We start from the raw sequence: 288,358 nt of genomic DNA, 5'->3' as shown, positions 1-288,358 counted from the left end.
GAAATGAAGGGCTCTGGAATGGCCAAGTCAAAGCAAGGCTCTGAAACCCAAGACACCCCTCAAAGACTTCTGCATGGAGAAATGAGAAAAACGTTCCCCTAGTCAACACTGGGCAGTGGTGTACAGTTATAGGAAATGCTGACTGGAGAGAGCAATACCAGCTATTAGAGCCACAGCAGGGCTTTCATACCAGGTCAAAATGGAAAGAAGACAAAGGGGAGTGAGATTACGGCTGTCAACCTTATGTACAGCTTCAGCTCCATCAAGCAGAATGCTGTTGGCTGTCAGGAAAAGGGTTGTGCTGGAAAGTCGACAAATTTGACAGGCCCAGTAATAACATAACACCTCATCACTGATCAAGAAAGCCCAGCAGAGACTACACTTCCTGAGGCGGCTGAAGAAAGCACGTCTTCCCCTTCCATCTTCACCATGTTCTACAGAGGCACCATTGAGAGTGTCCTGACCAGCTGCATCACTGTCTGGTATGGCAACTGCAACATATCCGACCGCAAGAGCCTGCAAAGGATAGTGAAGACAGCAGAGAACATTATTGGGGTGCCTCTCCCTTCACTACAGGACATATTTTACAAACGCAGTGTCCGCAAGGCCTGCAGCTTTGTGAAGGACCCCTTACACCCCTCACATGGACTTTTCACACTTCTGCCATCCAAGAAAAGATACTGCAGAATCAGAGCCAAATCTGCCAGGCTGCAGGAGAGTTTTTACCCCCAAGCTGTCAGACTCCTTAACACCAGGCTGCCTCCTGGGACCTTCCACACGGCCTCAACCACCTCTAAAAACAGAACTTTTATACATGAAAACCACAGTCCTGCAAAGACGAGTGTGCAGGTAGAAAAGACCTTTAAGGATTTTGACACTCCTTCTGCTGTGAATCATTCTGACCTGTCATTGTTTACAAGTCTTAAACAACTATTATCATACGCCAATAATTTCTGTATTATCTATATCTATTGTTTATTTATTATAGTACATATTTATTGACTATTTTTATATCTAGATTGCATAATACCATACATTGCATCAATGTTCATATTAATTACTACACATCAATATTGCTGCTACTTCTTTGTCTTGTCTTGTTTGTGTTTTCATTTTAAATCTTAATTTTAAGTTAATTTTTATTTTTTATTTGCAATAAATGTTGTTACACGGGCGGCATGGTGGCACAGTGGGCAGCACTCCTGCCTCGCAGTAAGGAGACCTGGGTTCTCTTCCCAGGTTCCCCCTCATTGGAGTTTGCATGTTCTCCCCGTGTCTGCGTGGGTTTCCTCCCACAGTCCAAAGACATGCAGGTTAGGGGCATTGGTGATTCTACATTGTCCTTTGTGTGTGCTTGGTGTGTGTGTGTGTGTGTGTGTGTGTGTGTGTATGTGTGTGTGCCCTGCAGTTTGCTGGCGCCCTGCCCGGGGTTTGTTTCCTGCCTTGTGCCCTGTGTTGGCTGGGATTGGCTCCAGCAGACCCCCGTGACCCTGTAGTTAGGATAAAGCGGGTCGGATGATGGATGGATGGATGTTGTTACACTGTGGACCCTGAGCTTCGCAATTTCGTCTGTCTGTATACAGTACTTGTATATGGTTGAGATGACAATAAAGTTCGCTTTGACTTTTGAATTTGCAGTCGTGTCAATTGACAGGGTCTGGCTACGGGATCAGGAGCTGCGGTCAGCAAATCTGACATACCCACCGACTAGAACTCATGTAATGTGACTTCAGCTTGAAATCTACCTTGAGGTGATTGAACATGTGCAGCGGATCTGCACCCTCTGTTAGAATTCCAAAAGTGGTGCAGATTCAAGCTTGCATCACATCAAAAACATACAGCAATAGCCCCCTCTTGTGGTCAATCATGTGCAATTAAAAAACTACAAAAAAGGTGTAAAAACATCTCAATGATGATTAATAATATTAATAACAATGAAACATTTATTTATGTAGTACCTTTCCTTAGCCATATTTCAAGCGCCATAACAAAGGGTCTGAACACTTGTGCCAATGAAATATTTCAGACATTTTGTTTCCCTAAAGTCCAGTTTTTCGCTTCATCATCCTGGGATATTGAGTGCTGTTTGATGAGGGGAAAAAACTGAATTCAATTTATTTGTAGCACAAGACTGCAAAATAACAAAATGTGAAAAAACTGAAGGGCTCTGAATATTCTGACCATATAATTTGGTTACTTTTCTACCCACACATGTGTCATACAATATCTGTTTCAATAAAATGTTTTACTGCAGCCTGAGAGCACCAACAGTTGCAGAATGTGCTTCATTTTGGCTTCTCATTAAATGGTGGCCTTTCAGGGAGACTTTGAGAACCCACAGTTAGCTAGTTATCTGTTACATCGTTATTGTCTGGCTGGTTAAGGGAAAACAGAAATGATGAAGGGTTCTGAATGTTAAAAAGTAAGTCAGTTAAAATCCATTAGCAACAGCAATTGACTGCTAATTTTAAAAATGGCTTCAATAAAAACCCGCCGCCGCCGCCGCAGCCCTCCGAGATCTGAGTCTGACACCCCTGATAGATCGATAGATAGATAGTTAGAACTTTATATGTTCCCAGGGAGACATTTGGCTTTTATACCGAAGCTCTTTAAATAAACAAATAAATAAATACAAAAATAAGTAGATAGGTACCGAGTAAGCAGAATAACGGTGAGAACTATGAAGCGCCCGGAAGTGGAACAGATATACAAAATGTAAAATGTAAGATAATTTTAAGTATTTTAAATGATTCTGACCAGGCCAGAAAAGGAACAAACGCTTACACTTTCCCAACTGGAGTTTTCATGTTGGATTAAAGGTCGCGAGCACGAAGTACGGTTACTAGTGGCAAGGAGAGCCACCTAGTGGCCAATGCTCTCCTCGCAGCATAGCTGTGATCCATAAATACGAATTGGCGTAAGCCGCAGTAATTAATTCGAGGTGTTCATAATGCGATGATTGACTTTATGAGGTACAAGTACAGAATAAACAAGAACAGCTGAGTCAGATATCTGAAATATTAAAATGTGTGACTCGATTTAAATGTTTAAACTCCAAATATTCGCAATTGTAGCAGAGATGTATTTCTCACCGTCTCATTGATTGCTAGTAAATGATCACATATCAAAAGTAATACCATATTCATAACCGCTGAACTTGTAATCACCTAAAACGATACCCCACCTTCTTATGTTTGAATTGTGTCGTTTTTTAACCCTATGAGAGTGGCTCTTGGGTCAAGTAAAATAAACGTTTTTAATCCCAAAGGGAAATTTAGAGGCATACAGGAGCAGAAACATAAAAACAAGGATTCCGGGCAAATAATACAGCCAGTCAATAATAAATAAATGTAAATTGTGCAGAAACTGCAGAATGAACTTAATACATTTACGCATTTATTTTAGAATGTCAGGAGGAAGTACTGAATTGCAGGATGGAAGTGGGCAGAAAAGACCGCCCAGGAGCCCCTCTTAGCACACCGTGGGGGAACGAGCCTGTGGCTAAAAGAGAGCGCCACCTGGCGGGGATTTCTCGTGATGGCATCCGATTTTTCCACAACAGCTTCCAGTGTGTCCAGGGGACACGGGTGATGGATCAGGCTTTCCTGCTAAGTTTGTTCAGACTTTGGGAGTCTTTGGAGCTCAGGTTCAATCGCTAGGACGCTGCAGTGTAGACCACCACACAGGCTACTGTGGACTGCTAGAAGTATGAAAGGGTTTTGGGTGGTGGGCTACTTTAATTTTAACAGAGGAAGCCATTCAACAATATTTTAGCAAAAAAAAAAAAAGAAAAATGCATGTGTTTTGCAAGTTTTCAGTACTGGACTGGATGACTTTATGTTGCTTATCTGAGATTTTTTTCCTGGACGTTTTCATATTGTTTTGCTGTTTTCACCTTCCTCTTCCAGTGAAACTTAAACTGTATCAGCTTTGCATTAAAACAAGAATATAAACTTTTCTCTGTCATCACTACAAAGTACATGAGGTAAGTAACTTTAAAAATATATATACTCGCTCCGCTCGCCAGCGCCCTGGCCTGCGCTACGCCTGCCACTCTGCTGCTCAAGTTGTGAAGGCGGGTCGCTCCTCAATGGGAAACAAAGAGTTTGATTTTTACCTCCTCTTTGCTCGATCAGCTGCTGGATTGCTGCTGCTGCTGCCGTGCCGCATGATCAGCTGCTCGCATGGCGCTTTGAACATTTAAAAGCCTGTACAGCAGCTGTCCTACTCGCTGGCTTTTATTTCTGGCCCCGGGTGTGATCAAATCTCTAGGCACAAAGTCTCGTCTCGCAGGACGTGAGTTCTTGATATTTTTTAGTTTATAATTTCAAAAATGAAATAAGAATCTGAAAATCTAACAACCACATTAAAGTCTGATAAATTCTGAAAAGAATGATATATATATATATATATATACATATATATATATATATATATATATATATAGTAGACGCTAGAGGAGCTGTTGCCCCATTAAACCCACCAGACAGACATCCAGGTCACACGTTTAAAAGCACCAAGAAGAATTCTTTAATTATTTTCTTCAAATAAAATGCACAAAGCACCACACACTCCACAGCTCTCCACTACAATAATCAATCAATCCTCCACTCCCAGCAGCTTTGCCTCCCAACCTCACCAGTCCTTTAAATAGTCCATGACCCGGAATTACTCCACCTCTTCTTCCAGGTCAATGCCGCCACATCCTCATTTCTCAAATAGCCCGGAAATACGGCGGGCTTCCGTCCTCGTGACTCTGAAGTACCGCCGGGTTATAGCTATAATATAAATCCCCAGGTTCTTTGTGAGCCCCACCCGGGTGGCACCCATGGCCCCCAACAGGGCTGAAGAAACGGACTCCATCTCCCAGGATGCCCTGAGGGAATCCAGGGAACTGTTGCCATCCAGGGGAGCTGCCACCTAGCATCCCGGGGGAGGCAGTGCCCTGAAAAGGCTACCTTCCTCCATTCTTCTTGCCGCCTATCACAATATGTAGATTTTAATATAAGCTCGATTTAAAGTGTGACAAAAAAAGTGACATCAAAACGTCACATAAAATTGTTGCACTTTTAGGCTTAGGATTTTATATACTGTATATACTGTAGAGTAGATCATTTTTGGGCGGAGTCATAACAAGATAAGATAACACTATTAATCCCCAATGTAGGTAACGGCGGTGCCTGTAATGTTGGAATCAATCCACTTAGCTTTGAAAAACACTCTGCTACAAAATTCAGGAGTGAAGCCCCAGGCCAGGCCAGACCTTGGAAGAAGAGAGACACACTTCATTGATTTCATAATGTGCAAGGAACCCTCCTGTTGTGTATATCAGGTTATGTTCCTTGTTCTTTATTTAGATTTATTTTTCACATTTGTTTTTGCTGATTTAGTTTTTTTTTTATATGTTTTAATTAATACCTTGCTACTACCCCTCTAAGATGGGCTGAAATGTAAATAGACCACAGTGTTAGCGTGAGCCATGCACCATCTATTATAATGTATTTTGTAATGCATGTAGTAATAAAATGCATTGCATCTGTCTTTCCAACAGATGGAGCATTAAAAATGTAATGCATTATTATAAATGTTTGTAATGCCCAATCTGTAATGTCAAATGCAACGAATATGTCTCTTACGTGCCACTTAGTGTGAGATTTATAAAAGCAGTGTAAATGTTTGTGATGCACCATCTATTGGAGTAGGAAATGCAAAGTGTTAACGGACCGACAGGAGGGCCTTCCTCACTCATTCACTCGCCAGCTTCGGGCGTATCCCTTAACTCCGCTTTGCTAGCGAACGACAGAACAATTGAATTCAACTTTGTTTGATATTTAAAATAAAGTGTTACTTAGGTCTTGAGGAGTTTAATTCCGGATATTCTCTTAAGTGTATGGCACATTGAAAAAATAAAATGCCATTCAGATTGTGGATCATGATTTTTGTGTTAAAAGGCTCATGATATGATTTTTTTTGGAAAGATGGCCTACCTCTAATTTGACTAATCAAGGTTTCAAATTTATGTAGGATTCATCACCACGTCCTTTTGCAAACGTATTGTGCGGAGTCACTTCTCTTTGCACTCCATGACTCTACCGGCCCTTGAGTTTCTGTTTCTTGCCCTGCCCAGTTCCGCTGAAGATCACAGGACCAACCAATATATTTTGCACACAAAACCGATATAGTTCATACACAGAGTTGCGATGGGGTGCACACGCATAACCAAAATATTTCATACGTGAAACCGACATAGTACATACATACAACCAATAGAGTTCAAGTGCAAAATTGACAGCTTACCCACATAAAACCAGTATAAGATGTGCATGAAACCAATAACAAGCAAGTGTAAACCAATGCAGTTCACTCACAAACCAAAAATAAAACGTACTGGAACCAGTGATATGCACACGCAAATCAATATAGTTCATATGCAAACAAGTGGTATGCACGTACAAACAGATACAGTTCACACACAAACTGATAATATGGACACGAACCAATACGATTCATACGAATGAAAGTTTGCTCATTGTGTACTCTGAAGATGAAAGCAAAACATTCCAGTCTCCCTGATTAACACGAGGAGGTCACATATATGAAATAACAAAATGAGTATCCTGCAAGCCAGATAAAGAATGTGTAAGAAATGCTGTATATAGATATGGAAGTGTGCAACACTTAATGTGTCAAAGAAAACCATTAATTTAAATTATTCATCATGGCAGCAAATGATTACATCCTATGCAGAAGAGTCAATCTGAAGGAGATTGAAGACTGCAAAGTGGTGGCAGGGGAAAGTGTAGTTAAGAAGCATAGGATGGTGGTCTGTAGGATGACGCTGGAGATCAAGAAGAGGAAGAGAGTGAGGGCAGAGCCGAGGATCAAATGGTGGAAGTTGAAAAAGGAAGACTGCAAGGTTGAGTTTAGGGAGAAGGTGAGACAGGCACTGGGTGGTACTGAAGAGTTATCAGACGGCTGAGAAACTACAGCAGATGTAGTAAAGGTGACAAAAAGAAGGGTGCTTGGCATGACGTCTGGACAGAGGAAGGAGGATAAGGAACCCTGGTGGTGGAGTGGAGAAGTACAGGAGAGTATACAGAGGAAGAGGATGGCAAAGAAGAAGTGGGATAGTCAGAGAGATGAAGAAAGTAGACAACAGTACAAGGAGATAAGGTGTAAGGTGAAGAGGAAGGTGGCGAAGGCTAAAGAAAAGGCGTATGATAATGTATGAGAGGTTGGACACTGAGGATGGAGAAAAGGACCTGTACTGATTGGCTAAACAGAGGACCGAGCTGGGAAAGATGTGCAGCAGGTTAGGGTGATAAAGGATAAAGATGGAAACATACCCACAGGTGAGGAGAGTGTGTTGAGCAGATGGAAAGACTTTGAGAGGCTGATGAATGAAGAGAACAAGAGAGAGAAGGTTGGATGATGTGGAGATAGTGGATCAGGGATTGGCTCTGAGCCCTTTCTTATTTGCAATGGTGATAGACAGGTTGACAGACGAGATTAGACAGGAGTCCCCGTGAACTATGATGTTTGCTGATGACATTGTGATCTGTAGCGAGAGTAGAGAGCAGGTTGAGGAGACCCTGGAGAGGTGGAGATATGTATGCTTTAGAGAGGAGAGGAATGAAGGTCAGTAGGAATAAGACAGAAAACATTGGTGTAAATGAGAAGGAGGTCAGTGGAATGGTGAGGATGCAGGGAGTAGAGCTGGCGAAGGTGGATGAGTTTAAATACTTGGGATCAACAGTACAGAGTAATGGGGTTTGTGGTAGAGAGGTGAAGAAGAGAGTGCAGGCAGGGTGGAATGGGTGGAGAAGAGTGTCAGGAGTGATTTGTGACAGATGAGTATCAGCAAGAGTGAAAGGGATGGTCTACAGGACAGTAGTGAGACCAGCTATGTTATATGGTTTGGAAACGATGGCACTGACCAGAAAACAGGAGACAGAGCTGGAGGTGGCAGAGTTAAAGATGTTAAGATTTGCATTTGTTGTGACGAGGATGGACAGGATTAGAAATGAATACATTAGAGGGTCTACTCAAGTTGGATGGTTGGGAGACAAAGTCAGAGAGGCGAGATTGTGTTGGTTTGGTCATGTGCAGAGGAGAGATGCTGGGTATGTTGGGAGAAGGATGCCAAGGATAGAGCTGCCAGGGAAGAGGAAAAGAGGAAGGTCTGAGAGAAGGTTTATGGATGTGGTGAGAGAGGACATGCAGGTGATGGGTGTGACAGAAAAACATACAGAGGACAGAAAGATATGGAAGAGGATGATGATCCTCTGTGGCAACACCTAATGCAAGCAGCTGAATGAAGAAGAAAAAAAAGGTAGCAAATGTTTATTTGTGCTAGTAAAAAAAAAAAACTCTGCACGTCAGTTGCAGTGTGCTATGAGGTTGGGATGATCTGGTGCTGATCTGATCCTAGTCCGTATTTACGGTACCAAGATGAACTTTTGGGTTTTGTGCTGTACAAGTACATCCCAGAGCTGTGGCCCAGCAGACTAATGCTGTGTTCCATTTGAATTTCCAAGTGTCTTGTTGGAATTTTGAACTGGAATGCTCCCTTAATTTTGACTTTGTGACTCAGAAACTGTGGGCAGGTCTGTCAAGTCCCAGTTTGTCTGACTTCAGATCATGACATCAATTCAAAATGGTGACATGCACAAAGAACTTTAGTGAAAGCTGTAGTCTTGTACAGTTTATTAGCACTTTGGTCTCTTTGTGTCTCATTAAATCAGTTGCACACACAGCGCTGTCCGTCTTCTATCAGTAGACATGTTGCTATGGTGTTTGGAGAAGCAAAATACCACAAATTGTGTTATTATCAAGTGCGATTAATTCTGATGGAGCAAACCCAACAAAGATTTTCCTGGACATGGTCAGCCCTGAGCCTAGAGCTAGTCCTACAGACACACACATCTAAAACGCGGTTTCTCAGCCACTTTTCAGTCACAGTTGGTAGGTGCTGGGTCATGAGCACATGAGATTTATTCACAGTATAATCTGCCCCGGGCGGCACGGTGGCGCAGTGGTAGCGCTGCTGCCTCGCAGTTAGGGGACCTGGGTTCGCTTCCCAGTCCTCCCTGCGTGGAGTTTGCATGTTCTCCCCGTGTCTGCGTGGGTTTCCTCCGGGCGCTCCGGTTTCCTCCCACAATCCAAAGACATGCAGGTTTGGTGGATTGGTGATTCTAAATTGGCCCTAGTGTGTGCTGGGTGTGTTTGCGTGTGTCCTGCGGTGGGTTGGCACCCTGCCCTGGATTGGCACCCTGCCCTGGATTGGTTCCTGCCTTGTGCCCTGTGTTGGCTGGGATTGGCTCCAGCAGACCCCCGTGACCCTGTGTTCGGATTCAGCAGGTTAGAAAATGGATGGATGGATGGATAATCTGCCCCACCCTTGACACCCAAGGGATCAACAGAGCTGGGAGAGATTTTTTTGTCCAGTACTTACAAATTAAGCATAGTATCAAGTCCTTCATCACACACATTATTCTCAATCGAGTCAAAACTGTAATCCAATTTAGACTTGAGTGTTGTGGGTTACAATGCATAAAGAGGACTTGGTGCAGAAGTAATTTATTTCCTGCCCTCTACACGCAACTGTGACACGTAACATGAATGGCCAATCAAAGCCAGCTATTCATCATTGGAATGGGCTCAAACTAAGCTGTCCAATGGTAACAAGCCTTTCACTGTATGGGGGCCTGACATAACTGTCATCTTCTATAAAAGCAGATTCACTCAGCTGTGAGATGCTACACACCTCAGGGTATATGTGTGCAAATTGCATATTGTAATAATGAAATAGAGTAGACAACATGTGAACTTAAGATTTATTTGAAAGAGGATGTGTAAAAATACCATTACTGCTCAATTGATCTGTGGGTTAAACAACTTTGAAATATGGTCGTATCCTGCTGGAGGGACACCTCGTACATAAATGGTCAACAGAACATACAGTTTTACCTGAAAGTCTCGTTAGTCAAAACCTCCACGTCCTCAACCTAAAATGTAAACATGACCTTTATTAATCATGTTTAAGATTCAAAACATCAAGAGATATCATGATGCAATACTAAAACGTTACCAGTGACAACTTGCCCATTCTCATTCATGATGACGTTTTTAGTTGCCCTTGATTTCTTGAGCTTCTCCAGTCTTCTTGTGTTCAGTTGTGTGTTATGATGGTGTACTATGTTCCGAATAAGGAAAATCTGGGAACTTGGAGTCATCATATTAAGGAAGTAATTGTTTTTCTCCATTTGTGCAAAAAACTGATCAACAACCTGGCTATTTACTCCTACAGCCAGTTCTGGTACCAGAATGATTTGCCGCAAAACATCTTTTGGCTCTTTGGTATTTGATTTGTGGAGAGCATCATAGAGAACATAGTGTTCACAGCTTCCAGTGATAGGGTGGCCATTGATATCGGGTGGATTTTTTGGAATATTTAACCATCTCAGGTTCACCTTCAAATTCCCTGCGCTGGCCAGAGATATGTTAGTATCAGTGGGGCTTAGCAATCTGCCCTCATGTGGAGAAAATGGTGTCACAGTTGGGTTCCTCAGATTACCATGTGCTGCAAGCCCACTGGCAAAATCAGAAATTGTTACATTGGGTAAGTGAAGCCATGACAACAAAAGGTCCATATAGTCCCCAAGGCTCCCAGCACTCATATTGAATTTTAAACTGTAGACTATTCCACAAGGACATAATATGGCAGCCCAGCCACCTAAATGAGAAGAAATGTTTGATGAATATAAAGACTGGTGGTAAATAGAATAACAACATTTATATACAGTGTGTATATATTAGTAAGGGGCGGCTGGCAGTTTATCCCCTTCAGGATGCCTCAGTAATGGAAGGATTGGGGAAGGTAGCTTATCAGGGAGACTGCCTTCCCTAGGACGATAGATGACAGCTTAACCTGGACTGCAGCAGTGACCCGGATGCCCGAAGGGCACTATGGAACTTCGGCAACACAGTGCTGCTGGGTACCGTGGGTGCCGCCAGGAGATGCTGCAGGGAGACTAGGAATTCCCTACAGTTTACATAGCCTGGTAGTACTTCAAAATCACAGGGACAGAAGTACTCCTGAGCTAAAGAAGTTACAAGTTCTCCATCTGACCAAGACAGAAGCACTTCTCAGTCAAAGACTATAAAAGGACTACTGGAGACCCAGCAAGCGAGCTAAAGTCAGAAGGAGAATAGGACAGAGCTTGCTGAGAGGTGTGGGGGAAAGAGTAGTTTATGGTGGCTGTAGTGCTTAAGAGACACTTTGAAGAAGGAAAAACTATTAAAAGAGCTTCTTCGTGCTTTTACCCTGTGTCTACGTATCTGTCTGTTAGGTTTAACGGGGCGTCAGAGACCCCTGGCATTCACTATATATAATATATATATTATATATAAATACATAAATACTGTATATATATATATATATATATATATATATATATATATATATATATATATATATATAATATTATGGGTGCAAAACAGGCAATTACAATGATTTTCGGAAAATATAAAGTCATTCCCGAATATATAAAGTCAAAGCCTGATTATATAAAGTCAGCGTCAGAATATATTGTATAAAGTCAAAACTTGAATATATAAAGTCATAGTCGGAATATATAACCTCATTCCTGAATATATAAATTTAAAGTCAGATTATATTGATATTGATTGAAACAACTCAGGCACATTTTTAGTAAACTCAATGAGTTCCTAATACAACGTAATGTAATAAGTTAATAAAAACATCTTCAGAAAAATATTTAAAAAAAACCTACTGTTCAGTTAATTCATTCAAAATGATGTATGTGCCTGGCATTTTGAACACTATATTTATTTATTCTTTTTGTATGGACGCATTTTTGGACGAACCTCACAAGCCCAATCGACTCTGAGTGGCTTCTGTCGAAGTTTACCTTTCACTAGTACGACTGAAATGACAAGCACGGAAATTGTATATAGTCGGGAATGATTTTATATATTCCAACTCTGACTTACTGTATATATTCAAAAATGACTTTATATATTCCGACGCTGACTTTATATAATCAGGCTTTGACAGTATATATAAATTGGGAATGATTTTATATATACTGATGCTGACTTTATATATCCAAGTTTTGACTTTATATATTCAGGAGTGACTTTATATATTCTGCCGCTGACTTTATATAATCAGGTTTTGGTGTTATATATTCAGAACACTGACTTTATATATTCCGAAAATCATTATATTTATGGCACCCCATAATATATATATATATTAGTTAGTGAAGCGGGATCACTGTCACTGAGCACTCCAAAGCACGAGGCTGAGTCTCAGTAATTTAGCAATACCAGTTTTGTTCAGCTTGAAACAGGAACAGCAGGGTTATTTATTGTAGCATGATCTGCCATTCTCCTATACACAATTACAGCAATCAGGCAGGGTCGTGGTCATGTTAGTGGCCAAGTAATACTGTTCCCTGCAATTATAATGCTCTTTGCATCACCCATCGACAACAGGTGCTTATAGTACGACCAAGGTGGGCTGGGATTTGCTTCCGCTGCAATTGTAGGAGCCTGTGGTTGCCCAGGCAATAGATAAGCGGTTTTCCACAGATGTAGCGATCGTGCTTTGGGATACTTTTCGGTGTGTTAACCCATTGGGAGGAGTGCCAAAACAGTTCAGAAACCTTACTATATATATATTGTCAGAGGTGGCAACCCGGCCGGGACATCCAGGAGGACCGGAGGAGGGCTTGCGCCTTCCCCAGACCATCTAGGGGAAACCACCCTGGTTCCTTTGGGGGCCATGGGTACAGAGCTTTGAAGCTCCACCCTGTAGGGTCCCGTGGTCACCGCCAGGGGGCGCCCCCATGCCTTTGGAGCCCTAAACCTCAGTACTTCCGTCACACCAGGAAGTGCTGGGGGATAGATAGTTTGGGAGAGGAGCAGAGACACCTGGAGTTCTTCCGGGGAAGCACCTGGAGCACATTCGGGTGTGGATAAAAGGGGCCGGCCTCCCTTCATTCGGGGTGAGAGTCGGGAGTGGAGGGGACTGAGCTTGCTGGAGGAGGCAAGGAGGCGGCCTGAATAAAGGCATTGTGTGGCCAGGAGTTTTGGGGTTTGTGTGGCACTTTTGTATATAGTGTGGGCTGATGAATAAACATGTGTTGGGTGAAATGGACGTGTCTACCTGTCTGTGTCCGGGCCAACCGCCACTATATATATATATATATATATATATATATATATATATATATATATATATATATATATACATACATACATACATACATACAGTGGTGTGAAAAACTATTTGCCCCCTTCCTGATTTCTTATTCTTTTGCATGTTTGTCACACAAAATGTTTCTGATCATCAAACACATTTAACCATTAGTCAAATATAACACAAGTAAACACAAAATGCAGTTTTTAAATGATGGTTTTTTATAATTAAGGAAAAAAAAAAAATCCAAACCTACATGGCCCTGTGTGAAAAAGTAATTGCCCCCTGTTAAAAATAACCTAACTGTGGTGTATCACACCTGAGTTCAATTTCCGTAGCCACCCCAGGCCTGATTACTGCCACACCTGTTTCAATCAAGAAATCACTTAAATAGGAGCTGCCTGACACAGAGAAGTAGACCAAAAGCACCTCAAAAGCTAGACATCATGCCAAGATCCAAAGAAATTCAGGAACAAATGAGAACAGAAGTAATTGAGATCTATCAGTCTGGTAAAGGTTATAAAGCCATTTCTAAAGCTTTGGGACTCCAGCGAACCACAGTGAGAGCCATTATCCACAAATGGCAAAAACATGGAACAGTGGTGAACCTTCCCAGGAGTGGCCGGCCGACCAAAATTACCCCAAGGCGCAGAGACGACTCATCCGAGAGGTCACAAAGACCCCAGGACAACGTCTAAAGAACTGCAGGCCTCATTTGCCTCAATTAAGGTCAGTGTTCACGACTCCACCATAAGAAAGAGACTGGGCAAAAACGGCCTGCATGGAAGATTTCCAAGACGCAAACCACTGTTAAGCAAAAAGAACATTAGAGCTCGTCTCAATTTTGCTAAGAAACATCTCAATGATTGCCAAGACTTTTGGGAAAATACCTTGTGGACTGATGAGACAAAAGTTGAACTTTTGGAAGGCAAATGTCCCGTTACATCTGGCGTAAAAGGAACACAGCATTTCAGAAAAAGAACATCATACCAACAGTAAAATATGGTGGTGGTAGTGTGATGGTCTGGGGTTGTTTTGCTGCTTCAGGACCTGGAAGGCTTCCTGTGATAGATGGAACCATGAATTCTACTGTCTACCAAAAAATCCTAAGGAGAATGTCCGCCATCTGTTCGTCAACTCAAGCTGAAGCGATCTTGGGTGCTGCAACAGGACAATGACCCAAAACACACCAGCAAATCCACCTCTGAATGGCTGAAGAAAAACAAAATGAAGACTTTGGAGTGGCCTAGTCAAAGTCCTGACCTGAATCCAATTGAGATGCTATGGCATGACCTTAAAAAGGCGGTTCATGCTAGAAAACCCTCAAATAAAGCTGAATTACAACAATTCTGCAAAGATGAGTGGGCAAAATTCCTCCAGAGCTGTAAAAGACTCATTGCAAGTTATTGCAAACGCTTGATTGCAGTTATTGCTGCTAAGGGTGGCCCAACCAGTTATTAGGTTCAGGGGGCAATTACTTTTTCACACAGGGCCATGTAGGTTTGGATTTTTTTCTCCCTAAATAATAAAACCATCATTTAAAACTGCATTTTGTGTTTACTTGTGTTATATTTGACTAATGGTTAAATGTGTTTGATGATCAGAAACATTTTGTGTGACAAACATGCAAAAGAATAAGAAATCAGGAAGGGGGCAAATAGTTTTTCACACCACTGTACATATACACACACAGTCTATTACACACACATAAAATGAGAGAGAGACAGACAGACTTACCAGATGCACATGACACTTTCTCACAAATTTTGTCATAAGAGGCCCGACTTTTGATTTCTTTCTGCAGCCTGAGAATCATGTCCATTTTCAAACCTGTTGCCTCAACCCCACAACTTTTACAAAGCTTTCTGACATCACTGACCTAGGAAAGAGTGAGAGCACAATGTCATATATTGTTTAAATGAATACAGAGAAATGCGTTTGCATGTGCACACAAAAAAAGCATAAGTTGAGTAACCCGTGCAAGTGCCATGAAGGACAGACAGGTACACTGGCTGGACAAGAAAATTAATTCTAGGCCTAGTTGGAGGTACATAAAGGATGTACAAGTGGGAGCCGGAGGCCAGGAGCAGTTCCATCCCCCATACGACAGGTGGCAGTAGTCCTTTTGAGATGTCCCTGTTTGGACATCAGCAGGGGTACAAGGGAGCTATTACAGGGTGCTGTCAGGGGAGGACCATCCTGCTTTTCATATGACCAGGAAGAGCTTCCAAGAGGACAACCAGTGACACCGTAAGCATTTCTAGGTCCAACTTAAAAAGAGTCTGCCACCTCACCTGAATGAGTCTGAGTCAAGAGGCAGTGGACAACACTCATAAGAAGAAGTGGAAAGAGAAAGAAAACATGCTTGATTGTAATTGTGGCAAATTGTTTTTTTCATGTTTGATGATTCATATTTGTGTAATGAATTCCTTTATTTGAACTCAGGATTGTGTTGTGTGATATGTCTAAGGTTTGGGGCTCAGTGGCATCCCATTGTGGTCACCCCGGTTAAGACAGAAAACCGGCTTCTTAAAAACCTCTGTTTACAAGCGTGAGTCCACTTATGAGTTCACCCTTGCCAAAATACTTATTACTTACTATATAACATATTTAGTTACTATTTTGTATCTTATTAGAAAATGTAACATGTTACAAACAGTGTGGTACTTTGTGTCACTATTTATTCTTTTGCATGAAAAACTGTACATTTGACTGGCCAGCATGTAATGAAATCCTAAGCCCATGAAACGAACCTTCATGAAACTGACCAGAAACACAGCCAAACATCATTGTCTTCTTCCTGTATGTAACAAATATGTTTAGCCCTTCGTGTGCAGCTAGGTAAATCACATTCAGCCCTTTTTTACATCCTTGTCCATAGCCTCAAATGATTTGTGGTATGAACTCTGGCCGCTGCACCACCCGATCACACTGTTTAAACATATCTGGAGCAAATCACTGGATTTAAACTAAATGGGTGCTTTATTAATACGTTTCTGTTACCAGGCTGCATGCAGCCTTCCCTTTTCTGCTTGGTGGTGTGATTGACCAATGCAAAGGAGCAGTGTCCAAGTACTTTTGCTTCTTGCCTTGTATCTAGTTCTGCTGGGATAACAACAGATGTATTTTGAATCAATAAAATAAGTATAGCGTTACATTACTCATTACTTTAAAAAGTAATCAGACTAAGTCACACATGTTATGTTTCAGGGTCAAGATATACTTGATGCTCAGAACGCTTACTCGCATGCATCATGGATTGCCATGTGTTTCCAGTGCTCTTTTGACTCGCCCACTGAGCACATCAGCAGAAAGTAACACGATGTTTGTGCAAGCTGCAGTAGCAGCAAAAATCTGGGTGGAGTGAGTGTGTTTTAAGTTTTGGTACATGACATGAGAATCGTTGTTTAGTATCAACATCTCCATAGTGACAAAAATGCCTGTCAGAACAGCTGGCATCAAATCGACAGCTCTTTGAAAGTGGATGTGGAAACATGTAAGGTGAAATGGAAGCAAACTCGAGGTAGATATGTCTGTACAAAGTGGAAAACGTCTGAGTAAAGAAGTGGGGACTTCGGCTGTTGCAAGATAATACAGAGTGATGGCAAGTCGCACTGCAGCTCCACCAGGATCAATAGGAGTGCTTTGATGCAGTGAAACAAATCATCCAAATTAAATGCGGACATACTAAAGTATTCATGGTGCTTTTCTTGATTCATTTCTCGCATAGGCAACACAAGCGTTGCATATTCCCTGTTGTAATACATGTAATACATTTAAAGGTCTCACATACAATTTTCTGTGTCGCTGATGCCATCTTTTTTTGTACCTTCACAAAAGCATCACAATGCCAAAAATTTTATCTTCAATCTTTCTTCTCTCAACCCACAACAGAGTGAAAATGGACGTTGTTTTCTCACTATGATGATTTCTCGCACTGCCACCTGGTGGAATCTTCCAGATTTACATAAAGTATACATGCAAGTATAGTTGGTAAATTGCTTGCGTAGTATCAGCATCCACGTTACGTAGCATCAAGAATATCTCTGGCCCTAACACATTACCCTCAATACTGTTCCCAGTATTGTGCTGCTGAGCTTAGCACTGTATGTTCACTTCATCAAAATAAATTTAGTGATATCTGTCTCTATATTTCAGAATATTTCAACCGGGTGAAGGAATAATGTTATCGTCTGAGCATTAGCCTCAGGAAATTGATCATTGTGGATGTGTCCATCATTTTCTATCCGTGGCTGCTGGTAGGTTATACAAAAAGACTGGCCAGCACTAAAGGAGTGCAATAGACATGCGCAGACAATGGAGTCTTTAACTGTAATCTGGTTTACATGGCCACATGACTCACGCAGACATCCACTGCACGTGTGTTAACCCAGGTTTCTCACAAACCAATTTCCTGGTTTCTATGGCAGCTTTGTGACCAGGTTTCCATCAAGAAATGGGTTATTAAAGCACATGTAAATGCACCTACTAAAACAGACAAGTTACGGTCACCAACAGCCTTTGAAAATGAAAATCAATTACTGTACATCCTAACCTTCATCTTCATAATTTCATCGAGAAGTCTGTCCTCCGAGATGTCAGCAGCCTCTTTTTCTGCCATGGGCATTGAAGAGTGAATCTTGTCCCACTCTGTATTGAGCACTAAATGGGCCTTTCTAGTTTTTGGTCCAATCCAAGGAGCCCAACGACTAAACTTTGGTTGGAAAACAAACAGATTCTCCTCTTTCACTGTATAACACAAGAAGTCAACAACCTGAGATATATTTACACACAATGCAGCAGGAAATTTCACATGAATGATAAAGGAATGTGGTATTACTTACCATTAGAGAACCCATGGGAAATAATATCTAAGGAAATAAATTCCCAGAAATCTTGCATGTCCACAATCCCATTGTACCCATCTGGTTCAGACACTTCATCTACTGTAAGACGTATTCAGAAATTCTGTTTTGTAAACAAAATGACTCTAACATTTTCAAAATGGCTATAATGTATTTACTCTGTTAACTTACCTGGCAAACTGAAAAAACCCTTTTTATGGTGGCCAATAATTACAACTGGTGGGTGGAAACCACAATTTATACAGGAATATTCATATTCATGCTTTGTTAATGCCTCAAACTGTAAATAAGCATGAAGCAGATGGTTATGTGGAGGAAGCTTCACACCTGAGACAAGTTCCATTGCTTCAAATACCCGGCCTGCAGCATTGTGAGTCTGTGGAGAAACAATGTTTTAATTAATGAATTACTTTACATTCCATTTTTTAAGTTTAAAATGAAGTGCTCAATATCAAGGAACAAATAATGAGGAACACGAGACTTACCTGTAAAGAAGCTCTTAAATATAAGCAAAAGTGGAGACCCATCAAAATGTAGTTATCAAAGTTATGAATTCCCTGTTCCCATTCTTGGTAACGGTAATCCATTCCACAACTTAGACATGTCTTGTAGTATGTTGATACATCTTAATTAAAGCAGGGACATGATAAAGATTGACTTTGGAGTACTACCAGAAGCACAACATTCTGTAACCAGCCCTCAAAAGAATGCAGTTCATTACAGCCACAATACTCACCTTCGTAAACAGCAGTTAAGGATACAATCTTTGCTTTTGATGTAATCAAGATGGGATCGCTGAGTGGCACGTGTGAGGTGCATTCAGAGCAAAAGATCTCAGATGGAACCAAATGTTTTGGAGGCAATGGGACAAATGAAGGTCTGATGACACTCTCAGGCAGGTTAGCTGGATATTTCTTTTTATCAAAGACATACTTTATTGTCCTTTTCAATTTCTCCATCTTTATTGTGTCACGGGTTTGGGCCACAAACTCTTCAGGTTTCAAGACCTCTGCAGGTTTGGATGAGTTTGCAGTCATGAAAAGCTGCCTTTCCACCTGAAACAGGAACCATTTGGCAATATCTTTATGTGGACACGAAATCCCTGCAGTGACACAATGGCAATGCCAGCTGTCCTTTTGTGTGTCATACATAACCATAACCCTGCCCAGTCTGCAGTAGTGTGAAACCCTTTTCTCAAAAACGGAAACGTAACGTTTCTTGGGTGGTCCAATTTTAACCGCTACAGCGAGAGGGGCAGTTTCGACCGTTGCCTCCTTCAGTCTTTCAAGACAGGACTGTTTTTCGGATTCTTCAAACCATTTATGTTCTACCATGTCATTCAGTGTTTCTTCATTCAGCATACAGATGCTAGGGGGATCTGAACAGTAGTCCAGTGACCTTAAGTGAAGACATCTAAATGCCTGCTGAGCACTTCTGAATGCGACATTATACAATAAATTGCAGTCATCCTCCTCACATTCACTTTGACCTTGAAGCTTTTGTTTTACATGTATAGGAACAGGTGGCCCATGAAAACGTTTTGCCACTGCATAAATTCCATTTACAGGGTCAATGCATTGGCTAGACAGATGGTTCTCTGCCGTTATATCCATGACAACAGTTTTATGCTTTCGTAAAATATGTCGCTTTAAATTTTTAGAATTTACTACCAGGTGACAATCTGGGCAGGGCACCACTTCCCGTTTTTGCTTTGCAGTGCCAAATATCTGCATGTGTGGTAGCCGCTCCTTTAGATACTCCCTTGGCTTCTCCTGAGGATGCTCTCTCAGCTGCTCTGTCACTTTTTGGGCTGGATTCACCATCTCATGACGACTAAGGTGTTCTATCAAGTCCTTTCTTCTCATAATTGTATGTGGACAGAAACAGCAATGATAGTGTGGTTTGTCACGGCAACTCTGGTGGCATTTATAGATCTTCAAACCTGAAACAAAACAATACAAAAGGAGTTACGAACATAACAGCCACCGTATTGTACAGGATATGTTTGATATTTTTCAAGTCAATTTCTCGAATTTTGCACCAAACTTTGAACACCCTTATAACAACCCTTGGAGTGTTACACTTGACAAGACCGGGAAAGTTCAGGCAGAGACTCGCAGAAGATGCAAGGGGGATCACTGAGAAAGACTTGACTCTGGAAGATGAAGAGTGAACATGATTTCAAAAAAACAAAACAAAACAAAGGCACAAGAGTAACTATGACTAGTTATATTTATATCTGTCACCTTATGTGGCATTTCCTGTGGCCATAATAGTGAGTAATTCTTTTAAAAGGATGGGAGTGGACCACTCATTTTTAAATAAACAACACTGTTTATTCCATGTTTGTGTATCTTTGTCCTTTCGTCTCGGTGCTTGTTACAGTGTTATTGTTGATAGTATTGTGAAGTTATGTGCAGTTATCACAATATCCTACCTTATTATGTTTTCTTTCGTTTTCTCCTACTACTTTGAATATTATTATTATTATTATCTTAGAAGTGAAGCCTTAGCATTAGTATTGGAAACTACACAAGCATCACCATAACATCCAAGGAAACTAAAAAAAAAACTCCTTCATTGAGTGCCATTTTGTGGCTCAGGGTGCCAAAAAAAAATGGTGACGTTATTCTCTCTCAAACACGAACTCCTACTCCTTGCTAAGAATGAGTGCAGGACAATTCATACCTACTTCCCATGTCCTATTCTGGGGTTGGAAAAATTATTAACTAAGTGCGACGTTTAGTGTAATTCCTACGAGTAATTCTGAGATGCCGGATAAATACGGGCAACTGATCAAATTGTCTCCCTTAGCGTTGCCTTTTTCAAAATGTCTAACATGTATCTGGTAAAATGGAAAGAAAAAAAATACTTACTCTTGTGAATGACAACCCAAGATAGATGTGACTGAAGGTGACCAACTGCCTTTGCTGGGGTATCAAATTGCACTTTTTCCTTTGGACAGAGTGGGCAGTGAAATAAATTGGAGACATCACTCTTGTATACATCAAGTGTGTCCAACGCATCTTTTATTGATACATGTACCTGCAAGAAGGACACGCATGAAAACATGCTGTATAGATTTTGCGACACCATTTTTAAGCATAGCAATATTTTTGATTATTCAACATCGTATATGTGATGCTACCTTTAGAGCAGTGTTTCTTAAACCATATTCTGGTCAATGATTCCAAGTCATAATGCCTTGTATCAGCTGGAAAAATTAGCAATAATTTATGGATTGTCTGAATTTGATGCAACACTGACATGAACTTGCCCAAACTAGAAGGCACTGGTCCCACAGTCTGCCATGATCGTTACTAAACGTAGCTGTGTTTGATGCATGCAGTGTTGCATTTGTCACCATGCATCAAGTTGTGTGCATTGACTAAACTGAATGTATTAATATTACTGTGTTTTTATTATATTTTAATGCAACACAAGCAAACAACTCAAGTTAGACATTTTGTTATTATTATCACATGCAGATGTTTGCTGGATGATCGAAATAATTATATTCCTGTCAATCAAGAAGTGTAACCTTGTCACAATTCTTAAAAGATTCAGAATGGAACGCAAAGTTATGTTACCCTGCAGACAAGCTTCAGCTTTGGAAAACGTTTTAACTTCTCACCAGGGCTGTCGAGTCACTACACAAAACCTTCAACTCCAGCTCCTCAATTTGCAATTAAACTCATATATTTACTATGTTGGCACACGACGTACAAGATGTACGGAATTTCACCACTGCCATGTGCAGCTTTTTTCCACTACATTGGGCTCTTGAGTAAGACCCTTAACCTGGAATTGCTCTGTCCTGCGTATAACGTGAACCTGCAAGCAGGTCCTCCAATTTACAGGGAAAACATGGGGGTTGGCACTCCAGGCACTTTTATTAAAAAAAACAAAAAAAAAAAAAACACCCTCACACTGTGCCATTCCAGTCAAACTAGTGTGGTGCTGAGGTGTCACCTGAGGTGGCTGTCCTGGGTGGGTGTAGCAAGGCGCTATACTAGTGCATACTCCCAACCTCTTTCTCTCCAGCACAGCTTTTAACAATTTTGGATGAAAAAGCTGCAAGTGCCTTTTTAAATTTGGATTCTCTTACAGGTGCATTCTTTTCAGAACCAGTACAACTACTGATTTTTGCATTACATACTTTTTCATCATCATCTTCAATAGCGCACAGACACAGAAAATAGTTGCCATCTGTTGTGACTGTGAAGTGTTTAAAAACTGCTGACTTGGTTAAAATTGTTTACCATTGTGAATTTGTGCATTGGGGTTTAAACTACCATAAATATGCACTATTTTGAAATTTGCAAAAAACTAGAAATCAGTCTTCCACGTAAATTAAAAGGTATCCTAAAAAAAAAAAAAAAAGGTTTACTTGTATTATATTTGAAATTGGAAATTAACACATTGCATTATAAATTATAGTTACCTACTTCAGTAACCCAATAATTGCTTCTGACTCCTCAACTCCCAATCTCGTCTGATCTCAGAAGCTAAACCTGCGTGGGCTCGGCCTGTACTTGGATGGGAGACCACCTAGGAACCCTGAGTGCCGTACGTTTTTGTCTGAAATTCCCCATGGGATTAATAAAGTTGATCTAATCTAATCTTCAATTTAGGGAACACATAAAACAATATATGACAGTTATAATAAAACAGAAGACCCAAAGATGAAAATTAAACTTTGTATTAAACTCTGTATGCATCTGAATTTTTCCAATTGGATTAATAAAAGCTTATCTAATCCAGGGGTTGCCAACTCTGGTCCTGGAGGACCACCATGGCTGCAGGTTTTCATTGTAACCATTTTCTTAATGAGTGACTTGTATTTGCTGCTAATTAACTTCTTTTGAACTAATTTGAATTGCTTTATTCTTGAAGACTCAGACCCCTTAATTGTTTCTTTTTCCTTAATTAGCAGCCAAACAATAAGGAGATACAAAATGAGCTAAAACAACTGGTGTCCATCATACAATATCTGAAAGTAAAGAAAGATGAAGGTCTCAGGAATGTTGATCTGCTCAGGTCCCCAAAACATTTTAACAGTGCTGCTCTTAGAAAAGGGAAAATGAACAACTACAGAAATGTCTGCTAATGCACCACGAGAGCAGCAACAAGCCACAAAATTAATGAACTGGTTTAATTAACGACAAGAATTGGCACCTCATTGAAGAGCTTGTTGGAGTGAAATTGAATGGAGTTTGAGGCCCTGACTTAGATAGTCTCCTGTTGACTCCTTCACTTCACATTTCATTTCTGTTTGGGTGCCATTTAAGGAATGAATTGAAGCAATTCAAAGGAACAATTAAGAAATTCGGGGGAACAAATCTTAAAAAAGCAATTCAAATACAATGAATTCACAAGGAGTTAATTAGCAGCACAAGCAGGGCACTCATTAAAAAAGGGTTAAAATGAAAACCTGCAGCCATGGTGGTCCTCCAGGACCGGACTTGGCAACCCCTGAAAAACCTACATCTCTGATAATTTTAAAACTTTACTGAGCACGTGAATGAGGCAGAAAAGTGAAATGAAGGTTACAATTGTTACAAATTAAATCTTAGTGTGATCAATCATTTACAAAATGTCATTAGATAAATTTGAAAACTGTTTTCCTAAAAGTCATGACTCAGGAAGGTTTTTTGATGGTTCCAAATTTACTTAATCTTAATGAACAAGTAAAGAATGACCTGGCTACGAATGACAAAGATATGTTGGCTGATCCTTCCTTTACATGCTATATTAAAAAAATCAAAGACGTTTACTTCTTGATAGATTTTAGGCGAAAAATCACAGTGAAGGTGGACTTAAAACTGATTAGGTATTTAGGTAGATTTTCGACTGTCAATGAAACAAAAGCAAAACCTCAAAATTGGCTATATGTGACACGTACATTAAGGTAATCCTTAACAAACCTTACATCAAATATCGAGTCAAGCAATGGCAGCACATTCTTCTCATTTACCTTTATTAAGCTTGAAACATACAGTTTTTGCATAAATGTATACTGTTTATGCATATATTTAAAAACATTTTCTTAAAATCTTTTTCACATAACTAATTATTTTGCAAAGTCCTTTATTTTTGCATTTTCATATGCATTCCGCGGATCTGGTTTTTTTTTTTTTTCGTACCGTCTCAAAAAGTTAAAGAAATACTGCATTGGAGTAATTGATTACAGTAATAATCGCAATTTGTTCAACGTGAATAAGAACTGCTTGAGATAAAAGCGTTTACTTATTAAATAAAAGGGCATGAAAACATAATGGCTGCGTAAAGTAATCTTCAAAGTGGTAGATGATAAATGTAAACCCTTTAGAAAACCGTAATTAACGTTACCTGTGTGCGTCCTTCCTCTGCCATTGCGCCAATCGGATTGTCTGAAAATAGAAGTTCAAAGATACACCACAGAAAGTTAATAACGGAGCTAACTCAAAGAAATATTCATTTGCTCGCGTCAAGTTAGACAAGTGAAAAATCAATTCGTGAGTAACATTAATCCATTCACATACTGTGGAGGTGGTCGGTATCAACCTTTAAACTAATATTTTCCTTACACAACATGTACTGCTTCTGCATGCATTGCCACAATTGCTCGAACATCCGAAATGCAGTGCACGTTAAGGCTAGCAATCGAGGGTGCAGGCGCGTGAAGACTCGCTCCTCGGAGTCAACTCCACCTACTTGCGGCTCCAAGGTGGAGGCTCCGGGCTACAGGCGCAGGAAAGTAGGAGGCAGCGCGCGCTCACACTCTACTCGTGGGCCACACATGCACGCCGACCCGAGTTGAATATCTTCCTATTCCGGTAGAGCACCATTGTAATTGGGTGACACGTTTTACTGTACCTTAACTGGCTTTCCTTTCGAACAGTGACCTTTTCTCTTTACTTTAAAAAGTTCATTCCGTCGCAACCGAAGATAGCTGTGGTTAGTGATGGGTAGACTAAGCCCCGTGAAGCTTTTGTGGCCTTTTCCCGATTTTGCCGGAAAAAAGATGCGCAGCTTCGAGTTTTTGAAAATAGCGACATCTGATGGTTTACAGAAATGTTAGCATACAATTGGAACAATTCGATGCAACCCGGAGCCTCCATCCTGGAGCTCCAAGCAGGTGGGAATGAATGACAAGGACGATTAAAAATATTAAAATATGATTTTATCACTTTTATTGGCAATATATTTGAAATATATTTAAAAATGACGATTTAGAAATGAACGGTTTTTGCTAAAAGTAATGGTCAATACACAATCCACATTTTACCTTCCAACCCTTTTTTTAGCTAGAATGTTTCAGCCCGCTGGCAACGAAGGCCGTGTCACATTAGACGACTTTTCCGGCAATTTGCAGTTGTAGCCTTCATTTACAAAATCTTAGCCGATCGTCTAACCACTGAGACCTACTCTAACCAAACAGGTTTGGTTATCTCGTAAGTCATAAGGGCGGCTTTTTTGCGTGCTAGGGTTGGGAACCAATTAGCGTTCAGCTGGAAGTATAATGCATAGAATGAAAAGATGAGGAATAAACAACGGAATTCTTTGAACATAAACAAGAGAAAGTTGTCAATCTGATGTCATGTGTTTTACATACCGTAATATACTCGGAAAAAGCTGTTAACCGTTTGTATAGCGCAAGCACCGCCTGGAAGCATGTTAATGGCTGTCTGAACGAGGTGTGTGTCACTGTTTGTGTCACATAGTGTACATCGATAAATCGCTCACGTATGCGTTAAACAAATCGGGCAGCCCCTTTAGTTGTGAGATGACGTAAGTTTTCAATATGCATGCGCGCGCGGATTGGGTCATGATATCGTGACCGGGACTGTACTGAAAGAGCGCCACTCATTTGGTAAATGTGACATGGGCTGCCATTTTCAGTCGTAATTTGACATGGCACAGCGATGAGATCAGCAACTGGGTCTTGACATTTCTCACAAAATTGAAATTACAGTATATAAACAAACTCGGGTAGAAACATCTGATACAAATTGTGGGCAGATTGAGACGTTTTCATGGAAATTTCCTATCAGTAAGATTAGTAATAAATGTAAAGGGGTATATTCTGATATCTATGTGGATATGATTAGGGTGCTACCAGAAAATCCTTATTGAATATTTTGGGTCTTGCTCAGAAAGCGGACACCACTTGAGACGGCCTTCCCCTCGCCCAAACACTAATCTTTAAGGTCAACAACATAGATCCCTGATGTTAAGTCACTATTTTAGGGCCAAAATGATAACATAAATGTGAAAACTACTTATACACCTAATATTAATTATTGTGAAACAACCAAGTGGAGTCCGTGTGATGTTTTTTGTTTATAGATGTGTTACTTATGGGTCTGCTGTGCCTTCAAGATTAAAATGCTTTGAGTTTACACAAGTACAGACTCTAAGAATATCCTGCGGTGCAACAAGATCTTCCCCAGTTTCAGCTATTTTAGTTGAAATGGGACAATTGTTTATGAGTTATTAGATCAGTTTAAGAGTGCATGGAATATTTAAAATCTTCCAGAAATATCATAAAAACAGTGTAGTTAGTTTTGGGTTAGATGGGTTCTTATCAGTCAGCTAACATGGGTTTAACGAATTATGAAATTAGTCCAACTGTAGCTTTAACTACGGCCAGTTTCAGGTTTTGGATGAGCTCCAATTGCTGCTGAAAGGAGTTTTACAAAGTACCAAATTAACGGTCTGGATTCTAATATAAGTGAAAGATGTATGTATGTGATTTGTAGTACATTTGCAAACCTTTCAGAAAACATGGTTTCACTTTGTCATTATGGGTTTTTGAGTTTAGTTATGGAGTTTCCGGGGACTGCACTAGTGCTGCCTTTTACAGAATATCCCTTTTCCTTTTTGTATTCTTTTGGAATGACTTTTTAATGATTATTAGCCAATTTACCAAATTATTATTAAGATTAATTTTTAAATACATTTTTAAATTGAATACATGCGGCTTTCATTGCACACGCAGACCGGAGGGGTTGGCCCATATTAACTGCCTTCTGGATGAACCAGGAGCTTGAAAGTTGTCACAGGGTGAGCAAAGAGGATCGGAAGAATCTGAAGGCTACCTACACCAACAGCATCTGATAATGTAAGAGACTCTGAGAATGTAAAGTGAGATAAATTACATGTTGGTACTCAACAGGAAGTATTGTGATCCCCATGTTTGTTGCACCTTAAAGCAAGAGAAACTCATCTGAAGATGGAAGGGCATTGATCCAGAGCAAGAATACAAGTAAAGTGGAAAGGACTCAGAACTCTCCATAAATGTGGGCTGTTTGATTGCTTTTAAATAAGTTGGATGAACTTTTACATGTCATGGTGAGTCATGATGAGCTCAGGTACTGTGGCATTTGTTTTATTGCGGAACACCTCCTAACTTCTTACTTCAGATGCTATTTTAATGCAGGACAAGTTTCAACTAATACGATCAGACAGAGTGGGACTGGAAACAAGTGAATGAATAAGCAAGCACAGTGCAATTACAACTAAAATATGTTATCCAATCATTGAAACACTGACAGAATTTGTCCATGTTACTGCCTAGGGAGATAAATGACTTCATCCTGATTATTGTTTATTAACTCAGGAGCAGAAGTGATTCACTTTGTGCTAATATTCTAACAAATCACTCCTCCTAACCCTAGAACCCTTATGATTGTTCCTTTTGCAGAAACTAAATATATTCTTTGTGCTGGTCTGGTGAGTGGGTCCCATTCACCAGGGGCCTCATGTATAAACGGTGTGTACGCACAGAAATGTTGCGTAAGAATGTCTCCACATTTGAACGAGATGTATAAAACCTACATTTGGCGTAAAGCCACGCACATTTCCATGGTACCTCATACCCTGCCGTATGCAAGTTCTCCGCTTGGTTTTGCAGACTGGCGACACCCAGCGTCAAAGCGGTGCTACTGTTCCTGAGTGGTTACCCTTATTTCTTAGAACCACATTCCTGAAGCGGCTTTATAAATACACTGAAACTAACCGCATATTGTTTGTTAGTGTAACGCATCTGATTGTAATTAACTTGTAACAATATAATGGTCCAGGGAACAGCCATAGTATTCCAAATACCATAACTGCTTTAGCGTTGTTACTCTCACTGCACCTTCTTCTTCTTCTTCTTCTTCTTCTTCTTCTTCTTCTTTCAGCTCCTCCCGTTAGGAGTTGCCACAGCGGATCATCGTTTTCCATATTACTCTCACTGCACCACTCGGAGTATTTATATCAATGTATCTGAGTGTGAATCACAGCTCAGCAGCTGTTCGGAGCTGTCTCAGCCAAGGCAAAACGTTTCAAAGCCTTTCCTGTACGGACCTCGCGGTTCAGAAACAGTTTCATCCCAAGAACTATAAACGCACTCAATCATTGCTCCTTGTAGAACTGTTTGTACTTATAAGTACAATCACCTCACTGTAAACTTGCACTACAGTTATAATATTGCTCAACCTGCGCATATTTACATATGACGATATCATTTTTAAGATGAAATGCAGCAAAATATGTTGATTATATTATACAGATAAAACTTTAACTTCATTTAAACAATCTGTATTGTTAATAATTAAACATGTGAGGACACAGTGCCGCAGCGCTAGCAAGTTCACGTATTGTTCCTGCTTCGCGCTGTATATTTACTGAGGCTGGATAGAAGGACAGAATAAATAAACACGTACTGTGAAGATATTTCAATGTTCCTTGAAAGTTTTGAAGAATTGTCGTTATAAGCTTACAGATGGCTTAACGTCTATTACAGAGCTGATTGTGTGGCGATTGGGTATTTGGAGAAAGAAAAGTAAGGACAAGAATTGCAGGTTAGTACGTTTGAAAGAGACAGTACTGCTACAATAAATGATTTCATCGAAGGTCGTTCATGGCGCAGCAGCATCTTGTGTGAGACATGAACAATCACTGTGCCATCGTGTTCTTAATAACATGCTTTCATTCCAATCATCATGAAAATGATATCACGTATTCATCTCAGTATTTTAATTATTCAGAGAGCTGTAATGTCATGAATGTAATGAATTCTGTGTCCTGTCGGAGAAAGAGAAAGAACAGAAGCACATAGTGATTCACACACATAGAGCACATAGAAGATCAAATACAAAACAAAGCATTTTAACGTGCTATTTTAGTTACGAAGGGATTTGAGAAACTAGTAAATTAAATGATTTTAAGATGAAGTTTATGATGTTCTACTTTAATGACAAAATAAACTACGTGATTAAAGTGGAAATTTCGAGATTAAAGTTGACATTTCGTGCTTTCTTCCCACTGTGTGCCAATTTTTTTTGTCTGTGCCCTAATAAGCATTCATATGACACTCAGACGGCGGGCTATTACTTGCCTTTTCACGGCGACTTTGATATGTGACTTCTTTTTTATTTCCGGCACTGTGCGATTTTGTGAACGTGAGCTTTTGAGTTTCTCCGACACGCTATGTCACTCGATCAACTTCCTTTTGTTGATTATACAGTACTACTGTTTAAGTCAACAAATAGTATGCTTTTCCTTTGCCTCCAATTGGTTGGTATTCGCTGAAATTCTTATATTTCCCCCGTGCTTTTCCCATTGTCTTTTCACAGCAGAACGCTGAGGTTAAGGGCGATTTATATTGATTTGCATATTCAAAGAGGTGTAATTCTGGGAGGAGTTGGGGTGTTACTTAAAGCGCGTGCACAAGCGTTACTTTTCACGGTGACCGGGATTTATGTAGCGGAAGTTGCCGAATGCACTGATTCCTGTATCTGGATTTTTCTGTGCATAAGCACATTTTGGCTTTTGTGCTTACATCCTGTTTTAGCGCGAATTCAACGCACAGCGTTATGCACGAGGCCCCAGGACTTTCATTATGTAGTAATAATGTTTCTTTTGTTTATTATGCACATGATTCTTAGTGTTTATTTGATTGTGTCCCATGTGTTTTGTGGGTGGTCCCCCATGGGGTGGGGCTCTCTGCCTATCACCTCCAAGAACTGCCCCGCACCTTATGCAGTATATTACAATGCCTTCTGTAGTTGCTGGCAGTTCATTTAAAACGTGCTAAGGAGTGGAGTGTTTTTTTATGTTGCGTTTTGCTGTGCATTTATTGCTTTCCTGGATTTTTGTTGAACATGTGCTCTGTTTTTGACTTTGCCTTAGGATTCTGCATTTTGACTTTTTTTGCTCCGGGTTGCCTTGCCTTCTCAGGCAGTTCCTTTTGTGCTCATTGGAGTTTTTTGGGACTACAGAAATTTTTGTTTAAACAAACCTTTTATTTTATAAAGACGTTTTGGGACCCTTTTGTATTTAGTTGGGGTTTGAACAGTATTCCCCAAGAGGACAATTTCTGGAAATATTTTTGGGTCTACTGTGCTTTTGGGACTCCTCGATCACTACAGCAAGTACCTATTTCTTTTGCTTCTATTTGAATATTTTTGATTTCTACATTAGATGCAGTGACTTGGTTGGCACCTCCACTTTCCTTCAGAACTGTCTCGAACCAGCCGCCTAGATCACAGCAATCCATAGGGCTTTTGGAGGTACTGTAATTTTGTATAAGTGTGAAAAAGGAGAAATTATTAAGAATTTAAGAGATGCACTTGACACCACACTGTTGGCACAAAACGAAGGTGATTTAGAGTCTGTCAGCATGGTATGGTGGCACTAAACCTAAAGAAAAACAGAGTAATAGGAGAAGGAGGCCAAGAAGTGCAACATCATGCTAGATGGAGAGGAGTTGAAGCAAGTTCATAATTAAAAATGTTTAGGGAGTTGGATATGCAGTGATGGCTGATGCAGTCAAGAAAGAAAGGCAAGAATTGGCAGGGCAAAAGACGCTTTTTGGGAACAAAAGTACCTGATACAACAACAACAACAACATTTATTTATATAGCACATTTTCATACAAACAGTAGCTCAAAGTGCTTCACATAATAAAGAATAGAAAAATAAAAGACACAATAAGAAAACAAAATAAGTCAACATTAATTAACATCGAATAAGAGTAAGGTCCAATGGCCAGGGGGGACAGAAATAACTCCAGACGGCTGGAGAAAAAAATAAAAAAAAATAAAATCTGATGACAGGAGACCTAGGAAAGAGGATACTGAAATGTTCCATTTCTTAATTCTTTGTTATTTCAGTGAAACTTGGACTTTGGACGAGGAAGAGTCCATGCTTTTGAGCAATAGTGCTTTTGGCAGATACTGAAAATAAGATGGGCACAGAAAGTAACGGTTTTTGTTAATATACTTTGTTAATCACTGAGGGGAAATTGATGGACAGAGTGCAGGGTCAGCCATTATTTAGCATGCCACTGGAGCAGTTTTCAGGTTAAGGGCCTTGTTCACCAATGGAGTAGGATCCCTTGTAGCTGTAACGGGATTTGATCCTTCCTGATACCAGTGCAGATCCTTAGCCACAGTACCATCACACCGCCCGTGAAGAAGTGTTAAGGAGAATGGATACAGTAAAGCATCCCCTGAGGGATATAGCAATAGGCAAATGAAGTACACAGGACTGGAGGTTCAGGATGAAAACTACCAGTGGAGATTCTAGTGGGAAGAATGGATGGAAGACATCATGAAGTGGTCACAGTTAAGGAGTTACTGACAAATCAAGAGGCTAATGGAGAACTTCTGACCCTGGAGTTTCATGTCTGTCAACCCTTTGATAGAGAATGACGCCAAGCAATAATAAATAAAAACAAAGAGAAATACTGGGGATCCCATGGCCCCTGTGGTGGGGGGATGACAGGGCTCTAGCCAGGGGGCCCAGGATCACAGGGGCCCGGCGCGGGATGAGTAGATATTATGCACAAACAAAACGTATGAACAGAAGGAAAGAATTGATCCCACAGTGTTGAGTGTCAACTTCAGCATAAAATATTTTGAAAACTAAAAACAGTATCAAAAAAAGTTTCAGATAAAAAAAAATTCTACATATATTTTTCTACAACTTTCTCACTTTGACAGATTAGCAGATTGGCAAATGCATTAAAAACATGGCAAAGAAGTACAACTAGTCAAAAACGACTTAATCATCTAGCAATTCTGTGTATCGAAAATGATTTAGGTAAACATGTTGATTTTAGTGAGGTCATTGAAAATTTTGGGTCAAAGAAAGGTAAGTAGAAAACAGATTTTGCAATAATTGTGATACTATTGTACGTTTTTCATTAGGATCTTTACTTTATAAATATATTCAATAAATGTGCATAATACTTCTTATGTTTTCGCATCATTAACCTCGCTTATTTTATTTTAATTCATATTGGCTATCACATTTTCAATAACCCTAGGTGAAGGGCCCGCGTTAGAATGTGGGGGCCATGGGGCATCCCACTCTAGTCCAGTTGTCAGTAATGCCCCATATGTTGTCAAAGACAGGCGAAGAAGAAGGACGTAGACTGAGGAACTTTATTCAAATGGGGTAGTTATCTGTTCTGATTCTTTTGCTGTTTTACAGAGTGTTAAAACGGGTCATTCTGCGTCAAGTCCCGATTTACCATTGGAAGTGACTCAAGCGTTGTATCGATTGCAGAGTATGGGTTTGTATGTTGGACTTTTATGGGTTCCAGCACACCAAGGGGTCGCTACCCGATTCGCGCACGCATGCGCATTGAATGCCTACTTTATCACATACTGTCACGCTCCGATCCGCGCGCGCGCGCGCGCATACGTGATGAAAGCCTACTTCAATGGCGGATCGAAGATACTCGCGGCAGTGCGGTTAGTCGGGTAATACGCTGGGACGGAACATTTCCGGTTCCGTTCTTTCACAGCTACTAGATTCATATGAATTAAAGGTCGAGATGTACGTGCACATCGGTTAGAAGTTCTTGCTTGACTGTATATGATTCAAAACAATACGATTTACACACACGTTGTAGCGGCATGGCAGGCGAAGAAGAGAAAGAACAGGAGAAGGTAAAAGGAAACCTAAGGGCGAGGAAGGCCATTATTATTACACGGTGACCTGTGGTTCGTAGGACCAGATGTTCTCTTATTTTGTTGGGGAGCAGGAAGGGTCTAAAGATGCATTCGGCTGGAATTTCCAAATAGCCTAAAATGTCCGGAGTTTGATGATGCTTTCATGTTGACATTTGTTTCTACAATCGACGTGCGCTCTGTGTGCATATCATTCAGTTTTGCCAACTATTTTCCGTGGAGTCACCAAAAGTCAGTAGATGACGCCTTTACATTATTTGCATATCTTATTTAAAGGGGACTAAATTGAAAGAATTTATTGAAATTTCAATAATCAGACGGCATATAGATAGAATTACACCAACTTGACTAAAAGGATACACTGAATCGTGTTCTAGAAGACCAAGGAAACAAAATCCATATTTAAAGTTGCATAACTTTAATGTATAACTCGAATGATGCATTCTAATTACGATAAGAGGAAAAACAGCACATGTGTAATATAAGCTAAGCGCACCTGTAATCATTCAAGATGAATAGTTAAAATTCACGATGCAGACTATAGACCACTATTTAATAATACTAAAACGTGTCAACACATTCATTTATTGGCGTTTGTTTTAAGTTCGTTATTAAGTAAATGTTATTGAGAAGAATCATTTTTCGGATTTTGAATGTTAGCGTGGATTGCTTTGATTTTCAATATATTTTTGGGTGAACTTGGGCCTTTGTATGACCCACAATTTAGCAGAGGTGTCAGACTTGCAGTAAAGACAGCCTGCCCTAGAGCAGGGGTCCTCAACTCGGGCCCTGGAGTGCCTCTGTGGATTTCATTCTAATCCTCTCCTTATTTAGTGGCCAGTTTTTGGTGCAAATGAACTCATTTACCATTCATTTTGATTGACTTTTTTAAAAAATTAAGTCAGACCCCTCAGTTTCATCATTTTTCCCCTTAAACTGTATCCAAACAGAAATGAGATGTGAAGTGAGCCAAAAGATGTCCAGCTAAGCCAGGACCTCAAATTCCAACTGGTTTCTTAATTAGAAGCCAATTCTTGTTCATTAAACTCCTTATCCAATTGGCTGGCTTGCAGGTGCTCTCATTCTGCTGCAGCAGCCATTTCCAAAACGATTGATTTTAGAGGATCATCAAAATTGTTTTCTGCATTTAAGTAGATCAACATTACATGTGTTGGTCATTTTATATCTCCTTACTGTTTGGCTGCTAATTAAGGAGTCTGAGTCTTAAATAGTAAGTGATTTAAAATCTGGCAAAAGTTAATTAGCACTAAAAAGAGGTCACTGATTAAAAAATGGGTTGGAATAAAAACCTGCAGCCAAAGTAGCACTCCAGGGCTGGAGTTGGAGACCCCTACCCAAGAATCAGCCGCGTGTGATGTCTAAATGATTGCAGATACTGCAACTTGTCATAAGACCCACTGCGTCAAATCCTCTAACCCAGACCAATAAAGTACCACCTAAACACATTTGTTAAGCAGAATGTCCAGTGAGGGCCTGGGTGGTCTTTTGGCCTGGAACTTCTGAAGATTTTTTTTTTTCCACCAGTTTAACAGAGTTTTTTTTCCCCACCCACCCTTGACATCTGACCCTGTCATCAAACCGTCACTTAGAAACTTAACAATTCTATATTTTCAGGACTCTCTCTCTTAATTATACATCTTTTGTATGTCGGTGTGCATTATTAATCTCTTGTATACTATTTGTTCATTATTATTCTTATCTGAATTAATTTGTTTTCCTTTTCTTGTAACTACTATTTTGACATGTTGTAAAGCGCTAAAAATGTGCTATAGATATAAGTAGTGTTGTAGAATTATTACTGATGTGGAGATGTCGCCATCCTTCGAAGTCAAGATTTGACTTGCATTCTTAAGTGAACAAATTCTCAGGTAAAATACAAGTATAGATTATAGAAAATACAGAATTATTACAGATAAAGACACAAAGGAAAGTAGAAACTGACTAACTTAAAAGGAAACCAACAGTATGTGACCATTAATTTATCAAACTGTTGGAAAAACATGGCTGGTGGCTTAAGTTCTGTTTTTCTTGCAGTCCTTCAAACTTCTAGGAATTCTGGATGTACAAAAGACACCATGTGCCAGAGAATCTGTGCTCTATGGCTCATTTGGATCAGTCGTGGCAGGTCTAGGTTACTTTTTAGCAACAAGTAAGTGTTAAACATGAGATCTTATGTTGTACTTTAAAGGGATCTTTATTTCCATCCACTTTCTCCCTTAAATCCCCCTTCACATAGCCCATCTGCTTTCTCTTTGGTCTTTCTCTTTTCCATCATATCCATGATCCTTCTCCCTACATTACTTACCAGTCTCCTCATGACATGCCTGTACCACTTTAACCCTCTATACCTGGGGTGGGCAAAGTCAGTCCTGGAGGGCCGCAGTGGTTGCAGGTTTTTGTTGCAACCCAGTTGCTTAATTAAAAAAACAATCCTTGTCAATAATTGTATTTTCATGGCTTCTTAGTGCTTTAACTCTGCCATGTCAAATCATTCTCATATCCTAGATTTTCTTTCCTTTCTAAGGATATTATCCAAATGATTTGAAGACTAAAACAGATGAGCAGTTCTCAGTACTTCACTTTTTTCTATTTAATTAAACCAAATAGTGCACGATACATACAGTACACACAGGCGTAAATGGAAACAAGCTAAATGCTGGTTTCTTTTGTCATTTGCATCTTATTGCTAATAAGGAGCAATTAAAAAACAAGACTACAGTTGTTTAAGGCTAAAATAAGCAATAATGGATCAAAATCTTAACGAGTGAGACAACTAAAGTGAAGCAGAAGTGTTACTTGAGCAGTAAGGGCTTCTTAAGCGATCGGGTTGGAACAAAAACCTGCAGCCACTGCGGCCCTCCAAGAATGAGTTTGCCCGGCCCTGCTCTATTTTCTTTGAGACTTTCCCAACTTTAACTATACCGCTAATTCTCTCATTCCTAATCTTATCAAGCTTTGTTATCCCACATACTCATCCCAACATCCTCATTTCTGTGCCATGTACCCTTTTAACTGCCCAGGTTTTTGATCTACGCAATAATGCTGGTCGGGCTGCTGTTTTGTACACTTTAGCCTTTACTCTTGCACTGATTCTTAATCCCATAACACTCCTAATAACTTTTCCCCACCCGATTGTGTTCTGTGGTTTATTTCTAAATCCATCTCTCTTTCCTCTGTTATATTTGATCTGAGCTATTTAAACTATTCCACCCTTTTTTCCCTTTTTCTGTGGAGGTCAATGCCTCCATCTTGTTGCTGTCCTTTCATCTTTCGTTACTAATCTTAAGGCTTCTTTCTTGTATAGCTCATCTCCACTGCACCAAATTCCTGTGCACAGTATTCTTAGTGGCACTTCTATAAATGTGTGCACCATGGGAACTAATCTGCCACTGCCCTAGCAATAATGTACAAAACTATGAGGGGGGGGGATATGGGCTTGATGATGTAACCCAACCCGATCTTAACTGCAAATCCATCTGTTTTTTGTACATTTGTGTGTAGACCCCCTCCTATGTATCCTTCACCATCTTTGCATGTTTCTCTGGTGTTCCCTTCTCTCTCATATGTGACTTATTTCTTTCTGTGAGTATGGCTGTGTAGATGTTTGAGCTCTCTGGCAAAATGGTAATCTAAATTTTATACAGATGCATATGTCTGTGATGAAAATGCAATTGTAAGACATTTAATGTTTCTCTTTGCTCTAAAGTGTCTTCCATTTATTAAGATGGTATGAACGTGAATGCAAACTATTTTTTTTTTTTTTTAGGCAGGGTTAAAAGATCTTTTGATGTTGGTGTAGGTGGTTTTTTGTTGACAACACTGGGGATTTGGTAAGTTACTATCATTTTTCAGAATGGTATACAAAGAAATGCAGGCACTTAATATCTCTATAACTATACTAAAGATTTTTTTGTTTTAATTTCTGGTTTATATACACTACCAATCACAAGTCTGGACACACCCAGAAATATTGAAGTTTTTGAAAAGTCAAGCAAAATGACACCTTTTATTGGCTAACTAAAAAGATCACAATATTGTAATTAACTAAAAAGATCACATTGTAATTAACTAAAAAGATCATAATATTGTAATCTTTTTAGTTTGCCAATAAAAGGTGTCATTTTGCTTGACTTTTTTCTACATTCATAATGGCTAACACGGTACAGCACCCTAGTACTACAAAGTTTTTGAAAGAAATTGATACCTTTGTTATCCGGATATCCTTAAAATGATTTTACAAATACAGCCAAGATATTACTAGTGCTATTTAGTTATTTATTATTGTAATGGCACCTTTTTATAACAAGGTATCCGTTTCTGTCAAAAGCACGACAATTTCTGAGTGTGTCCCTGATTATGAATATTTCCTCACTTTCAGTCTTACTTTATGGAGTGGCAGTGGGTAGCACTGCTGTCTCATAGCTCCAGCAAACAGTGTTTGGGTTCCAGTGATGCCACACGCTCAGAGTTTCTTCTCCAGGTGCTTCACTTTAAATTCCAAACCGGTTAATAGTTTGTTAATGTGGGTGGGTGTGATATGTGCATATCTGCTATGATTTTTATGTATTGAAAATTTAATTTTTTTCTTCTTTAGGTGTCATTGTAGGTACCACAATGCAAAACAGAGAATGAAAAAGAAACTCGTACAAGAAGGATTAAAAAATAAAATTATTTATGAAGGGACTAATCTTGACCCAATGTTGAAAAGTGGGGGCAGTGGTGAGGAGCCTGGTTCCTGAACAACAATTGCTGAAGATGTCTGGACCTTTGCTGCTTTTCTCTTTCAGAGACGGTATTTATAAATCCTCTTGTAGAGGACATCTACTGAATTATGTGGACAAAGCCTGGGTCAAGTGTTCCCTGCTCATTTGGCCGAGGGCACTTGCTTATTTTCTTGTCAATACTGAATACTGCTCAGCTGTTGAATTGTATTCAAGAAATGGAAACAAAATAATAATTTAAAATTCTTTTAAGTATTTTGAGTTTGTCTCTTCATCTTTAGGAATCATTGAAGGGAATAGGTAATGATATTGCATTTTACATGGAGCTTACATTTTAATCATAATTTAACTTTCTGTGTATCACTATTCACATCTGACCAGCTTCCAGGAAGAATCTGCTTAGCTTTAGTAGAACAGAAAATGTTTTACATGTACAAAAAAAGAAGGAAATATTTTATATTTATTGAATTCATTTTGTAGTTTCTTTTATTTATGTTAAAGACAACCACTGTACCAGCGTGCTACGAAAACATTTTCATGACTCATAAGGCAGCTCCTGGTTTCTGCACCCAAACATCTTACGATGTGGATTCCAAAATGGGAGCAAAAATTCTGGAATTTGCCTTAGCCATAATTATTCAACATATTTCCAGTTTGCTTTAATATTTTTCATATATTTTGGTACACTTTATTAACCGCCAAGGGGAAATTCTTTTTGTGTGACCTTTGGACTGGAGGTCAGAGTGCAGGGTCAGCCATTGTGCAGCACTCCTGGAGCAGCTGTAAGGTTAAGGGTGTTTACTGATTTTTGTGACAACAATAATGACTGTGCTCTTGGACACTTGCTTATACATGCTGGGGTTTTTTTTATAATTTTTTTTAAATTGAACTAAACATCTGACAGGGAGGCAGACCTCCACATTACTGTATGTGATGCCTGATGTTCTCCATTGATTTATATCCGTGTCTGAACATTTACAGCAGTTGGGCCAAGCTGCTGTTCCTAAGCACTTGTTTGATCAGCTACACCACCATGACACCTAATTTGGGTTTTGCCTTTTTTCACAAGTTATTCGCAGTGAAAGTTCAGGAATCTCTTGATTTATGAAACAAAATCTGCTTTTGAACCTACCAATATTTGAAACATATTTTTAATGGAGTATATTTTGGCAAAACAGATTTCTTTCCTAAATGTCACTTTTTTTCTCTTGTCTTAGGTTAACTTTATTTTTGAAAATGGGTGGTATTTTAAAAATGCCTCTAAAAAGAAATGCTTAATATGCCAATACATTCATAATATGCCTGATGTTTTATCAATTTAGTCATTTCTAACTATTAATGACACTGTGATTTATAGCTATAAACAGTGCTGTGCTTTTTAATTCTTGGAGTTTACACTGCAGTGTCCATTATGGGTGGTGTTTAATAAGACAAGCAGAACACAGGATTCAGAGTGGACATGGCACCAGTCCATCATAAGGTAACTGAAGGGCTTTAAACATTGGGAAAGGGGATTATATAAACGTGGTGGTGTTATTAAGATCCCCACTCATCCACAAAGGCCAGTTTAGACTTCCCAGGTAATCTAACCTGCACAGTTTGGGGGATTTGGGAGGAAAACCCAGCCAGACAGAAGGGGGGATTGCAAGCTCCATGCAGACAATTAGTGGACCTGAAATTTGAACCCATGGGTCTGTGAATCAACAGAGTTAACAAAAAGATTGAAATTATTCTGCTAACAGTTTGCTTCCAAAAGAAAAGCTTACTTCCATAGGATTAGTGCTTGAAACATTCAACATGAGTTAACCAACAAATAATTGAATTTAAAACTTTCATCAAGTGAACTTCCAAGTTGTTTTATTCTGATGTACAGTTGTGTGAAAGAATAAGTGCGATCAGTAGAAACTGTTGACTATTTGAACGGGCAAAAAGTAGGCTGGTTGGTTGTAGTTGCTTTTTCACGTGATTACTTATTTTTAGCGCCATGAGCATGGGAAAGGCGCTATAAAAATAAAAGTACTACTGTATAAACGGTATCGTATACATCATGGGCAGCAAGGTTATTGGAGTGCATTTATGCTTCAGCACCACCTGGTGGCGATGTTGTCCATGCATTAGTTTTCTTTGCCCATTTATTGCATTATAGTAATGGTGACGGTAGTAATACAGTAGTCAGTCTATTGTGCAACACGCCGCACACCACCACTTTCTACCACAGTGCACTTGCTGTCTGTTCTAAAAGAATGTTTGTACAGCACAGGAATGAGCTCTCCAGCACTAACCACTCATATCGGGGCAGTTTTTTAGTTGTGTGATTTATTTTTGAAGGTTGAAAGGAAAGCAAAATGCATGGAGAAAACCTGTGCAGATTAAGGGTAATGTTTAAATTACACCCAGTTAGGAACCCGGCTAGCAACTAAACTGTAAAGCTGGGGGGCCATAGCAGTAGCCCAGACACGACCGTGCCACCCTGTATTGCGCTTATAACAATTACTTAGAACAGCTTTGAAACCATTCCAGTTTATTTATTTAGTTCAAACATCTTCTGAATCCCCAGTAAAAGAAAAAACCCACCAATGATCTGCCGTTAGATGTTATGCAAGACTTTGAGGGTTGAGAGTGTCAAAAATGAAAGCTATTTTAGGCCATTTTAACACCATATTTTGTGCAGGAAGTTACACTGGTTTACTCTTTCATCGTAAGAGTTTGTGTTCAGCACGTACAATCAGAAGCACTTTAACTTATACCTGCCATATTAACAGGCCCCAGGGATTCACTCCCTAATAGGATTCGAGGGGTCAGTTCTGTAAAAAGGTGCAACTTTGAAAAAAATTGGGATATTTAATTAATGAAGGTATGAGGAGCGCCGTTTTCTGCTCTTTCAAGGTCGCTGGTCACAATGATATTTTTGATAACTCATTCTTTTAAGTGTCAAACTTCATACGCAATCATGTGGGGTATCATTTTAGACCACGGGCAGTGACTTTGATTTTTTTAATCCTTTACCAGAACCATCTCTGGACCTCTGTCAGAGGGTACAAATGACAATTCAGAACGTTTAGACTTTAAACATTAAGTTGATATATTTGACGCAACTATTCTTACATGTACTGCTACCTCATTTCTTATGAACACCCAGAATTTAGAGCGGCTCACGCTAATTCAGACTTGCAAGTAAAGTGTTTTGCAGTTTAACATTAAACCTACATATTCAGTATTTTTAAACACTGCTTAATTACTTTAACAAATTGCTTTAGAATGTTTGTACTGTATGTATACATTGAAAATCTTTGTATTTTAATACAGCCAGTGATTTACTAGATGTATGAGAAATATTTCCCTTCGGTAATAAATACATTGTACCCAATACCAAAATAAATAATGCCAACGAAATAATTTTTTCTACATTAAAAACCACATGTGCACATAACATTTTAATGTATAAAACTCTTCATACAAAGCCTCCGAACGGGAAGGAGGGTGAGCGTTCACATGACAGGAAAAATAAAAATGACATTCTGTATTGTATTCTTTATAGGAGAAATCCGTATGAATTACTAAATGTGAAAATAAACAAAGTGTTTGAGTGACAGAAGATGTGCAAGTATTTGAAATACATGAAGTATAAAATAAAATATTAAGCATTCTGTCCACGAGCAGTCGGGAGCCTCCGTTTGAGTTTTTATTTTTGTCGTCTTTCCCCCTGCACAGAGGATCACTGATCCCCCTATCCCAAGGCCACAAAAAGAGTAAATAAGTACAAAATCTACTGCGTCAAAATGTCAAACTCTTTGTTAAAAAAATGGAGCAGTAACTGGAAGGAAGTTAACAACTCCCCGCGTGTCTGCACAATAATCATCTTATCAAACGAAATGAAGTGCTTTAATTGGCATGAGAAAAATACACCCACGAACGAATAAAGAGATGACTGCGCAAATCGCCGGCTCCGTGACTGGTTTGCTTCCGCTTTCTAATTTTGGACAAATTTCAAAAACATGTCTTGTTGCCGTGCCATCTTAAACTTTGGGGCAAACCTGGAGCTCCTCTTTGCTCTGTCCAGGATGACAGCAGGGTCAGTGCAGACTTTAATCTCCTGTAATCCTTAACACTGAAGGCTCAGTATCCACATGTTGGCACCCTGCTCATTTTAAGCCATCCTCGCAGTATCAGCCTCTGTCCAGCCAGCTGAGGAATTAATTGATTAAATCTATTCAGGTTTAATATAGCAACGTTTGGAGTGCATGCAGTCACAGGCTCCTGTGCAAACATAAAAATGGAGAGCTCGAAGTCAGTAAAATTAAATTCGGAGAGGAAGCTATTCCCGACCTATTCTATAACATTTCAGTAATTATTTACCCCTCTGATGCTGATCTTTCTGATTATAAAATGGGTCATTACGATAGCAATTGACGAGAAGAATTCATCATTATTTTCAGAATTACGGTATCTGAGTGCTCCTCTAGAGGGCCTCTTTCTCTTGCACGATTCGGCTCAAAAACTAATCAGCACATCGTCGTCCAGCTGTTCTAGACCGTCTTTAAGAAACTGAGACCCACAGATACACACATCCATCATCGAGATATCGATGTTGTCGGTAACAGGGGACCCTAAAACGTTGCGATCCAACCGGAATCGTCGAATCTAAAGCTTTCGCCTCTCCTCCACAGACAATAGGTTATGGGGCCGGAGGAGCAAAGCAAAAAGACAAACGCTGAACGTGCGGTGAATGCGGTGGGACATCACTGGGCACGACTGTAAGAAAAATCAAAATAAAACATCAAAAACATCTGAGAATAGTTAAGCAACATACTTATACAGTAAATAGGAAATGCATATGAGCGCCGTTCAGCATGTCGTCACAGTGGCTCTATTCCGACCTGTTATCATGTAGCAGTCACTAAATACTCCACGGTGGTTAGGATTGAGCAAAAAACAACTCGGTCACTGTCACCGTCCTCAGTCATTTCTGGGTGGTAGATAGATGTATTATGGGCTGTTGGGTTTCTTTATCTAATGCGTGCCGAATTTCCATGAATGGGCTATTCCTGAAACGTCCACTATAAAGATGCCGTAAAGATATGGTAGGACCATCAGGTTCCTAAGATGACTGCCATAATGTTTGGGAGTCTTTGGGTAATGGTTCACTTAAAGAAATTGGGCAAGACCCTAGCACTGCGTTTGCTTTCATGTAATTCCTCGGCATAGCAGCTGTGAGTGTATGTGAGAGTATATATCAGTGCTGTGTATGTGTATGTATGCATGTATATATATATATGTGTGTGTGTGTGTGTGTGTGTGTGTGTACAGTATATATGTATGTATGTGTACACATACACAATTGGGCAGCTCCCTTGCATTGAGGTTGTTTTCATGCAATTCTTTTTGATAGTACTGTACGTGTGTAGCTATACATACACTCACACACACACACCTTAATGAAAGGATTAAAGTGTCTGCATCTTTGTGTTGGTCCAGTTACTATGTCTCTGACATTCCAACAGATGGCTCATCATAAATGGTTGTTGTAATGCATTTTATTACTTCAAATTTTTGTGATGCACCATTCTGTTGAAAGGATAAATGCAATGCATTTTATTAATCTATGCTTTACAAAATACATTTCCAAACATGGTGCACTGCAAATGTCAAAAATTTCTACATTGATTACTTTGATTTATATATGTGTACGTGTGTGTGTTTATATGAACAGTATACAGAATATATTGGATGTGTAGGCTCAAATAAGCAGCACAGTTTGAATTGTAAAAGTGAATGCGTGTGGCGTCCAGTGCTGTATGAATCGTAGGCACGGTGAAGATTTCTAGTATAAAAGCATTTTATATGCATAAATAATTTAAGTGACCTGCATGGCTCTTTAACATTGTTACGTAAAAGCAAATAGAAATCTGAAATGGAGAAGAGTGGTTTGAATAGATTTAAGTGAGGGCAATTACTGTAATTCTGTTTTTAGCAAAAATACTATTTAAATATAAAATTGGATATAATTTATACATGTAAATATACAGTAAATTTTGTATACACAGTGAATAATCCATTATTATTAGCCTTGTATGATAATTCTGTTTTATTTTTTACATATCTATACATTATGTATAATGATAGTATACCTCACAAAAATCTTTATATAGAATACGTTACCGTGGCTGTCTGTTTGTCTGTCCAGGATTTGAAATCACCTGTCGCTCACAAACCGTCTGAACTATTCACCTGAAATTTAGTACACATACAGTATACTACATGATGTCTACTATCCGCTTCCGGGGTGATGACCTACGAGGTTATTCCTCTTTTTATTTATATTTTATTTTTTTATAGAATCAACTCTCGGCCATGCGATGCATGCATACGGGCGCCGTTGTCATCCCTACCACTTTCGCCGTCACTTCCCCTACCTCTTCATATCTTAAATCATTCTTGAGGCAGATTGAGCACTGAAGTGCCAGCTTAAGTGAAAATTAAGGAAAACGTACAAAGTAATTGCAACACAAACACTGACTTAATAAGTTTTAATGCAAAAAGATGCCAACGACAGAAGAGAAGCAGCGGGCCGCTAGGGTGGAGAAAGAAGAGCAGCTCAGGAAACGGCAAGCGCATCAACCTCTGAGCAAACGAATGGTAAACGTACAGAGAAAGAAAGGGGCTGAAAACTAGGAATACTCAAGTCAAGTGTATTCACTGTACGTTATGGTGCAGTGCGCATTACTGGTATACAATATTATAGTACAGCGTTTCTCAACCTTTAAGTATTTGCGACCCAAGTTTTCATAACAGTTTTAATTGCGTCCCCCCTAACATTTTTTTTGAAATGTAGATGTATATTTTATTATACCTACTTCACTTTTATCGACATTTATCTAACTCTATATTCATTGTTCTAGTATTAGAATGTAGTTTAAGTTAATTTGTTTTGGTTTCAACAGATGTTTTTTTCATATTTTTGATTCTTGTTTTCTTTTTTTCACATCTTCGCTCTCCCCTTTTTGTTACTTTGTGCCCCCCTAGGGGGCCCACCCCACAGGTTGAGAACCACTGGTATAGTAAATGAGTATCTCATGTTAAAATACAGTCTTAGAGATATGTGTGTGTGTGTGTGTGTGTATTATATACACACACACACACACACACACAGTGGCTTCGGAATGCATTCAGACCCCTTTGTTTTTTTTTATATTTTCTAACAGTGCAGCCTTGTGCTAAAATCATTTCAGTTAATTTTTTTCCTTCATCAAGCAACATTCAAAATGCCAGAATGACAAAATAAAGCAGGATTTTAGGAATTTTTGCAAATTTGTTGAAAATAAAAAAATGAAAATAGCACATTGTCTCAAGTATTCACTCGGTACATTTTGTTTTTAGTCCACCTGTGGTTGGCTCAATTGATTGGGCTGATTAGGAAAGGCACACACCCATCTGTAAGAAGGTCCAACAGTGGACAGTGTGTATCAGAGCAAAACCCAACCATAAGGTCGAGGGAATTACCTCCAGAGCTTTGAGACAGGATTATATTGAGGAATGGATGTGGGAAGGCTACACAGATATTTCTGCAAACGTCTCAAGAGCGCAATGGCCTCCATGATTCTTCAATGGAAGAAGTTTGGAACAAGCATGACTCTAATTACAGCTTGATGCCCATCAGATCTGAGCAATCAGGGGGGAAAAGCCCAGCTTGGTAAGAGAAGTGGCCAAAAGCCCGATGGTGACTCTTAGTTCCAGAGAACCTGTCTGGATATGGGAGAAGGACACCCACCACTGCAACCCTCCACCAATCTGAGGTTTATGGCAGAATGGCCAGAAGACACATGAAACCCCATTTGGAGTCTGCAAAAAGGCCCCTAAAGGACTCTCAGCCTGTGAGAAAGAAGCAGAATGTAGCAGAGAACTTGAATATCCATAATGAAAATCTACCCCAGAGCACTCTGGACCTCAGATTGGTGTAAAGATTCACCTTCCAAAAGAACAATAACCCAGAGGACAAAGCAAACCAACACAGCAGTGGCATAGGGACAACTCCGGCAATTTCTTTGAGTGGCACAGCCAGAGCCTGTGCTTCAACTTAATAGAATATGTCTGGAGAAACCTGACGATAAGTCACCCACCAATGGTCTTCATGCAACTGTCAGAGCTTGAAAGGATCTGCAGAGAAAATGGCCAAAAATCAGCAAACTCAGGTATGAGAAGCTTGTCATGTGAGACCCTTGAAGACTTAAAGCTGGAACTGCAGCCAAAGGGGGCTTCACCAAAGTAGTAAACTGAAGGGTCTGAAAACTTGTGTTATTGTGATATTTCAGTAATTTTTTTTATTTTTAATACATTTGCAAAATGTATTGATTGTTCTGCATTTCCTTTTTGCTCCAACTTCAAGGCCTACTTGCACAGACGGGGTATAAGAGAGGACCCACTGTGTGAAGAGGAAGTACAGGTGATGACACGATGGTGCTAACAACACTAACATGATATCTTAGACCAGAAAAGGCAGAATAATCACCATGCCAAGGCAAAGGTACTACATGACACCATAACCCCAGTTAAAGAAGGCCACAGACCAGTTATCCAGAGTCAGGCTAAGTAAAACCTGCTCTAGTCAATGAAAGGGTGGGAGAGGAAGAGCAACATGGGAAGAAAACCTTTGTTTCCAAAAGGAGCAACGTCCACAACAGTGAGACAAGACCAGTGCTTGAAGTGGGCCGCAGCTCATCAGTACATGGTACTGGCACCTCTTCTAAGTTCTACCTTGAGTACTGGCAACCCGCTCTTCAGTTAAATCATTACGCTCAAAATATCATGGCAGACCCCCGCCTGGTCCCTGCTCTTTGATCATATTTCATTGAATTGTGTTCAAAGTTTCAAAGTTCTCAAACTGCCTTGAATGCTTACAGGTATTCTTGATATACCAGAGTAACACAGCACTCACAGATTCATGGGGAGCCCCCCCACTACTGTTCTTCAAGCGAATGCTAGTGTATCACCAAAAACAGAGTACTATTAATCATTTGGTTGTATTTCAGGCACTGCATCAGAAATTGTAATTTGGTCCACATAGGGAAAAAGATCATCCTAATTGAACTAAGATGGTACCATACGAAGAGGAATAGCAGGAAGGACCAGGGAGAAAAAGGATCAAGTACCAACAACTTGTCCAGGATTGTAAGGGTAAGGGATTGTGGATGTGGGATGTTGAGGATTCCCAGCTCAGCTGGGGTGCACTATGTTGACCAAGAATTGGTGTTAGAAACCATGAGAAGAAAACATCAGTTTGAAGTTTGGGTGAACCGGTGGTGGAAAAGCCTGCTGCTGGCTGTGGTTTAGGAGAAAGGACTTTAAATGGAAGCCTGGAGGAGAAGTGGTGGTGACAGGACTGCAGTGGTAGCCAAACAAGTGAGAGTTTAGTGGCTAAGTTCTGAAGAGCTCTGAGATGGTTGGTAACCATCTGATGACCTCTCTTACTGGTTAAGGCTACATCCATTCAAAACAGTTTTAGGATAGCATTTAGGTGTAAAGTTAACTGTTAAAAAGTTGTCTGAACACTTTCTGAATCCACTGTGTAATATATATAACATCGTTTAGGTGATATCCAGCTACATTTATGTCTGTGGTCCCAGAACGGCATAATAGAGTTGAGAACAGGGCATTGCAGACGTAACTGAATGTGGTGAATGGGCCGTATAACATCTGTTCAGGTGACATCCAGCTGTGTGTACATCTGTGGTCCCAGAAGGGCATAATACGGTTGAGAAAGCTGACGTAGCCAAACGTACAGAACACACCAGCTTCCCATGCACTCGTGATAAGTGTATTCTGTGTCTATTCCATACTAAGTGAGTACACTGCCGGTACTTTCCATCGTTATTTTAATGTGAATGTTCCCTACTTACAGATAAAAATGTAATCATATGCTTTGACTCGTAGGCTGCAGAACTCAAAATCATGCATCATGCATCTCTGGAGCATTGTAGTTTTACTTCTCTGTATTTAGTCAAAACAGGTATGCTACAGTGTCCATTATACCTTTGCTAAGTTTATATATGTAATATGGTATTCGCATAACATCCCATGTCATTCAATGTACCAAGTAGCATATACCTGTATATATAAAAAATATACGCAGTGTTATACTAAATGTTGAAAGCTTTATGGGGTAATTATCCTTAGAATTCCTTACTTGCTGGACTTGATCAACATGCCACTCACCACAACTCTGAGTGAAACATCCTTTGTGTCTTCCTTTTGTGAAAGTTTGCACTTTGAAACACCATTTACAAAGCTTAGCTACCTGTCCCTTTTGTTAATAATAAACTTATATTTAGACTAGTATCAGGGCTGAATTAAGACCTTTAGAGGCCCCAAGCACTTCAAAGACTTTGGTTCCTCCATATATATATGAGCTACACTCGTTTTCAGCGGAGGCCTGAACAGGACAGCCGACTTGACCGAGACAAGAAGGATCACGTGGGCCTTCATGGACTGTGGGCCAGTTACTAGATTCTAATTTTGTTGTATTCCTAAAATCAATTTATATAATTACCTTTATTGCTATTTTAGTACTGTTTGTATTATTGTATATATCTATGCGCATAGGTCTGATCACAGTTTGATATCTGGGTGGTTACCTACCAGGTAACACTTGTGGTTGGTCAGCCAGTCAGCAGACATCCACCACATCCTCTTAGTTGTGAGAAGCAGATCATAGATATGTGATACATCATCTGCCAAATAATACAATGAGTCCACGACCTGTGTTTTTCATCCTAATTGGGGCTCATCAGGTGTACACACCTTTGCTTCCCCTTATGGAGATCAAACCTCACACTGTGATCAGACCTAAGCCCATAATACTCCGATCTGCACCCTATCATGCTTGCAAGCAAACCAGCTGCCATGGCGCAACATCTGAAGCTTTACCTCGGGCGCTAACGTCCAAGGATTGCAAACGTGTGTAGCCCTGATGAGCCCCAATTAGGGCGAAGCGCCTGTCGTGTACTCTTTGTATTATTTGGTAGGTACTATATAATGTGTATGTAATTTTTTCATTAAATGTGGGAGCCCATTTTGTGGAACCTGGCTCATCAGCACCATTTGCAGTTTTGCACCATAAGGTCCCTGGTAAGTCTGATACTAGAACATTTCTGTGGTGCCCGACCCCCCACACGCCCTTCCCTTGATGCCATAAGCATGTGCTTATTTTGCTTAATAGTTAATCCAGCCCTGTATGAATGATCATTGATGAGTCCAATTTCAATATTAAGGGCAAACTCCAAATTGACGTCACCAATGCAATTGCAGACAAAATGTTTTAAGAACAGAAAGGCATGGCGTGTCTCAATTAAGCACAACCCTTTTGGATGTGTCCGCAATACATCATCTTTGATAAAGGCCAATGAGCAGAACATCCCAATATCGTTCTGCTGGTGTATAAGCCAGCACTTGCAAAACAAAAAAAAGCAAAAAAAAAAAACCAATTTACTCTTTATTTAGCTTGTTCTTGATTTCTTATCTACCCCGTTCTTCATTGTAACGGCACAGTCTGCTGTTGAGTGCAGACGTTCTTGTCAGGTCCACTCGCTTATTCCGTTGCTGATTTATTTGTCTTGCCTACTCCTACTGATGTAAGCTAACCTATAAAGTCCGTGTTTATATTTTTGAGGACGCCATCTCGATTCTAGTTCCGTTGTGTAAGAGTTCATATTATAGATGGATGAACTTTGAGTTTTCCCCCATATCGATTAATTTTCCCGTCAGATCTGGTGTCATTCAATTAACTTTCAGAGTGACAATGAAACGTAAGCCACCTGTGAAATGTAGCATCATCAAGATGCAAGCCAAAGCCCTTGGTGACTAATTTGCGTCTCTTTCCGCTTCCATTGTTTTTTGCCCGCTATGACTTCGTCTCCACGCCCTCCACGTTCAGCTGAAAGGGCAGCAGCACCTCAGGTGACGTTGGCTCGCTGCCGACTTTAGATATTTTCGTAACGGTCTTTTCATAGGGTGGTGGCAAATATACCATCAGAAAGACCCCTTCAGTATGGGAGCCATCGAAGGGACCCTGCTCGCTCTCAGATGTCAAGACTGCCAGGGGGTCTGCTGCGCTGGTTCCGTCCTCCTGCAGATCCACCGTCACGATGTTGGTCTGGCACGTCTTGCGGTGGCCGCACCTCTGGTAGAGTAGGAAGGCGAGGATCCCGATTAAAAGCAGCGAGGCTGTCGGCAGAACAATATAAAAGATGATCTCCACTTCCGACTCGCCGTGCACAGGAAATTCATTCCATTGTTCGTCCTGTGGAAGAAATGAATAAGAAGAAGGGTCAACAGGGACAGACGAAGGGGCTGGTAACCGTGAGGAAGCTTACAGCATCACGCCAGCATTGTTTACTTGGAGTGCCAGGAATGTTTTACTTTCACTCAGCTCTTACATTTACATGCCCACCAAATTTTTCTGTTCTTTCTACAACACCCTTTATTTCAGTAATGACCGGCAAAAGGACGCCAAGCCACCTACCACGGGTTTGGGAGGAAAACGCAGACAGCACATGCCATGGAGGTTAATTCAATAAAATGTACATAGTGCCATCAAGAAGTATTCTTGGCCCCTTTGCTTTTCTCGTGTTTTGTTATATTGCGGCCTTGTTAAAATCTCATCAATTCTTCTTTTTTCTTTTATTAAACAACAGTCAATACCCCAACATTACAAAGCAAAAACAGGAGTTTAAAAGTTTTTGCAAGGATATTAAAAAAAAAAACCCTGAATATTCCCACGACACAACCCTACTCAGTTGAAACCCCCTTTGGCAGTGATTTCCAGCCTGGGGTCTTTTTGGGTTTAACATATCAAACTTAGCACACCTTGATTTTAGGATTTTTCTGCCATTCTTCTCTATAGATCTTCTAAGCTCTGTCAGGATGGAGGGAGACCATCAGCGGACAGCTCATCAGCAGCCCACCCCAAAGATGTTCGATTGGGGTCGAGGCCGGGCTCTGGGTAGATATCTCGAGGACATTCTGAGAGTTGTCCCTATATGCCACTGCGGCGTTTGTCTTTGTCTTATGCTTAGGGTCATTTTGTCTCGTTTTGGCCTCTTTGAGGTGGTTTACCTCTCCGCATCTTTAAGCCTTACACGTGCCAGTCACTGAGGCTACGGCTGCCAGCACCTGCCTTAAGCCCTGGCATCTAAAGAGCGAGCCAACACGTGGCCTGCAAATCCTCTTTTGTTTCTGCCGTTGAGCACTCGTCCACATTTGATTCCAGCGGTCTGACGGCACAGAGCGGTTCAGAAGCAGATGTTTGGCTCAGCTGCCGTCTAATCCTCCTTACCAGTCGTTCACCCTGGACCTGCTCCTGATGCCCTCAGAGGGGCCAATCTGCTTTCTATTTTAAATACAGAAATGAAGGCTGAAGAAGAAGGGGAGGGGGGCGGAGTCACATCACACAGACATGGAAACAAAATGAAACGCTGTACGAACGTCCTGTGTGAAAGGCGCTATATTAAATCTGGTAGCACAAATCCTTAAACTTTTGTTGTATTATAAACTAAGCACTAACTCCGTGTTCTATTCTATTTAGCACTTTCTATAGTAAACAGATTGACACAGTGAGTTCTCTGAAAGGCGATATATAGAACTGTCATTGAACTGTAAAAAGAGGAGCTCAAGCCACTACTCCATTCTCAATAGCACCTTTACCGTGAAGCCTTGCATTAGCCTTATAAAGCACAGCGACTCCCCTGAAAGGCGCTATATAAAGCTGATATTAGGGTAGTGGTCATTGAGATTCTTTCTGTTGCATGTTGACATACAAACATTGTTACAAAAATAATAATTCATTTAATTTATAAAGCACCTCTTTAACCTACTCAAAGCACTTTACTTATGCGGGGAACCACGACAACCATAAATATAAAAAGGAGGTGTTCAACTCCCCGCTGCCTTTACTCTTCAATATAGCGACTTACATCCTGAACAGTCTTGCAACATTTAGAAACATTAAGGAGAAGGATTAGCATTTGTGTTATGAAGCGTCTGCTGCAGGTTGTAATTTGGATTTTGGACTTCTGGATTTATTTTATTGTCATCCAAACCATACTACAAGGAGTGCTCGGCTGAATGAAAATGCACTTCTCCAGGCTTGATGTGCAAACACCCAACAAGCGCGCGTTACACAACAACAGGAAGACATTCTAGAGCAGGGGTGTCAAACTCCGGTCCTGGAGGGCCGCAGTGGCTGCAGGTTTTCATTCTAACCATCTTCTTAATTAGTGACTAGTTTTTGCTGCTAATTACTTCTTTTTAATTAACTTGACTCAGGCTCTACAGTTGTTTCTTTTTCCTTAATAATCAGCCAAACAATAATGAGGCACAAAACAAGCTACCACATCACACATTATCTGAAAATAAAGAAAGCTGAAGGTCTCAGTAAGGTCAATCTGTCAACTCACCAAAACACTTTGACGATGTTCTTATGAAAAACCGAAAATCAACAGTTTTGGAAATGTCAGCCGTGGCAGAATGAGAGCAGCAACAAGCCGTGGAATTAAATAACGAGTTTAATTAACAACAAGAATTGGTTTCTCATTAAGAAACTGGTTGGAGGTTGAAGCCTCAGTTTAGCTGGTCATCTGTTGGCTCGTTCACGTCTCATTTCTATTTGGCTGCCATTTTAATGAGGAAATGAATCAATTCAGAGGACTGAATCCTTAAAAACAGGGATATTAATTTAAAGTGTTAATTAGCAGCGAAAACAGGTCACTGATTAGGAAGGGGGTTAGAATGAAAACCTGTAGCCACTGTGGCCCTCCAGGCCTGGAGTTCGACACCCGTGTTCTATCGCAGGCATGGCAAACTCACTAGCATTGGTGGGCCGCTTCGACTGCCATACGTGCGTCAGCGGGCCGCACTGTAACAAATACTATTATACAAAGTTACTCTAGCTTTCTTTCCTATACTGAAAACTTTAAAAAATGTAACACTTAAAGTTTAAACTTTAAAGAAAAGCAATTTATTTCCATACAATCTCGGTACAACAGCGTATAATTAGAGTCTTAGCCTCTTAGCTAGGTCCTTATATTATTATATTATATTCATTATATTATATTCATTGCTTATATAGGAGTCTTACAGTGTGAGATCTATTTCTTTTGTCCCGACACTTGGCATCTCTTGTTAGTAACCAGTTTGTCAATATCAGGCTTGAAATCTTATGCAGCTGCAACTTTTATAAGGGATGAAAGGTGCTCGACAGTAAGTCTTGAGCGATGTGGGGTTTTGGTAGCTTTCATTAACGAAAACTATTGCCCATAAAGGTAAGTGCTTCCAACATAAAACATAAACAGTACTCTTGGTGCCAACTTATGGATCTGCACATATGAGGGTGGCAGGTACATACAAGCCTGGCACACCAACTTTGTTGTATTTTGCCATCAGAATTGAATCTGACTGCAGTTCAGTCAATTCCATTTGGATATTCTCAGGCGCATTCTCAACATTGTAAGAGTACCACATAAAAACGTCTTCAAATACAGCAGTTCGCATACTTTTGCAACCCGAGATTTTTCTGCTTTTTTGCATATAACAAGTATGCCGTTTCTATAGAAGGGTGATAATGAGTTATTTCTAATGGATGTTTTTCAAATGTTGACGAGCAATAAGGAAAATGTATCACTTAAAACTACACAAAAGAAAAACAGCCAAAAAAAAAAAACAGCACGAGGAAATTTTGAAGAAAGAACTTTATTTTACAATGTTTCTGTTTGGGGATCGTGGTGCAAATGTCCACAACTGAGCTGTGACCGCTGAACTAACTGCTCTGTGGATGATTCATTCAAGAATTTCAAGGTCACTTCGTTGTAGTGAAAGTATCTGCTGCTGAATGTACTTCGTAGTAACGATATTTCTGTGGACTCGTGTGTCATATGGGGAGACTGTCAGAAACATAAAAATGCTTCGTTGTAATACTCTCTCACCGCGGTCTCTCTCCTCTCTCTGCGCCGCTGCAATGCCCCGCCCGCCTAGCGTTCTGAAAAGTGTCCTCAGTGAAGGGGGCAGCCTTTTTGCTGTAGCCCTTCACTGGGTGAGTCTCCGTTGCTGGCAGTTGACTGCAGCCTAGCACTTCAGTTGCGACTTCGCGGCTGCAGCTATACTAGCAGATGACGTTTCCAGTACCGTAATGCCATGGGTAAACGTGCTTTTGTCAGAAGGTAGAAGTAAGACAAGTGAATAAGTAACGCCGAAGATGCAGAATGATTCAACCACAAACGATAGCAATCATTTTGTACAAGTTTAGTGCTAACTAGGATCTGGCATGCGGGCCGCATAGGGGCCGCGTGTTTGACATGGCTGTTCTAGAGAGCGCAGACACGCAGAATGTAAGTACTGTATAGTCTGAGAAAAGTACGCTGATCGTAGACCAGTCTCGTATTTAACTGTTGGAAAGAGGGACATTTAACGTAAATGGCACGTCGCTGTCGGAACCGGAGGGCCATACCGGGCACCACCATTTCAGTTGGAAAATATGGAGCGAAACACGCTAAAGCGAATGATGGAGTTCAGCTCCTTACTACATTCTCTATACTGCGCCTTTTATACTATGACATGACAGACATATAAATATGAAGGTCAAAACTTTGCATTAGTGTTATAACGCACATTGCCATAACGATTTCCCCGAAAAGGCACTATATAGTATGGTGGTGATATCAAGAGGGTAATCCTTCAGTCTCCTCTTCTTTGCAGCATATACAAGTGGAAACGTCTTAACTCTTTGAGGGCTCAATATTTTTACGAAAAACATAGTTTTCTGAAAAGCAATGATTTCACACAGAAATCAACATAACACGTTTGTTGCTGCATGCTGTGGTTGTCAATTTGCTAAGAACGTGCGTCGGGTTGTCTTTGCGTGGCTGGCTGGGACAGCAGCAGCGGTCATGGTCGCAGTGCATCGCAATCTGGTTTGTTCCACTTAAGTGGCAGTCCTCCCAGGCAAACAGTGCCATAGGCGTGTCAGCTATATGAACCTGCTCAACGGTACAATTAGCTGGGGGCTAGTGAGCTGAAGCTGGAACCTCACATTCGTTTTCTATTGCTTGTATCAAAATCAGAGTTCAACAAGTCATAGTCCAGTGCAGAGAGAATAGGCAAAATGTCGTCCATGGAGTATTTTGCTTTACGCATCCACTTTGATCTCTCGCCAGATATCAGTGCCATTTTTGCCGTTGTTTGCGCTTTGCTACTCACTGGAGAGCAGGACATCTCAGTTAAACCAATGACGCTAACTTTCCTTCTAGCAACGAGAGTCCCCGTGGTGGGCTGGCACCCTGCCCTGCCCTGCCCGGGGTTTGTTCTTGCCTTGTGCCCTGTGTTGGCTGGGATTGGCTCCAGCAGACCCCGTGACCTTGCGTTAGGATATAGCGAGTTGGATAATGGATGGATGGATGTGCAAAGCTTATAACGATAAAAGAGAAAGCTTTGCCTTAGTGTTGTATGGCATATTGCCATGGTGATTATCAGGAAAGGCACTATATAGAGTAGTGGACATATTATTATTATTTGCATATAAATGTAAAAAAAAAATCAACTCCCTGCTCCAAACACTATATAGCACCTTTAACATGAACACATTTTAAATATGATGTGCAATGTGTATAAATATGAAGGAGAAAGTGTTATAATACAGATGACAACTATGGTGATTGTAGCTGCATTTTCCCAAAATTACCAAAAGGACTCAACAAAAGCTTGATGTGCTGAAATGATTCCACAGACAAAATATCTTTGTTTTCAAAAGTTTTAGTTAAAATTCAAAGTAAAACAGTTCACACAAAAAAGAGAAAACTGAAATAACAAAGAAAGAGGAAGCTTTCGTTTCATTTCTTTGATTTTGCTTATTCAGTTAAACCATTTCCAAACATTTCTGAACGCTTCTGTTTTACTTTGAATTTTAAGTAAACTTTTAAAAGTTTGCAGCCAAACAACAATATGAATCAAAATGAGCCAAGAAATGATCACAGTCAACCAAAACTGCATCTGAAAATTGAGAAAGGTGAAGGTCACAGTAATGTTGATCTGCTCAGGTCCACAAAACATGGTGACAGTGTTCTTAGGAAAAAAAATTAAACTCAACAATTTGAAAATGTGGCAGAATGAGAGCAGCAACTAGGCATGGAATTAAATAATGAGTTTAATTAGCAACAAGAATTGTTTTTTGATTAAGAGTGAAATTGGTAGGAGTTTGAGGCCCTGTCTTAGCTGGTCATCTGCTGATTCACATCACATCTCATTCCTGTGTGGGTGCCATTTAAGGAAAAAATGAAGCAGTAAAAAAAAAAAAAAAATACAAGTCAATTAAAATGATAGGAAAATGAGTTAACTAGAAGCAAAAACTGGCCACTAATTAAGAGCAGGGCTCGAATGAAAACCTGCAGTCACAGTTGTACTCCAGGACCAGAGAAGACTGACACACACACAAACACACACACACACATATATATAGGAAGAAGTTCACAAAGGGAGAAAATCAATCCCATATCTTACGGTATATACAGTATGTGACCCTTAATAAAAGGTCAAGTGTCTGTATGCCTGCTTGGTTGTAATGTTAATGTTATAGACAGATAGATAGAACTTTATTTGTCACCAGAGAGGAATTTGGCTTTTTACAAAAGTTCTTTAAATAAATCAATCAGAAATAAAAAGAAAAACTGTGAGAAACTGGAAGCTACTGTAAAAATATGGTATAGAATTTGTTAAAGCAAAGGTATATTTGTGGTGTGCCATCTGTTGGAATGAAAAGTGAAATGCATTTTATTACTGCATGCATTACAATATACATTCCAATAGATGGTGCACTATAAACATTAATGCTGAGAATGATGTTTGTGTGTGTATACGTGTGCATGTGTATTTCTATATGTATATATGTATATATGTATATATATATATATATATATATATATATATATATATATATTGTGGTACCCGGCCGGGCTCGCCCAGGAGGACCGGAGGAGGGCTTGTGCCTCTTCCAGACCGCAAGGGGGCGTCCGCCCTGGTTATGTTGGGGGCCTCGGGTGAAGGGCTTGGAAGCCCAGCCCTGTAGGGACCCGTGGCCACCGCCAGGCGGCGCCCAGTGCCTGAATATCCCGGGAGCCCAGCACTTCTGCCACACCAGGAAGTGCTGGGGGGAAGATGACAGGGGACACCCGTCTGCCACACTGGGGCGTGGCTACGGAGGAATGCCGGGAAGCAGCTGGAGCCCATCCGGGTTCCTATTTAAGGGGTCGCCTCCCTCCAGTCATCGGCGAGAGTCGGGTGGAAGAGGACGGAGTTGACAGAGAGGACGGGAGGTGGCCAGGAAGGCACAAAGACTGTGAGGCCTGGACATTGGGGAAGCGGTGCAAGAGGCACTGGGGTTTGTGGTGCACGTGACTTTATTTGTAAATAGTGTAAATAAACAGTGTGTTGGGTGAAACAACGATGTCCGTCTGTGTGTGTCCGGGCCAGCGTCCACAAATATATATATATATATATATATATATATATATATATATATATATATATATATATATATATATATATATATCTCCATCCATCCATTATCCAACTTGCTATATCCCAACTACAGGGTCACGGGGATCTGTTGGAGACAGTCATATTCAGCACAGGGCGCAAGGCAGGAAACAAACCCCGGGAAGGGCGCCAGCCCACTGCAGGGCAATATATATATACAGGTATATATATATATATATATATATATATATATATATATATATATATATATAAACCTTAATGAACCATTTCCTTGTATTTATACAATATATTCTAGCTGTGCTACTACTGCTTAAAGTGAGTGCCATTCTTTATTATTATTCCGTCTGTGTCTTGTTCTCCACGTCCCTCAGCTTATCCTTAATTATTCTTCTTTAAATGCTGGTTGGTTATTAGAGAAACATTTGTAATTGGATTAGCACCACTGAGACTTGCTATTCTGCTCACTTGGGTCACAAGATACGGCTGGTTGCCAAAGTTCAGTTTTGAGTTTTAAAATGGCCAAAATGAAAGAGCTTTCTCAAGAAAGACATCAGTCTGTTGTTTCTTGCAGAATGAAGGTTACTCCATGAGACAGACTGCCATGAAACTGAAGATCTCATAGCATGGTGTCTGATACTGCCTTGAGAGAAGAGGGCAAACTTGATCTAACATGTACAGAAAAGGAGTGAGAAACCAACACTGTAAGGTCCTCAGGGCTCCTTCCTTAAATACACACTGGTGTCATCTGCATTAAAGAAGATGGTATGAACATAATGACAGGTCAAGGTTTTCTGATCAAACATGCTATTCTATATATTCCATGCAGCTTTTTGCTTTTAAAATCTGATAATTTCTCTATATTGACATTTACTGTCTTTTAGAGAGCCTGCAATGGACTGCGCCCTGTCCAGGGTTTGTTCCTGCCATGCATCCTACACTACACAGCTCCAGAGAACCTCTAAAGGACTAAGTGGGTTAGAAAATGACTGAGTGCTTACAGAGAAATGTTTTGCATCATTAATTCAAAGTATGGCTGCTGATGTTACTTGACACAAGTTTGGTTACAAAACATGCCTTTTTTAACAGAAGTATTGCATTCAGTTTCAGAAAAGATCGATCCATCCATCCAACTATCCATTATCAAATCTAAGGCTGGGGAGACAATCTCAGCAGCAACGGGTTCAAAGCAACATCCCACCTGCAGATGTAGCTGGTACGTGGTAGAGCACACTCACATACACCAGCACAATCACTCATCAACCCGACCTTCATGTCTTTGGGAAGTGGAAGGGAAAGTGAAGTAGAAGGAGAAAAATCTACACAAGCACATGGAGAACATGCAAACAGCACACAGAGACCAGGCTGGGACATGAACCTAGGAATCTGGAGCCAAAAATGATCCAATGAGTCTCAATTCATTAAGGTAAAATCTTTTTTTTTCTTTTTTTTTTCTAATAATCAGTATACAAGTACATTAAAATGAATTGTACAACAGGAATGCTAGAATTGCTCACATAAGCTAGCTTTCCACCATTCCTACATGTTCATGGCTATCCACAAATTCTGATGCTCTGCATTCTCTGACCGCCTGCTTTCACCGTTCGAGAAGTTGGCCGATGGCCGTTCACCCACCTGCAGCTGCTTCTCCACAAGTGGCGGTGGGGCTCCAGTAACCCAGTCATATGCACCTCTACCCGCCGGTCCAAACTTCATCCAGCTGCTCTCCAGAAGCTTCCACATCCTGTCCCGAAAGACCTTCTAGGAAAGCTGGTGTGCTGGCTGCAACAGAAAGCAGCAGGGTGAAAGTGTGTCAAGCTGAAGCACTCTGGGCAGATTTATACAGGGTCGCTGATTATCTGCTCGATGGTGGGGATGCTTGCAAAGAAGGATGAGAAAAGTCTTTTTTGGTGGAAGCCGACTACTCTTAGCTCAGTGCCTACAGGGATTTGCTGCCATTGACCTATATCTAGGAAAAGCTCCACATCAGTGTCAGATGGTGGTGGTGGTGGGGGTGTGTGTGTCCTGCTTTGAGAATGCATTAAAGTGATCAACAGGGTGCATATCAGCAGACAATGTGTACAAAATTTCAGTGGGGTAATGACACATGGACAGAAGGAGGGCAGTCTCCACCAATATTCGGTCTTTGGCATTGTGAGGAGATCATAATTTGGAGTTTTTATCCAAGTTATAGCATCACAGTTTGATGACTGTTGGGGTCTGTATGTGTGTTTGTGTCTTGGTGTGTGAATATGTGGATGCAATCACAGTTGGCAAAAAAAGTGGGGGCCAACAGAAGCCAAGCCTCCACATACATACACATGGGCATAATCGTGGTCAGCACCATGGTGGGACCAGTGGTGGATGGCCCTCTCTGTCTATACATGTTTGCCCCCAACATGAGTTGTTAAAAAACATATTTTTGCATAAAAAACCCCAGGGCGAGTGCTACTTGCCAGCCACTTCGCCTCTCTTCCACTTGTGTTGTGAAGAGGGGGACTGAATGCACCTCAAGGAGACATGGTTGCTCCTCTGAAACCCCCTCTTGAACAGTGATACAATGGGAAACAAATACATTTTTTTACCTCCTCTTTGCTCGGTCAGCTGCTGGCTTGCTGCTGCTGCTGTCGTGCTGTGTGATCTGCACACGTTGCTCTTTCTTCTTTGCTTAGTCGTTGACATGTCTTCTAGAAAGTATTTATAAGAGCTGAGAGCACAGGGCGTGTGTCTGATAAAAGCCTTTACACGACTGAGAGGTTAGATGTCCGTGATCTTATTTGAAAATGGTTTTAAGTAGGGCGTGACTTGAAAGAATCTCATGTTAAAAGTCCCCGGGAGACGGTCCAAGGACAACAACAATCTCATCTTTTAATTCTCGCCAATATGCCTCTTCATTGGGAAGAAACACTACTGTTCCCTGATGGCAACACAAATTAGACGATCTACAAGTCTCCGACTTAAAATTTAAATCCAAACAATATATTTGATCTCTGTTCTGTTAATTATTTCCATTTGTTTGCGCTAATGCGATCTCTCGTCTCGCGGGACTTTAAAGTATCTCTCCGAGAACATCACATCTCGTCTCTCTTCCCATATAATAGAGAGATGTATATTTTTAATTCACGTTTTACATAAAATACAAATAAACTAAATAAAAAAACAGAATTTGGCAAAAGGGTAAAATGTGACAATTTTCCTGGACAACAATGCACTGCAATTTGGAGTGGCAGAATGAAAGCACGCAGGGACAAAAGCACTCGCTTTCAAGGACTTGCATCTGTTTTGAGACATGATTGTGTGAATGTCATTTGTGGGATATGTTATTTGGCTTTAGAAATATACTTTGCCCTGAATAATGTTTGGGACAAGGACACATTTGATATCCTCCTCAGCTCCGCAGTTTAAAATTACAAATCAAACAATTCAGGCACTATGACTAAAGTGCACATTGATGACATTCATTTAAGGGGATTTGCATACATTCAGGCCACACCATGCAGAAGTGACAACACCTTTTAAACAGGGTCCCCCTATATCAGGGCACCATTATGGAGGGCACTGTACAGTATGTGCTTATGTACGAGAATATGGATTGGTCACCACAGAGCCCAGACCTTAACCCCATTGGGAATCTTTGGGATGTGCTGAAGAAGACTTTATCCAGTGGTCTGACTCTGCCATCATAAATACAAGATCTTGCCAAAAAACGAATGCAACTTTGGATGGAAATAAATGTTGTGACACTGCATTAGCTTATCGAAATGATATGATGGTGAATGCGTGCCATAATCAAAGCTAAAGGTGGTCCAATAAATATTAGAGTGTGTGACTTTTAATTTTTGCCCAGCAGTGTATATTTTGAGGGATTTGAATAACTGCAGTCGCTTTATGAGTATTGGAAGGTTTTCATTGTCTTTTATTCTGTATTATATTGCTTTTTAAATACTGTTGTGGGCTGATATTCTTTACTCTACTGTTCCCATTGTTAAGCACTGGGAAGGAAATGCATTGCAATGTTTGTTTTTTTTATTCTGAGGTGTCTTCGTTGTGAATAAAAGACAAGGCCAACATAAGATGTTAAGTGTGAAGCCATCATTAGACCAAGAATCGGTAAGTGGAACCTTGCTCTTTTTAAATTATTTTAGCAGAAGGCGTTGCATCCTTATTCAAAGATTAATTTGCATTTTTAAATGTTACAAGAAAAGTTCTGCTCCATCTATCTGCATTAAGTTTGTGAGGTGGAAGGACAGGTAGAATCAGCTAAATTATTCCAGAGGGACAAGTAGACTTGAGCAGATTTATGGAAGATGAAAAGGTAAAGAATTACATGAATTAAGTAGAGATGTTAGATTTCATACACAAAGGGAGGTCTGAAGCTTGAAAATACTCCTTTATGAGAAAGACCTTAGAATCATAGTGAACTCATCACGGTCAACATCCAGACGGAAGTGATCAAGATGGCTAATAGGATGTTAAGTTATTTATCATGAGGTGTCGAGCACAAGTCATGGGAGGTTATACATAAGTCATATAACACATTAGTGAGGACCCACCAGGGGCTTCACTTATAAAGCTTGCTTCCTCTCAAAAAGTGGCTGGAAATGTGCATATGCAACTTCCCATGCAAAGGTTGGGATTCAATTTGGCCAATACACTCTGTTTGCGACCGAAACTGGTCCTTATTTATTAAGTGAGTCTTCTGTAAAAATACTTTCTTGGCATTTAGACCTGTTAGGTGAGAGAATACTTTTTTCTCTTTAATTTGTGATTGAGACCTTTGACATTCCAGCTGACAAAGTTTACATTTTGGTTATAGAAACTTTGCTTCTGAGCTTTTGTTGACATTTTGTAATCTTAAGTTAATGTAGTACATTGTTACATATAATAGCTTTCGTCAGTCTGTTTCAGATCAGTCTCTGGCAGGCTGTACCATGAAGCTGAGGCTGGTTTAGACTTCAATAGAACTTTAGCTGCCTTTTTCTTTTTCTTTCTGAGCCATTTGTTTACTGCTCATGCTTATTTATACATGTGCATAATGTAATTAAATCCTCTCAGGATGAGTAAACACAGGATACTTCGGGGTGACAGTAAAAAAAATAAAAAGGGTAAAATGACACAGCTGCCAGCAGAGCTCAGCTCTAGAGGTACACCTCTCACGATGGATAAGACCGTTGTGAGTTTGCGAGACGGGTTCTCAGTTCCTTTTTAAGAGAACCAGTGCTGCGTGTTTTCACTAAAGAACTTTTTTGGTTATTTGTCAATTTATATTGCCTACCTGTTGTCAATTCTCAGAGGACTGGCCAGGTAATTAATATCTCAGCCAAACTTCACTCCATGCCCGCTGTACTAAAAATCATTAGCTGAGGAGGCACTTCTTCCAGTTTTTGTATGGTGTGGGTGCACATACACAAAATGTAACATTTTTGCCAACATAAAACGACAATTTGCAGCAGTGTCCGGTACTCCTAACGTAATCGGAGCACTTTATGGCACAGAGCAAGAATGAAGCCACTTTTGTTAGCTGTAAACTGTTATATTAACACACAAGTCATAAGTGATGCGAAGATGGGGCATCACATTTCTATATTCTTGTATTCTGAGGCAGACCTCACTTTTTCATATGTTTAATACTATTCATTGTGTCAGCATTTGTGTCATTACATGTGCCAGGTAATAGTGGATACCCGCTCAGACACTGGCACTATACATCTTTCCCAGATCCCCAGAACACTGAAGAGAGGCGCTATAATGCCATGTGTGTTGTCATGCAGATGATCTTGAATGGTGAGGTCTCAATACATGAAGAGGAAGGCCGCTCTACCAGCCAATGAACATCTACAGCATCATGATTTGCATATGCACGCAGATGAATAGCATTGAAGGACATTCACAAACGCACATTTCCAAGGTGATTGTGATTTATAACGAGTAAGTTGTACAGAAATATGAGTACGCCAGGTTTTATAAAACTTTGTTTTTTTTGGTGTACAATGAGGCCCCAGGAGTACTTTGTGCAGTTATAGTCCCCATATTATGACAAAGGCACAGCAGTGCTGGAGAAAGTCCACAAAGGACAGCGAGTAGGTTGGCTCTGGGCCTGAGAGAGGTATAGGAAGAAATTGAAGGAGTTGAATCTTTTCAATTTAAGGAAACAGAAATTAAGAGGAGACATGAGTGAAGTGTTTAAAATTATAATAGATTGTTGGACCCAGTTGTCTGCAACAAGAACTCAGGGACATGGTTGGAAACTTGTTAAGGGCAGATTTTGCGCAAATGTTAAAAAGTGTTTCTTCAAGCAAAGAACCACAGACACATGGAATAAATTAACAGTCGTACTCTCCACTAGAGGCCTTCAAATCTTGACTTGATGTCATATTGGACACTCTGGGTGAACAGGATGGACGAGCTCATCGAACTGAATGGCCTGTTCTCATCACAGTTTTTCTAATGTTCAAATATAAATGTTGAGAAGAAAATTGGGAATGTAATGGTATATGGCTCACCATAAGATGTCATTTTTTTCACTTATGTAGTAGGCTAAAGAAAAAATAGTAAGGCGCTGTATTATAACTGGACATCAGTGGCTGAAAAGTTCAGAATCGCTGTAAATGTTCCTGAGGTTCAGAATGACACATTCAAAGTGATAAAGAGATGAGGATGTTACCAATGCGTAAAACTAAATTATTGAATATATATGGGAACACCAAACTGGGCAAGAACCACGAAACCTCTCAGCCCTGTACCAAGTCCCAAAAGCATCTGAAATAATGGGACTGACTTTAGCTTAAGGGCTGGAAAAGAAAGAAAGAAGAGTGGGGGATCTTGGAGCCACTACTGTACATTAAATTCAATGGTAAGCCATGGAGGGGGATTAACTTGGGGAGGTTAGCCAGATCCAAATAGGACAATGTGTAAATTCTCAATGATACGGCTCAAATGCAGGAAAGACGCCCTACTTTAGATATGTCATGTATTAAAGACAAGTATTTATCAGAGAGTCTTTATTTAATTCATAATTAATAGGATATTAAAGATTTAACATTGGTGCAGTATGGGTGGGTGGGGTGACACACAACATTTCACAATTATGTTATGCGGATTATCCATCCATCCATTTTCCAACCTGCTGAATCTGAATACAGGGTCACGGGGGTCTGCTGGAGCCAATCCCAGCCAACACAGGGCACAAGGCAGGAACCAATCGCGGGCAGGGTGCCAACCCACCGCAGTTATGCGGATTAATTCATGTTAATGTGTGTGAATAAGGCATTTAAAAATTCTGTGATAATTTTTTTTAACGCAACCCCTAAATGCATCCATTTAATCTGGTCAATTTGACTGTGTTTAAACTCAATGAAGCCAAGTCTAATAGTAGTCATAGTGGGTCTCTGCTGCTTGGCCGCTTCCTCTGTTGTTTTTTGATGATGGTCTTTAGCCATACACTCCAGTAGAGTCAACACTCATCCCTTATATTGTCCTGTATCGGGGCATAAAATACCATGTACTCCATTGTATCAGTAAGGGAGACAATTTGACCCCTCTGTATGATGATTTTGCTAAACAGAGGAGAGCATTTAGTAATAGACTGAGACAACTGGGCTGTTCCAAGGAGTGCCATGTGTGGTAGCTTCTATTCTCAGCCATCAGGCTCTATAATGAGTCACCGCTCGGCCAAGGTGGTCTTGTTCTCTAGTTGTTGAATGGGACTGAGCTGGTCTAGTAGACACCTTAACAAATAATGACACTACGTGCAATAAACTGTGACATCCTGTACTGTGAAATTAAGTATGTTAAGTTCTAATCGTCTTGCATTTAGAAAATACAGACACTTTGTTAATATTCTTACACATAATTCTTGTTATATGTGTACCTTGTTATCATACTTAAAATTATCTATCTGTCTGTCTATCTATCTATGTATCTATAGTGACATTTCTCTGGTTATGCTCTTCTCCTTGGTGGTGCTTGCTTGATGGTGGTTTTGTGGGTTCTTGAGACACTAAATCTCTTCCAGTCACAGAATTTCTTTTTTAGGCTGAATTAATTTTAGTATCTGTATACAATTTCTCAAGATCAAATCTACCAGAAACATAAGGTTCACTCCACAAGAACTTGGATTACTGTTGCAGTATGGAAGCCCCTCAATCACATCAATGCCACAGTTCTGAGATGTTGATACAGGAATAATGCACCAAGCACAAAAGCATAACCACAAGGGTAAAAAAAATGTTTACCAGTATTTTTAGAATTATGACATAGTATCTTAAATAAGGCTAAGAAAACAAAGACGGAGAGTTGGGACACTGAAATGATCCCCATTTAATGTCCAGTTAGAAAAATGAAACTGGATGGTGGTGGTGGTGGTGGTGGTAGGGGATTGGGGTTATTGGGGTTATGGGGGTCAACAGAGATTGGGAATGGCACACTTAATAAGGTCATATCTGACACAAACATGGCAGTTCTGTGCAGACTTCTGTCCTTCTTGAGCTCCCAAGTCACAACTGGTCAGGTGGTTTTAATCACGGTGGAAGTGACATCAGCATCCCTCAGCTAAGTCCTCCTCCACTCTAGGACAAACAGGAATTGGATTAAAGCAGATGTTATACATTCAAATTCATTTTCCGTATTATACAACCACTCCCACACCTGCAAGACCTGTCCCTACAGTAAGCTTGTGTGTCCGATGCTGTACATCAGTGAGGAACAGCGCCTGTAAAAAGTCCTCAAGGCATTCATGTGTCATTGTGGGTGACACATGGCCCCACACTGCTAATGTTACAGGTGAGTTACTGTAATTGTCAACCATCATTTGTTTTTGTTTTAAACATGAAAGCCATTTGCACGTCTATGTCTAACATTTAGTCTTCATTTTAGCAGAAATAAAACCGATGATTGAGTAGAAGCATCTCTTCACCAAAAACGCTGCTGTTGGCTTAACAAAACCCAATAACTGTAGATCTGCCTTGAGGTAATTAAGAACACATTTATTGTATTTTTATGTTTTTTTGTTTGCTGAGCCAGAGTGATGTCCCTGGGCAGATGTGCAAGGAAGGTCATCACGTTCTTGGCATTCATGCTGCTTCACTGTGTTACTTGATCCACAGCTGGGATGACATTATTAACCTCTGTGTGATGTCTCACGAGTTTAGCATTCATTTTGATTAATATAATCATATCACTATTCCAGTGTTCAAGCATGTGCGCTCCCCTTATCACAAATCTGTCTGCAGCCTACATTACCAGCAGCGGGCAAGCTGGGTTTAATCCACCTGCTGTGCTTTGGCGTGTGCCATTCCTGCTTAAGGGTCACTGGCAGATTAAACAAAATAATGCAACCATCTGTCTTTAGCCAAAGTTGGGATCTATTAGAGTGTTTTGAATTTATTATACATTTTTGTTAATATCTGGAGAAGTTTCTCAAAAGTGCTGAGGTACCTCCTGATCACCAAGATACCCAGATGGTCAGTCAAGCAGTCTGCCCCTTCTTGTGTCAGAATTTTCCAAGAAAAGAATACTTAAGAACATGTCCAAATTGGTGTGCAGACTGGAAAGGTACTGCCATCTCCTGTATTGGGGAATAAACCATCCCAGTCCATCCAGTACAGCCCAGCTACCCCAACTGGGATAGGAATCATTGGCCATGCCAGAAGGGTTGCTTCTTCCATTTCACTGCCCATCCATTATGGCCTCTTGGCCGGGTAAAAGGTGCACTTTCCATCCCAGCTGGGACACACTTCCTTATGTGTTGCCACTCACAACATAATCAACCTAAATAAATCAGAATTTCATGGGGAAATTCACAAGTATACAGCAGCAGAAGCAAAAAAAAACCAAGAATACAGGCTCCGAGGACAAATAATACAGCCAATCAATCAATCGATAAATAAATAAATAATGTATATTGCGCAGAAGTTTCAAAATTAACTTAGAGTATTTTAGGAGGAGGCACTGAATTGCCCGATAGTAGTGGGCAGAAAAGACCCCCAGAGGTGCTTCTTAGCACAATGTGATATAATAAGCCTATAGCTCTAAGTGCTCCAAGAGAGCACCTCATGGAGGGGATGGAGGGGATAGTTCATGAGGGCATCCGATTTTGCCACAATCCTCATTTCCACAACAGTCTCTAATGTGTCCATAGTTTGTTCGGGAATTGCATTGCTGTTGAGTTTGGGTTTCTACCCCAGGACACGGAAGCATGGAACACCACGCTGGCTACTATGGACTTTTAGAGCATTTCCAGCAGCTTTCTGCACACATCAAAAGACCTGAGTCTCCGTAGCAAGTCCAGTCTGCTCTGGCCCTTCTTGTACAGCCCACCTGTGTTGTCAGACCAGTCCAGTTTATTATTCATATGAACCCCTAGGTACTTGTAGCTCTGAACCACTACCACGTCCTTCTCCTGGATGGTGACTGGTCTCAGAGGCTTCTTGGCACACTGAAAGTCCACCACCAGCTCTTTTGTCTTGCTGATGTTGAGCTGCAAGTTGTTCTCTCTGCACCACAAGACAAAAACCTCTACAACCGTCCTGTACTCTGACTTGTCACCATTATTAATGCAGCCTATGATGGACGAGTCATCTGAAAATTTCTGTGGATGGCAAGAGTGTGCTGGAAATCTGTTGTGTAGAAGGTAAACAGGGAAGGGAGACAAGACAGTTCTTTGGGGTGCTCCAGTATTACAGTACACACCACCACTTTGCACACACAGTCCCTCTGCCTCACAAACTGCTGTCTGTTGGTCAGGTAGTCCATGATTCAGGAAATTATGGGGACATCAAAAAGCTAGCTTTGAGCGATTTTCTAGTTGATGAGGCAGAATGATGTTAAAAGTACTGGAAAAGTCCAAAGAAACATGCCTCTGACTATGGTTTCAGCTTCTAAGTGGGAGCAGTCTCCACACCTAATGTGCCAGATAGGCAAACTGCAGAGATCAAGATGTTCTGAAAGAATAGAGAATGAACAAAAGACACATACATTTTTTCTTCATTTCTGCTCTACCTTTTAAAATTACAAATCAGACAATTCAGACATCATTAAAGTGCACACTACAGACTTTCATTTAAGGGGATTTTCATTAATTTTGGTCATACAAGACTTTTTCTACATGGTCCCCGTTTTCATGGCACCATAACATTTGACACAATTGGCCTCATGGGTATTTGTGATTCCCCAGTTGAGTTTCACTGCTTCATAAGATACCTCAGCTTGCTTCTACCCTTTACAGACTGTAGCTACAATTATTTAGCATGAGGTCAAGAATGGTGCCAATGAAAGTCAAAAATGCCATTATTAGGCTGAAAAGCAAGAATCAAACCATTGGAGACAATGGCAAAACTTTAGGATGACTGAGATCAACTATCTGGAATATCATGAAGAAGAAAATAAAACCACTGGTGAGCTCAGTAATCACAAAGGGACTGGTAAAGCCAAGGGAGACCTTCACTGCTGATGACAGAAGAATCCTCACTATGGTCAAGAAAAAGCCCCCAACGACTGTCCGACAGATCAGAAACAGTCTTAATGGGGCAGATGTGTGTGTGTGTGTGTGTGTGTGTGTGTCAGAGACGACTATCAGCAGAACAGAAACACAGAGGCCACACTGCAAAATGCAGACTACAAAAACAGGGTGGCCAGACTACATTTTATTAAAAAGGACTGCAAAGAGCCTGCAGAATTCTGGAAAAAGTTCTTGTAGATATATTAGACAAAGATGAACCTGATCATAGTGATGACAACAGCAAAGTATGGAGACCACAGTGCTGGGGGTGTTATGGGTATGTATGGCTGCCACAGGTCCTGGCACACTTCTCTTCCTTGATGATGGAACTGTTCAAGGCAGTCGCACAATGAATTTTGAGGTGTGTAGAAACATCTGATCTGCTCAAGTTCCAGTAAATGCCTCCAAACACGGCAGACAGTGCTTCATACTACAAGAAGATAATGAGCCAAACATACTGCTGAGGCAACACAGAAGTTTATCAAAGTTAAAAGTGGAATTTTTGAATGGCTCAGCCCATTCATTACCCAAGAATTTGCAGGGTGCAGAATCATCTACAATTAGAACAATGTCTCCAAGTTCAAAATTTCAAGCAACTCACCTGATTTAAATCCAATTAAGCAGGCCTTCCATAAGCTGAAGAGAAAACGTAAGGCAAGGCAAGCCCCCTGAAACAAGCAGGAGCTGAAGATGGCTGCATGAGAGGCTTGGCAGAGCATCACCAGAGAAGACCTTCAGAACCTGGTGATGGCTATGAATCGCGACAAAATCCTAAACACGACAATGGTTTTAATAGACCTGCCATTGCCGTGTGCCAAACATAATGGTGACCTGAAATGGGGAGACCATGTAGAAAAAGTGATGAGTGACTGAAATGTCTGCAAATCCCCTTCAAAGAAAACCTGCAATGAGCACTTTAATCACGGTGTGTGAATTGGTTAACTGTTGGAGGAGAGGGGTGACTCTGTAAAACGTGAATCAGAACGACTGAGATATAAAATATCCTGGGCAGACAAACTTGTGAATAATAGCAAAAGAAAAGGTGACATCCATGACAAAACCAATACAGCGCCTACACTTCATGCATGATTTCTACAAAATAAAACTCAAGAAGCTCATTTTTCTCAGCTGTAATCTTTATTCTACAACACAGGAAACAAATTTGTAAAACATTTCCATATACTGTATTTGCTTATATAGATTTGTAGGACCAGATTATAAGTTACAACTGAAACCAAATATGCATTTTTCAGTAAAATATACATACAATAACAATGCAAAATTAAATATCCCCATACAACAAAGAAGGGCAGAAAGCTTTGCTGACAAAGAAAGCTGTAATGCTGGTTTTCTTTCTGGGGTTTAAATAAAATAAAAAAAAAAATCTTTTGTAAACAGTCTGAATATTTGTTGGCCTGCTCCAGTTTTAAGTGAACAAACTTTGGTAATCCACTCTGCTTACTGTGTGCATAATTGAAGAATATATACATACATACATATACAAATATATATGTACACTTCACTTCATATGATCCGGTTTTACATTGTAGATTTGAATCATAAAATAAATTGTCGGGACAGCAAGATTATAATGAAATACAATGAAGCCATAGTCACAACACAGAAATAAAATGCCAACATCCATTCAACACAGAGTACAAAAAATGGCAGGCCAAAATTGACATCTAGAAATTGCATGATTTCATTAGCAGTTAGTAACGTTGATTAAACACAGTAGGTAAAGGTAAATGGATAAAACTCTGAAAGTTACAAATAAATTAACAAATAAAAAGTGCAATAATGCAATAAGCCCACTTCTTAGCACTGTCTTCTCAAAAGATCTCTGGAGGGGAAGTGGGAGACCATTTACTATCTCAGGAATAAACGGTAAGTTGCGGGGCACTGGGGATTTTGAGGTATCTGCTATGTTCCCCCTTCTCTCCCCCTCCTATGCAGCAAATGGTAAATCTCGCGGCAACAGAAAACAATTAGATAAAATGCAAAGTTACAGGAAAGGGATATGTTTCCAAAATAATTCTCAAGGGAAAGACACTAATTATCCACTATTTTGTGATCATTCTGTTTAGGTTTGCTGTACCGCTTTCCCTGTGCACATATAGAAACATGGTGCGTCTCTGGTCACAGTGGTAAACTTTTCGATAGCGCTCAGTCAGTTTCTCTTGTTGTTTCCTAGGATTAAACATGGCTACCCCACTTGCACTAAAAGAAGAGCAATGAGCTGAAAGTATACCAGAGCTGAAATTCTTATCGACTCGTCAGAATCATCATTTGGACTTGTTCAATGTTGTTGTCTGTAGAGGACGTGGACGGGTATCACCGCTCCAACTTTTTGCTTAACACTTACCCGACCATTTTTGAATTTTTCAATTAATTTTTACACTCTGCCGCGGTAAAATCGTACAGAAAGACTCCCACAGACTTCAGCTCCGGTACACTTTTACCCCATAAAAAGAAGATCACTGCTCTTCTTTGGTGCAAACAGAGACAGTAGAGCGGCCATAATTACTCCTAGAAAACAAGAGAAGCTGACTGGTCAAGGTTAAAACTTTCCCACTGTGAACACAAACACACCATGTTTGCACAACAGCGTGGAGAAAGTCAAACCAAACAAAATGATCACAAAAGTACCGAAATTATGGACTTAGCCTCATATCAAGTTTTGTAAATAATGTGAGACAGCTTAATCCACAGCCACACAGAAATCATGAGCTGATGAATTAGAAAGAAAGCCTGAACACAGAAGAAAACTTTGTGGGAATGATATGATTATGTGGACGCCTGAGATTAAATCGGTGACTGCTCAAAGCTTTAGGAGTAAGTTGAGCAGATGAGCGATGCAAGTGACTGAACATGAGAGCTGGTGAGAGCAAAAGATAAAGTCATGGGAACCGGCAGATCATTGGTGAATTTCTAGACATTATAACTTATGACAATCGAAAAAGTGAGAAGATGCCTGAGGAGTGGAGAAGAAGTGTACTGGTGCTGATATTTAAGAATAAGGGGGATGTGCAGGACTGCAGTAACTACAGGGGGATAAAATTGATGAGCCACAGTGTGAAGTTATGGGAAAGAGTAGTGGAGGCTAGGTTAAGAAGTGAGGTGATGATTAGTGAGCAGCAGTATGGTTTCATGCCAAGAAAGAGCACTACAGATGCAATGTTTGCTCTGAGGATGTTGATGGAGAAGTTTAGAGGAGGCCAGAAGGAGTTGCATTGTGTCTTTGTGGACCTGGGGAAAGTGGAGTGGACTATGGACTATGATGTTGGCTAATGACCCTGTGATCTGTAGCAATAGAAGGGAGCAGGCTGAGGAGATATCTTCTAGAGAGGAGAGGAATGAAAGTCAGTAGGAACAAGACAGAATACGTGTGTGTAAATGAGAGGGAGGTCAGTGAAGATGAAGATGAAGCTGCGGGGAGTAGAGTTGGCGAAGGTGGAGGAGTTTAAATACTTGGGATCAACAGTACAGAGTAATGGGGGTTGTGGAAGAGAGGAGAAAAAGAGAGTGCAGGCAGGTTCGAACGGGTGGAGAAGAGTGTCAGGAGTAATTTGTGACAGACGGATATCAGCAAAAGTGAAAGGGAAGGTCTACAGGACGGTAGTGAGACCAGTTATGTTATATGGGTTGGAGACGGTGGCACTGACCAGAAAGCAGGAGACAGAGCTGGAGGTGGCAGAGTTAAAGATACTAAGATCTGCACGGAGTGTGACAAGGATGGATAGGATTAGAAATGAGTACATTAGAGGGTCAGCACAAGTTGGACGGTTTGGAGACAAAGTCAGAGAGGCGAGATTGCGTTGGTTTGGACATGTGTAGAGGAGAGATGCTGGGAATATTGGGAGAAGGATGCTAAGGATAGAGCTGCTAAGGAAGAGGAAAAGAGGAAGGCCTAAGCGAAGGTTTATGGATATGGTAAGAGAGGACATGCAGGTGATGGGGTGTAACAGAACAAGATGCAGAGGACAGAAAGATATGGAAGAAGATGATCTGCTGTGGCAACACCTGACGGAAGCAGCCAAAAGAAGAAGAAGAAGAAAACTTACGGCAATCGAGTAGTAAAGTGATGAAGAAAAGTATTTAGACATTTCACTTCACTTCTCTTACTAGTCTGATCATTTTTAACCAGAGGCAAAATATTAGTAAGCAAATGAGCTGACCTATCCAATATTAATGTGATAGACATGAGTCAGAACATTCCATGCAATGTCATAAAAAAATAAAATTCTGAGGTATTAGCAGTAAAACATTCCTCTCATCACAGTTCGGGCCTGCAGAAACTAATAAAAATACAAGACTCACTAGAAACCTTCTTTGTGTTTTCAGGAATTTGTCTTTCTGCGACTATTTAATCAGTTACTGGAGACATCCATGTCGTCCATCATGTGTGGAGTGTTTCTACATATCATCATTATTACTGTATAGCACAACTTTATCATTAGTTTTATGGGAGCTGTGTTTTTCACTTTTCTGCAAACTATTAGTTATTCTCTTTTCCTACAGAGATGTTGAAACTTGAAAACACTTTTGTACATTTGATAAGATTTCAAAGTATTTAGCAATTTGTTCACACCCTGCACTTATACGTTATTTTATTATATTGTAAACGTGTAACAATTTTCATGTGTGGGCAGTGTCATTGGTGGGTTGTACATTCTCCATCACTGCAGAAGGACAAAAACTGGACAGGTATCAGGAATCCAGGTATTACCTGACAAGGTGCACCTGACTTGGGATGGCCAATAGAATCTAAGTGGGAAGGGGCTGACCATACTAAAAGGGTAAAGGTGCATTGGTAAAGGAGGAGGAAAGAAAAAAGCAGAGGAAGAATGCAAAATTGCAGGGGAAACTATGACCACCACAGGAGCAATCAGGTGAGCCCGGGTTCATGCATGGATGGCAAATAAACCTCAAGGATTTTTCCCCCTTCATATTTTGCATGGTAGAGGGCCTGACAAGCCTGTATAAGAAAGTTATGGCTCAGCTTAACCATTGTAATATCGAACATTAAGATAAAATTAAGAAGTGTAATCCTATGGATGGACATTCAATGAACTTTATTTTCCATTCAGTTACTATGATAATTGTTGTTTGCGCATTTCTATTTTTCAGTGGAGTGTCATGTTTTGTGATCCGTAAGTGTGGAGGATGTGCTGCATTGCGGGTTTTGTATAAGAAATGACTTATTTATAATAATAATTTTATTACAGTTATCACGCAGTATCTCTTGGTGTGCTCTTTTCTTGCTGTGGGATTAATGTTGGTCATTTGCACTCAGGATTATTTAGTTATTTTGTTCTATTTAGTTGCTGCTATAGGGATCAGCAGCACATTTGATAATCATGCCTCTCGGGGCAAGGAAAGTTTGTCGAGGAGCGGTACAAATGATTCCCAAGTGCTTACACAACACTTCTTGATTCAACTGAGTAACAGAAGCATCAGCAGTAGAAGAGAGTTGCTTAGAATCATGCATTGAGTGGAATGTAAGAGTTCATGGTGTCTTTTTATTATTATGGCGTTTTAAAAAAGTGCATGTTTATTGTTTCTTATGAAAAATCAAGGCTGTGTGATTAGTACTAAACTGAAAGGTACCAAAGCTTTTAGTTTTACTTCATCACATTCAATTTAAAAGTCAACGAATCACAAAGTGGTGTTTTCCAGAAGTGTTTAAAGAAATGCAGTAATACCTCGCTTAACAAACTAGATACGTTCCCAGAAGCTACTTTGTTAAGAGAAACTTCATTTTCAGAGTTAAAATTAAACTGCGATAACAATACATGTACACAATGAACAAAAACAAACATTTTTTCGGAATGAAGCAAAGAATATTATTTTTTTTTAAATCTTCATCTACTGTTGATTGTTTGGATTTTTGTTTCATTTCATAACAGTATATATGGGTTAAACAAACATAATGCTCTTTGTTGAATTATCTCTTGAGGCAGAGGCATATATTGTCGTGATAGCATTCTCTCTATTTCTTCTCTCATGGCACTTCTTGTGTGGGTTCATTTTGATGCTGTGACTATGACACTCCGTGTTACAAGGACATTTTAAAACGGTGGACGCAATTGAAGGAGATGGTGCTGCTCAGTGAACGGAGGAAGTGCAGGTTAAGCAGAGGCACCTGCGATCCAGTGATCAGGGCAGTCACTCCTCATTAGCTGCACCAGGAATCACTTGAGGCAACGCCTGCATGTTCAAGGATAAAATGACTGGGCAGGGGAAGGAAAGGAAGTCAGTTTTTGGTGATCGTGGAATGAGGAATGGTGAAAGATCGAGTGGATTGAGTGATCTCTGAGCAGCATGGATTTTTATGGAGTTGCATTTGATAGGTGGCAATGGAGAAGATCCTGTTAAATCTCTGTGGATATGGAATTGAGGTGGCAGAGAGCTCACCATGGGTACCGACATGAGGTGGCAGTGAAGGAGCTGGAAGCGCTGGAAGTTCAGGGGCGAATGGCGTCAGGGTTGCTTCTTTATGAGAGTGCTATGGAGATGAGTGAGGCGCTGTGGTCAGCCAGGACAATGAAGATTTGGCACCTGAATAAAGTAAACAGGGCAAGTAATTCATTGCTTATGTTTTTTGTCATAATAGGTAGCGATATAAATGATGTAGTTGCAGGCTGACTTTAAGAATGCTTCATTAGGGGTCTGGAGGAACAAAAGAACACTAAGAGAGATACTGCTTGGGATTTTGAAGTGTTTTCACTTTTTATGCATTGTTTTGAACATTTACTAATTGAATATTTAATGTAACTTGGGTATTTTTATGTTGTAATAAATTTGCACTTTACAGTTTTGGACACCTTCAACCTTTGCTGTTGTGTGTCTCATTCGCTGCTGGTCCATCCACAGTACATGAAATACTAGGGGGTCAAGTTAACAACTGAGTGTTGGATATGTCCTAGCATGGTGGCCCCTGACAGTGGGCCCATTTTTTATGGACTTTTTAATTTTGTCTGATTGTTTTTTGAGTTGACTGTACCAATCCCATAGATACTGCTACATTTTCTCCAGCCTCTATGTGCTTAATAATCTTTAACTTCATTTCTGGTGAAACTGCTTTTCTCTTTCGTTATTCTGACATGGCAAACAAATAAAACAAAAAGAATCATTACTTAAAATAACATTGAAACTAACCTTCTTCACTTTTCTATGACCTGTGAAATTTGCTATAAAATCGATTAAATATATCAAAGCACATAACAAACTGTTGGGACGCAGCTCACTGTGCGTAATATACACACAGCGTGTTATTCAGACAGTACGTTACACAAGACCTGATCAACGCTGCACAAGTTTAGCAATGGTCAGAAGTTGGTTTTGTTGTACCAAAACATCGCAGTGAGAGGATTCTGTAAACAACGTTTTACTGTAGTGCACTCAAAACCTGTACTTTTTTATATGTTAATTACCCCATATGGTTTTTAGTGATGGACGACAACATGATTTAATTTCAGATGGAGATAAAGTTTCTTACATATTAGGCATCTGTGGTGAGCAATGCTGGACAACAGCAAACTGTATCAAAAACGTCCATAAAGAAAATGTGACTTGTGCCCCATATTACACATGTCAAGTTAGATCATTCAGTTGTATTTTTACAACGTCCTAAACACGTCTGGCTCACTGCTATGTATATAAATATAACATCAGGAGGCGTGTTGGTAGAAGTAAAGTGATGTACCATGTTAGACATTTATGGATGCAATGAGAAGTGAACCGAAATGATATCTTTAATTGCCATTAAATTATGTTTCTTTTCTGACACGTATTGAAACCTATGTAACTCCAGTTTCTGTAATACACCTTACCTGCCTCAAAGGTGTAAGTATTGTAATCTATGCAGTTAGCCAATAAAAGAAAGCAGCTCTTCAATTCAAATGCTCGTCTGTGTCTAAGTTCGTTACATTTTCAGTCACAAGATTGTTTTATGGAAATGTTTTTTTTTTTAAAATGCAAATACATGCATGTGAGACACTATGAGTATATGGCTAGGTGATTTGACAGTAAGAATTTTTTCATAGGTGTTTTTAAAATTGTTTGCTATTGTCCAGAGTTGGTCGTCACCATAGATGCCTGGTATGTAAGAAATTTTGTTATATCTGTTCTGCATGAAAACGTGAATTTAAACATTTTTCTTAGCCATCACTACCGACTACACAGAGTAAGTAACATATAAAAAAATATTTTTGGGTGGAGTATTCTTTCAAGTCATATTGAAAATGACAAAAAAAGTAAAAATATCTATTTTATACTATTATTGTAATTCCCCCAAAAAGGCAGTTACGGAACCTTGTCTACGCAGTCTCTTTCTTATCTAGTCACCAGCCTAGTTGAAAAATTTTGTAAAAAATTGTTCAACAACTGGGGAAACGCCACAGAAATGTCACAGAGTGAAAAGAGTTAACTTTATTGAACCATTTGCATAGCTGCCTGTATCATGTTGTCTGAGGCTATGTCCACAGTACTGCATTTTTAATTTAAAAACTGAATTTTACAATTAAATTGATTTCCATTCACACTAGTGCTTTCACATTGTTTACGAAAGTATAAAAAAAGACTCAAAACGCATAAGATGTAGACATTTGCCTGCACTTGGCATTCATGCATTGGTGGAAAAATCCCAGAATGAATGGTAACATCACTGGCCACTACAAGAAAAAAGTTTCATGTTACCTTGCGCTATACAATACACAGGTCAAGTTAAAGCACTCAGATGTGTCCTTACAACGGCCCAAACATGGCCTGTGATTGTGAAGTGATGCACTGTGCTAGCTAGATATTTACGGATGTAACAAGAAGTGAAGCAACTTTTTATTGGCTAACTGAGTAAATTACAATATTCAAGTGTTCGAGGGCAGCTCAGGCCCCTTCTTCTGGTAAGGTGTAATACGGAGTTGCCAGATTTATCACACAACTGTAGCGACTAGTAAATTATTCCCCTTTGGCACATGTAAGCAGCACTCAAACTTTACAAAACATAACTTAAATGCATACAGGTAAGCGCCATGGAAAGCATCCCATGTTGGAATATGTTTATCTTCTGTGAAGGGCGACCAATCAGGGAATGAGATGCGGCAATGAGCAGGAACCAATCAGGGATAGGGCTGTGTAATAAGCACAAACCAATCAGAACGATTAGAGTCTGTGTTTTCACGCATACACATTGCACAAAGCCTTGATGATGGCTCGGGAGTTCAAAATGTTGGGGTGGTCTGGACGAAAGGGGAAAACACAGACAATAGTCTGTGTTTTTAAACGAAAGTGTTGTAGTGTGGACATAGCCTGAGAAAGTGCTATAAAAGAACACACTGAAATTTGATTTGATTTGATATATTTTGTTAATCACAGAGGGGAAATTGTCTTTTTGCAATAATGAACATTTTAACATAAAACTACTATTAGAAATTGCTATGTTGGTCAATCCAGAACATTATATTCAAATAATTTGTTTCAAGAAGTGACATATTAACATGCAGATGATACTAACACATTTAACTGATAATGTTTGTTATTAATATTCAGTTTTGTTTATAAAGCTTAATTGTGCTAATAGTAAAAACAAAACACACATGCACATATGCTGAGTGTCCCAAGCCAAAGCTTCAAAATCACATTTGTTTTAAGGGCAGGCTAATATTTAGCCAGTACATCTTTCAAATCCCATCTGAGATCCAACTGAGCAACTCTCATCCCAATTCGCAAAAACGTTAAATTAGAAATAGACAATCTTATGTACAACAGAACTATTTCAGAAATGAAATTTTAAACAACATATTATCAAACGTGAATTGCATTTTGAAGTACAATAAGAATGAAATGCGGTTTCCATTGTATATTACACTAATGGCACTTTATGACACATGGTATGAGTTACAATGGAATTTGCACACAGCATATAAAAGTCTGTCTCAGAAGAAAATACAAAAATAAAATTGCAAAATGGAATTTATGAAGAGACTTCTTGCTGATGAAGTTAAATATTTCAGATTTTATACTGCAGCAGCAATCGTTCAAGCCCTAATTTTACATTCAAACAAACTTCTGATCTTTCGATTCCCTAAATGCAACACTTTATGATGGACTTCCTTTGCATTAGTGAATGTAAATGCAGAAGACACAACCATAGAATTAAATAATGTCACATTTTCATTAGTAAAAGCTGCTGAAAGAACCTGCTATTGGGGATCCTTGCAGTTTACACAGATACCTTCTACACAACCATGGAATAGAGAAATAAAATGAATTTGACATGGAGAAATAAATAACGTATGCATGATTTTGATGCACAAGAAAAACCTCCTTTATTTATTTATTACAAAATTTAGGGAAAGAACAATGAAACGGTTATTCATGGATGAATTCAATTCTACAAACTGATGAAATTGGCACATCAGTGGCAACTGGTTCAGTTCAGTGGCCCACGACTGATTATTTTGGAGCCAGAAGGGGGCAGTGTTATATAGTGGAGTCTGTGGCGCATGCATTTTAAATAGATAAATAATACGGTCGTGTTTTCAACATTTCACATTCCCGTCGATGTGCTTTAACAGGCTGCCTCTGTCACTGGCTGACATGGCGTCTTTGTACCTTCATCCATGTAGAGTGCCGTAAGAATAAATCAGCTAAACTGGAAGTTTTATGAGCCACCATCATGGCGACCATGTGCACTTGACATCTTCCCATTTGTCCACCACACTACAGGCTGGGTTCAGATTAAATGTCAAATCAATGGATGTGTTCGTGGCACTTTTGTAATACTTGTTGTTTTGGTGTAAAGCCTTTTTTGTTTGACATGGATAAACTTTTGACCCGTCTTCTGTGGTCTATCATTACTTTAAATGTTTAATACTTCTAATTTTCTCCATTTTCAGATTGTTAATACTAAATGAAGCCATTAAATGTGATGGTTTCAAAATGCCATACAGGCAACTACAATGCATAAATATTATGTCACGCTTCACTAAAAATGAAGGGGTGAGTTCCAAAACCTGCTAAGTACATTTTTTGGCGAACTTTAGGTGAAGCATGGTTCTGACTCATCAAAGGGTCGGCTATGTGCTTGGAGTTGAAGTGGGCTTCAAAACCTGCTAAGTACCAAAATATAGTGCTATAAATTTTGATGTGAGTTCCAAAACCTGTTAAATACATAACCAGCTTAGTTCCAAAAGCTGCTAAGTACACCAGCCAATCATCTCAAAATGCCATACTCAGAGTTTTAGGAACAGACTGGCAGGTGCTTAACTACAAGTCTGCAACTGCAAAAGTCTGCAAAAAAAAAGCTCCCATTTCACTTGACAAAAGTTCGAGTGGTGGAAATAACGAGAACTAACATAAACATAAAGACCACGTATTCGGGCGATTTTGCAGTCACAGTATTGTGAAACGTGGCAGCAAAATAAAAAATTGTCAGCTGACCCACTTCCACTGAATTGTTGTGTTAATCCAGTAAAAGCAAAGGATGTTGAAATGTTGCTTAGCAAAGTGGGAGTCAATATGGACAATCCGCAATCAGAAAAAGTTAAAGAGTTCTACCTCCCAGTCATTGGAACAGCCAACAAAAACACTAAACCAATGACAGACAGTGATACTGAAATATACGATGAAGATGATGTAGAATATTGACATTCTAGAGATTGCTTATAACTTGTTTAATTTACTACTTCAACAATGCTTAACAGGAATTCATGACTTTTAGCATTACTTTTTAGCTAAATAGTTTAGAGACTAAAAGCTCTGAATTTCTTTTGTTATATAATAAAAATATTTCAAGATCCAGAGCACTTTTGATGAAAGTTTCTACTTATAGGTTTATGGAATAGCATTGATTTAGCGTCAAAACCTGCTAAGTATGTTTTTTTCCTATTTTTTACAAAAATTTAAAATATTCAGATTTCTGAGATGTCCAGCAATTGACCTTCAGTAATTTAACAACCAACATTCTGCAAAATGAATTTTAAAAATATCATTTCAAATACTTAAAAATAATTTTTCTCCTTTTCACAAAAAGTTGTCTCCTGTACTTAGCTGATTTTGCAACTCAGCTCTTCAAATGGTCTGAGAACATTTCCCAAGATGCATACAGGATCAACCTCAAAGGGATACTCAACCCAATGACACTTTTTTTATATCTAACTTGCCCTATTTACGTACTTTGTAGTAACGGTCGAGAAATTTGTTAATTTCACATTTTCATGCAGAATGAAGATAAAGTTTATTGGTGTCTATGGAGGCCAACAGTAAACTTTCTCAAAAATCCATGAGAAAATCCCATATTGTTTACATCACGTAATCCAATGTTTCTCACCCTTTTTGGTGTCAGAACCCACTTTTTCCCATTTAAGTGCACTCCCCTTGGTGAATTAAGTGCATTCATTAGAACGATGGGGGATCAGAGCAGCGACCCTCTTCCATTAGAATCAATAGCAACTCCCACCCCTCCGACGGCAGCCCATAGACCCACTAGTGACTGAGTGACTGCAAGCTCACAACATCCCAAACACATGCAAAATATTGTGAAATAACTCATTTCCAGAAAATGCTCTCTCTGAAAAATGAAGCATGCTCAGGTGCAAATGAGAGCTTAAAACTGCCAAGGCATTTACAAAAGTGTGTGTTAGAAGCTAGAGTTAAGTTACATTTTGCATTCAATTTCACAATTGCAAAACTGAAAAAAAAAATGTTTGGGCCCAAAAAGAAATGGTGAAGAATTTACACATTTGTTTTGTTTGTAATGCGTGTGTTGTGTCTTACGATTACGGTCACCAAGCTAAAATGACTCAGATCCGTTTTTGTCCCTTATTGTGGCACAAATCTGGTGTCTTCAGGGCTGTGTTGACACAAAAATCCGATCTTTACAAATCAGAGTCACTTTAACATGTGGTCCTGGATCAGATACGTATCTGATCTGTGGCCATACAACATGAATGAGAACCGTCAGATCAGAACTATGCCTATATGCAGGAACCTAGCGCTGTCATCATCAGCCAGCACAGGCAGCGTGGCAAAACAACAATGGAGGAGAGCTACAGCTGTGACGATTGTCATGGTCCCACCATTGATGGCTCTTTTCTCGTACCCACACATCTCATGGTGCAGCAGTGTTAGGAATACCTGTGCAAAAAGCACAATCTAGCCATCTTGCTCTAATACCGTCCAGCATGATGAGCTGTTTGCCACCATGCGGATGGAAATGCGATGCATAAACTAGCTACTAGCACATCCATTATGTCAGTTTTAATACCACGAATCGTCTCATAAATATGAAGTTTTTTGTTGTTGGTGATGCAGATAACTTGGAAACAAATATATCAATGTGTGCATGTGTGCTGTTTTGGAGGACAGATGTGTTCATTTTACTGTTCGATACAGGTCACTAGTACTTATGAATGTGAACCGTCAAGATAGGACAATCTGATCTGAGTAAAAAGTCCTAACTGAGAGCTTGTGGTGTGAACATAAAGTTATTGAATTTAAGCTAATCCCAAACCTTTTTTCCCCACAAAGTTTCCAAAAATAATATTTGTGTGTTAATGTATCTACTGTTTTGAGGAGGCACCCTGTCGTCGGAGTATTGTATTATGAAGGTTGTTTCTCAGTACGGATTGCATTTTGATTAAGTGTATGCCTAGCAAAGATGGGGGAGATGCCAAAAACAAGCATTTCTTAACATATCTGTAATGCCTGCACAGGGCAACAGCAATTCTAACCAGGGCTTTTTTTTTTTATGATGGTACTCTAGCCATGATAACTGGTCGTGGCATCGACTACATATTAAATGATTCTATAAAGAATTGTGTGCAGTCTTAGTTGTACTCCGGTTTCATCAAGTAGGCCTTGTTACTGATAAGCACTGTCTCCGCACTTCTCTTCATACGATTGTTTGGCCCCGCACTCACACGCTTCGATCTTACAAGATACGTTAATTTATGGCTGTTACGAGGACGATGATCAGCCATTGACACTCAAAGCAAAGAGCGAATCAGAAAGACTGCATTTGATGAAAACGTGAAAAAAAGTTGAGAATTTTCTTTAAAACACTCAATTTAAGCTTTTATTGTTTTGCAAGACTGCATAACAACTTTTATGTAGAATGCAGCATTCGTGATTAACTTGCAGTTGATATTCAATTTTGGAAATTCTGTGTTTGTAATTTTAAACTGTCAAACACAATATTATGCAGTACGGTACACTTGACGATTTGTCAATTTCAAATTTTAAAGGTTATATTTCATCAAATAAACAAAACATGTAGTGCTAGGTCTCTTGGCCTCTATCTATACACCTTTGCAGTACCTGAGACGTGATCCAAATGCAACATACGTGTACCACCACCTTTCTGTTTACAAAATAAGCACTGGTTCTAACTATCAGGAGATGGAATGTAACAGTAATAATAATGAGCTAAAGTGGAAACTTGGGAGGATGAGATTCAAAGAAATGAGTGTCCAGGATGTGAGATATAATCGTAGTGGGAGCTTCAAAAACCCGAATATTTCACGTTGCCAAAGTCAAAATCGAAGAACAGAAAACAAGTTGTAGCCAGGGAGATTTAAAAACAAAGGTACTAGAGTTTTAAGTTTTAAATTAGTCACATACCTTAGACAATAAAGCAGCGTATGATACTGACCTATACACTGCCATGAGTCACATGGTCCTGAATGTCTTGTCCAGCAACAACTTGCCAATCCTGCATTATTAACAGCGGAAAAATGGCGGTACGATACTAAAAACAAAACAGCACCTTGGGAAGATATATTTCAAAATTAAGGATCATATCCTAAATTAAAAAAAACATGACAGAGCATTAAATTACTTGACCTATATAACCCTCAAAATGCTTCAAGGCTGGAAAAAAATTAATAAAAATTTAAAAACTATCATGACAGTGCTGGTCCTGATTTTGCTCTTACAATCTGAGAATCCAAGGCTATTTCATTTTTTCTAGTATTGAGCTTTCAGGGGCTAAATCTCTGGGATTTATGTGACCTTCAAGTTGGAAATCTGAGCAGAGCGGCACAAGGATTGTGAATGGCACAATGGAGAAATATCTGGGCTGGACTATGAAAAGTCCTGCACTTCTTAGAAATCTCATCTCACGTGCCAAGATGACTGAAAACACAAAAGCTTCTTGTCTAGCAGAGAACAGCTAAGACTCAATGACTTATTTAAAACTTTTAAGATCAGATCAACTCCCTGCGATGCGTTGCTCAAAATAACCCAGTTAATAAAAACTAGAAAATTCAGGATGGTCCATGGGCTGCAAGGAACCATAAGAGATGCCAGTGAAGTAATTCGTATTGGGCTTTTCCTCATTCATATAGTTGGCTGCTGGTCTTCTTTTCTGCCAGTAATTATTTTCTGTGTTAAAGTATTGGAACAGTCAAATTAGGGCATTTTTAAAATGCTTAGAAAAAAATGAAGTGGTAAAGAGAACAGCAGGTATCCTCTGAAAATGGGCAAATCACTTGGCTCTTCTGACCAACTTCCATGGAATTTACAACATATTGCTGGGAATCGTAGGGGTGAACGTCAAAAAGACTGCTTCTGAGGTCAAACGAGTGGAGAAAATGAGAACCACTATTTAACACAAGAAACAACATCTACCTTTGTCTTCTCATGCACATTTCCATAGACAATGAGCTTCTTTGTTAGAGTTTATCTCTGAATAAAACCCCATCCTGTCATTGCTGCACTAAAGGCATTTTCATTCATATAATTTTTTTATTGCTCTTCTTGTGTGATCCACCTCAAGGATTCTGGTGATGACATTAGTTTCTCGCCTTATGGCTTAGTTATGGTTTTGTATTTTCATTTGGGTTGTTTTAGCTACAATTTTGATTATTTACCAGTGGGATCATTCTGAGCTCCCATTGTCAGGACAGCAATGTTGTTAAGGGTGTGTCCTCTGCGACTGTGAAGTGCCAATAATGTCACATTGGGATAAAAGTTCACCTTCAAAGTTATTTCCTCATCTGAGTTCATGGATTCAAATCCAAACTTTTGCCGTATAACGATATGTCTGATTTGGATCTTTTGCACTCATTTTTCATAGCAATTCCAGTTTTGACCGATGTGACTTGTTCTTTGGAGTCATCCAGTGCAATATCTGTAGTTGGATGAATTGAATGTTTAGTTTTGTAAATCAATTTGTTGATGCTGTCTACAGGCACCGATTTGAGAAATCAAATGTTCTCTTGTCCTGTAATGTTTGTGAAGGGTGAGGATGGGAAACGCATTTTAGCAAACATTGTGCGCACCCAATTTTTAAATTACGTGCAGTCAATTGTCATTAATGCAGCATACTCATTTTAAAGTTAAAAAAAAACAAGTAAAAGTACATCTTTACGCACACAATTTTCCAGTGATTTTCCTCCACTACCTCACACATTATCGCGCAGATTGAGTTCCTTCCTAACAAAAGGGTCACATGATTCTGTTCATTTCCTTGAAGCTGATGAGCTACCCTGAGCATCACTGACAGGGTGGTCTACTGCAGCTCCATTTTGTTAACAGGTAGAATTTTAATTCACAATTTTTGGTCAATATTTATTTTACAGAGGGCTTCGACAAAATGTTTTTAATATTTTTTGCTTTTAACATTTTTGCACTGGACAGTGATATTGCCAGCGTCACATACAGAACGCCATTCATAGTCCTGCACTGTATATAACCAAGTCTTATACTCCACCCAAAATTGATACTTTTTTTTTAATCTGTTATTTACCCTGTTTCATTTATAATAATGACAAAGAAAAAAAAAAATCAATCTCATGTTTTTATGGAAAACAAAGTTTCTAACACAATGGGCTCCAATAGGACCTAGGAGGGCTCAATGCTAAACAGCAGCAAACAAGGTTAAAACTTCCATCAAAACATCTCAGGCTAGTCCTGTTGCATAATACACACGTCAATTTTTCAGATGTATGCTCCGAATATCCAAAATGCTGTGTGATTTGATAAAATAGTGTCCGATACTTTAGGAAAACAAGAGTAGTGCACAAAAGTGAGTTGTTGTAGCAGCTGTAATTTTTATTTAGGGGACACCAGGAACACATCCAAACTCACCCACCAGTAACAAAGTGTTCATTTAAATAAATTAAAAAGAATGTATTGAATAAATAACAAAAAAAAAAAACACACATGCAGAAAACCGCCATAATAAACTGCGACAGTGACAACGGACCAATTAAACAATGCCAGTTGATGATGAACAGTAAAAACTCACAAACACAGTCCAATTTCACAGATGTTATGGAAGAATGGATAAAATTCAAACAACCTTCTGAAAGAGATGTAATAGAGTCCTACTGTGATTCTAAATGTTCAATGATGAGTTGTAATGGATGGTGTGTGCTCAGTGAATGATGACTTCCAAACCAGATGAAATCACAAGAACAAACCCGGCACAGGATAAGATTCCTGAAAAACTTGAAATTTTTAAGGTGTGAGTAATTGTCATTCAAAATGAATGGTTTGTTGCAGTAGTGGGAGCTATAGCATTACACCAAAGACAATCATGCTAATCCCTTCAGTGTTCCTTTGAACTTCAGCACCTTGTTTTCTTTCTCCCAGCAGCCCCGGAGTGAACAGTTGAAGCTACCTCATTACACGGCGATCCTGATGCTGCTGGGAATTGAAGTTCTGTCATTGCTACGACGCAGTGAAGCAATTTTGAGTTTTGAAATTCAAGACAGGGCTCCTGACCAATGAAAATCTCAAAATTGTGTGAACATGCTTCACTTTTGTTGCTTAATGTTGTTTCTGGATGTTTACCGTTGGTCTTCGCTGGTACCCATTGTATCAAAATGATTATCTCTGATCTATATGAAAACATGTGATTAAACATTTTTCTTGACCATCACTACAAATACTACTGGGAAAGTAACATATTGTTATTTGTGAAAAACATAAAACTAACAAAACAGCTTTTCAGCACTCTCATTGTCACTCTCCTCCGACAGGTCAAAATCCTCATCTGACAGTGCAGAATCCGAGTCATCAACAACACACAACACCTCTCTATCAAGGGACTTCTTTTGACAAGAGCGGCTGCTGGCATTTGACGCCATGCTGTAATGAAAATGAGTGGCGATTCATTGTCTTTGCTGCCATCTAGTGAATGGAACTATATAATACATTTTAGGTGATTTTTCCTGGTGGTTAACCCTCAATTCTTTATGTGTCGACTATTGTCGACACCCACCTTGAAGTATTAAAACAATATTATTTTGGGGTGGAATATTCATTTTTGTCCATACTCACACATGCATACTGATATGAAAATTTAGTAAGATGAAGTAGACACTAAAGTACACGTTCAAAGTACTTTTAACATTTTTTAAGTCACCTATAGAACAGACATCAAGCAACTCTTCCATGATCCCTGACTGGCCAGTATCTTTTTCAGGGTGAAGGATTTGAAATATTAGATTTTAAAAGCACTTTAACATACATGAATATTTAATGCCACAATGGGGAGGAGATTTAATAGATCTGTCTTCTGATTTATTATTTTTTTTTTGAACATAAAATGCAGGTATCTAACAGTCAATATTGCTGAAACTACAAATGATCCCCACACCATAATCACTGTTTTAGTAATTATAGCATATTCATTGCTTAAACTGCATGCATGTTACACAAATAAAATAATCACGTTAAAAGATGGAGGCTGGCAGGTATACTTAAAATTAATGTCCACACAAGACAGTCTGGCACACTGGAATTAAGGACACTGGTGAACAGTGTGCCAGCTCAAGCAGGCCTATGACAAAGAAGACTGGAGTAGGACGCAGATGCAAGAATGTGACATCACCAAAGCCTACACTGCTTCTGGGCATCAATTAGTACAAGTGAGCCATTTGTTTGATTATAAAATGCGCCGCTCTACAATCAGCGTAGAAACACTGGCACTGACAGGTTTAGCATCAAGGGGTGTTTCAGGTGGCACACACATTTCTTTTCCACATCATACCTGAAAAGAATGGACACGGCCAGTAAAACACTGCGGGTCCAGCTGCAAATATGGTGCAAAACGAGCTAGCGAGCATAAATTAAAAAGATAAATAATGTCTCTTAAGTATATGCAGGCCATCTATGGCTTATGAAATTTTACTCATTTTTGAGGTTCAACACAAATTTCAAAAGTTCAGTAGGATGATGATAAAAATACACCATCTATACCTTGTGTAGTTACACAGCTCGACAAGAGTACAGCTCATCACAAAAGGAACAAAAATGCAGCTTGGCTTCTTGGTCATCTTTTCTCCAAGTCACTCTAAATGACCCTCAGACAATAATCTCATAGACTCTGCCCAGCCTTCCCAGCCACTCTCTCACAGCTTGGCGAACCTCGTTGTCCGTCACGTGACACGTCAGCTGACTGATGCATGGAAACACAGCTGGCTGTAGAGCAATGAAGGTGGGGTCCGGAAGCAGCTGGATTTGGTTTAGCATGGTTAAAACCATATTGGTCCAGGCCTGAAATCACAAGAAACTTAAGTTAAAATATATATATAGTTAATATAAGTATGGTATTATTCAAGTCAAAGTTATTTCTTCACTATTTATGCATTTGTCATGTAAAACTGTGTTCTAAAGTTTCTTATATAAATTAAGAAAAAATCCAGATCCCATTTTATAATGAAAACCATTATAAAGGAAGTGATAGATTCCAAATATTTTTTGAATTCATGGTATTTCTGAAATTTCATATTTACACCAGGAACCTCATTTATAAAACTTGCCGTAGATTTGATTGTGAAAATATACGCATGTCAAACAGAAAAAACAGGAAAATGCATACACCAAAAAAAAAGCAAAAAAACAAATCAGATTTATAAAACCTGGTGTACATAAATTTCTCAGCAACCTAACCTTTATAAATCATTATAGAAATGGGCATTCGTGAACACACCTCGATGCTAATCGATTGCATACATATGCAATCACAATGCTGCATGTGTACACTGGCTGGTAGAATAGCCTGATGTGTGGAGACTCCACCATTCAACAGCATCTGCCTGAGTACGAATGACCATGTGCAGTATTATAGCACCTCTCCTCTCTGTTTTGAGGGTCTGGGAAAAACGTATGTTTCCAATATCTGAAAGTTAGTTTGGATTGACCTAGGCCACGGAGACGTGATGTTTATCAGCCTTATCTTGGCATTACATAAGACTCTGTGAGAGATGGCTGGCATCCCCAGGATTACCTCAAGGAAGGAAGGATATGGGTTGACAGCATATATAGGGCATTGTCTCCACTGGACTGCTAGATGGCAGCCCCCCTGGGATTTAGCAATGCCCTGGATTTCCACAGGGCATTATGTGACATGTTCTTCGACTCAGCACAGTTGGGTTCTGTAGGTGATGCCGGGACTGGGGAGCCCTACTTCATGCGGCTCAAGCCTTACTCGGAAGTGCTCCCGGGCCAAGACTTCGTAACACTGAAAGTACTTCTGGGGACAATATAAAAGAAGCTGCCAGCCACTGCTCAAAGAGCCAGAGCCAGAGTCCGAAGGAATGAGGATAATGCTTGCATGGGAGAATGGAGACTGTGACCATGACAGAGACATAAAGGGGAAGATAAAGAGAAAGTTGTTGTGTGCTTTGTACTGTATTGTGGCTGTGATGGGAAATACTTACCAGCGAAGAGTTTCCCACAATAAATTCTATTGTTTATTGTATAATTGTGTCAGAGCCTGTCTGTGTTGGGTGCCACCTAAACTCCACAACTTGTATGTTAATATAATGTAACAGCTTAAGTTTAACAAAAGCAGCTTCATTCTTGTGAGATGCCCTTATGCAATAGGAATGAAGTAAAATGATCTGATTATGTTCAGACAACCAGAGACGCTGCTAATTAAGTTTTTATGGAGGAAAAAATATATTTTATGTACGTGCAGCCATACCATACGAAAACTGAATGTTATGCTTCCTCAGTAAGCTAATAACTTGCAACACAGCAGGCATGATGGAGTGAAGTTTGGCTCAGATATTCCTGACATGTTGGCCAGTTCTCTGAGATAAGACAACAGGCAGGTGTAATATGCTTTGACACATTAACATATTATAATTCATATCACTGAGCTGTTATTATATTACAATTGTAATATTATAATAATGCATACAAGTCGCCATTTAACTGGTTTGGCTACATTTATCTACTTGAGCAAGGGTGTCAACATTTTCAAATTTCTCTGAAATGTTGCTTACTCATGGGTCAGAGTTGCCATAAACATACGCATGTTTACCCGTCAAGTTTTCTTTTATAAATCCTGATGTTGGCGCGAGAGGTTGCATATGTACATTTCAAGCTGTTTTTTTGTGCGGACGCAAGCTTTAGAAATGAAACCCCTGGTTTTTAGAAGCAATTGTCATTACTCTGAAACCATAGCAGTGTTAACACCATCTCCCCACTCTAAAATCATTTAGAAAAAGAAAAGCTACCTTACTGGTTACTGGCTTGTAGCCTTTTCTTATAAACAAGCACTGCATGGTCACTGATGGTATTTAGATTGCATGTTCTCACCATATCTGCATGGGTTCTCTTCTCCTCTATCTACACCAGTTCTACTTCCATATCCCAAATATGTGAATGTTAGGTCAACTTAAGACTCTAACTTGGCAGGGTGTAAGTGAGTGTGGTGATATTGCGAGTGAGTGTGCCCTGACACACTGTGCCCAGTGCTACTCGAGAATGGCCCTGGAACTCTAAAATTTGGGTTACATGAGTTCTGAAGAAAAAAAATGGTTGGAATGTGTGGTTATATCTTACCTGTATCTGGGCTTCAGCATCTCTTAAAGATATATTATGGGAGCTAGCTGTTGAACCAGAGCGGGGGCGTTTCTCCTGCCTCAGAACCTCTGGACCAGCACTGAAGGAATGTCTCATTGTCCCTTGATCCACCAGATGTTGAGGTCTTTGGGGTCTCGGAGAATCTGGACCTCGTAGGTTGATGCCATCCCCTTTCTTGTCCATCTTTGTCTCTTTCACAAAAGTAGTCAGGTTGTGCTGCTGCTTTCTCTTTTTATACTCGATCATGAGCTTAGTGATAGTCTTGTCTGTTGCAATGGTATACAGTTTATTTCCAGCACTCTCCCACCACTCCTTCTTTTTGCCCTGTTCTCTCTTTTCTCCTTTCTGGCTCAGTGGTGTCAGACAGGGGCCTGTGCTTGGTGTTTCCTCCCCAGGTGTCTCACCAACTTGGCTTCGTCCAAGTTCTTCTGATGGGGTTCCTTTGCTCGAGAGACCCCCGGTAGAGGGGGTAGACGTTTCCGAAGGAAAAAGTGGCAAGAAGAACAGAGGATCGCCTTTCAGAACAGGCGGTTCATCCATGTTGCTCTCTAGGTCAAGGTGCATCTGGATGTAGTTTTTACAAAGGTCCATGCAAAGTTTGTGGAGACGTTTGACCAACCAAGCCCAATCAGCATTGCTAATCGGCTGGATGCTTAGGGAGGGGATTGTGGCTCTCCATTGGCGCTTTTCTTTGCCTCTTGGAGGGCTGACCTGAGCAGTTTCTTCAAAAATGTCTTCATCTTCTGAGGAGCACTGCTGTGAAGAGTCTGTACTGCCTTCTTCTTCCTCATAAAGTATTTTTTTAACTTGATCAGCGGTGATGTTCTCTTGGTTGGTTAAGGTTGCACAGACGAGGGCCTGAAAGTAAATATTAAAACTCATGGCAGACTGCCGATAGAGATTTGCTGCTCCACAAACTCCTGACACCTTCATAAGCAGGTACTTCAGGCCTGGTCTTGTGTCAAAATCACTAGCTGTTCTATAGGAATCCAACAACAAGTCAAATATTATGGCCAGGTTTTGCATTGAGATGTATCTCAGGAACCCTGCTGGCTTTGTTTCCAGTAGAGGGGTAGTCTTCTCCTGGCCTTCCACCTGAGAAGGGCCTTTCACAAATTCTTCTAAAAGAATGTCATAAAGGTTCTGAAGCAACACCTGGTGCGAAAGCAAGCTGACTACTATTGTTCTAAATGGTATTCTGTGAACATAAGATGAGAAAACAGGTGATTAATAAAATTAAGATATTCATTTACTGTGTATTAAGACAGAGATGCGTAAAGAATATAACTATACTTTTTTGCATGCTAAAAAACATTGCGTGTCCACTTGATTGGGTGCACCTACCAGAAAACTGGCCTCTCAGTTATCCTCAGTCTCAACTGGTGGCACATGACTCAACTAGGTTGGTCAAAAAAGAATCACTTCTCCATATTGGTAGTCTGAATTGTTTGGAGCAGAGGGATACATCAAGGAAAAATGTGTCTTTGTCCCAAACATTATGGAAGGCACTCTATATGCTAATGTTAGAGCTGATTTTTACTATTAAATGTGATTTTACTATTTGATTATATATTGATTATATTGGTTGTCCTACATTCTTGTTATCTGTAAACTTTTGCCTTTAGCCCTCTTTCAATTAAAGCCACTTGATCTGTGACCCTATCCCACTGCTGCTTCTCTACAAGGTTAAGTATTGAGAACATGTAGCAGAATTCTGACTCCGAGGGTCTGTTTATCAGTAACTTGCAAGGGCATGAGAACTGAAACTAATGTTGTATTTCTGTAATTAAGAGTATATTTAAACAGTGTAATCAAATGCTGTAATTCAGTCATCTATTTCATGGTACTGGTTGACTGGCCATGCGTGTCAGATAAAGAAATTCTTCCCATCCTGAAGTGGCTTTGTGATTCTGCTTTTGAATACTAATACACTATAAAGGTTTTGTCTAACAAAGAATTGTGAGTACAACCACGATTACAATGCAAGGCGCATGGGGATCTCCAAAGGTGTCATCCTTAAATAGAATTCTTAAATGGTTAGCTTTGCCAATTTTGCAAGACCATTCAATCCATTTGTACTCTCTTTTGCCACAAATACGATGCCTTCATAAAATTTAACACTCAAGCAGGTGTACTTAATAAAGTGTCACGTCAATTAAATGTATAAGTAAATAAAAATAAAAAAGCTGCATGCATATTAGGTGGTATTGTAACAATATAGTATGGACAATAAATATGCAAGGTTAAAAAGAAAATAAAAGGTACATTATGCAATCCTGGCCAGAATAAACAGGCCATTGAAACTGGTAAACATAAGAAACACCCAAGAGGAGGATAAACAAATAAACACATTAAGGAATGCAATTTGATTTCCTTTAATACTCAAAAATAAAAGTAGCAAACAGGACATATGTGCATTATTGTCCTATATCTTAAGAAATTTCCTTAAAAATGTGGTGTTTATACCAGTGTACCTTACCCAACTTTCCTGAGTAGAGCCCAGCATGAAAAGGAAAAAGATCAACAACAGAATAAAAAAACAGTGAAGTGCACAATGTAATCTTTCAGTAATATCCCTCCTGTCCTCAAAGATTTAGAAGGATTATTAATTTTGCATGAAAATTAAAAAATATTAAAATTCTCATTCCATTCATTTTGATGGATGACTAATCTTTCATAATCTCAGCCTCTAAAGAAACCACAAATGTGAGCACAGCAGGGATGTCTGTAATCTTAGCTTCAGTCATTCAGACTTATACTCGAGACCTACAGAATACGAGACTCACCCATCCATGTTGTGCAGATCAGTTTTAACTGTTCCTCTGCATGTCACATTAAGAAGGGTGTTGGTTAACGGGGGGGCCCTGATTCTGAAGGGCCATGATGTTGTTTGGTTCACACTAAAATGGTGTGGCCTAGTGGTTAAGGGGTTGAATTTCAAATAATTAAGGTTGTTGGTCCCATTACTTCCAATAACACACTATGTGATCCTAGAATGTCATGTATTCTGCCTGTATAATAATTAAATATAGATTTGTACTTGTAATTCCCCTTGGAAAGGAACAATACGTAATAAAAGGCAGTTTATTCACAGGTGATCCCTCAATCCTTGAATTTAACTCAGCTGTTCCTCTTTCACACCTGCACTTTTCATTTTAGAATCATGTTAGAACCTAACCCAGCCACAATTGGCACAGGTGAGATTAATCCTGGATAGGGAATTGCACATACCCACATCTTTATCCACTTTAATAAGTAACTGTGTGTCCATCCAGTTGGTATGTCTCTGTCATTCCAATACATGACACATCACAAACATTATCTCTGCTTTCACCCCTCCTTGAACCGTCACCTTATCGTGGTGGAGGGGTTTGCGTGTCCCAATGATCCTAGGAGCTATGTTGTCTGGGGCTTTATGCCTGGTAGGGTCACCCAAGGCAAACTTTTCCTAGGTGAGGGATGAGACAAAGAGCGGTTCAACAAACCTCTGATGAAGAATAAAAACCTTGGACGACGTTTTCCCTTGCCCGGACGCGGGTCACCGGGCCCCCCTCTGGAGCCAGGACTGGAGGAGGGGCTCGATGGCGCGCCTGGTGGCCGGGCCTGCACCCATGGGGCTCGCCGGGCACAGCCCGAAGAGGTAACGTGGGTCTTCCCCATGGGCTCACCACCTATGGGAGGGGCCAAGGAGGTTGGGTGCAGTGTGAGTTGGGTGGTGGCGAGGGCGGGACCTTGGCGGTCTGATCCTGGCTACAGAAACTGGCTCTTGGGACGTGGAATGTCACCTCTCTGAAGGGGAAGGAGCCTGAGCCAGTGCGCGAGGTCGAGAGGTTCCGCTAGATATAGTCGGACTCACCTCCACGCACAGCTTGGACTCTGGAACCAATCTCCTTGAGAGGGGCTGGACTCTCTACCACTCTGGAGTTGCCCCCGGTGAGAGGCGCCGAGCAGGTGTGGGCATACTTATTGCCCCCGACTCGGAGCCTGTGCATTGGGGTTTACCCGGTGGGCGAGAGGGTGGCCTCCCTCCGCCTTGGGTGGGGAAGGGTCCTGACTGTTGTTTGTGCGTATGCACCGAACAGCAGTTTGGAGTATCCACCCTTTTGGAGTCTCTGGAGGGTTGCTAGAGGGCATACCTTCTGGGATTCCCTGTTTTGCTGGGAGACTTCAATGCTCATGTGGGCAATGACAGTGAGACCTGGAAGGGCGTGATTGGGAGGAATGGCCCCGATCTGAACCCGGCGGTGTTTTGTTATTGGACTTCTGTGCTCATCACGGATTGTCCATAACGAACACCATGTTCAAGCATAAGGGTGTTCATATGTGCACTTGGCACCAGGACACCCTAGGCCTCAGGTCGATGATCGACTTTGTGGTCGTGTCGCCGGACTTGCGCCATATGTCTTGGACACTCGGGTGAAGAGAGGGGCGAGCTGTCAACTGATCACCACCTGGTGGTGAGTTGGCTTCGATGGTGGGGAAGATGCGGTCAGACCTGGTAGGCCCAAAGCGTGTTGTGAGGGTCTGCTGGGAACGGCTGGCAGAGTCCCCTGTCAGAAGTAGCTTCAACTCCCACCTCCGCAGAACTTCAACCACGCCCCGAGGGAGGTGGGGACATTGAGTCGAATGGGCCATGTTCCGTGCCTCTATTGTTGAGGCGGCTGACCGGAGCTGTGGCCGCAAGGTGGTCGGTGCCTGTCGTGGCGGCAATCCCGAACCCGTTGGTGGACACCGGTGAGGGATGCCGTCAAGCTGAAGAAGGAGTCCTATAGGACTTTTTGTCCTGTGGGTCTCTGGAGGCAGCTGATAGGTACCGGCAGGCCAAGCGAACGCGGCCGGTTGTTGCTGAGGCAAAACTCGGGCATGGGAGGAGTTTGGAGAGGCCATGGAGAACGACTTTCAGACGGCTTCAGGAGATTCTGGTCCACCGTCCGGCGTCTCAGGAGGGGGAAGCAGTGCAGTGTCAACACCGTATATGGTGGGGATGGTGCGCTGCTGACCTCGACTCGACGCTATGGGTCGGTGGGAGGAGTACTTCAAGACCTCCTCAATCCCACTAACATGCCTTCCAATGAGGAAGCAGAGCCTGGGGACTCTGAGGTGGGCTCTCCCATCTCTGGGACTGAAGTCACCGAGGTGGTCAAAAACTCCTTGGTGGCAGGGCCCGGGGTGGATGAGATACGCCGGAGTTCCTTAAGGCTCTGGATGTTGTAGGACTGTCTTGGTTGACACGCCTCTGCAACATCGCATGGACATCGGGACAGTGCCTCTGGATTGGCAGACGGGGTGGTGGTCCCCTCTTTAAAAGGGGACCGGAGGGTGTGTTCCAACTATAGAGGGATCACACTCCTCAGCCTCCCTGGAAAAGTCTATTCGGGGTTCTGGAGAGGAGGGTCCCGGATAGTGAACCTCGGATTCAGGAGGAACAGTGTGGTTTTAGTCCTGGTCGCGGAACAGTGGACCAGCTCTTCACCCTTAGCAGAGTCCTGGAGGGTGCATGGGAGTTTGCCCGACCGGTCTACATGTGTTTTGTGGACTTGGAAAAGGCATTCGACCGTGTCCCTCGGGAATCCTGTGGGGGTGCTCGGGAGTATGGGGTACCGGACCCCTGATAAGAGCTGTTCGGTCTCTGTACAACCGTGTCAGAGCTTGGTCCGCATTGCCGGCAGTAAGTCGAGCCCGTTTCCAGTGAGAGTTGGACTCCGCCAGGGCTGCCCTTTGTCACCGATTCTGTTCATAACTTTTATGGACAGAATTTCTAGGGCAGCCAGGGTGTTGAAGGGGTCGGTTTGGTGGACTCAGGATTGGGTCACTGCTTTTGCAGATGATGTTGTCCTGTTTGCTTCATCAGGCCGTGATCTTCAGCTCTCTGGATCGGTTCGCAGCTGAGTGTGAAGCGGCTGGGATGAGAATCAGCACCTCCAAATCCGAGAGCATGGTCCTCAGCCGGAAAAGGGTGGAGTGCCCTCTCAGGGTTGGGGGAGAGATCCTGCCCCAAGTGGAGGAGTTCAAGTATCTCGGGGTCTTGTTCACGAGTGAGGGAAGAATGGAGCGTGAGATGACAGGCGGATCGGTGCAGCATCCGCAGTGATGCGGACTCTGCATCGGTCTGTCGTGGTGAAAAAGGAGCTGAGCCGTAAGGCAAAGCTCTCAATTTACCAGTCGATCTACTCCTACCCTCACCTATGGTCATGAGCTATGGGTAGTGACCGAAAGAACGAGATCGCGAATACAAGCGGCTGAAATGAGTTTCCTCCGCAGGGTGTCTGGGCTTTCCCTTAAAGATAGGGTGAGAAGCTCAGTCACCCGGGAGGGGCTCAGAGTAGAGCCGCTGCTCCTCCGCATCGAGAGGAGTCAGATGAGGTGGCTCGGGCATCTGATCAGGATGCCTCCTGGACGCCTCCCTGGTGAGGTGTTCCAGGCACGTCCAACCGGGAGGAGGCCCCGGGGAAGACCCAAGACATGCTGGAGGGACTATGTCTCCCGGCTGGCCTGGGAACGCCTTGGGATTCTCCCGGAAGAGCTGGAAGAAGTGGCCGGAGAGAGGGAAGTCCGGGCCTCTCTGCTTAAGCTGCTGCCCCCACGACCCGACCTCGGATAAGCAGAAGAGGATGGAAGGATGGATGGATTCACGAATCCTATACCAAAAGGCATGTAACAAATATATGCATTGTGTGGTGCACTGGCAATGTTTGCATTGATTATTTGTATTTCAACCTGTCTCAGACAAGGAGCACAGCTATTATACTGTGTATACATAAAGCGATAAGAAATCTGTCCGTCCATCTAGTGTCTGTGTCCTTGCTCAGGCATATCATCAACCTGTATCTACAAAAGGACAAGAATGTCCTATAAACTAAGGCAAGTGGCCAGCATTAGATAGTAAACCGAGTGGTTTATGTCTGTTGGTCATGTCATCCAAAAAAGAGAGGTTTATAAATGCATGACACAATCAAAATAGATGGACTAACCATTAAGCTTGTATTATTAAACAGGCATTTCACTACCTTAGTATAGCACAGTATAGCACTCAGAATCAAATGTTCATTTAAGAGTGCTTATTTGTTCTGCCCCCCCCCATTAATTTTATGTGACACATCGGGGGTGGGGGTTGACCCTCATGAATTTAGGGTGAACAACCAGGAAGTGGAGTGGTCCCTCTCAGTGAATCAAGCATGACCGTCAAAGTTCCCGCACGATCCCCAAAGAGTGATCGTCACTGCTTTTCCTTCTTGGTAAATCGTGCACAATTATCAGAGCTGGGGTTATGGAGGTTGTCCGCAATTGGCCGCGATCCACCTGCAATGATGCTGATGTGAATAGAGTGTGATTGTTGGAGCGAAGGGGTTAAGGAGGGGTGGGCTTTGGTCTAGGGTCAGCTGCAAGCCACAGGTTTGGAAACGTTGCTCTAAGCAATGTTCATTTCCAAGCGAACTTTATTGTCATATCATTTATACTGTACATGGGCAGTACCTTGATCTGAAATATTGGTCCCCTGGACCACCATGCAACATAAAAACATGTCTTATATAGATACTGTAGGGTGGGCTACAGTACATGCTAGGGGGATTATAAATACAAGTAAATCTATAAATATGCAAAATTAAGGAATTGAATAATGTGCAGCTTTCACACTGTCAATATGCAATACAAAGGATGGGACATTTGTACCATTCATACATGTTGAACATGAGGAAAGAGAAGACAGGTTGAGTAGCAGCAGTTCCTGAAACCAAACATCCATTTTGAGCATCACAAGATGTTCAGACAGAGACAGACAGCAATAATAGTAGAGGCTGGGCAGTGATTTAAGCTTGATTAGAATTTGGAGGCAGAAGCCTGTTCAGTTGTCTAGCAGCCTGGAGGAACAGAAGCTGTTGCAAAGTCTGGTAGAGCTGGTTTGGGTACTCTGATACCTTCTGCCAGATGGCAGATTAGCAAAGAATTTGTGGGAGTGATGGGAGGTCATCCACAACGTTGTTGGCATTGCAAGTAACTTTTTTTGAAAATGTCCCAGCTGGATGGCAGAGAAAACCCAAGAAAGTTTCTCCACAATATGCTGGAAGATCTTGAGGTCTGACACATTACAATTCCTGTACCATATAGTGATGCAGCTGGTCAGGTTGCTTACTATAGTGGCTCTGTAGAAAATTGTAAGGATGGAATGGGGTGCAGAAGTGTTTAAAGTTTTTAGATTATATCATAAAAACTGTTGAATATAAAGTAAGGAAATGTTATACTCCGACTATGTAATGCACTAGTGAGACCACATCAGGAGTACTGTCTGTAGTTCTGGTCACCGTGCCACAAGAAAGATATAGCAGCAGGACAGCAGCCAAGTGCATCCCAGAACTTAAGAATAAATCTAACTCTGACAAAAGGATTAAATCTGTTTACTTGAGCATAGATAGCTGAGTGGGGATTTACGGTGTCTACTACTGCTAAAGTCCCTTTTCTAATAAAATGTGTGGAGACGAATGCTAAAAGTGTGAGATAAACACAAAGCAGCTACACTGAGCAATATGTAAGATAGCAACCTACCTTTTCTGGGTGTGGCCGTTTGATTTCTGATTACCAGGCAATTCAATAATAAGAACACATGACTGGGCATGCTCGAAGCCTTCCTTGCTGTTTGGTGTTTTAGGTGAACACTGAGTATCGAGCATGAAAACCTAAAAACAAAAACAGGCATCTTTATAGACCAAGAGTCTGCTTGGGTAAAGCACTGGAGACAGTAGAGTGAAACGAAATGGACGACAATCTAATAGACAACAATGTGACTTATTAGAGGAGACTTTTGATTTTTAAATATGGAAAAAATAAATAAATAAATGAAAGGGCATATTCAATTAATCCTGCTGACTGGCATTGTGACTTTAAGTGTTACCTAGACTGCCTGAGCCGTCATCTCGCTGAGCCAGATGTATAAAATATAGGTCTGGTGACAACCATGAGTGAATTTGGCTTAAAAGTGGGTGGGAACAATTAGATAGTTCACTTAAATTTCTATTTTCAGGTCTCTCCAGAGATGTTCGATTGAGTTCAAGTCTGGGCTTTAGCTAGGCCACTCAAGGAAATTTCTAGAGTTGTTCATAAGCCTCTGTTGTTTGCTTTGTGCTTAGGGTTGTTGTCTTGTTAGAAGGTGAATCTCTGGCTCATTCTGAGGTGCAGTGTGCTCTGAGGCTGGTTTTCATTATGAGATCTCTCTGTACTTTGCTCTGTACAGCTTTCCCTCAACCATGTCTAGTCTTCTAGCCCCTGCTGCTAAAACACTACAACATGATGCTAATACAACCATGCAACACCATTGGAAAAGTATTGCACAGGTGCTTAGTGGTTCCTGGTTTCCTTCAGACATGATACTATACTTGGTTTGATTAGACCACAGAATCTTGTTTCTAACAGTCTGATAGTCCTTTAGGTGCCTTTTTGCAAATTCCAAGCAGGCTTTTAATGTTAGTTTTACTGAGGAGAGGCTTCCGCCCAACCACTCTGTCACAAAGCCCAGATCAGTGGAGTGTTACAGTGATGGTTAGCCATCTGGATGTTTCTACCGTCTCCACTCAGGAGCTCAGCTGGAATGGCCATTGGGTTCTTGGTAACCTCTCTTACCAAGGTCCCTCTGACACAATTGCACCGTATGGCCAAGTGAACAGCTCTAGGAAGAGTTGTGGTTGTTTTAAACTTCTTCCGTTTAAGAATTATGGAGGCCACTGTGCTTTTGGGAACCTTCAGTGCTGTAGAAAATTTTTGTAGCCTTGCCCTCAACTGTGTTTTGACACAATCCTGTTGCTAATCTCTGCAAGCAGTTCCTTAAAGCACATGGCTTGGTTTTTATTCAACTGTGGGTCCAGTCCATTGAACTGACCACAGGTGGACTCTAAGCAAGGTGTAGAAAAATCTCAACGATGATCAATGGAATGTGGTGCAACTGTGCCATATTTCAAGTGTTATAGCAAAGGGTCTCAGTACTTGTGTCAATATATTTTATTTTTAATAAATATGCAAAAATGTCCAAAATCCTATTTTCCCTTTGACATTGTAGGGTATTGCTTGATTTGGGAAAAATGAATTTAAACAATTTTAGCACAAGACTGCAAAATAACAAAGCATGAAGAAAGTAAAGGTGTTCAAATGTGCTGAACTGTGCTGCTCATAAACCTTAGGAATCTAAATTTAGAGTCTGACAGCAACATATGATACTGTGAATTGAGAGGATGGCTTCTATCTGATAAGACTAAGTCGGCCTTGTTACTGACCTGATTGTAATAAATGTTAATAATGGAGAGATATAAACAACTTTAGGTGGTGCTCATAATTTTAACTATTCATATTATAATGAGGTAAAGCTTGTATGAGAACAAACTTATTAAAACATCTTCTCCACACCAACACTGGTTTGAAAAGCAGAAGAAAAAATAGACTGTGGTTGTGTCCTGCACAGATTACCTAGTCCAGTCCTGTAGAGGAAGGTACTACTCTCCGACAAAAATAAAATAAACGGATCACACAATCTGTGCACAGACAAGCATAACAGTTTTCTCTTGCCTTTAGTTTCTTGTGTTTCTACAGACTGAACCAGAATTGTTGCAGCCATTATCACTGTGAGTTTGGTTTGTATTTTATCTCTTTTCCGATTTTGATTAGAAGGAAGCCCTACATATGCCCATGTAGGTCTGCCGATGTTAGTGGCTGAAGGTGTGGAACATGAAAATGTCTGTGTGTTTCTTGGTACCTGCTGGGCCATGGCACGAATTCTCGAATATTCTGCTTCGGCAGTAGGTGAATGAGAAGGAGCTGCTACCTTCACTTCACAGGCGTCTCCAGTGAAACTGTCTGAGCCGCTGTGGAAGCAAGCAAGGAGGTTCTAAACAAAACAAAAGAGCAGTAGATCAGCAGTGTTAAGTAACTTACAAATATTTTGAAAAATTAAAAAAAGTATAAATAACATGATATTAGTTTAGCAATAGACGCATACTATAGGTATAGAATAAACCATGCCAAAATGTGTGTAAAGAAATCCTCTACAGTACCTTGACTGGTTCTAAAGTGGCAGAAAATGCATCCTGGAGGGCACAGCAGGCCAGCCTCCACATCTCCTCTGTAAAGACTGGGCCAGCAGTAACAAGAACATATCTGCATGATGAAACAGCACACACAATTACCAGCTTAACTCAGGTACATTAATGTTGCAATAATAAACCCTACCCTTAACTGATAACGATTTGCCTGAATAAAATTCCAATTTTCAACTATTGACACATTGCCTCTTAGGTCTTCAACTATCTTAAATAGTCAAATAAAGGTTTAAAAGAATAGCTATTTAGCTATATAAGTGTAGTCGGCAGGATTTAAAGGAATCAAAAACCAACATATTTCATTAAAAAGTTTCATTTCCAAGTTTATAGATGTTTGTCTCCTACTGTCTTTGCAGTCTATTTTACGAAAATAATTCCCAGGGTTTGGAAACCCATTTTTAATTACATTCTTGCATTAGAACATTCCAGAAGATACCAGAAATCTACTATTTGGATATTGAGAATCAAAGAATCAACAAGGAAACTAATTGGTGCAGTAGAAATTACATATACGTTTGTAAAAAACAGCATTGGTGCTTTCTATATTAACTTAAACTTACACATGAATGAGGATCTGAACACTAGAGTCAGAAGCAATTATTGGGTTACATGAGTCGGTAAAAATGTACCAACTCCACCTACAACTAAACGTAAATCTACTCTCTCTATATATAATCCTAAGCCTAAAAGTTTTTATGTCACGTTTTATGTGGCGTTTTTATGTCACCATTTTTGTTACACTTTAAATCAGGTTTATTTTAAAACCTACATATATATGTTTGGTCTCATTCTTTTCAGGATTTATCGACCTTTAATGTGATGTTGTTAGATTTTCAGATTCTTATTCCATTTTTAAATTATAAACTAAAAAATATCAAGAACTCACATCCCGTGAGACGAGACTTTGCCTGGGGCCATAAATAAAACACAAAGAGTAGGACAGTTGCTGTACTGGCTTTTAAATGTTCGAATTGCCATGTGAGATGCAGATCATGTGGCACAGCAGTAGCAACTGCAGCAGCAGCAAGCCAGCAGCTGATCGAGCAAAGAGGAGGTAAAAAAAACCTGTATTTGTTTCCCATTGTATCACCGTTTAAGAGGGGATATCGGAGGAGCAACCGCGACTCCTTGGGGTGCATTCAGCCCCCCTCTTCAGAATGCGAGCGTCAGAGATGCCAAGTGGCTAGTTATAATATAATGTGTTAAAATTTCCAATTTCACTTCTATTGATTCAATTAAACAAATTTTTCTTCAGTGTTTTGGAAACATGTTATTTAATACACAATTTAACAAAGCCATAGCGGCACTGCTTCAGTCCTTAAACCCAAACTTTAACAGGTGAGGGTGCTAAAATGTAGCCTGATTAATCACAATGGCAGTGTTGAAATGCATGATACCTTCTATGTTGTGTGCTTTCAATTTACATAGTAAACATTTTTGGTATACTTTGTTAATCCCCAATGGGAAATTGCCTTCTCGCATGAGCTTTAGAGGTCAGGGTCAACAACCCTGGAGCAATTTTCAGGTTAAGGGCCCAATGGAGTAGGATCTATTCTGGCCGTAACATGATTTGAACCGGCAACCTTCCAGATATCAGCACAGATCCACCATCTCCAATATATGAGACTAATTACGTACAAATAAAGGAGTTAGAGAGTCAAAGGTTTTGTGCAGCTCGTCTTAAGAATGCATACTTTGTATGTACTTTTGGTTTCCTGTACTCAGCGCACAAAGATGTTCAATGGCATATCATAGGCACTGGTACCGAGTTGCCAGATGTGTAACAACGTAAATAGCTCAATGGCAAATTCATTCAAGTAAGTTGCTGGTTTACCTTGTCATGGTATGCATATCTAGCCTTGCTTAGTGGACATTCTAGATAGATAGATAGATAGATTAGATAGATTAGATAATTAGATAGATAGATAGATAGATAGATAGATAGATAGATAGATAGATAGATAGATAGATACTTTATTAATCCCAAGGGCAAATTCACATAATCCAGCAGCAGTATACTGATACAAAGAAACAATATTAAATTAAATAGTAATAAAAATGAAAATAATTAAAATAAAATTAATGTTAGCATTTACTCCCCCGGGTGGAATTGAAGAGTCGCATAATGTGGGGGAGGAACGATCTCCTCAGTCTGTCAGTGGAGCAGGACAGTGACAAAGGTCTATCACTGAAGCTACTCCTCTGTCTGACACTGTTAAGTGGATGCAGTGGATTCTTCATGATTGACAGGAGTTTGCTTAGTGCCCGTCGCTCTGCCACAGATGTTAAACTGTCCAACTTTAATCCTACAATAGAGCCTGCCTTCTTAACAAGTTTGTCCAGGTGTGAGGCGTCCTTCATCTTTATGGTGCCTCCCCAGCACACCACCGCGTAGAAGAGGGCACTCGCTGTCTGGTAGAACATCTGCAGCATCTTATTGCAGATGTTGAAGGACGCCAACCTTCTAAGAAAGTATAGTCGGCTCTGACCTTTCTTACATAGAGCATCAGTATTGGCAGTCCAGTCCAATTTATCGTCCAGCTGCACTCCCAGATATTTATAGGTCTGCACCCTCTGCACACAGTCACCTCTGATGATCACAGGGTCCATGAGGGGGCTGGGCCTCCTAAAATCCACCACCAGCTCCTTGGTCTTGCTGGTGTTAAGGTGTAAGTGGTTTGAGTCGCACCATTTAACAGAGTCTTTGATTAACTTTCTGTACTCATCCTCCTCCTCTAAATGGGGGACGGGGTTTTGTCTTACAGAACAATTGTTATGAGAACAGGCCATATAGCCCAACATGCTCCCTGTTCTATTCACCTTCTTTCTTCAAAAAGACTTCTTGTTGTTTATATTCTTTTCCAGATCATTTATGTATAGTAAGAAGAGTAGCGGCAGATGGTTGCTATCAATTTGGGTCGTATTAACTGTATCAGTATACTTGTGGAAATGCTGCATGTAATTTTACTCTGCACCTTAATGCAAAATGAATCAACACATAGGTGGGCTATAACTGTTGGCTGGAGGCGAGCCTTTTTAATGAACATGTTTATATCCATCACTGTTTTTTAATCATTTATCTCCCACTGGGTAAGCAGACCAGATACTCACTTGTTTAGTTTAAGTTTAGAGTTTTGTAAGCTTCATGGATATGAATTACCTGGCATGCAAACTTTTGGCAACTTTTTTTCAATGGATACTTTTTTTTTTTTTTGCTTTGACATACATTTTAGAGTTTTGCTTTGCAAAACAATGAGTGAAATAAACTGTGTTTTGCCACCATTCATGCCATTAGCACATGTGTTTTCATCTCATCTGCAACCTGGAAAGCAGGGGGTACAGCTAGAGACCACATAAGAAAAGATTGGTGTGCAGAGCTGAGGAAAGAGTGTGCTGATGGCGTTATCTCTGACTCCAGTAAGCGGTGTAAAATACAACCAGCAGCACAAATCTACAGGCAGGCAGTGCGCGATGAGTTAGATGAGATGAGTGAAGTAGCCATTGATCATCTGATGATGAGCAGCCGAGCAAAGAGAAATTGGTTTCGAGTGGGGAACAACCCTTAGCAAGCAGAATTACTTCCTTTCCACCCTCAACACCCCTGATGTTTCACATTTCACAACTGTGAAATTGACTGCCAAACAAATTTTATGGTCAATTAGCGTAACTGTATGTGAAATGAAACTCAACTGTTTTGCTTATCAGTATTTCCAGCCTTGAACCCAATGATGCTCAAAAAAGCCAGGTCTCACAACAATAATCTATGACTGAGTGTGTCCAGAATGCTGATGGGGTGTTTTTTTCCCCACTTTACTACTTTAAGGCTGACATAACATGTTTACTGCAAATATTGTACAAGGATTCTTACAGACATCACAGTGACTGCTAAACTAATTTCCACTGTGTTCAAGCTCACCTAATGCAGGAACATCCCACTCTTGAGATTGTTTCAGTTGGTTCTGCAACACAGGCTACCAAAAGCTTGAAAAGATCTTTCAGCATGAGGTTGATCATGTTTTCATAACCAATATCTGTTAGAAGAAGAGAAAAAAAGTAGAACAATCACCCTTAAAAATCCCTTATTGAACAATTTTCGATTTCATTAGTAGTGAATTAAAAAACAAAATTATCAAAGGCATACAGTCAAAGTAAAAAGTATGTGAACCCCTAGGAATTATCTATATTTATGTCAAATTCTAATAAAAAAAATGGTTGTATCTTCATGTCAGTCACAATAATGAACAAGCACTGTCTCCTATAACTAAAGATACACTGATTTTCAGAGACTTTTTGACCATATTGAATAAATCATTCAAACTGTGAAACTGAAGGTTGGAAAAAGTAAGTGAACCCTAAGCTAATGACTTTTTAAAAAGCTCATTGCAGTCAGAATTTAGCACACCTGGAGTCCATTTAATGAAACAAGTTCAGAGGTGTAGCCTTGAATTACTTTGATTGATAAAAAAACACTATAAAGTTTGAGCTTTTGACAAGAAGCATATCCAGATGGGAATCATGCCGCGCACAAAAGAGCTGTCTGAAGAGCTACGATCGAGAATTGTTAATCTACATAAGGCTGGAATGGGTTACAAAGTCATCTTAAAGATTTTAGATATTCAACAGTCTACTGTTAAACAAGTTGTCTATAAATGGAGACAATTTGGTATTGTGGCTACTCTGCCTAGAAGTGCGCGCCCTGCCAAGATGACCTCAAGAGCACAATGCAAAGTCAGCAATGAGGTAAAGAAGAACCCTAGAGTGACAGCAAAGGACTTGAAGAAGTCATTAGAAATGTCACAACATCTCTGTTCATGAGTCAACTATATGCAAAACATTGAACAAGAAAAGAGTCCATGGCAGGACACCAAGAAGGAAGCCACTGCTATCAAAAAAGAACACTGCTGAACGCCTGAAGTTTGTGAAAGAGCACTTGGACACTCCACAATGTGGGAAACAAACTGGGAAAATGTTTTGTGGAGTGATGAAACTAAAACTGAACTATTTGGGAGGAATAAGCAGAACTTCTTTTGGCGTAAAAAGTGCACAGCATATCAACATCAAAACATCATCCCTACAGTAAAGTATGGTGGAGGGAACATCATGATTTGGGACTGCTTTCCTGCATCAGGGCCTAGACAGCTTGCCATCATTAAGGGGAAAATGAATTCACACGTTTATCAACAAATTCTCCAGGATAATGTGAGGATGTCTGTCTGTCAACTTAAGCTCAGAAGAGGCTGGGTGATGCAACAGGACAATGACCTCAAACACTGAAGCAAATCAACAGCACAATGGCTTCAGAAGAACAAATGCCGCCTTTTGGAGCGGCCCAGTCAGAGCCCAGATCTCAATTCTATTGAGATACTGTGGAATGACTTGAAGACAGCCATACACAGAAGACAACCAAAGAATATGGAATAGTTAAGGCAGTTCTGCAGGGAAGAATGGGCTAAAATTCCTCCTGCACGATGTGCAGATCTGATCTGCAGTTACAGGAAGCGCCTGGTTGAGGTCATTGCTGCCAAAGGAGGGTCAACCAGTTCTTAAATCCCAAGGTTCACTTACTTTTTCCACTAACACTGTGAACGTTGAATGCGTTTGTAAAATAAAGACATGAAAGAATAAAATTTTGTGTGTGTCATTGGCTTGAGCTCATTTAATGGTTCCATTCTATTGGTTCTTAATGGTCAGTATTTTGCTTTACAGTTAAAAGATCATTCTTTGTAATTACCTGAGGCTCTTAAGCTTCAGCTTTCATAAACTAATAAGCAAGCATCCACTTTATCCTAGACTCCTGACTCAGTTTACCTGAATGGATAAAACTCTGAATATGCTCCACCACCAACTCAGATGACAAACCAATGGCATGCTTGAAGTTTGAGGCAGCAACTTCCCAGTAGGAGTGGTTCCCATGACTGCGCTGCAGCCATAGCGTCATCACAGGCAGAAGAAGCTGAATAACAGAAAATATTCCAAATCCAGGTCCTAAAACCATGAAAAAGAAATAAGACAGTCAAATCCCACCTGTAGTTTATGTGGATATCCACCTTGAATTTTATCACACGTCATCATGGAGAAGGAAAAGTTGCAAATCATTCCTCATTTGGAGGTAGCATTTTTTGTCTATAGGCATGTGGACTAATTAAGCTGGAACTGAAATTAGATTGGTTAAGTTTAAAAATCCACATTATGACACCCTTACTACTACAAGTGTGAAGAACTAAGCAGCATCGGGTGCAAGGTAGGAACCATCAATGGCTGAAAATCGGGGCTACACCTTATGAGAAGGATTTAAAAGTCGCAGTGGACTCGACACTATCAACTGCCAGACAGTGTTCAGTAGCCATTAAGAAGGGTAATGGAATGTCAGGCTATATAGCGCCCTGAATTGTGCAGTACAAGTCAAAGGAGGTTCTGCTCAAGCTTCATAACACCCTGGTGAGGCCTCATCTGGAGTCATACCCTCCCAGGAGGCCATAAAGGATGGACTGAGTGAGGAGTGCTTATTGTTCATTCCCCCACGCGGCAAGTGGCAGTGTTTTTCTTGGCTGGACCAGATTAAGACACCCGCAGGGTGGCATGGGAGTTGGAGTCGAAAAGTGCAACTCTGTTAGGTCTTTGGGCACTGCCAAAAGGCACAGCTGGGGGAGGACTGCCCTGGTTTATGCATAACCTGGAAGTGCTCCAGATGACCTGGCCAATAAACCAGAAGCAGTTCCCAGGTCTAGTTTAAAAGAGAGCCCGCAGCCTCACCTAAATCAAGTCAGAGCTGGGAGGGAATGGGAAACACTCCCCAGAAAGAGGACGGAGATTTGTGATTTGATGAATTTAGCTGGTGTTCTTGTGGAGAGGGTGTTTATGAAAAAATAATTCTTTTGAACCTGGAGTAGTGTTGGGTATTATTGTGTCTGTGCTTTGAGGCTCAGTGGTGCCCCCTTGTGGTTACAGTGTTTACATGCACATCCATAACTGGCTTGAGGTGAATAACCTAGTAAAAGTAGAAAACTGCTTTCTTAAAAGGCCGTGTAGCCCTCTCACTGTTGAACTCGGTAATGTCTCTGCTATTGCATGGTACTGGTGACAGTGATATCTACAAATAAATGGCCTAAAGGTTTCTGCTAAAAAACTAAAATTACCCACACACCCTATCTTCAAGCTGGCACCTCCCCACTTGCACCCCCAACTAAATTTTTCTTTTCAAGTTTCACATCTTCCTTTTCTGTTATACCAAAATATCAATCCCAAGCATGACTGCCTTGAGGAACAGAAATCAGTCCACTAATAAACATTTTCCCCCAGTTTAACAGTAAATCAGTTTCCTTTAACTGACGCAAATATAAATGAAGAAAATTATTTATTTATATGTAAAATAAATGATGTTTTTATCAAACACTATTTGCTCATAACAAAGATTCAAATTATCTTGTAGGGTGCTACACCCACATTGACATGCACAAGGACTCCTCTGGAATTCTTCTTTGTCAAAGCGCTCCAATGTCATTAAACTGTGCAAAAAAAATAAATTGGCCAACATGAATCTGAAAATGAGCATGACACCTGTGATAATTTTCTTGTGTTTGATGAATATGTTTAATAAAATTGATGCTTTATTTATAGGTTTCTGTTACTGGATTGCTTACAGCACACTCTTACCTGCTTGGTTGTGTGACTGAGCACTACAAAGGACTGACGTACCTGACAGTGCACTTCACGCCTTACACCCAGTGCTGCTGGTAACAACGCAGTGTAAGTTCAGAACGGGCATCCCAGCGGGAAGGAGGATGACTTATTACCAGGACGGAGGATGGACAGATTAGCCGGCTGAAAGGAAAAGTTAACTTTGTGCCCAGCTGGTGTAAAATAACACATGAACCAGTGGAAACTGGGAGTTGGGAGCAGTTCTGTCCCTCATATGACAGGTGGAAGTGGTCCTTGTATGGCAGCCCAGTTGGAACATCAGCAAGGGATGCTTGGGAGTTGGAGTCTGGAAGTGCAACCCTGGGCACCGATAAAGGGCTCTGGTTCGACTTCTCTACTTTCTATATGGGCCAGAAGTGCTTCCAGGGACACACAACATGGACTCAGAATCTGGAGGCAGTGGGCAACACTCAATGGGAGGATGAGAAGAAGAAGAATTTGATTTTTTTTTTGTCTATAGTGGATAATCTTTGGAAGGGTGATCAAGTGTGCTGGGCATTGCTGTGTCTGAGGTTTGGCACTCCATGGGGGTTTGCAGCAGGTATGTTTGCTTCAATAAGATATGTATTGCGTTAGGTTACTAGTTAATTTAAAAAATAATTGGACTGCGTAATGCACATTACTTTTGATGTGTTGCCCTGATGCTGTTGAGATTGTGTTGCTGGAGTTTAGCACTGTATGTTCAGCTCATCAAAGTAAATTTTTTAGCAATTTCTGAAATACTGAGACAGTATTTTGGCCAGAAGAAGGAATATTGTGATTGCCCGTGCATTTGTCGCTGGTATTTTGTGAATGCTTCTACAGGTGGCATTGTGTGCGAAGCTAACACGTGTGTAGGCTGATGAACATGCGCTGACTGCAAAATCCCTACCAGTAACCTGGTTAAAGGCTTACATGGCCACAATAAAATCGGGTTACTTGCAGAGAAATCTACCTCTGTTAACCAGGTTTCTCAGCGGCCTAAAACCCAGTTTCTCAAAAAAGAATAAGAGTTTAGAAAGAACATTTCTGCAGATATTTGGGTTATTGAGTCGCACATAAACACATCTAATGTATAACAATAACCTGTGAATATTTTATAGGCACTGCATGGAGGTGCATCTTGAACACCACCATTTAAACAACAACAACGTTTATTTATATAGCACATTTTCATACAAACAGTAGCTCAAAGTGCTTTACATATTAAAGAATAGAAAAATGAAAGACACAATTATAAAACAAAATAAATCAACATTAACATCGAATAAGAGTAAGGTTCAATGGCCAGGGGACAGAAAAACAAAAACTCCAGACGGCTGGAGAAAAAATAAAATCTGTAGGGATTCCAGACCATGAGACCGCCCAGTCCCCTCTGGGCATTCTACCTAACATAAATGAAACAGTCCTCTTTGGATTTAGGATTCTCACGGAAGGGCTTGATGATGATGATGGTCACGTAGACTTCTGCCTTTTAATCCATCCATCATTGTTGGTGCATCATGAAGCTTTGAGTAGGTGGAGGTCCCTGATTATTGTACATTAACATTTCTCCGATGGATTCAAATGCTGCTGCCACATCAGAACTGCATCCTTGATGCTCATCTGCAGAGACAAGAGGGCTTACCTGGGATTTTGGTGACTTCTCTGAGCAGCTCAAAGAGCAGGTCCAGTGTGGGGGGCTGATGCTGACGTGGACAGTTGTAGACAGCATTGGTGAGCTCCTCTAGTAGCAATATCCACACTTGAATCAGACCTAAAATACACAAGAGCATTTGGAGACGATAAAGTCAGGACGGCTAATCATCCGCAAAGCAAAAACGGTCTAATCCAGTTGAGAAGCAAAAACTTCCATTCTTTCTCATTGGCATATTTTGGTTCTATCTTTTTGCTTGCTTTCATCTGAACCTGCATTTTTTTCACTTCTCTTTATGTACTTATATTAGTGTAATTATATCTAATCTGCTTACAGTCCTTTTAAAAGTTAAGCCATGGTGTAAACCCTGAGACTAACACAGCCACCTTTGCCAACATGTTAGTTCATCACCTAATTCTACTTAAGTTAAAGAATCCAGTGCCTCCATCTTTATGATGTGGGCATTAGGATGTGCTGTAGTCACTATAACAGGATAGAACAACATTCATGAAACAGAGGACAGCTCAGTTATTTAATAAAACATAGCAGCTGTACACCCTATTAAGATAAAACCTTTACATGAGAACGAAAGATATATGAGAGGAGAACATTCAGTGCATCAGGATACCTTAGTTGGCTAATAACTAAGTTCTACCAATACTTTATCCACATACTTTTTAAAAGCAGTCAGTATATCCACTTTAACTTTGTGACTTGGATGATTCATGCGAAGATGTGCTTCCTGGCTACAGTCTTAAAGACATGTCCTCTTAATACACAACGGTGCCTTCAACTTTGTCATTTAATTATTTCATTGAAAAAATTCTGATGTATTATTTCCATCATGTTACAACACACATGATGTATCTGAGGATTATTGTGAGCATATTTACATTTATTTACTTAGCAGATGCTTTTGTCCAAAGCAACTTACAAAAAGAGGTCAACATAACTGAGTAAACATCTCTCTGGGGGACCACTTGAAGACAAGTGTTACAGGACAAGGTGACAAAAGGTGAAGAGCTCAGAACAAAATGCAAGCTTGTTACAACTGTAATGTTACAAAAACCTATCAAAGCCATTATCAGTTAGACAGAAATACAAAGAGCATAAGAACATAAGAAATATGACCAACAAAAGGAGACCATTCAGTCCATCAAACCCATTTGTTTAGTTAATCTGTCCCAATATCTCATCCAGATTCTTCTTAAGGGTTGTCAAGGTTTCTGCTTCAGCTTCATGTCTCGGAAGTTTGTTCATATTCCCAAAACTCTTTGTGTAAAGAACTGCTTGCTGGCTTCAGTATTAAATACGCTGTCCCTTAATGTCCACCGATATCCTCAAGCATGTGATTCACCCTTAAGCTCAAAGAATGTTGTTGGATCTACTTGATCAATGCTTTTGAGGATTTAAAACACCTGGATTAGGTCTCCACACAGTCTCCTCTGCTCGAGACTAAATAGATAGATGAATTCTCTGAGTCTGTCACAGTAGGGCATGTCCTTAAGTCCCTGGATGCACTTGGTTGCTCTCAAAGCGCGAAAAACACATTGAAGTAGTCAGAATTTCGAATGGAGGTGAGCATTTTGTTCCCCCAGCCAGGAGCTACACATGAAGAGCCTGGACTGAAATTTGAGGCCATGCTGAGGTGGCATCACCAGATGTTGTTCAACAGCAGACCTGAGTGGGGAAAGGATGAGTGCAGGACCTGACGAGTGTCTCCATATACATGGGTACAGAGATTCCCATGCTGTTGTCTCTACAATAGCGTGCAAAACACCCTACCTCACATCACCTGTGAACTGACTCTTCCAAACAGGCATTTGAAAAAACTAAGTACCACCCTTGGAAACTCTGGACATTTTCAACATATCTGAACAGGCAAACATTTAGATCTTTGTGCAAACGGTGCCTATCGGTAAAGGTGATAGACTTGAACAAATGACACACAAAATTAACATGGTGTATTCCTTCTCTTACTTTTTCCCTAGTAGATCATTCTTCTTAGTCTATCGGCTGCTCCCGTTAGGGGTTGTTACAGCGGATCATCTTTTTCCATATCTTCCTGTCCTCTGCACACCCATCACCTGCATGTCCTCTCTCACCACATCCATAAACTTTCTCTTAGGCCTTCCCCTTTTCTTCTTGCCTGGCAGTTCTAATCTTAGCATCCCTCTCCCAATATACCCAGCATCTCTCCTCAGCGCATGTCTAAATCAAAGCAATCTCGCCTTCTCTGGCTTTATCTCAAAACTGTCCAATCTGAGCTGACCCTCTAATGTACTTTTTCCTAATTCTGTCCATGCTCATCACACCCCAATGCAAATCTTAACATCTTTAACTCTGCCATCTCCAGCTCTGTCTCCTCTTTTTTAGTCAGTGCCATGGTTTCCAACCCATATGACATAGCTGGTCTTACTACCGTCCTCTTTCACTCTTGCCGGTGCCTGTCACAAATCCTGCACTCTCTTCTTCACCTCTCTTCCACACTCTCTGTTACTTTGTACTGTTGAGCCCTGGCATTTAAACTCATCCACCTTCACCACCTCTGCTCCCTGCATCCTCATCATTCCTTTGATCTACCTCTCATTCACACATATGTATTCTGTCTTGTTCCTACTGATCTTCTCTTCTCTCCTATCTAGAGCACATCTCTACCTCTTCATGGTCTCCTCAACCTGCTCTCCACCCTTATTACACCGCTACAACTATTGCATTTTTGTTGAATGAATGATTATAAAGGAATATTTTCCAAGTGTTTTTATTCAAGTAAATTATCTTTACCTAAAAGCACTGTTTTTACAAAGATCTACTGTCTGTCTGTTGAAAAAGTCAACAATATCCATGGGGTACACATAGTTTTTCACATGACTGTACGTTCAGAAAAGCTTGTAGCAACTTTTAATTCTGAAAATATAAATCCAAAAAGACACATCACAAAAAACAAACCTTAAGGTCTCTAGAGACATACCATTAGATAGAAGCCAGACTAGTAAAAGCTGTGTAATGCCGTAGCAAAAAGCAGTAGCAAGCAGGAGTCTTTTGTAATTCTCTCGGGTAACTATGGCCCTAATGGCAACAGCATCTGAGAACCCAAATTGAGCATTATAACTCCGTTCTGTAAACTCAGGATATGCTTGAAACTGTTAAACAAAGTCAGGAAGCTTGGAGAAATAAAAGGCACCAAAAACAAACTAAGCAGTTGTTCGATACGTACCAGTATTGTCATCAAAGTCGGCAAGAATGGATTCCACCCCATCCTCACTACTTGTTGACCTCTCTTGAGTTCGCAAGGGTGTTCTTGGGTGGCCTACACGAATGAACAGCGGTTTGGATGGCATCTTGTAAATTTTGGTCAACAGCTGTAAATAACATTTCACAAAAGTAAAAAAATCAGTGATGCCAGCAGGAAGTACCATGATAGGTTTTTATAATAAAGAAAGATACAATTGCTTTCTTGCTTTTACATACTCCTTCATCCCTCTGGACAAAGGGATGTTTTATTGTGATTTCAACAATACCTCTAGATAAAAAAGATCTAATTTTTTTTATATTGAAAATATTGAAAAAGCACTTTTTGAACTCATTTGTACTACCTAAAACAACGGAAATGCAATTTTCTCCATTGTGAAAATGATATCCTCACACTAGAAAAGGAAAATAGAATGAATAGTAGTGATAAGGAAAGGAAACACCAAACAAATTGTAACCAAGTATCAAGCCTATGTTTTGTCTAATCAAAAATCATAAGCCACGAATTAAAGCAAGAAACAGAAGTCAAAAGTCAGGAAATGAGAAGACTAAATAACACTACTATACACATGCACAATGTTGATGTTGATACATCTAAAACAGAAATCTTTACAGTGGAACACTGATGACATAAATTGCACAACCTCCTGGACCGAGTATCAATGTTACATCTTGATGACAACGGTACAAAATGGCTGCTCCCAGGTAGAGACAGTATCGTGATTAAAATGATCTCTTATATATATTTCTCTTCTGGTTCGTCCTGCTTCCTCTTCAAAACTGGTCCCCCCCACAATCAGCCCACATGGCATTTCTGGATTACTATTGGTTCGTCCAGCTTCCTCTTCAAAACTGCCCCCTTGTCCCCCCACCCCAACCGGCAGCCCACACGGCATTTCTCGATTCATATTCCTCCTCCTCTTCCAAACCATTCCCCATGCTGCCTGTGGCCTCCCTTACACACCCATGCCGTTTTTCTCGATTCCTATTCCTCCTTCAGACTACCATGTTCCCCGCTCCTCTCTCATGACCCCATTGGTGTCACGTCACCGTCCTATACTTAGCCTGACCTCGTGACCTTTCACTTCGACCATGTGTGCGCCTGGGAGTCTTTTCTGTAGCCTGCTCCAGAAAGGTACTCTCTTGACCATTGGCATTGGTTTCGCTCCTTGCTATTGGTTTTGCTCCTTGCTATTTTCGTTATACTGCGACGGTTGTTTCCTAAGCCTTTGTTATAAAATGAACAATATCTTCTCTGTCGACGGCTTTTTGTACAACGTCATCTCTATCCCGGGATCCGGCAACTGCCTGTTCCTATCAGTGGGTTATTTCTTCACACAAACGATTGACAAAGGCAATGCAATCTCACTACGACATAAGGCAGTAGATTTCGTTGCATCACATTGGGACAGATTTGGAGACATTCTTCCCGTTGTTCTTTCCAACGCAAGTCGAGTTATCACAACAAGTCATGAGTACTATCAATACATGGCAACATCTGGAGTTTATTTCCGAGATTCTCCATGCTAGCATTGTCATTTACTTGAAACACAACCCCAACATCCTGCCTTGCATTATGTTTGCACAGATTTGCTTTAATTTACAACAACCAGTCTTCAGCCACGGTCAGCTGTGCGTGGCTTTTTCTAGGGTTAGATCTTTCGACTCATTATCTGTCGTCTTCAGCAAAACACCTATTCACAACTGCGTCTTTCAAGAAGTATTTCTTTCTTCTTGATTTCTGAATTCCTTTCTCACCGTTTTCTGTTCCTATTCTTAAATTGCTGTATGCTATGGCGGGCGTCGGCTAGTATAAAATACAAGTAAGAAACAGTAGTCATATTTAAAACGCAAACAGTTCAAAACCTTGAGATAAAGCTGTACTAGCATCAAAACACACACACACTAGCTGTGTAAGCCCTTTCTGTAAAAAACCCGGGTTCTTAGAAACCATGGATTCTGACACTTCAATCAATCAATCACATTGGTTGTGCATTAGCGGCTAAGCTAGGTTCTCTTTCTTGGCAGTTTCACTTTGGCAAAAGAGCTTCGTGCTGTACCCTTGCACTTCTGGGCCAGCCAGCCAGCTGGACTTCCACACGCAGGCATTTATATATATATATATATATATATATATATATATATATATATATATATATATATATATATATATATATATATATATATACATACACTAGCAAAATACCAGCTTGCGAAGTACTGCCTTCAAAGTTTTATTAAGAAGAAAATTAAACCTTTTTAAACTGAGGGAAAATATACCAATTATTATTTGTTAAGGATCTGTTTGTATACACATTGTCAGTTTGGCCCTCCGGTTGTAATATGACCAAGCTGTGCGCTGAGCTTACTCTTGAGCATGCAACGTGCAGTTGGCCATGTGAAAAGCAATCTTGTTTCAAATCTCACAGCTTGGATTGCTGCTGTCATAATCGGTTTGAGTTTCATGGTTTGTTTCAATTACGACAGTATTTGTAGGACTTGTGTTGAAGTGACATTCGGCATCTGTCAAGCGTTGTAAGTATACAACCAGTTTCATCGATAACTTCACATCCAGCTTTTGAGAGTTGAAAGTGTCCACTACTGAAATCGTCACCCATGAATCTAAGATGTTTAAGAGGCATTGGTGGTTGTCGAAAGGTGTAAAATATTTGGCCATTTCGGTACACTTGAAAGCGACAACCGAACAATTCAGCAGCAGCCATCAACTCACATGCAGAACCATAGGTGAAGGGCTTAAGCATTTCACTCTTCTAGTGCTCCTGTGTAGTATAATTATCTCCTGTGCTGTCATCAGTCCACACCTTGAACCTTGATCCCAGTCATTCAATACATAATGTTCCTCTGGATATCAAGAGTGAGCCTGATATGGCTGTGCAATGTGTAACAAAGAGAATGGAAAAGGCCATCTCTGGGCATGGAAACCACTCGGTAAGTGACAGTTCTTTGATCGATGGTGATCACCTCGATAGACATGTTAATGGGGGTACAGTTGGAACGATAAAGGAAATGGGTACCTGAACAATGTAAAGTAAGTCTAAAATACCTACACAATAACTATAAGCATAATAAACGAGCGGAGAAGCTGTGGATTAAATAAAAAGGCTGCAGTTATCAGCAGGGAGACGTGAATCCCGTGGCGAAGTAAGGAAGGGAATGTAGAGACTGGAGCGACGGATGGCCTTATATAGGCAGGCAGCCAACAACGTGGGAGGCGTTAGGATGGGGGACCCAACGCTGCCTCACACGGTGAGCGAGCTGCAGGCTATGGACGTATATATGTACGTAAGTAGGATTCAGTTATTTTTGGAAACCTGTGTACCAAATTTCTTGAAGATGGACCCATAAGTAACAAAGACCGTTGGAAAGTTCAATATGTCGGCTGACAGTGGCGTCATATCACCGAAATAAGTACATACAGTGGTTTCGGTTAGTGCAGGGAAGCTGCCTACCAAATTTCGTAAAGATGGGGCCATAAATAAGAAAGTTCCAACATGGTGGACGTTGTTGACCGTTATGACCGTTACAAATAGAATTTCAAAATGAAACCTGCTTAACTTTTGTAAGTAAGCTGTAAGGAATAAGCCTGCCAAATTTCAGCCTTCTACCTACACGGGAAGTTGGAGAATTGGTGACGTTGGAAAGTTCAATATGGCGGCCAACAGTGCCGTCATACCACTGAAATAAGTACGTACATCGGTTTCGGTTAGCATAGGGAAGCTGCCTACCAAATTTCGTGAAGATGGGGTCAGCCTTCTACCTACACGGGAAGCTGAAGAATTAGTGACGTTGGAAAGTTTAATATGGCGGCCGACAGTGAAGATGGGGCCATAAATAAGAACGTTCAACATGGCGGACGTTGTCAACCGTTATCGACTGTTATGACCGTTACGTGTAGAATTTCGAAATGAAACCTGCTAACTTTTGTAAGTAAGTGTAAGGAATGAGCCTGTCAAATTTCAGCCTTCTACCTACATGGGAAGTTGGAGAATTAGTGATGAGTCAGTGAGTGAGTGAGTGAGTGAGTCAGTGAGGGCTTTGCCTTTTATTAGTATATATATATATATATATATATATATATATATATATATATATATATATATATATATATATATATATATATATATATATATATATATATATATATAAAATATATAGTATATATATATTTTAAGTAACTCTATTTTATTGGACTAAAAAGTAAAAAATATATTTTTTTTCTTGTTTCAAAATTTTGTCATATGTGACTCAAAATAAAATCATGGGGGTCCTATTAAAGAGTTGATTTAATTCAATTAAAACGCATAGACTTGTTACAGAGAAATTTCTAATCAGCTTAGCTATGGAAAGAAAATGACACAACATATGGAAGTTGATTAAAGTATGTAGGATAATGGTAATAACTGGAGAAATTTTCAAATTGTAAGAGTTATTTTTTTTAATCTATGCATTTTAATTGAATTAAGTTTTTCATGGGCGCTCCACGATTATATTTTTAGTCACACATGACCTAGAAAATGTTATTACAAGAATTTTTTTATTTTTTTTTACTATTTGGTCTCTCTCTCTCTCTATATATATATATTTTAGACACTCTAATGCCACACAGCACATTACAAAAACCTTGACTTGGGTAAGAAGGCGATTAGACAGAAATGACATTAGCGACTGAGTGGAATCAAACTTACAATCTTAAAAGTGAAATGTAACATTCATTCATGTTCATTTTTGATTTCAGAAAATCCTAACCAAGGTGAAACCGTACACATTTGAAGTACTGGAAATGTGCGTTTGTCTATTGGTAAAATCACTGAAAAGAGTACTTCACCAAATTTGTATAGAAATAATGCAAAACTGTTTAAATTAAAAAAAAATTGTTTTTGTACATCAGTCTTGAACCTTCGACCATTTGCTTGATCGAAAAACACGCTAACCATTTGCTTCTTAACAGTCATATTGAAGTAGTTTGACAAGACTTCAATATCAATTAATGAAATCTTTTTTTAATTAATTTGACTACACTGGTTTTGAACCTCCAACCATTTGATCGAAAGTCCAAAACCCTAACCACTTCACCAATACTGCTAATTTTTCATATATATGTGTGTTGGGTAAAGGCACTATAAATATGTATAATCGCTAGAAGTATAATATAAGGAAATGAGAAATTAAAATTTTGATGTAATTAATGTACAGTTGCCGGGTCAAAACTGATGAAATATTGCATTGTCATCGGAGATCAGCATGCATGGAAAGTTTGAAGGGAATCCGTTTGGTAAAGGTGGGTAGAAAACTGACTTAAAAATTTGACCCAGATAAACAGAGATGGCAAGTTGAATAAAATTGTGTAATAATAAAAATATAGCCAGAGGTTAGGACCAAAAAGATCAAAGGCGAGATTTTAATTTAGGAATCCACACACTTGGATGAGGAAGTGAATGTGTGATGACCACTTTAGCACATTGCATTGTTCTCAAAAAGGACATGACCCCCAAGGATATGCTCATAGCAACACAGCTACCTTAACAACACAGCAATAAAACTGCAGCAGCAGAAATGGTGTGCAAATAATCAAATGGAAGTAAAACTACTGTAGGTCTAGCAAAACCCCAAAAATGAGTGGTAATGTAACAAAATTGATAAAGAAACCCCACGTAAAATTAATCTAAAGCCAATTTCTAACAGTATTAATGGAACACGTGGTCCAGATTACAAAAAAAAAAAAGCCAAAATATAAATCTGTCGCACATACATTCTACATTCTAGCTAACTATGATTACCAAACAAGACAAGAACAAAGAGGAGATGGACAAAAATAAATCATAATGGGACTTCAAAACTGAGAAGGGAGTAAAAGACAATTTTATAAAATTTTAAACACACTGAACTATGATGAAAAAGTACAGCGCATCCCATCTTTATCACTACAGTAAATGCATGTTCAAGTTGGCAAATATTTTCAGCCATATCTGCATGTGTTCCTTACAGATAATTATGTTGAAAATTCTGACATCTTTCTGTATTTGTGGAGAATATTTACTAGTTTTAATTCAAATCAATGACACTTGTGAATGAGATACTGTATGTTATAAACTCTGGATGGTATAACTACTGTGTGCTACCTGTGAACACTTCCGTAGATAATCCAAAGCAGGAAGGCATAAATCTGTTGAAGCACATCCAGCACCTTGACCGCAGTCTCCATTTTCCTTGCAGTCCGCTTCACCTACAAGAAAATAGACAAATAATGTTTATCAATAACAGAATTCTGCTGTTTCTTCCTTCATGTTAGCCATTGAAGCAGAGTATCAATGTTTACTAGGATTTAGAATCAAGCGTTCATTCCCTTGGTAATCCACAGGTATTGTCCATTTTTATTACTGATGTTAATTTCCTTTCATTATTGGTGACCAACAATGTCTGGAACACTGTGCACCGGTGGAATATAATGGCTTTGTTATGAGTTCATGTGTTTCAGTTTGCACATTCTGCTTTGTAAAATAATCATAGCCAGTATCAGCAGTGGGTAAGTAGTCCACTACTTCAAGAATGATTAAATGTCTCCAAAAATGACAGATTATTCTGTGTGTATAGTGATAGTGGAATATAAATGGTGTGAGTTATGCATATTTTAAACTGATGAATCAAACTTGATGTTCTTTTCAGCTCTCTTAGTGACATCTGACCATAACAATGTTATTTTCTGCACACTACACACATTATTTTATCTGAACATGACAGCCCTCTGTAACTCATAATTACATCTAAAAGAAGAAGAGTGATTACCTAACCCTTTGACGAAATTCATAAGGCACATAATGTAGTCGGTAGCAGCATTGGCGAACACTTGAATGTTGTCTGTGTTGATAAAGGCCTCAAAGACATCAAACACAGGGGCCTGACATTTTCCTGAAAAAAAAAAAAAACAAAAAAAAAACCAATCGATATTATTAATGCATATTTTGTGCATGGAGTTGGAACAAAACAGAAACAACATGGGTGACAAAATGACAAAATAAATGTTCTATCACCTGAAGGAACAGACAGATACATGTTTGAATTAAAGATCGGGAGATAAAATCTAGTCAAACCAAAAAGTCAATCAAACATAATGCCTAACCCCAAAAAACAAAAACAGAACTTTTCCTCAGAAAAACACAAACAAGGAGTAGTAAATCAGAAAAACAAGTAAAGAAATAATATACTGAGGAGAAATCATATCTGTAATCTCAGACTACCAGAAAGTGTACACCACCGACCTTTATACCTTTGACGTGGTGATGGGTGGGAGTCAGGTTTTACAGCAGATCCTGCCAGAACTGACTAGACCCTTTGACCATATTTTGGATTAAGTAGGTGTGATAATGTTGTGTTGTCCTATTGTTTAGGTCTCTAGCTAGGGCTTCACCCCTGGCTTAATTTGGCTTTATAAGTATTTGCTTTTCTTTGTAATGTGTTGATTCAGTTCTTGTAGTATTTAATTACATTTCATTAATTACTTGCATTTTAGTGATGTTCTTGTCATTATCTTTCTTAACTGTCCTTTTATTTTTACTTTTTGAATTTTTACTGAGCCCTGGTTATTGCAGGGTTCTCAGGCAATCTGAAGCCCCAGTTTAATGGCTGAGCCACTGGACTCCGCTCTTTTTGTTTTTGGCTCCCTACTCTGATGTAAATCTTCAATGGTATTATTTAATTGGAATTTAACTTTAGAGAATATATATACAGTATATATATATATATATATATATATATATATATATATATATATATATATATATGTGTGTGTTATTTCTGTGTGGATTTGTTTTAAGGATTTCCTTGTTTTGGGATATTTCTTTTTTTTTTCACTTGGTCTTTCCTTCAGAGTTGGCTTTGGGATTTCCCTACTTTTTTAAAACTATTTTGAAACAGCAATGGGTCTGAATAGAAATATACAGTAAATGGAGGATTTCAATACCAGATGTATTTTGGGTTAGTGAATACAGACAGATGGGCAAGAATTGCCAGTTTATCAAAATAAACATTTTAATCAATTTTGGTAAAATTGAATCTAAAACACAATAAAATGTGCAGAAAGGGAAGGGCTCTCAATACTTTCTTAATTCACTGTATATTCATTATTTTTCATATAGACTTTTGAATTCCCTTTTGTTTAAGTGGTTAGGATTTACTTTCCTTGTATTATTGTTTTTGTGTTAACTTATTAATTTTTTTCATGCCATTCAATTTAATTCCAGTAAATGCATATTTCAAAAATTATTATTAACATGGGTCTTCCTTTTCATCTTGAGGACCAACCATAACAGAATGTTTCCTCAAACCCATTTGCTAGCCATATTCTAGTAAGATGGATGTTTGATATTCCATTAATTATTATAAATAATTACTTTTCATCTTAGCTGCTTAAGTCAGTTTAAGGGTCCAGAGAGCCAGAGTCCATTCTAGTTGTAATGAGCAAAATTTCATCTCCAGGACCAATCAAGCTGTAACTATCAACTTTTACTATTTAAAATAATGAATAATGACTTTTGATTTGTATCTGTCTGCTATATGATCGATCCATCTGTCCATCCATTCTGTGACTTTCTTTTCCATTTTGAGGATGCAGGCAGGCACTGCTCATGCCAGGAGCAGTAGATGAGACTACAGTGAACTATGCACTGGTAATCCTTGCTGATTATGAAGTTGAAGAGTGGAGATGTGTTCAATATCAGACAGACATACAAGTAAGAATTTTACTGCACTTGGTAAACGTGACAATAAACTACACTTGACTTTACTCACACCAGGCACATTCAGAGCCACCATTTAAATTAACTTTACTAGTATTACATATTGTTCTCAAAAAACATGTAAAAAGTGTTGCATTTTTTGATTTGAAAATTTTTTATTAAATCTCATCTTTCTGCTGTAAAATGTGCGAAACACTAGAAGTTCACAATCAGAAGGACAGAAAGCATAATAATAATGCAAATAATAATAATGATGAATAATAAAAATAATAATAATATGAACAGCACACTGTACATGTGCGAGTGACACAAGCATCACTTTTAGATTCATCAGAATCACTTTTGGTTTCACTGAACGTTTCAGTTTCACTGCCTGAAAACAGATTGATTCACTTTGACATCACTGCTGATGAGAGATGTTTCTTACGAGACACCGTTATGAGGCTAGGAGAGAATATGTCTACACTGTTGCCTGGGTAACGCTCGGGTCTGAAGCGTACATAAGACACACCTATATCATTGCCCGAGTAACGATCGACACCAATGCTGTTGGCACTTTTAATCCTTTGAATCCTTTTAATCCTTGGGACTTACGCAAGACGTGTCTATACCACTGCCCGAGTGATACATGAGAGTAACGCTTTTAGCGTTGTTTTTACAGCCCTACTGATGCTTGGGTCTAACGCTAAGGAGGTTAAAGGAACTTTCACATGACACAACATTTCCAAGGATTTTCAACCGCGCACTTCATTTACCTAATGTTTGAGAGTTGTGGCACATTCTTGTGACCATACTGGTCATGTAGTCTGACAAACCCAAGCACTCTTTGAATTAAAATAAAATTTTGTCTTACGTTGTATTGGTGGGCTTGAGTGTGTGTGTGAGAGTTCAGATTCATTGAGCACTTAAACTGGAAGTACATTGCTTATAATGGAGCTATGAGGAATAAGGATCGTTGAGTGTTTTGGACCTTGCATACAGAAGACAGACTTGTCTGTTTGATGTCTTGTGTTTTATGTACCACAATAGAATGAAAAAAGTTTGCAATTAAACTCGTCATACTTGGAAAGCATTTGTGCAGGTGGCAGATCATGTGACATCTGACATGAAAAGAGGTAAGATAGTGATACTTTGGAGATCTAAAGCTATGCTGGAAAGTTGTGATGAAGTTGTCTAATTTGTCGTGCCCTGCGATTTCTAGTTGTGTAATCAGTCGTCAGCAATGAGATCTGCAAGTCCAGTTGCTTAAGTTTAACATCCCCTCCAACTAGAAGTCATGTAATGTCCCACCGGTGTAACATGGATATCTTGGTGATGTAGGAAGAAACTGGGAGAATGAGGAAAACACCCCGCAGACAGGACTAACCAATGACCCATTTTAAGCAGAGTAAGTTTAAAATGCAATTAAAATAGGAAACAATTCTCTATTTGCCATCTATAACATAAACCATAAAAAATCTGAATGTGAAACGATGTTGCCGTAATCGTCATCATTACCCGTTGAGTACTCTCCAACAAGGTAGTCTTTGACCTCAGACTTATTACTGTGCACCGTCCTCAGTGCACTGAAGAGAGGCCTCCAGCCAGACTGGATCTGAGGAGAGCACATCTCCACCAGTTCACCGATGGAAGTGATTACCTGCAGGCCAATAACAAAAAGACGCTATGAGATAATCTGAAATGAACATTGGCAAAGACAGCCAAAAACAGAAGCAGTTCTAAAATTTTAGATTTAATCTAATATTAATTTTAGATTAATTTAACCTAATATAGCTTCTTCAAATGCTTACACAGATCAACACAGGAAATGTTAACAGTATATTATATATCTCCACTGACCTCTCAACTGGCACCACCACCGTGTGCAGGCAGTCTATTGTAGACTTATGTCTGTAAAGACGTCACTGCTAAACTAATGTTAATCATTTTGTTACTTTGCTTTTTCCAATTATATGGGGTTTGCCAAAAATGTTTTTGTACTCGTAGTCTTTTTATTATAATATATATTTATACAGTATATTGTATCTTTGTACAGGAATAACAGCTCAGGACTGTGGCAAGACATTTTGTGGCACCAACTGGGTTGTTCCTTTTATTGTCCGGAGACAGAAAAACAAACAAAAACTGAACAGAAAACACATTCGATGCTATGCGTCCCTTCAACGTGGTATTTAAACCAAAGCTGCAGGGTAGTCACTTAACGGAGTTCTGTCTGGTAGGTTTCTCTGGCAAGTAATTACTCCTCCTTCTGGGATGCCCAGGGTTTTATGGAAGCTGGAATGGAGGGGATGGGGCTAAATGTCTTCACAGGGTGAGTTCTCCCCACTGTGAGTAATGAAGGAGATGACAGTGTTAGCACAGTGCCCCTTGCCATCTCCATGGGTAATTACATTCCTCGACCGAGCCTGTGAGGAGTTCCTTCGATACGCATGTGTGACAATATACTGTATATATGTTTTTAATTAACAGAAATGAGTACCTGGTCCTGCACGTCTTCATCACATAACTCCAGCTGCATAATGCGCTCAAACGGGCGAAACAAGGCCTCATTGAAGCGGAAATGAGGCAATTCATGCCAGTTGGACAGGACCTCAGTGAGAGTGTCGTGTATGAAGGACACAGCCTTTTGGGAAACATGTCTCTCTTTGTGGCAAGCAGCCTGGGTGCAAAAAAAAAAAAAAAAAAAAAAAGGATGGTTAAAAGGCAGCTAACCGCACAGTATTGAGTACGTACATAGACCCCAACTTTCTGTTCTGTTCTGACACCTTTCATGGTATTCAGAAAGAAAAAGAAAGGACCAGGTATTAAAATATAATTGAAAACAAACCATGGGTCAAAACCAAAATAATCATGTCTCTCTTTTGTCTTATTCAAAAAATAAAAATCAAGGAACAGAAATATGCTGCTAGACCTCTAAAACTTACACTAAAGGATATGTACTAAAATGTATAAAGCACAGGAAAAAAAACATATTATAATAAAATCCTAACTTACTCAAAACATAAGCAAAAAAGCTTATCTAAATACTTGTATATGTAGTACTAGTAGTGCTGCCAGTCTAAGACAAGACCCACAAAGACCCCAGTGTTAATATTTGCAGTATACCCATGCAATTCATTTGTCTCTGTTATATACCATGTAGGATGGGATTTGTAAAAGGTGTGTTAATGTTTGTGATGCGCCATCTGTTGGAATGATAAGTGCAATGCATCTGTCTCTGTTATATGCCATTTAGGATGGGATTTGTAAAAATAGTGCTAATGTTTGTGATCTGCTATCTGTTGGAGTGACAAGTGCATTGCATTTTATTACCAGAAATATTTGTGATGTATCATCTTTTGAAATGACAACAGACATAGCAACTGAACACATAGAGGGACACACAGGCACCTATTCTTTTTCAACCACTTCTGGAGCATCATATGAACGCCTGGGAAGGACACTCAAACGACAAAAATCTTTTGAAGTGAAGACCCGCCTCTCCCTTGTTTACTGGTCAGGTGTCCTGCTTAGTAACAGCTCATTTATTGGCTACTGTGGCACTTCAAATTATATCCATATTGGAGAGTGCTGTCTAAGAGAGAAGTACAATTAGAGATGATTTTCCAAAGTGGATTGTTTAATAATATTTTAGCAAAAATACAAATGCTTTTGGGATGTTGTGAGAATATCAGACATATGAATTATGCAATATGAGTAAAATAAGATTTTGTTAATGGATATTTTGATATTGTTTACTGTGTTCACTGTTAAAGCCTATTGTGACAGGGTAAAACACAGGGTGGAGTATTCCTTTAAGGAGGTAAATGAGTACATACTGTATACGTACATACCAGCCATCTGAACAGTGGCCTCTTTTCTGTGTTGAGCTCAGATGAATATTACCGTTGCCTAAAGTCCACTTCAGAGAGACTGAAAAGGGCCTTCTGTCCACAGTCCATCTGTAACTTGAATAAGTGTCTACATCTACATGATGATCTATTGCTAACTCTTCACTAACTTATTTAGTTATTTTTTTATCACATATATAATTCTGTTAATGTTTTATGCTATTATTAAGTCATGTGTTATTGTTATGTTTTTCTTAATGGCACAGTTATTGAAGGTGAGTAATTAAGCATTTCACTACATCTTGTACAGTGTGTATAATTTGAATGTCTGTCAGTCAGTCATTTTCTAACCTGCTTAGTCCTAAACAATAAGTTCGGGATGGTAGGGGGGTTCTGGAGCCTATCCCAGCATGCACTGGGCACAAATCAGGAACAAACCCTGGACAGGGTACCAGTCCTCCGCAGGGCAAACACACACACATAACTCACACAATATGGTCAATTTAGTATTGCCAGTCCATCTAACCTGCACGTCTTTGGACTGTGGGATGAAATCCATGCAAATATGGGGAGAACATGTAAACTGCACACAGTGAGATGCAATTCCTGGTCTCCTTACTACCACTGCGCCACCATGCCTTCTGTATTATTCTTCTTTCCAATGTGATCTTCCTACTTTTGTGTGAACCTAAAGAATGAAGTATCTTACATTTTCAAATTAAAATAAAAATGTGGGCAGCATGAGAGAGACAGAGAGAGAGAATTTGGGAGCATTCAGTGATACAGCAGGTTGTCATACCCACCACATGACAAACCACCTTAGGATTCCAAATTAGGACCCGAGCACAGCCGTGTAATGGGTGACACCTCAGCACCACACTAGTTCAAATGGAATGGTGTGAGGTTTTTGATGGTGTGCTGATCCTGACACCAAAGCCCGAGTTTTCCTTGCAATTTGGAGGACCTGACTGGAGGGCTGGATGCAGGTTAACATCATACCCAGCACGGAGCGATTACAGGTTAAGGGCCTTGCTCAAGGGCCCAACGGAGTGGAATCACTTCTGCCGTTTTACGAGATTTGGTAACCTTCCGATTGCTGGCACAAATCCCTAGTCTCAGAGTCACCACTCCACCCTGGGAAGCATGGTGGAACAGGAAAGATATAGTAGCACTTGAAGCTGTGCAGAGTAGAGCGGTTGATGTGTATTTTTCAAATATCACTATACACTGAGGAAATTCCTATAAACTGGATGCTAGCAAATGATGCCCTATTGCAAAAAAAGATCATTCAGCTAATCTAAGTTTAGCCAGTGAGCTAAAAATGGACCATAAGTAAAATCAATATTAAGAAATATTCGCAGGCACTGTAGCCTAGTGACCTGGGTGCTGGACTATAAACCAGGGGATCACTGATTCAATGCCCACCACTGTGTGATCCAGATGGATTCAAATCTGCAGAAACACAGAAAAAACTCTACTGCAAATCACTGTGGATAATACCTGTGGATAAATAAATAAGATGTCTGTTCTGTTACCTCCACTAAATGAGAAGACACGACACTCCAGGCTTTCATCATGTGAAGTAATGGACGTGATTTGCTCCTGACGATCCGTAACATTACATCTCCCAGGCGGAAGAGATGAAGCACACTCTTCCTCTCTTGAGTTGACCTGGCTTCTATTGGGAAAAGATACATTCATACAGATGAAAACACATTGAGCTTTCCTGTGTACATAGTATGAGGGTAAATCAAAGAGTGAATGCAAATTGAAAATAATGCAGTAGACATAATGGACAGATGTTGACACAATATTTCACATCACTTGGATTAAGTCATGCGCAATTAGCACAGTGCCACTCAGCGGTCTGAATAAGAAGACTGCAGGCATGCGATACCTAGTGGCACAGTCGATAACTACACCTTACTTCCGTGCTATTGACAAATATCAGGAATGTTTAGGTTCTCCCCTTGTATACTTATAATATGAGAGTAAATCACAAAAATAGGCAATTACAATTAAATGGTATGCGGTAGGAAAATTTAAAAGGTGATTCGTAAGAAGGCCAAAATTCGTAAGATACACCCAATTAATGTAAGATGTAAGGAGGCAAAATCTTTGTTGTTGAGTTATTTTGGACTTTGTCCAGCATTCAGAACCAAAGCTTCTCCCTGATTTTCTTCTGCTTTTTCTCTCTTGATCAGTTAACCTCCTTGGCCTTGACTCTGCCTTTATGCAATTCTATACACTTTTATGCAATTACCGTTAACCATGAGTCACCCACAGGGTGAAGTGTAACAATCTGCTTTTCATTTTTAGGCCCAGATAATGCTCGGGATGGCATTCTGCTGCCATCTAGTGGATGAAAAAACATCATACTGTAAAAACATCGCAAATACCTCTATGCATGAGTGATGCAGAGCCTCCAACTAAAACCACAATTGGCAAATGAAAGGCCTTAATGGCAGTTGTAGAATGAACTGAAACTCAACCACTGCGCGAATTGAGTGGTAGTGATAAGATGAGAATTGGATATTAGATGTTGACATGGAAAGTGAAGCATTTGATAAGTATTGATAAGAATTTGATAAGGTGCCATGAGAGGTTGGGCATCCAACTAAAAAAAGTGGCACTTCTGGGTGTGGTGTGTAGATTGGTGCAAAACTGACTCAAGCACTGGAAGCAGAGGGTGATGGTGCTAGGACCCTCATCAGAAATGACTGATGTTAAGAGTGGTGTCAAGCAAGGGTCGTGCTAGGGCTGCTGCTATTTTTAATATATATAAATGATTTAGATAGGAATATAAGTAACAAGCTGGTTAAGTTTGCAGATCATACTAAGTTAGATGCATTGCAGGTTAATCCAGGATCTGTTGAATCCTCACAGAGGGACCTGGAAAGCAGACAGGTTTGGGCTGATTTGTCACAGATGAAACTGAATGTCAGTACATGTAAAGTATTACATGCAGGAAGAAAAAATGGGAAGTTTGAATACACGATGAGGTGTGAAAATCGAAAGTACACCTTATGAGAAAGATTTAGGAGTCGTAGTGGACTTGACACTACAACTTGCAGACAGTGTTCAGAAGCCATTAAGAAGGCTAACAGAATGTCAGGTTATATAGCGCCTTGATGTGTGGAGTACAAGTCCAAGGAGGTTCTGCTCAAGCTTTATAACACACTGGTGAGGCCTCATCTGGAGTCCTGTATGCAGTTTTGATCTCCAGACTACAAAAAGGACATAGCAGCACTAGAAAAGGTCCAGAGAAGAGCGACAAGGCTGATTCCAGGGCTACAGGGGATGAATTATGAAGAAAGATTAAAAGTCCTGAACCGTTACAGCTTAAGCAAAAAGAGATCAAGAAGAGATATGATTGAAGTGAATTAGTCCAGTGGATCGAGACTGTGACTTTAAAATGAGTTCATCAAGAACACGGGGACACAGCTGGAAACTTGTTAAGGGTAAATTTTACACAAACATTGGGAAGTTTTTCTTCACACAGAGAACCATAGACACTTGGAATAAGTGACCAAGTAGTGAGGTAGACAGCAGGACTTTAGGGATTTTCAAAACTCGACTTGATGTTATTTTAGAAGTAAGTGAATAGGACTGGCGAGTTTTGTCGGGCTGAATGGCCTGTTCTGGTTTAGTTTCTTATAATGATACAGCACTGCATGAACAAATTCATTGTGATTTTCCCGGTAGATCCAGTTAAGTGACGCTGCAGTGTGGTGCACCAGTAGCTGCATGACAAAAAGGCAAAATGATTACTATCAAGTGCAGGGGCAAGCAAGGTGTTAGCCTCCTAAACACTGTTCACAATGTGGCAACTGTCAATGCTCGTGTGAGGGGAAATGTGGAAGTCACTAAGCCTGTGGTAGCTTACAATAACACAAGGGACGGGTTGATTTGTGTGAATCAGGCACTGACATTCTACCTTCTCATGTGTAAGCAACTGAAAAAAAACAGAAGAACAACATGCAAAGAAATGCACTTCTAGTGTCCCTGTTGTGACATTGGACAAATGTAAAAAAATTCAGCGTTTTTGACTTGTTTTTCCCTGGGGTGAACGTAACACTAAGGAGGTTAATCATGCCTTTACCTGCAGTTAATGCTTTTAAAGTCTTACCAGTTTTAATTTTCGACAGTAAGTTAAAATTATGTTTATCAGTGGAGTTAGATTTGATTTGTATTCACTGTTATTTTCCCTTTCAGATGTACATTATTGTTATGGTTAGGATTTAGGAAGAGGCTTGGGGGTTAGTAAGCATTAGCGGCATAAAATGCTCACAATAATGTGCCTTTGTATTCGAAAGAAGGCTTTCGACTGAGAATCAGAGATATGATACATACCTGGCATTATCAATGAATAGTCCAATGCCTCTGGCACCGAGTTGAAGAGCTGGGCCTGGGAGGCTTTTCGTAGTTGTTGAAGAAATCCGATCAAAGCAGCCAAGTTTAATTTGTTTGCCGCATCCTCAAATAACCTAATAAAGAGAAAAGGAGATAGACAGATGTGAGCTCTGCAGACCATAATGAAACTTCATATCAGATTGCAGAAACTGTCTCTGGCCTCAAACACCATATGTGCAATTTATCTCCTAGTGAAGATTAAAAATGAAAGACTGTTGGGCCTGAAGGTGACAAGATCACAAAAGATGATAAACAAAGAGGTAGCCAATACTGCACAGATGCGGATTTACTTATATGATTTGATTTTAGACTTTAATATAAATCTTCTTACTGCTATCATGTGCCAGACACCAATGCTTATACCCACAGTTCGGCCAGTAATTTAAAGAATGGCATTCCTTCTGCAGATCACTCCCTTTTTGTCTCTTAGTGTTTCAACCTTTGGTTTTGTGTCAACTCCTCCAGGTATTTATTATGAATCAAATGTTACCTTGTACAAAGAATCTGCACCTTTAACTATACTGTCCAGTTTGATTGAACCCGATGTGAAGAGCATATGGCTTCTACCAAATCTTTACTGTGATGTTAGATGAGCAGAATACATGTGAAGGGTGCATTGGGATGAATCATCAGTGATTTATCCTGATGGGGATCATTGGGTGTTTTAGGTCTCACAACCCTGGTGGTCCAGTCAGGGCTGGTCACTCCCCAACTTACATCCCGGTAGCTGTGGTCCACATATCTGTGATATTGAATATAATTTATACATAATAGGCTATTTCCGGCGCCGCATCCGAGTGGCAGCCTTTCCAGCAGCTCCGTATATGACTTTATCTTTTTACCTTTTTATCTCTATTTTTCTCTGTTTCACTGTTATGTGAATTTCCCCTTGGGATTAATAAAGTATCTATCTATCTATCTATCTATCTAATGTGTATACCTGTGTTTTAGTGTATGTAATGGGGGTTTGTTTGGTATCAGGATTTTGGTTTTGAGGTTTATTTTTCAATTTGATTCATTTTGACAAACTTGTATGTCATTTCTTTTGTCACATATGTGCGTTGGAGGACCTCCTCATAGGCTCAGTCGAGGTATGTAGTAATCCGCTGAGACAAGAGGGTTCGCTACTGCCAATGTTGTCATCTCCTTCTTTCACCACAGCAGCAACACACCACCCACTGAAGGCATTTGACTATGCCCTTGCCCGTCTAGTCCTGGAAGAAGGTGTCATTACTGGCTCAAGGACCTGCCAAACGGAGCCTTGCTAGCAGTGACTGCAACCCCATGACTCAACCTCTGTTGAATTCCCACAATCGAGACTTCCAAAGAACATTATTTTCTTATTGTTTATTCTTGTTTGTCCATGAACAATGAAAGGGATAACCCCGTTGGCGCTGCAAAATTTCTTTAACTATCTGGAGAAATGTCATTCTCATTGTTTATGTGGTGCATTTTGGACATGCCACATGATCATGATCATCACGCTGAAAATGGAACAAAAGTGACTCTTTAAATGGTGTGGCATCTTTATTATGCATTATCCCTTAGTGGATAAAAAAAGTCCTTGTAAATCTCTAGTCTAGTTAGCTTCAAATCAAAGTAAACTCTATTGCAATTTTTTGGGGGGGTTTTGACTCTCCTATTGTGTTTTGAAGTTTTATTTTGCCCTTTACATTCTGGATTGCTCTTTTTTGCTTTTAAATCGATTTCTCAGCTGTCATATTTCTATGTTGTCTCACATGCACATCAGAGAATCACCTTCAGGGCTCGTCTAAGGTGTGTAATACTCCTCCAGAATGAGAGGGGGCAATGATGTTAATTGTGTCCTCTCCCTTTTCCCTCCACAGTGCCAAGAAGATATCCAGCAAAGGCAACTGACCCCATCCCTCATGGTTGCTGGCTGGAAGGAGGTGTCGTTCCGCTGACTGAGTAAAGGGAGAAGCCTTATTGTTAGGAGCCTAAGGAGAAGCTACCTTTATTAAGTTGTTTATGTTAACTGTGCCATCGAATGCCCTTTTTGTTTTTCCTTAAAGATCTTTTCTTCTTAAAGAAATTGTCTTTCCTTGCACAACCAAAATGTTTAAGTCTGAGCTTTTCATCTCCTGATCCTTTTTCTCCTCACAACAATACTCAGACACCCTTGTCTATTGAAACAACACCGCAATGGGTAACGGGTTCTGGCCCAAATTTCCATGTGTGATTTTACACATGATGGGATGGTATTGGCTTAATTATGTCAATGCCCACATCTGTGATGAATAACCAGCTTCAAACTAGCATCTTACACTCATTTCCTCAGATGTTTCCTTTGTTGGATATTTACTTGCATTTATTGTAAGTGTCGCAGGAGATGGACTGGCAGGGCAAGAAATTACTTCCTGGGGCACTCTCATTATATACAGAGGATTCAGAAAAAGATTCAGAGCCCTTCACTTCTTTACATTTTGCTATGTAAAGTCTTATAAAATTCATTTTAGAATTCTGTTTTTTCTTTGTTTTTCTGTGGTATTTAGTGTTGGCTTGATGAGGGAAAAAATGAGTTTAAATGATTTTAACAGAAGACTACAGCATAACAAAATGTGAACCAAGAGAAGGGGCCTGAATACTTTCTGAATCCACTGCATATACAGCACAAATCATGTATTGTGGAGCATATTTTCTATAAACTGCAAGGCACTTTGAATGCAATTTATTAAATAGGTTAACCATTTGCAGTACGTACAACTAAGGCACAATGTCTTCAGAGCATGCAATTCAAAGCTTTCTTAGTCTGGGCCTGCGGGCATTTTGAGAAAATGCTTCTCTAAGTGTTTTGGTCTAGGAATCATGAATCCTATTATATAATCTCTTCTGTCCTCTTTAAATCATCCAAGCAACACAGCAGCATGTGCAAGAAATCATTTAAAAGAGTTCTGCCTGGAATCAATATGTAATGTCACCCTTTCTTATTGATTTATATGCTGCTTTTAGCGCTGTCTCTAAGTTTGTGACAGTTCAATGAATGAGCCCAGCCTGGAGAAGAGCTACAAATAATTTAAAGTGAGCACTGATGTTGTGGCTGAATGCTCTATTAAGGTGCAACTTCTACTTTAATGACTTTTAAAATCTGTTCCAAGTCTAACCCCAAATGACACAGAACTGCAGGGAGGTGTGATGAGTATTCTGTGGCATAGTGCAAGTTGTTAAATAAGTAATCGCATCCTGAGAAAGTGCAGGCTCCAGTCGGTTGCAGGTCTTTGCCAACATGCTTCACTCCGGGGATGAGTGGGGTGCTCGGCTGATCATGAACTCGTCTGCAAAGGCGAGTGGAGCAGTCAGGTGCCTCATGCACACCTCGGAGGTAACAGCGTATCACACCTGCGCACAATCAGGCCATATATACAGCAGCCTGCATGGCGGAGAGGGAAGAACAGGAAGAGACGAGGAACACAACAAGAGTGATGAAGGTTAAAGAAAAGGATGGAGGGAAAGGCAGGAGCGAGTGAGAGCTGGTGCGATGTAGAATGGAAACAGAGAGTCGGGAATTGAGCCATGGCAGAAAAGAGCATGTGGCCAACACTCAACAGGGGGCTGAGGGTTGCTCCTGCTGAGCAGCCTGGAGGAAGGCAAGACCAAATACTCCTGTGGACTTTGGTCTGAAGGTGGTGTGGTGACAGCAGACGGAACAGGGCTTGTGGGATTGTACAAAAGCTGACAGAAGGACATGAGGGACAAGAGTCGTGTTTGGGACATCTCAGCAGTGATCAAATGAGGTGGGTAGTGAAGGACATGAAGGATGACTGCACTTGTTGGCAGGTGTCTCTGAAGGCTGAGTAGCAGAGAAGTCAGATTGTAGAAGGATGCACCAGGGCTTGTGTGTTTTTAAAGTACTGATTCCTTCCTGCAATTTTAACCTCATTTTATTAAGTATTAATTGAAATGTTTTTAACCTCCACATTCACTTGCTTTTATGGGATTTATTCATTTATTGTGGACGATGCACTGAACTGTTTGCAGTTTAATTTTGTTTGGGCTTTTAATAAAAGCACTTGGCATTTCTACACCAACCCTTTGCTAAATTTGTGTATCCTCATTTGTGTGGCTCATCTCGGTCTATGACTATTGATGATTTCGGGTTGATGAGGTTCTTGAATGTGACAAGGTAGAGTGGAGTCAACCCGGACCATCACAGGAGGTTGAGAATAAAGCTGTCAAACTTGTCAAAAGAATATCCTATATTGTGGTATTCACTAATATACAGTATTCGGGTTACAGATTCCTGCCGATATACTGCTGTAATGTAAATTGATATTTTTATCATTCTTTGCTATATTGTCATTTAAGGAATGAATTGATGACTTACAGAAAGAAGCCCATTGTAATTTATCCACCCAGAGTTTTAGCAATGTGATCATTAATAAAAAAGCACTGTGGCGGTTAGGGAAGAATTGACAAGAGTGGGCCAGTATACAACTTAATTACCTGTATATTTACAATTTAATTCCAACTTTCTATCTATCTCTCTTTATCCTTTTCATGGCGTTTGTCTGAAATGTGTGCTTGAACCGTTTTATTGTTGAGTCTGGGGCAAAAAAAGCATCATCAAGAGGAGGTGGCCACTGGGTTCACAAAAAAACACGAACACATTATATTTATATTGTAATGGATACACATCGACTAAGGTGAGCACTACCACTCTGAGACACCATGGGACGCAATCACTGCCTCTCTTATCTCTCTCTTATAACCCACAGCTTGCAGAAGACACCCACTGAGGGCAACTGACCATACTTCTTTGGGTACAATAACTATAAAAGTGAGGCACTCTTGAAAGGTGGCGACTCATTCAGGAGATGAGTTATCTGTGTTATGGAACTTTGATCCTGAAATTGGACTGCTCTCCAGTGCCTATTGATTCAAAGCAGTGGCCAAAAGTTAGCTTTGTCAACACTTTGCATGATCAAGTACCTGTTACTCTCTGTTCTTTTCCTTTACAAGTAAACGTAGTGGCCTGGCTGGCACCCCATCATTTCTGTCGAGTCCTGTCCTTCCCTGAACCGATTACAATATGAATTGTGGCCAAGTGTAGGAATGACAGTTCACCAAAGAAAATTTGGGGTGCTAACTGGGTTGTCCTGTTTAATAATAGAAAGTCTCAAAACAAAAAGAAACACTTCTTTGGTGTTGAAACCCTTTCTCTCAGGCTTCAAATAACAAAGTAAAAGCTCAGCTCTTAGCCATGGATTAGGGTCAGTTTGTTCTGGAGCTCATTCCAGCAGGTCACTCATGCCAATATATGGTCAGGGAACTAGAAGAGGTAGAGCTAGGTGCCCTTGTTGGGCAGTTTCTCGGTGCTACGGAAAGAGAAGGAAAAGAGAATATTATTTATAGCAGCCATCTCTCATCCTGGTGGGTTATTATAAACCTCAACTGAGCCTGTAAGGAGGTCCTCCAACGCACATGCAAAACAATATATTCTGAATCGCAATCTGATTATTTAGGTGGCTATCTACCAGGTAATGCTTGTGGTTGGCTGGCCAGGAGGCAAACATATGCAACGTCTTCTCAGTTGCGAGAAGGAGCTCATAGATATGTGATACAGTATCTGCCAAATAATGCAAAGTGTACATGACACATTTCATCCTTATTGGGGATCGTCAGGTGTACACACTTTTGCATCCCCTCACAGAGATCGAACTTTGGACGTCAGCCCCTGAGGCGAAATCTCTGACTTACCCCACAGCGGCTAGTTTGCTTATTTGACAGGGTGAAGATCGCAGTACAGTATTACATTCTTAGTTCTGAATCGCAATCTGATAATTTAGGTGGTTACCTACAAGGTAACGCTTGTGGTTGGTCGGCAACTCAGCAAAGATCTGCCACACCCTATATATATTTAATTAATTAATGGCGACAATTATTTTATTGCGCGTTAACACAGTTTTTGTTATTATTATATTTTGAAAGCCTCAGTCTCACTAGCAATCAATAGAGATCAGTGATGTGCTTGTTACCGTGCATTTTGATACGCTTTGCTAGAAGGAAAGTTAGCTTTGTTGATTTGACCTCAAATCCCTGCACGTGCATGAGTAGCGAAGAACAAACAGCTTCTAAAATGGCATGTGGAGAGATACCAAAGTGAATGCTAATCGTCATGCTGAACATGTTCGTGTAGCTGATACACCTATGGCAACGTTCGTCTGGGAGGACATACACTTACGATGACAGAAGGTACAAACCATTTTGCGTGTCACTGCAATTGCCACCCCTGTGCTCTTGTCTCACAAAGACAGCCAGGTAGCTGGCCCACCTTGCATTCCTGCTGGCCATCGAGCCACCCCCTGCACAACAGGCAGCAACAGACGTTTTACGTTGATTTATGTGTGAAACCATTGCTTTGTGCGCTTTCAGAAAACAGAGTTTTTTGGAAAAAATATTAGCCCTCAAAGAGTCACGATTGAACATAGACTGTTTATGCTGATCCCTGATAAAAGAAAATGTTTCTGCTGGTATCTGTTCACATAAAAAAGAAAACAGATTTAGAAATGCTAACTTGCTGTTGCTTGGAAGGTGCCTGTTATAATGTTGTGATCGTGGCTCTGAACTCTGAGGGTGACTTGTTTTTCTATAACAAACTAGATAAAATGTTAATGCTCCGGAAGTGATAGCTCTGGCTTCATATTTGATTTGATTATATTAATGTTTAAGTTGAGATTTACAAGAAATATTTTAACTGCTACTACGTAAAGGGAATACTGCTGTACACTACTTTTGAGTTCATTATTGAATTTTGCATATAACAATGTGATTGTTGTGATAGTCTGCGATTAGTCATGATAAAAATTTCAATTGCTGCCCAGAGCTAATATACATTATATATATATATATACACACACACACACACAGAGGAGGGCTGGGGAACACCATCTCAGTGATCTGCTTGGACAGGTAGAACCTCACCATCTCCAGAATTCCGTGCCTAAGTCAGTATATATGTTAACCATTTTCATTGTAAAATGCAATGTGTTATAGTTCAGTAAATTTCTTATGCCAGCTTTAATAATTTTACATTACTTGATATAGTCCCCGGGACTAGAAGGACCACAAAACCTACAAATGTCTCAGTAAACACTCCAATGATTCAGTTAATCAAGAGAGAATCACCCCCCGGGCCATGCACCATCACACTCAGTAACGCACCTGTCAACTTGGGTGGAAAGCGTGCACACAGCCTTGGCCGCGCTGTTGCCGCTCAGCAGGCTTCCTCCTCGGAAGTCAAACATTTTGCCCTTGCTTGTTTCTCGGATGAGCTCTTGAATAGATAACGGCTGAATGACAGGGTGGCTGAGGGTCAGGTCTTGCTCTGAGACATGTTCCTGGGGGAGCTCCAGCGCCAAGTCCACTGCCTGCTGAGCCTGAGTGATGGTGACAGGAGGTTGGGAGGTGCCATCACTGAAATGAGAGTGCTCCAAGGTGCTGACAAATTCGCAGACCCTGTGAGAGACAAGGAGGTGTTTATAAAGCAGCAATCATCACCTTGATGATTTCCCAAAGTTAATAAATTACTAGGACGCACTTTAAAAGCCTCTTAAAATTTAGACTGATTGCCATCAACATAGCTGTGTGAGAGTCATTAACAGCATCCTTGTTTTTAAAAATTCATTAAAAATTATTAAATAACTGGACTTTAGCGTGTAAATATTAAGTAAAAATGCAAACTGATTTCATTGTCTTTTTACTCTAGACTGGAAGCTAGACCACTATGATTCAGATTAAGTATGTTTCAATTCACTTTTCAAGAATGCATTTGCATTCAATACACAAATGTTTTAAAATAAATTTGGATTTCACTGTAATAGACTAAAAAAAAAAAAATCATACACCATGAAAATAACACTGTATCATGGGTATTTGATATCACACTCTGTGACGGAGATATGATAGTAAAAGCAAAAAAAATTATTCAACCCAAAAAGAGCAGTCTAATGAATTTTCACAGAAAGTGAGCTTCAGAATAGGTGACACAAAAGTAAGACATTTTTGTAAAGCAACCGTTAAGGACCACTTTATTAGTTCACAGCAAGGATTAGAATGAACCAGTTAGATTAAGCAACTATGCATGAGAGCACAAGAACAACCAAACAAACATGTCTTAGTATACCAATCCCCATTCATTATTGTCAAATATTTAAAAAAAAATCAAGTGGAGGTATGAAGGTCCTCATAATATTACAATCTAACACACCAAACCTGGTAGCTTTCTCTAAAATAAAGAAAAAATAAAAAAAGATATATTTTTTTTACATTTTATAGTGTTTTTCATGATACTCATATCATTTTTGTGAGTGGGAAGCCACTTCCACTAATTTATAGCATCCACCTTAATGATGTGACGGCCGCCATTTTTTGCACTGGTACACTCATCACACATAAGCTATTATGTGGTGAAGTGGTGAGAGAGAGGCAGCCAATTAGAAACAGGGGATGATTAGGGGGCCAGAATGACCAGGCCGTGGTGGGCAATTTAGATTGGACATGAGGATACATCCCACTCTTTACAAAGAATGGCTAGGGATCTTTCATGACCACAGAGAGTCAGGAGCTCGTTTTTATGTCTCATCTGAAGGACGGTGCCATACTTACAGCACAGTGTCCCCATCACTGCACTGGGATCCAAATTCAAGACCACAGGGTAAGCACCCACAGCTGGCTTCACCAACACCTCTTCCAGCAGCAACCCAATCTTTACCTAGATGGTCTCCCATCCAAGTACTGACCGGGTCTGATCGTGCTTAGCTTCAGGTGGATAAGCTCTTCTAAAGTGCATGTGATGCTGCTGGTGACATACGTGTTAACATTGTGTGAAACTTCTCCTTAATCATATCTGCCTCTTTGTTCTAATTGAAGGAGTACTTGTAAAGTAACAGTAGGCATACACATTTAATTACACACTTCAGCTTTATGATCAACATTCAGTTGTAGGCTACAGAAAAGATTAAAATAAAAATACAGTTACCTGAAGACATGGGGCCAGCAGTCTAGGTTGTGACTCCCCATTTCCAGTCCCACATTAAGGATGGCGTCCATGCAGAGGACGTGGGCTGTGTGCAGACGCACGCCTTGAGGTCTCCCGATTTGCTCCAGTTTCTGCTCCACTTTCTGCTTCACTGCAATCAACACACTTTACTCCATCACTTCCAGTTACAGGACATTAAAACAAAAGAGCAGGGGTGTTAGGTAAGGTATGAGCTAAGAGCGCTCTGGGGCCACTGCCAGAAAGGAACTCTGATAAGTCTACAAATCCATAGTCACCCTAATTTGAGGAAATAAGTCAGCTTTGAATGTCAACAGAATAATCCAACTACTAATGAAGCAGTCTGGTCTACAGCCCTCAAAGCAAAAAGCTATGGCTATGAGTTTAAATGTAAATAGCTGGATGTAAAGTGTCCCCCATCATGTTTGACACATTTTTCCTTGATTTAAGTGTTTCACAGTTTAAAATTACATATCAAACAATTCAGGCGTGATTAAAGTGCACATTGCAGACTTTCATTTAAGGGGATGTGCATACATTCCAAGACACACAACAATTTCAGGGCACCATAATGTTTGGGAAGCAGCAATGGCATGTCTATTAAAGCCATATTATTTAGAACTTTGTCACATATCCCTGGTTGAAGTCTCTGATTCATAGAGATTAACTGATGCTGAGGATCTTCTCTGGTAAAGCTCTGCCAATCCTCTGACACAGTAAACACAGCCCCAATATGGAATCCCAAGGCAAAGTCAAAAACAGAGCACAGATTCAAAAATCTAGTAATCACAAAACACAGCATAATCCATGTAAACACTCCACTCCCTAGCACATTTGAAATAAACCGCCAGGAATTATGGGAGGCGTGTCAAATTTATAGGGAGGAGGGCAGTTCCTGGCAGTGATTGGTGGATGGCCCTGCCTCTTGGGTGATCACCCACAAAACACATGGAACATAACCAAGGCATTTTATAGTCACTGACAAAAGTAAAGAATATTGTACATAAAAAACAAAGGAAATATTAAAACAAATAAACGGCACAAAAATGGATAAAATCAGAGAAGAAACACAACTTTCAACCCCAGTCAGGGGTTAAACACTGGCTGAAACATGACACCTGCTATTGCTAAACTTCTTGTTGTGTTGGTCAGGACTATCAGAAGAAGTATAGAACAGCATGATATGAGAAAAGCCTAACACATTGTTTAGGTAACCCAATAGATTTTTTATTACTATTATTTATTTCATGCTTGAGTTTTCCCATGGGATTAATAAAGCTTTATTTAATCTATCTAAAATTTTTCAGCAAGACCTAAAACATACTTCTCATCATTTTGGTCACCTTCCTTAGCGTTGCATTTTTTCTCAAAAAAGCAGGTAAAAAAGCATTGCAGTTTTTGGCTTGAAAAATTACATTTTTATCGAGTCTTATCTTTCTACTCTAAAACATACAAAACACTAAAAGTACAAAGTCAGAAGTGTAAAAAGTATAATAATGATACAAATAATAATATGAAATTAATAATAATAATAATATAGCTGACACCATTCAGCATAACAGTTTATCTCAAAAACAGTTCTTTTGATCACATCATCATCAAGAAATAATTTTAAGGAAGTAAGTGGATCTTGGCTGTCAACATTCACTTTTATTTCTGGCTGCTTCACAAAATTGAAACGAAGTGGTGCTGGTTTGTTGGAAGTAGAGTCAACAGAAACCCTAATAGGACTAAGCATCGCTTTCAAATTCATCAGAATCACTTACTTTTTCACCGCCTGAAGACAGATTCACTTTTTCATCACTGCTGATGAGAGGCTCCTCAACATCACTGCTCATATCATTGTCAAGAGCGGGCAACACCTGGGGCCTCATGTATAAACGGTGTGTACGCACAGAAATGTTGCATAAAAACGTTTCCACGTTCAAATCGCGATGTATAAAACCTAAACTTGGTGTAAAGCCACGCACATTTCCACGGTACCTCATACCCTGTCGTACACAAGTTCTTCGATTGGTTTTGCAGACTGGCAGCACCCAGTGTCAAAGCAGTGCTACTGTTCCTGTGTGGTTAACCTTTATTTTCCTGACACGGCTTTATAAATACACTGAAATTAACCGCATATTGTTTATTAGTTTAATGCATCTGATTGTAATTAACCAGTAACAATATAATGGTCCATGGAATGGTCAAAGTATTCCAAATACCATAGTTGCTTTAGCGTTGTTACTCTCACTACACCTTATTTTACTTCTTTCAGCTGCTCCCGTTAGGGGATGCCACAGCAGATCATCTTTTTCCATATTACTCTCATTGCACCACTCAGAGCAGCTGATCAGAAAGAGAATTATCGGTATACAGCATCAAGCACACGCTGCCTCAGCCATGCTTCCAATTTGAACTGCTTCTCACGCGGGCTTCAAACCTTTCCTGTACCTACCTTGCGGTTTAGAAAAAAAGTTTCATCCCAAGAGCTCTAAACGTACTCAATCAGTACATCAACTGCTCCTTGTGGACCTGTTAGTACTTATAAGTACAATTACCTCACTGTAAACTTGCACTACATTTATAATATTGCACAACCTGAGCCACTTTATAAAGCGCTTTATCCTAGAGCCGCCCCTGAGTACTGCTGCAATAAATTATTTCATCGAAGGTCGAGCACAATCACTGCGCCACCGTGTTCCCATGTTTAATAACGTACTTTAACTCCTATCATCATGAAAATTATATCACGTATACATCTCAGTATTTTAGTTATTCAGAGAGCTGTAATATCACAAATGTAATGGATTCTGTGTCCTGTCAGAGGAAGAGAAAGCTGGTTTAAGAAGCACGTAGTGATTCACACACATAGAAAGAACAAAGCATTTAACGTGCTACTTTACTTACGATGTGATTTGAGAAACTAGTTAATTAAACGATTTGAAGATGAAGTCCATGATGTTCTACTTTAATGACAAAGTAAACTTTGTGATTAAAGTGGAAATTTCGAGATTGAAGTTGACATTTCGTGCTTTTTCCCCACTGTGTGCCTTTTTTTTTTCTTTGTACCCTAATAAGCTTTCATATGACACTCAGACGGTGGGCTTCGACTCGCCTTTTCATGGCAACTTTGATATGTGACAACTTCTTTTTTATTTCGGGCACTGTGTGACTTTGTGAACTTGAGCTTTCGAGTTTCTCCGGAACGCTATGTCACTCGATCAGCTTCCTTTTGTTGTTAATACCACTGTTTAAACCAACAAATAGTACGTTTTTCCTTCCCTCCACTTGGTATTCGCTGAAATTCTTCCATTTTCTCTCTTGCTTTTCCCATTGTCTTTTCACAGAACGCTGAGCTTAAGGGCTATTTATATTGATTTACACATTTAAAGAGGCGTAATTCTGGGAGGAGTTGGAGCGGGAGAGCAGGCGCGTTCATGAGTGTTACTTTTCACGTTTACTGGGATTTATGTAGCGGAAGAACGTGGAAGTTGGAGTATGCACAGATTCCTGCATCTGGATTTTTCTGTGTGTAAGCACATTTCGGCTTTTGTGCTTACGTCATGTTATAGTGCGAATTCTACGTACGGCGTTATGCATGAGGCCCCTGGGCTGCAGAAAAACAGTTCTTATTATGAAGACACGTCTATACTGTTGCCCAAGTGACACTTGGCACCAGTGCCTTTAGCTCTGTTTTTACAGACTCAGTAATGTTAACACTAGGGAAGCTGGTCACTCCACCTTCACAAAACTTATGCTTGCCATCAGAACAATGCTGAGAAGTGGAACGCCTCTCACCCCAACTGTTGATGCCCCTTACCCCACCTTCTGACTGATTGGTCACTTGATTCCATTCAGTTTTAACAAGTTTCATGTTTGGTCTTAAAGCGAAATTCTGTACACTCAGAGCAGCCGCTAAGTGAAATCCAATGACACGTGATCTATGGACATCAATTAAAATGCAACATACTTTTGTATTTTTTTGTAAACTGACACAAAAAAGTGCAGAAAAAGCAATTGATCATTTGGTTTATATATTTTTAATTATGACACGGCAAAACAATGCCAAAATGAAACACACCACATGCACATGCACTGAACTGCAATTTTGGCACAAATATTTTTCCATACTGCGGTGGGTTGGCCCCCTGCCCGGGACTGGTTCCTGCCTTGTGCCCTGTGTTGGCTGGGATTGGCTCCAGCAGACCCCCGTGACCCTGTGTTCGGATTCAACAGGTTGGAAAATGGATGAATGGATATTTTTCCATAGACCTGTCATTATCGATGTATGGAAAACACCTCTTTACAAAGAATTGTGGGGGTGCTTTCAAAATTCCCTTCATCTCTTCTCTTTCTGAACCTGCTTTCATGCTGAATCATTCCCACTCCTAAACCTGTCCCCTTGTTACAGCATGCTGGAGTGCACAATCAGCACTGGAAGCAAATTACTTTTCTAGTCAATGACAGTGACAATGGGAAATGACCTCCATCTTTTCCTTTCAATTCTTCAATGGTTTTAAATTTGCCATTTTAAAGCCATTTGCTATGTTAGCAATGTTCATTTTAGCTTCATCAACTTACACAAAGTATCACACACTGTGTGACAGGAGCATTTTCTGTGGACTGTGTCCTGTGTTCACACACACTGTGACTGCACCAGGACAACTGCTGTGCGACTGAGGATTATCGTGAGCGATGGAGATGAAATGGAAGCCAAAAGACAAGATCAAAAGATGAATAAAGGCTTAAAACCACGATGACAATCAGAACTGAAAGACTAAGGACAAAGGACAAAATGAAAGCAAATGTCAAAGCCCGAAACAAGTTGAAACCAAAACTCAATCCTACCAACCAAGGCCTACTTGAATAAGAAATTACTAAGGAACTTGTAGCCAAGGGGTAAAGAAATTATATATATATAATGGAACGTGGCCCAGACACAGACAGGCAGACATCATCATAATCACCCACACATGTTTATTTACACGACAATTATTTACAAGGTGCAACACAACCCCCAAACTCCCCGAAGTCCAGGCCTTTCAACCAATGCCTCTTTCTCTCTTCAGGCCGCCTCCTTGCCTCTCCTCCCGAGCTCCGTCCTTCTCCTCACCTGACTCAAGCCATCGAATGGGGAGAGGCGACCCCTTTTATCCCCACCCGGACGTGCTCCAGGAGCCTCCCGATTAGCTTCTGCCAGCACTCCCCAGTGTGTCCCTGGTCTTCTTACCCCCAGCACTTCCGGGTGTGGCAGAAGTGCTGAGGGCCAGGGCTCCAAAGGCATTGGGGCACCCCCCTGGTGGTGACCATGGGCCCCTATAGGGTTGAGCTTCCAAGCTTAGTTCCCGTGGTCCCCAAAGCCACCAGGGCGGTCGACCCCACATGGTCTGGGGGAGGCATAAGCCTTCCTCTGGTCTGTCCTGGCTGGGTAACACCCCCAGGCACCTGTGACAATATATATATATATATATATATATATATATATATATATATATATATATATATATAAAATCCTAAGCCTAAAAGCGCAATGGTTTTGTGCAACAATTTTATGTGACTTTTTATGTCACGCTTTAAATTGACCTTATTTTAAAACCTACATACAGTGGGATGCAAAAGTTTGGGCAACCTTGTTAATAGTCATTATTTTCCTGTATAAATCGTTGGTTGTTACGATACAAAATGTCAGTTAAATATATCATATAGGAGACACACACAGTGATATTTGAGAAGTGAAATGAAGTTTATTGGATTAACAGAAAGTGTGCAATAATTGTTCAAACAAAATCAGGCAGGTGCATAAATTTGGGCACCGTTGTCATTTTATTGATTCCAAAACTTTTAGAACTAATTATTGGAACTCAAATTGGCTTGGTAAGCTCAGTGACCCCTGACCTACATACACAGGTGAATCCTATAATGAGAAAGAGTATTTAAGGGGATCAATTGGAAGTTTCCCTCCTCTTTTAATTTTCTCTGAAGAGTAGCAACATGGGGGTCACAAAACAACTCTCAAATGACCTGAAGACAAAGATTGTTCACCATCATGGTTTAGGGAAGGATACAGAAAGCTGTCCCAGAGATTTAAGCTGTCTGTTTCCACAGTTAGGAACATATTGAGGAAATGGAAGACCACAGGCTCAGTTCAAGTTAAGGCTCGAAGTGGCAGACCAAGAAAGATTTCGGATAGACAGAAGTGACGAATGGTGAGAACAGTCAGAGTCAACCTACAGACCAGCACCAAAGACCTACAACATCATCTTGCAGCAGATGGAGTCACTGTGCATCAATCAACCGTTCGGCTCACTTTACACAAGGAGATGCTGTATGCGAGAGTGATGCAGAGGAAGCACAAACAGAGCCGCTTGAGGTATGCTCAAGCACATTTGGACAAGCCAGCTTCATTTTGGAATAAGGTGCTGTGGACTGATGAAACTAAAATGGAGTTATTTGGGCATAACAAGGGGCGTTATGCATGGAGGAAAAAGAACACAGCATTCCAAGAAAAACACCTGCTACCTACAGTAAAATATGGTGGTGGTTCCATCATGCTGTGGGGCTGTGTGGCCAGTGCAGGGACTGGGAATCTTGTCAAAGTTGAGGGGCGCATGGATTCCACTCAGTATCAGCAGATTCTGGAGACCAATGTCCAGGAATCAGTGACAAAGCTGAAGCTGCGCCGGGCTGGATCTTTCAACAAGACAACGACCCGAAACACTGCTCAAAATCCACTAAGACATTCATGCAGAGGAACAAGTACAACGTTCTGGAATGGCCATCTCAGTCCCCAGACCTGAATATAATTGAAAATCTGTGGTGTGAGTTAAAGAGAGCTGTCCATGCTCGGAAGCCATCAAACCTGAATGAACTAGAGATGTTTTGTAAAGAGGAATGGTCCAAAATACCTTCAACCACAATCCAGACTCTCATTGGAACCTACAGGAAGCGTTTAGAGGCTGTAATTTCTGCAAAAGGCGGATCTACTAAATATTGATTTCATTTCTTTTTTGTGGTGCCCAAATTTATGCACCTGCCTGATTTTGTTCGAACAATTATTGCACACTTTCTGTAAATCCAATAAACTTCATTTCACTTCTAAAATATCACTGTGTGTGTCTCCTATATGATATATTTAACTGACATTTTTTATCATAACAACCAACGATTTATACAGGAAAATAATGACTAACAAGGTTGCCCAAACTTTTGCATTCCACTGTATATATGTTTGGTATCATTATTTTTAGAATTTATCAAGCTTTATTGTGATGTTGTTAGATTTTTAGATTCTTATTCCATTTTTAAAGTATAAACCAAAAAATATGAAGAACTCATGTCCCACAAGGCAAGACTTTGTGCAAAGAGATTTAACCATGCCCGGGGCTGGAAATAAAAGACAAAGAGTAGGACTGCTGCTGTACAGGCTTTTAAATGTTCAAAGCACTGCACGAGATGCAGATCACGCGGCACGGCAGTAGGTTTAAAAAAAAAAAAAAAAAAACAAAAAACACTGCATTTGTTTCTCACTGTATTGCCGTTTAAGAGAGGGTTTCGGAGGAGCAACCGCGTTTCCTTGGGGTGCGTTCAGCCCCCCTCTTCACAATGCGAGCGGCAGACTGGCCGCAACTGAGGGTTGGGCACTGAAGGCACCCATATATATAATAAATAAATAAATATATATATATAATAAATATATATAAATATTATATTATATTATATATATATATATATATATATACATACACATATACACTGTATAGTCTCATATCCAGTGACCTGCGGTGGGCTGGCATCCTGCCTGGGGTTTGTTTCCTGCCTTGAGCCCTGTGTTGGCTGGGATTGGCTCCAGCAGATCCCCATGACCCTGTGTTTGGATATAGTTGGTTGAATAATGGGTGGATAGAAATACAATGGCAGAAACTCAGCTACTTCTTCATGAACCTCATCACAGCACCCATATGTTTTCCCATGGATGCCATCTCTGTTGTCACCACAGAGGTGGCAACACATTTTTCTCCATAAGACATTAAAGACACATTAAATGGCGGCTTGTTTGTCTTAAATGTGTAGCACTGGATGACACCATGTTGAGGGACAACTGCACATGCTGTAGGAAACGGATTGCTCCATTAACAGTGTGGTAGCTAGTAGGGCATTTTAAATGAACTAAATAATAAGTTGCAGAAATCTTCTGTTAATTTTTAACTGGTGCACAGAATTATTTTGAGAAACCCTTTTGTAATAATAGCATGGTAATTTTTGTTAGTGTTATACTCGTGTGCTTTTTTGCTAGCAAGGTTTTCAACACACAATTCAATACATTCCAAACAATGCTTACTTGTAATATGAATGTCTGGATCAAAATGATCAGTTTATTTGACAGTCCTGCTACATACCTTGAGATATAGTATCACTCGTCTCTGGGGCTTCTTTTTCCTCCTTGTCTTCCTGCACACACGATGCTGCTGCCATTTGAGCCAAAGCAGAGGCACAGTTGGCAGCAACCCCTGCAGCCAAAGCAAAATAACATTAAAAATGACTGGCTTGTGCATTAGTCTAAAATTACACCACAGCAGGGGAGTTATGAAATAAGTAAAGCAGAACTACCTCTGGCACTTCTAAAACACCAAAGAATGTATGGGATGAACAAGGAAATCACTAAAAAAAGAAGGTGTATTATATTTTGACATACCCATTGAAAAAAATGATTTCAGACAGGAAAAGCTGACTACGAACGAGGGAGGTTGGGATAAAAATCACTTCCATGTAACTGAATAATTTGCCAATGATTGTTGAGGCTGTGTGTGTTGCCAGCATAAAAATTTTAGAGCAGGGGGTATTTCCAAGAAGGGGTCACATGCAGGAACCAGAGAGGAGATTTGATTAGTGAGGAAGGTGTGTATTTGCGAAAAAAAGGAAGATTAAGTAATCTCTTAGAAGGGTTTACTACTCAGCTAGGAATTGGATGTATTGCAAAACTGTAAAGCTGAGGAACCCTGACTGAGATTATGACACTGGGCTGAAGAGTAAGGCACATTACGTGCATTGTGAGGGATTATCAGTTACAACACTACAGCAATGTGTTGTGATTCCCTGAGGGTGATCCAGCTCACAGGATCCTCATTGCTGAGGAACTGAGCAGCAGGACCAGGCCAAGGGAATGCCCATGTAACACCTGTCTGCAGCAGATGATCATTTCCGGGGGTGGGACTGGACCACGTGTCTGCCTAAGTGGTTGCAAACCAGGGTCCTAAGCTGTTTCATCATGTGGTGGGTGCAGCAATACGTTGTACAAGTACATGCTCCCCAACCTGGCTTGACCTGACCTACTGGAGAGGCTTGGTGAGACACTACGATTTTAATTGTCTTATGTGTTCTCCCTTTAACTCCCTCTACTCTTTATTTATTTTAAACAAAAACACTATTTTCAAATGTTTTCATATACTGTGTCTTATTAAAATTTACACTTTACACAAAGAAACTTTCCCAACTTTGTTTTTCCTATAAGATCCTGACAGATCTGATACTATAAGATGTCCCACCTAAGGCACAGCTGAGTCCTGCCGCCTTCCTCAACCCATCCAGGCTTAGGCAGATTGCATCCCGCTCCTTCTGGTTTTGCTCCTTCACACCTTCTGCACCCAAAATGAAAGCCAGGCCTTTGGAGCTCCCTGCCATGCGTCCAGTCAGCGGTGCCGATAAGGTGTCAATCAGGTTTTTCCAGCAGCCAATCAGAATGTATCGGGCAAAAACCACTCCTACAAGATAAAATGTGGAGCTGAAGCACCACTAGGCAAAAATCACAGCTACAACAGCGATGGAGTTAAGTGAGTGATTGAAAATTAATGGTCTTGAGTGAACCCCACTGAATTCAATTCGCTTAGAATCTGACAATGTTCAAGAATTTCAGCAAATTTGGCAAAATGCACTTAAGTCAATGGAGAAGAAACTGAGCTATACTATTCTTAAGTGAATTATAATGGCACAATGGTGTTTTGAGTGTCACTGAGGGTTAGAGAAGTGTCGGACAACCGTGCTGGACATTATTTTGGCCAGAAATGTGACCTGAGATGTGAGGCAGCAGTGTTAACAACTGTACCAGTGTGCACCTCTGAGATGAAATTACACTCTGAGTCCTTTATCTCTGTCTGCATCTCCCAAGCTATCACTACAACTAACAGACACCCAAAAAGCTTGTAATGCAAGGGATCAGCGTTACATACCCGAGGGGCTATCCCTTGTCATTACCCGATCTGCACTACATAGTAAGGACATGCTTAATCCAGTAGTTAAGACACAATGTACAATAAATATATGTAGAACAATGAAATATTATGTTAACAGCTAAATACTGTTGGTTTTCCTTTTTTATTCTCTCTTTTTTTTTTTTTAAATGTCAGTTCACTTCACCTCCATGTCTTTGAACTGTGAAAGGAAACGGGTGGAAAACTCGGGCAGGGAGAACATGCAGAGCTCCACTCAGGGAACTCTTGGATATGCTTGTATCATTTCACAGTTTATTCTTAATGTTGGAAAAGGTGCTGCCTGCCTTTGTAAACCATGACACTCTGCTGTTATCTAAAAGAATGGGCTTATTCATCTACAGGTAAAATTCCGTTACAACGAACTCCCAGGGACGTAAAAATATTTTGTTGTAACGAAAATTTCATTGTAATGAGAAATAGGAACGGCACACTTATTTATTGTAGTGTGATCTGCCACTCGCTATACACAGACACAGCAGTCAGGCAGGGTTGTGGTCAGATCAGTGATCAAATAATCCTGTTACCTGCATTTACAATGTTCCTTGCATATCACCCATCGATATCTTTTCTGTTTGCTTTGGCGGAGAGATGCAGCATAGCTTTGAGCTGGCTGTTGCCCCGGCAACAGATGAACAGTCTTCCATAGACACGGATATCGGACTTCGGGACACTCTTCGGCGTGTCGTCCAGTTAGGGGAGGTCCCAAGAGAGTTTACAAACCTCACCTTTTCTTGAATGAGTGCCACATTAATAGGAATGTTTCTTGAACGAGCATCACTGATTTTCTTCAGCTGGAACTGGGATTTTAGTCAAGGTGGATGTGATCATGAAGAGGTCCAAGTATAATTTGGCACAAAACCTTCAAGCATCTGCTAGGAAGCTGAACATGAAGAGGAACTTCAAGTTTCAGCATGGCAATAACTCAAAGCATACATCAAAATCAACAAAGCAATGGGTTCATCAAAGGACGATCAATGTCCTCCAGTGGGCCGGCCAGAGCTCAGACCTGTGGGGTGACCTGAAGAGAGCTGTGCACAGGAGATGACCTCATCACTTGACAGATCTGGACACTTTTGTTAAGGAGGAGTGGGTAAAAATTGCCAAGTCCAGATGTGCCAAACTGATAGACTCTTACCCAAAAAGACCGAGTACTATAATAAAATCAAAAGGTCCTTCAAACTAAGTACTAGTTTAGAGGGTCTGCACACTAATGCAACCAGCTTTTCGTAGGATTTTAATTTTTTCCCTTTTTCACTAAACAGTCTCTTATTTGCTTTTACCTTCTTTGTAAAGATCGTAACTTCTGACAGGATTTCTCTTAGTTTAAATGAGCAGTCAGAGATTGCCACGCATAATACATTAATTTCATGATATTCCTGCCTTCTGAACAATTAGAATGCTAAGATAAATGCTTGATATCATTTTTTTATGATAAAATGCATTAAAGCATGAATTAAACACGTGAAGGCACGGTGACGGAGGTGCAGCAAGGGGGTTCCGGGTGTTTCCTGCCTTGAGTTTGCATGTTTTTCTAGTGGGTTTACTCGGCGTGCTTCAGTTTCCTTTCAAAGTCATGTAGGATGTGGGTCTTTGTTATGCTAAATTGACCCTAGTGTATGTGTGTGCTCATATTCAACCTGCCATGAGATGGCGCCCCGTTCAGGAATTGTTCCTACCAAAACATTCCACCTAAAATAATCAGAGAATATTCAAAGTGACCCACCTATTAAGTTAGAATACTTGCGTAGGCAGATTTCGGCTTCAGAATCTACTCTGTACATCAGATTCTACAAGTTGTGGGATTGTAAATCACAAAACATCAAAAAATAGCCTATGATCGAGAGCTTGATTGGTCTGAAGTTGAGAAGCTATCTGTTGATTTTAGTTTGCTTTGCCTCTATCGCTTCTCAATTCAGGATGTCAGTGGAATCCTTTTCATCATAAACTGGTGCAATAATCCACCTTTACCTGCCACTGCCGAGTCATCTCCAGCTTTGTTTTGGGAAAGAGAAGACTGCATCATAGGTCTGCGAATTAGCTGACCTCCAATGGCAGTGCTCCCAAGGCCATCAATATCTACAAAAGCAATAAAAAAAAGAAAAAATCAGAATCACAAGCAATCAATCTGTCTTTATTTTATATTGCACCTTTAATGGCAGCTCACATCCAACTGTTATCTCTGTATAGAGCAAACAGTGATCTGTACCATAATAAAAGCAGGGAGTGGACTTTACTTCAGAAACCAACAGTCCATATTCCCAGTGGGGGGTCAACTAAAACCTGGTGGGCACAAGGGATGCAGGCTTTCATGACAACCAATCTTATAGCTTGATATCAGTTGAACTGGATGAGTTAATCAATGGGTTTCCCCAGCCTTCTGTCTATTGTCTCATTATTTACCAACAGTGCTCTCTGTATTTCTCTTTGGAAGTCAGAAAAATAGTAATTAGTATCACAGCTTTCAGGGCACCGGATTCTGTTCAGGCTCTATTGGATTTACTCTTTTTAATTCGATTACTTGTTTACTCATATTAAACACTTAATTGTGGCAGCCAATTAACTCTCAGGCGCAAATAACAAGGTAGCCTATAGGGAAGTATGAGAAATCTTTAATCACTGAAAGTAGAAATGAATTTCCTTATTTTTTTCATTTCTTAAAAGATTTTACAGAAAACAGAAGATACAGGGTAAGGCAGTTATACTCATTAATTATGGCTCTAGAGAGTCTGTCTATCCTATACAGCGCTTTTCACATCAAATTATCTTGACCAATACATTTTATTTTTATCTATTTATGTAGCACTTTCCATATTTATGTACCTATCTTAAACAGTGCCCTTAATAGAAGTTTACCTGTAGAGTCTGTCTGATGTATCCATCTTTTTCTTCATATTGCAATACACAAGCGAGTGGGAGATAACTTCAGGGCTCATTTATTGGTAATTCCTCGCTGAGCCATGGATTGGCGCTGTCACTTACTGACTCTTCTGTCCTTTTGTCCTCAGGCCTGAAGATCGATGGGATGAGGAGATATGATGCCACTTTTGGCTCTGGTGACGTGGACCCACCCCTTCTGCCAAGGAAGCCATAAATAGTCCACCACTACAGCAACCTGTCAGTCAACAGACTTGCAACGAGGTGCCCTAATTCTTTATCTTATTTGTCTCTTGTTATTACAGTAGTGTAGTTGGCGGGGTTCTTACTGGAGATGACAAATCCAGTGGACCTCACAGCAGTGGTGGCTGCTCCATTTGAACAGCTTCAGGCACTGTGGCAACCTGTCAGTCAACAGATTTGAATCTGCAAAGATGTTTCTCTATAGCGCTAATCATTTTTGTGAACATTTTTTCTTTGGGGATTCTCTTTCAACGTGCCCCAATACTTTATCTTGATTGTCTCTTATCATTATATTAGTGTAGTTGGTAGGATTCCTACTGGACCTGACTGATCCAATAGACCTTACAGAAGTGTTGGCAGCTCCATCTAAATGGCTTCAGCCACTGGAAGCCAGAAGTGACGTCAAAGCACCTCATGCCATCAATGTCCAGGCCTGAGGACAAAAGGACAGGAGAGGCAGTAGGTGACAGCCCCAACCTGTGGCCTGGGGCAGAATTACTAATAGATGAGCCCTGATTGCATGTGTGTAACAATATCCTACAAAGTACATTTGGTATTTCTTTAGCTATCTATGAAATATTTCCAAACAAATAGCATATTTATTACAATAATGATTAAAAAAAAACATGATGGATTTAGGTGAGCAAATCCTCTCTCTTTTTTAATCGTCTAATAAAAGAGAAATAGTGTTTCTAAAGCTGGAGAATAACATGGTAAGAAGAAAAGCATCTACATAACTGTTGCGTTTCATTAATAATATAAATCAGTTTCTGATGAAGAACCTGTACCAGGATCTGGCTTGACCATCCTTGTTCTAGTGAGGCATAAACACTAAATAAATACATAAATAAATAAATAATAATAATAATTAAAAAATAAATAAATAAAAAATAAGAATGTGAAGTAAAACAAACAGCATTCAGCACTTTCCAGCTGCACCAGTACAGTGACTAGCTTGACTTTAAATTTAGTAGGTGACCTTATCCTGTTATTTTTTATAACTTACGTCATTTCAGTTGGGGCCATAAGGCAGGTACAATATGATACAATGTACAATATTTACAGCTTTAGCACTGCTGAATCAACCTTACGTCATGAATAAGAGAAGAACAAGCTAGCTCCATTGACCATAGTGTTGGAGAGTGGTGACATGTTGCATCTAGAAGTATACCAACCAAGTCGAGTGTACCACCTTTCCTCAAATACTTCAGATTTAATAGAGGGCATCTCATTTCTTAATTACCAAAACAAACTATCATTAATACACGCAAAATAAAATGGGCTGCCATACCAATAAAGCTGCTTTTGAACTGGAGTAGCTTTTCTCCCCAGTTAACAGATGGCTTACCGGTGAGCATTGTGATGAGTGGCAGGGTGTGCTCCTCAGGGGCACCCCAGTAACCGGCCTCACCCAGCAGGTTCCTTTCGAGAACTTGATGGTACAGCTCTTCAATCCAAACCTGGGACAGCATCACCACCAGTCCACTGCTCTGGATTTGTCTGACAAATTCCTTCTGCAAAGAGGAATAAACTTAAATAGGTCACCAAACAAAAAAAAATTATTTGACCCATGTAGGCTTCATGAATGAGGAGAGGATCTGATTTGGTGTCATACGTAAAGAAATACAAACTCTTACTAAAATTAGTGACGGTAACCCCGGCACTGCAAAAAGGCAACATGCTCATAACAGCCTTACATTCTCTTCTCCAACTGCACCATAAATGTTAGGAACGACTGGCATGCCCCCTGCCCCATTTCCTTTGGTGTCAAAAGAACAGAATAATGAAGGAGTGTATCTCAAGAGTGGCTCTGGCTGGGGTGGAAGGCATTCAAGCACATTACAGGGGTCAGGATTGCAATACAACCAGAATTTTCCAGGTCATGCTTAGATACTAGAAGTGCCTTCAGATTTGTTCCAGTATCCTAGGAAGTGGGTGTAAATGGCAATCCTGCTCTTTTCTTCATGAGAGGACATCCAGGAGAACCATTTAGGTTAAGACACAATGGAAGACATTTAACAGCATCAAAGACAATGCCCACAGTTCCTTAGTTCATTAAGCAAGTTTTCAAGGTGTCCAAGCCAAGCAGTATAAAATACTATAGGCCAGTAGCACTCAATTCCACTCCAGTGAAATGATTTTAACTTTTCTTGAAGAAAATTGTAATGGAACATGCTAAGCCCTTTCAAGATAACTACCAATTTTCTTAAGGCCACATAATACTACACAGTTTTTACAACAATTTTCAGTCAGAGGCTTCAATGACATAATGTTAGTCAGCAGAGGGGGTAGTCACCCTTATGACATGGTTGAAGTCCTGTGACTTCAGCTGTAGTTTGACTTTCTCATTGACATACAAGTTAACTTGTTACTTAGTTTTATTTATTTTTTTTCGAGGTATACCATTTAAGTGATACTTACATTAGTTTTGTACAAAATACAAAGGCTTATTAGTTGTTTTATAAATGTAACTGGTACCCCGCCATTGAGTTCCATTCAATTTGCATGAAATTCTTGAGTAATGAAGCTCAACTGCACCACTTAGTGGCTGTAGATGGCATTTTTTACTGGTCATTTTTTTAGTTCCCAACAAGAAGAGGACACTATCACAGAGCTCAATGTCTGGCATTGAAGGTAAACGTTTATGAGAGCTGTGTGAGGTATAGTATGCTCTGTGGAAGTAAGATGTGTCCAATGAGGGTGGAATCCAAAGCTAAGCTGGATATGACATAGATGAGAATGGTTAGATGGATGTGTGGAGAGTCACAGAGTGAGAGGCTGATGAATGCTGCATTAACAGAAGCACTTGGTGTGGAGAAATTTATGTGGTTTGCATATGTGAAGCAAAAGGTGGAGATGATTGGGGTAAAGAGGTGTACCAAGATGGAGGTGGCCCACAGGGAGACCAAAGAAAATGTGGTTGGAGGAGATATGAGATAATATGAAAAGAATGGGTCTCACCCCAAAGGACAGCCAGGCAGAAAGAAAACAAATCTTGGGGGGCATCTGGCTAGGGTAACCTCAGAGAATAGCTGATACTTCCTGTGATGATGATGATTACGATTTTAAGTCATTTCTGGAATTGTGAACAGGCTACCAGAGTGACAAAACGTACCGAACTGATGGGAACAGGAGATGGCTTTCTTCTATAGTAATCACAGCAGCACAGCTTAAGGTTGAGCAGAAGTGTGTAGAAGGAAACCAGGTAAAGTCCATCAGCGTTCATTTGGGCCTGACTGCTGAGAGCGTCGCTGCCTTCAAACCCAGGTGAATGCATCCCACCTGTGATGGAAAGGAAGAGCACAATCAAAAAACGTGTTTACCTCGTGCCTGGCTAACAAACACTAAACAGTGCTATTTTAGTGGATTAAATTGGAATTGACGTAATATTTTCTCCACGATCACAAAATGTCATGTATTACACCAGAAAGGGCATAAATAGCGGTGTTAACTATTGCGCCATAAGGATCCATCTTCTGTATCTATGAGGGTATGTCGATTTTCTGCACTTCTGTGGTCATTTTGTTTGGGTTGGCTGTACAGTTTTTCCTGCGCCCATATGGAAACACAGTGTGTCTGTGGTCACAATGGAAAAGTTTCCACCTTGATCAGTCAACTTCTCTGTCTGCTGTGTCCTCAGTTTTCAATAAAGAAAAGCAGCAAGCAGCGACCTGGTTTTTAATGGCTGAAGGTGTACCAGGTGTCGAAATCCTCATCAGTTCACCAGACTTGCCTGCCATTGTCGTCGGTAGAGGGTGTAGACGAGTGTCCCGCTCATTCTTTTTGCCTGACACATGTCTGAGCATATTTGACCTTCTCAAACCCTCAGTCAACATTCTTCCATGGCAAAATACTGTCTCTATATTGTGCAGATTAGGGATTTCGGCCCTGGTACACTGCTCTTCACACATCTTCCATGCAAACGGACAGAGAAGTGGCCTTGTTTACTCCTAGTAAAAACAAGAGAAGGTGACTGATTAAGGCGGAAACTTTCTTACTGTGACCACAAACACACTGTGTTTCCGGATGTGCGCAAGGAAAGCTGTACAGCCAACCAAAACAAAATGAATACTAAAGTGTGGATAATTATTGATTTACTTTGGTACTCCTATGTTAGGGTCATGCGGAGCTAGCAGGACCAGGCATAAAACATGGATGCAACCCTGGACAGAAGGCCAGTTCAATCCCACTCACACAAACACACCAAAACTCACTTACATTGGGCCAACTTAGAGTCCTGTGCCAATGTAACTGGCAAATCATTGGGGTATCAGAGGAAATTTGAGCACAATATGCAGATCCCACGCATAACCACCAGGATTCTAACGCATGAACCAGGAGCTGTGAGAAAGATATTCATCTGTCCAGTTGTCCGCTGCTATTTTGTTACAAATCTGAAAGGAGTTGAAGTATTTCCAGGTTTATTTGCCTGTAGGCAGGAAACGTCCCTGTACAGGACTCCATTTCATTGAATGACACATTCACAAACAGTGTGCCAAGAGTAGGGGACAAAGGTAAAGTAGGGAAACGTCGGTAACAACCAGTAGAATCACATATCAGATGGCTTTCTCCACTGCACCAACATCACTAACACTGATCTGACAGCCTTTTCTCCACCCTCATCCACATTTCTAAGAAAACCCATACGAGAAACAATGCATACACACCATTACGTTTTCTGAAGACCACTTTGATGATTCACCACATTATGTGATGTCAAAATCCTCAATGTTGGTGTGCTACTGCACCCCCCAACTCCTCTACTTACAACTTCATTAAACAACAAATCCTTTGAGGAATCTAAACTGTATTCCATCTGTAGTGCATATTTTACAGTGACTAATTAACTTCTAAATAATCTGGGTTGAGTGAAACTAGGCAGTATTTTAAAAGCAATACCAACATGGGGTGAATGTGAAAACACCTCACAGTTGAACTGGAACTCAAACCTGAGGCTAAGATATTCACTTGAAAATGTGAAAAACCAGTAAGTCCTATGTTTTAGGCTTAGAGTCTGAAAAGGTCATGCCAAGAAGGGGAAGGAAACACAGACCACAAAATTCAGACTGTAAGTTTAATGAATTTAAAAGATTAAATAATGAATAAAAAAAACACAATCACAGTATCAAAAAATATCCAAAACAACAGAAAATTAGGAACCAATTAAAAAAAAGAAACAAGAATTAAAAAGTCAAAAGCAAACGTAAGGCTTAAAAGACAAAAAGGAAGTGATCAGAAAAAGCCTAAAATCTACAAAACATCCTAATAAATTCAAATCTGAAATTCTAAGCAGAATTGAAAACAAGCCAAAAGTCAGAATTCAAAGGTTTGAAGACCAAACAGAAATGAGCAACAAAGTATACTAGAAAAAGAAATCTAGAAAAGAGGTTAAAGGGACCATGACATGGACAAACCAAAAATTGTTTGTCAAAGAACAGGCAAAAACCAAACCCAAAACACGAACTGAAAATGTAGTCCAAAGGAGTGCTAAGTAAAAAAAGTCGAGACACTACAATATCACTAAACACTGCAAAAAACTCTTTGTTGCTATCTACAAAATTAGACACAGAGATAGATGTCTGAAGCAAATCATCGCATGAATGACTAAATGGAATATGGAATGGACAATGGAACAATCCAAAACCTCCAAAACAGCCCCTACTAATGCCTGACCCAATATAGTGGGCCCCATTATGGAAACAAAATGGCAGTACACCAAGATTTCAGATATTTTTAACAAAATGAAAATGACCCAAAATTACAAAAGCAACTGCAGAAATGAATTCAATGTATTAGAACACCACTAAAAAGAAAACAACACTGAAAACTTGGACTAATGTCACAGAAATCTCTCTCACACCATTGTAAAAAGATCACTCAATAACCGTGGGGCTAGAATCTTGATCTTGGTCTAATTGAAAGCTACATACGAGACAAGATACATACTGATGAAGCACGACATCTAGCTGGCGGCATCCTCCACAAACTTGGCAGAGGGCAAAAGAAGAGTGGTTGACATCTGCTGAGCATGAAGAAAACTGTAGAAGTTAATTCAATGATAGAAAGAAGAAGCATCATCTGCTGTGGTCAAACTGCTGGTACTCGGGAAACATGGCGAGCGACAACCACCACAAATTTATCAGCATTTGCATTTTATTTACGGCAAACTGGATAGGGATCACTGATTGAGAAATTCACATGGTAGAAAGAAAAATAAGAGCATCGACCTCTGCTGAGTATGAAGCAACTTACATAATAGGAAGAAAAAGAAAGGAAGCCCTAATATTCACTGCATGTCAAGCACGTGTGGTGCAGAAACTTGCTGGTACTCGCAAAATACTGGGGCTACAGCCTTGATATTGGGTGGATGAGAAGGTCACACGTTTTCTAGTTTTTAAACAGATCATATTCTTGTACACAAAGTGAGTTGAACAATGGAATAATCCAAAACCTCCACAACAGCCCAAACTGATGCCTGACCCACATTCTCCCCAGGTGCTTATAGAAACCTGATCACAAAACAACTAGGGCTTGTAGATTAATTAAATGCCTATTTATTCTGAAAAGGAGCATGAATTCAGTTAAAACAAATTACTAAAAAGTATTTAACAATAAAACCATTAGCTTTGCACAGGAAAGGCTGCCAGGTCTAAAGGGATGACCAGGAGAGGAAATGTAAACTAGCAGAAAGTTGTATACACAGATCAGTCCTATCGAACATCAATACCCAAATCAAAACCCTGAAAATTGTAGTAAGGGTAATCAAAGCAAAAGTCAAAATTGAGAAATCCTAACAGAACAATCAACACACGCATAAAGATTGCTTTTTCTTTAATATCCGTAAACTCAGAGACAGACCCGATATTCTGGTTCTTATAACAGCGCATTGACGACTCGGACCATGAAACTTCCTTGACCACTTACCATATCCTATCAACCACTGTCAAATCCCAATGACAGAAATGCAACATGGTAGCAACCAGGAAGAAAAGAAACACCAACTGAAACGACTCAGAATAATTTCTATGATAATAATAAAGATTCAGCATCTCCAAAAAAAAAAAAAACCCTCACTTAGAGGTAACCATTAATATAAATAACTTAATCAAGCATACAAAATTATACCAAAAATCAACAAAAATCAAACAAGGCCTAAACAAATGAAACAGAATACAAAATCACAAGAGAGCGAGACTCTAAGGCGACCCCCACACTGTACCCTAACAGTAGAGACCTACCTACAGGCAAAGAACTTGTGCAATCCAGTTTCAAGAGCCCATATGGTACCTTCACAAGTTCAGGAAAGCTATTTTGAACCCCGGCTCAGTTTTTGCCCGTGTGGATGTTGTATATTGGCCCTGATTGTCTGTCCAGGATTTCCTCTCAGATTTTCTTCCTCATTGCTTACTCTGCTAAGGCCAACTCAGCAAATTTGGGCATATTTGTTCATGTGTGTTTACAATTGCACTGGCCTCTTTTTGATGGCGGGATCTTGGCATGTCCCCAGTACTGCCGATATAAGTAATGTAAATATGATAATACAGTAAACAGAATAGCAAGAAAAAAGAACTTGAATAGTGCGTCGTAGTCACATACCCAGATAATATACAGTTAATATTCATCCAAGATTGGGGTTACCACAAACAGGTCTGGAAAAGTTTAAACAAGCAACAACATTACCTGTTTGTAGACTGGAACAGAAATTTGATGAGAAGTTCTGGATTAATAAATCCACTTCGGCAGCAGTGTGGACCGACAGCAGTTGGGGAAGGAGATTAATAAGCGACTGGACAAACAGTCGGACACAGTGCTGGTCAGCCTCTTGATTTTTTAGCAGGTTCAAGGACAGGCCTGTGCGCAGTGATCTGTGACCCAGGCATTCTCTGGGGGTCTGTTCTTCATCTGCCAAGGAACAGTTGTCCGAACCCATGTCTGAGACATCTGATCTGCCCGAGTCTTTTTCTGCCGCCATAGAATATTGGTCACAAGAGTCAAACTCTGTCCTTGAAAGATCCTGCTCATCGATGCTAAAGTTGCTTTCGCTATACCTAGAGCCATGTGACCGAGTCCTGCACTCCACTGACAAAAAGTTGGTTATATCGGGGAAGACAAGGCCATGGCTTCTCTGAATTACATCTGGTTGATCATTACTTTCGAGTTCCACTTCCCGACCCATGACCTCGCCATTATTTTGCCCACAAGGGGACGGTAGACCGGCTCTAGAACCATCAGCCACCTCTTCAGGAGTGGTCTGTCCCAAATCTCCCTCCAAAGTAGTCCTACCGGTATCGGTAGTTACACTAATGCTGATATCCGGGCTCTTCTCAGTGTTCGACTCCCAGGGGGTGTGCTCTGATGAAAGGACACGCTGCTGCCACCGGAAGTCTGCCTCATTTATTTCCATTGATTCCCGGGTAGATTCTGTGCCATCTTTAAGCTCCTCCAAGCGCTTCAGCAAAAGGTGGATCTGCTCTGCCTGAAGCCCCTTGCCGTGACTCAGTTCATCCAAAGCGCTCAGTAAGGAACACACGCATGACACAGATGAAAAGCAGGCCTCGATTCCACCCTTCATGCAGGCTTCTGTCATGCCGTCCATTATACTGTTAAAAAATAATTTATGGTATTAGTATAAACTAGAATTTTCATTCATAATATAATTAGTTTAATTTCAAATTTAACATTTTATAAAACATATATTTCCATTAACATTACTGGCAATTCAGAATGACGAAGGCATAATTAGGTCCAAATGTTCAAGTGACTAAAACTGATGATTTAGATTTTGATGCTGGTATATTGGAATAGCATGATCTTCAAATATCATAACATATTTTTCAAAAAAAGTCAATTTACAACATGTTACTTTTTTAAGTTTTATCACATACGCTCACGGGCCACTTTATTAGGTATACCTGTTCAACTGCTTGTTAAACCAAATATCTAATCAGCCAATCACATGGCAGCAACTCAATGCATGTAGACATTGTCAAGATGACCTGCTGAAGTTCAAACTGAGCATCAGAATGGGGGGAAAAAGTGAATGAATTGACTTTGAACATGGCATGGTTGTTGGTACCAGACGGGCTGGTCTGAGAATTTCAGAAACTGCTGAATTACTGGTATTTTCACACACAACCATCTGTAGGGTTTACACAGAATGGTCCAAAAAAGGGAAAATATCCAGTGGGTGGCTGTTGTCTGGGCGAAAATGACTTGTTGATGCCAGAGGTCAGAGGAGAATGGCCAGACTGTTTTGAACTGGTAGAAAGTCTACAGTAATTCAAATACGCACTTCTTACAACTGAGGTATGCAGGAGAGCATCTCTGAATGCACAACTTATAGAACCTTGAAGCAGCAGGGGAGCACACAGGTTGACACTCCTGTCAGCTAAGAACAGGCAACTGAGTTTACAATTTGCATGGACTCACCAAAATTGGACAATAGAAGACTGGAAAAATATTGTCTGGTCTGATGAGTCTTAATTTCTGCTGCGACACTTGGATATTAGGGTCAGAATTTGGCATCAACAACATGAAAGCATGGGTCCATCCTGCCTTGTATCAATGTTTCAGGCTGACGCTGGTGGAATAATGGTGTGGAAGATATTTTCTTTGTACGCTTTGGGTCCCTTATTACCAAATGTCATCATTTAAATGCCACATCCTACCTGAGTATTGTTGCTAACCATGTCCTTCCGTTTATGAGAGCAGTGTACCCATCTTCTGATAGTTCCTTCCAGCAGGAGAACGTGCCATGTCAGAGAACTCAGATCTTCTCAGACTGGTTTCTTGAACATTACAATGAGTTCCCTGTACTCAAATGGCCTCCACAGTCACCAGATTTCAATCCAATAGAGCACCTTTGAGATGTGGTGGAAGCAACTGTGTGATGCTATCATGTCAAAACAGACCAAAATTCCAGCACCTTGTTGAATCTATGCCACAAAGAATTATGGCAATTCTGAAGGCAAAAGAGGGTCCAACTAAGTATTAGCAAGGTTTACCTAATAAAGCGGTCTGTGAGTTTAGTTTCAATTTAAATTAACACACTTGTTTTTTCCTTTTATTATTGTGATGTAACTGTCTCCCTTCTTGTCCTGTCTTTAAATTACTGAGAGCTTTGGGAAGAACCTAAAATGTTCCCAGATCCTACTTATAATAATAACTTCAGTTTAGACTCAATTGAGTGTGCATCGTTCCCAGTCAGGAGTTTAAGGGAATTGTTACAAAATAATAATGCACTTGGGTCTAAAGAGATCATTTCTAAAAGTCAACTTTACTTGAAATTTATCTTTTTATGGACACAGGGAAGGGGGATTGCCAACTAGCATTCTTGCACCAGCCTCTACTGACATTGTATATGTGATCAAGAAAGTGGTGGCCCCAGCATGCTGTCCAGGGTTTGTTCCTGGTATGCACACTGATGGCATGCCATAACACTGAAATTAATGGATTAAGAAGGTTCAGCAGATAAATGGATGGAAATTTAGTAGCAGAAAACAAACAAAGGACATGACCTTGGTATAAGTGGCATTGCTTTCCATTGACTGGCATTCCAGGTGGGGCTTTTTGGGTATGTGCCAGGTTGAACTTTGGCTGCTTGTGTCTCTGTACTTGTCTAAACTGACTGTTTCAGAAAATAAATGGCTGGATAGAGTTTCCTCTCTAATTAAATATTAAAGCCCATGCCTTTAGATGGACATTTTGTGATTTTTTTGCCTCCTTATATTTCATCTGCACTCAGCACAGTTTCCCGAGATTAGAATAACTATAATTAAATGTCACAATGAGCAGCACAGGGACTCAAAGCTCCACAACCCTGGGTTTTTTGTGGAATTTCCATGTTTTCCTTGTTTTCTTGAAGCTTTCTCTCCTAAACACTAAAGATTTATTGGTGGGATTGACTAGCATTTCAAAACTGGCCTTGTGTGAGTATGTCCAGATGTGGACTGGTGCCCAGTCCAGTCTTTGCTCTTGCCTTATGGCTTCCACCTCTGTTAATACAGAATCTTGCTGTCATTGCATTAGCTTAAGAAAGTGAAGAAATGATAAGGTTCCAGTTAGGTGGACTGGCCATACTGAAGTGGCCTTAATGTGCGTTTGGGGGTTGTGTGTTTATGTGTGTTCACCCTACAATGGACTGGTACCCTGTCCTGGGTTTACTCCTGCCTTACACCCTATTGCAGGTGGGTTAGGCTCCAGCACCCCCTGTGACCCTGTTCAGAACTAAATAGTAATATTACTAAAATGTATAATGCAAATTACTGCATCTTTCTGATATGTCATAGTGTAGCCTTTACCATCTTGTTAAAATGCCAGAGTTTGGTGGCTGTGTGTTTACTATTTAAACTCTACAACATGGGTGCTATTGCAAATTAATCATCTTCTAAAAAAGACACAAAAGTTCCCACATCTTAAAAGCAAGTGATTGGTCCTAAGCAACAATCATTTTTTGGGGGGTTTGGGGTCTCAGTCCCAAAGATACCCAGAAAACTCACAGTTTTAATAAGTCCAGGTGGGACTTCCTCTTGGAGAATGACCTCTTCTTGGTTTCTTCATCAGTAATTGCAGGTCCTGCCAGGTCAAAAAGGCGCCGGGGACTACTCAGAATCTGTTTGAAAGGCAAAGGAAGAAAGTCTGAAATGTTTAGAGAAGTACATACAAGATGATGAAAACATGATGCAATGCTTTGGCTTATGTTTAAAAATCACTAAACTCAACAGAAGAACAAAATGACACCCGGAAACAAGGCTGTACACAGTTGCTGAGGATTAATGCAAATATGACCTACATTGATATTTGATATCGAAATATGGGTATCACTTTAGATTAGGAGTCTCTAATTACACTGTACTTACCATATAATTACCTGTATAATTACAGAGTTGCTAGGCGTTATTACCTTGTACTTATTGTGTATAACAGTGTACCATTATAATTAAATACTCAACTGTAATTATTATTCCACATGTTATATACAGTACATACTGTACATACATATAAAGGCTGTGGAATAATGATTACAAGTATACAGGTACTTGAATGGTAAGTACAGTATAATTAGAGGCACCTAAACTAAAGTGACACCAAAATATGCATATTTCTTAAAGTATTTCTGGAATAGCCTAAGTCTTTCAGCTAACAGAAATGGGAAATCGTAGTTCAAGCATGTGATACAGAATATAAAATTGTACGGAATTCTATAGAATATGGAATTATGCCAGTAAAGATTAAGGAGAAGTGCACTTAGGACTAAGCCTATCACCGTTCATAAGTCTTGCTTATCATTGCACATATATAGTACAACGAAGTTGATGCCAGCCTATCAGTGCAAAGCAAAAAGGGATTATAAAAACTGTAAGAATATACACAGCATGCTACATATACAAGACATTTTTCATAATTTTCTAGTATTCATTCATTGCATAACTTAATGTTTCGCAATATGAGCAGCATTTAGCGCAGTTACGGCTTTAGAATAAAAACTTTTTTTAATCTATTTGTGTTTTTATTGTCCTAAAACATTTGATAGAGGGCAGCAGTTCAAACAGAGAATGATGGGGATTGATTGGATCTTTAAGTACGCTCTGGGCCTTTTTAAGTCAACAGGAATGGTAAAGATCTTCCAGGGATGGGAGAGGGCATCCGATAATCTTCTAGGCAGCATTGATGACCCCCTGGAGCACTTTTCTTTCTGATACTGTGAAGCTGGCAAACCACACACAGATACAGTAAATCAAATTGTTCTCTATAGAAGGGCATAAGCAGTTTTTGAGTGAAATTGTTCTTCCTGAGGATCCTCAGAAAGTGGAGTCTCTTCTGTGCCTTCTTTGTCAGCTTTGTGGTGTTAGTGCTCCTTTATGTGCACACCCAGGAACCAGAAGTGCAAGACCCTCTTCACACAGTCTCTGCCAATGAAAAGGGGCTGAATGTCTGTTTTCTTCCTCCAAAAGTCAATGAACAGCTCCTTGGTTTTGGTGGTGTTAAGAATCAGATTGTTGTAGTGTGCAGGGGTGCAGTCATAGATGCAGAGATTGAAGAGAAGAGGACTCGGCACGTAGCCCTGTGGAGAACCAGTGCTAAGGATGAGGGCTAAGGAGATGTGGGTAAACACACAAATGCTACACACACAAACACACATTGGGGACCAATTTAACATTTACCAGAGTTTATTCTGGGTTTGGCAAACTTCAGGGAACAAAGAAGATCAAACTAATGGAATGATTTCTTAGAGAATTGTGCTGGACTGCTTCTGTGGTAAACAACCTACACAAACAAAAATGAAGGGCTCGCTGTGGTGTATTCAATCCCTTATGATTGCCATGTGACACACGTGTAATGACAGATGCCATTCACTGTAAATTATAAGAAGAAATGTTACTGTGATCGTCAAAATAAGTAAAACTCCATCTTCTCATGGTAAGAAAAATTGCTTTATTAATGGTTGCTTATTTGATTTTAAAAATTATTAATTTACTGGTGCTGGTCCATTATATGGTATTGCATTAGTGGTAAATTTGATGTTAGTTTTCATTTTACAATTACTTATTTGACTAACACCTTTATCCAAGGCAACCTACAGTAAAACATCTGGGATACAATTAGTTATATTTCTTTTGGTTTTCCAATTGGATCACAGGTAGGTGAAGTGACCTGCTCATGGTCATATGGTGTCAGTAGTGTCTTCAACATTTTAAAGCCTTAGCCCCATAATGGATCAGTATAGGCCAGAAAGCCTGCCTTTACACTTTGGGTCTGGATAGCTTGAATTTTTTGTGGCAGGAATCATAAAACAAACCCGCAGAACGGCTAAATTTGAGTGTCTGATTAAAACTTAAATCACAAATGGTCAGACCTTAAATACATAGCTGGATGAGTGTGCTCAGGACTTAATATAAAAGCACTCAATCACCCCTATGGACCAGATGAATGAAAGCACACAACTGTTTTATACAGTATATGCATGCTCACACACACACACACACGACTGACCTGCAGTCACTAATCAATCACACTGACAGGATGTCTTTACCAATACTGTTTAAAGAATAAAAGCCTCCTGAGGCTGAGAAGTGAATGGCAGAGATACTGCACTTCTGCTTGAAAGGGAATCGATGCTATGAGGGTTTTCTCGTTATACATTTTAGAGGTGTCAAAGGTTATTTTTGACTCTGGTGAAGGATACCAATTATGTAGATTTAATGCATAAACCAACCAGCAGATGGCAATAAATGAAAACAGCATGAGATTAACACTCTGATAGCAAGAGCTGTAGTACATATTAAGGATGGCACAGCTTTACTGAAACCTTACAATTAAGGCTGACCGGTCAGGTTCTGTAGGTTTTCACAGATTCTTCTCATCTAGCCTGGTCATTCCTATGGTCAGTGAAGCATACATTGTAATAGCTGTTTGTAAAGAGGATAAATCAGATAAATTACTTTAATAAAAGCCTAACTAAGGTCAGTACTGGCTCTGTGGGATCCGTATACACATATGGCACCTTGTTAGTGTCCTGGTTCTGCTCGTTTATGTTCTGTATTTACTGTTTTAAGCTCTTTTTTATGTATCATTTGTTTAATATCACATATGTTCTATATGTTTATCATATTTAGTTATGTAATGCATATACTTTTTCATTTTTGTGTAGTTACTATATGTTTATGTGTGCGCATTCAAGTTCTGTTACTTTTCTTGTGCTTTGTGGTTGGCTCCCAAAGAGAGGGGGCCACCCCCCCTTACTCTGTGTGGAACTAGCCCCAGCACTATAAAGACGCCCACAGGTCAAACACAGCTCATTCGTCTGTTCTTGGAGTTGGCGAGTTCTCACACTTTTGGAATGGTATAGTTTATTTAATTTTCTGGAATTCTGAACGCTGCTATGTGTTTTGAATCCTTTTTGGATTCTGAATTGGGAATTTATTTGCTATTGGAGTGCCATTGGGCATATCCATTTATGCCTTTTTGAGTATTTTTTGAAGTGACAGAGCTTTTTGCAATTTTTTTTTCTTTTTATAAAGATTTATTGTCTGCCCTTTTTTCAGAGACAGATGTTTATGGTTACCCTATTTCTGTCAGAGCATTTTCAAATGTATTTTGGGACTTATAGTTTTGAAGCCAGTTTCCCATTTTGACAGTCTGCTCCCCCTGAAGCCAGGAGGTCTCCCATGGGAACTGCTTGAGTTAAGTGTACCTCTGCTGGGTGGCACCTAGGGTCCTAGCTTGCTGCCTAGCTAGTGTGCAAACCTCTAATAAAGATTGTAGAGTAGAATTCCCTGCATCATAACAGTTAGTGATGATGCCCAATAATATACAGATGTTCGATTGTTTTATTCTTTATTTGATATTTAACATAACACAACATAACATTGTCAAAACTGTGTACTGGTTGTTGTCCATGTGAAGCATGCGTGTTCTAACCATTTCTGTGAGGCTGTTCCTGGAATTATCTTTCAGACAGGGTTTTTCTCCTGGCTTATGTTTACATTTATTTTCCGTTTTTTCTGTTTATTGTAAAGTACTGTATTTGTCATATGTTTATATAACTTTTTTTAGTATTGTTATGTTTTATTTAGTACCTATTCATTTTGTATTGTTCTTTCAAGCTTCTCGTGCCTTGTGGGTGGAACGCCAACCTTATATCACTGCTAGGGACCACACCAAGCCTATAAAAGAAGGCTGGGCAGTGAGTCCTGTGCAGTTCATTAGAATACACTCGGCTGAGGTTCGGTGGCATTAGTTTTAAATACTGTTTTTTTTTTTGTTTATTGGCCTTCGACGTTTTCTGCTTTGGTTATTGGATTCTTCTTTTGAATTGTGTTTTTGAAACATTGTTGGTTAGGATTGCCTTTTGGCAACTCCTTTTGTGCCTATTTTATAAAGTTGTGTCCTATTTTATAAAGTTCTAGTGGGGTTTGTCTCTTTACCAGCTGGAGTTACCACGGTTTTCCGTCTTTGAGACATATTTCAAGATATTGAGACATTTTGAGGCCTAGATAGGTCCAAAGGCACCTGTTTGCCTAGATAGTCATGCTGCCTGTAAGTGAACTAAATCTGCTGGCTAGGAGGGAGGCTGACCTGCTTTTTGTCATTGTTTGGAAGCCTCACACCTTTTGGCTTTTCGTGTGTGTGTGTGTGAAAAATAAAACACCTCAGATTTAAAGCTGGGGAAATGGCTGAATATGTGACCATAAAAAAGCATTCCTTACCTCTTTCATGATTTTGATAGCTTCCACCCTGTGCTGGGGTGGCGGATACAGAAGGATACGATGATACAGAGACTGTAGAACTGGCTTCATGGAGTCCACGCACCCAACTAACCGCACCAGCTCGGCTGCCATATAGTAAATGGTGCGTGCTACAGGGCCGATGAGCGTCGGAGCACTGGATGAACAACCAGATCCACGACCCTGGTCAAGCACACCCGCTGAGGAGGATTCCGTCTCTTGTGATATTACGCCATGAGCTGATGTAATGGTTTTGTCATTCATGGGGTTCCCAAGAATGACAATCAGAGCTGGACACAACTGCTTCCTAAAAGGCAAGGAAAAATACAGAAAAAGGACATATCATTGAAATTGTTTTCTACATCAAAATGTTTGGTTCAGAGCACTTGGAGATAAATAACTGCTTTATCTCACTTACATGTAGTCTCAGTGACACTTTACTGGGGCATTCTGCTTAGTAATAGTAACAGCTTGCTTTTTCAAATGGCCAATCATGTGGCTTCAATTCAGAATATAGTATAACATGACGAGAAAGTCAAAAGGTTTAGTCATCAGATACTTTCTGAATCCACTTTAACTTTCCATAGAAAAATGACTACCATGCTAATAATAATAGTAATAAATTACATTTATATAGCACTTTTCTCGATACTCAAAGTGCTTCAGTGAGTAGTGAGCCACTTCAACAACCAAAAATGTGTACCATCCATCTGGATGATGTGACAGTAGTAATTTTTGTGCCAGCATGCTCACCACACACGAGCTATTAGGTAGTGAAGGGATGAGAGACAGACAACTAGAGATCAGGAATTATTAGGGAGCCAGAATGACTAGGCCATGGTGGGCAATTTAACCAGGAAATTGGGATATAAAATACTCTACTAAAGATGTCCAGGGACCTTAATGACCCTGAGAGTCAGGCCCTCGGTTTTACCTCTCATCTGAAGGACAGCATAATTTTTACAGCACAGTGTCCCATCACTGTGCTGGGGCATTGGGATCCATACACAGACCACAGGGTAAGTGCCCCCTGCTGGCCTCAACAACACCTCTTCCAGCAGCAATTCAAGCTCTTCCTAGGTGGTCTTCCATCCAAGTACTGGCTGGGCCTGGACATGCTAGGCTTCAGGTGGATGACCTCTTCTGAAGTGCAGGTGGTATGGCTGGTAACCTCCAGTGGACTGGTTTAAAGTCCAAAGTCAATCACTTTCTTTGGAGTTTACATTTTCTTCCTGTGCTTGTGTAGTTTTTTTCCTCTGTGTCCTCAGGTCCCCCCCACCCCACACCAGAGGTTAGGTAAGACTGGCATCCCCAAATGCCCCCAGTATAAGTGAGACAGTTTACTCTGTGATAGACTGGCACACTGACCAAGGCAGCTTTCTGACTTGACCCAATTCAGCCTGGTAGCATCGGGTCTAAGACAAACACCCACTCTTAACTGAAGACAAGCTCTGTGTTAATATTGTAAAAAGAAAAATAGTAAAATACAAACTCAATCCGATTTTTCTTTCATGCCTATTATCTAATTCATTTTATTAAATATTTTTTTATCTGAATTATCCTCGACAAAAAAAATGCGAAAATGCACAGAGAGTATTAACTTGTAACATTATTTATGCAAATTGAATTATGATAATAACAGTATCTTGCTTCTTTGGAAATAATAGAAAATCATTTTGAGATTTCCTCTTTCTTATAGTTTCACTTTGTCATTAATGCAGTAAACCACAATGCCAACAGCACTGCACTTCATTCACAAAGAGACAATCATTTTTTTATAATATAAATTTGAGAAGTATTTACCAAATTAAGTCCGTAAAGCCTTTGTGAGAGTACATGTTTGAAGGACAGCTGCTCAGCATGGACAGGATGCATTCCAGATACAAAAGTTGGAGCTGTTGATTTTCACTTAAATGGAAAAACAAAGACATAAATATGGTGAGCATCGATCAAACATAAAACCTTTGACATTAATTTACAGATTAGAGCACAGGGTGACAAAGTGGCACATTGGCTAGTGTGCCCCTCTCGTCGATCCAGGGTGTTTTGGTTTTTAATCCCGCATCTGATTGTTGTCTGTGAGGGGTTTGCATGTGGTCCCTGTGTCTGTGTGGGTTTCCTGGTTTTACTACCACATCTTAAATACGTGTGTGTAACGCTTAGTGTGTACATGAGAGGACCTGGCAATGGACTGGCGTCCCACCCTTGAGTGGGTTTTTGCCTCATTCTCAGTGCTGCCAAAATTAATTTTGGTGACCCTAAACTGTATTAAATCAATTTGAAAGTGTTTTTATAAAACATTAGACATTACTCTGTCTAATACAATTCCTTTTAGTTAAACCTATTTATTAAACCTAATGTCTTCATATCCATATAGCCCCTTTCTCCATTTCTTAATGCATTTCTGCCTGTTATCTTGCAAAGATATTTTATATATTTATTACTAACAAAAAAAAGATTTTTATAACAACAAAAGCCTAAACTTATTTGGCACTTTCCATACTCTTCAATGCTCTCCACCACAATACCAAGTCTAACTCCATCCTTCTCCCAGGCCTTTTTCATTACAATGGCCTCTCATCCCTTGCCACTGTTCCTCTCTAGACTCAGAGTTAGACCTACTGAGGCCGTTGTGTTGTAACAGTTGTCATGTGGGCAGTGTCATTATCAGGTTGTCCATTCTCCATTATTGCAGAAGGACAAAAAAACTGCACAGGTATTAAGAATCAAGGTATTACCTGTCAAGGAGCACCTGACTCAGAGGGCCAATAGAATCTAACAGGGTAGAAGCTTGACCACATAGAAAGGGTGATGGTGAGGTGACCAGGGGGCTCATGTATAAATGATGTGTATGCACAAAAATGTTGCATATAAACGTTTCCATGCTCAAATCACAATGTATAATACCTAAATTTGGTGTAAAGCCAGGCACATTTCCACGGTACCTCATCCCCTGATGTACGCAAGTCCTCCACTCGGTTTTGCATACTGGCGGCACCCAGTGTCAAAGCAGTGCTACTGTTCCTGTGTGGTTATCCTTTCTTTTTCAGATTCCACATCCCTGAGGTGGCTTTATAAATACACTGAAATTAACCGCATATTGTTTATTAGTTTAATTCATCTGACTGTAATTAACCTGTAACAATATAATGGTTCATGGAATGGTCAAACTATTCTAAATACAATAAATGCTTTAGCATTGTTACACTCACTGCACCTTCTGCTTTCAGCTGCTCCTGTTAGGGGTTGCCACAGCGGATCATCTTTTTCCATATTAGTCTCACTGCACCACTCAGAGTATTTATATCACTGCATCTGAATGTGAATCAAAGATGTACAGAAGCTGAGAAAGAGAATTAACGGTATACGGCATCAAGCACACGCTGCCTCAGCCATGCTGCCTATTTGAACTGTTCTCACACGGCAAATGTTTCAAAGCCTTTCATGTACGGACCTCGCGGTTCACAAACAGTTTCATTCCAAGAACTCTAAACGCAGTCAATCAGTCCATCAAGTGCTCCTTGTAGAACTGTTTGTACTTATAAGTACAATCACCTCACTGTAAACTTGCACTACAGTTATAATATTGCAGAAGCTGGGCCACTTTATAAAGCGCGTATTTACAAATGATGATGATATATTTTTTAAATGAAATGCAGCAAAATATGTTTATTATATTATACACAGATACAACTTTAACTTCATTTACCGTAGATCCCGGAATATAAGCCGACTCGGTATATTAGCCGACCCCCTTCTCTACCTACTAAATTACATGTATTTGCCAATGAGCAGTATTTAAGCCGACCCCCTTCTCCAAGCAAAATTTTCTACATTTCCTTAAAAGTGTCTCTTCAGGTATATTTATCTTGTTTATCCACGAGAATTTGAGACTGCCGGCATTTTTAATGGAAACCAGGAAGTGATTGCTGAGAAGTTTGGTTAAATGAAATCTTTGTGTTGAAACTATATACGCAAATATGGTACATCGGCGGGTGGATTTCCGGAGACTCGTTATAAATTTGATTAACTTAAATACGCAACACAGTGGACCCTTGACTTAAGAACTTAATTCGTTCGCAAAGGCTAACCCATAATGCGTTCCGAACCTCCCACTGCAACACTTACTTAACCTTTCCATAATAAAAAAGGGGTGTATAATGTGCATAATTTACCAAAACACCAATAATTTTTCTAATGTACTAACCAAAAGTCCTAGCCTACCAGAAGTAGGGACATTAGGGACTTTCAAAACTCGACTTGATGTTTTCTTGAAGGAAACAAGTGGATAGGACTGGCGAGCTTTGTTGGGCTGAATGGCCTGTTCTTGTCTAGAGTGTTCTAGTGTTCTAATGTTCTAAAAAACAGATTAAGCTAGGAGCATGGTGGCGCATGGTCGCAGCGGCTCAGGGCTCTCCTTTTAAGTGCACTTTCTTGTTGTTTTTGTACTTTTTTTTTTTGCTTGTTTGTGCACAATCGGTTCGGCGAACATCCACTACACCCGTCAGAACCTTATAGACATCGGAGTCCAGAGCCAGACATCTGTTTCGAGTGTTTTTCATCACACGCACAACATCCCAGACAACATAGCGAGACCAGCGGGCTCTCCATGGATTGTTGTCAGGTCTAGGAGATGACGCAGATGGAGGAGGGAAAGAAAGCAGAAGAGGGGCTGCAGATCCGGCGTTATGCTAAGGCTAAAAAAACAACCATACAAGCCCTAAACAGAACTTTTTTTTGCAACTTCTTTGCAAATATGTCTGCACTGAAGGAGCTGCTTTTAATCTCACTGTACATGTGTATAGTGACAATAAATGGTATTCTATTCTATTCTATTCTAGAAACAACAATTTCATACTGTACTCACCATTTAATTTGACATCTTTGGGCTGCAGGAAGGGAGGAGGAGGAGAATGAAACTGAAGGTGGTTATTGTTTAGAAGGAGCCTCCTTATGCAAATCTTTTCTTTGTAAAATTGTCGAGATGGTGGATTTCGACATGCTGTACATATTAGCGAGATCGGTCACACGAACAGCACTCTCATATTTCCACTAAATTTCCATCTTCGTTTCGATTGTGATTGCTTTCTTTACCTTCTCTTCCTTCCTTAGCAATTATGTGTCTTGCTTGCATGGTCTTAGTGAATTATATATATAGGTAAATCACTGCAATGACCGAAATTACATCCACAAACACATGTATCTGGGTTCCGACTGATGCTTACTAACGCTCTCGGTTGTTTGTTTACAATCGCGCAAGCGGATACACGTGACCGCATTCGGGTTGTAACGCAAGATGTTGGTTGTAAATCAAAACAAAAATTTTTATTTTAAACTTATCAATAATTTGTTATAAATTTTATTAATAATATCAACAACTAAAACACTTTTTTGAATAAATTCTTTATTTAATTTAAAGTACCGGCATGCAAAGTTACTTCTTCATCTGTAAGATGGCGCTGTGGTTTCATCATTAATTACTTCCGTATTCATCGGCAAAACCGGCATTGCGCTGGAAATCTGAAATCTCGATATCATAAGCCGACCCCAAACTCCAAGCCAAAATCGCGAAATTCTCGGCGAATCTACAGTAAATAATCTATATCGTTAGTAATTAAACATGCCAGAACATGGTGCCGCATCGCTAGCTAGGAGCTTGTTGTATTGTTCTACTCGCTGTATTCTTGCTTGTGCTGGCGCGGCACTAGAAGGATAGAAGGATAGAATAATTAAACATGTACTACGAAGATATTTCAATGTTCCTTAAAAGTTTTGAAGAACCGGCATTCTAAGCTTACAGATGGCTTAACGTCAATTAAAGAGCTTATTGTGTGGTGATTGGGTATTTGAAGAAAGAAAAGTAAGGACAGGAATTAGGGGTTAGTATGTTTGAAAGAGACAGTACTGCTGCAATAAAGTATTTCATCGAAGGTCGCACACAGTGCAGCAAGCATCTTGCGTGAGACATGAACAATCACTCTGCCACCGTGTTTTCATGTTTAATAACATGATTTAACTCCTATCATCATGAAAATGATATCACGTATACATCTCAGTATTTTAATTATTCAGAGAGCTGCAATATCACAAATCTAATGGATTCCCTTGTCCTGTTGGAGGAAAAGAAAGCCCGGAAGTGCATAGTGATTCACACACATACAGCACATAGAAGATCAAATACAAAACAAAGGATTTAAAGTGCTACTTTAGTTACAATGTTGAGAAACTAGTAAATTAAACAATTTTAAGATGAAGTTTATAATGTTCTACTTTAATGACAAAATAAACTACGTGATTAAAGTGGAAATTTCGCGATTAAAGTTGACATTTCGTGCTTTTTTCCCACTGTGTGCCTATTTTTTTTGTCTGTACCCTAATAAGCTTTCATATGACACTCAGACAGTGGGCTTCAAAGAGGCGTAATTCTGGGAGGAGTAAGGGTGGGACAGCAGACGCGTGCACGTGTGTTACTTTTTACGCTGACCGGGATTTATGTAGCAGAACGACGTGGAAGTTTGTGTATGCACAGATTTATGCATCTGGAGTTTTCTGTGCATACGCACATTCTCGCTTTTGTGCTATACCATGTTATAGTGTGAATTCTACGCACAACGTTACACATGAGGCCCCAGGTGAGGTTAGATAGAAAAAGTTCAAGAAACAGTGCCAAGGGGAAGATTGCAAAACTGATGGGGAAACTATGACCTCTACAGGAGAAATCAGGTGAACTCGGGTTCAAGCATGGATGACAAATAGACTTTTTTTCCACTACATTCAGTGAACTTATCCTTACGCTTACTATAATTGTTGTTTGTATACTTCTGTGTTTCAGTGGAGTGTCTTATTTTGTGATCCATCAGTGTGTGATGTGTGCTACAGCGCAGGTTTTGTATAAGAAACAAAATTTACAATAATTTTATTACAGTTATCACCTTGTATCAGTTGTTGTGTTCTGTACTTGTTGTCAGGTTAGCTGGTCATTCACGCTCCAGATCATTTAGTCATTTTTTTCTTTAGTTGTCACTCTAGGGATCGGCAGCACATTTTATAATCATGCCATCTTGGAGCAAGATGAGTATAGTGTGGTTATTTTGAGCCTTTCAGGTCCCCATAGTTCTCACTGAGACTCCAACAAATACTACAGTTCCCAAGAGTCTCTGCAGGAACCAGAAATACCACAGCAATGAAAATGCTGCTGCCCACTAGAGGCCTGGAGAAGCTCTGCTCTATTACAGTGTTTCCCCAGCTAAGAATCTGTTAATCCTCCACTAATCTTCACTAATCAACCATACTTAGGACTACAGGGCAGAGTGAAAATGACAACACCATGTAATATATCCAGAGTGCACAAACAATGGCATGCAAAATTAGTAGGTGGCAGAAGTAAAGTACTTACTTAATGACACCTTGCAGCTTCTCACAAAAGACAGCAAGGACAGACACGATATCCTCACAAAGTCCTTCAGTGCTTAGCAAAGTCTCTGCAAACAAAGCACATGCCAAGAAAATGGTAAGTTGACGAATTAGCCAATTCTTATGTAAGAGTTGAAAAACGTTAAGGGTAAAGGAAAAAAAAAAGGTTAATAAACACCAAAGGTCATCTGTAGGAACCTGAAAGCAAATTACTGTCAGATAATCTACCACAAAAGACAGTCACATTATAAAACATGTGTGGACTCAGAATTAAAAACCATGAATTACTTAATGGAGTTAAATTAACAACAAGAAATGGTTTGAGAGTACAATGTATACATCTGCATATGCTTATGTGTACACAGATAGGTAGACGTGTATATATGTTGTGATAAACCCAGGGCATCAGTTAGCCCCAAACCCCAACACGATCCATCAAAACACAGTCCTTTATCAAAAATAAACAAAGGTTTTATTTAAATACCTCCAAAAGTATCACCAATACACACAAAACACTGGTCTTTTTCTCTCCACAATATGTTCTCTCACCACTGCACTACCCTCCTCCAGTGTAGCCTCTCTACCACCCAGCTCCGCCTCACCTGAGTAAGGGTAAGCGGTCCCTTCTATTACACCTGGTGCCAGGGTGATTGCCCAATGGAAATACTTCCGAGTCACACGAAAGTCAATTATTTGAGCAGGGAGCTTATTTCCCTGGAACGCCTTCTTGCAGCACCACGTGACCCCAGCAGGGCTGCCATGCCAGACTACATTTCCCAGCATGCCCTGCTGGCTTCCCACTGGGTGGGGATATCCAGGACTGTTGCCATCTAGCGTGCTTTGGCAATAACAGTTCCCTAGCGCTCTCTCTGATTCTATAGGGGCTGTCTGTCCATTTCTTCCTTCTGGGTCTGCTTCATTTCCTGGCCGAGATGTCCGCCTAGCTCGTGTGGCATCTACAATGCACACTTAAAAATGCTGTAAAGCAGGAAAGTCTAAGCTTCTTCACAAGAGAAACATCCATCTTCCTTGTCACTATGCTCACATTTGCCATGCTTTTTAACCATCACATCTACCCCAGTCACCAATTTTCTTAGTTTGGCTGTCTCTTACCAGGTTTTATTCATTTACACAGCTGTTTCTGTTTCACTTACTCACTTTGAGTCCACCTCCATTTGAGGTCATTGGTTATTCATGTCTGTTAAATTTGCTTAATCAAGCAATGGGCCGTAGGTCTACAAAGATCTCATGTTTTTTAACTGAAAAAAACTGTGGGAGTTTAAGGATATTCAAATATCTTATTGTATTGCTTCATTTTCTCTCAAAGGAATGTCTGGAACTCTAAATATGCGTTTTTTTATTTTTGACACACTAATCCAGAAGACATACAATAACCGTCTAAGACAAATACTTCTGTAAACTATCTAAAGTGCCTATAACTTTCTCACGGTTCAGTATACAGATGCAAAGACGGACAAACAGATAGATAGATAGATAGATAGATAGATAGATAGATAGATAGATAGATAGATAGATAGATATTGTAGATAGATAGATAGATAGATAGATAGATAGATAGATAGATAGATATTGTGAACACAAGCAATAGTGTTTCTGGGATACACAGATCTTGTGAGCATGTGAAATAAGATTTATTTATTTATTTTGTTCATGTCCCTTGAGGGGCTCGGTATCTCTTTATTGTATTAACCTTCCTTTAAAGAGTGCACATATTTTCAACTTTTAATTCTATTGTTTGAATAGAAACTTTTAGTTTTTTGTTTACTAATTGATTAGGTTCAACTGCAATATTTTCAACTTTTACTGGTGTCAGACAGTTTGCACAGGCCACTGTCTCCCCCAGAACACTAGATGGCAGGCCCCCTGGGTTACGGCATCACCACAGATTTCCACATGGCATCTTGGGAATTGGAGTTCATCAGCTCAGCCCTGTTGGGATCCGTGGGTGCCAGAAGGTGGTGCTGGGAGGACTGGCAAACCCTGCTGTGTTGGCTCCAACATCACCTGGAAGTGCTTCCGAGTCACAGCTTTAGGACACCAGATGTGCTCCCAGATGTAATGTAAAAGGAGCAGCCCCATTTCAGTAGGACAGTCAGAGTGGGGAGGAAGAGGACAAAGCTTGCAACGGGAGTGGAGGAGAAGGAGATGGAGAGCAGAAGGAGCAGAGTATTGCTGAGTGTTACCGTGCATTAGCATTGTAATTTTGGTTCTGGTGTGGGAAACTCTTCCTTAAAGAATTTAAAAAAATAAAAAAGAAGCTTTGCTGTTGAAGAACTTATGTCCAAGCCTATGTGTGTGTTGGGAGTTTGTAACAGGATTTAACCTGCCCTAAATTTGCTTAAAATAGAGAAACAATAGAAGGACCAAACCTTTGTGCTGATATCCAGACAGTACTTCATCTTGGCCATCGGATGCCTGCAGTATTAAAGAAGAAAAATCAACATAAAAAGCAAGTTTAGCCAGTGTGCATTTTTTCTGGTGCTAAGAAACACCTCTTCAGAATTCAAACCACCATTAACTCTTTAATAATCTTACCAGAAAGGAAGCAATCAATGAAACCATATTTGAAATGTCCATCTTTCCCCCCTTAAGGCTTCACCACTGATTAAAAGTGATGTGTAAGACAAACGGATCTTCCTACAATGGAATAGTGAATAATCACAAATGTGCACTTTTATTGAAAGGTAACCAAATGAAAAAGAACTCTTCTTTATGTTCTATTGTCATAATAGATGACCAACGATCATAATGCTTGTTTCCTTTCCAGAACTGGGGACTGACCCTCGTGTTTTTATGTGCATTCATAATATGATTATTTGCATTTACCCAAGGACTTGTCACCCACTCTGCACCTGCTCTATGTGAACAGCGCTTTACAAAATTAAATTGAACTTGTAATGTTAGCCTATTAATTCCCTCGGTTGTTTGGTTTTTTTAACCCCGCAGTATTCTGAAGCCAATTCTGGGTGGAGCTGGAGCCCGACACAGCAGGGCTTGCCAGTCCTCCCAGTGTGCCCTGGCGGCACAATGCTAGGCTGATTGTTTGAAATAATAATACGCTAAATTTTTTATGAAATATTTTACTTAATTTAACGAATATGGCAAGTATTTTCTGCAAAGAAGGAAATGAAAGTTAAAACAATAAAATGAAAATGCAATCACTCTTTTGCAATTTCAAAAGAAGCATGGATTAAATGAAAATGATAAATTATGGAAGGTCTTCATAGTGTATAAAATAATCACTACTGTATTACCTTATTTAAAAAAGTTGTAACTACAGCTGAAAGACAGAGTTGGGAGAAGCTGAGGTACAAGGCCCCGCCCACTGACCCATGCGATTTGCATTTTGAGAACATGAAAATAAAAATGCAATGAGCAGCAGGTGGCGCCAGTGCTTATTTGCATTTTACATTTCTTTTTTGTAGCTTCTTTGTTATTCAGGCTGAAAATGAAATTGCAAATGCTGTTCTTTTATTTTATTTTTTCAACATTTTTGCATGTAGACTTTGAAAGTGAAATTGCAAATGGTGTCCTTTCATTTTATTTTTAATTTTTGCAGCATTCTTGTGTGTAGTCTTTGAAAATAAAATTACACAAGAGAGACTACATTTTCATTTTATGTTTTTAATTTTCATTTCAAAAAATCCATGTATACACCAACTAGGTGTACTGATTGCACAAAGCAGTAGTCTTTCTAGAGATGGAATCAGGAGGTGGACCATTAAAAATTACTTGCCAAGATTACAACCAAAACAGATAACATCATCTTAGATGACTTCTCGAGTGGCAGCCTTCACATTCATAATGTGAGCGAGTTGATGGCCGTTGGCCAGGTGCTCTCAAGAAGACCATTTGTCTAGTCTGACATGCCCAGTGACTCAGTCAAACTAGTTCATGACTTGCTCCGACAAAATCAAACAGGTTGGAGTTATCTGTAGACATGGGCTCTGTGCGTGTGGTGCCTGGGATTCCCACAGCTGGCATACTCCCTTCTTGAATCCAGGACATCGAAAAACATAAACCGAATTGGACTGGTCGATGAGCACACAGTAAGATTAAGCACATCAAAAGTGCTCAGTGCTTTTATTTAGCAAAACATTCCTAACAAAAGTGCAGTGTGGTTTCTTCTTTCAATAAGTAAGTCAATAAATATTCTATAAAAATAGTGTTCCCGTACGATATTAAAATCATCAATAAATGAATTATCCAAAACAGCAAAAATTATGGTTAAAACACGGTTCCTTTTGAGATGAATCGCAAATCTCCCAGACCATCACAACCATCCCAGACATGAACCTTGCAAGCCTTGCTCCTTTCTACCACTACCATCTCTCCGCCTTCTGTGGGAGCACACTAGGAGGGGTTGAGCAACCATGCCCTGTGAGTGCCGTCCGTTTACTCATCTTTGGGCCACTTCCCGACTGCTTGCCTCCAGACGATCAAACCAGCTCTGCCGTGATCCTGTCTTTTTTGTCTTGTTTCTCTTTACTTTAACCGTCTCAGTCTTTTTCCTTTTTTGCTTCTCCAGATCTCTCCCGTCTCTGTCTTAATCAGGGTGTTTTTATGCTTCAGTGGGCACAGTTGCCTAATTACGCACTCCAGAATACTAATAAGGATACTAGCTGAACTGTGCACATCTGCACATGAAGACACGCTTTGTCGATTCCCTCAACATCACCACACAAATGCATTTTATTACAGCATGCATGATAGCCGACAACCAGTAAAAGTATATAATGCAACGACAAAGAATAAGTAATGCCGGTGTTTTGGACCTTACATACAAAAGAGAAGTTTGTCTTTCTGACGTCTTTTATATTATGTACTACAACAGAATGGAAAAAAGGGAGGAGACTGCAACCAAATTCACATTCTTTGTTAAGCTTTCGTACAGCACTGGAATATTCAAAATATCTTTGTGCTCTTTTTTTGCATGTACTTTTGGTGTTGACCCTCTTGTTCTCTCAATTCTGATTATTGTCTCTTGTACTGGGCTTCAGTTTCATTTCACTTTCTGTTTGTTTGTTTTGTTTTTTTACATGCATCTCCTGGTTTTTGCTCAAAAGTTTATCTACCAGAACATTGAATCGCATCATTATGAGTGACCCTGAGATGTGGCAAATTTTTAGGGATATGCAGGATTTTCAGGGGGACAGGAAAACTATAAAAAAAAAACACTGGTGGCTTTTGAGGACCCAAAATCATAACAAATCAGGACAGCAGGAGAACATATTCACTTTAAAAGGTGTCAGATTCAAAAACCAATGCGATGAAGAGAAACACCCCAAACTGATGTTTCATTTATTGTTTTTTAATATTTATTAAGTGCTTTATCACTATGACCCTAAACTTGATAAACAGACCAAAAAATTAATAGTTAGATTAAACTATTCTTTTACATTTATTCCCTGCTGCAAACGCATATTGAAAATAAACTGCTGAATGATAATATCACCTAATCATAAATTAATGACGTGGTCTTGCATGAATTGCTCATACTGACAATTACCATGTTTGTGCATATTAAATGGAAGCAAATTAACTTTATAAAAAAAAAGACTCCATTACAATTCAGCTCACAAGATTAGAAAATGGACAACAAAACCCAATAAAGGCATATATGTTATTTTTGACATTGCAAATGTACTTGCACCATACAAATCTAATCTATAATAGATGTATGCATTATACTGTGCTGTCTATATTAATAATTGAACAGTTTTAAGCTTTAAAATATGAAACACATCACATCACGGATTTCTCTGTAAACTGAATGATATAATCATAGTAATGAGAAACTGCACATAAGTAAGATTTTATATGTGCTAGATCACAAGTAATGGCACTGACACAAAGCTCATTCTAATGGCAGCCATGGTGGGGTAGATGATTATAGGGTCTGTCATCGACCAAGGGAACACACTGGTCAAGAGGAAATGCTGGGGCACCCACCAGGTCACCTCATTTTAATATTTACAATTTTAAAAAAATAAGCAGGCCTTTGATGGTGCATCAAATAAGTGTAAACCAAAAGCAGTTGAAGTAAAGAGTAAACAAGAGGATTCTGCGTCAGTATTCAGGGTGGGACCTCAGCACTTTGGTCTGTTTGAACCATGCAGGGAAAGAGCCTCGGCTTTCGAGTGGCGAGACCATAAAAGGCAGAGTCAATTTCCCTCCGTAGACGGTTTCTCAGGGCTATGGGAGGTAAAGGAGATGATATCATAAGTAATAGCATCCCCTCATGTTCTAGAGGGGTACTGTTTACTTCTGATGAGCCTGTAAGGAGAACCTCAGTCTAGGAGGAGGTGAAACACATCAAGAATAGAAAAGGGGAATTAAAATGCAGACAGTGGAATAGCAGATACTTTAAACCTGCATTTAATTGAGGTGTTCACATGTAAGGAAGCGGATAACCTCCCAGTTGTAACAGAGACTACTAGGGAGGTACTGAAGGATTTGGAAGTTGTACAGGGAGAAGTGTAGCTCAGATTAAATAGGCTGAAATCAAACACATTACCAGGACCAGGTAATATTTATCCTTGAGTTCTTAAGGAGGTTAGTGAGTACACGTATAAACCCATGATACATATTTATAGGAAGTCACTGCACAATGGGGAAATTCCGAAGGACTGGAAAATGGCAAATATTATGCCGTTTTATAAAAAGGGTGATCAGGCAACTATAGGCCAGTAAGATTAACATGCATCACAGGTAAATTAATGGAAGTAATAATTAAGGAAAAGATTGGGAAACACATGGAAAGAATTGCAGCTTTAATGAAAAGTCAGCTTGGGTTCAGAAGAGGGAAGTCATGTTTAACCAACATGCCAGAATTCTATGAGGAAGCATATTTAGCTGAACTTTCAGAAATCATTTCATTAAGGTGCCACATGAGAGGTTGGACATCAGACTAAAAGAAGTGGCAGCCTAAGGTGTTGTGTTTAGGTGGGTGCAGAATTGGCTCAGATACAAGAAGCAGAGGAACCTCATCAGAATAGGCTGCCATTACAAGGGTTGTTCAGCAGGTGTCAGTACTAGGGCTGCTGCTATTTCTAATATTCATATAAATGATTTGCATAGGAATATAAGTAACAAGCTGTTAAGTTGCAGATTATACCAAGCTAAGTGGACTGGCCAATAATCGAGAACTCGATGAATTATTACAGAGGGACTTGGGCAGCAGACAGGCTGGTGCAGATTTGTGGCAGATGAAATTTAATTAAAGTACATGTAAACTATTACATGAAGGAAGTAAAAACGTGATGTCTGAATACACAATGGGAGGTCTGAAAATTGAAAGTACGCCTTTTGAGAAGGATTTAGGAGTTGTAGTGTACTCAACACCAGACTGTCAACTGCCAGACAGAGTTCACAAACCAGTAGAAGGCTAACAGAATGTCAGGTTATATAGCACCTTGATGTGGGGAGTACAAGTCCAAGGGGGTTCTGCTCAAGCTTTGTTACACACTGGTGAGGCCTCATATGGAGTCATGTGTGCAGTTTTGGTCTCCAGTCTGCAAAAAGGACATAGCAGCGCTAGAAAAGGTCCAGAGAAGAGCGACTAGGCTGATTCCAGGGCTACAAGGGACGAGTGATGAAGAAAGATTAAAAGAGCTGATCCTTTACACTTTAAGCAAAAGCAGATTAAGAGGAGACATGATTGAATTGTTTAAAATTCTGAAGGGAATTAGTACAGTGGATCAAGAATGTGATTTTAAAATGAGTTTATTAAGAACAAGGGGACACTGGTGGAAACTTATTAAGGGTAAATTTCACACAAACATTAGAAAGTTTTTCCTCACACAGACAACCAGACACAGTTGGAATAAGTGACCAAGTAATGTGGTAGACAGGAGGACTTTAGGGACTTCCAGAAAATGACAATGTTATTTTGGAAGAATTAAGTGGACATCACTGACGAGCTTTGTTGGGCTTAATGGCCTGTTTTCTGTCCATATTGTGGACATTAGAACAAATGAGCACTTATGACAAGTCATTATTGTCACATGTACCAAGGACAGTGAAACTCTTGCTTGCATGTGTTAATTAACATACAACAAATTGTCATTCTCTGGCGCCATGATTAACGAGTGTAACAACCTTACCATGACATGTTCTCCTATATTGGTTTAGTTGTCTGTGGTAGTCCTCTTTTGCTTCTGAAGGATTCTTCTCTCTTTTCACTTTATTGTTCTTCAGATAGTATTAACTCTTTGAATGGTAAAATGTTAATCTAATAATAAAAAAGTACATCAGGCTGTCAATTAAATTTGCTGGCTTTGGAAGCTCTATGTAACTTTACAGAGCAGTTACACTCTTCACTGTTAGTTTATTGAGGTTTAGTGTATTCAGATACAAATTCTATTGTTCATTCAACAAAAGGAAATCAACATGATGTGTGCATTTGTTCCCATGGTGACAAGCAAATGAGATTCTTTGATTGGCCTTGTGAGGCACAGAGATGCTGCTGCACTGGGATACTTTGGCTTTCTGCATTGACCAAGAAGGTGATAAACACACTGAGTGCACATAATCGTATACAATTAAAGTACATTTTTGTGACACTTGACTTTTTTTTTTTTTTAAGATTTCCTCATTTTCTTTTCTAAACAGCTTGTGTAAACCTCAAGGGAAAACTCATTTGAGCTTTGATTAGGGGAGTTTATCTATAAATGTCGCTGCTTTAACTTCAGTACACTGAACTGACAAGTTTTATATGCCACCTATTATGTTATAATATTGCATTTTAGATGTCGCAGTGTTTAATATTTTATTATTCATATTATATGCCATTTAAACTTGAATGTTTCTGGAAAGCTTCACCGAGGGCAGAGTCAGTCGAAACAGACATGGCTCGGATTTGTATGATTTGACAACTAGTAGTTAAACCTTTGGAGTTTACAAAACATACATTCTATTATTAATAGCAATTATTCTGTGTACACATCAGATGAAGACGCAGAGTATGTTTATATCTCAATCTGACAAGAAATGCATGTACAGTGCCTTTAATAAAAAATGATTCATCCCCTTGGACAGTTTTCACATTATTATTATAAAACACTGAATCACAGTGGATTTAATTTGGATTGTTTTAGACATTCATCTGTCAACACACATATAAACACACATACACATACACATATGTATGCTGTAGATGTTCCAGAGGATTATTGGGTGTCCCACCCAGGATGGAGGTGGAGGTGGAATCCATACCTGGCTGGGATGCCATAACAGAATGCTGCACTAAATGGGGGAAATACCCGACCAGGATGCCTTATGATTCCCATCCTGATTAGGATGTCCAATGATTACAGAAACCAGCAAGAAATGACTCCCAGTATAACAGGTGGCAGTGTCCCTCATATAGAGTCCCAGTGTGGACACCCGCAGTGCCACATAGTAGTTGGAGTCCAGCAGTGCAGCCCTGTAGGAGTCCTTGGTAGACAATAGAGGGCGCTGCTGGGGGAGGACCTCCCTGGCTTTCTTATGACCTGGGAGTGCCGTATATATTTATGGATAAGTTCTCCTGCGGATAAGTCGGGACTTGATTTTACAGTATAATTTCTAGTATTTTATAATGTCAGTCATATAAGTCGAATATGGAAAATGGCTGCTATTGGTACAAGGGATTATGATATGCTAACACCCACCTGTGAGAGTAACCACGGAGCACTCAGCCCTTTTTTCTATGTGGGTGCGGCAATTCGCTGTATCAGTTTGTGTTCCTAACCCCTCTCTCTCTATTGGGCCATGTGACCCGCACTATTCCGAAGTGACATTTACACTGTTTTTTGTATCTCACACCCTCATACACCTTTACCCAAAGAGCATCCCTTATCTACGATGGAGCGTGCCATCAGAAGAATATGTGAAGCTGGTTTTAAATTTAATGTCCTTGAAGTAGCAAAAGAAATTGGTAACTGCGCTGCTACAACAAAATTCAATGCGTCTGAGAAACTGATGTAAGATTGGAAAAGGCAAGAAGATGTAAAAAAAATAAATAAAAAAATGAGTGTCGCAGTTTTGAACGGGCATATAAGTCAGGGTCTGATTTTATGATCGATTTTTTGGGTTTCAAGACCCGACGTATACGTGAGCATATATGGTACTTCCAACTGGCCACGTCATGTCACAGGAAGTGCTCCTGGACCCTTCATAAAAGGAGCCTGCTTCCATTGCTTGACAAGTCGGAGCTGGAAGCGGAGATAGGCAACACTTGACTGGAGGAGTATCAGTGTCGTAGAGAGAGAGAGAAAAAGAGAAGGAGAAGAGAAGAGACACCCTGTTTAATCACTGTTACATAAGGTATTTTGTAATAAAAACCCATTTATTTGAACCCGGGACTGTTTTGTGTACTTGTGTTTGGAGCTCTGTGGCTCCCCCTAGCTTTCACAATGTATACACATGATAGTGTTGAATCAATACTAAAATTTTCACCTTGGTATTGATACCAGCTTTCTGACCACACTACAAATACCAAAAAGCTCTGAAACAAATAACAGTCCAAAACCCCCTGCATCCCTGGTGCGCTACATTACGCACCACTTCCCTCTTCATAGCCATGGAGTCCTGATCCTCAACCTGTCCCAATCGTGCTATATTCATGGAAGACCTGCTCATGTAGAAGCACGATGTGAACTTCCAATTGCTTTTGACTTAATGGAAGTCCCGATCCCATCAAAAGAGGGGTGTAGATTGAGAAGAAAGCTGACATTTACTTCCAGTACTGGAAATCTCAAAATGCTGGTATTGTACCATCTTAAAATTTGAGTTTTTCATTAGTTTTCCACCATACATACACCCTAAATCCAGAAATAGAGCAACCATAAAAAGTATTTAATCTGGCACTTTTGACACTGATCAACTGAAAAACAACTCTTTAATGTCAAAGTGAAAACACATCTGCAAATGGTCTAAATTAATTACAAAGAAAAAACAAATTAATTGATCAATTAGGCAACCCCCGACATTCAATTCAGTATTTGGTAGACCTGCCTTTAGCGGCCATGACAACCTTGAGTCTGGATGCTCAGGTCACTCTTTCTATCAGCCTAGCACATTTATACTCTGCCGTTATTCTGCATTCTTCTTTGCTGATCTACTCATGCTCCATCAGGTGTCATGGTGATCATGAATGAACTGCCCCCATTTTCAAGTCCAGCCACAAATTCTTAGTTGGATTAACATCAGGACTCATCCACTCCAGGGGCCTCATGTATAATGCCGTGTGTAGAATTCTCACTATAACATGACGGAAGCACAAACGGGAAATGTGCTTACTGACAAAAAAATCCAGATGCATAAATCTGTGCATTCGCCAACTTTCTTCCTCTACATAAATCCCGGTCAGTGTGAAAAGTAACGCTCGTGCACGCGCCTGCTGTCCTGCCCCATCTCCTCCCAGAATTACTCCTCTTTAAATATGCAAATCAATATAAACAGCCCTTAAGATCAGCCTTCTGTGACAATGGCAATGGCAAAAGTACGAAGGAAAACAGAAGAATTTCAGCAAATACCAAGTAGAGGCAAGGAAAAACTTACTATTTGTTGGTTTAAACAGTGGTATAAACAACAAAAGGAAGTTGGTCGAGTGACATAGCGTGTTGGAGAAACTCGAAAGCTCAAGTTCCCAAAGTTGCACAGTGCCCGAAATAAAAAAGAAGTTGTCACATATCAAAGTCGTCGTGAAAAGGTGAGTTGTAGCCCAACATCTGAGTGTCATATGAAAGCTTATTAGGGTACAGAGAAAAAAAAAAAAAGCACACAGTGGGGAAAAACCACGAAATGTCAACTTCAATCTCAAAATTTCCACTTTAATCACGTAGTTTATTTTGTCATTAAAGTAGAACATCATAAACTTCATCTTAAAATCGTTTAATTTACTAGTCTCTCAAATCCTATCGGAACTAAATTAGCACGTTAAATGCTTTGTTTTGTATTTGATCTTCTATGTGCTCTATGAGTTTAAATCACTACGTGCTTCTGGGCTTTCTCTTCCTTCGACAGGACACAGAATCCATTACATTCATGATATTACAGCTCTCTGAATAATTAAAATACTGAGATGTATATGTGATATCATTTTCATGATGATAGGAGTTAAATCATGTTATTAAACATGGGAACACGGTGGCGCAGTGATTGTTCATGTCTCACGCAATATGCTTGCTATGCCATGTGCGACTTTCGATGAAATACTTTATTGCAGCAGTACTGTCTCTTTCAAACGTACTAAACCCTAATTCCTGTCCTTACTTTTCTTTCTCCACATACCCTATCGCAACACAATCAACTCAATAATAGACGTTAAGCCGTCTGTAAGCTTTGAATGCCAACTCAAAACATTTAAAGAACATTGAAATATCTTCATAGTACGTGTTTAATTATTCTATCCATCAATCCTTCCAGTGTCGCGCCAGTCCCAGCAAGAATACAGTGCGAGGCAGGAAAAATCCGTGAACGGAGCGCAAGCTCCTAGCTAGTGCTGCAGCACCATGTTCTGGCATGTTTAATTATTAATAATATAGATTATTTAAATGAAGTTAAAGTTGTATCTGTATAATATAATAAACATATTTTGCTGCATTTCATCTTAAAAATGATATCGTCATCATATGTAAATACACACTTCATAAAGTGGCTCAGGTTGTGCACTATTATAACTGTAGTGCAAGTTTACAGTGAGGTGATTGTATTTATAAGTACAACCATTTCTACAAGGAGCACATGATGGACTGATTTACTGTGTTTAGAGTTCTTGGGATGAAACTGTTTGTGAACCACAAAGTAAGTACAGGAAAGGCTCTGAAGCGTTTGTCAGATGAGACCAGTTCAAATAGCGAATGGCTGAGGCAGCGTATGCTTGATGCTGTATACCGATAATTCTCTTTCCGATCAGCTGCTGTACATCTGTGATTCACACTCAGATACAGTGATATAAATACTCTGAGTGGTGCAATGAGAGTAATATGGAAAAGGATAATCCGATGTGGCAACTCCTAACGGGAGCAGCTGAAAGAAGAAGAAGAAGGTGCAGTGAGAGTAACAACGCTAAAGCAGTTATGGTATTTGGAATAGTTTGACCATTCTGTTGACCATTATATTGTTACAGGTTAATTACAATCACATGCATTAAACTAATAAGCAATATGTGGTTAAATTCAGTGTATTTATAAAGCCGCGTCAGGGATGTGAATCTGATAAAGAAAGATAAACCACACAGGAACAGTTGCACTGCTTTGACGATGGGTGCCGCCAGTCTGCAAAACCGAGCAGAGAACTTGCGTATGACAGGGTTTGAGCTACCGTGGAAATGTGTGTGGCCTTACGCCAAGTTTAGGTTTTACACATCGCGATTTGAACGTGGAAACGTTCTTACACAACATTTTTGTGCGTACGCACCGTTTATACATGTGACTGCATCACATTGTCCTCCAGGATTTCCCCATATTTTGCTGTATTCACTTTATCCACATAAGCCTTCCATGGGCTGCTGAAGAGAGGCATCCCCACAGCTGAATGCTTCACAGAGGGCAAGGGGCATTTCTGATAATGTGCAGTGTTGTAACATGGCATTTAGGCTGATGATCAAAAAGCTCACTTTTTGACTCATCAAACCAAAGAACCATCTTCCAGCTGATTTCAGAATTTCTCATGTGCCTTCAGGCAAACTCCTCCTAAGATGTCTTGTTTATTCTTTCTCTTTATCCCTCTCCTATAAAGCGGTGACTGATGAAGTACCCGGGCAACAGTTGTTGTCTGCTCAGTCTCTCCCAATGTAGCTTGTAACTCCTTCTGAGCTCTCAGAGGTCTTTTAGTTGCCTCCCTCAGTCATCTTCTTCTTGTACTCTCTTCCTAGTTTTTGTGTATGGCCTGCTCTAGGCAGATCTACAGCAGTGCCACATTGGTTTTATTTCTTAAAATTGATTTAACTGGATATTCAGTAACATGGATGGCTTTTTGTCTTCATCCCCTGACTTGTGCTTTTCACAAGTTGCTTGGTCTGTTCTTTTGGATTCACAGCGTGGGTTAGGCCACCATATTGACTCACCACAAGTTGTTTCATGGTTTGTTTCAATTATGACAGTATTTGTAGGACTTGTGTTGAAGAGACATTCGGCATCTGTCAAGCGTTGTAAGTATACAATCGGTTCATCGAAAACTTCACATCCAGCTTTTGAGAGTTTAAACATTCATAAACATCAAAGTGTCCACTACTGAAATCGTCACCTGTCAATCTAAGATGTTTAAGAGGCATTGGCGGTTGTCGAAAGGTGTAAAATATTTGGCCATTTCGGTACACTTGAAAGTGACAACCGAACAATTCAGCGGCAGCCATCAACTCACTTGCAGATGCATAGGTGAAGGGCTTAAGCATTTCACTCTTCTAGTGCTCCTGTGTAGTATAATTATCTCCTGTACCGTCATCAGTCCACACCTTGAACCTGTCCCAGTCATTCAATACATAAGACACAATGTTCCTCTGGATATCAAGAGTGAGCCTGATATGGCCGTGCAATATGTAACAAAGAAAATGGAAAAGGCAGGTGTCATCTCTGGGCATGGAAACCACTCGGTAAGTGACAGTTCTTTGATCGATGGTGATCACCTCGATAGACATGTTAATGGGGGTTGGAATGATAAAGGAAATGTGTACCTGAGCAATGTAAAGTAAGTCTAAAATACCTACACAATAACTATAATCATAATAAATGAACAATAAAACAGCGGAGAAGCCGTGGATTAAATAAAAAGGCTGTAGTTATCAGCAGGGAGACGTGAATCCCGTGGCGAAGCAAGGAAGGGAATGAAGAGACTAGAGCGACGGACGGACTTATATAGGCAGGCAGCCAACAACGTGAGAGGCGTTTGGATGGGGGACCCAATGCCGCCTCACACAGTGACCGAGCTGCAAGCTATGGACGTACAGTGGGTACGGAAAGTATTCAGACCCCCTTCAATTTTTCACTCTTTGTTATATTGCAGCCATTTGCTAAAATCATTTAAATTATTTTTTTTCCTCATTAATGTACACACAGCACCCAATATTGACAGACAAAAAAAAAGAATTTTTGAAATTGTTGCAGATTTATTAAAAAAGAAAAACTGAAATATCACATGGTCCTAAGTATTCAGACCTTTTGCTCAGTATTTAGTAGAAGCACCCTTTTGAGCTAATACAGCCATGAGTCTTCTTGGGAAAGATGCAACAAGTTTTTCACACATGGATTTGGAGATCCTCTGCCATTCCTCCTTGCAGATCCTCTCCAGTTCTGTCAGGTTGGATGGTAAACGTTGGTGGACAGCCATTTTTAGGTCTGTCCAGAGATGCTCAATTGGGTTTAAGTCAGGGCTCTGGCTGGGCCATTCAAGAACAGTCACAGAGTTGTTGTGAAGCCACTTCTTCGTTATTTTAGCTGTGTGCTTAGGCTCATTGTCTTGTTGGAAGGTAAACCTTCGGCCTAGTCTGAGGTCCTTAGCACGCTGGAGAAGGTTTTTGTCCAGGATATCCCTGTACTTGGCCGCATTCATCTTTCCCTCAATTGCAACCAGTCGTCCTGTCCCTGCAGTTGAAGAACACCCCCACAGCATGATGCTGCCACTGCCATGCTTCACTGTGGGGACTGTATTGGACAAGTGATGAGCAGTGCCTGGGTGTCTCCATACACTGAGGAGAGGCAAGACACATGACAGCCCACATGGAGTTTCCTAAAAGACACCTGAAGGACACTGAGATGGTGAGAAATAAGATTCTCTGGTCTGATGAGACCAAGATAGAACTTTTTGGCCTTAATTCTAAGCGGTATGTGTGGAGACAACCAGGCACTGCTCAGTTGGAGAATTATTGACGTTGGAAAGTTCAATATGGCGGCTGACAGTGGCATCATACCACTGAAATAAGTACGTACATTGGTTTCGGTTAGCGCAGGGAAGCATACCAAATTTCGTGAAGATGGGGCAATAAATAAGAAAGTTCAACATGGCGGACGTTGTCGACCTTTATGACCGTTACGTGTAGAATTTCTAAATGAAACCTGTTTAACTTTTGTAAGTAAGCTGTAAGGAATAAGCCTGCCAAATTTCAGCCTTCTGCCTACACGGGAAGTTGGAGAATTAGTGAGTGAGTGAGTGAGTGAGTGAGTCAGTGAGGGCTTTGCCTTTTATTAGTATAGATGTGTGTGTATATATATATTGTGGACCCGGCCCGGACACAGACAGGCGGACATGTTGTTTATCACCACCACACGTTTATTTTAAAATATTTACAAGTCCAAAATCAGTGCACACACAAAACCCCAAAAACCACACCTTGCCTTTCTTCAGGCCGCCTCCACTCTCTCTCTGCTTCGTCCTTCTTCCATCCGACTACAGCCTCGAATGAAGGGAGATGGCCCCTTTTATGTCATCCCGGACGAGCTCCAGGTGTGCTCCGGCATTCCTTCCTGGACACGCCCCAGTGTGGCGGAAATGCCGGCCGTTCTCCCGGAAGCACTCCGGGTGTCCCTCTTCTTCTTCCCCCCAGCACTTCCTGGTGTGGCGGAAGTGCTGAGGTCGAGGGTCCACAAGGCATTGGGGCGCCCCCTGGCGGTGACCACGGGTCCCTACAGGGTTGGGCTTCTAAGCCCTCCACCCGTGACCCCCAAAGCAACCAGGATGGCGGCCCCCACATGTTCCTAGATGGGCGCACGCCCACTTCCGGTCCCTGAAGGCATCCTGGCCGGGTCGTCGCCCCTGGCATCCTTGACACTATATATATGTGTGTGTGTGTGTATATATATATATATATATATATACATATATATACACACATACACACACACATACACATACATCTATACTAATAAAAGGCAAAGCCCTCACTGACTCACTCACTCACTGACTCACTAATTCTCCAACTTCCCGTCTAGGTAGAAGGCTGAAATTTGGCAGGCTTATTCCTTACAGCTTACTTACAAAAGTTAAACAGGTTTCATTTCAAAACTCTACATGTAACGGTCATAAAGGTCGACAACGTCCGCCATGTTGATTCTTATTAATGGCCCCCTCTTCACGAAATTTGGTAGGCGGCTTCCCTGCGCTAACCAAAACCGATGTACGTACTTATTTTGATGGTATGACGCCACTGTTGGCCGCCATATTGAACTTTCCAACGTCACTAATTCTCCAACTTCCTGTGTAGGTAGAAGGCTGAAATTTGGCAGGCTCATTCCTTACAGCTTACTTACAAAAGTTAAGCAGGTTTCATTTCGAAATTCTACGCATAATGGTCATAACGGTCAACAAAGTCCGCCATGTTGAACTTTCTTATTCATGGCCCCATCTTCATGAAATTTGGTAGGCGGCTTCCCTGCGCTAACCGAAACCGATGTACGTACTTATTTCGGTGGTATGATGCCACTGTCGGCCGCCATATTGAACTTTCCAACGTCACTAATTTTCCAACTTCCCGTGTAGGTAGAAGGCTGACCCCATCTTCACGAAATTTGGTAGGCGGCTTCCCTGCGCTAACTGAAACCAATGTACGTACTTATTTCGGTGGTATGACGGCAATCTCAGCCGCCATATTGAACTTTTCAACGGACTTTGTTACTTATGGGCCCATCTTCAAGAAATTTGGTAAGCGGGTTCCCAACGCTAACTGAATCCTACTTACGTACATATATACGTCCATAGCTTGCAGCTCGGTCACCGTGTGAGGCGGTGTTGGGTCTCCCATCCCAACACCTCCCACGTTGTTGGCTGCCTGCCTATATAAGGCCGTCCGTCGGTCCAGTCTCTACAATCCCTTCCTTGCTTCGCCACGGGATTCATGTCTCCCTGTTGATAACTACAGCCTTTTTACTTAATCCACGGCTTCTTCGCTGTTTTATTGTTCATTTATTACGATAATAGTTATTGTTTAGGTATTTTAGACTTACTTTACATTGTTCAGGTACCCATTTCCTTTATCATTCCAACCGTACTCCCACTAACATGTCTATCGAGGTGATCATCATCGATCAAAGAACTGTCATTTACCGAGTGGTTTCCATGCCCAGAGAAGGCACCTGCCTTTTCCATTCGTTTTGTTACATATTGCACGGACATATCAGGCTCACTCTTGATATCCGGAGGAACATTGTGTCTAATGTATTGAATGACTAGGACAGGTTCAAGGTGTGGTCTGATGACTGTACAGGAGATAATTATACTACACAGGAGCACTATAAGAGTGAAATGCTTAAGCCCTTCACCTATGCATCTGCATGTGAGTTGATGGCTGCCGCTGAATTGTTCGGTTGTCGCTTTCAAGTGTACCGAAATGGCCAAATATTTTACATGTTTCGACAACCGCCAATGCCTCTTAAACATCTTAGATTCACAGGTGACGATTTCAGTAGTGGACACTTTGATGTTTATGAATGTTTAAATTCTCAAAAGCTGGATGTGAAGTTATCGATGAAACAGACTGTATACTTACAATGCTTGAAAGATGCCGAACACAACACAAGTCCTACAAATACTGTCGTAATTGAAACAAACTATGAAACTCAAACCAATTATGACAGCAGCAATCCAAGCTGTGAGATATGAAACAAGATTACTGTTCACATGGCCAACTGTACATTGCATGCTCAAGAGTAAGCTCACCGCACAGTTTGGTCATATTACTGGAGGGCCGAACTCACAATGTGGTATACAAAGAGATCCTTAACAAATAATTATTGGAATATTTTCCCTCAGTTTAAAAAGGTTTCATTTTCTTTTTAATAAAAATTTTAAGGCAGTACTTCGCCGCTGTGAAGCGCGGGTATTTTGCTAGTATGTATATGTATATGTATATATATGTGTGTGTGTGTGTGTATATATATATATATGGCCTTTGGCCACTATGATGGCAGCACGAGGACAGCTTGGACAGTAAACATATCCATTTCCATGCTGCAACTCTCATAAACGGCTTCTTCAGCGGGGGAGTAAAAGACACATCTGAATGCTTTAAAGGGCTGAACGTTGCCAAATGGCTTTCTCACTGCAGGGAATCAACACTCTGTTGGTTATTATAACATTAATAGATGCATTAAAAATGCATTAGCCTAGCATCACTTTCATAATGCAAAGCGATTTGTTCTTCTGGAGACATTTATAATTACTTTCTTATGAATCATTAAAGAGTAGACAAGAGAAGGATGAATTAGTCTGCTAATCATTTCACTGTCACGCCACGACTCTCCTAACATTTCAATGTGTAGTTAACAAGACTGAATGTTTACTTTATGTATAAAAATGGATCTTGGTGCATAATAATTGGATATCAGTTCATAAGAACAAGTAATAGTAAAAATAACTCTTTGTACAGGTTGTCCAGACATAGGATTATGACCTTCTGGTCAGGTAGAGAGAAAGAAAGTCCAACAAAATAGAGTGGTGACACCAAACAAAGAACTCTTGGAAGATGGCCAGATTTTGGGAATACCAGAGGGGGCTAAACTCCACTATTATATGGGACAAGAAATGGAAACCATATCGGTGCAAGGGGTGCAGACATAAAATCTCCAAGAGCACCAACAGAAAGAGTGTAACTGGAACTGACAGGAAGCTTGTGGAAATCAATCAGGCCACTAGAAACTAGCATGCGGTAGGTAGGTTACACAGAACAAGAGCTGAGCCATTAGGGCTACCAGAAGAGTATTGTAAACTGCCCAGGCCAGCCAGCAGGTGGGAGCAGATGGTCCCGAGTTGGGACACATCAAAAAAGCCTAGGGAGCTTAGGGCCTTCCACCATTTAAGAGCATTACAGAGCACCAGAGGAAACCAGAGAAGAACCTTATATAGAAACCCTCGAGCCATGGAAGGTAGAGAGATGGGGTGGAAAGGATGTCTCAGAACAGAGAGAAAGAGACAGAGAGAATGATCTTCAGGTTGGTGACAGAACAGAGTATTCCCTCATTGGGAAAAAAGTGACAAATGAGTTAGAGTTTAACATGTTGATTACTAAATAAGAAATAACATGTAGTAGGCGATCTAAAGATTAGCGCCATATTTTCACAGAGATTTGACGGATTTTGATTTCTATGTCCAAAGCTCACCTTCTAGTCAAAGCACTTTTCCAAATGGTGAATGCTCACCTTTCAGTCACAAAGAATTTATGAGTTTTGATTTTGTGATGGCTGATCATGTAAATGTCAAAGAATTCTTTAAAGTTTGGTTTTTATGGTGCCAGCTCATCTCCTAGTTGTGGTGCATTTTTAAGTTTTTGTTGCGTTTTTGTCAGTGTTTCTCAACCACTGGGTCAAGTCGCAAGATACTATTGTTAATAATGGTAGTGGGTCGTGGTGGGTCACTGCTCCGACGATCTCATTCTATTCCCCAACCTTGCTCTGAAGCTGTCACGATTAAATGTTGAAATTTGAGGTCTTATAGCCTTTTCCTGTCATGGAAGCCATTTTTGCGTACCATTATGAGAGTCGCGTTCCACATTTCTATGGGTGTGGTCTCTGAGGCGGTGACCTCGATTTAATTAGCAGACGGGGGTAAAAGGGCAGACTTTTCCACCGAGCCGTATCCGATTTACAGATAAAACCTTCTAATCCTTTTTGAATGTTCTTTGTGATTATTTTTCATGTCTTGCTGGTTTTTGACCATGTCACATTACATTTCCAGTGACTAGTGAACAAATATGGTTTGATAATGTTGTTTGTAATATTGTGGGTTTTGTATCAAATCACAGCCTTTGGAAAACAATGTTGGTTGTTTTCAAATCCGTTCTCATAACAGTGCTGCTAATAACAGCGGACTATTTAGGGCGGTTAGCTGGTAGAGAATGACTGGTAGTAAGCACCCTTCCTGCAGACCTGCCAAGCCGCATCAGGTTTTTCAGGACTGGCGTGACAGAACATTTTGTGCCCAAACAGTTCAATACAGTATTTGCCTCATCAGACTGGAGAACCTTTTTCCTCATGTGTACAGGGTCCTTAAAACTGTCCTATGTCCTTTACTGCGACCTGAGTTCCAATAATGGAACCCATCCTGACAGAATCTCTCACAATGCTCCTTTTACCTCTTAACAATCCCCCCCAAGAGCATTCTTGCTTATAAATCTCCTGGTCAACATCCTGCTTACAATTCCCTGTTGTCACATGCTTTAATCGAATAGCTATGACACTATTGATCCATAATTGATCGTCTTTTCACTAATCCAGAAATATCAAGAATTTATTTTTTAATAACCACAACAGCAAACGATAGGGATTACTTTGTGATCTCTAATTAATTAATTATGATAAAATGTATATAGTACTTTTCTATCCATCTCAAAGTGCTTTACATAGAGAGTGAGAAACCACTAACTACCACCAATGTCTAACATTCACCTGGATGATGAGACAGCCTGGTCTCTTGTGGACTACCTAAAGGTAGACAATACTAAATAACAATGGCGCTGGCACACATCATTCTAACTCAGGGGTTCCCAAACTGGAGTGTCGGCACCCCTAGTGGGTGTGAGATGGCATTTCAGGTGATGCGACAAAGAGGAAGGCTGTGCAGCGATTCACCAAAATTGAGTGGGGTGCATTGCCCGACTTTATCATGGAGCAATCGGTGTCCTGCAGTGTGTTGTAGTTTGCAGATCATTTATTGCTGTTCTACGATATGAAAAGAATGAAGCATTTCGCGAACATCAACTGTGAATGAGCTGCAGAAATGAGTGTTCTTACGGGAAACTATGTAGTAGTTTTCGTAAAGGCAAATAAAGTGGACCTTGTAGTGACCCGTAGAGAAGGGCAAGGTCTAGATTTAATTTCTGTGCCCTGATTGTGAAATGTCACTGATTTCAAGGTTTGATTGACATTTTTGCTGTGTAAGGGGAATTGGAAGCAACACCTCCTGCTCACACTCAGCTAATTTTTTCTGTTTACGGTCCTGGAAGTAGCACAACCAATCTGAACTGTGCAGCACATCTGTTTTTAAACAGACGTGCAGGTGTTATCGGGGCTCAAAGCTCTTTGACTGTGTTTCATTGCTTCCCTGCACGCGATGCTTCACAGGGATCCCCAATCCCACAAACCCCTCAATCGTTGAACGCGTGTCATTTCCTTGTGCCACTTAATGCTTTGCGGGATACCTCAATGCCCAATCGTCAATCGAGTATCTAAGCTTCACAGGGGACCTGTTTACAAGATTATTGAGATTTATAAAGGTAAACTGCTCAATTTATAATAAATTTTTATGCACTGAGTTAAAAGCTTATTTGTTTTAGTTCAATTTGTTAATCCGCAGTACTCTATGTGCTTCAATTTATGATTCAAAAATTAGAAACTTGACTTCTTCATCTTCAAATAATATATTACTTTTATTAAACAAACATTTTGTAATGCTGCAGGGCATTGTGCATTCCTTCCAGATTTCTGTTTTCAATTAAGTTTCCTTCCATTTGCCCCCTCTCAGCTTCGACTCCCAATTGAGCAAGGCCCTTAACCTGTAACTGCTCCAGGGGGGCTGTACAAATAGCTGACCCTGCGCTCTGCCCCTAAAACTCTGAGTAAGTTGGGGTATGCAAAAAAGAGAATTTCCCCACGGGGATTAATACAGTATAGCAAACAAAAAATTATATACACAGTATATATATATATATATATATATATATATATATATATATATATATATATATATATATATATATATATAGATAGATAGATAGATAGATAGATAGATAGATAGATAGATAGATAGATAGATAGATAGATAGATAGATAGATAGATAGATAGATATAGATACTGCTCAGAAGAATTAAAGGAAAACTTTTTAATCAGAGTATAGCATAAAGTCAATGAAACTTATGGGATATTAATCTGGTCAGTTAAGTAGCAGAGGGGGTTGTTAATCAGTTTCAGCTGCTGTGGTGTTAATGAAATTAAAAACAGATGCACTAGAGGGGCAACAATGAGATGACCACCAAAACAGGAATGGTTTAACAGGTGGAGGCCACTGACATTTTTCCCTCCTCATCTTTTCTGACTGTTTCTTCACTAGTTTTGCATTTGGCTACAGTCAGTGTCACTACTGGTAGCATGAGGCGATACCTGGACCCTACAGAGGTTGCACAGGTAGTCCAACTTCTCCAGGATGGCACATCAATACGTGTCATTGCCAGAAGGTTTGCTGTGTCTCCCTGCACAGTCTCAAGGGCATGGAGAAGATTCTAGGAGACAAGCAGTTACTCTAGGAGAGCTGGAGAGGGCCATAAAAGGTCCATAACCCATCAGCAGGATCAGTATCTGCTCTTTGGGCAAGGAGGAACAGGATGAGCACTGCCAGAGCCCTACAAAATGACCTCCAGCAGGCCACTGGTGTGAATGTCTCTGACCAAACAACCAGAAAGACTTCATGAGGGTGACCCAAGGGCCCCATGTCCTCTAATGGGCCCTGAGCTCACTGCCCAGCAGCATGCAGCTCGATTGGCATTCGCCATAGAATACCAGAATTGGCAGATGCACCACTGGTGTCCTGTGCTTTTTACAGATGAGAGCAGGTTCACCCTGAGCATGTGACAGAAGTGAAAGGGTCTGGAGAAGCCATGGAGAACATTATGCTGCCTGTAACATCATTCAGCATGAGCAGTTTGGTGGTGGGTTAATGATTGTCTGGGGAGGCATATCCATGGAGGGTCACACAGACCGCTACAGGCTTGACAAAGGCACCTTGGCTGCCATTAGGTATCAGGATGAAATCCTTGGACCCATTGTCAGACCCTATGCTGGTACAGTGGCTCCTGGTGCACGACAATTCCTAGCCTCATGTGGTGAGAGTATGCAGGCAGTTCCTGGAGGATGAAGGAATTGATACCATTGACTGGCCACCACACTTTCCTGACCTAAATCCAATAGAACACCTCTGGGACATTATGTTTTGGTCCATCCAATGCCACCAGTTTGCACCTCAGACTGTCCAGGAGCTCAGTGATGCCCTGGTCCAGATCTGGGAGGAGATCCCCCACAACACCATCTGTCATCTCATTAGAAGCATGCACCGATGTTGTCAGGCATGTATACAAGAACACAGGGGCCATACAAAGTGCTGCGTACAATTTTGAGTTGCTGCAATTAAATTTTGGCAAAATGAACTAGCCTGCCACATAATTTTTTCACTCTGATTTTTGGGGCGTCTTTGAATTCAGGGCTCTGTAGGTTGATCATTTTCATTTCCATCAAACGATGTGGCATCCTTTCGTTCCTAACACATTACCCAGTCTATATCAGTATAGATATCCAGGAGGATTTCTTTTTCCCATTGAGATCTGATGTGTTTTCAAAGTGTTCCTTATTTTTTTGAGCAGTTTATATATATATATTCTTTACCATCAAGTTCACCTTCATTTCAATCACAAGATGAATTACTCTTTAGACATCTTTAACTCTCGCTGTTGGCTCTTTCCAAGAACAAAATGAAACAACCAAATGGAAACACACAAGAAAGAAAAAAAAAAAAAGAAATTGGAATCCATCTCACCACGTTCTCCTGCTTCTGTCGTAACTGGAGGGTCAGGTCGCTCAGCATTTGACTCAGTGTGGCCCGTACGGCAGTGTTTATACTTCGCTGGTGACAGCTTGACATGTACGTCTCTGTACACACCTGGCAGGAAACACAAATAAGGAAATAATATCACCAGTGAGTTTTCACAAAAGTTTTCAAGTTAGCTATCTATAGATGATCAATGTCCTCCTGAGCATCCATTACCTGTGGTCATGTCTGAGGGGAACTCCAAGCGAATATACAGATTTGCTTTCATAGTTGGAGTTCTTCAAATCAAATACAGTGGATTCAGAAGCCTTCACTTTCTGCACACTTTACAATGTTTCAGATTCAATTTTAAATGGTTGCATTTGCCATTTTTGTCCATCAATCTATGTTCAATAACCATAACAACAGTGACAGTGAAATCTCTCCCTCATAGGAACATTTAGACCATTCACTGTGGCACTCCAGCTTGTACTTACATCAATTCTGCTTGCTTGAATTCTCCTTGAGATGTGTCTAGAACTTAGTTGGAATCCACCTGTGGCAAATTGAACTGACTGGACATCATTTATAAAGACACATGTATCCATGCAAAGAAGGTCCCACAATTCATATGGTTTATTGGGGAAAAAAAACAAGCCTTGAACTCCAAGGAACTCTCTGTAGACACTCTCTGAGATCAAATTGTGGTGTAGCACAGATCAGGGCAAGGGGATAAAACCATTTCTAAAGCTCTGAGTGTTCCCAGGAGTTCACAGTAGTCTCAATTATTGTGAACCAGAAGACTCTTAATTGAGTTGGCTGTTTGGCCAGGAAGGCAACCAAGAACCCAATGTTCATTCTAGCAGAGCTTCAGAAGTCCTCTGCTAAGACGGGAGAAGGTGTCAGAAGGACAACCATTTTAGCCGCACTTTATCAATCAGGCATTTATGGAAGAGTGGCTAGACAGAAGCTGAAATTGAGTATAAAGCACTTGGCAGTTTAAAGGACCTCTGAAATCAAATTGTGGTGTGGCCTAGATAAGGCCAAGGGTTAAAACCATTTCTAAAGCTTTGAGTGTTCCCAGAAACACATTGGCCTCAATAATTGTAATCCAGAAGTAGTTTGAAACCACCAAGACCGAGTAACCAGACAAGAGGAGCCTTGGTCAGGAAAGTGACAAAGAACCCAATGTTCACTCTGGAGTCCTATGTTAAGGCATGAAAACCTGTCAGATGGACAACCATCTCAGCAGCGCACTATCAATCAGGTGTTTATGTCAGAGTGGCTAGATGGAAGGCAATATTGAGTAAAAGGCTTATGACATCCCACTTGAGAGCATGAGGAAAAACATTATCTTGTGTGAAGGGACAAACATTAAACTCTTTGGGCAGAACTCCAAACACTGTGTCTGCCAAAGACCAGGAACTGCACATCACCTGCCTAATACCATCCTTATGGGGAAGCATTGTGGTGGCAGAGTCCTCCTATGGGGTTCACGGAGAAGGAGACTGGTCTGAATTCATGGGAAGATGAATGCAGCCAAAATCAATACAAAGAGGTTCTTGAAGAAAATCCCTACTGCTGATTGCAAGCCAGCTTCACACTTGGGTGACGGTTCACCTTTCAGTATTATAATGGCTTGAAGCATATAGCCAAGATGATGTTGGAGTGGCTTCAGGATAGATCTCTGACTATCCTTTAGTGGGCAAGCAAAAGCACATACTTAAACCTCACAGAACAAGGCAGTTTATGGGTGCTTCCCATCTAATCTAATGGAGCTTGAGAGGACCTGCCAGTAAGAATGGGATAATAGGCTGTAATTGGTGCCAAAGGGGCTTCTACAAAGTACTGAATTAAGGATTTGAATGCTTACTGTACTGAATGAAAAAACTTCATTTTTTGATTTTAAATAAATTTGAAAACCTTTCTGAAAACATGCTTTCACTATTATTATGGATTATTAAGCATAGATTGATGGGCAGACATGTCAAATGTATCCATTTAAAATTAAATCTACAACCCAATAAAGTGTGCACAAAGTGAAGGGGCCTGAAGACTTTCCGAGTCCACTGTATGTACACTTTAATAGTTTTACTGCATGAAGGTGGGTGGTGATGGAGTCTTCCTCCATATCCCATTAATTGCTCTTAAGGTCTATTAAAACAATGACAATGCATTAGGACTCAAGGAGCAGGAGGTCACATCTGTCAGAGGGATCCATAAAGGCAGTTATTCTAGACGTCAATCAATATTTATTTTTCATATGAACACCACCACCACAAAGCCTCTGTATACAATATTTTTTTTTAGTGACACAATCTGTTAATGAAATTAGTTTATAGCATTTACAGTGCAAGTACAGGGAGGTTAAGTCACTTGCTCAAAGTCAAAGAAGGGGTTTCTCAGCAATGGGAAAATGCTTAGGAGTATACCTTCAGCGGCGCATGAAATGGACACATAGTAGGAGGGGTGCCAGCAGGGGTGGGGGTTGGGAACATATATTCTGCTAGGGGGCCCAGATCAGTCTCTGCACAAATTTACTGTTTCTGTAGCTGCACCATTACGAAGAATATTCGACAGATGTCAAATGAAATCCCCAAAGAAAATATCCTGTGCTAGTTTTCAAAGTTAAATGGACACCTTTTGAATTGACAAATGCCATACATATTGTATATAATGAAAATTCTTTACGTTTATATGGCGCTTTTCTCACTACTTAAAGTAAGCGGTGAGCCACTTCAACCACCTGGATGATGTGACAGCAGCCATTTTGACGCTCATCACACATAAGCTGTTAGGTGGTGAAGTGGTGAGCGAGACAGACAATTAGAGTCAGGGGATGATTAGGGGGCCAGAATGATTAGGCTGAGCTGGGCAATTTAGCCCAGGACATCAGCTACACTCTACTATTTACAAAGGGTACCAAAGGATCTTTTATAACCACAGAGAGTCAGGATCTCGATTTTACGTCACATCCGAAGGACAGCACCATTTCAATAGTACAGTGTCTCTGTCACTGCACTGGGGCATTGGGAGCCACACACAGATCACAGGGTAAGCACCCCCTGCTGGCCTCACCAACACCTCTTCCTGCAGCAACCCAAGCTTTTCTTGGTTGGTCTCCCATCCAAGTACTGGCAGGGCCTGAACATGCTTAGTTTCAGGTGGGTGACCTCCTCTGAAGTGCATGTGGTACGGCTGCTGGCTAGAATGAAGCTTTGAAGAATATGCCCAGATGTTTGCATTGCACTTCATACTTTATGCACTTTATACTGTGGCTATTTTAATAAACTGAAACTGATTAAATATAACTGACACCCACTGAAATGCCAAGAAAGACTGAACGGTCGAGTGATCCTGGACCTCCACATAACAGCTTGAGTGTCAAGTGAGTTTTCTGGATGTTATTAATGACTTCACAAACTTTGAAAGGTTGGCGGTGGATTCAGTAGAAATTACTGCAATTCAGAAAGTACTCAGACCCCTTCACTTTTTAGATATTTTGTTGTCTTACCCTTGTGCTAAAATCACTCCCAGCCCTAACAAAGCAACACTCAGTACCTCAGAGTGACGGAACATAAAACAAGATTATAGAAATTTTTAAAAATTTATTACAAATAAAAAAAACCTGAAATCTCTCATATTGACACAAGTATTCAGATTCTCTACTGAATACTCAGCTGAAGCCCCTTTTATAGAAGAGTCTTCTTGAGTCTGATAAGACAAATTTTGAGCTCCCTGCTACTAAAGAACAACCCTAGAGCATGATCGTGCTACAGCCATGCTTCATTGCTGGAATGGTACAGCACAGGTGATGAGCGGTTTCTGGGTTCCTCAATATATGATGTTGATCTTGGGTTCATCATACCAAGGAATCTATTTTCTCACAGTCTGCGAGTCCTTTAGGTGCCTTTTAACAAACTTCAGGTGGTATTCAATGTATCTTTTACTGGGGAGACACGCATGTCTGGCTACTTTGCCAAAATGTCCAGATCGGTGGAGTGGTGAAGTAATTGTTGCTCGTCAGGAATTTCTTTCATTTTCACACACAAGTTCCCTTGAACTCAGCCAGAATGACCATCAGGTTCTTAGTCACTTCTCTTACCAAGGCACTACTCCAACAATTTCTCATTTTGGCCAGCTCTAGGAAGTGTCTTGTTCCAAATTTAATCCATGTAAGAATTATGATGGCAACTGTACTCTTGGGAATTTTCAGTGCTGCAGGAATTTTAGTGGCCTTCCCCAGATCTGTGTCTCGACACAATCCAGTCTCTAAGCCATGCAGGCAATTCCTTTGACCTCATGGCTTGGGTTTTACTCTGAAACAAACTGTCAACTGTGTGACTTTCTGTAGACAGGTGAGTGCCTTTAACGCACCATGTCCAACCAACTGAAATGGCCACAGGTGAACTCCAAACAAGATGTAGAAACATCTTAATGAAGAGCAATAGAATGGGATGCAACTGAGCCAGATTTCAAGTGTTTTATAAAAGGTTCTAAATACTTGTATCAATGGGATATTTCAGTTTATTCTTTTTAATAAACTTGAGAATTTCCTAAAATTCTATTTTCGCTTTGTTATTCTGGAATATTGGGTGTTGCTTGATGAGAGAAAAATGAAATTAAATGAGTTTAGCCTAAAGCTGAAACATAATAAAATGTGAAAAAGGTGAGAGAGTCTAAATCCAGCGTATTTGTTGTACATGACATTTTTTGCATTTGGCTTGTGGTGTTACAGCATATGTGCTGATAATCTTTTGCATTTAGCTTAAAATGTAAAAACAAAATACACACAGAATTAGCATTTGTAATGTTCTGTTAGTATTGGTTTTGTGAACTGGCCACTACGTCTCATCTTAGGTTGAGGTGGGGCTCAACAATTCTGTCCGGGGCTTTGATATCTGCAGTGAGACCCCAATATGGGAGACACTCAACATACATGGGAATGAGGAGAGGAAAGGAAAAACAAAAAGTAATCCGAAGTCATGCTCCTGTAGGGTACACAAGCACACAAATCAATTGAGACCACCATTAGCATTTTTAACAAGTCTGTGCATTCACACTGAGTTACATCTAATGTATGAAATCTGGTATCTAATTACACTTATTATTTGAACTAGTAGTCGCAGGTGATCATTGATGAATAGAAGAAGGTGGTCAAGAATGGACTCCTAATCTCAGTGTTATGCATTGACTCAGCAACTACAATTTAATCGATAACTATAGCAAACTACGTTCTCATCTCCTTCTTTAGCAAAAGTCCATGGTATAGTTATCATTGTTTGGACCAACATCCACAAAAGCAGGTACTCATAAGATCCTATGCTCCTTCTCATTCCCTCAGATCTGCTAATGGATGGTATCAGGTGATATCACCACTGTATGGCATCAAATCACAATTAAGAATCTCTTCATGTGTAACTCCTAACTGGTAAAATGAACTAACCACCTCCATCCAACCTGCAGACTCCCTTCGTTGTGTTTAAGAGGAATTTGAAGACTCACTTCTTCTGTGAACATCTTTCTAATTGATAACAGTTTTGATGCAAGGTCCTTGGTAGCTAAGAAGAGAGAAACTAGTCTTGTGGTGTTCTGTTTGGTTTGGAGTTCTTCACTTGTGACGGTTAATATATTATAACTTTGTCCTGTTACACTTGTTTGAAAAGAAGTCCCCAGACTGATGTTCACTGGATTATGCTGACCTCTTTTGTAAGTCACTTTGGAGAAAAGCATCTGCAATGTGAGTAAAAATAAATCCCCGAGTTCCTATACCACACTTGTTTGAGTCTTCAAGGGTTTTCTTGTAGACAATCTAAATTACCTAGAGATTCTGGACTGGTATGAGAGAGAGAGTGTTTGTGTGTGTGTTTGTGTTTGGGCTGCTGTCCAATTCAGGTTTCATTTCTGGTTTGCCCCTAAGGCTGCTGGGACAGATGTCAACCCACTGCATGTCTTTATTGGATTAAGCAGGTTTGGGAATGTTAAATTATGTAAGTAGATGTATTAACTTAACTTTTTTTCTTTAAAAGACTACATTATCTAAAAATATATATTTTTAATCTGTTACTTATATAAAGTGCAGTTTATAGTGAAGGCCAAGAGAATTTTTTAATTTTATGTTTTCTTGTAAAACAAGGGTAAAGTTTCTGAAATAATAAATATCTATAGAGAACAATGCTGGTCAACAGCAAACAATATTGAAAGCACCTATAAAAACAATGTCATGGTACTCATTTCACACAGTTTTAAGTCAAGTCATCAAGTCATATGCTCACAACATCCCAAACACATGTACTTTTTACTAAAATATCAGTAAATAAGCAATGTTTGGAAAACAGTGTTGTGAACTAAGATGAAACATGCTAAGGCATGACCGAGTACTTGAATTTAATGACACGCCATCTTGTCATTCATTGGTCATGAGACCAGCCCAATAACAGCTCATTCATTGGCTAACTTTGCAAGTAACGTAATATCACTGGTGCAATGTTCACTGAGACACACGTACAATAACAGATTAAAAGTTAAAGAAGAGCGAGCGGAAACATTCAGAAGAGAATCTGCTTACTTATGCATAACAAGATGCTTGAACAATAAGAAGGTCAATTCTCCTGCATAGTTTCACAGACTGACGGTAAATAATCCCAAAGTACTCCAGTTGTTAATATGAATGTAAGTGAAATGACAGGACTCGGGTTTACAGTTCAAATGCTTATTCACATTTGAGCGTTTTCCATTTTTGTTCATGACATCATTTTCCAGAAGTGGTTAACTTAACATTATTTTGGTAAAAATACGTGTGTTTGGGACATTATAAGTGTACAACAGGATGATCCGAGTACAACAGAAGGTTAAAAGTTAAAGAAGATCGAATGCAAAGCATCGGGAAGAAGACTCTACCTCATGTTTGTGCATAATCAAGATGCTTGATCAAGAAGGAGGTCAATTCTCCTGCATAGTTTCACAGACTGACGGTAAATAATCCCAAAGTACTCCAGTTGGTTATATGAATATAAATGGAGTGACACGAGTCGGGTCTACAGTTCGAATGCTCATTCACATTTGAGAGTTTTCCATTTTCATGGAATCATTTTCCAGTTGTGGCTAATTTAACATTATTTTGGTAAGAAAACAAATATGGGTTTGGGACATTAAAAGTGTACAACTGGATGACATGATGTGTGGATTATGTGACATGAGTAACAGGAGATTTCTTCATGTTTGGTTTTATGTTGTGGTCCAGTGTTGATCTCTATAGTCACACATTCCACCAAAAACTTTGTTATTACCATTCTGCATGAAAACGTGGAATTGAAACTTTCTCTCGGCCATCACTACAAACTACTGTACATGAGATAAGTAATAAAATGATTCAGGGTGAGGTAATACATGTTTTTAATATAGAGGACTGGATGATTAATCAAAAGGCAAACTAAGGTCAGAACCAAAAGTTAATCTTTCAAACAAACTGAAAACACAATCAAAAATCAGTATTCAGAAACGAGAGCAAAAGATTTGAAAAAACTGTGTACTCAACAGGAACAAAAAAGTTTTGAAAGATTTGAGCATTAAGTACAATCTGTAAAGCTCTGACAGAAACGTTTGGAGAACCTTTAAACTGTGATTCCCATGATGTCACACGTGGCGCACGATCTGTGGAATTGTGGGAGAATGGTATGATTATGTGAGACGCCAAACACCCTGAAACTGTGGTGCTATAGGAAATGAAATGGTGTTGCATCATAATGAGAAAAATCTTAAACTTTCTTAATTCATACTACAAACAAAAACTAATGAGAAAAATCATGATCCTCGAGTTCTAAAATTCCTAGATCAAGACATAGACTAGACTTTCCATCTAGGAAATCCCATAAAATCTTCAGAAAGATACAGATCACAACAAGTAATCTAAAAAAGTATTTTTATATAATTTGCTATTTTAGCTTAATGTACTTAATTAATTGGCTTACTTATGGTACTCCCTTTGACTAATATTTTATATTTAAACAACCATGCAAAAAATATTTGAATTTCCCTTCTTACATTATGATTTGATCAGAGAAGTGCAGCCCCATCCAGGGATATACTTGTAGGCCCATCAAAGCATATGTCCAACAGCATCATACAATAAATCAGAGGGGATTACCCTGGACCATCATTAGGCTCAGTCCAATTTTGGTACCAAAATGGATATTTACTGTATATAGAAATCTGGCCAAGGATCAATGTTGCATTGTATGTGTTTCTTATTAAAAGACGACAATGGAAAGACAGACAGGATGTTACCATCATTTCTCATTTCAGATGTTCTCTCTGCTCATAAACTGGATAATTAATGTTTGCTTTGCTTAATGTAATTTAAGCCCCCTGACGCAGTATGGTGACTTGTTATTTTCCGTCAATAAAGATGCCCGCTGTTCAACATTTAAAAGCATGCAGACTGCTTAGGGATCAACTGCATACTGGAAATACAGACATGACATTTAGTGCTGGGAACCATGGAGACAAATTAGGAGATGTGACGGTTTCAAGCCAGGAAGGACTGCTCTTTTTTCAGATGTAAGTGCAGATTTAAATGAAGGATTACTCAGCAGACTGAGACAAGGTAGATTACTGCTTAGCCACCCACACAGCCTGAGTCAGAGGTCTGAACACAGCCAACAGTACCTTGTGAGAATTAGAGGTCTCAAGGTGGGCAGCAGCAACAAATGCACGGTGGAGCAAGGAGCTCAGTATCTGGGAAATGGAGGCCTTTATGATTTCATGCAATCGGGGATATCCAGGCACATAACAAGCCAGGCAGAGCTAAAAAAGTACATGAGGATGAAGCATGTAAGGAGAGATGCTCATGGGGTGAACAGCACCATACAATGCCAATCATGTTTATAGTGGGGCCTCAGTTATCTGGCATCTTCATTAAGCTCTTCAATAATTTTGGACTAATTAAACCTTTGGTTTTTTTTAATGAGACAAATTGTGCTCCTCTGTATTGTCATGTCAATTAATGTTTATATGGACAGCGACTTTCAGAATTAATTTATTGGCCAGGTACATTACGAATTTGTCTTGAAAGTATTGGTGCAACTTACAAGTACAACACAGAATACAAATGATAATATATAAAATGATAAAATATGATGCAGCATTCAAGGGCAATCCAAAAATAGAGTGATAAAGTAGGATTGAAATGTTCAGGTGGGAAAGTGTGCAGGTATACATACATATTGAGTGAAAGCTCAGACCCAACTGGACAGAATAACTGCACGGTTTAGGTAACGTGTCCTCTTAGCTTTCACTGCCCAACACCTTGGGGGAGTTGGATCAACAATGATCTTTGTGGCCTGCTTCGATACCCTTGGACCCATACAGGACCTGAATGCGAGTTAAGTTAAAGCCTATAATGTTTTCACAGGATTTGACGATGCGCTGCAGATTGGCCTTAGCCTAAACACAGGCAGCACCAAACCAGACAATTAAAGATGAGGTCAGAAGGGGCTCAATGAAGGCTGTGTGGAACTGGACTAATATTGCTAGAGGGAGATTGAACTTGCTCAGCCAATGCAAAAACAACATTCTCTGATGGGCTTTCTTAAAAATACATGTGATGCTACTGTCCCACTTAAGCTTTTGTGACAGCACAGTGCCCAGAAACTTAAACAACTCTGTCATGCCAGTGGCTGAGTCATTTACACCAACTGATGGGTTAGCATGTGACTGTTTCATGTAAGCATCATCATAAAATCTTAAATAGTACAGTGCCTTTCATTGAAACTCACATTTAAGAGTGCTCCACATAGCAAAGTCAAGTCAAGTTGGGGAGCATGCACTGGTACGGTGGGTTGCCGCACCCACTACACAGCAAAACAACTCGGGATCCCGGTTTGCCACCCCCCAGGCAGACATGCGGTCCAGTCCCACCCTCCAGAAATGACCCTCTATCTGCCACAGCCAGGTGTTACGTGGGCGACCCCATAGCCTGGTCTAGCCACACTGGTCCCCAACAATGAGGATCTTACGAGCCGGATCACCCTCGGGGAAATGTGCCACATGGCCGTTGTGCCATAACTGACGCTCCCTCACAGTGCAGGTAATGTGCCTCATTCGGGACTCCATGAGCAACCGCTCATTCGACACAAAGTCAATCCAACGGTACCCAAGGATTTTCTAGAGAGACACAGTACCAAAGTAGTCCAGTCTTCGTCTCAGGTCACTGGATAGCGTCCATGTCTCATAACCATATAGCAAGACAGGAAGCACCAGGACTCTAAAAATTTGGACCTTCGCCCATTTGCATAAATATCGGGAACACAACACACCCCTTTCCAGTGACCGTATGACCCCAGCCCCCCCATGCTCTCCCAATCTGTCTACTGACTTTACAGGAAGAGTCACCAGAGACATGAATGTCACTGCCAGGTCATTAAAGGCATGGATCTTGGCTTTTATCAGGACACTAGCAAGCCCAGACACTCAGACTCCTCACTCAGTCTCTTGAGCACCCCAATCAGAGCCACCATTGACTCCGCAAAGATCACAGCATCGTCAGTAAAGTCAAGATCCGTGAATCTTTCCTCACCAACAGATGCCCCACAGCCGCTGGACCCTATGACCTTGCCCAACACCCAGTCCATGCAAGCATTGAACTGAGTAGAAGCAGAACACACCCCTGACAAACCCCAGAATCAACTGGGAAAAACGCAGAGGTCCTCCCTCCACTCTGCACAGCACTCACAGTACCAGTGTACAGGCCAGCCATGATATCCAGCAACCTCGAGGGGATCCTGCGAACCCTCAGGATGTCCCACAGGGCAGCTCGATCAACTGAGTCGAACTCTTTGTGAAAATCGACAAAGGCTCAGCTTTGAACAACTGCTCAAAGTAGCCAGGCAAGTGGGTCACAACTGCAGTGGTATCCATAAGGACCATTCTCTCAGCCGCCCTGACTGCAACTCTCCGATGAACAGACTCAGATGTGCGTAATGGTTCTATTCCTCTGTAAGCAGGATGTGGGTAGCTAGACCACAGATGGTGTGTCACTTGCTCACAGATTCATCTAACAAACGCCTTTTTATTTGCCCTAAGAGCCCTCGCAAACCGTCCTTCTCAGTTCCTGGTACAGACCAGAGTGGCCATTGAGCCATGCACTGCGACTCCTCTCGATGATATCCAGGGTGCCCTGCGAGATGAAACACCTCCTTCTGGGAAAACCGATAACACCAACACAACCCTTAGCAACCTTCAGGGTCTTGTCACGGAAGGTCTCCCACATCACATTAGGATCGGCAGTTGTACCCAAATCCGAAAGTTCCTCACACAAACTGCATTCAAAATCATTAGAAAAGATTAGATTAGAAAAGATTTTTTTTTTTCACACAGCAAATAAAGATAATATTTCATAAGGAACAACATGGTGCATTTGTCAGCCATTACATAACACTTGGTATGTCTCCTTTATACCAATGTCAATATGACGGCATAACTGTGACTGTGACAGCCAAGTCAGAACTTTTCTTTCATTTTCTCTTGCTTTATAGTCATAGGTCTGGTCCCATTACTAAACAGAGCAGACTGCAACAATCCCAGTGAAATGAAACAATTTCTATGGCAGTTATTGTTGGACATACAGTAGCTCAAACTGTTTCTGAAGGATATGGGGAATAGAACTGGACAAAACTGGATCAAAAACAAAAGCCTGGAGGTTCTAACAAAACAAATGTGATGGAATGTGTAAGTCGAGCATAGCTCTCAGCATTCAGGGTGGATACCTCGGACACAGCTTGTTCTAAAATGTTCGATCTTTGCTGGGATGCAACTATCCTGTAGCTTTACAATACACAAAAAAAACATAATTTCCCAACATTTTTTATAATTGCTGTAAAAAAAAGCCAGGCATGTCACATTTACTGACTGCATGCTGAACTTCCAGCACAGTTCTGCTCACACCTTTTTGTGACAGCCCAAAGCATGCTGTCTGATGACCCCTCATACAGCGCTGGCTACAACAGGTATGACGAGTTCTGCTTTTTTTTGTTTGTTTTTTCTCCCCCATTCTGATGTGGTACAAGACTTCAGACACACAAACATCTTTTATGTTGGTAAGGTCCACAACACTGGCGTTCTTTATTCATCGCCATTGCATTCCATGTATTGTACTTCTGGATGAGCATACATTGGTTGTCAGCTCTCATGCGCACAGAGCCCACCACTGCGACTAAAAACAAAATCAAACCAGTTAGAATTTGTCAATACAAGTAGTGGACTAGCTGGAATGACTTGAAGGGCATGTCACAGGACTTATTTTCCACAGACTCAAGCATCAACTTTTCTCAGTGCTTTGAAGATTGTAAAATCAGAATCTGAATTTAACTGGTTGACTAATTTTTGATGTGTCTAAATCTTGTGATGCCAGGTAACTGAGATACAACTAAAACATGATGAAAACTTCCATGTTCATCAGTTGTGACAACACAATCAAGCATATAAACACACAAAACTTTTTGATCAGGCCTGTGTTCAGAAAATGTGACACGGTATCCCACAAGGTGGGAAAATTCAGTTTGTTTAATTCAATATCTCAGCTGCCATGCCATAAAATCATGGTGCCATTAAATAACAATATGTAATATATAATTCAATTTGATTGTTTCATTTGTCTGAAACACCATCCCACGATCACAAAAAGATCACAGCAATAGAGAAGGTCGTGGCCAAGGCTTCTGGTCAGAATTTGTGGATATTTGTCTGATAGGAAAGGCACTTTATAAAACTAAATGGACATAAATCGGAAGTGCAGTTACTGTTGGTGGTGGTGCTGGGGATTTAGGTGGCTGGAAACAGATTCCACTGTAGATGGTTGTTGGAACTGGGTTATTGTGTGTGTTAATAGATGAGGTTTTAAGGAAAATATGGAGTCCTCTACCAGCTAATGGTCAGATGACTGCTATGAACAGGATTACTATGCACAGCACCAAGAGAAATATGCATAAGATTAGTGGTGGGGGAAACAGAATAAGGATAGATAGATAGATAGATAGATAGATAGATAGATAGATAGATAGATAGATAGATAGATAGATAGATAGATAGATAGATAGATAGATAGATAGATAGATAGATAGATAGATAACTTTATTTGTAAATTTGGCAATATGAGTTGGCGGGATTTGGATCAAAAGAAAGTATTGAATTGGAACTTGGGATGAGTGTTAGTGGATAAACCTGGAGTCCAGTGATAGATAATGATCAGGCAGTAATAGATTTGGTGAGAGTTTTGGTGTGCAGGGAAATGTTTCATGGAAGATGAATTTCTCTGCAGGTATAGATTGGCCAGTTTGTAGATTTTCTAATATCAGCTCTACATGAGATTTTGTTTAGAAGATGTTGGAAGTTACCAGGGGTATTAGGTGATTAGCCTAATGTTTTATGGAAGATAGGTTCAGTGCAGGTGGAGATTCCATGATTATAGGTATCTACTTAGATACAGGTATGAGATGTAAGTAGAAGAATATTGGTGTTTTGAAAGTCATAAGTTCAAGCATATATTGGTGGTTAGGATGTTTGGGGTGGATGGTGAAGAAGGCATAGAAATGAAATAAATCCTGAGTTGTGATGATGGGGTAGCTAAACTAGCTACTTTGAAGTAGGCCAAAAATGGGTGAACACAAAGTAGCAAAAAAAAAAAAGGTTGATAGAATGTTTGGTACAGGGAAAAAGATGACATGTTAACTCTAGATTTATTTGGGGATCATAACTTTTGCCCCATTCCATTACAGTGTTAATGTAAGCTGCTGAGAACATAAGAAATGACTTTAGTATCTTACTGCCTGAATCCTGAACCAGAGGACCAACATGTTGTGATCTTCTCATAGTGCACCAATGAAGCACCAATACAGAGAATATAATTACAGGTACTGGATCATAGGACAGATTGTTCACAAACTGCTAAACCCTTATAAAAGAAAGGGAACTGAAGGACCAGTCGTGCACTTGCACAACTCTAAAATGTTCACAGTAATTAAAGACTTAAAGCCAAACAAGAATCTGCTGAAGGACTCTCTCAGTGTAACCAAGTAACAAAAAAAGCCGAAGCACTCTTTCAATTATTGACGTGCACTCTGCAGGGTCATTAGGTGACTATCTCTTTCTTTGTAATTGTCACATTATCTGAAGTCAGTCCATTAAAAGGTAATAAATACAGAAAAAATAATATCCTTACCTGAATGTTAGAAGAAGGTCAGAGTCATCCCAACAAGAGTAGCAGGGTAAAAGTAAAAGGGGAAAAGACACAGAACTAAGCACATGATGCTAACTGCTGGGTTTCATGAGAAAATATTTTGTTATTCATTTACAGTGTATATAATATTTCAAAGTTTATATTTGCTTAATGTTACAAATTGAACATTGTATTTGTTATAACACATAATAGAATATTATTGCTTCATAGGTACATACTTAGTTCTTTATATGTTTATGTCTTTACAATGTTTTTTTAGTAGTAACATATTGTCTATAACATTATTGATCATGTATTACCATCTTGTATGACAAAGATATATACTGACATAGGATTCCACTAGTGTTATTGTAAACTTTATATGCACATAACTGCACACAGTAAATAGCCCAATATTTAAAGAATACCGTTTTAACACTGATTTTTGGTCATAGATTTATACTATATGGATAATTGTCTGTCTGTCTATAACATACAAGCATAAGGAAAAAGCTCTAAGAAGGTAAGACATGGGGGAGAAAGAGGAAAGTGTAACACAGTCTTTAACCTTTCCTTCCTCCTTAAGCTTTAGAATGGAGGAAAATTCCAACAAAACAGCGTGAGGTCATTTCCTCCTGACTCCCAGAATTCCCACTACGGTCTAGATGGCATTTAGGGTGAATTCCCACCAGAAGTCATCATTAATAAATCAACCATGGTAGAGGGCCGTACCAAGCCTTAAAGGAAGCGTACCTTTGTTATGGACTGATGCTCCTTATTGTTGTGTTTATTTTCACTTCTAAAACTGAAACAGCCATCACCAAATTAAATGGGGTCACCCTGAACATCCCCAACTCTTCATCGGTATTCTGTTTATCCTATTACTGTCTCTCTCTCACTCTGTCATACAGTGCCCTCCAGAGGAGGAGCAGAGGAGTAAATCAGGGAGAATGTCTCTTTGTCCCACTGATTAAAATTACAAATCAAAAATTCCAACATGACTAAAGTGCACATTGCAGACTTTTATTTAAGTGGATTTTCATAGATTTCAGTCACAACACTTTTTCTACAGGGTCCCCCCCCATTTCAGGGCACCATAATGTTTGGACACAGCAATGGCAGGTAGTGTGTTTTAAATCCTTTGTTGCATATCCTCTGTGCATGCAATGACGGCTTGAAGTCTGAGAGTCATAGACATCAGCAGGTACTGAGGATCTTCTCTGGTGATGCTCTTCCAAGCCTCTCATGTAGCCATCTTCAGCTCCTGCTTGTTTTAAGGAGCTTGTCCCCTTAAGTTTTCTTTTCAGCATATGGAAGATCTGCTCAATTGGATTTAATCCGGGGACCAGTTTGGCTATTCAAGAATTTCCCATTTTTATGCTTTGAAAAACACCATGCTGCCTCAAGCAGTATGTTTGGATTATTATCTTGTTGTAGAATGAAGCCCCACGCAATGAGTTTGGAGGCATCTACTGGACCTCATGCAGATCAGACGTTTCTCTACACCTCAGAATTAATTGTGCCGCTGCCATCAGCAGTTCCATCGTCAATGAAGAGAAGTGTGCCAGGACCTGTGGCAGCCATACATGCCCAAGCCATAACACCCCCAGCACTGTGTTTAACAGATTAGGTGGTCTGCTTTAGATCTTGGGCAGTTCCTTTCGGTCTCCACACTTTGTTCTTGCAATCACTCAGATCAGGTTCACCTTTGTGTTGTTGTTTGTCCACAAAAGCTTTTCTCAGAATTCTACAGGCTCTTTGAACTCCTTTTTCACAAACTGTAATCTGGCTATCCTGTTTTAGTGGTTTTCATCTTGCTGTGTCTCCTGTATTTCTGTTCAAGAAGTATTCTGCTGATAGTCTTCTCTGACACACACACACATCGGCTCCCTGAAGACAGTGTATGATCTGTCACACAGGCATTTGGGGCGTTTATTTCTGTCATCAGCAGTGGAGGTCTTCTTGGCCTGCCAGTCCCTTTGTAATTACTAAGCTCACCAGTGTGTTCTTTCTTCTTCATGATATTCCAGACAGTTGATTTCAGTCATCCTAAGGTTTTACTGATGTCTCAAATGGTTTGATTCTTGTTTGTGAGCCATATAATGCCTTCTTTGACTTTATTGGCACAGCTCGTGTCCTCATGTTGAACAATGGCTATTGCAGACTGCAAAAGGTAGAAGCAAGCCGCAGTATCTTATGAAGCAATGAAACCCACCTGATGAACCACAAACACCAGTGAAGCCAATTGTTCTAAACATTATGATGCCCTGAAATGGGGAGGCTGTGTAGAAAAAGTGTTGTCATTTTTACATGTTGTGAGCAAAATGTGTGTATTGTACACTTTAATCGCAAAGTCTGAACTGTTTGACTTGTGATTTTAAACTGTGCAGCACAGGGGTAAATCAAGAAAAAGGGGTCTTTGTCCCAAACATTATGGAGGGTACTGTGTATGTACACGCACATGCACACATTCTTAAAACTAAGAAATTCTATTCATGACAGCCAAAGCCTATCGCTGACGTTGGTCTTTTCCAGGGCCCATTCACAAATACCACTACACTGGCACTCACAATGGGACCAGTTTTGAGCCAATTGATGTTTACATGGATGCTACCTTTCACTGTGAGCACCACCATAAAGTGTTTTAAAAACAGTCAGTCTTTAAGCAGCATAGCACCTTTCATACGGCTTGCATATAAAAGTGCTGAACACAGCAAAAAAGGATAACATTTCACAAATAATCAAATGATTAATTTGGGAGATATAGCATCACATAACACTCTCAGATCCTATCAATTTCAATTTACTCTTGAGCTTCAGGTGCAAAGTAGAAATCATCTCCACGCAGATAATGGCCAGCCGGAACAGTGGAATCCCTGAGGTTACAGTGCTAAACACTTCACTATCATGCCCCCCAGTATACAGTTTATTTTTTTTTCAATCCGTTTATTAAGAAGTGTTAAGACCATTCATAGTCTCACATCAAAACAGAACAAAATGAAACTACACTAAGTCATTTATTAACCTGTGTAATCCTGAACAGAGTCACAGTGGTCTGCTGAAGCCTATCCCAGCTAGCACAGGGCGCAAAATAGGAACAAACCCTGCACAGGACGCCAGTACATCACAGGCCAAATCCACACACACACAAATACATCTAAACCACACACTGGATGCCAATTTAGTGTCGTCAATCCAGCTAACCTGCGTGTCTTTTTTTTTTTTTTTCTTTATTAATTTTATTACAATCCATACATAGCAATCAAGTTTTTACAAAAAAAAAAACAATTATGCTAAGAACAGATCGATCCCCACCCCTGAGAGAGAGAGCAAGCAAAACGGCGTAAAATTTAAGGCTTGTAAACATACCTAAATTAATAAATTCTCTGTGCTTTATAAACTTATTTTAAAATATTACTGATTAGATCCTGCCATGTTTTGAAAAAAGTCTGTACAGATCCTCTAACTGAGTAGATAGATAGATAGATAGATAGATAGATAGATAGATAGATAGATAGATAGATAGATAGATAGATAGATATTTTTAATCCCAAGGGGAAATTCACATAATCCAGCAGCTTGAGAATTCACCGGAAAGAGTACACTTTTATTCAGATTAATTCTGAGACCAGACAGCTTTTGAAATTCTGCGATTCTGTGAATAACCTGCATGTCTTTGGACTGTGGGAGGAAACTGGAGCACCCAGAGGAATCCCACGCAGACATGGGGAGAACATGCAAACTCCATGCAGGAGGAAACCTGGGATGTGAGCCCGGGTCTCCTTACTTAGTGGTGGCAGCATCACCGTACCACCTACTAGACTAAGTAAAATTTAAATACATCAGTCCTTATTCTGTATAGTATATTCTGAGACATTTAAAATGACAAAAATTGAAATTCAAATTCCACCCAGAGGGGTAAACAACATTATACAAAGTTATTGTCTGTCTGTTATACCTTCACTGTTATCACTCATTAATATTGTTCCTTCTCGGTATGCTGCTACTGGAGTATTTGAATTTCCCCTTGGCATTAATAAAGTATCTATCTATCTATAAAACTGGTTGATCATTTTGTCAAAAAATATATCCAATTAAAAATAACAACTTAATATAATAGTGATGTTAGGATGTAGTAAAAGCACCTAATAATATAACTGTATACTTTTCTTATAAATAGAAAGAAGCTATCTAATAGGTTCAATTTTTATTTTTTCCTCCAGTGTTCATGCAAAATTCTGCTCACTTTTCAGATAAATGTGTACTTAAGCACAGGCTTTCCTGAAATGGAATGGCCATGTCAGATTCTGCCTCTTGCAGGTCTATTACAAGCACTTTTGTCTTCAGAGCTACCAAGGAATTTGGCCTTGAGAAGCTCTGCCGAGTCTTTCCATTGGGCTTTCCATTATAACTAGAAATGGCTTACCTCAGCAATTTTCAGAATGGAGTCCCCATTAATCTCAAAGGCTGAAGAGTATGTTATGCACAACAAAACCTTAAGGAAAGAGAAGAAAAAAATAATTAAAAGAATAAAAGCATGTGAGCCTGGCTTGAACTTTGAGCAAAAGGATAATTTATAATGTGTTCAATGACAGGCGGTAAACTGAAGCTGCAACCCCCCTTTCTCTTTATCACACTTCAGGCATAATGCTGGGTGAGGATGTTCATCCATTTTAAATTATTACATGTTTAAATATGCACAATATAAAATACATGTCTACAGTACATCTCCCTAAATAAAAAATCTATTCATATGATATTAAGTAACACAAGATGTTAAGTAACACATGCCTTTTAAACAAATTCAACTTTACCCTGCCTTTCCTGTTGATGGAGAGTTCAAAATGCTCTTGACAACTGAGAAACTTGAGGTTGAAGGGAGCATTTATGGACCGGGAAAAAATTGATTGTGCAGACATGGCTGCCTTCCAGAATTAAATGTCAGGAGGCTATGGGCCCTCAGGTTAAGTGTTAAGCAGCCGATGCTCACTCTTAAAAGTGACAGGGTCATTGAAAAATGGCTTCTGGCAGGGAATAATCTGGAGGCTCTCCAGACCACAGCTGTACGCACTGAAGGAAAAGACAAAACGGCCCGACACTCAGCACTCATGTGTTTAATATTGCTGGGCTGTGTAGTTCTGTTACTCATTTTGTTGTACTTGTGATGAAGGTAAGCTTAACAATGACAGTAGGGGTTGTGAGAGATCTTTAACTCAGCGTAGATGGTTCATCATAAGTAACTGAAGGGCAAGTGTGCAGGGCTATGAAAAGTATTCAGGCCCCTTCACTTTTTTCACATTTTGTTATGTTGCAGATTTATGCCAGATTCATTTAAATATTTCCCGTCATTAAGCAACGCACACAAAACACATAGAACATTGCAGAAAAATTGAAACTTGAGCATAAGCAATGGAAAATAAAAGTAAATAAGATTAATACTGTAGCGACGGCACCAAGCGCCACATTGGATGTATTTTCTGCTCTTTACATAGCTCTTTGATTTGGCTCACTAATCTTTAAAAGGACTGCTTGCCTTTCACCGTACTAGTTAAAAAAGCACGAGACTTTGCAGGCTTTCCATTTATATAGGCACCCGTGTCACTGATGATGGAATGCCAGTTTATACATGGGTGACTCATCCCTGGCTGATGTAACTTGTCAGTGCTGTTACAATACATGCAAAAAATAAATAAATAAATAAACAAAGATGACATAAAACATGAATCTGAATCCTAGCCAGTGGAGGAGCCCTGCCTGAACCATGACAGGAAGCATTATATTGTGGGGTTCTTTTTCAGTGGCAGTAACTGGGAGATTAGTCAGGGTCAAGGGAAAGATGAATGGAGCAAAGTGCAGATACCCTCACTTCCAACCAGACAATAACCCTAAACACAAAGCAGGGGTCTGAATACTCTCTAATGGCACTGTAGGCTTTAGTTCTGTGTGACTCTGTAATGAAGGTGGGGCCAGAAAATAGATTTATGTTTCACTATTATCATACAAGGAAACGCTTCACAGGAAATTAGAAAGACATACACGGGGGGTGCAGTACACACAAATGCTGTCTATGAATTGAAGGATTAGAGGGCCCACCCTCCATTTTATGAAAAAAACACCACCTGTTGTATTCATGTGCTGCATGCAATATGAGAATGCCCTCCAAGCAGATAGTTCCCAGTGGGACAATTGGAGAAAACAATGCTACTGTTCTGACCAGATCAGGGGCCTCATGTATAAACGGTGCGTACGCACAGAAATGTTGCGTAAGAACTTTTCCACATTCAAATTGCGATGTATAAAACCTACACTTGGCGTAAAGCCACGCACTTTTCCACGGTACCTCATACCTTGTCGTACGCAAGTTCTCCGCTCGGTTTTGCAGACTGGCGGCACCCAGCGTCAAAGCAATGCTACTGTTCCTGTGTGGTTACTCATTATTTTCATGATGCGGCTTTATAAATACAGTGAAACTAACCGCATATTGTTTATTAGTGTAATGCATCTGATTGTAATTAACTCTTAACAATATAATGGTAGAGGGAACAGCCATAGTATTCCAAATACCATAACTGCTTTAGCTTCTTCTTCTTCTTCTTCTTTCAGCTCCTCCCATTAGGAGTTGCCACAGCGGATCATCTTTTTCCATATTTCTCTCACTGCACCACTCAGAGTATTTATATCACTGTATCTGAGTGTGAATCACAGCAGCAGCTGATCGGAAAGAGAATTATCGGTATACAGCTTTAATAACACGCTGTCTCAGCCACTGCAAAACGTTTTAAAGCCTTTCCTGTACGGACCTCGCGGTTCAGAAACAGTTTAATCCCAAGAACTTTAAATGCAGTCAATCAATTGCACCTTGTAGAACTGTTTGTACTTATAAGTACAATCACCCCACTGTAAACTTGCACTACAGTTATAATATCTCACAACCTGGGCCACTTTATAAAGCATGTATTTACATATGATGACGATATCATTTTTAAGGTGAAATGCAGCAAAATATGTTTGTTAAATTATACACATAAAACTTTAACTTCATTTAAATAATCTATATTCTTCACTGGGAGTGTCGTTAAGGATAGAATAATTAAACATGTACTACGAAGATATTTCAATGTTCTTTAAACGTTTTGAAGAATCGGCGCTAAGCTTACAGATGGCTTAACGTCTATTACAGAGCTGATTGTGTGGCGATCGGTTACTTGGGGAAAGAAAAGCACTGACTGCAGTGACGGCTACGGCAATATATATTGAATATAAAACAGAAAGATAAAATAACAACACAGCAAAAACGCAGCACAAATTTCGGCAAAAGTTAAATGCTTGTGTCATGAGCACGAGGCGGCTAGTGTCTGCAACAGACGTGGCCATCCACCGTGCATGACATTGGCGGGCGAAGGAGCCACCGATTCTTCCTCTGCCCAGTGCCACCACAAGCCTAGAGCCGCCCCTGAGTACTGCTGCAATAAATTATTTCATTGAAGTGAAACCATGTTTAATAACGTGCTTTAACTCCTATCATCATGAAAATGACATCACGTATACATCTCAGTATTTTAGTTATTCAGAGAGCTGTAATATCACTAATGTAATGAACTCTGTGTCCAGTTGGAGGAAGAGAGCCGGTTTAAAAAGCAAGTAGTGATTCACACACATACGAGTAGAAGATCAAATACAAAACAAAGCATTTAACGTGCTACTTTAATTACGATGTGATTTGAGAAACTGGTTAATTAAACGATTTTAAGATGAAGTTTATGATGTTCTACTTTAATGACAAAATAAACTACGTGATTAAAGTGGAAATGTCGAGATTGAAGTTGACATTTCGTGCTTTTTCCCCACCGTGTGCCTTTTTTCTCTGTACCCTAATAAGCTTTCATATGACACTCAGACAGTGGGCTACAACTCGGCTTTTCACGGCGACTTTGATATGTGACTTCTTTTTTACTTCCGGCACTGTGCGATTTTGTGAATGTGAGCTTTCAAGTTTCTCCAACACGCTATATCACTCGATCAACTTCCTTTTGTTGATTATACCACGGTTTATTTGAACAAATAGTATGTTTTTCCTTTGCCTCCACTTGGTATTCGCTGAAATTCTTATATTTCCCCCCGTGCTTTTCCCATTGTCTTTTCACAGAAGGCTGCGCTTAAGGGCGATTTATATTGATTTGCATATTCAAAGAGGCGTAATTCTGGGAGGAGTTGGGGCGTAACATAAAGCGCGTGCACGAGCGTTAGTTTTCACGCTGATCAGGATTTATGTAGCAGAAGAACGTGGAAGTTGGGAGTACGCACAGATTCCTGCATCTGGATTTTTCTGTGCGTAAGCACATTTCGGCTTTTGTGCTTACGCCATGTTATAGTGCCAGTTCTACGCACAGCGTTATACATGAGGCCCCAGGAGATTGAGTGAAAGCCTTGGGCTACTGCATGAACACACTACTATGCTTTCGTTTAAAAACAAAGACATTTGGGCCTCACGTATAAAGCCTTGTGTAGAATTCAACTAAAACATAGCATACGGACAAAACTAAAAATGTGCGTACACACAAAAAAATTCAGATGCATAAAATTGTGCGTAAGCAAAGTTCCACACACTTTCCCTTTATATATCCCAATGAATGTGAATTTTAGCTCACGTGCACGTGCCTACAATCCCACCCCAACTCCTCCTTCACATATCTGAAAATGCAAATAAATATAAATAACTTCTTTCATTCAATGTTTTGTTAAAAGACAATGGCAAAAGCATGTGTAAAAAAAAAAAAAAAAAGAATTTCAGCGAATGCTCAGTAAAGTGGAGGCAAGGAAAAACATTATTTGGTGACTTAAGCAGTGGTATAAGCAACAAAAAGAATTTGATGTAGTGTCACAGCATGGCTCAAAAGGTCAAGTTCAGCGCCCTAAATAAAAAAAGAAGTGGTCAGTTATCAAAGTTGACGTGAAAAGGCAAATGTCTGAGTTTCATGCAGAAGCGTATTAGAGCCACAGAGAAGAAAAAGAATAGGGACACAGTGAAAAAGAAAAGGTCTGTGTCGAGATTAAATTCAAAATGTTGACTTTAATCTCATAATTTCCACTTTAATCTTGCATCTTATTTTGTTACTAAAGTCATAAATTTCATCTTAACATCAATGTTTAATTTACTGGTTTCTGAAATTCCATGGTAACTAAAGTAATAAGTTAAATACTTTGTATTCTAAGTGTTCCAAACCCAGTCATTAATCGCTACATGCTTCTTAAATGGGCTTTCTCCTTCGCCATCAGTAGCGTGCAGGCAGTGATCACCACACATAATACATTACATTAATGATCATACAGTTCTCTGAACATTTCAAAATACTAAGATGTATACTTGATATCATTTTCATGATGAAATGCATTAAAGCATGTATTAAACATGTGGGAGCACTGTGGTACAGCAGTAGCGATGAGCTGCAGCCACATCCAGGGATTGTTCCTGCCTCCCGCAAGGAGCTTGGTGGGACACGCATGACTCTGGATGGAATCATTTAATGCAGCAGCAATGTGTCTGTCAAAGGTACCAACTCCTGTCCTTACGTTTCTTTCTCCACGTTAAATTATTCCACCTATCTAGGGGTGGGGATCGATCTGTTCTTAGCATAATTCTTTTTTTTTGTAAAAACTTGATTGCTATGTATTGATTGTAATAAAATTAATAAATAATAAAAAAAAAAAAATTATTCCACCTATCCATCCAGTGTCACACCAGTCCTACCCAGAATAGAGTGCAAGGCAGGAACAATTCCTGGACGGGGCACCAGCTCGTTGCTACTGCTGCGGCACTGTGTCCCCACATGGTTAATTATTAATATTACACATTATTTAAATTAAGTTAAAAATGTATCTGTAAAATGTAATATACATACTTTAATGGATTTCATCATAAAAATGATATCAAGTATAAATCCTAGTATTCTAACAGCACTCAGTTCCAAGAAGATAGCTCTTGGAAATCTAAATTCACTTAGAAGCCAGTCATCATCTGTCAATATGCACTCTCTTCTAATTCTTTCATTTGCTATGTAAATGATCTGTAAATAATATGAAATTAATTTCAGTGTATTTGATAAAATCCCCGTCATGGATCCGGAACTAAAAAAGAAAGGTAAATGACACAGAAATGGTAGCACTCCTTTGAAGCTGGGTGTCACCCATTTGCAAAACCGAGCAGAAACATACATACACATGGTGTGAGGCTATTATGAAAATATGCATGGTTTTTTGCGAAGTTTAGTTTTAATACATCTCGAAGTGTGTGTGGAAACGGGCATACGCAACATTTTTGTGTTTACGCACTATTTATACATGAGGCCCGTCTGTCTCAATTTCTACCTTTTATGAACATTACCCCAATGTTTTTTAACCCTTGAAAAAAGACACTTTTGAAAATACTCTCCAGAACCTATGATAGTCCTGGTCGGTTCCACACTCCATTGTTGCTTCTGGGAGCCACTTGAACCTGGAACTGCCGATAATGTACACAAGGATGAGCCATGACAAGTGAGGACACACACCATCAGCAAAGAGTTGGTGCCAGTGCTTGGGGTTTAATTTAAAAAAACAAACAAAGTATCCAAAAATGCAGTGCTTTAATTCTTAAATAATCCACAAAATGATATGAAAAGTGGAGGTTAAATCCAATAAAAAACGAGGTTAAAATCCCAGGCAGAATCTGTCCTTTAAAAACTTTCCTGAACTACAGTGCCTGCTTTCTAAAGACTGACGTCTCCTCTGCTCTCCCCAAATGGGATCTCTGCAGCCAGCGGAGACATCCACCAACAGACACAGTCAACCATAACACAGCTCAAGTCCCTTGGCACTCAGTGAGGCATCACGCTGAGCCGTGCTCCATCTCCTGTCTGCCACCACAGCACAGCCTTAAGGTGGGAACGCTGGTTCTCCATATTTTCAGATCACTCAGCAGGAGCAAACCCTGCCCCTTCAAGTGCTTGCCATGCACTGCAATCAGGGGCTGTGCTTCCAACTGCTTTTTTCCATTCCACTGTCACAGGATCCTCTTCGATCTTGCTTCTTTCTTATCCTTTCTCTTGTATCTTCCTTTAACCTCCACTCTCTTCCACTTCTCTCTTTCTACCCTTTATAGCCCCGATTGGGTGCAGGCGCTGTCCCCCACTTACACCGAGGTGTGAATGAAACACTTAACCAATGCACTTGCACGTGAATAGATAATCAGTCAAGTACCCCAATCAACCTTGGAGCGCTGTGAGCACGTTCACATGTGCACCTGCACCCTCCTGGACCCTGCAACCTCCAGGACTCCTGATTACTTTACTTTGCTACGCACTTCTCTTACTGAACAGCCTTACACTTTTGAAAACAGGCACAGTATTGCAGTGTGGATGAGTGAAAGAGAGTTTTAAAAAAAACAGAATCTAATCGCCTTGTCGTTTATGGTGTACAGCCTTCCCTGATTGGATCCTGATCAGTACAATGTCTCATGCCCTGATGGGTCACCTTCATGGAAGAGAAAACGTATTTTAACCTAGCAGACGTAGAGGAGTTCCATGGCGCTTGTTGTGTCTAAATTGCATTTTGCACAATTTGAGTGCAGCATACATGTGCAAAAGGCAAACAATTTACAAGTTGCTACGGTTTTGTGATAAACCCATGGCCGGTGGCATCACTGTCATATGCATTTTTGGTCATTTTATTGTGGACAGAGATACTTTTGTAAATGACGTAAAAGCACTAGTTTTTGTTTAAAAACGTTTTTAACTGAAAACATAAGTCTACGTGGAAGTCAATATCTGAAAAATCAGAAAGTCAATAACAATGCCAAGGTGCTACACAGATACATAACCAGAGAGGACTGAGAAAGTTCAAAATTACAAATCGGAAATGAATACCAAAACGAAAATGCTAAGAAAATTCATGGTCATAAATACATGCTAGATTCATAACCCATAAATTCAGAACACCACCACACTCCTTATTCATGGATGGCTTAACAACAACATTTATTTATATAGCACATTTTCATACAAATAATGTAGCTCAAAGTGCTTTACATGATGAAGAAAAGAGAAATAAAAGACAAAGTAAGGATTAGAATAAGACGACACTAATTAACATAGAATAGGAGTAAGGTCCGATGGCCAGGGAGGACAGAAAAAACAAAAAAACAAAAAAAAAAAACTCCAGATGGCTGGAGAGAAAAAATAAAATCTGCAGGGGTTCCAGGCCACAGGACCACCCAGTCGAATTCCACCTAACATAAATGAAACAGTCCTCTTTGTATTTAGGGAATTTAGGGTATTAAGGCTTGTAGCATCGGCTTTTAAAGATCCAACAACTGTGTATAGCATTGTAGACAATGGAACCACAGCATCTACGATTAACAAAAGTTTAAAACATAGTAATAAAAATTATGAAAAAAATATGTACAAACAATAATTTGCAAAACTATGTATATGAGATGAATCTCTTGTGTTCAAAAATAACAAACAATACCCCCCCCCAAACAAAAAAATGCACAACATGCAAAAATAAAAAAAACATCTGAATTAGCCAAGTTCTCACTTCACTCAATAACATAAATTAAAAAAAAACAAGCAGGTCAACCAAAAATGCTATTGTTGTGATCACATTGTACTTGGAGTGATGCGATACATGCTTAATGTACTTAGCTGTGTTTTTTTTTTTTCACAATATATATTTTTTTTTATTGGTATCATTTGAAGAAAACAACATTCCATACAATCATGAGAAACTTAACAAACCGTATTTCAACCTTCTGATTACATCTTGTCTGAAGAAGGGGCCTGAGTAGCCTTGAAAGCTTATATATTGTGTTGCAGACAACCGGGGACCTTGCCCTACCGGGATGCCTGGAGAATAGAAGGACCGGGAGAGGGGCAATATCTTCCCTGGGGCACAACAGGGCAACCCCCCTGGATTACATCAGGATCCGCCTGGATAATCTCAGAGCCCTAGATAGCAGCACTTCCGCCACACCAGGAAGTACTGCCAGAAAAGGAACCAAATGCACTTGGAGTGCTTCTGAGTGCCCATGCAGCACATCCGCCGCACCAGGAGGTGCTGCAGGAAGTTCATCAGGGCGCACCTGGAGCACATCCGGGTGCAACATAAAAGGGGCCGTCTCATTCCATTGGGGGAGCCGGAAGTCAGGAGGCAGAGGATGGAGCTTGGAGGTGGAGGAGTGAGGGTGGCAGAGAAGAAGGAAAGAAAAGACTGTGAGCAATAGTGCTGGTGGGTTGTATACTGTGTGTGAGGTGCAAAGGACTGTGTAGTGAGAAAACGAAATAAAAACGTGTGTTTGGACTTCTGTGTGTCCTGGTGTCTGAATGTTTCTGGGCTTCTTTCACAATTGTAATCTTTTTAGTTAGCCAATAAAAGGTGTCATTTTGTTTGACTTCTCTCTATAGTCATAATGGCTAACACGGTACAACACCCTAGTACTACTTAACTTCTCTGAAAAGGAGTGAAAGGCAGCCATGCATAGAATACATTCCAGCATCAAATGTGCAAAGCATTCAATCATCCACCTTACAATCTTTTATCAACAACAATCCTCTCATTTAAAATTGTTCAAAATGTTTCCAAGGCAACATTGTAACTGAGCCACATGCTTCTGGTGTGCACTAAATTAACATCATTCTGAAACAAAATCTTTGAATGTAGACTGCCTTGGTGTCGCAGTCACTCCCAACCCATTAACAACTGAGTTTGGTGGACTCCCAGATAGCCTTACACTGTAAAGTGGAGAAGGACAAAATGATTGTAATTGCCTATTCCACACAACTAGCATGCAGACTTATCAACTGGAAGAATCCTAGCCCGTCCGTTATAAGTAAGTGGGTAACTGATGTTTTATACCATTTGAAATTGGAAAAAATGTAATTCTCATAAAAAATTAGAGCTAATCCTTAATTGCTTTTTGAACAGACAAAGTAGCAAATCACTTGGCGTTTCTCCCAAAACACAGATTGGAAATTCATGTGAACACAACAAAGTGGGAAGGCAAAATGTGACATGAAAAGTGGGAACCGCTCAGCTCCTGACTCGTCATTTAAGAGGGAAGTGAGGACCTGCTAGGCAGAGGGAGTGAGTGTGATCATCATCTGAGACCCATCCACAGCTTCCTACAGGAGCAACACCTGAGACCTTGCCTGTTTCCAACACAAGCTATGCAAGCATTTGTTGTTTTATGGAGTTTGCTTAATTAATTGTGATTGGGGTTGGAAAAGTACCGAAAAAAAAACAAAATTGAAAATAGTAGAGTGCCTGCATTTCTTAATCTTAAGTAACAGAAGTAGACATCAGCTTTCTTGTCAATCCCAATCCCCCTTTCCTCGTCATTCCCTGTTGTAGATTTTGAAAAATGTCCATTTTGCAGACTCTACGAAATAAGCCCACCCTCTTCAACGTGATTGAGACCCCACAGAGCAACCCAGATCTTCCCTCATTTCTTCGACACATTCAGAACTTCACAGGGGAAATGACTACTTCAACACAATGAAGACTTTGTGGTGGATTTGCTTTGACCTGATCAGGACCTCACTGCATTCAAATGGGAAACCAGTGTGCAGTCCACCACAGTGACGTGGCACAACAGGGAGGCTAGATTAAAGGCCAGGTTTATACTTCATGTGAGATGATGCATGCTCCAGTGGACGCTCCTGCTATGCAAGCGTTTTACTGTTTATACTTGCGCGCGTACTTTATGTAAATCTGGAACAATCCACTAGGTGGCAGTGCAATATATTAGCACGGTTAGAACAGGTTCAGCTTTGCTGTGTTGTGAAATGCCTGAAACACTAATTAAATTCTAAAGACACCTTACCGCAATATCTCTGAAAAGGATGTTTAATGATGAAATCCAACAATCCAGGGACGTGTCCATTCTAGCAAGCATTGGGCATGAGGCAGAAACAATCCCTGGACAGGGCATCAGCTCATCGCAAGGTAAATACAAGCACTCACATACACTAGCGGCACTTTTGTGTCACGAAATTTGCATATCTTTGGAAGGAAACCGGAGCACACTGTGGAAACCCAGCAGGAAAACATGCAAACTCCAGGCAAAGAATACCATTGACGTGACTCCCTGTGAGACAGCAGCACTACCCCATATGTGTAATTATTAACAGTATTCATTATTTAAACAAAGTTAACGGTTTATCTGTAAAATGTAATATACATACTTGAATGCATTTCATCATGGAAGTGATACCAAGTATAAATCTAAGGATTCTAAATGTGCAGAGAATTGGAATATCATGCATTTAATGTGTTCTGTGTGGTGATCTATTGCTGTTTGCCGCTGCTATCAGGTCAGGAGGAACCCCCAGAAAAAAAAGACGGCACAAAAGATGGTATGTGAGACTTTTAAAATATATTGAGTCATTACGATTGGGAATATGCAACGCTTGAATATAAAAGCACCATGAATGCATATGTCGGCATTTTGCTTCACCACATCAAACTATTCATCAAACATAGAGGTTTTCTGTCACGTTGATAGTAAACAGAGACTCTGACGTCACATTCCAACTTTTATCACACTGCGACCCCGACTTTTTGCTGGTACTGCAACTCGTGCACACGTCGCGTTAATTTCGGAGGACCTGCTCAGAGGACGTGTCAAATGAATACTGGGAACACGTGGCAGCCATGATGTATCAGCATACGCGTTCTGATGGGTTGAGTTATCTGTTATTTGCTTTGAATCCATTTTGGCATGGTACAGAGGTTCAAAAACAGGTTAAAAAAAAAAAATCTTTCAGTTTGTGATTTTGCACTCAAAGTTCAGAAAGTTTTAAGACCGTATTGTCCAATTTAGCCCCTAAAGGGCTGCAGACACTGTTGGTTTTTCCTGTAACTAAAGCCGTTGTCACATTACGTGACTTTGAGTCATGGGCTTTAATAGATTTGCAGATCATCGTCACTGATGTCATTGCCGGATTATGTTAATTTATGTGACTGAAAATCCTTTACCATGTCAAATCTTGTAATTATGTACTGACCTTCCAGCACATTCGCGCTAGACCCTTTTTATGACAGCCAATAATGTGCTACATGATGGAGCTGGTACTGTAAGAATTTATCATTGCCAGTCCACCTAACCTACATGTCTTTGGACAGTGGGAAGAAAACTAGAGCACCCAGAGGAGAGACATGGGGGTGAACTTCATGCAGGGAGGACCTGGGAAATGAACGCTGGTCTCCTTACTGCTACTACTGTGCCACCGTGCTGCCCCATCTTGTTAGATCTGTCAGATAATTGGTCACAGTTGTAAACTTGCATTATCAGCAACCATTTTTTTTCTTTTTCACCTACCTTCATAACCTCCACTTGCAGGTCCTCATGAAGGGATGGTGTGACTCTGACAGCTTCCAGCATTTGATTCAGTAGTGCCTTTTCTGCAGGTTCTTTATCGGTAGCAATGAATCTCTCTTCTGACAGAAGCTTCTGTAAGCAGAACACATAGATGTGAGTAATGATGATTGATAACAGCGATCAGCTGACAGGCCCTACAGAGCTGGCCTTCAAACCACAAGCTTGCAACTTAAGCCTCCATCTGCCCTGTCTGCGATACAGAATGTGTTTGTACCTGTGTGAAGCTGCAATGAACAGAACACAGAAGCTATGAAAGGAGAACATGAACCAAAATGTGGCGGAATTCCATAGGAGGACCTTACTGGATGCCCTGCGGTGGGTTGGCGCACTACCTGGGGTTTGTTCCTGCCTTGCCCCCTGTGTTAGCTGGGATTGGCTCCACATGACCCCTGTGACCCTGTGTTAGGATATAGCAGGTTGGATAATGACTGTCTGACTGACTGACTGACCTTACTGGACTCAATATTTTTGTATAGTATTTTTCATGGAAATCACTATGTCTACTTTAAAATATCAATTCTATTGTGAATTTCTTCATTATTATGTGATGACCACTTTCTCACTGTCTAGTTACAATGTGTACTAGAATGGGACCTGGCTATGTCAACATTTTTGTCAACTGGGCGGAAACAAAAATATTTTCTTCCTACCTAGGCTTTGTACCAAATCTGTACAAAATGATGATTGTGCTAATGCTGCCTCTTGCTCCAGAAGCCAACTACAGGAATTCATTAATGATTTTCCAAGTTTCCAACCATCTCTCAGGTTTGCAGTTGAGGTTTCTACCACAACATCACAGTTTTTAGATCACAGATTTTAAATCAGCTTTTCAGGACTCCAAACTTCTGTCTGTTTCAAGCCAACTGATGCACGGGGTCACCTTCTACAGCTCCTTCAATCACTGGCATACTAGAAACTCTCAACCTCTTTCACAGTTCCTTAGTCTCCACTGTTTTAAACAGATATGAGGTTGGCATCTGTAATGAAGCACTCAGAATAAGGGGTTTCTTCATTGATGGAGGACACCATACTCGTGGTGTACATATGGCCCTCAATCAAGCCCTCAATTAGACCTTGTAACATCCACATTAAGAGGAACCCCAATAACGAAACCCTCATCCTCTCTCCCACAGGTCACTGAACAAAATTTCTTTATTTTGCAGGATGATCCTTCCACAGGAGCCTTTTTCCTTCTAATCCTTCCTCAATCTCCTTCTGACGGGGAGGCAGGGTTGGCACCCCAACTTTTCTTTGGATTTGGTCAGTCACTCATCCCCAACATTATGGAGCTTTTTCACATACTGCATTATTCATTAGTGTACACTTTTTTTTTTTTTATTTGCGGCCACCCTTACTGCATGACTATACTGTTCATCAATCACTCTTTTGCAATGGTAACCGCTCTTTATATGACCTATTCATCATATAAGGACACATATTTATGTGAAGGAAACCATGACACAATAAATCAGATACCAGTCTACTGGTTCAGTATATCTTATTGATGGAAAAAATAAATATACAATACATAGCCTGCATTTCATTCTGCTTTCTTTTTTATTCACGTGTGACAACCATTACCTGCATTCCAGCGAGTGCATTCTGAGCCAGCTTCATGTTTTTCGACTCCAGTGCCATCTTCAAGGGTAGAAGGCATCTTTCTCTGCATGAAAGCAAAACACATTGGATGGTACAAACACTTTATGGAATTTATACGTAAAAGAATAAGAAAATGCATGAAAATAAAACAACACAGTCATATTATTATGTTGTGAGAGGAAACCTTGTCCTGCTGAAGCCAGACATATGATTACATATGTCTGGAGACCACCATGAGTGAATTTGCTTCAAACTGAAACTAGATTTCAAAGCAGGGGCGTGGATTTTGAACTGCAAAGACCAGAGATGCATCCATCAGTTGACTTTTTTTGTATACTGTACTACCACCTTTAACAATAATCTGTCTCTAAAATGTGATCAGTTAAGATTTCATAATATCACTTTACAGTACATAACATTTCACAGAATTAATACAGTGTAGGTGTTTACTGTCCCGCATGTGCGTCTGTGAAGCACCTTATTGGCTCAGATCTGGTATGTGATACCATTCTGGGAACGGAGAGGGCGCTGTGGCTAACAGTCTAGTCTCTTCACTCCACTGGCCCAAGAAGACATTGCATGATGGCAACTGACCCCGCACTCTTCACTCTGAGTTGCCCAGCCCCTTTAGGTCCAAACCTTAAAAGTGGTATCTGTGTCTTGACCCGGGTTACTACAGGACAGTGCTCCACAGACAGACCTCCTTAGCATAAAGTCGTCACAGCCTAAAGGTCTTCATTTGCTTTACCCTTTATTTAGTTGTTTGCAGTTAAACGGAGAGGCAGAGTTGTCACCCCAACTTTTCTTTGGACTTGGTTAGTCACTTGTTCCCGACATCATGGAAACATCTTTAGAACCTTTTCATATACTGTATTATCCATTAGCGACTGACCCCACCCTCATCACTCTGACATGACCTGCCTCTTACAGTCCAAACCATATAAAGGAAGCTGTTCCTGGAAGGATTTTTTGCTTAAAAGTGGGTGGGAACAATTACCCAGCTTACTGAATGTCACATTTCTAAACCAATCCAACACCTCATGAAGGCAGAGCTCAATGTAGGGGCAGGGATATTGAACTGCAAAGATCGGAGATACTCTTGTTAACTGGGCCTGACAAAAGCAAGCTTCTGATTATGATGATCTGACTACATTCAAAAAGTCTCCTAAAAACCCTATTAGATATATAAATATGTGCAGAGAGCACATTACACATTTTAAGAATAAAAATAACCTGATGGTATTCAACAGCATCAATGGACGAATGGTAAATGTGAATGATACATTGTCACAGGTGCCACGTGTGTGCTCTCTATTGTTCAGTGTTAAAACGATAGCGTAGGAGTCAATGTGAGCTTGAAAGAATCAGCAGCTATGCTTGAGAAAATATGATCTGCAAAATATGCATCTGAAGTAAATGATGTGTCCCGTCAAAAGGACTACTGTTAAGAAGGCTGATAACGAAGAGCCACAGGAGATGCAGATTTCAGTACTCAAAACACCCAAAAAACAGATCTGCCTAACATCACAGGTAAAATCAAGGAGAAGGCTGCACAACATCCATCTTCTATTGCACATCTAAACAAATAACTAAAGATGTGTAACATTACTGTCTAATTGGAAATACAAACAGGGCGTGATAAAATAGCATTTTAACAAGTTGTATATCTATAGGCCATGATGCCTGGTTAAACTCTATTTACTGTAGTCATGTCATATAGTGATGCAACATTTAAAATGACAAAAAGCAGACAGAAGCACTTCTTAAACATATTGAGCCTAGTAACTGCAGTGGTCTTTGTGCGTGTGTGTGTGTCTCCACTGTCGCTACACTCATTATAATGTATAAATGAATTATTAAGCTGCAGTTACCTTGTGATGTAATGGATAACAGCAATTTAACTTTTTATGTTCCCTCAGCAACGAGTCTTTTGTTTTGTATCTTTGGCTCTCTTCCTGAAATCCCAGCAGTGGATTAAATGCACAGACTGGAGGGTTGTTTTAAGAAGAAGCCCTGTGGGTAGAGCCTTTGGAGCACATGATTTCACCGCTACCCACCACACACTTTTTAACTGGTTGTTCTGTTTGAGAATCACGTCTGACCCCGCAAGACTAAAGGAAGCCCAACTTTACAAAGACAGCAAATATGAACTGGAAGACTTCAGTGACATTGACCCAAGTACTGTGTCAGCCGTGCACCCACTGTTAAACGCAGCATGCTTGTTTTAGAAATCATAGGGATTGATCAGGTTAAGAAAAATTTGTGAATACATTTTCAGAGTCCATATTCTACATTGCTTGGTTATGGGGAACCAAAGAATAGGCAGGTTTGGAAACAACAATTGATAGAATGTAATTTACTTTGCAGTGAACACTCTCAAGTGATTTAAACTTAACTAATTTAATGGCTAGCACTCCAGGGCAATCCAGACATACTACACATAGACAGTGGAGGGGTGCGAAATTGAACCCAGGTCCTGGTATGTGCAAGACACCTTGTCACCCATGAAAATATGTTTAAGATACTATGTCAGATATTTCAAACATAAACAGCCTTCAAGCCTTTCACTTTTTGCACACTTTATCGTGCTGTAGGTTTAATTTTAGATGGATACATTTGCCATTTTGGCCCAACAATCTACACTCAATAACCCATAATGAGAAAGTGAAAACATGTTTTCAGAAAGGTGTGATGAACTAAAGAATTCTGAAACACACAAAATCCCAAAAATACTCAAAATGTCCACTAAAGAGGGAAAATTACTGTCAAACCCTAGCTAGTAAAGAAAAGAAAGGCGTAGAATCAAATATATTTTCACAAAAATTCCCTGTGGCAAAAATAACCTCTGAAGACCACAAAAAGTATAGAAGGCTATCTCTTCAAAAGTGGAATTTCTAAAGCAAACAAAAGACCAATACAAAGGCCATGAGGCAAGGTCAAAAAAAGACAGCACAGGTTAAAAAAAATCCAGTAAAAATCAAAATGTACAATAACAATAATCACAAGAGAAGTCCGTGGAGTTTGCACGTTCTCCCTGTGTCTGCATGGGTTTCCTCCCACAGTTTAAAAACATGCAGGTTTGGTGCACTGGCGATTCTAAATTGTCCTTAGTGTGTGTGTGTGTATGTGTGTGTGTGTGTGTGTGCCCTGCGGTGGGTTGGCGCCCTGCCCAGGGTTTCTTTCCTGCTTTGCGCCCTGTGTTGGCTGGGATTGGCTTTAGCAGACCCGTGACCCTGTAGTTCGGATATAGCAGGTTGGATAATGGATGGATGGACCTCCCTGTATTTGGCGAGTCTTCATCCTCCCTTCCATTTTTACCAGTCCTTGCAACTGAGGAGCACCTCCATGCTTCACTGTAGGGGAGGCATTAGGCAGGTGATGAGCAGTGCCTGGTCTTCGCCAGACATAATGCTTGGAGTTTTGCTCAAAGAGTTCAGTTTTTGTCTCATCAGACCAGAGAATCTTTTTCTTCAAGGTCTCAGAGTCCTTGAAATGCCATTTGGCACACTCCAAGCGGGTATATAAACCACTCTGTCATAAACGCCTGATTGATGCACTGCTGTTGAGATGGCTGCCCTTTTGACAGGTACTCCAATCTCAGCAGAGGACTTCTGAAGTTCTCTTGGAGTGACCACTGGCTTCTTGGTCATCTCTCTGATTAATACCCTCCATGTCCAGTTACTTAGTTTGGTAGGACAGTCAACTCTAGGATGAGTCCTGACGATTTGAAACTTCTTCCATTTCACAAATTACTGAGGCCACTGTGCTGCAGAGAACACTCAAAGCTTTAAAAATGGTTTTATCCCCTTGCCCTGGTCTTTGCCTCACAAAAATTTGGCCTACAGAAAGTTTTTTTGGACTTCATGGGTTGGTTTTTGACTCGCCATTGCAGTGTAAATTGTGAGACCACCTATACACAGATGTCCAAACAAAAGGTGGACTCCAATCAAGTTCTTGGCACATCTAAAGGAGAACTAAAACAAACAGGATGCACCCGACCCAAACTTGGACTGCCACAAGTAAAGGATCTGAATGCTTATATAGAAGATGAGATTGCAGTTTTTTGTCAATATGGGTGGGTGAGTGTAGAGTGATGGATACAAATTAAAACTTTTTCCATTTAAAATGACATCTACAACACAATAAAATGAGCAGAAAGTGAAGGGGTATGAATACGATCTGAATCCACTGTAATAATATAGAACCAAATTCAGTTCTTACACTAATATCGGAAATAGATCGCCAATTCAGTTTTATGGACGCACTTGTATGCAAATTAGGGTTATTTGCTGTCTGAAAGTATTTATTGTAGAAATTATAGTGAGAAGTCAAGCAAAATGACACCTTTTATTGGCTAACTAAAAATATTACAATATGCAAGCTTTCGAGGCAACTCAGGCCCCTTCTTCAGGCAAGAAATTATGAAATAGGGCTGCTGGCTCCTAAAAGCATATTTTTCAAGACAGAGCTGACAGCACTACCTGGTAGTAAGAAGCTGAGACCATGATTCACCTTTGTTAGACGCGTGCCATGCTGTTCAGTGCGTGTTGCAGCGGCACTGTGTACTCATTTCTGTTGTCAGAGGCAGCTGTCACCTCCTCCCAAACGAAGCTGAAGAAGCGTGGAAGGGACACTGCCAAAACCCATTATCTTCTGATTTAAGTGACAAACAGAGCTGGTATTCACGCAGATTTAATAACACGCAAGCCATGTGGAGTGTTTAGCACAGAAAGGCTGCATGCTCCCAACACTAAACAGAACGAAGGTTGTCAAATCAGGACATTTTCTTGAAAATGATTCACCATTTGGAAATATTCAGAAGAAAAGACCATTAATAGACTGCACTGAATCTGCCTTTAAGACACCATTATTGTATGACAACCTCTGATTCATAGAGTAGTTTGTACTCAGTTACAACATAAAGCACATAAAAGGACGATTTTATCTTTTTGAACACTGCAAAGAAATGTATTTTTACCTACCTATAATAAAATTCTTTCTTTTTATTTACTCCAAACATAATTTTTGCCATTAAATCATCCATCCATCCATTATCCAACCCGCTATATCCTAACACAGGGTCACAGGGGTCTGCTGGAACCAATCCCAGCCAATACAGGGCGCAAGGCAGGAAACAAACCCCGGGCAGGGCGCCAGCCTACTGCAGGGCATGCACACACACACACACACACACACACACCAAGCACACACTAGGGACAATTTAGGATCGCCAATGCACCTAACCTGCATGTCTTTGGACTGTGGGAGGAAACCGGAACACCCGGAGGACACCCACGCAGACACGGGAAGAACATGCAAACCATGCAGGGAGGACCCAGGACGCGAACCCAGGTCTCTGTGAGACAGCAGTGGTACCCACTACGCCACCATGCCACCCCCATGAAATCACGACATGCATATTTGTGTATGCATATGATGGATACGCTCTCCACACCTCACAGAGGAAACGTGTCCTCCAGCTCTCAAGGACAACACCGTCACATTAAAGAGCCCGGCTTTTAGTAACCTGTATGTTTATGTACGTAATAATCGTTGTGTGTTGAATACCTTGTAGAGGTCGGGAGGATGCAAAGATTCACACCACCTGAAGACGGTGATTTGTTTAATTTTATTACAGGAATCCCAGAAACACACCCAGCCTTGACCCGGCATGCACACTCTCACACACGGGGGCAATGACGCGATTAATAATGAAGTATATAGTAGTCAAATAAGGAAGAGAAAAATAATATTAAATAAAAACCACATACGCAAAAGCTCTCCCCAATTCCCGTAGCAGTCGATGACGATGTGTACAATGGAAACCACTGAGAACGGCCCTCTGAAGGAAATGTAAAGTTTTGTCCTACTAGGTTCCAGTTGTGTGAAGATTTAACATGATTGGGAGCAGCCCACCAGATGAAGATGTATCCATCTTGTCGAACAGACAAGCCGTCACAGGACAGCACATACATCCAGATAGAAACTGTAATCCATGGTGGTTGTACTTATAATCCAAAGGTGTGTGTGATGTGCAGAAACAAATACAGACAGTTGATCACGAACCCCTTGCCATCTTTTTGGTCCCGTTTTAAAAAGCCCGCTTAATTATCCCTCTTCCCAACGCTGCCCATTGATGTAATACTGCCATGACTGCTGGGAGTTGTAGGCAATTTTAAGTAGTGCTGCTACAACCTCATATAAAACAACAGAATATTAATAAAGAAAACTTTAAATCTCAACTAATTAGGAATTATAGGATATCTCGCTAGCAGAAGTACAATGCTCCAGTGTCAGTCACCCAGGTATCCACCTTAATAAAAGGTTAAGTGTCTTGTGTTTCTGTCTGGTTGCTACATCTCTGTCATTCCAAAAGATGCCGCATTACAAACATTTTTAGTAATAAAATGCATTGCATTTGTGATTCCAACAGATGGCGCATCACAAACATTAATATGAATCCCATACCAAATGGCATTAAGCTTTACATAGTGCATTGCAAACATTAACGGTTGGATTTCAACTCTCCTTAGATGGGTAGCACAGCCAGTGCTCAATAACGAATTAATATAACAAAGCAAATACATTTTTTTAAAACTTTTGTCATTTCTGGTTGCAATGCAGGTGTCTTATCCATCATCTATACTACATCTGTATCAATTTCTCCGTTTATGAGTCAAAAATATGTTCCTTCTTGTGTGTGATTGGATTCCATAATTGCAGTAACTGGGTTGTTACCACAAATGCTACTTCTTTTTTGAATTTCCTGGTTTAGTGTGGGTTCAAGAATGGATGTTGAATCCCTCATTAATAAACTGGGTCGCCTGTTGAATAACTGAATCCATGGACCCCAGTGTAAAGGCATGTGGTGCTCAGATTCTCACTGTTACAAATGGGGATTTGTTTCTCTTATTCAAGGGACATCACGAATGCACTTAGCCTTGACACGGTCCGCACATACTCCCACACAGAAATAGGTGTCACCATTGTTATATTAAGTTTCAAAAAGAATTAATTAAATAAAAGATAAATGAAAAACCAATAAATAATGCGCAACACAGAACCCACCCAAATAAACCCTGACAGCAATGATACTGTACACTCAAACAAATATATATAAGTAGCTGAAGTACCCAGCGCTGCCCGGGTATATGTGTAAAATGGGTTAAGGAAACAAAGCAAAGGATTATGTGTTTTTTTTAAATGGTGACCCTGTGGTTACTGTTCAACTGCCCATCTGTCATCCACACTGCCTCTCTATCGATGTCCCTGCTCTCATGAGTCAAGAATTTCGGCTTTTTGGGTCTGATTAGATTCCAGAATTGTGGTAACTCTTTGCTGGGTTGTAACCATCAATAGAATAATAACGATAGAATTTAAAAATATTCACCATTTCTTGCTCTAGAGTGGGAGCTCTGAGGCTAAGGATCTACACTGGTATCCAGAGAGTTGCTGGTTCGAATCCAGTTACTGTCAGAAGGGATCCTACTCTGTTGGGCCCTTGAGCAAGGCCCTTAACCTGCAATCGCTCCAGGTGCGCTGTACAACAGTTGACCCTGCACTATGACCCCAAGGGGTATGCGATAACTACATTTCATCATACCTGTACAATGATAATAAAGTTGAATCATTTCATCCTTTCATTTTACATGTACTTTCAGTGCCTCTCCTCAGTATCCGTGTGTCTGAACCTCTTTAGGGACTGGACAACACAGAGACCTTAGTGTTTCATTCTATAGTAGATTTACAAAAGCCCACAAGGGGATACACACTAAACAATTAAACACACATAAACACAATCCAAAACACGGCCCAGTAGCAGATGCAGATGACGGTCAAGAACTGAATGCCCCCAGAAAAATGGCCTTCCTGGAAGAAAATGGCCTTCCTGGAAGATATGTAAAGTTACTGGGAAATGACTGGCCATTGATGACTTGTAATGGAAAGAGCACGCTTCATGGATGATGATTTCCAAACCCAGCAGAACCATGGGAACAAAGCCAGGCACAAGACACAGAACACAAATTCCAGGGAAACTGTAGTCCTTAGGGCAGGGGTGGGCAATGTCAGTCCTGGATGGCTGCAGTGGCTGCAGATTTTAGTTCCAACCCAGTTTCTTAATGAGAGGTCAATTATTGCTGATGAAGCACTTATTGATCAAGTGACATTTTGATGCTTCATTTTAGTGGTCTCGATTGTTAAGGTTCCCACCCTTAATTGCTTATTTCAGTCTTAAACTGCTGCATTCAGTGTTTTTAACGGCTCCTTATTAGCAAAAAGATGCAAATGACAAAGGAGCCAGCAGTTCTCCATCGAACTTGTTGCTATTCAAACCTGTGTGGATTGATCATCTGGTTTGATAAAACACTTAAAAGAAAAATTTGACAGACTGAAAATTGCTTTAGGCTTCAAATCATTTAGATTATATCCTTGGAAAGGAAATAAATCTATGGTATACGAACCTAACATTGCAGACTAACAAGCCATAAAATTAAATAAGGTCTGAAATTGGCAAGAATTGTTTTCTAATTATGCAATTGATTTGGATTGAAAACCTGCAGCCACTGACACTCTCCAGGACCAATGTTGCTTACCTCTGCCTTAGGGTATTAGTAATTGTAATCCAAGAAGTGAAAGTAGTGTAACAAAGCACATAAATGACAATGACAACTTCTCACTGGCTTCTTACGACTTCCTTTTCATACCCATGCCTCATCACCTTTCTCCCAGCAGCCCCAGTGTGTACAATCATAGCTGCCTAGCAGCGCAATGACCCTGAGGCTGCTGGGAGATGACGTCCTTCTCAGGTAGCAGTGCTACAACAGAAAGCATCTACCGTAGGGGGACTGGGGGATGACATGGCTTCACAGACAGTACTGTTGGTCTCCATGTTATTACAGGAGAGAGCATCAATGGCGGTATTAGATAATATTATAGAGAGGACTCAAAGTTGGTTCATTCAATGTTATTTAAAATTGCAGTAAATCACAATGCCGTACTGGTGTCAAAGCTTACAATTACAAATGCCTCTTCATAGGCTGGGCTTGAATTAGGAACTTTAACAACTAGACTTGATGTTTTTTAGAAGAATTAAGTAGATAGGACTGGGGAGCTTTGTTGGGCTGAATGGCCTGTTCTCGTCCAAATTGTTCTAATGTTCTAAAATAAGAGATAATAACTGTCACCAACCTCAGCTGGTCTCTTTCTACCACATGTTTTATTCTGCTTCATCATGGTTTAGCTTTATCACACTTAGTAACAACATACGTTGGCTTTTTCAAAAATATAAGGTGTCGTCTTTATTGCTAAACACTAGTATGCCTTGGTCTGACACACTCTTGCCTGTCAGTACACCTCCCTGTTAACTTTATGGATTATTAGCCCACATGGCGGCCCCATGCAACTTTTTCAGGCTGAGCCTGACCACTGCAGAAAACCTCACACTGTTCCATTCCATTTGAACTAGCGTGGTGCTGAGGTGCTACCTGTTGCATAGCTGCACTTGGGTCCTAATTTGGGATCCTGAGGTGGTTCATCGTGTGGTGGGTGCTGCAACGTGCTGTATCAGTACATACTCCCAACCTCTCCTCCTTGACCAGCTGACCAAGGGATTGAGACTGGGTGCCAGTATCCCTGAACTGAGATAAATTACCTTTATTAAATGAGACCATTCATGATGGTCAAAGCTAGCAGCTTCCAAGCTGCCAGACACTGCTATGGTATTTATGATTACCCAACTCTACATTTATGCTCAATCAAAATAAAAGCATTCAAGAAAACCTAACATTTTCAGCCTGGACTAATCCCATTCAAAGCCTATCCTGGCACCACCTGGTGCTGGGCATAAAGAAACCTTGCAGGTTACCAGTCCAATTCTTACACACACTCACAAAGTTATAATTTCTTTCTTTTTTGGTTTAATAAAGTAACTTTGACAACAACTAAATTCATATCAATACTCTTTAAATAAAAACACCAGCTAAAAAATAGATTTCCCAAAGGAAACTTTATCCATTTCCTTAATGCAATCAGTATCCTTTTCTTTTTTGCTCTTGCAAAGGAAAGTTCAAATGAAAACATCAGTTCTGCTTCTTCCCCAAGCGGTTTGCATACTTGTAGCGCCAGTTCTTACTCCACTGTACTCATGTTGATTGGCTGCCAACTTCTTCTGGGCAACAGTAAATCGGAAAAACTGTGTGTGTGCATGCGCAGCACGTGTGTGTGCCTGCTTCTCTCAGATTTGCATCATACTTGTGTTTTTTGTATCGTTCAACTTGGTTGCCACCAAACACCGGTGATATGGAGCTATCTATTCAAATACAGTATAACAGCACACAAACTATTATCTTATTTGCTAATTCTATTCCAGCACAGATCCTACTCACCTACACGCATACCGGGCCAATTTAGCATACACCAGTTTTTCTCAGCTTAGCGAATAAACATTTTTTTTACCCGATTAAAAATTTATAGTACTCATATTTTATCTTTAGTTAGTGTCCCTAAGCTCAAAAAAAGAAAATGGGGCCCCAGATTAATTTTTCAAATATATTGCCTTACCAAAATATAATCCAACCTTAAAGTCTTTAAAATGTATAGCCTAATTAAAGTTATTGAAGTCCGTTTATATTACTTTTCTTATTAGGTTACCTTGATGTTAAAGGCTATTTATGGTTTTTCAAAAAAGTGCCTTACCAAACCCTTAAAGTCTTTAAAATTTCAGAGCCTACTCATAAGAAGTTTATCATTAAAGGCTGTTTAGATTACCTTTGTCTCACATTTGTGCCATAAGGTCACCTTCCCGATTCCTCCAACGTAAGCACTACCAACTAGGGACACCAGGGGCGGGATTGCTGACCACCTTTAGACCAGTAGGACAATCCGGATGAGAACAGGCCATTCAGATCAACAATGTGTGCCATTCCTATCCATTTCTTCTAAAATAAAATCAAGTTGAGTTTTAAAAGTCCCTAAAGTCCTCCTGTCTACCATACTACTTGGTCACTTATTCCAACTGTCTGTGGTTCTCTGTGTAAAGAGAAATTTCCTAATGATTATGTGAAATTTACCCTCAATAAGATTGTGTGTCTCTTTGTTCTTGATGAACTCATTTAAAAGTCACAGTCTTGATCCACTGGACTAATTCCCTTCATAGTTTTAAACATTTCAGTCCTGTCTCCTCTTAATCTTCTTTTACTTTAAACTGTAAAGGCTCAGCTCTTTTAAATCTTTCCTCATAACTCATCCTCTGTAGCCTTGGAATCAGCCTAGTCGCTGTTCTCTGGACTTTTTCTAGCACTGCTGTGTCCTTTATGTAGTCAGGAGACCAAAACTGCACATAGGACTCCAGATGAGGCCTCACTAGTATGTTATAAAGCTTGAGCAGAACCTCCTTGGACTTGTATTCCACACATCAAGGCGCTATATAACCTGACATTTCTGTTAGCTATCTTAATGTCATCTGAACACTGTCTGGAAGTTGATAGCTTAGAGTCCTAACTTAGAGTCTACTATGACTCCTAAATTTTTCTCATAAGATGAATGTTTGATTTTTAGGCCTCCCGTTGTCTATTAAAACCTAACATGTAGCAGCTATCTCTTTTTCCGCCTACAGCCCAGATAATCTGGGGCAACTAATCATGCCCCTTCTAGTCCAGGAGCTATTTGTATATATATATATATATATATATATATATATATATATATATAAAAAGCAGGCACTCTTCGCAGGTGGCAGTTTGCTTGAAAGACGGCCCACCTGCAGGAAGGAAGTCTGACAGCAAGCCAGGCAAAATTACTGTAATTAAACACTATAATAGCAATAACTTCTATGATTTGCTCCATTTTTGCACTATTGTCCACTTGTTCTTTTGTTCTTATATCAAAGAAGTAAATGGCCCAGTTGGCACCCCAGCATTTTGCCGGAGGTCTGGTGGTTACTAGCAGTTGATGACACTTTGCTTATCAGGGACCCTAATGTTAAAGGTTGTTTTTGGTTTTATGAATATTGTGCCTTACCAACCCGAAATTCTAACCTTAAAGTCTTTAAAATTTAGAGCCTAATTTTAAGAAGTTTATTATTAAAGGCTGTTTAGATTACTTTATTTATTAGGTTCAAAAATGTTAAAGGATATTTTTGTTTCTTTAATATATTGCATTACCAAATCCAAATTGTAATCTTAAAGTCTTTAAAATTTAGAACCTACATACAAACTGTTTTTCATTAAAGGCTGTTTATATTCGTTTGCTTAAAGGTTCCCTAATGGTAAAGTTTTTTTTTTTAAATATAGTGCCTTACCAAATCTAAACAATAACCTTTGTCATACATGGGAGGCAGCTAACATACGTACTTGAATGGTTTTAATTACATGCTGGACCAGGTGTTGGCAGTGATCACTTTCTCTCTTTCCTCTGCAAACCAACTGAAGCAAATCCCGCCGGAGTCTAAGGGTGTCACGTCCGGTTGTTCGGTTGTAATGACATCACTTCCTCCAACTCTCCTAAATAAATGTCTTCTTACTCGGTCATTTCAATTCTGTTGTGGACTCCAGTCTGTAAAGACCAGTTTTGTTGATCATTGATTGCTTGTTTCCAAGTATACGGGGTGGCTACCCCAAATCTTTTTCTGCTTCTCCATTATTTTTTCAAACCCTTAAGTCTTTAAAATTCCAGCACCTCATCATAAGAAGTTTAGTATTAAAGGCAGTTTAGATTTCTTTACCTATTAGATTCCCAAATGTTAAAAGTTGTTTTTGGTTTTTCAGTAGTGCCTTTACAGATTGCAAACCCTAATCTTAAAGTTTTTGATATCTTAAACCCTAAACTTATCAAGTTCAGTGTGAAAGGTTTTTTTTTTGGAGTGTCTTGCTCATTATGCTTGGTTTTGAGGGTCTTTGTGTACAGGGCTCAAACAAACATTGTAGTATTTAAACTCTAATGTTAAAAATTAACTTTATCGTTTTTAGATTTTATAAGAAGTGCTTTGCATCCTCAAACAAGTAAATATTTATCTTATAGAATTGTGCTAATTGAGGGACGTGTTGTTATATTTTATAGAAAGGTTTATTTGTTTATTTTGCTTACAGTATTAATATAACTCCACAGGGCTTAACCTTTGCACAGTATGTTAATTTGACTGTAGGGTATGTTTGCATGCACCAGGGGCTCCTCTTTTTTATGGATAAATGAGGTAAAGTAAAACTTACCAACATGTTTCAATGTATGTGTGCCACTGCCTATAATTAATGTTGGTCATTAATTCTTTTACCCCTATCCTAACCTGCACATACAGGTTGAGTATCCCTAATCCAAAATGTCTGGGACCAGAAGTGTTTTGAATTTTGCAAGATTGCACGTACATAATGAGGTATTTTGGAGAAACACTTGATAAAGAGTGGCACGGTGCTGCAGTGGTAATGCTGCTGCTTTACAGTAAGGAGATCAGGGTTCACATCCCATGTCTTCCCTGTGTGGAGTTTGCATGTTCTCCTCTGGGTGCTCCAGTTTCCCCCCAAAACCCTAAAGTCATGTAGAGTTAGGTGAAATGACAATCCTAAACTGGCCCAAGTGTAAGTGGGTGTCCAGGGTGTTCTCCAGCCTTGCACCCAATGCTAGCTGGACAGGCTCCAGCAGACCCCCAGACCCACCCTGTTTAGGATTAAGTGGGTTAGAAAATGACTGACACTTGATAAAGTAAGAAAATGCAGCCAAAACATCTAAATGACAACTTCCACGTATACTAATTCATATCACCAAACCGTTGTAAAAATGTGCGTTGACATGACAAAACATATGACACCTCCCAAGTGATGTCCCTTTCAAGACTGCCAATGCGCTGAAGAACGTTTTTTTGTTTTTCATCAGTTTATATCGGCTACCTGTTGTCACTAATCAGGAAACTGGCTGACAGGTCTGGAATATCTCAGCCAAGCTTCACTCTGTCATGTCTGCTGTGCTGAAAGCCATTAATTGACCGACAATAAGTTACATCCAGTTTACGTATGCTGTGTGTGTACATACATAAAACAGAACACGTTTTTGACAACATTGAAAGACAATTTACAACAGTGTCCACTTCTCTTAATGTAATCGAAGAAATGTACTGATCTCATATTTCAATAAGGGCACCTAGCGAGAATGAAGCTGCTTTTGTTAACCGTAAGCAGAGATATTCCATCGGCCTCACAAGTCATCTGAAATTTTGATGGTTCCACGTAGCACTTTTGAACCCGGGTGTTATGGTGTTGCTTCACTGGGGGAAAAGCAATTGTGTTTCGTTGCTTAGCAGCACTCCATTTTTTCAATGGGTATGGCCAGATCCCCAACACTCACCCTCATACCCACTGCCACATCATTGATTGTGCGTCAATCACCTGAATCAGACTGAATTCTGTATTCAGGGGCATCAGTAGAAATTAAGGGGAAGCACATTTAAAACTGAAGCCAGGAAGCACTTCTTTACGCAAAGTTGTGGGACTCTGGAATAAGCCACCAAGACATGGATTTGAAGCAGAAACATTGACAAAGTTTTAGATGAATCTGGATGAGATATTAGGGCAGCTTAGCTAAACAAACACACTTGATGGACTGAATGAAGCTTTTTATGTGCGTCGTTTCCTCGTGGCACTCAATGCTTTGCAGGTGCTCCTCAGGACCGTCAATCGGGTGCAGTTACTTTGTGGCACTTCAGCTTCATGAGGGAATCCCCACCCCTATCTTGCTCTGAAATAATAAATCCATCTGAATCTGCACATATGTTATTCACATCCACTTCTTTGGCATGAGCATATGTTCACTCTCGAATCTAAGTAAAGCGTTATAAGAGACCCCTGGTGTGGGGTGTTCCACTTTGTGGATCATGTCGGCACTCATAGAGTTTCAGATTATGCAATTTTAGATTAGGGATACTCAACCTATATTTTATGATTTTTTATGGAAAAATCCTCACAGAAGATGTGCAACATCCACATGGACAACAATTTGGTGGCAAGATTCTGATGCAGAACAATGGATAGTTGAGACAGTAGCATTAAGCGATATGCCACTGAGAAGCCTAATGTGCTAGTTTCCCACCCAGATGTTATTTATATAGCATGTTATAGATGACAGTAGTCTGGACTTCTAGAAGCACAGAAATTTGAAAAGCAGTAGCATAAAATGGCAAAATAGAACAGAAAGTAGCTAAAGTTGTTCAGGTATTCACCTGAAAAAGACGGGCTCCTCATGACTGGTGAGTCAGCTAAAGCTTTTCAGGCAGTTCTAACACGAGATCGAAGTGTTGGATGAATTATGCGTTATTAATATCACAAGGCTCGAACGGCCTGTAGGCCAGAGTGCACCGTATGACGCACTAGACTGTAACTAATGACGCACGGGGGAAAAAAAAGGAAAGAACACTGGAGCGGATTGGTAAGCATCACCTAAAGAACATTGAACAAAATCATTCACTGCATGTTCTCTCAACTCAAAACTCCTGCTCACCAATCAGCTGTGTATCCCACATTTTATTCATTTAAGTGAGCAAATACTGAATGTGTTTGATGGACTGGCAGCCTGTCTGGAATTAGTTTCTGTTCATATTGCTGTTGGCTGGTCTGGCCACATTAGAAAAAGTGGTTTCAGAAAATGAACAGACACATAAAGTTCTGCAAAAACACATCACTCTATAAATAAATAATAATAATAACAGTGGGGACTGAATTGTGGTGGGCTGAATGACCAACAGACTTCCATATAAGCAAGCTGGTAATTCCCAGAAACTTGTCTTCTTTGTGCTTGTGACTTTGGCTCTGCCAGATCTCCTATTACAGCTTTTACCAGTTTCCAACTGAATTTGGATTGTGTAGGACAACACTGGACTGATTGACACATTTGATTTTTCTTTTTTTTCTTTCAATTTACATAAATAAAAGGCATGCTCTTCTAAGGATAATAATATTCTGTCTCATTTCATTTGTTAATTGCACTTTTCTTGCCATTATCACTGGAATATTGCCCAACTCATACTTCAGAGGGTATAGTAACACAGTCTGTTCCAAATCTGCTTCAAGACAGACACAGGATTTTCAAGTAATCAGCAGAAGTTGGAACACCTTTGCAAATTGTTTGCTTCAACAAGCAAAGCTTAATTTATTTTAATTGCTACAGAACATCTGTAAGTTGTAACCTATTAGTTGTTTCCTGAAGATGGCCCATTTGTAATAATCTGATATTTCACAATTTCACATTTTGCTAACCTAAACTTTAAGATTAAACCTCTGGCAGTTTACTGCTTACTTTTTCACCATTTAGGTCATTCATTGTGGTTCAACTGATTAAACTTGAAGAAAAACTGGAAACACTGATGTGTTCTAAAACCTCTGATTGGTAGTGTGTATATATCTTTATCTATATATCTATATCTATATATCTAGATCTATATAGGGTGAGAAACTCAGTCATCTGGGAGGGGCTCAGAGTAGAGCCGCTGCTCCTCTGCATCGAGAGGAGTCAGATGAGGTGGCTTGGGCATCTGATCAGGATGCCTCCTGGACACCTCCCTGGTGAGGTGTTCCGGGCACTTCCAACCGGGAGGAGGCCCCGGGGAAGACCCAGGACATGCTGGAGGGACTATGTCTCCCGGCTGGCCTGGGAACGCCTTGGGATTCTACCGGAAGAGCTGGAAGAAGTGGCCGGGGAGAGGGAAGTCTGGGCCTCTCGGCTTAAGTTGTTACACCCGCGACTCGACTTCGGATAAGCGGAAGAGGATGGATGGATAGATTGATGGATAGCTATATATATATATCTATATCTCTATTATATATATATATATATATCTATCTATATATATATCTATCTATCTATCTATCTATCTATCTATCTATCTATCTATCTATCTATCTATATATCTATCTATCTATCTATATATATATATATATATATATATATATATATATATATATATATATATATACAGTGGTGTGAAAACTATTTGCCCCTTCCTGATTTCTTATTCTTTTGCATGTTTGTCACACAAAATGTTTCTGATCATCAAACACATTTAACCATTAGTCAAATATAACACAAGTAAACACAAAATGCAGTTTTTAAATGATGGTTTTATTATTTAGGGAGAAAAAAATCCAAACCTACATGGCCCTGTGTGAAAAAGTAATTGCCCCTTGTTATAAAATAACCTAACTGTGGTGTACCACACCTGAGTTCAATTTCCGTAGCCACCCCCAGGCCTGATTACTGCCACACCTGTTTCAATCAAGAAATTACTTAAATAGGAGCTTCCTGACACAGAGAAGTAGACCAAAAGCACCTCAAAAGCTAGACATCATGCCAAGATCCAAAGAAATTCAGGAACAAATGAGAAGAGAAGTAATTGAGATCTATCAGTCTGGTAAAGGTTATAAAGCCATTTCTAAAGCTTTGGGACTCCAGCGAACCACAGTGAGAGCCATTATCCACAAATGGCAAAAACATGGAACAGTGGTGAACCTTCCCAGGAGTGGCCGGCCGACCAAAATTACCCCAAGAGCGCAGAGACGACTCATCCGAGAGGTCACAAAGACCCCAGGACAACGTCTAAAGAACTGCAGGCCTCACTTGCCTCAATTAAGGTCAGTGTTCACGACTCCACCATAAGAAAGAGACTGGGCAAAAACGGCCTGCATGGCAGATTTCCAAGACGCAAACCACTGTTAAGTAAAAAGAACATTAGGGCTCATCTCAATTTTGCTAAGAAACATCTCAATGATTGCCAAGACTTTTGGGAAAATACCTTGTGGACTGATGAGACAAAAGTTGAACTTTTTGGAAGGCAAATGTTCCGTTACATCTGGTGTAAAAGGAACACAGCATTTCAGAAAAGAACATCATACCAACAGTAAAATATGGTGGTGGTAGTGTGATGGTCTGGGGTTGTTTTGCTGCTTCAGGACCTGGAAGGCTTGCTGTGATAGATGGAACCATGAATTCTACTGTCTACCAAAATATCCTGAAGGAGAATGTCCGCCATCTGTTCGTCAACTCAAGCTGAAGCGATCTTGGGTGCTGCAACAGGACAATGACCCAAAACACACCAGCAAATCCACCTCTGAATGGCTGAAGAAAAACAAAATGAAGATTTTGGAGTGGCCTAGTCAAAGTCCTGACCTGAATCCAATTGAGATGCTATGGCATGACCTTAAAAAGGCGGTTCATGCTAGAAAACCCTCAAATAAAGCTGAATTACAACAATTCTGCAAAGATGAGTGGGCCAAAATTCCTCCAGAGCGCTGTAAAAGACTCATTGCAAGTTATCGCAAACGCTTGATTGCATTAATTGCTGCTAAGGGTTAGGGTTAGGGTTATTAGGTTCAGGGGGCAATTACTTTTTCACACAGGGCCATGTAGGTTTGGATTTTTTTTTCTCCCTAAATAATAAAAACCACCATTTAAAAACTGTATTTTGTGTTTACTTGTGTTATATTTGACTAATGGTTAAATGTGTTTGATGATCAGAAACATTTTGTGTGACAAACATGCAAAAGAATAAGAAATCAGGAAGGGGCAAATAGTTTTCACACCACTGTATATATATATATATATATATATATACTCAGCAAAAAGAAACGTCCCTTTTCAGGACTGTGTATTTCAACAATAATGTTTTAAAAATCCAAATAACTTTACAGATCTTCATTGTAAAGGGTTTAAACAATGTTTTCCATGCATGTTCAATTAACCATAATCAATTAATTAACATGCACCTGTGGAATGGTCGTTAAGACCTTAACAGCTTACAGAAAGTAGCTATTTAAGGTCACAATTCTAAAAACGCAGGACACTAAAGAGACTTGTCTACCGACTGTGAAAAACACCCAAAGAAAGATGCCCAGGGTCCCTGCTCATCTGTGTGAACGTGCATTAGGCATGCTGCAGGGAGGCATGAGGACTGCTGATGTGGCTAGGGCAATAAATTGCCATGTTCGCACTGTGAGACGCCCAAGACAGCGCTACAGGGAGACAGGAAGGACAGCTGATCATCCTCGCAGTGGAAGACCACGTATAACAACACCTGCACAGGATCGGTACATCCGAATAACAAATTAAACCTTTCCCCCACAATCAACTGTGTAAATAAGCACAAAAGAAAAGCAGATATATAAACATAAACTGATAAATTGTATTAAATGAAACAGACAAGCTAAACAAATTATACATATCCTTCCACCAAAGCAACACCGTGACAAATCCCTATATGAATATAACAACCCCTCCCTTGCCCTTGTAACATATAACAAACAACAGAAATATCAAAAAAGAATGAATGAAGCACGGACATGAACGGTCATGAACTTGAGTCCGAGTAACAATTGTCCTGAATGCAGATGACTGGTTAACCGATATATGGAGTGTTTATAATTCCCGGAACAAAATGGAACAGCCTCACCGTGTATCCTCGGTGATGGTGGAAAATGATCCGACCCCGGGGTCTCTCATGATGAGGGTGTTGGAGTGAGTCCGGCGTAATGAAAGACAAACTGGATGGAAATGTGCGATGTGGAATACAGCAGGTACAAGTGGTTCGTGGTCGTAAAATGAATGTCTCCTTCTCTCTCTCCCCTTTTTTCCTTGTCTTCTCTTGATTGTTTTTATAGTCCTGTGATGAATGTAATTGATTAATTGAAAACCGCCGTTTTCCAGGTTTGGGGCTGCGATCTCCTTCCATCATTCGTCCCCCTTTACGGGGACGGCATTCACTGACACACACAAAAAGTAAACGGGACGATGGAAAGAAGACGCACATGGTACGAACACAAACAACATTATTACTACTATGTAGCCCCGCTACAGATTTACAGAAAGTGTGCAATAATTGTTCAAACAAAATCAGGCAGGTGTATAAATTTGGGCACCGTTGTCATTTTATTGATTCCAAAACTTTTAGAACTAATTATTGGAACTCAAATTGGCTTGGTAAGCTCAGTGACCCCTGACCTACATACACAGGTGAATCATATAATGAGAAAGAGTATTTAAGGGGGTCAATTGTAAGTTTCCCCTCCTCCTTTAATTTTCTCTGAAGAGTAGCAACATGGGGGTAACAAAACAACTCTCAAATGACCTGAAGACAAAGATTGTTCACCATCATGGTTTAGGGGAAGGATACAGAAAGCTGTCCCAGAGATTTAAGCTGTCTGTTTCCACAGTTAGGAACATATTGAGGAAATGGAAGACCACAGGCTCAGTTCAAGTTAAGGCTCGAAGTGGCAGACCAAGAAAGATTTCGGATAGACAGAAGCGACGAATGGTGAGAACAGTCAGAGTCAACCCACAGACCAGCACCAAAGACCTACAACATCATCTTGCAGCAGATGGAGTCACTGTGCATCGTTCAACCATTCGGCGGACTTTACACAAATAGATGCTGTATGCGAGAGTGATGCAGAGGAAGCCTTTTCTCCGCCCACAGCACAAACAGAGCCGCTTGAGGTATGCTCAAGCACATTTGGACAAGCCAGCTTCATTTTGGAATAAGGTGCTGTGGACTGATGAAACTAAAATTGAGTTATTTGGGCATAACAAGGGCGTTATGCATGGAGGAAAAGAACACAGCATTCCAAGAAAAACACCTGCTACCTACAGTAAAATATGGTGGTGGTTCCATCATGCTGTGGGGCTGTGTGGCCAGTGTAGGGACTGGGAATCTTGTCAAAGTTGAGGGACGCATGGATTCCACTCAGTATCAGCAGATTCTGGAGACCAATGTCCAGGAATCAGTGACAAAGGTGAAGCTGCGCCGGGCTGGATCTTTCAACAAGACAACGACCAAACACTGCTCAAAATCCACTAAGGCATTCATGCAGAGGAACAAGTACAACGTTCTGGAATGGCCATCTCAGTCCCCAGACCTGAATATAATTGAAAATCTGTGGTGTGAGTTAAAGAGAGCTGTCCATGCTCAGAAGCTATCAAACCTGAATGAACTAGAGATGTTTTGTAAAGAGGAATGGTCCAAAATACCTTCAACCACAATCCAGACTCTCATTGGAACCTACAGGAAGCGTTTAGAGGCTGTAATTTCTGCAAAAGGCGGATCTACTAAATATTGATTTCATTTCTTTTTTGTGGTTTCCAAATTTATGCACCTGCCTGATTTTGTTTGAACAATTATTGCACACTTTCTGTAAATCCAATAAACTTCATTTCACTTCTCAAATATCACTGTGTGTGTCTCCTATATGATATATTTAACTGACATTTTTTATTGTAACAACCAACGATTTATACAGGAAAATAATGTCTATTAACAAGGTTGCCCAAACTTTTGCATCCCACCGTGTATATTTATATCTAGATATCTAGATATCTCTCTCTCTATATATATATATATATATATATATATATATATATATATATATATATATATATATATATATATATATATATATATATATATATATATATCTATATCTATATAAACTGCTCAAAAAATTAAAGGAACACTTTGAAAACACATCAGATCTCAATGGGAAAAAGAAATCCTCCTGGATATCTATACTGATATAGACTGGGTAATGTGTTAGGAACGAAAGGATGCCACATCGCTTGATGGAAATGAAAATGATCAACCTACAGAGCCCTGAATTCAAAGACGCCCCAAAAATCAGAGTGAAAAAATTATGTGGCAGGCTAGTCCATTTTGCCAAAATTTAATTGCAGCAACTCAAAATTGTACGCAGCACTTTGTATGGCCCCTGTGTTCTTGTATACATGCCTGACAACATTGGTGCATGCTTCTAATGAGATGACAGATGGTGTTGTGGGGATCTCCTCCCAGATCTGGACCAGGGCATCACTGAGCTCCTGGACAGTCTGAGGTGCAACCTGGTGGCATTGGATGGACCAAAACATAATGTCCCAGAGGTGTTCTATTGGATTTAGGTCAGGAAAGTGTGGTGGCCAGTCAATGGTATCAATTCCTTCATCCTCCAGGAACTGCCTGCATACTCTCACCACATGAGGCCAGGAATTGTCGTGCACCAGGAGCCACTGTACCAGCATAGGGTCTGACAATGGGTCCAAGGATTTCATCCTGATACCTAATGGCAGCCAAGGTGCCTTTGTCAAGCCTGTAGCGGTCTGTGTGACCCTCCATGGATATGCCTCCCCAGACAATCATTAACCCACCACCAAACTGCTCATGCTGAATGATGTTACAGGCAGCATAATGTTCTCCATGGCTTCTCCAGACCCTTTCACTTCTGTCACGTGCTCAGGGTGAACCTGCTCTCATCTGTAAAAGCACAGGGCACCAGTGGTGCATCTGCCAATTCTGGTATTCTATGGCAATGCCAATCGAGCTGCATGCTGCTGGGCAGTGAGCTCAGGGCCCATTAGAGGACATGGGGCCCTTGGGTCACCCTCATGAAGTCTTTCTGGTTGTTTGGTCAGAGACATTCACACCAGTGGCCTGCTGGAGGTCATTTTGTAGGGCTCTGGCAGTGCTCATCCTGTTCCTCCTTGCCCAAAGGAGCAGATACTGGTCCTGCTGATGGGTTATGGACCTTCTATGGCCCTCTCCAGCTCTCCTAGAGTAACTGCTTGTCTCCTAGAATCTCCTCCATGCCCTTGAGACTGTGCAGGGAGACACAGCAAACCTTCTGGCAATGACACGTATTGATGTGCCATCCTGGAGAAGTTGGACTACCTGTGCAACCTCTGTAGGGTCCAGGTATCGCCTCATGCTACCAGTAGTGACACTGACTGTAGCCAAATGCAAAACTAGTGAAGAAACAGTCAGAAAAGATGAGGAGGGAAAAATGTCAGTGGCCTCCACCTGTTAAACCATTCCTGTTTTGGGGTCATCTCATTGTTGCCCCTCTAGTGCATCTGTTGTTAATTTCATTAACACCACAGCAGCTGAAACTGATTAACAACCCCTCTGCTACTTAACTGACCAGATTAATATCCCATAAGTTTCATTGACTTTATGCTATACTCTGATTAAAAAGTGTTCCTTTAATTCTTTTGAGCAGTATATATATATCTATCTATCTATATATATATATATATATAGCTATCCATCCACCCATCCTCTTCCGCTTATCCAAAGTCGGTACTAGAGGTAGTCCCCAGGTTACGGACATCCGACCTACGAACGGGGCCGCAGCTGCAACGCATGCGCCTCAGCAACTGCCGCTCCATCATCTTCTGCCTGGGGACGCTGCAAGCGGTGGCTGGACGGAGCCTGGAGGGGGCGATTTTGCTGCTCACGCAGTGTAGCATCACCTTGGGTGGCTCCCAGCAGCAAGTGGTTTCAATGCCCGACTACCACACACGGCTGCCTGTTCATTCTAGGTGGGTGGCTGGTAATGCTGCAAGCGGTGACCCGGTTGTGGCTAAATGGAGGCATTGAGGGTGAACGTGGTGGCGGGGGGTAGAATTTTAGTGTGCTTCGGATGGCTGCATGTTGAATGGGGCAGTGGTGCAGCGGACATTGCAGGTAGCATACTTTAGTGGAGGTGACTGTGAAGTGGGCTGGTGAATCGCCCCTCGCTGCCCCCATTCATTCTCAATAGCAAGTCTGCTTGTACTGTTACGCATATAGCAGTAAGTTGTCTCTTGTCAGTATAGGGTGGCCCAGATCTAATTATGCAGATCCAGATTGTCTGGATGACTTTGATTTACGCAGGGACGATTCCAGTTCAGCACGAAGATGATTCTTCATGTTGTCAGTTCACACACTTCTCGATGGTCCGGAATTTTTCGGGCTATTTTCTATGTAATAAACAATAAGTTATAGCGTAATGAAAATTGCATAATTAAATCTGGACCACCCTGTACATCAGACGTTTTCACGTCTGGTGCCTTCCTGCTGTGATAACGTGGACAGTGCTGTGCAGAAGAGCTCATCTTAACCTTTTGTCTTCACCCTTCATGAATGTCTCTGAAACACAAATCTGATGCAAGTGCTGGTGATACGGTAAAGAAGAGAAAAACCATCACCATTGAAAATAAAGTATAAATAATAAAAAGGTCAGAGAGAGGTGAAACTCCATCATTCATTGGCAGAGCACTTGGTTGCAGTCGATCAACAATAGAAATTTATTAAAATAATGTACCTGTTCTGATTTACATACAAATTCAACTTAAGTACAAACCTACAGTCCCTATCTTGTACGTAACCCGGGGACTGCCTGTACATATATACAGTGTGTGTGTAATATATATATATATATATATATATATATATATATATATATATATATATATATATATATATATACATACATACACACACACAGTTAGGTCCATAAATATTTGGACAGAGACAACTTTTTTTCTAATTTTGGTTCTGTACATTACCACAATGAATTTTAAATGAAACAACTCAGATGCAGTTGAAGTGCAGACTTTCAGCTTTAATTCAGTGGGTTGAACAAAAGATTGCATAAAAATGTGAGACAACTAAAACATTTTTGTTAACACAATCCCTTCATTTCAGGGATTCAAAAGTAATTGGACAAATTAAATAAGTGGAAATAAAATGTTCATTTCTAATACTTGGTTGAAAACCCTTTGCTGGCAATGACAGCCTGAAGTCTTGAACTCATGGACATCACCAGATGCTGGGTTTCCTCCTTTTAATGCTCTGCCAGGCCTTTACTGCAGCGGCTTTCAGTTGCTGTTTGTTTGTGGGCCTTTCTGTCCAAGTTTAGTCTTCAACAAGTGAAATGCCTGCTCAATTGGGTTAAGATCAGGTGACTGACTTGGCCATTCAAGAATTTTCCACTTCTTTGCTTTAATAAACTCCTGGGTTGCTTTGGCTGTATGTTTTGGGTCATTGTCCATCTGTATCATGAAACACCACCCAATCAATTTGACTGCATTTAGCTGGATTTGAGCAGACAGTATGTCTCTGAACACCTCAGAATTCATTCGGCTGCTTCTGTCCTGTGTCACATCATCAATAAACACTAGTGTCCCAGTGCCACTGGCAGCCATCACACTGCCTCCACTGTTTTACAGATGATGTGGTATGCTTTGGATAATGAGCTGTTCCACACTTTCTCCATACTTTTTTTCTTGCCATCATTCTGGTAGAGGTTGATCTTGGTTTCATCTGTCCAAAGAATGTTTTTCCAGAACTGTGCTGGACTTTTTAGATGTTCTTTAGCAAAGTCCAATCTAGCCTTTCTATTCTTGAGGCTTATGAGTGGCTTGCACCTTGCAGTGCACCCTCTGTATTTACTTTCATGCAGTCTTCTCTTTATGGTAGACTTGGATATCGATCACGCCACCCCTGGAGAGTGTTGTTCACTTGGTTGGCTGTTGTGAAGGGTTTCTCTTCACCATGGAAATGATTCTGCGATCATCCACCACTGTTGTCTTCTGTGGACGCCCAGGTCTTTTTGCGTTGCTGAGTTCACCAGTGCTTGCTTTCTTTCTCAGGATGTACCAAATTGTAGATTTTGCCACTCGTAATATTGTAGCAATTTCTCAGATGGGTTTTTTCTGTTTTCGCAGCTTAAGGATGGCTTCTTTCACCTGCATGGAGAGCTCCTTTGACCGCATGTTGTCTGTTCACAGCAAAATCTTCCACATGCAAGCACCACACCTCAAATCAACTCCAGGCCTTTTATCTGCTTAATTGATAAGACATCACAACGGACTTGAACACACCTGCCCATGAAATAGCCTTTGAGTCAATTGTCCAATTACTTTTGAGGCCCTGAAATAAAGGGATTGTGTTAAAAAATGCTTTAGTTGCCTCACATTTTTATGCAATCTTTTTGTTCAACCCACTGAATTAAAGCTGAAAGTCTGCAGATATATATTCACAAACAACCATATATATATATATATATATATATATACATATATATATATATATATATATATATATATATATATATATATATATATATACACATATTGTCACACACACGCAATTAGTGAAACTACAAGAAATGGGGATCTGGATAATGGTATTAGTGCTCTTCTGTCGTTTTCATCTACAGAAAGATGCCTGAATAAAAAACCCATACCTCACCGAATGTACCGATCTCCACCTCTTTCCGCACCATGAAGAAAACACTACGTTCTGGCCCATGGAATCACCACACTGCCAGTCACATCCTGATGACTTCAGTTCCATCCCACCGCTTCTTACGTCATCTCCCGCTCCCTCCATCTTTGTCACATCCATTATTTTGATTTGTCCCTCTATAAAAGCTTCCTGACCCCAGTGTTTTTTATCAAATTTATTGAAGTTTTGGTTGTTATTTTGACCTTGTTGCTAATTACTGGAACCTACAACCAGTATGCAGGGAGGCTCCCCAACCTTTAATCTGTTTCATTTGCTTTATTTATCACAACATATTTTATATATATGTCACACACATATGATCGGGGGGCAGCCAACTGGCCCAAAAGAGTGCAAAAAGACATGGGATGGGGGTGCAGGGCAGCGTTTTAATGCCTTTCTCCCTTTCTCTCCAAAAAAAAATGAAGCACCAAAGTCCGAAATATATACAAGACAACCTACTGACAACAAAGCCCTCCGCACTTCCGCACCAACTCCCGTTATGACATTTCCGGTCCCACACTGATGTCCTCAGTTTACGATGCTCCTTTCACGTCATCCACATTTCCTCTGCATCTGTATTCCTTCCAGTTCCAACTAGATACAACCTCCCTCTGTCAACTATTCATTGTCTCGTGTGCAATCTGTGTGCATCTGACCGGTACCTCAGTGCTGTTTTCACTGCCTGAGTGCTATATACTATGCGGGAACAGTACCCCAACCCTTAATCTGCTTTCTCTGTGTTTTGTTCTTCACAATATATACTGTATATATATTCACCCACATACACATCTATAAATACTCTCTATATACCTCTCATGGCTTCTTTATTTGACTAGTGCTGAAGACAATAGCTTATTTATTATCTGAGACTGCACATTGATTTGTAATGATTTGGACATGTTTTTATGTTCTGTGCTCCTGCTGAAGCAACTGAATTTCCTTTTCAGACATCAATAAATGAATCTATTATGTTGTGCTCTTCATATACACTGTATGTACAGTATATATATATATATTTAAATAAAATACAGAAACACACATACAGTATATGTACAATACATTCATGTATACACAAATATACACACACATAGACATTATGAACACACACACAAACAAGATTTTACAGAGGTTAAAAAATCCTGTTACATAAAGATTTTTTTTTTCCAATAAACTTATTTATTTATTTTTAAGTCTGCTGTGCTACATGAACTATTTTCACAGCTATGCTGCAGTGCTGCCTCTATCCAATGTAATTTAACATCCCAGCGAGCGCATATGTCAAGGGAGCACAATGCTAAACCCTTATCTACACAGCTAGTGGGCCCAGCGTGTGAAGATTCATCATACCGCCGGGAACTCGGTCAGCACTTTCCAGCTTATTCTTTTGCAAGGTAGTTTCTCTCTCAATCAATTTCTACAAACTTGGTGTGGTCACACTTCGGAGACCCTTATGACAAGGACTGCACCTCAGCCGATCTGATTTTAGCAAAGATCTGAAAACAAACATCCTCTGCATTTGTGATTGGTTGTCTCTGTGAAACGAATGAGATAAAATGTCTATGGGGAACAGCAATCCAGTGCATCCCAAATGAGAAGCAGGAATGGGGGAGGAGTTGGGAGAATGTTGCTCAAGCTACAGTGAAGCTGTTCAAGAGGACAGAAATGATACAAACTATTTGTATATACAGCACAGGCATTGTGGGATAGATAGATAGATAGATAGATAGATAGATAGATAGATAGATAGATAGATAGATAGATAGATAGATAGATAGATAGATAGATATTGTATGGTGATAAAGTATATTCATATATATTTGTAATTTAACACAGTAAAAATCAAAAAGGCAAGTTGTAAACCTCTTATAGGTGATGGAATATTCGCACAGTAAAAATTTAGTCTTTATTAATCTCTCTTCTTTTTCAACATACTTCAAAGGTTATAAATGTCTGTTTGTCTGTAATGCTGCTGTCTGGTCTGATTTTAAATGTAAAGATAACGATTTCTCTTTATTTTTATTATTTATTTTTTGTTGTTTACTAGTTTGCCATTTATAATAATGCTGTATGTTTGCAATTTTGAGTCTGAATTACTTAATGGCATTTCAGCTTAGGAGTGACTGGAGGTCTAATTTATAAAACTCTGCATTGATTTGTGTATGAAAATATGTGTATGCTGAAAACTACAGAAAAATGTGTATGTCAAAATAAAATCTTATTTATAAAAGCCTGGCGCATGCATATTTCTATGTAATTTGCCATTTGCTTTAATAAATCACAGTTACCTTATAAATGTGCATATGTGAATGTGCCTCAAACTCTGCCCAACTGCCACCCAGAAAAGCCATATATGGACTACAGTAATCCCTCCTCGATCGCGGGGGTTGCGTTCCAGAACCCCCCCGCGATAGGTGAAAATCCGCGAAGTAGAAACCATATGTTTGTATGGTTATTTTTATATATTTTAAGCCCTTATAAACTCTCCCACATTGTTAACATTATTAGAGCCCTCTAGACATGAAATAACACCCTTTAGTAAAAAGTTTAAACTGTGCTCCATTACAAGACAGAGATGACAGTTCTTTCTCACAATTAAAAGAATGCAAACATATCTTCCTCTTCAAAGAATGCGTGTCAGGCACAGAGAATGTCAGAGAGAGAGAGCGAGAGAAAAGCAAACAATCAAAAAATCAATACGTGCTTTTAAATATGGCGAAGCAGCGCGACAAAGCGGCATTTTGTAGAGGAGCGTCCGTATCCTCTAGGCAAACAGCCACTGTGCTCACACCCCCTCCGTCAGGCAGAGAGAATGAGAGAGACAGAGAAAAGCAAACAATCAAGCACCGTGCGGGAAGCACATCGTATATCATTGAGGAGGCTTATTTAATATGTAATACATGCTCTGATTGGGTAGCTTCTAAGCCATCCGCCAATAGCGTCCCTTGTATGAAATCAACTGGGCAAACAAAATGAGGAAGCATGTACCATAAATTAAAAGACACATTGTCCGCAGAAATCCGTGAACCAGCGAAAAATCCATGATATATATTTAGATATGCTTACATTTAAACTCCGCGATGGAGTGAAGCCGCAAAAGTCGAAGTGCGATATAGCGAGGGATCACTGTATACTAATAAACCTCGTACGTATGTAATCACAATACTGCAGACCTTCACTGGCTGGTAAAGCAACCACCCACCTGACAATTCCAACCCTGCATTTCATGAAAGGAGATCTATGGTGTGCTCTGTTATCTGTGGGTTGGGGAAAGGAAAAATATCAATATGAGTGGGTAGCCACTCTCACCTGGCACATGTAATGACACGATCGCTCTTACAATGAGTAGGATAGGCCAAACAAAAAACTGAGCCAGCCAGTTACCTTACCAACTAGGCTGCCATCACATATAGTATCTTTAGCAAGTCATCCAATCAACGCTACTTTGCCTCAAAATAAATGAATCACAGTTTGATCCAGGCCGCCGAGCCATAATGTTTGTCAGTCTCATGCTGGCATCACAGACGACTTGTGCAATAATGGAATGTCACCACTTATGGTTAACAAAAACAGCGTCATTCTCACTACGTGCACTTATTGCAATATGAGCGTCCTTCAAATTGCCCCATTTACTTTAGGAAACCTGGACACTTTGGCAATTTTTTTTATTTATTTTATTTTTTTTTTAAAAAAGGCCTGTACAACCAAACCATATGAAAACTGAAAATACCCCATCACCAGTCATTTATGCCATCTAGGATAGCAGGCATGATGGAGCTGAAGCTTGGCAGAGATATTCCTGAGAATGCTGACCATTTCCCTCTGATAGGTGCCTGTTGGCAGAAAGCTAACCATTGTTAAAACCTGGATAATAAAAAGGTGTTGCCTGATTTAAGTCAGTCTGTCGTTCTAATGCTGGGGCCAACTTGGCACATAGTTCTACCAGAATGGGCTTTGAAAGTCTAAATCAGCTCACAAGTCAGCCATCATGGGCAAAAAAATCCTACTGGACCCTAAAAGCTTGTTCCCTTTGCATATGACCATTTGCAGTGTTTTCAAGCTGAACCAGACAAGTCATGTTGTGTCAAACTATTAGGCTATAAATACGCTATACAGCATGAGATTTAGAGCTTTCTGTACGCAGAGAGTGAATCACTTATGGGTTTTTACCACACTCTGTGTCAACATGAAATCAATATAAACAGAATAAAAACCAAAAAAAAAAAGTTTTTCAGCACAAATATGCAGCATTGACCCTCTTAAAATGGAATGAAAACAGAGTCTTGCGTCGTATTCATCACTTTTGAGGTTTAATAGGTTTGTTACATCAGCGCACATTCTAGTAACAAGTCAGTAATATGAATTATTACACACCCTTAAACTCAATCACAATGCACTTTACAGAAAAAAATTATTTTACCATAGCCTTCTTGCAGATCAGTTGTATAAATCAAATTTACCCAACTGATTCAAATGAAGTGAAATAAAAAAGCAACCTCAGGCCATCTCAGGTAACACTGACTTTAGAACTCTTCTTCACTGGTCCTCCATATCCTTGAAGTTAACATACCAGGTGGCGACTCTGGATGTTAAGAGTTGATTTTATTTCCAAAGTGTTATGAGGTTTTTGCTATTATTCATTTATTTCATTTTTTAACACCAATTATTTCAGTTTTGCAATGACTTGCGAATTCAATTTATTTAATTATCTTGAAATTAATTTGTGCCATTTTTTGATGCCATTTTGTTTTCCAAGGAGTCATCAGTTTCAGTGGTTGTTTTTGAAATTTCCAAGGAAATTAACTGCATGAACATGATGCCTGATGTCTCTAATGGGTTCAAAGGTCAGTGCTGCCATCTCCTTTCTATCGAAAATAATGGATAAGAACCTCAACTCTGCATAGTGAGTTCTCTTGGAAAGTTTGTCCCAGTTAGCAATCCTTAAGCTCTTTGACTTCATTTCTCTACTTCATGTTTTAAATTTGATGTCAGAATTTTTTTTTTTACTACTTTTCTTTTCTTGATACAGGGCTGTTCAAGATTGGGCAACACTTATAAAGGCTAGTGTGTTGGGGTGAAAAAAATAGTGCTTTTTACAATTAAAATTTTTCACTTTTTGTATTAGGATTATTATAGGATTATTAATAAAATGCAGGTTTTAAGTGAATAAACTGGGAATGCTAACAGAACTTTTGATGGTGCATTTAAACAAACTTGACAGGCTGGTGTCTTTTGGACAGAAGGTTTAAACACAAGCCAATGATTCATGGGAAAGACAACTTGGCTTTCAAGAGACAAAGAATGCTGGGATACATGCAAATAGAAGAAGAATGCTGGGAGATATGCAAAGTAAAAACAAATATTACTAAGCTGTTATTACTATTAGAATGTCTACATTTAGAACATTAGAACAATATGGATGAGAACAGGCCATTCAGCCCAACAAAGCTTGCCAGTCCTATCCCATTAATTAAAAAAAAAAAGAAAAAGCATCAAGTCATCAAACTACTTGGTTATTTATTCCATGTGTCTGTGTTTTATATGTGAAGGTTGGAAAATGGATGGAAAAACTTCCTAATGTGTATACGAAATTTACCCTTAACAAGTTTCCAACTGTGTCCCCGTGTTTTTGAGGAACTCATTTTAAAGTCACAGTCTTGATCCACTGCACTAATTCCCTTCATAATTTTAAGCTCTTTAGTTCTATGTCCTCTTAAACTCCTTTTGCTTAAATTATAAAGGCTCAGCTCTTTAAATTTTTCTTCACAGCTCGTCCCCTGTATTCCTGAATCAGCCTAGTCGCTCTTCTCTGGACTTTTTCCAGTGCTGCTATGTCCTTTTAGTAGCCTGGAGACCAAAACTGCACACAGGACTCCAGATGAGACCTCACCAGTGTGCTATAAAGCTTGAGCAGAAACTCCTTGAACTTGTACTCCACACATCAAGGCGCGATATACCCTGACATTCCGCTAACCTTTTTAAGTCATCTAAACACTGTCTTGCATTTGATAGCGTAGAGTCCACTATGACTCCTAAATCCTTCTAATAAAGCAAATGTTCGATTTTTAGGCCTCCCATTGTCTATTCAAACTTAACATTTTTCTTTCAACGTGTAATACAGTCATATGAAAAAGTTTGGGAACCCCTCTTAATTCTTTGGATTTTTTGTTAAAAAGCTACTTTTTAAAGTAGCAACTTCCTTTTAATATATGATATGCCTTATGGAAACAGTAATATTTCAGCAGTGACATTAAGTTTATTGGATTAACAGAAAATATGCAATATGTATCATAACAAATTTAGAGAGGTGCATAAATTTGGGCACCCCAACAGAGATATGACATCAGTACTTGGGCCTCCTTTTACAAATATAATAACCTCTAGACGCCTCCTATAGCCTTTGATGAGTGTCTGGATTCAGGATGGAGGTATTTTTCACCATTCTTCCATACAAAATCTCTCCAGTTCAGTTAAATTTGATGGCTGCTGAGCATGGACAGCGTGCTTCAAATCATCCCATAGATTTTTGATGATATTCAAGTCAGGGGAATGTGACGGCCATTCCAGAACATTGTACTTCTCCCTCTGCATGAACGCCTTTGTAGATTTCGAACTGTGTTTTGGGTCATCGTCTTGTAGATTTCGAACTGTGTTTTGGGTCATCGTCTTGTTGGAATATCTAACCCCTGCATAACTTCAACTTTGTGAGTGATGCTTGAACATTATCCTGAAGAATTTGTTGATATTGGGTTGAATTCATCAGACCCTAGACTTTAACAAGGGCCCCAGTCCCTGAACAAGCCACACAGCACCACAGCATGATGGAACCTTCACCAAATTTGACAGTAGGTAGCAGGTGTTTATCTTGGAATGCGGTGTTGTTCTGCCTTGCAAAGCTCCTTTTGTTATAACCAAATAACTAATTTTTGTCTCATCGGTCCAAAGCACTTTGTTCCAAAATTAATCTGGTTTGTCTAAATGAGGATTTGCATACAACAAGTGACTCTGTCTGTGGCAGGAGTGCAGAAAGAGCTTCTTTCTCATCACCCTGTCATACAGATGTTCTTTGTGCAAATTCCGCTGAATTCTAGAACGATGTACAGATACACCATCTGCAGCAAGATGTTCTTGCAGGTCTTTGGAGGTGATCTGTGGGTTGTCTGTAACCATTCTTACAATCCTGCACATATGCCACTCTTGTATTTTTCTTGGCCTGCTAGACCTGCTGGGTTTAACAGCAACTGTGCCTGTGGCCTTCCATTTCCTGATTCCATTCCTTACAGTTGAAACTGACAGTTTAAACCTCTGTGATAGCTTTTTGTAGCATTCCCCTAAACCATGATACTGAATAATCTTTGTTTTCAGATCTTTTGAGAGTTGCTTTGAGGATCCCATGCTGTCACTCTTCAGAGTCAAAGGGAAGCACAACTTGCAATTGACCACTTTAAATACCTTTTCTCATGATTGGACACACCTGTCTATGAAGTTCAAGGCTTAATGAGCTAATCCAACCAATTTGGTGTTGCAAGTAATCAGTATTGAGCAGTTACATGCATTTGAATCGGCACAATTACAAGGGTACCCAAATTTTAGCACAGTCAGTTTTTCACATTTGATTTAATTTCATACAACTAAATACTGCTTCACTAAAAATCTTTGTTCGGAAAACACCCCAGTACTCAGATGTTCCTAGGAAATGAACGACATAACACTGTTATCTTTTTTGTTGAAAGTAGAGTAAATTATTATCCAGGCTGACATATGACAGTATTTTACATTTACTTTCATTAAATTGTATCAGCCATAAATCTCCCCATCTGTATGCTGTAATGATTGAACAGATTCTTGATTATCTGCCAATCCACCTAGCTAGGTATCATCTGCAAACTTAACCAGCTTGTTACTTATATTCCTATCCAAATTATTTATATATATTAGAAATAGCAGAAGCCCTGCCACTGAACTCTGCTGGACTCAACGCTTAACATTAGCGAATTCTGATGAGGTTCCTCACACCATTACACTCTGCTTCCTGAGTCAATTCTGTCCCCATTTACATACCATACCCTGAACTCCCTCTTCTTTTAGTTTGATGCCCATATCAAATGCTTTCTATGCTGCCACATAAGAACAAAGGACCCTCAGTTTACACAGATATCTCTTTTAATTTTACCAATGGACATTGATTTGAATCATTCAGGGTATATGTTTTTGTCTGTGTTAACTTCTAGCATTTGATATGCCAGGTTTCTCTCCAAATAAACAACTTTAGACTTGAAAAAGTTTGGGTATTATTGCAATGAATCTACCTTGTTGTTTGCTGACACTGATAACCACCTGAGGGTCAGGAGGTACTTGAGATACTTATCCAGGTTCTGTAGGATCCTAATCCAGGTCATGACTGTTAAAAGAACAAGATATGCTTGTCCAGGATAAATCATCTTAGATTTAGTGCCAGGGAGCTGAAGGGTATAGGCGTCCAGGCAGAAGCAGGCTCCTGGCCTCGGTTAGAGTATTCAGTGCAATCCTTTTGAGGGTAACCATGCCAATTTAGGTATATCCTTTCAAAATCCTTTCAAATGTAGCAATCTGGGACCAGGCAGTGTACTGTGATCGTGACAGGAGGAGATCTCCTGACCTTTGCTAAGATATTCAAAGGATCAACCCTTACAGTGGGTGAAACAGAGAGCTCTTGGCATCAACTATTGCAAAGTTATTTCATAGGTTTAGCGTTGAATCTTTTAGGTAGCCAGACCTTTTGAAGGACTGCAGCGGTAAGTATTGCAGGATGAACATGTAAAACAAGGTTAGTAATTTAGACATTTCCAGTGTAGGTGCCATGGAGGAAGGACGGATCATAATGGATGGACTTGACAAAATGGGCACACCATGAGCAGTTCATTCCCCCAGTCAACAGGTGGCAGTGTTGCTCAAGGCTGGACCCGATTAGGACACCTGCAAGGTGGCATGGGAATTTTGAGTTCGGAAAAGCAGCCCTGTCTGGGACTTTGGGTACCACCAGAGGGTGCTGCCAGGTGAGGACTGTCTTTTTTTCCACAGGACCCAGAAGTTCTCCAGATGACCTGGCATGACACTGGAAGCAACTTCCCTGGGTCAGATTCCCTCACTTTATGAGTCAGGAGCCAGCAGGCGACACTCAACTGATGCTGGAAGGAGATAATTTATGATTATATCTGTGTACTTTGGCTGGTGCTCAATTAGAAAAAGTGTTGGTTGAAAATAAAAACCTTTTATTTGAATCTGGATTTGTGTTGGGCGACACTGCATCTACGGTTTGGGTCTCAGTGGCACCCCATTGTGGTTACACCAGGAAAACAAAACAAAAAGAATATGCCAATAAACAGAGGTAAGGTAGCTATACTCACTAATCATGGTGTCAGAAAGCAGGTCCATGAGCAAGCTGTTTAGCATGTGCAAGAAAAGAGGGACACTAATGACCCTATAAACCTATAGTGCTTTAATGTGGGGTTTACTCTTGAAGGTGCTATAAGACTGAGATGTGAAAAACCCCAGGACTTAGCAATGTCTCTTGTTGACTGCTAACCACTTTGTGCAAATGTATAATGAAGGCAAGACCAGAATACAAAAGCAGAGGAAAGGAGAGAAAGACTGGCAGAAGTACTGGTAAAGCCTAATGCCCACTTCACAAAGATTATTAACAATAATCTCAAAACCGGAATAGGTTAGGAGATGGAGAGCAGGATGAATTGTTTGGTAAAGATTTGAGGTAGCGGTGCTGCCATGACGCTCCACAGATATAACTCTCACCTTTAACTTCTAATAAACATAACTTCTAACATCTTTCTGATGGACAGAACACAGTTTACAAATGGTCTAAACTCAACCAGTAAAGACTACGCAAGTCACATGACAGACAATGACTTTAGAGGAATATTACACATCTTAATACGTATCTGAAAACAAAACTGAGATGACCGTTGGAGCATCAAGACACGAAGGTAAAAATACAAGAGATAGCAACAGCTGGTGTTCTTTGTTTTTTCATCTTACCTTAGCTGATATGGCAGAATTTTCACTGATCCACTCTGTGCATCAAGTGACTCTGTGGGAGAAAATGAACACATGAATTATGAATAGAGAGTATGAATATTATGCAAGCAAAACTATGTGAAAGAAAGAAAATGACCAGAAGATGAGACATAGTCAAGAAACAAAGTAGGGGTTGATTTGTTTTCAATCCTATTTTTGTAAAAATTAATCTATTTGTATGGAATGTTGTGTGATTACAATAAAAATCAGTAAAATTATAAATAAAAAAAAGAAACAAAACTAGCGTTGTAATTGTGAGAACTAAAAGAATAAAAATATTAGAAAAACAAGATTGTTAAGTCAAAAGTGAAAAGCTTAGGACAAAAACAACATTCATATTTTTAGAAGGTTCATATTATCTGCAATCTTGGATGGAAAAATGACGTTAATCAGTGACTTTTTAACACATCGCATCATAACATCGACATCATGACCACCAAGAACATCACTCCAAGAAGCCTCAAAGTAACGACAAATTCACAAAATGTCGGCACCCAAAAATCAAACTGAAATGGCATTAGAAATGTTACGAAATAAAATTAGAAAACTCAGAATTACAACATAGAAAATATAAAATTGCAAAACTACAATACTTGACTTTCAGTTTGCACAACCTTAATTGGGTACAAGAAAATGACATCAAAAACGTACAAACGAGCCACAAAACAAAGAATATCATAATAAGATCTTAAGAATGAAAAGCACTAAACAGAATAGGTAGATAGACAGTTTCACCTGCCGGGGAGGTCTCAGAACACCAAACCGTAGCCACAATAACACTAACGACAGTCCTGAGTTCAAATGGCCATTTTATTTTATCACAAACTCCTTGCACATGCTTCGTACACAATCAACAATACAATATTACTTTTCTATCTTTTCCTTTCTCTTGTGCTCTCCCCAGGCAAGTGTTGTGTACCTCCTTTACCCACATTGACTCCTCAAGGAAGCACATCAACTGGAGTCCCCTCAGAATAATCCCACATTCTATTTATCTTGGGAATCGAATGTTAGAGCTGGGAATGATGTCACCCCCGAGTTGAATGCATTTCAGGAAATCATTCACAAAATCAATATGGACGTGTCCAGCAAAACCTTTGTTCTGCTCCATTGGAAAAAATAGCAGGTGATAACAACGCATTATGCTGTATTTTGTGCATCCAAAAACTGAAACAACATGTCCATAGACAGACTTTGGACAGTACTGTGTGTATGACCAATTTAATGAGATACAAATAGACAGAAGTGCTAATAAACTGCATAATACTGCAGCTGACAACACAAATTGAGGTGTATTTATTGCCATTTTGGACTGATGTCTTATTACAAGCTGGACAAACTCGACCTTGACAGAACAGCCCCGAATTTCAGTGTTGGAAATCCAACTAATGGGGGAGTTCCCGTTGAAAATTCTGATTAGGAAGTCGAAAATTATGATTTCCCACTTCAAATGGAATGCAGAAGGACATCCAGTCTCGGAATCCCTCCCACTGATACCCATGGCACTACAATTCCCAGATCATCCTGTGGGTGTGCACATAGTTGATCCAACAAAGGAATGCTGTCATCTAGGACAGTGGGGGAGTAGTATACAGCCCAGACAGATGCCCCAGTCCATCCATTTTGTTATTTCACCCAGGAAAGGGAACACTAGCCATTCCAAAGAGGAAGTTGATTACTGTATATGGTCTTTTTGGCCAGGCAACGAACCAACCATTATGATTAGGAAGTCAGTCCAACCCTGCCTTCCACTACAGCAAACAAATGATAATGATGCTAAGATAGATAGATAGATAGATAGATAGATAGATAGATAGATAGATAGATAGATAGATAGATAGATAGATAGATCTAAAGTCAAGCCTCAGTGGGACGAGCTATACAATAAGCTCTGCTGGAGTGAAAATGCCATTGAACAAACACATACACACACAGATGCATTTTAATTCTGACTTCTCCATGCAATAATCACAATCTTTCTGCAATTAATGCCTCCTGAGGTTTCTTCCTTCTTGATTTGTAAAACTGTCAACCTGAGCAGAAGAAATCAATAGTAAAAGCTCCGTGCCAGATCTGATCACTATTTATGCTGTAGATAGAGTCACATTTCATCTCTAGTGGAGGGACTAAAAGTAGCCACTCATGTTCTTGATGAGAATAAACTACTATTAAAAAAAAAACAAAAAAACAACTGGATGATCAGTTTGCTATCACAAAACCAAATCAAGTGCATGAAGCAAGCGATTTCCCACATTCTAATCTAACTGGGTTTATTTTATGTACTTACAATGGTGTTCTCTGCATATACTTTACTAAGACACCCAAATAAAACATGTATGCATATTATATACACATACACTCTCTCATCTCACACACACATAGTGTTTACCTGCTTAAATCCAGGGTGTGGACTAATCTTTAAAAAAAAACAAGTAATAATCATAGCTTTAGCTAACTGAACATTTGCTATTCAATTCTTGACAAATTCAACTCACTAATTTATTTGACAGTAAATTTTGTAGTCACTTTTGGTAAACAATTGCAATAACAATAAAACTGAATCTAGTAAGTAAACAGAAACACAGTTTCATTGTAAACTGCCACATAAATCGATATCTAAACATACAGTAACAGGTTCTACAAGGAGAAAATAAGACGGAGAACATAAGGCCGAGGCGTCAAAATGCTCACCTTGAAAAGGGCTAAATTAAATTTAATGAGAAACTGGTTTTCTATTAGTCCTTTCTTAATATTATTCAGACATGCGCCTTTAAATTACTAAAAACAAAACAATGTTTGAACACAGCCGGTCCCCAACTCCGGCGCACGTATACTAGAATATTTGACTGACTGACTGCTGCTGACTTGCGCCGTTGAAAATAAACAGTAGGCGAACGGGCGACAGTTAATTCGCTAATCGCTAGGCGATGCCAAATGCTCCCCAGACCCAAAAGTGGCCACCTGAATGTCTTCATAGAGACGAGCGTGGGTTTTTAAACAAATCAAGCTCTGCTATGAAAGGTACGATACAAAGTTAAATGGAATGATCGCAGACATCGAACCAAATCTCTACAACGGTAAGTCCAACAATCGACTGTTAATGGCAGATGTTAAAGACTGCGTAGTAGAATAAACAAACCAGACCCTAACACTGACCGCATATATAAACGATTCCAATGCTTCTAATATGCAAGAAGAATTCACGATTCTCCAGTCCGTACAGCTAAAATTGCACAAAGTTTCACAAAGACGATTTTTTTTTGCGACATGCCAGTAAACCCCGGCACAGGTGTTGGTCGTTCGCAGCGCACGACTGTGAGAGCAGGTGCCGGTGGCAGCGGAGGGTTTGCATACCTGTCGCTGAAGCGCACGCATCCCGAATGGCTTTGTATTTGTTTCCAGACGCGTCCTTATGCAGCTTTTTCAGAAGCTCCTCCATTCTGAAGATGTGGTGATTTTCTTAAAATAAAAATAAATAAAACCTCCCTCCCTTTTGGCAACAGTTGCGAAGGGGCAGCGCGACTAAACACGCAGCATCCTCTCTAATGATGATTCATTGCAAAGGCCGGCGATGGGGAAGAAGAAGGAGGAGGAGGAGCTCGTCAGTCGAGCCAAAGGGGGCTTCCCTGCAAACTGCGGGGCTCAAGTACGTCACGAGACAGCAGACAGCCGAAGAAGCCCTGTCACGAAGCCCTGCCCGGGCAGACAGACAGGTAGAAACATCAGGGGTCCTCCCGAAAAATTCTTTGCTCACAGACAGTCCATTTCCCTCATTCCTGGCGGAGCAGCGAGCCACTTGGAAAGTACGGAGATGGAATTCAAGACCGAGGATTGGAATTAAACCGCAGGCAAGTGACCTCGTCGATTTACACCACACAAAATCAGAGTTGAGAAATAATATAAAAGTAGCACCTTACAGACCTGGATTCGGAAAATGTTTCTCATCATTGTTCGATTTAATAAGAATATAAAAGTATGTATTTTATTTTTATTTATTTATTTTCGAACCTCCTTCTTGGGACCCCCACTTCCAAACTGCCCGACCCGGTCCTCCCTGAATCCACTATATCAAGTATCTATATAAATAAAAGTCAATGTATGTATGTATTTATGTTCCAGCATCACGTCCGAACAGCTGGAGTGATTTTCATGAAACTTGGTACACGTGTTTCTCAATGGTCGACTAAAAATGCTGTAGGGTGAAATCAGCCCTAACCCACCCCAAACTGGGTAGGGTGGGTGTGATCTTATGGTGTTGTATGCATGTTATCATCCAGTTGACACTCAGGACGACCACCAGAGGTTGAACTGAAGGTGACTGCCAACATTCTTTATGTTTGAGCGCCACTGTTGCTAGTGAAATGAAACTTGAATTCTAGACGTGCAAGTGTGTGTGTGTCTGTCTGACCCGAAAGTGAGATGTAGAGTCAGGGCCATTCTTAGGATGTTGGGGGCCCTAATGCGTGTAGTATTGGCTACAGTTCAGCCAGATTTGACCGGTTTAGACTGGGCACCACATGGATGTATGTAGCTAAGACCAGCGTGTGCAAAATGTGCAGTGCAGTGGTGCATATTTTTACAAATTTCAGAGCATTTAATTTATTTTTTTGTCACAATTAAAAAGTGTGTTTTTTATACAGTTTTCCATTTTTTTCTACCAAATTAAAACTTGGGCTAAAGAATATTCCAGAATAAAGTTCAAGAAACTAAATTAACTTTTCGCGCTTTAACACTTCTTTAAAAAATCTTTAATTAATGCCAAGTAATTAAGCGATTGGACAATGTATCGCACAATGGACATTAATGCGAAAGCATTCAATCGTTCTTGTAACATGGTTGTCGTCAGGTAATTCTTGATTATCTTTAGCTTAGAAAAGCTGCGTTCCCCAGCAGCGACAGTAACTGCTATGTTGCTCGTTGCTTACTGCTGGTCGGTTTTGAAAGGAATCAGTAGGAGAATGCACGACAGATTTCAGGAAAGCTCCTTTTTGTGTCTCAATAAAAGCTACATCGTCTGCCTTTTTTTCATTTAGCAGCACCGGATGGATAACTGTGTTTCATAGTAATATGGTACGTGCGAAACTGCTAATGTGAATAAGACGCAGTTATGAGTGGAGTACAATAAGGCCAATGCCAAGGCGAAAAAGGGAAGAAAGCATTATATGTGACAGAAAAGCACAGGCAGAAGTCCACGCCCACGCTCATGAGGCAACCGTGGTCTGGAACAGAATGGTCTCCTCCGACGAGAGCACTCTATTTATTGACTCTTGTGGGGGCTTGTCGTAACAGAGATCTGCCTGCGCCAGTGCAGGGCCCTGGCCATAGAAAACACCCCAAGCCCCAGTTCCCTGTTGCAGCATCCATGCCCTGGGAAAGGGCAGTAAGCTTAGCATTAAAATTCGTAGTACAGATACGTAGCTTGCGTCGATCTTAAAAAAAAAAAAACCCTTGAATGATGGGGCCCCTTTTGTCTCGGGGCCCCGGGTGACTGTCCTGCTCGCCCTTGCCTAAGAACAGCCCTGGATAGAGTCGAGGATTGGGCTTCAGCTCCGGGGATTCACAATTGATGCCAGCACACCGGCAAAAGGAAACCTCCTAAGAAAAACAGTTGCTTAGCTGCTAATGGACAAACGATGCAAGCACATCGGCAACACGAATCCTCATAGCAGAGAGATGCCCAAAGTAGTTCTGACAATTTCAATACTTTCCTGGATCCTGTGCTTTTAACCTCACAGGCTTACACAGTTTGTATATAGCAGATGACTGCCAGCATTCTTTATGTTTGAGTAGCACAGCGCCCTGTTGATTTCAAATTACATAGAGTTGTCCGGTTCCAAGTGTCAACTGGATGATAACACAAATACAAGACCGCAAGACAAGGACATTAGTGAGTCTTTATTGTTTGTTAATTTATTTTTAAAGTTGTGTTTTTTTAATTATATTTTCCTCAAACAATTAACAAAAAACACTTTTATTTTCCTCCTGGCAATGCTAGGTATTTCAGCTAGTTTCTTATAACAGCTTTAATTTGAACAATAATATATAAATAAATAAATAATAAATGAACAAAGAAGTCCACATCGTAAACTCAACTATATCTTTTTCACATCAAATAAAAATACTTTTTTTAAATAATTAAAACTTGAAAGTTAATATTTAGGGTTTTCTTCAGTCTCTTTGTTGCACATTGCAACAGTTCAAACTTTACATTTTCAGGAGGCAAAGTCATCATACTGGAATGCACAGGGGTCAATCAATAATGCAATTTTATAAAATATTAAAACTACTAGGGTGGCACATTGGCACAGTGGTAGCGCTGCTGCCTTGTAAGAAGAGTTTCAGGTCCTCACTGCGTGGAGCTTGCATGTTCTCCTCGTGTCCTTGTGGGTTTCCTCCGGGTCCTCCTGTTTTCTCCCACCGTCCAAAAACATGAAGGTTAGGTGGATTGGCGATGCTAAGTGTGTGTGTGCTTGCCCTGTGATAGACTGGCACCCTTGTGCCCTATGGTAGCCAGGATTGACTGTAGCATCTCCTGCAAGCCTGTTCAGTGGGTTTGAAAATTACATGACTAAAACTAATAATAATAATATATAAAATAATACTACTAATAATAACAATAAAAATTACTACTTCTGAACATGCTTATATAAAGGTACCTAATACAGTAAATAGGCAAAGTCGATCAATAATGCAATTTTATAAAATATTAAAACTACTAGAGTGGCACATTGGTGCAGTGGTAGCGCTGCTGCCTCACAGTAAGAAGAGTTCTGGGTCCTCCGTGAATGAAGATGAATAGCTATTTAAAAAAATGACCATGTGAATACATCCCCCTTACTTACAGTATAAGTATTTTATCTCATTTTTGTCAAGACTTGGGAATTCCAAAGCACAGAAGACTTAAAACTACTTTCAAAAGTTGCCCTCTAGAGGAAGAGATACTTTTCAAACTCCAACTAGATACTAAAAGGGCCCAGAAGAATCTTTATAAAATAAAAGATCACCTTTTTTTGTAATGGCAGTTCCAGTATGAGCTTTCCTTAGCCATGTCTATGCAGTACAAGTCAGAGATGGAGACAGAGGTTCATTATTTACATTTTGCACAGATGTACATAGGAAATCGTACTTGATCTGTCCAGTCTTGAAACAAATACTAGTCACCTATAAACGATATGACAAAACGAGTGCAAGACAATACCAGTAAAATACAGAACACTTACATGTCTAAATAGTATGTTGATGGATGTTTAATGTACAGTTTACTTGTTAGAACTTTATTGTTCCTAGAGGGACATTTGGCTTTTTAAAGAATCTTTTTTTAATATGTGAATATATGGATATATATATACAAGGCCTGCAGTTTATCCCGGCCAACACCCCCAGGCCACTAGATGGAGTCCTCCCTGCAACATGGAGATGCCCTGAATTCCCACAGGGCATCATGGACAATGGAGTTCGGCTTCGCAGCCCTGCTGGATACCATGGGGGCCACCAGGGGATGCTGCAGGGAGACACGAGTGTTTCTATTATAGCCCGGAAGTACTCTTTAGTCACGGGGGCGGAAGAAATGAAGTACTTCCGGGCTGAAGAAAAATAAGAGTTTTCATCTGACCTGAAAGTGTTATGGAATCACATGGACTGAAGGACAGAAGCACTTCCGGGTCAAGGACTATAAAGGACTGTGGGAAACCCAGCAGGCTGAGCCGGAGTTGGGAGGGAGTGTGACAGAACTGCTGGGTGGAGAGGAGGATTGATTATTGTGTATTATTGATTTATTGTGGATTATTGAATATTGTGGAGGTGGAGGTGCTTTGTGCACAATATAGAAGAAATTAAAATTACTTCTGATACTTTTACCTTGTGTCTGGACGTGTTGTCTGTGGGTTTTATTTGGCAACAGCGGCCCCTACTATCACTATATATATATATATATATATATATATATATATATATATATATATATATATATATATATACTGTAGGAGCCAAGCTGGATGGACTGACATCCCAGCCAGGAGTGAGCGTGGTTCCTTAACTGAACAGGAGGCCATAATGGGAGGACGATGATGGACAGGCATCCCAGCCAGGTTGGTTACTGGTGCCTTAACTGGCCGGGAGGGCAATTATTGTTAAAGAGGGGAGATTGTCTATCCAGAACAATTCATTCCTCAGTATGCTAGATGACAGCATCCCTTAAGTGGATTTTCCAAGTGTACACACAACAGGAGGGTGGGTGACATGATGGCATAGTGGTAGTACTGCTTCCTTGTAGTAAGGAGACCTGAGTTCACATCCTGGGACTCCAATATGTGGAGCTTGCATGTTCTCCCCATGTCTGTGTGTGTTTCTTCTGGGTAATCCAGTTTCCTCCCACTGTCCAAACACATGCAAGTTAGGTGAATTTGAGATAATAACCTGGCCCCAGTGTGTGGTTGGTAAGTGTGTCCTCTGCACAATGGACTGGCACCCTGTCCAGGGTTTGTTTCTGTCCTGCTAGCTCCCTGGGTTAGGCTCCAGCAACCCCCACGATCCTCTTCAGGAGAAAATGGGTCTGAAAAATGGCTCACACCTGCAGGGAGACATGGGAATTCCAATGTTCAGCCCTGATTGATGTCTTAGGGTTAACCCTGGTTACTGTGCCACCATATAAAATACGTGATAAATAAAACATAATAAAATAAATACATTCAATAACTTAATGTAAGAGTTACCAATAGGGCATCAAGTAGCACTGGACACTGTCCTCTTTCAAGATGCAGATGGATTGTGGTTAGAAACTCCTCCTCAGTGTCTTTCACTACCGCTTTCCTAACCCCGGCACAGAGGAGAGGCTGGGATGGCTGGCATCACTAATAACTTTCTTGGCCTTGGTCTGACACCTGGTGAGCATTCAACTGACTGCGCCATTCTCTACTGTCCTGCTGCATGTTGTTTCCAAACCAGGTGTCATATTCATTTGTATCTAAGCCTGTGTTATGTTTCATGTTTTTTGTGGATGGTTCCCACTTAAGGGAACCGTACTCTGCCCTATAAATCGTTCCAGAGTTCCTGGCAGTTCATTGTGAATACACTTAGGAGTTGTTGAGTTTACTTGTGTTTATTGGATTTTGGGATTTTTGCTTTTCTGCTCTGTGTTTTGACCTCGATATTGGAATCGGTATTGGAACTTGTTTGATTTGGGTTGCCTTCATGTTACAGGCAATTCCATTTTGTCTTTGTGTGCCACAAAGCTTTGCTGTGATTGAAAAACATTTTTTGTGAAGAATAAATCTTTTATATTATAAAGATTCCTGAAGGCTCTTTTGTGTCTTGTTGGGGTTTTTGATGGGATTTTCCCCTCTAGTGGGCATTTTTGGATGTACTTTTGGGAATTATGTAATTTGGATCTCCTAGTTCACAACACCAGGCTGTAATAGTTCTCGTCAGGATGCTTTAGATTGTGGATATGTACTAGTTTTTCAGTAATTGGGAAAGCAGTCTGAAATTCCTAAAGAGTCTGAGGTGGTATAGACTTTGTCGTAGCTTCTTCACAATGTTCTCAATGTATTTGGACCAGGTCAGGTCCTCTGTGATGTGGACATTGAGGTATCTGAAACTGTCTGCCCTCTAGAACTAGGTTTTGTTAACACTGAGGGGGCGGCAGTGCCTGTGCTGTTTTCTCCCAAAGTCCATAATCAGCTCTTTTGAGCCTTGCTGACATTAATGAGTGGACTGTTGTCCTTACACCAGTGGTTCTCAACCTGTGGGGCGGGCCCCCCTAGGGGGGCGCGAAGTAACAAAAAGGGGGCGCGAAGATGTGAAAAATAGAAAACAAGAATCAAAAATATGAAAAAAACATCTGTCGAAACCAAAACAAATTAACTTAAACTACATTCTGATACTAGAAAAATAAATATAGAGTTAGATAATTGTCGATAAAAGTTAAGTAGGTATAATAAAATATGCATCTACTTATCAAAAAAATGTTAGGGGGGGCGCAATTAAAACTGTTATGAAAACTCGGGTTGCAAATGCTTAAAGGTTGAGAAACGCTGCCTTACACTAAACTGTAATAATTTCAACTAAGTAAACCCAACTTGTTTCCTTATGTAGCACAAATTTCGTTTATAAACTCTTGAACAAACTAGAAGTCAATCTCCGTATGAGAAAAGAAAGCATAGTTAGCCGCGCACATCTTTGACATCTTTGACCATTATTGTGCATCATTTGGAGCAGAAGAGGCATTTTTCTGAAGTGATGCTAACAAATTTTATTACTTTTAACTTTTTTTGTCCTTCCATTTCAGTTGATCAGTATACCTGTAATTCTTAATAAATATTTCTTGATATGTCATGTCAATGTTTACTGTATTGTTATCAGCTCCACAAATTTCACATTTTGATGTTTCGATGCCAAACCTGAAACCTTAACCTTGTAATCGCTACATCATGCATTGCATTTTTTTATTATTAGCTGTGCTAATATTAAGTGTTAAGAAAACGTTGTAATTAACATATTCCTGTGTATCACATTTTGTGGCCTTTACTGGATTGTCTGTTGACAACTTTTAGTAGAATTCAGCCTCTGGAAATGAGAAAAGCATGGGGAGAAGGCCATCTGAAGTTCTCCGTTTTCAAAAATTCAGTGGGGAAGACATCATAGAAGTCTTATCAAAGGCCCATTGCATAAACCAAATGCCTTCTTTTTTTGTGGTTAGTAAGCGATCAGTATATATATATATATATATATATATATATATATATATATATATATATATATATATATATATATATATATATATACCTAGCTGTGTTCTTAGGCAGAATTGTGAGTGAGCACACTCCCTTGGCTAAGATGCAAGCCCACACATGAATGGTCTTGGGATGCTTTACTGTTGGTATGACACAGGACTGATGATAGCACTCACCTTTTCTTCTCCAGATAATTTTTTTTTCCACAATCGGAAAGGGGCTTAATCAGAGAAAATGACTTTCCCTCAGCAGTCCTCAACAGTCCAATCCATGTACCTTTTGCAGAATAACAGTCTGTCCCTGATGTGTTTCTTGTCTTCTTTGCTGCCGTTCTTGATACCCACCAGGCCATCCTCCAAACGTCTTCACCTCACTGTTCATGCAGATGCACTCATACCTGCCTGCTGCTATTCCTAAGTAGGCTTTGTACTGGTGGTGCCCCAATCCCGAGCCATGAATAAAGAATGGGACCAAAACATCCTCCAAGTGCAGCTTTTCCCAACCATCCAAGAACAGCTTGGTGACCAACAATGCCTTTTCCGGCATGATGGAGCACTGTGCCATAAGGCAAAAGTGATAACTAAGTGGCTCGGGGAACAAAACATTGAAATTTTGGGTCCATGGCCATTGAAACTCCCCAGACCTTAGTCCCATTAACAACTTGTGGTCATTTCTCAAGAGGCGAATGGACAAACAAAAACCCACAAATTCTGACGCACTCCAAACATTGATTATGCAAGAATGGGCTGCCATGAGTTAGGATTTGATCTAGAAGTTCATTGACAGCATGCCAGGGCGAATCACAGAGGTTTTGAAAAAGAAGGGCCAACACTTCAAATATTGACTCTTTGCATAAACTTAATATAATGTAATTGTCAATAAAAGCCTTAGAAATGTATGAAATGCATGTAATTAAATTTCAGTATACCATAGAAACGTCTTACAAAAAGACCTAAAAACTGAAGCAGCAAACTTTGTGAAAACCAATACATGTGTCATTCACAAACCTTTTGGCCACGACTGTAAACTTGCTTACACTGATTTTCATTTATGGCGTTTTCATGCTGGATAAAAGTAAGGAGACATGACTCAGTTTATTTCTATAACATTCTTTCCCCCATTTCTACTGTTTAGGATATGCAGTCCATACATGGCTTTTTATGGATTATAACCAGTTCAAGGCAGGCCTTTTCATTTAAGGGCATAATTTATTTTGCCAGCAAAGCTAGTCAAGTTAAAATCATAACAATAACTTTTAAATATAACATGATCTTCAAATTTTTTGTTCCCTCAAATAGACTGTGGAAGACGGGGGCACAACTAAGCCTCAAACACTAGACACAACTGACACGCATGGTTCAAATAAAGAATATTTTATTACCCTCAATACCTTTCTTCACAAAGACAATCACAAATACCCACAAGGATTTCTCTTCTCTTTCACTTCTTCTTCAGACTCCTCTTCCTTCAACAAGTGTTGCCCTCTTTCTCCCGACTCCGATGTCCTCATATGAGGTCAAGCTATGCCATGACATAGCCTGATGAAAGTACTTCCAGGTCAATTGGAAGTTAGTGAAAGCAGGGAGTGTAACTCCCATTAGCGCCCTCTGGTGGCACCCACGGGGCTGTCTCATGGCGCTACAAGACCCAGCATGCCCTGTGGTTGTCCATGGGTGTACCTGCCTCCAGAGATGCTGCCATCTAGTGCTATGAGGAAGCCTTCCCCCATTGTTCCTTCATAATGGACCCTGGGCTGGTTAAGGGATTGGAACCAATCCTAGCCGGGATGCCCATCCCTGTGTGTGTTTGTTCAGAAGACTACACTTAAAGGTAACATGGTTGCTTATCATGCCATCTAGAAATCTCTGGCTTGTATAACATTTTACCCAAAAGTTGATTCAACTCTAAAGTCTTAAAGTCTTGAAGCTGAGTGGGGATTTTTATTTTTCACAGTGCAGTGTGAAAGACTTCTAGTTCTTCATCCAGGTAAGCCTGCTCATTGTTGTTAGATATCAGGCCTACCACAGCTGCATCTTGCGTTTTGTTATTGGGGTGAAAGAAAAGACAGTGCAGGTGTGTGTCATTTTGAAGCAGTGGAGGGTTTTTTTTAGAAGAGTTAGCTGTGGAAGCATCTATGCAAGCTGCTAATATTAAAGCCCATTTTTGTCACTTTGAGTCACTGTCTTCAGTGTCATTGTCCATTTCGTTTACGATACCAGCAACAATGTGTACAAAGAAAAAATCAGTAGGATGTCAGTTTTAAAATTTGAAGAAATGAAATCCAACTTGTTTTAAAATGTTTTTGCACACTTGCATGAGCCTGATTAATGTTAGACAGAAGAACAAGGTCATTATGACATAAGAAATTTAACAAAGGAGAGGAGACCATTCAGCCCATCAAGCTAGGCTAAGCAGTCCTTACATTAGATTTCTTTTTAAGGTTGTCAAGGCTTCTGCTTCAACTCCACATCTCTGTAGTTTGTAGTTCTCCCTTTCTTCAGTCATAAATGCATTTCCCCTTAATTTCCACTGATGTCCTTGAATATGCAATTCACCCTTATGCTGAAAGAATGTTGCTGGATCTACTTTATCAGTGCCTTTGAGGATTGTAAATACCTGGATGAGGTCCACATGCAATTTCCTCTGCTCAAGACTAAACAGGTTTAAGTCTCTGAGTGTGTCACAGTAGGCCATGTCCTTAAGTCCTGGGGTGCACCTGGTTGCTCTCCTCTGCACAACTTCAAGTGCTGTTATATCTTTGTTGTAGTTTGGAGATCAAAATGGCTCAGAATATTCCAGATCAGACCAGCTCTAGGTGTAAGCCGAGTAGGCACCAGCCTAGGTATGCCAAAAACTCATTTCACATAGGATTAGGAATGCACTGATATCAAAGGGGGAATGCTTGTCAATTTTGTATGTGACCAAGAAGGCCCCGATCTCTTCCTTGTGGATTTCATTTGCAGATCCAACCACACAGATCTAATATTGGGACTCTGTTTCAGATTGTCTCTTTTTGGGTGCTTGCAACTGAGTCTGCCTAGGGGCTCACCAAACCCTTAAGACGGTACATCAGTCCTGACTCCATCTGTGGTCTCATTAGTGTGTTATACAGTTTAAGCATAATGTCCCTCACTTTATATTCAAAAGTTTTTATGATATAACCTATGTAAGATTATTCGTGACAGAATTACTGTAAATGGAATCCATTGTGTGAAATGCAATATACACTCGCCTGCCACTTTATTAGGTAAAACTGCAGGTTAATGCAAAAATCTAATCAGTCAATCACATGGCTGCAACTCAATGCATTTCGGCCTATAGACATTAACAAGATGACCTGCTGAAGTTCAAACCAAGCATCACAATGGGGAAGAAAGGTGATTGAAGTGATTTGAATGTGACACAGTTCTTGGTGTCTGAGTATTTCAGAAATTGCTGATCCTCTGGGACTTTCATGCACAGCCATTCTCAAGGGTTTACAGAGAATGGTCCAAAAAGGGAAAATATCCAGTGAATGGCAGTTCCTCTGGGCGAAAAATGCCTTGTTGATGTCAGAGAAGAATGGCCAGACTGGTTTGAGCTGAAAGAAAGTCAACAGTAATTGAAATCAGCACTTGTTACAACTGAGGTCTGCAGAAGAGCATCTCTGAATGTACAACACATTCAACCTTGAAACAGGTGGGCTACAGCAGCAGGAGACCACACCGAGTGACACTCCTGTCAGCTAAGAACAGGCAACCGAGCCTACAATTTGCAAAGCCTAACCAAAATTGGACAATAGAAGATTGGGAAAACTTTGTCTGGTCTGATGAGTCTTGATTTCTGCTTCGACATTCGGATGGTAGTGTCAGAATTTGTCATCAACAACATGAAAGCATGGATCCATCCTGCTTTGTATCAATGGTTGCTGGTGGTGTAATGGTGTGGGAGATATTTTCCTGGCACATATTGGGCCCCTTAGTGCCAAATGAAAATTGTTTAACTGCCACAGCCTACCTGAGTATTGTTGCTGACCATGTCTGTCCCCTTATGACCACAGTGTACCCATCAATGTTTGATGGTGGTGTAGTGGTTAAGGCTCTGGACTTCAAACCCTGCTACTGACACTGTGTGACACTGAGCAAGTCACCTGACCTGCCTGTGCCCCACTTGGAAAACCATAAAGAAATACTGTACATCCAGTTGTATCATAAATGTTGTAAGACGCCTTGGATAAAGGCATCAGCCAAATAAATAAATGTGATGCAATCTGATGGCTCCTTCCAGCAGGATAACACAAAGATGTCACAAAGCTCAGATCATCTCAATCTGGTTTGTTGAACATGACAAAGAGCTCACTATACTCAAATGGCCTCCACAGTTAGCAGATCTCAATCCAACAGAGCACCTTTTGGCAGATTTGCATCATGCAGCAACCAGGTGATGCTATCATGTCAATGTGGACCAAAATCACTGAAGAAACTTTCCAGCACATTGTTGAATCTACGCCAATAAGAATTATGAAAGTTCTGAAAGCACAAAGGGGTCCAACCATTTCTAGCAAAGTGTACTTAAAAAAGTGGCAGATGAGTGTACAGTATATGCAAATAGACTTTAATTTTGGTACGGTTTTGGTACAGGGCTAGGTTATTTTGTGCTCTAGGCTGAGCTTATTAGTGCGCCACCCGACTGTTCGGTAGCTAACCTTTTTCGCTGGGGTTTCCCTATACACTTATGAACTGCGCCTTACCTAATTCGCCTTAATGGTGGTGTCGGCCTTGGTCATAATTAAAAACACACGAACCAAACGATCACTATGCCACATCTTTTTCGTGTCAGTTTAAAATGCAATACATAGGCCAATTTATGTCCATTGATCATAAAAGAAATGCTTCGCGTCAGCTCCGAGTGCATCGATTGCAGAGACCCTGCTTTAAAGGTGCCAAAAGTAAATGTAATCAAATGACCAATCACCATCAAAATGTTGGGCAAGGGGCGTCAACCTTTTAAATTGGCAATCAAATTGCGGACCATACTGAAAAGCAATCAATCGCTTGTTGATAGGTCAGTATCAATAAAACGATAAAACGGTGCATTGTCAACTGTATTGCATTTTATCACATGTTTACTCGCATGTAATTTTGGCACGAATAAGCTTCCACCTAACATTTTATTCCCTTTCTTTATTCGCTTCCGTACGTTGTTAGATGCGGATTCTTTACGGTTCTACTTTGTGCTTATTTATTTATTTGTTTGTTTGTTTATATTATATTTATTTTATATCTGCTTTGTGCTTCTTTATTTTCTTTGTGATCAAAGCTGTACTTTGTGTTTTTTTATGGGAAAACTGAGCCTATACAGTAAGTGCCTTTCTTTTCTCTCCGCCACTCGCCGCTCCACTCCACTCCATCCACGCTTTTCCATTTCGCTTCTTCCAGTCTCTTTCCCCGCTGAAGCTTTGCCACTGGGAGGCGGCGGCCTCAGCCGGAGCAGGAACAGCCTACGCACGTCACGAAGCAGTTAAGACACGCGAGTCTCCACCCAGACGAGAGGTGCGCCGGGTCGACCATCTCGGTGAGGTCCGCGCGAGAGACTTTTTTGGGTACAAGGAGCCAGAAAACAAGCGACTTTGGATCCGACAACTTTAAGGAGATCGTCACGTCTCTAGGGGACGTCTGGAGTTTCACTCCGGAGCTTTAAAAGCGACCGATTAGCTGATGTGTGGCATTTTTAATACGTTTATTATAACGATTTCCTATTGAGCTGGGGTATGGCACGGGGATATAAAATTAAAATAAAAAGGCGAAATGTGTCTCATTCAGGGTCTCCTACTTTGATGCGTATTAAAGATTTTGATCCATCAGGGAGTGAATATAGCGCCATGTGTAGTGCTCACAAAGTTGGGACACCTTATTGTGAGACCAAGTGACTTGTTGGAGAAGAAGCGGCAGATTTGAGTCGTAATGTGGAAACAAACTGAGCCCAATTCATTCTGACAAAAGGCTGTCTATGTCAAAAAAGAAACTGTTTAAAAACGGCGAGTTTATTTCAGACACCAAATACACATCGCGACGATTTTCCAATTGCACGTTCACTGGTAATTTCAAACTGCTGGTCTTTTTAATGGAGAATGAAACAAACGCCCCTTCAAAGTGGGCTTGCTGTATTTGACGTAGCACATCTGTGACACGTGTACGATAGAATTTTAAACTACTTAGCTTTTCTGTCATTATTTAAACGGATCTGAGTCTTCACGTGTGCTAATTCTGTATTAAGTAATTTATAAAAAATCGTACTTAATTTTACATGAGAAGTTGTCACAGCGTCTTGAGCCTGCACTCATTGAAGAGGGCTAAAAGAAATAAACTGAACTGAATTAAAACTGAATTGTCATTCACCTTAAAAAAAAAAAAAAAAGTAGAGAAGTGCAAAAACAACACTATTGACCCCCAAACCCACCACCACCACACCCACCAGGATTATTGCAGGCGATCCAAAAGTACATTCAGACCAAAGACGTTCAATCAACTGGTTTGACGAGTTTCACTAAAAACTGGTCAGGCAGGTTTGGAGCAACAAAAAGTAGAAGATATAAATTCAAGAAAGGTGGAAATGAAGTGTCTTTCATGCTGTCACTCGTTTTCTGACCCGCGTTCTTTAGTGTGCAGCTATACAAGTAGTGGTTCATGCCTATTGTGGTAGCAGGAAGAGCAAAAGAGAACCAAATCCCTGCCACACATGCTGGACCAGCTTCAGAGTCTTACGCCAACTTAACCTGCAAATCTTTAAAATAAGAGAAGTGAGGAACCCTAGTGGAGCCTCAGTACACAGGTCAGGATTTGAACCTTGCAGTCACCAGGATGAGTGAGCCAGCACTTTTAGTCTGTTCTGTCTCAAGAAAACATAGGGGCTGGTCAGCAATAAGAGGATTGAGTTCAGTCTGTAGGTTTGCTATTCTCATTCCAAGGGAAATCTGCAAATGCTGCTTTCAGCCATGACAGTACACGAGCATGGCATGCTGAAATGGACAAAGCTAATCATTTAGTTGCCCTTCAAAATTCAAAATAATTCAAATCATAATTATTACAAAGCTATTTAAAATGTGATGGTGAACCACAATGGCTGAATTGTAATAGATGTTATTCGTTCTTCCCACCAAATATTCAGTGTAAACTCCTTCTGTCATTTATTACCCTTTTATATGTATCTCTTATACAGTATAGTGCCTTTCCTAATTGTTTATCTGTTACATAGCAGCTTAACATCTCATTTTAAAAAAACACATTGTCCATCTTAAAGGAGCAAGGGAGTCAGAGCCTATTTGGATAGCTCTGGGTGCAAGGAAGGAAACCGTCATGGACAGGGTGGCAGCCCACCTGATTGCCCACAGACAGTGCATTTTGGCCTGTAGACATTGTCAAGTTCAAACCAAGCATCAGAATGGGGAAGAAAGGTGATTTGAGTGACACTGAATGTGGTGTGGTTGTTGGTGA

General features: G+C 40.1%; 3 protein-coding genes across 7 annotated transcripts; 1 reads left to right on the top strand and 2 right to left on the bottom strand.

Moving 5' to 3' along the window:
• Positions 1-9,824: 9,824 nt before the first annotated feature.
• LOC120516601 lies at positions 9,825-25,122 on the bottom strand. 3 transcript variants are annotated; one of them, XM_039738386.1, is made up of 11 exons: positions 24,663-24,839; positions 24,445-24,485; positions 20,970-21,138; positions 18,830-20,035; positions 18,579-18,718; positions 18,265-18,469; positions 18,073-18,174; positions 17,784-17,977; positions 14,966-15,107; positions 10,091-10,735; positions 9,825-10,007 (listed from the first exon to the last, which is right to left on the bottom strand). In XM_039738386.1, the coding sequence occupies exons 1-11, from the start codon at positions 24,706-24,708 to the stop codon at positions 10,003-10,005; spliced, it is 2,895 nt and encodes a 964-aa protein (XP_039594320.1). In that variant the 5' UTR covers positions 24,709-24,839; the 3' UTR covers positions 9,825-10,002. The 3 variants fall into 3 exon arrangements, with proteins under 3 accessions (XP_039594320.1, XP_039594321.1, XP_039594319.1); XM_039738387.1 differs by lacking the exon at positions 24,663-24,839 and adding an exon at positions 24,952-25,122 and having other exon boundaries at positions 9,825-10,735; XM_039738385.1 differs by having other exon boundaries at positions 9,825-10,735.
• A 7,718-nt stretch (positions 25,123-32,840) lies between these two features.
• LOC120516735 (cytochrome c oxidase assembly protein COX20, mitochondrial) lies at positions 32,841-38,041 on the top strand. The gene is made up of 4 exons (XM_039738619.1): positions 32,841-33,023; positions 35,100-35,214; positions 36,832-36,895; positions 37,660-38,041. The coding sequence occupies exons 1-4, from the start codon at positions 32,991-32,993 to the stop codon at positions 37,802-37,804; spliced, it is 357 nt and encodes a 118-aa protein (XP_039594553.1). The 5' UTR covers positions 32,841-32,990; the 3' UTR covers positions 37,805-38,041.
• A 44,511-nt stretch (positions 38,042-82,552) lies between these two features.
• arfgef3 (ARFGEF family member 3) lies at positions 82,553-274,207 on the bottom strand. Of its 3 annotated transcripts, none has more exons than XM_039738234.1 (35): positions 273,511-274,207; positions 270,118-270,169; positions 234,009-234,090; positions 232,368-232,499; positions 220,440-220,508; positions 210,469-210,606; positions 201,811-201,933; positions 179,687-179,732; positions 177,280-177,364; positions 171,687-171,791; positions 169,866-170,190; positions 165,156-165,268; positions 161,338-162,257; positions 156,773-156,939; positions 155,006-155,171; positions 152,509-152,616; positions 149,818-150,033; positions 148,672-148,782; positions 140,273-140,423; positions 138,457-138,750; positions 131,218-131,351; positions 128,400-128,542; positions 125,514-125,693; positions 124,532-124,673; positions 121,086-121,208; positions 120,422-120,525; positions 114,247-114,391; positions 111,021-111,149; positions 107,525-107,701; positions 105,633-105,747; positions 101,672-101,774; positions 101,374-101,505; positions 99,180-99,310; positions 90,618-91,836; positions 82,553-88,319 (listed from the first exon to the last, which is right to left on the bottom strand). In XM_039738234.1, exons 1-35 carry the CDS (start codon positions 273,593-273,595, stop codon positions 88,128-88,130), a joined length of 6,657 nt encoding a protein of 2,218 aa, XP_039594168.1. In that variant the 5' UTR covers positions 273,596-274,207; the 3' UTR covers positions 82,553-88,127. The 3 variants fall into 3 exon arrangements, with proteins under 3 accessions (XP_039594168.1, XP_039594169.1, XP_039594170.1); XM_039738235.1 differs by lacking the exon at positions 210,469-210,606 and adding an exon at positions 93,118-93,126; XM_039738236.1 differs by lacking the exon at positions 210,469-210,606.
• Positions 274,208-288,358: the final 14,151 nt, after the last annotated feature.

The sequence above is a fragment of the Polypterus senegalus genome, chromosome 16, assembly GCF_016835505.1.
Source record: "Polypterus senegalus isolate Bchr_013 chromosome 16, ASM1683550v1, whole genome shotgun sequence".
NCBI classification, from domain to species: Eukaryota; Metazoa; Chordata; class Cladistia; order Polypteriformes; family Polypteridae; genus Polypterus; species Polypterus senegalus.
The sequence above is the reverse complement of the archived record's forward strand: the minus strand, read 5'-3'. Positions and strand labels throughout refer to the sequence as shown.

Coding starts and splice junctions, on each gene's coding strand:
- arfgef3 (XM_039738234.1), bottom strand. CDS start 273,595: ATGGAGGAGCTTCTGAAAAAGCTGCATAAGGACGCGTCTGGAAACAAA. Junction 140,424..148,671: donor GAGTGATACTATATCTCAAG/GTATGTAGCAGG, acceptor TGTTGATTGCAG/TGAAGCAGAAAGTGGAGCAG. Junction 99,311..101,373: donor TTCGTGCCATGGCCCAGCAG/GTACCAAGAAAC, acceptor TTTTGTTTTTAG/GTTTTCATGCTCGATACTCA.
- LOC120516601 (XM_039738385.1), bottom strand. CDS start 24,708: ATGTTCGAGCAATTGTGGCAATGCATGCAGAAGCAGTACATGTTGT. Junction 24,486..24,662: donor GCAGAAGCAGTACATGTTGT/GTAAGGAAAATA, acceptor TTCTATTTTCAG/ACAATCCGATTGGCGCAATG. Junction 20,036..20,969: donor TTGGGTTGTCATTCACAAGA/GTAAGTATTTTT, acceptor GTTTTGTTTCAG/GTTTGAAGATCTATAAATGC.
- LOC120516735 (XM_039738619.1), top strand. CDS start 32,991: ATGGCAGGCGAAGAAGAGAAAGAACAGGAGAAG. Junction 35,215..36,831: donor AGGTTACTTTTTAGCAACAA/GTAAGTGTTAAA, acceptor TTTTTTTTTTAG/GCAGGGTTAAAAGATCTTTT. Junction 36,896..37,659: donor TTGACAACACTGGGGATTTG/GTAAGTTACTAT, acceptor TTTCTTCTTTAG/GTGTCATTGTAGGTACCACA.